A 266100-nucleotide genomic window follows, 5' to 3' on the forward strand; every position below is an offset into this window, starting at 1 on the left:
TAATAATAATACTGGAGACCCCAGAGCAGACAAATAATAATACTGGAGACCCCAGAGCAGATAAAAAATAATACTGGAGACCCCAGAGCAGACAAATAATAATAATGGAGACCTCAGAGCAGACAAATAATAATACTGGAGACCTCAGAGCAGACAAATAATAATACAAGAGACCCCAGAGCAGATAATAATAATACTGGAGACCCCAGAGCAGATAATAATAATACTGGAGACCCCAGAGCAGACAAATAATAATACTGGAGACCCCAGAGCAGACAAATAATAATACAAGAGACCCCAGAGCAGATAATAATAATACTGGAGACCCCAGAGCAGACAAATAATAATACTGGAGACCCCAGAGCAGACAAATAATAATATTGGAGACCCCAGAGCAGATAATAATAATACTGGAGACCCCAGAGCAGATAATAATAATATTGGAGACCCCCTAGAGCAGACAAATAATAATACTGGAGACCCCAGAGCAGACAAATAATAATACTGGAGACCCCAGAGCAGATAATAATAATACTGGAGACCCCAGAGCAGATAATAATAATACTGGAGACCCCAGAGCAGACAACTAATAATACTGAAGACCCCAGAGCAGATAATAATACTGGAGACCCCAGAGCAGACAAATAATAATACTGGAGACCTCAGAGCAGACAAATAATAATACTGGTGACCCCAGAACAGACAATAATAATACTGGAGACCCCAGAACAGACAAATAATAATACTGGAGACCCCAGAGCAGACAACTAATAATACTGAAGACTCCAGAGCAGATAATAATAATACTGGAGTCCTCAGAGCAGACAAATAATAATACTGGAGACCCCAGAACAGACAAATAATAATACTGGAGACCCCAGAGCAGACAACTAATAATACTGAAGACTCCAGAGCAGATAACAATAATACTGGAGTCCTCAGAGCAGACAAATAATAATACTGGAGACCCCAGAACAGACAAATAATAATACTGGAGACCCCAGAACAGACAACTACTGATACTGAAGACCCTCAGAGCAGATAATAATAATAATATTGGAGACCTCAGAGCAGACAACTAATAATACTGTAGACCCCATAGCAGACAATAATACCACAGCATAAAACTTCTAATACTGGCATCACACTCGCAACGCATGCTGCCGGGAACGCACGGCCCGAACGCTGCACCGCGGGAGTGAACTGAAATGCTGAGTTCACTCCCGGTGTGCAGCATTCGGGCCGTGCGTTTCCGGCAGCATGCGTTGCGAGTGTGATACAAGTTCATCGCATCACACTCGCAAGTGTGGAACGGGCCTAAGGTGGAGCTGGAGTCAGAGTCGAAGTTAGGGAACTGCTGAATTATACAAATATACAATTTTTGATAAAAGTAAAGTGTTTCTTCGCTTATTCTTCACCCCTCCTGCTTCCTTTCTTACTAAAAAATTTGCTTCACTTTGAAATCTCGGCTGAATTCGGTCTTCCTAGCAAGAGGGACAGAAACTCATGGAGGTGTCAGGAACACGGCTCATATGTGGGAATTTATCATATTGTGGCGCTCCGTGTTCTGGCGTATGATGAAGCCCCACCCCCTGCGCACACCAGGAGACCAGAATTGGCGTAAAGGGGACAATGATTGTAATTCCTCGCCGTTGACTAATAATTGCAATTATTTCAGGGCTTATACGTCAGAAAAATGTCCCCCATAGAGTCTACGGAGATGGGTCACAGCAGCCGCTAGATCAGGGAAAACTGCAAGAAAATGTAGGATATAAGTCATGTATATGATGACTTCTGTATAGTTTAGCTGCGGATCCCACATGAGGCTGCGGAGCTGCTGCGTGACACAATCTTCTCCTTTAGATGATGCTGTAGACGTGAGGAGCGATCCCTCTGGGCTTATGTAACACGCACTTCCGAATGCTGAAGCCTTGTGATTCTGACTATTAAACCTAATAGAGCAGAACTTGTAATATCATTAGCCAGAAAGTGCATCATGTTACCATCCACCCCCCCCTACAAGATCCACGTGAACAAACATCCTCTGTGCTGCTGTGAAGACTGCATAATGTGATTGGCTTTAGGTTGTTCCATCCTCCGCCACTATAAAACAATGGAGCTGTCACACTGAGTCCTGCCCCTGGTCACAAAATCAATGTCAGGAGGTCAATAATAGTAAAAGACCAATCTACAGCGGTGGGGAATAAGGACCCCTACAGAAATCACCATTGAAGGTCAATTTTGGGTGGTCACTTACCTGTTCCACCCTGCTGCACATGGATGTCTGGAGGACACCTTATGATCATGTCTAACAGGTGCCAAAGGGATCAGAGAATAAGCCCATCCTCCACCTGCAGGATTTAAGGGGTTAATCTGCTGAACACTAGTCTTATACTTGAGACCACCTAAGATACAGGGGCTCATTTACTAAGGGGCCGCGGACCGCATTTTTGTCGGGTTTCCAGACGATTTCCGATTTGTGCCGCATTTAACAGGGTTTTTTTGGCGCACGCGATCGGATTTTGGCACAATCACGCCGACTTTCATGCAACGCAAATCGGGGGCGCGGCTGTCGGACAACCCGACGGATTCGGACTACGTGCAGGATTTAAAATTCGAATAAGGTGAACTCCGGGCGGACCTCAGTGGGGAAAATCGGGCGCACGAGCTACTAAATTGTGCCGGACTTCATCTTCGCCGGACCGTCCGGATCGGGGATGGCGACAGGGCCGGGTAAGTAAATTGGCACAGAGTAAGGTGCTTGGAAGAACAGCGCCAATCTCTATGCAGTAGCTGAGCTGTGTTACTACCCGGCCACTACATGAGAATGGCGCTGTTCTTTCTGATCCGATGACCTCACTTGCTACCAGAGAATACAACTCGCCCTATAATGTGAGCTGCTGCCTTCCACTGCTAGACAACCCCAAATCTTCCAGAAACACCCCAAGCTATGGGTAATCGGCAGCTACACCTCTGTCAAGTTGATAAAGTTTTGTACCCACTTTTCGGGTTTTGTCTCAGCTTGTTCCTTTGCTGTACTGAATGGACGATAAGTAAAAAAAGAGTCGCCCACTTTGCATTTTGCAGAATGGGTCCCCCCAAAAATCTGCTGAACAATAATTGTCTCCTTGAGATTTGACAAGAAACATAGCAACAGGTGCAGCGCCACCACTGGAGAAGAGATGTATAACATGGTGGGTACTGTAAGACACACCAAGGTCTCTAGGGACAAAACCACTTTGACTAATTAAGATTCCCTCTAATTAATGTCCTAAGAGAGTATTTGTACAATGGTCTTCAATGCTTCAATGCTAGAGAACCACATGGGATCACACACACAGCAAAGAGATTCTGCAGCAGCTCCACCGTGAGCCACTGCGAAGTAAACCTCATCAAATTGTTGCAACTTATGTAAAAGAAACATCATCATTGTATCCATGGTGAGGAAATATAATTTTGTGTTTCAAGTTTTCTCAATTTTCAGGATCTCTGCTCGCTGTCAGTGAATGAGGAAAATCTGTATAGAGAAGTGGAGACAAGTGTATCCTGTCTGGACAGTGCTCTGTGAGCTCCAAAGCCCGGACTCCAGACTGATTCATTGTAGTAACCCTGTACACAGTAAGACCTGCTCTCACCCTATACAATAGTATCCAGTCTAGACAATGCTCTGTGAGCTCCTCAGCTTAGACTCCAGACTGATACAATGTAGTAACCCTGTACACAATAAGACCTGCTCTCACCCTATACAGTTGTTTCCAGTGTAGACAATGCTCTGTGAGCTCTTCAGCTTAGACTCCAGACTGGAACATTGTAGTAACCCTGTACACAGTAAGACCTGCTCTCACCCTACACAGTTCTATCCAGTCTATACAATGCTCTGTGAGCTCCTCTGTGAGCCTGGGCTCCAGACTGATACATTGTAGTAACCCTGTATGTAGTAAGACAGACTCTTACCCTACACAATTGTATCCTGTCTAGACAATACTCTGTGAGCTCTACAGCCTGGACACCAGAGGGATACATTGTAGTAACCCTGTACATAGCAAGACAAGCTCTTTCACCATACATTTGTATCCAGTCTAGACAATGCTCTGTGAGCTGCACAGCCTGGACTGATACATTGTAGCAAACAAGCATTGCCATGTTACATACCACACAGTGTAAGGACCCTGCAAAAACTGTGCTTTAACCGAGACATAGGGAGAACAGATTTGCTTTATGCCCCATAAAACTTACATTTTTAGGTTTTGATTAGAGTTTAAAGCACATCTACCACCAGGATAAAGGATTGTAAACCAAGCACATTGACACTGACTACTGGCGTGTGCTCCCCTATGACAGGATCCATTCCTCAGACTCATTTGCATAATTTTATAATACTTTTTTTGTAAAAAAAAACAGGAAAAAGAAGCTAAAAGAAGAGCAGATCCTGCCAGAGGGGGCGCACACCAGCATGTAAGTGTTCTAGGTTTACAATCTTTCATCCTGGTGGTAGATTTCCTTTAAGAAATTGGATTTATATTCCAGGATTGTAGCTACTACAAGTGCACTGGATACATATCCTCACACTGTTGTGCTTGAAGCTCTATCTATTCAACTGAGCTGTTCCAGAGCTCCTCGCTTCTACTCTCATTAACTTCTGATTAAATACAACAGGAGTCACGTATAGGGTATGGAGCAGTACAATGAACGGAGCCTAGAGCACAGAAGTGTGAGGACACGCCCCCATTGCTCTTGGAGAAGTCAGAATCCTGGAATACATATAAATCATATTCCATAGTCCTGCTGCTACTTCTAATAACATTCATGAAGGTATGACTACACATTTCTCCAGTGACAATTAACACTGCCAGGAAAGAGCACAGAGCACAGCAGTGTGAGGACATGCCCGCAGTGCACTTGGAGAAGCCGCATTCTTGAAATATAAATCCATATTTCACAGTCCTGCTGCTACTAACAACATACACAAATGTATGATTACAAATTTCTCCATGGACAATACATAACACTGCATGCAGAGATCACAGAGCACAGCAGTGTGAGGACACCCACCCCTCAGTGTTCTTGGAAAGCTACAATTGAGGTATATAAACCCAGATTTCAAAGTCCTGCTAATTCTAACAACACACACATAGGTAACATTACACATCCTTCCATAGACAATACCTAACACTGGCTTCAGAGAGCACAGAGCACAGCAGTGTGAAGACACACCCCAGGTACTCACTACAATCCTAGAATATAAATGTGGTGCAGTTTTTTTTACGTCCTGGACAACCCCTTTAATGAGGGTATCTCCTATTAATAGCTACAAAAACTCTGAGTGATCATATACACTGTGGTAGAGCCTGATATAAACTTTTCAGCACCCCTGCAGTGCCTCTGCAGGACAAATGAAAAATTACAAGGTGTCTAATGAAATGAATAGGATGTCTGTTTAGGATGTTTAGCCTGGAGCTGTGGAGTCCTCCAGAGTGATACATATATTGGGGCAGATTTACTTACCCGGTCCATTCGCGATCCAGCGGCGCGTTCTCTGCGCTGGATTCGGGTCCGGCCGGGATTTATTAAGGTAGTTCCTCCTGCTGCGCTGAAGTTCTCTGGAACGCACTGGAATACACGGAGCCGGGCTGAATGAAGGTAAGTGCAAGCTCCGCGACAGATTTTTTTAAAAAAATGCGGCGTTTTTTCCGAATCCGTTGGGTTTTCTTTCGGCCACGCCCCCGATTTCCCTCGCGTACATGCCAGCGCCGATGCGCCCCAATCCGATCCCGTGCGCCAAAATCCCGGGGCAATTCAGGGAGAATCGGCACAAATCGGAAATATTCGGGTAACACGTCGGTAAAACGCAAATCGGGCCCTTAGTAAATGACCCCCATTATGTCTCTTATATATCAGACCATTCTTAACCTCAAATATCTCCCTGTAATATATCTTCATCCTCAGCCTTAAGGTTGCAAAGAAAATCTGCATTTCTCACCCAAATGTCTATGATTGCCGGATGTCTCACTATTATTGCTTCCATAATTAAGGGACAAAAACTTTGATGGCAGAAGATAAATGCATTTTTGGATCTGACATGAGGATTAAGTCCCATTATGGGGGATTTCTGGGGATTATCTGCTTTCAGAAACAATATGTGAGGCCGGAGTCTCATCCGTACCCCTAACAACCACAGCCCCGCTACAGAATCTGTCATTACCGCTAATCTCCCATTAGGGGCCATCAGGCTTTTAGGCACATGTTGCCACTTGCGGGAAATCTCTGCCACTCTAAGATACTGAAACCAGTAGAGCTGGTGTGCAACTACAACTCCCAGCATGCCCTGACTACCTCCAATTCAGCACAACGACAGTAACCACCCACAACACCACCACCACAACCACAGTAACCTATAGAGCTGCTATCACAGTCATAGTACACCCATGTCATCCACACTGCCCCCAACATTGATATACTGCTGCTATCACCACCACAGTGCCCCCTTCTATTCTACAGTGCCCCCAACATTGATTTACTGCTGCTATCACAGCCACAGTGCCCCCAACATAGATATAGAGGTGCTATCACAGCCACAGTGCCCCTTTTATTCTACAGTGCCCCCAAAATGGATATAGAGCTGCTATCACAGCCATAGTACCCCCTCTAATCAGTCACCCCAACATAGATATAGTGCCACAATCACAGCCACAGTGCCCCCTTCTATTCTACAGTGCCCCCAACATAGATATAGAGGTTCTATCAGAGCTACAGAGCCCCCCAACATAGATATAGATATATAGCTGCTATCACAGCCATAGTACCCATCTAATCAGTGCCCCCAACATAGATATAGTGCCTCAGTGCCCCCTTCTGTTCTACAGTGCCCCCAACATAGAAATACAGCTGCTATCACAGACACACTGCCCCCTCCTCTAATCAGTGCCCCCAACATAGATATAGAGGTGCTATCACAGCCATAGTACCCCTCTAATCAGTGCCCCCAACATAGATATAGTGCCACAGTGCCCCCTTCTGTTCTACAGTGCCCCCAACATAGATATGGAGGTGCTATCACAGACACAGTGCCCCCTCCTCTAATCAGTGCCCCCAACATAGATATACACCTGTTATCACAGCCACAGTGCCCCCTTCTATTCTACAGTGCCCCCAACATAGATATAGAGGTGCTATCACAATCATAGCTGCTCATCACAGGCACAAAAGCCCATAACCTTAGTGATCTAATCACCAGTACCCCCATTTAATCCCCAGTACCCCCAGTCATAGTGCCTTCATCACAAATACAGTGATTTGTACTCCCATCTTAAACCCAGTGTTCCATACTATAGGCACAGTGTACCCCATCTCTGAACCACAGGACCCCCAGCACAGCTATAGTGACCTCACCAGAGCCACAGTATCTCCATCACAGCCATGATGACCTTGATATCACTACAAAGGCTTTATCCCAGTTGCAGTACCCCGACTACAGACACAGTAGCCCCATCTGAACCCTCAACACAGAATCACATCCCATCACTGCTACAGTGCCCCCTAGTCATGTTATGACAACCATACTACCTCCATCACTATCCTCATCACCGCTACCATACCCCCAAGCCATCCATAATACACCACCACCCCAGTAACAACTGCGCCATTAATCGTAAAATACACCCATATATTCTCAATATTCCCATATACCACTATACTTTCCTTATATATAAACTGTCCCCTCCATATCCTAATGTCACCGGCTTCTCAGAAGTAATGTAGGAGTCCAGTCTCATTTTGGTTTTGTATTATCTATATATATTTTTTTACTTTCCACTGATTAGACTGACTCCCATTTTTGGGGCGCAATATACAAATGTGATAAATCTGTGAACACATAACATGACCAGGAACCTTGTAAATCACCAGACATGACTCCTACCTATTAGAGGTTTGCAGGAATGAATTTTTAAGATGAGGGCGCAGTACCACTTATAACCACCAGGAGGAGGCAGCCCTGCATAACAGCTGTACAATGGGGCTTACACCCTATAGAACTGCAGGGGTTGGGGTGTTATGTACATATTATAATAGAACTCCATGGATAAAGAACACATTAATGGGGATCGGATTTTGTCACATCGTTGCCGGCTTAAATGCAACAGAAATCGGCGGGCGGGCCATCGGACAACCTGCCGGATTTGGAAAAACCGTGGAATTTAAAAAAGAATTTGTCGCAAGATCAGCACTTACATGCACCGGGAAGAAGAAGGTGAACTCCGGCGGACCTCGGCGCAGCAGCGACACCTGCTGGATATCGGGCGCACGACCTTAGTGAATCCCGGCAGACCCGAATCAGTGTCGGGGAACACGCCGCTGGATCGTGACTGGACCGGGTAAGTATATTTGCCCCATTATTGTATACAGCAGTACAGGGATAATAAACTTACTAGCAATAGCAAATGGCGCCAATTTTCAGTCTATGAAGGACTGGCCCTCGTCATTTGATATTAACGTTACTTAAAGGGGATCTACAAGCTCCCAAATACTCCAAAAAGTAAAACCTGCATTATGTTTGGAGCTTTATAAGCAAAATGGACATACTTTTACTTTTTTACAGAGATCAGTCATTTTATACAGAACTTAAATAGCATTTTTATGCAAATTAACTTCCTGTCGCAACAGGGGCAGAGCTAAATCTGCAGGTGCAACTATTCATCTTTCGTGACTATCTGGGAGACTCTCTTTAAAGGACATCTAGCGCCAGGATTAAGGATGTAAACCAAGCACACTGACATACTGGTGTGTGCCCCCTCTGGCAGGATCCACTCTTCTTTTAGCTTTTTGTGGCCTGGTGTTTACACAAAGAAGCTTGTATATTTATGCAGAAGAGCCTAAGGGGCTCCAGGCTCTATAGATGTTAATGGAGCCTGGAGCCCCTCAGGCTCATTTGCATACATTTCAAAACTTTCATTTCTTTAAAAAACAGTGCATGGAAAGCTTAAAGCAGAGGAGATATGGCCAGATGGAGCACACACCAGTATGTCAGTCTGCTTGGTTTAGAATCTTTGATCCTGGTGGTAGATGTCCTTTAAGGGGTCTGAGCAATGGACATCAGAATGAGCTCAGCACTATATGGGGGTATTACTTGTTCAAGGGATTTTAACCCTTTAATTAAGGGAAGGCCATCGCCCCAAAGGGTATCACCGAGTTTATAACAATCCAATACAAAATAAACTATTTTGCCTGTAGAGCAAAAAGTAAGGCAAAATTTAATTGTTTATGTACCCCACAAATATGATGGCGCTATATAAATTAAGATTATTGTTAGTAATATTGTTATTATGTGCTTTTTGCTCAACAAAACATTCAACTAAAAAGCAATCAAAAAGTCAACTGTAACCAAAAATGTTACCTAAAAAACTATATCGCATCCTACAAAAAAACAAGCCATAACACCGTCCATTTAAAGGCATAGGTCTTCCAATAGAGCGACCTAAAACACATGAGCTTTTTCACAATGCAAAAGGGAAAAATTTGTGGACAGTGTAATCAAATCGACCCACAGGAAATTGTTAGCCTGTTATTTATATAGAATGGGACAACATTTTACCCAAAAACAAGCGACTGGCTGCTTTTTGTCTCATCCTCCAGCCAATAAAGAGTTAATAAACGTTGTGCATTATAATAACTGTAATACAAAAACACTTTTGAAAAAACTAATTTTTGTGTTCATTCTGTGTCGACAGAAAAATATTTAAAATAAATGCCTGGTTTATAAAGGGGTTAATGGCAACAATAGAAATGATAAAATAATACAATAACATGGAGGGGGATATATTTGGGGGTGCTTGGTGCGTTCATACTAAATTTAAAGGCGTAAACCATGAAAACTAAGAGCAGGGACTGCAGATCCTTCCTGCAGCATCTCTGCTACTATTGGTGTAGAATGTCAGGACCTGGAGTCGCTCCAACCGCTACAATGTATCCACTTTATTCTATGGAGGGGACTGGAATGTCTATGATTCCTAATAGTTTGTGTAATAGACATAGGAAAACCTTTATATATGTGTCTCTTAACCTTATACACAGATAAGACTTAGCCTGGTCGCTCCCCAGTGATGTCACAGTCTCCATTGATATCAGACCTTCTCATTGTCAGGATCCTGGACTGTGAGTTAATCATTACACACTCACAAGATTAAAGCCCAGGCCCGAGGGCTGATGTAAATCTTCATGTCCTGATTGATTCTGCTGAAATTTCACTCCTAAATAGTATATATACCGACTGGATATAAATCATTGTGTAATCCCATGAAGCCTGGGAAATGAAGATACTCTAAGTGCACTGTGGGTGTGTCCTAACACTGCTGTGCCCTTAGCGCTCTGCATTCAACTGATCCATAATTCCTCTTTTCAAAAGCCTGCTCCAGCTGACACATCCTGTATATACTACACCACACAGGAGACACATCCTGTATATACTACACCACACAGGAGACACTTCCTCTATATACTACACCACACAGGAGACACATCCTCTATATACTACACCACACAGGAGACACATCCTCTATATACTACACCACACCGGAGACACTTCCTCTATATACTACACCACACAGGAGACACATCCTGTATATACTACACCACACAGGAGACACTTCCTCTATATACTACACCACACAGGAGACACATCCTCTATATACTACACCACACAGGAGACACATCCTCTATATACTACACCACACAGGAGACACATCCTCTATATACTACACCACACAGGAGACACATCCTCTATATACTACACCACACAGGAGACACATCCTCTATATACTACACCACACAGGAGACACATCCTCTATATACTACACCACACAGGAGACACATCCTCTATATACTACACCACACAGGAGACACTTCCTCTATATACTACACCACACAGGAGACACATCCTCTATATACTACACCACACAGGAGACACATCCTCTATATACTACAGCACACAGGAGACACATCCTCTATATACTACACCACACAGGAGATGCATCCTCTATATACTACACCACACAGGAGATACATGCTCTATATACTACACCACACAGGAGACACATCCTCTATATACTACACCACACAGGAGAGACACATCCTCTATATACTACACTACACAGAAGACGCATCCTCTATATACTACACCACACAGGAGACACATCCTGTATATACTACACCACACAGGAGACATATCCTCTATATACTACACCACACAGGAGACACATCCTCTATATACTACACCACACAGGAGACACATCCTCTATATACTACACCACACAGGAGACACATCCTCTATATACTACACCACACAGGAGACACATCCTCTATATACTACACCACACAGAAGACACATCCTCTATATACTACACCACACAGGAGACACATCCTCTATATACTACACCACACAGGAGACACATCCTCTATATACTACACCACACAGGAGACACATCCTCCATATACTACACCACACAGGAGACACATCCTCTATATACTAAACCACACAGGAGACACATCCTCTATACACTACACCACACGGGAGACACATCCTCTATATACTACACCACACGGGAGACACATTCTCTATATACTACACCACACAGGAGACACATCCTCTATATACTACACCAAAGAGGAGATACATCCTCTATATACTACAACACACAGGAGACGCATCCTCTATATACTACACCACACAGGAGACGCATCCTCTATATACTACACCACACAGGACACACATCCTCTATATACTACACCACACAGGAGACACATCCTCTATATACTATAACACACACATCCTCTATATACTACACCACACACATCCTCTATATACTACACCACACAGGATACACATCCTCTATATACTACACCACACAGGAGATACATCCTCTATATACTACACCACACAAGAGACACATCCTCTATATACTACACCACACAAGAGACACATCCTCTATATACTACACGACACAGGAGTCACATCCTCTATATACTACACCACACAAAAAGACACATCCTCTATATACTACACCACACAGGAGACCCATCCTCTATATACTATACCTCACAGGAGACACATCCTCTATATACTACACCACACAGGAGAAACATCCTCTTTATACTACACCACACAGGAGACCCATCCTTTATATACTACACCACACAGGAGACACATCCTCTATATACTACACCACACAGGAGACACATCCTCTATATACTACACCACACGGGAGACACATCCTCTATATACTACACCACACAACAGACACATCCTCTATATACTACACCACACAGGAGACACATCCTCTATATACTACAACACACAGGAGACACATCCTCTATATACTACACCACACAGGAGACACATCCTCTATATACTACACCACACAGGAGACACATCCTCTATATACTACACCACACAGGAGACACATCCTCTATATACTACACCACACAGGAGACACATCCTCTATATACTACACCACACAGGAGACACATCCTCTATATACTACACCACACAGGAGACACATCCTCTATATACTACACCACACAGGAGACACATCCTCTATATACTACAACACACAGGAGACGCATCCTCTATATGCTACACCACACAGGAGACACATCCTCTGTATACTACACCACACAGGAGACACATCCTCTATATACTACACCACACAGGATTCACATCCTCTATATACTACACCACACAGGAGACACATCCTCTATATACTACACCACACAGGAGACACATCCTCTATATCAGTGATGGCGAACCTTTTAGAGACCGAGTGCCCAAGCTACAACTAAAATCCACTTATTTACCGTGAAGTGCCAGCATGGAATTTCAAGCAGTAACTTATTGCTACCTGTTCTTCCACATATTTCAATCGTATCAGCCCCCATGGCCACCAATACACTTTAAAGAAGGAGGGAAAATTCAGACTATCATTGTAGCTTCTCTCCAGAGGAGGAATGAAGGGCCCAGCAGTAGGATCTCCAAAGATAATGCAGCCCCTTCCACACCTTCTCACTTTTCCCCCAGTTCCAAACAGCCAATGGAGTGTTGCTCTAAAATAGAGCTGAGAGCAGCATCTCTTAAGTTTCCTGGGACTACAGGAAGATTTGGTGGATTTGTTATTGTCTAGTGAACTCTGTCCTGGGGTGAGAACCTGAGTGCCCACAGAAATGGTCCTGAGTGCCACCTCTGGCACCGGTGCCATAGGTTCCCCACCACTGCTCTATATACTACACCACACAGGAGACACATCTTCTATATACTACACCACACAGGAGACACATCTTCTATATACTACACCACACAGGAGACACATCCTCTATATACTACACCACACAGGAGACACATCCTCTGTATACTACACCACACAGGAGACACATCCTCTATATACTACACCACACAGGAGACACATCCTCCATATACTACACCACACAGGAGACACATCCTCTATATAATACACTACACATTAGACACATCCTCTATATACTACACCGCACAGGAGACACATCCTCTATATACTACACCACACAGGAGACACATCCTCTATATACTACACCACACAGGAGACACATCCTGTATTTACTACAGCACACAGGAGACACATCCTCTATATACTACACCACACAGAAGACACATCCTCTATATACTACACCACACAGGAGACACCTCCTCTATATACTACACTACACAGGAGACACATCCTCTATATACTACACCACACAGGAGACACATCCTCTATATACTACACCACACAGGAGACACATCCTCTATATACTACACCACACAGGAGACACATCCTCTATATACTACACCACACAGGAGACACATCCTCTATATACTACTCCACACAGGAGACACATCCTCTATATACTACACCACACAGGAGACGCATCATCTATATACTACACCACAGAGGAGACACATCCTCTATATACTACACCACACAGGAGACACATCCTCTATATACTACACCACACAGGAGACACATCCTCTATATACTACACCACACAGGAGACACATCCTCTATATACTACAGCACACAGGAGACACATCCTCTATATACTACAGCACACAGGAGACACATCCTCTATATACTACACCACACAGGAGACACATCCTCTATATACTACAGCACACAGGAGACACATCCTCTATATACTACACCACACAGGAGACACATCCTCTATATACTACAGCACACAGGAGACACATCCTCTATATACTACAGCACACAGGAGACACATCCTCTATATACTACACCACACAGGAGACACATCCTCTATATACTACAGCACACAGGAGACACATCCTCTATATACTACACCACACAGGAGACACATCCTCTATATACTACAGCACACAGGAGACACATCCTCTATATACTACACCACACAGGAGACACATCCTCTATATACTACACCACACAGGAGACACATCCTCTATATACTACACCACACAGGAGACACATCCTCTATATACTACACCACACAGGAGACACATACTACACCACACAGGAGACACGTCCTCTATATACTACACCACACAGGAGACACATCCTCTATATACTCCACCACACAGGAGACACATCCTCTATATACTACACCACACAGGAGACACACCCTCTATATACTACACCACACAGGAGACACATCCTCTATATACTACACCACACAGGGGACACATCCTCTATATACTACACCACACAGGAGACACATCCTCTATATACTACACCACACAGGAGATACATCCTCTATATACTACACCACACAGGAGACACACCCTCTATATACTACACCACACAGGAGACACATCCTCTATATACTACACCACACAGGGGACACATCCTCTATATACTACACCACACAGGAGACACATCCTCTATATACTACACCACACAGGAGATACATCCTCTATATACTACACCACACAGGAGACACATCCACTATATACTACACCACAAAGTATACACATCCTCCATATACTACACCACAAAGGAGACACATCCTCTATATACTACACCACACAGGAGACACATCCTCTATATACTACACCACACAGGAGATACATCCTCTATATACTACACCACACAGGAGACACATCCACTATATACTACACCACAAAGTATACACATCCTCCATATACTACACCACAAAGGAGAACCCACCCACCAAATGTGCCCCCCCCCCTTTCTCCCTAGCCATTTTTTTCAAATTTATGTACAGTAAATTGATTTAAACCGATCCAACCACTTACCAAATAAGAGGTCGGATACTGTATCAGGTGTGCTGGCAGTCGGTGGTATTCATAAGGGGGCTTGCCGACACACCCCCAGCACGCCCCTGCCAGCGGTCACATTGTAGTAGAATCCGGCAGCATCGCATCGCTGCCGGCTCTCCCGGCCGGCAATGTGAATTAGCCAGGCTGCGGCTGCACCGCGGAAAGCCGGATGCTGCTGGCTTCTCCTACAATGTGACCGCTAGCTGGGGCGTTCTGGGGGTGTGTCGGCCGGCCCCCTTATGAATACCGCCGACTGCCAGCAAACCAGATACAGGATCCGACCTCTTATTTGGAAAAATTAAAAAAAAATTGCTAGGGAGAACGGGGCTGGGGGAGGATTATGGGGGGCACATTTGGAGGGTGGGTTTTCCGGGTGGACAGGTCCTCCTTAAACCTCAATTGTGAAAGTTGCATCCTTCTACTGGAACTCACATGTAAGTGAAAGCAGAGTTTTCCGGTGCAAACTTTTTGTTACAATTTTATCTTTGTTCTGATGCCCTATTACATCAGCACCAGCGTAGAGCCTTCGTGTTACATAGCAGAAAGATCAGATTTCTATAGAAAGACATAAAGAAACTATTGTGATCGCCCTGAAATCTAAATATTCACTGAGTTATCTCTAGAAAGCTGTAAAAGTCGCAGTCAGGCTTCCTGGGAGCTTGTGTCTGCAGATGGATCATGTTGCTGCGTGGTACAGGGATGACCTGCCGCCCTTGACGAGGCTGGTGCCCAGGGTGAGGCTCGGCTGTCCTGCTTTATAAGCAGCTTCTGTGTGCTCTCTGATCTCTGCTGCCTTTGATACTAGATTTTTATTGTGACTGGTTATAGGCGCTGACTATATCCTCCCCTTTGTAAGCAAAAGACCTAATGTCTCCACAAAGTCTTCTCTCCCCCCATAAACAGGGGTATGTTACAGCCATCAGATGCAGGGATTCTGTCTAACTTTTTTATATGGTGTTGGTTGTATGTTACGGTATATTTATATTTTTAATTTATTATATTTTTATTTTATTTATTGTATATTATTTTTACTTATTTTTATATTTATATTTTATATGGTTATGGTTTATTATTTGTAAACTTTTTTCTTACTTTTTGCCTCTTTTACCTGGCAGTAAAAATATGAATTATGGCAACATGTTATGACCTATTGTGGCCCTTAACAGTCACTGTAGCACCTAAGCCTGATGGAGGGGGATCCTTTCGTCGTCCTTCCCGTCTAACGATGCAATGGACCACCTATTGATGGCTCCCAGGTATGGCCTTGTCCTTGTGCCGTTACAACCCACCAGAGAAATTTTGCATGAGCAATATAACAATTGCAATCAAGTTCTTAAGATATTTTCATAAATCAACCAAATACAAAAAGTTTAGAACATTCCATTAACTTATATTTTGATAAAAAAAAAAATATTTGATATAGTTACTCTAAAGGCCAGAAGAAAAAACATTCTTACGGCCAGAGTGATGGAAAAAATTCCAGAAATACCAATGATAGCCTACAAAAAAAAACAAGCCTGCACACAGCATGACGGAGGAATAAAAAAGTGAAAGTAGTAAAATTATACAAATCTGGAGGTGCTGTAATCCTACTGTTTCACAGAATTAAGGTAGTAACATTGAATGTTAAAAAACTAAAATAAAACCAGTGCCACCCAATATGGCCACCACCGAAACTTCTGCTGCGGTTGTCACCCAACTTCTGCAGACCTCCGAACCTGTCAGGCACCGTAGAATGGCAACAAGGACCACATGTTCCAAATTGTTCTATACTTAACTACTGTACAGGCGGTCCCCTACTTAAGGACACCCGACTTACAGACGACCCCTACTTACAGACTTACAGCCCACTGTGACCTCTGGTGACCTCTCTGGATGTTACTATAGTCCCAGACTGCAATGATCAGCTGTAAGGTGTCTGTAATGAAGCTTTATTCATAATCCTTGATTCATTTGCAGCACAAAATATTAAAAATACAATTGTCAATGGAATAAAAAAAAAATTTGGTTGGATATACAATTACAAAATATACAGTTCCAACTTACAAACAATTCAACTTAAGTACACACCCAAGGAACCTATCTGTTACGTAACCCGGGGACTGTCTGACAATTCTCTTTCCAATGTCCTATTTGGACATTCAATCAATATGGAGGAGCACATTGTTTTTGGAGGTCACCATGATATCTTTATCCAGGATATTCGATATATTGGGGCTTATTTACTAAAGGTCTGCGGCCACCCTTTCGTCTGATTTTCCGACTTTTTCGGGGGTTTGCGCGTCTGTGACAGGCATTTAGCAGGGGATTGTGGCGCATGAGATTGGATTTTGGCACAGCTGCGCTACTTTCATGTGTCAGAAATTGGGGGGGGGGGCGGTCCATCGGAAGAACTGACTGATTCGGACTGAGCGCTGGATTTAACTTTCAATTTGTGTCGCAAGACAATACACTTACATGCACCAGGAAGAAGAAGGTGAACTCCGGGGACCTGAGCGGGGAAGCGACACATGCAGGATATCGGGCGCACGATCTTAGTGACTCCCCGCACAGCGTATTATACACGGACAATGCACTTACATGCACCAGGAAGAAGAAGGTGAACTCCAGGGACCTGAGCGGGGAAGCGACACATGCAGGATATCGGGCGCACGATCTTAGTGAATCGCGGCACAGGACATTATACACGGACAATGCACTTACATGCACCAGGAAGAAGAAGGGGAACTCCGGGGACCTGAGCGGGGAAGCGACACATGCAGGATATCGGACGCACGATCTTAGTGACTCCCCGCACAGCGCATTATACACGGACAATGCACTTACATGCACCAGGAAGAAGAAGGTGAACTCCGGGGACCTGAGCGTGGAAGCGACACATGCAGGATATCGGGCGCACGATCTTAGTGACTCCCCGCACAGCGCATTATACACGGACAATGCACTTACATGCACCAGGAAGAAGAAGGTGAACTCCGGGGACCTGAGCGGGGAAGCGACACATGCAGGATATCGGGCACAGGATCTTAGTGACTCCCCGCACAGCGCATTATACACGGACAATGCACTTACATGCACCAGGAAGAAGAAGGTGAACTCCGGGGACCTGAGCGGGGAAGCGACACATGCAGGATATCGGGTGCAGGATCTTAGTGACTCCCCACACAGCACATTATACACGGACAATGCACTTACATGCACCAGGAAGAAGAAGGTGAACTCCGGGGACCTGAGCGGGGAAGCGACACATGCAGGATATAATTAAAATAATCATTTTATATGGGCCCCAAGAGCCCTAAACTCCAGTCCAGTGCGATTCCCCCCTCCACCACCAGCCTCGTTTGTATAAAAACGTTCAGAGGTCTATGTCATGTTGACAGTAAAGTGAAATGTCTTCTCCAAACTAGACATCCCTTTAAGTAGATTTTTGTATTCTACTAATAGCCTTGATGGTTTAAACCGGAGGTGGACATAGATTGTTGCCGAACTTTATGTAGACCCTTTGGTCTCAAGCCCATTGCTTGTCAATCTCCACCTTCCAGATATGACGTCCTGGTAATAATTAGTGCGGTTCATAAACTAGAAGGAAATTTGACTGCAGGGACTCTCTTCCACAGCCCTGACGATACGTCTGCCCCAGGGGTGGGAAGGCTTCGTATTGTTGATGGATCGTCACAATGAGTTTTCCAGTTTTGACTCTCATCAGTTTTAAATCTTACAATGATCTCCACGAAACCAGCAATAACTTGTATCGGAGGCAAATTAAAGCCGTGATGGGTGACTCTACATCTGGGCAAGTGAAGACTTGGTTCCTGAGAAACTTCTAAGATAATTGTTTCTTCAGAGGAAATCTTCTGCTCGTGAAGACCAGGATTAAGATCTGCCTAAAGCTGTCAATGTATGTCCACGAATTACACGACGAAGGGGAGACCCACCCATTACACAAACATTCATAAGTCATCCTTTAGGCAGGGTCTTCTTCTCGGGGCTCAAATTACTGTATTTTTCGGACTATAAGGCGCACAAAAAAATCCTTTGATTTTCTTAGAAATCAAAGGTGCGCCTTATAGTCCAGTGCGCCTTATATATGAACCGTACTGACAGACAACAGCTGCCTTGTACTGTGCACAGGTCTGCCACCTGCTGGTCATTCATCCTTATAATCAGGTGCGCCTTATAGTCCAGTGCGCCTTATATATGAACCGTACTGACAGACAACAGCTGCCTTGTACTGTGCACAGGTCTGCCACCTGCTGGTCATTCATCCTTATAATCAGGTGCGCCTTATACTCCGGTGCACCTTATATATGTACCGTACTGACAGACAACAGCTGCCTTGTACTGTGCACTGGTCTGCCACCTGCTGGTCATTCATCATTATAATCAGGTGCGCCTTATAATCCGGAGCGCCTTATATATGAACCGTACTTACAGACAACAGCTGCCTTGTACTGTGCATATGTCTGCCACCTGCTGGTCATTCATCCTTATAATCAGGTGCGCCTTATAATCCGGAGCGCCTTATATATGAACCGTACTTACAGACAACAGCTGCCTTGTACTGTGCACAGGTCTGCCACCTGCTGGTCATTCATCCTTATAATCAGGTGCGCCTTATACTCCGGTGCGCCTTATATATGAACCTAGATGTTTTAGCAGGCATTTATTGATGGTGCGCCTTATACTCGAGTGCGCCTTATAGTCCGAAAAATACTGTATTGTCTTTATACAAGATTTTAAACACAAAAATGAGGTATCCTGTAGACCATCTTGACAGGATCCGGAATTTATCGGTTTAGAGATTTTCTATAAATTCTTGGCTGTAGAATGTGGCAGGTAACCCAGTGTTCCGGAAGTCTGGTCAGAATATGGGCACCCTGTATTCTGGGTTACAACATGCAACCCTTACTTCTCATATCCTCCCCACCCATCTATCCTCTGTACCTCACCTTACCTTACCTCACTACCCCCCTCTCTTCTGAATCTATTCGGTCTGAACCAATATATAGTCCTCTAACACACAATTTTCTTTTTATATAAAGCTCCTTAACGTTTCTTCAACATTTTAAAAATTTCCGTTTTCACTAAAACGATAATAATAGAAACCGACAGACAAAAAGTGCAAATGGACAATAAGGGAAACCATAAGGCAGTGGTGGCGAACCTATGGCACGGGTGCCAGAGGCGGCACTCGGAGCCCTTTCTGTGGGCACCCAGGCCATCACCAGACAGGACTCAAAGAATTTACCTGCAGAACCTTCCTACAATGACATGAATTTGCCCTCCTCCTTTCAACTGCCTTGGTGTCCTTAGGAGGCTGAAGGATTGAAAGTTGTCAATGAACAAGGAGAAATACATTACTGCTGAAATTGCTGCGCTGGCACTTTGCAATAAATAAGTGGCTTTTGGTTGAAGTTTGGGCACTCAGGCTCTAAAAGGTTCCCCATCACTGCCATAAGGGATCACCTCACCATCACCCTCATCTTCTCACCATCACCCTCATCTTCTCACCATCACCCTCATCTTCTCACCATCACCCTCATCTTCTCACCATCACCCTCATCTTCTCACCATCACCCTCATCACCTCACCATCACCCTCATCTTCTCACCATCACTATCATCACCTCACCATCACTATCATCACCTCACCATCACCCTCATCATCTCACCATCACTATCATCACCTCACCATCACCATCATCACCTCACCATCACCCTCATCATCTCACCATCACTATCATCACCTCACCATCACCCTCATCACCTCACCATCACTATCATCACCTCACCATCACTATCATCACCTCACCATCACCATCATCACCTCACCATCACCCTCATCACCTCACCATCACCCTCATCACCTCACCATCACCTCACCATCACCCTCATCACCTCACCATCACCCTCATCACCTCACCATCACTATCATCACCTCACCATCACTATCATCACCTCACCATCACTATCATCACCTCACCATCACCCTCATCATCTCACCATCACCCTCATCACCTCACCATCACCCTCATCACCTCACCATCACCCTCATCACCTCACCATCACTATCATCACCTCACCATCACTGCCATAAGGGATCACCTCAGCATCACCCTCATCTTCTCACCATCACTATCATCACCTCACCATCACCCTCATCATCTCACCATCACCCTCATCACCTTACCATCACTATCATCACCTCACCATCACTATCATCACCTCACCATCACTATCATCACCTCACCATCACTATCATCACCTCACCATCACCCTCATCACCTCACCATCAGTCTCATCACCTCACCATCACCCTCATCACCTCACCATCACCCTCATCACCTCACCATCAGTCTCATCACCTCACCATCATCCTCATCACCTCACCATCACCCTCATCACCTCACCATCACCCTCATCACCTCACCATCAGTCTCATCACCTCACCATCACCCTCATCACCTCACCATCATCCTCATCACCTCACCATCACCCTCATCACCTCACCATCAGTCTCATCACCTCACCATCACCCTCATCACCTCACCATCACCCTCATCACCTCACCATCACTATCATCACCTCACCATCACCCTCATCACCTCACCATCACCCTCATCACCTCACCATCATTACTATCACCATAATCATCTCACCATCAGTCTCATCATCTCACCCTCACTATCACCCTCATCACCTCACCATCACTATTATCACCATCACCCTAATAATTATGACCCCACTCTCCTTCTCATCTTCTCACCACTGCTCTCATCTCAGATTTGTACTTAATCTTCAAATAGGTTCCCTTATCTCTACTCATAACCCCTCTTATCCCCCTCATCACCTCCATCCTTCACTTACATCATATTTTCTTCTCATCTCCCTCATGTCCTGTACCCCATACTCATTTATTACCCCTCCCCCCCATCCTAATTACCCCTCACCTTCATCACTCCCTCTCTGCCCTGTACCCCATACTCCTTTATTACCCCTCACCCCCATCCTTATTACCCCCCTCCCCTGTACCCCATCACCTCACCTGTCACCCCTCTCCCTGCATTGCTGAGCTAATAACCCTGTAGCCCCCTGCTCTCTATAGCCCTGTAGCCCCTGCTCTCTATAGCCCTGTAGCCCCTGCAGCCCCCTGCTCTCTATAGCCCTGTAGCCCCTGCTCTCTATAACCCTGCAGCCCCCCGCTCTCTATAACCCTGTAGCCCCTGCAGCCCCCCGCTCTCTATAGCCCCTGCTCTCTATAGCCCTGTAGCCCACTGCTCTCTATAGCCCTGTAGCCCCTGCAGCCCCCCGCTCTCTATAACCCTGGCGCCCCTGCAGCCCCCTGCTCTCTATAGCCCTGTAGCCCCTGCAGCCCCCTGCTCTCTATAGCCCCTGCAGCCCCCTGCTCTCTATAGCCCTGTAGGCCCTGCAGCCCCCCGCTCTCTATAGCCCTGTAGCCCCCTGCTCTCTATAGCCCTGTAGCCCCTGCAGCCCCCCGCTCTCTATAGCCCTGCAGCCCCCTGCTCTCTATAGCCCTGCAGCCCCCTGCTCTCTATAGCCCTGTAGCCCCTGCAGCCCCCCGCTCTCTATAACCCTGGCGCCCCTGCACTCTATAGCCCTGTAGCCCCTGCAGCCCCCTGCTCTCTATAGCCCTGTAGCCCCTGCAGCCCCCGCTCTCTATAGCCCTGTAGCCCCTGCAGCCCCCCGCTCTCTATAACCCTGGCGCCCCTGCAGCCCCCTGCTCTCTATAGCCCTGTAGCCCCTGCTCTCTATAGCCCCTGCTCTCTATAGCCCTGCAGCCCCCCGCTCTCTATAACCCTGGCGCCCCTGCACTCTATAGCCCTGTAGCCCCTGCAGCCCCCTGCTCTCTATAGCCCCTGCAGCCCCCTGCTCTCTATAACCCTGGCGCCCCTGCAGCCCCCTGCTCTCTATAACCCTGTAGCCCCCTGCTCTCTATAGCCCCTGCAGCCCCCTGCTCTCTATAGCCCTGTAGCCCCCTGCTCTCTATAGCCCCTGTAGCACCCTGCTCTCTATAGCCCTGTAGCCCCCTGCTCTCTATAACCCTGTAGCCCCCTGCTCTCTATAGCCCCTGCAGCCCCCTGCTCTCTATAGCCCCTGCAGCCCCCTGCTCTCTATAGCCCTGTAGCCCCTGCTCTCTATAGCCCTGTAGCCCCTGCTCTCTATAACCCTGTAGCCCCTGCTCTCTATAACCCTGTAGCCCCTGCAGCCCCCTGCTCTCTATAACCCTGTAGCCCCTGCTCTCTATAACCCTGTAGCCCCTGCTCTCTATAGCCCTGTAGCCCCCTGCTCTCTATAACCCTGTAGCCCCTGCTCTCTATAGCCCTGTAGCCCCTGCTCTCTATAACCCTGTAGCCCCCTGCTCTCTATAACCCTGTAGCCCCTGCTCTCTATAGCCCTGTAGCCCCCCACTCTCTATTGCCCTGCAGCCCCCTGCTCTCTATAGCCCTGTAGCCCCTGCTCTCTATAACCCTGTAGCCCCCTGCTCTCTATAACCCTGTAGCCCCCCGCTCTTTATAGCCCTGTAGCCCCCTGCTCTCTATAGCCCTGTAGCCCCCCGCTCTCTATAGCCCTGCAGCCCCCGCTCTCTATAGCCCTGTAGCCCCTGCTCTCTATAACCCTGTAGCCCCCTGCTCTCTATAACCCTGTAGCCCCCTGCTCTCTATAGCCCTGTAGCCCCCTGCTCTCTATAACCCTGCTCTTTATAACCCTGTAGCCCCCTGCTCTCTATAACCCTTTAGCCCCCTGCTCTCTATAGCCCTGTAGCCCCCTGCTCTCTATAGCCCCTGCAGCCCCCTGCTCTCTATAACCCTGTAGCCCCTGCTCTCTATAACCCTGTAGCCCCCTGCTCTCTATAGCCCTGTGGCCCCTGCAGCCCCCCGCTTTCTATAACCCTGTAGCCCCTGCTCTCTATAGCCCTGTAACCCCCTGCTCTCTATAACCCTGTGGCCCCTGCAGCCCCCCGCTTTCTATAACCCTGTAGCCCCTGCAGCCCCCTGCTCTCTATAGCCCTGTAGCCCCTGCTCTCTATAGCCCTGTAGCCCCTGCTCTCTATAGCCCTGTAGCCCCCTGCTCTCTATAGCCCTATGGCCCCTGCTCTCTATAGCCCTGTAGCCCCTGCTCTCTATAGCCCTGTAGCCCCTGCAGCCCCCCGCTCTCTATAGCCCTATGGCCCCTGCAGCCCCCGCTCTCTATAGCCCCCCGCTTTCTATAGCCCTATGGCCCCTGCAGCCCCCCGCTCTCTATAGCCCTATGGCCCCTGCAGCCCCCGCTTTCTATAACCCTGTAGCCCCCTGCTCTCTATAGCCCTATGGCCCCTGCTCTCTATAACCCTGTAGCCCCCTGCTCTCTATAGCCCTGTAGCCCCCTGCTCTCTATAGCCCCTGCAGCCCCCTGCTCTCTATAACCCTGTAGCCCCTGCTCTCTATAACCCTGTAGCCCCCTGCTCTCTATAGCCCTGTGGCCCCTGCAGCCCCCCGCTTGCTATAACCCTGTAGCCCCTGCTCTCTATAGCCCTGTAAGCCCCTGCTCTCTATAACCCTGTGGCCCCTGCAGCCCCCCGCTTTCTATAACCCTGTAGCCCCTGCAGCCCCCTGCTCCCTATAGCCCTGTAGCCCCTGCTCTCTATAGCCCTGTAGCCCCTGCTCTCTATAGCCCTGTAGCCCCCTGCTCTCTATAGCCCTATGGCCCCTGCTCTCTATAGCCCTGTAGCCCCTGCTCTCTATAGCCCTGTAGCCCCTGCAGCCCCCCGCTCTCTATAGCCCTATGGCCCCTGCAGCCCCCGCTTTCTATAACCCTGCAGCCCCCGCTCTCTATAGCCCTGTAGCCCCCCGCTCTCTATAGCCCTATGGCCCCTGCAGCCCCCGCTTTCTATAACCCTGCAGCCCCCGCTCTCTATAGCCCTGTAGCCCCCCGCTCTCTATAGCCCTATGGCCCCTGCAGCCCCCCGCTTTCTATAACCCTGCAGCCCCCCGCTTTCTATAACCCTGTAGCCCCTGCAGCCCCCGCTTTCTATAACCCTGTAGCCCCTGCAGCCCCCCGCTTTCTATAACCCTGTAGCCCCTGCAGCCCCCCGCTTTCTATAACCCTGTAGCCCCTGCAGCCCCCCGCTTTCTATAACCCTGTAGCCCCCCGCTCTCTATAACCCTGCAGCCCCCCGCTCTCTATAACCCTGTAGCCCCTGCTCTCTATAACCCTGTAGCCCCTGCAGCCCCCCGCTTTCTATAACCCTGTAGCCCCCCGCTTTCTATAACCCTGTAGCCCCCCGCTTTCTATAACCCTGTAGCCCCTGCAGCCCCCCGCTTTCTATAACCCTGTAGCCCCCCGCTTTCTATAACCCTGTAGCCCCCCGCTTTCTATAACCCTGTAGCCCCTGCAGCCCCCCGCTCTCTATAGCCCTGTAGCCCCCCGCTTTCTATAGCCCTGTAGCCCCTGCAGCCCCCGCTTTCTATAACCCTGCAGCCCCCCGCTTTCTATAACCCTGTAGCCCCCCGCTTTCTATAACCCTGTAGCCCCTGCAGCCCCCCGCTTTCTATAACCCTGTAGCCCCCCGCTTTCTATAACCCTGTAGCCCCTGCAGCCCCCCGCTTTCTATAACCCTGCAGCCCCCCGCTTTCTATAACCCTGTAGCCCCCCGCTTTCTATAACCCTGTAGCCCCTGCAGCCCCCCGCTTTCTATAACCCTGTAGCCCCCCGCTTTCTATAACCCTGTAGCCCCTGCAGCCCCCCGCTTTCTATAACCCTCGGCCGCTGAGCTCCATGTTGTTCATTTTTATTCAAGCCATGTGTGAGGCGGCAGTACAGTAATAACAGGCGCCGTGTGATGGTAGACTCCACACCCCCCGCAGCTGGCGGGAATGGTCTCTCCCGAGCGCTGAGCCTCGCACAAGGGCAGCGCAGTCCCCGCTATTACTGACACTGATGGCACCGTGATCCGTGCCCGCTGTGCCCGGCAGAGACATGGAGGGGAACTGCAGCACTGAGTCATGAGGAGGAGGAGGGCGACATCCCCTGTGCACACATCCAGCACCACCGCAGCTGCAGCTCCGCAAGGTAACAGCATAGGGGGCACTGCCAGCAGCGGGCACTACATTACACTACTGCAGCGGGCACCGCACACTACACTGCTGCAGCGGGCATTACACTACACTGCCAGCACTGCTGCAGCGGGCACCTGCTCCTCGGCAGGGATCAGGGGCTGCTGCTGCCCCCCAATACTCACAATTGACATAGGTGTGCGCAGGCAGCGTGTGTGTATGCGGGGTGCAGTGTATGTGACATGTACAGTATATGCTGGGTACAGTGTATGTATGTATGTATGTATATGTACAGTATATGTATGCAGGGTGCAGTATATGTATGCAGGGTGCAGTGTATGTGACGTGTGCAGTATATGTATACAGGGTGCAGGGTATGTGCAGTATATGTACACAGGGTGCAGTGTATGTGACATGTGCAGTATATGTATACAGGTTGCAGTGTATGTATACAGGTTTCAGTGTATGTATACAGGGTGCAGTGTATGTGACATTTGCAGTATATGTATGCAGGGTGCAGTGTATGTATACAGGGTGCAGAGTATGTGACATGTGCAGTATATGTATGCAGGGTGCAGTGTATGTGACATCTGCAGTATATGTATACAGGGTGCAGTGTATGTGACATGTGTAGCATATGCAAGTGTATGTATGTACAGTACATGTATACAGGGTGCAGTGTATGTGACATGTGCAGTATATGTATGCGGGGTGCAGTGTATGTATGTACAGTATATGTATACAAGTTGCAGTGTATGTATACAGGGTGCAGTGTATGTATGTATAGTATAGGTACACAGGGTGCAGTGTATGTGACATGTGCAGTTTATGCCAGTGTGTGTATGTGCAGTATATGTATACCAGTTGCAGTGTATGTATACAGGGCGCAGTGTATGTATGTACAGTGTATGTATACAGGGTGCAGTGTATGTATGTATAGTATAGGTACACAGGGTGCAGTGTATGTGACATGTGCAGTTTATGCCAGTGTGTGTATGTGCAGTATATGTATACAAGTTGCAGTGTATGTATACAGGGCGCAGTGTATGTATGTACAGTGTATGTATACAGGGTGCAGTGTATGTATGTATAGTATAGGTACACAGGGTGCAGTGTATGTGACATGTGCAGTTTATGCCAGTGTGTATGTGCAGTATATGTACACAGAGTGCAGTGTATGTGACATGTGCGATTTATGTATGCTGGGTGCAGTGTATGTATTACAGTATATACATATATATACAGGGTGCAGTGTATGTAGCGTATGTGACATGTACAGTATACAGTATGCATGCCGTTGTCATGTACAGGACAGTGTGTATACGCTGTGAATGTGTGATTTATTTGTGTGAGCACTTCTTATACAGCACGTGTATAATGTATACGCTGGGCTGGAATCAGACATGGTGCAGAAACATAATGTACATTTATATTATGCTGAGCTATAGGCTGAATACACACTGGCACATATTGTACAGCTATATACTATATATATATATATATATATATATATATATGCACACATATATATGTATATGTACTGTGAATATATATATTTGAAGTATGTGAATGTATAAACACAATACATATATTCTAAATTATATACATTACATACATGCTTTCTAAAATGCTGACATATATACACCAATCTATACAGAATTGACATATCTATATTTATCTGTCTGTCTGTCTATCTATGTAACTAATCATACATAATGGCCTGCCTGTACATATATATACTGTTATGTGTATTGCATATCCTTTGACATAGATATATCATCTATCTCATATCTATCTATCTATCTATCTATCTATCTCATATCTACCTATCTATCTATCTATCTATCTATCTATCTATCTATCTATCTATCTATCTATCTATCTATCTATCCCATACCTATCTATCCCATACCTATCTATCCCATATCTATCTATCTATCTATCTATCTATCTATCTATCTCATATCTATCTATCTATCTATCTATCTATCTATCTATCTATCTATCTATCTATCTATCTACGTACAGAAAGTTTCTAGCAGCACATTCAGCAGGTCAATAGGTGGGTGCAAGCTGCATAAGACTGGGCCTCAAATCTTCCAGTGATATGAAAAACGAAATTGCGCAGCACACCAAATTTTCACTTTATTTGGTGTGCTGCGCAATTTCGTTTTTCATATCTATCTATCTATCTATCTATCTATCTATCTATCTATCTATCTATCTATCCCATACCTATCTATCCCATACCTATCTATCCCATACCTATCTATCTATCTATCTATCTCATATCTATCTATCTCATATCTATATCTATCTATCTATCTATCTATCTATCTCATATCTATCTATCTATCTATCTATCTATCTATCTATCTATCTATCTATCTATCCCATACCTATCTATCCCATATCTATCTATCTATCTATCTATCTATCTATCTATCTATCTATCTATCTATCTATCTCATATCTACCTATCTCATATCTATATCTATCTATCTATCTATCTATCTATCTATCTATCTATCTATCTATCTATCTATCTATCTATCTATCCCATATCTATCTATCCCATACCTATCTATCCCATATCTATCTATCTATCTATCTATCTATCTATCTATCTATCTATCTATCTATCTATCTATCTATCTATCTATCTGTCTATCCACTGTTATGTGTACAGTGTATTGTTTCCTTTGACATCACACACATATTTGGATCATTCTCTCTCTCCCTACACACGCTGTCCCCCTACTCTCCTTATACCTTCCATATTCCATCACAGCTCAGCCTGGAGACAGAACATTAACCCTTTACCTATTCGCCATCTGCAGTTAACCCTTTCTCTCCCTTTGTTATTCTGCTCAGGTGGAGCAGGATTTGTTGTGCGGTGCCTAAGCTTAGCGCGTGGCCCGGGAATCATCCTACATCACATGTTTATCATCCGAGCTCTGTATGTTAATACCTGGAACATTTTTCCATTGTTGGCATCTGATTGGGAATTATTGATGTTAGGATTAAATTACAGTATTTCATATTCACTGGGGGCTAGTAAGTTACAGAAATGGCATATTTGCAAGATGGGCTGCACAGGACTGCTCAGTGGCCATTGTTTGTTGGCGTGCTTCCCGTTACAGAATCACGTCTGCAGAACACCGGGGCTTTATTATCAGCCACGGACAGATTTCGCCTTTAAGGCAAACGCAGTCCTCACTCGTTTAGTGCAACTTCATTAAAACCTTTACTGTTCAAAGAGACAGTAACTCATAGCGAAGCATCCAGGGCCATTACAGCCGCTGCAGCATTATTTAAAGTAATATTGCGCCATAAACGCAGTGATAAAACCCTATAATCAGTGTAGTAGACGATCACTAACCACAGAGCAGAAATGGGGAAAATGAAATGATAGCATTGACATCATTCAAAATGGCCGCCTTAAAGGGGAGACTACTATTTGGGATCAAAGAGATTCATCCATTGGATGGCAAGGATCTGCCCCTCCTAATAGTTGGGGTATTGTAAGCTCTTGGTTGAACATAAATGACCTTATAATACCCTATTAAACAATATGTCTTTGTTGCATCCAATCACTGCACAGCTTTCATTTTTAAGTTGCAAAATACAAACTGTAAGCTGTGATGTGATTGGTTGCTATGGGTAACAATGGCAGATTTTGTTTACATGGGTTTTATAAGGCCTTATTCATGTACTAGACATGAAGGAACCCATGGAGGACCTTATACGTCATACAAAATACCTCAAACAACACACATTCATATACAGTATATACCGTATATGCTCCATTATTTACATTATAGGATCTATAAGAGTCTCTCAGAGTCCCCCAACACCCCCACCCCTATGTCAATAAACATGGAGAGTAAATGGAATAATTCAGAAACATCAGGGTCAGGACAGAAACTCAATAGGTCAGTCATTGCGGCTGTGCAGGCAACATGATGGACTAAGTGCTCAGGTGTAGCAGAGCTGAGGTTGTTAGATGATACGGAGCAGAGTATATGAGATGTGACAGGATGAGCTTGTGAGTCGCAGCAATGTGGGATTTGGGAAGTGAATAGATGTAGCAGGGATGGATGTGTGAGATGCAACAGAGCTGAGTTTTTAAGATGAAACAAGGTTGAGTTTGACAGATGTAGCAGTGCTGTGTGTGGGAGATGTAGCGGTGCTGAATGGTGGCAGAGTTGGGTTTAAAAGATATAGTAGGGTTGAACTTTGATAGGTGTAGCAGAGCGGAGTGTGGGAGATAGGGGAGAGCTGGATGGAAGATGTAGCAGAGCTGTGTGTGGGAGATGTAGCGGTGCTGAATGGTGGCAGAGTTGGGTTTGATAGATGCAGCAGTCTTAAAGGGAACCTTTCACCAGATTTGACCTTATTTAAACTAGCATCTCTATCAGGTATGGTATGAAATGCCCTTTCTAGAGTTCTCTTTGTTATGTTTTCGAGAGAAAATTGACTTCTGTATGTATCTTATCTCATTCATTAACCTATAAAAAAAATCTGAAAATGAGCTGAGAATAGTCATGTATATATATATGTATCTATTTGTGTATTGTATGCACAACACAGCCTTTAGAGACTGCATGGAACGTGTCACTTCAGACTATATTTGATTCTATAGCACTATAGAAACATGGTTCTGATGTCATATTAAAGATAACAATCTCTTCTTTTAGATCGCATCAGGCTTGTGGTTAAACAAATAGACTGGAGCTTGATCTGCATCCTCAGTTTGAATTTCCACAATCACAATTATGATGCAATGAAATATGAGATTCTTATCTTTTATATGACACCTGTAGCATGTTTATATTCGTTGTAGAAGCAAAGATAGGGATGTCTGAACAATCCCCCTGCATACTCTAAACTTGACTAACTTCAGGCGAAATATGATTCTTCTCTGCTCATGAATTGGGAGAGTATTTTTTTAGGTAAATTGGTGAGACTCCACGTAAAAGAGAGAATTCTAGAAATGATATTTCATACCTGACTAGAGGGGGCTAGTAGTTTATGGTGTACAAGCTGGTGACAGAATCCCTTTAATTTCAGAGATCCAGCAGAGCTAAATTTGAATCAGCGTAAGCTGCATCAGAACGAAGGCCGATAGATGCAGCAACAATAAGCCTGGGAGATGACTTTAGGAAATACAAAAGATCAAATTTTAAAAGTTAGATAGAAAATTAGTTTAGAGGATATTCCATAGGTAAAGCAGAGCTGAGTTTGTCTGACTCTTTATGATGACATCATTACCTGTCCCTCAGTGCTATAAATACATAGGTGAGGTTATGGGTACTTTGAGCTCTGTTACATATTTTATGGTGGAGAAGTAGTGATCTGCCACTTCTGGGGCAGCCGTGTCCTTTTACCTCCTTTAACAACGTAATAAGTGATTTATCAAGTTTGTCTCCGTTTCCCTTCACATAAAACCACAAATATGTTATAATTAACAAAAATAAGCAGAAGTAGAGTATATTTACCTGTTTAAGCATCTCATATAACTTCTTGTCTCTGTCACAGTTTGTCTTGGAGATTTACCCGAGGTGTGATTGGACGCGAGGCATGTCATAGCAGCCATCTTCCCCTGTAACCGCACGAAGTCCCCATGACGGGAGAACTCTGAAGGCGTCTTAGTCATCATGCACATTGTGCCGCTCTGCTGAAATGAACATGATGAAGACAGAAGCCACAGGAGAGCGCTCGAACCTGAGGAGCGCCTCACCCCACAGGAATGCATACAGGACCGAGTTTCAAGCTCTCAAAAGTACCTTCGATAAACCAAAACCCGCTGGGGAAGACAAACCAAAAGATGATAATGATGTACCCCAGACCCAGCAGACGAGGGGGCGCAGGTATGGGTCCAATGTCAACAGAATTAAAAACTTGTTCATGCAGATGGGCATGGAACCAGGCGAAAACAATGGCGTACCTACAAGGAAGGTCAGAGCAACACCATCCTCTCCTCCGAGGAGATCAAAGCCCAAAGAGTTTTCGGAAAAAAGAGAAGTTCCGGACGTCAAACTCAAGACACCTGTCTCGGAAAGGATCAGTCGCTTCGACACAGTGGATGGACCTTCTTATTCTAAGTTTACAGAAACCAGAAAGTTGTTTGAACACAGTACACAAAGCTCTAGGATGAGTAGCGGAGGTAATTCCACGAAGGATAGACGAGGATCAAGTGAACTTCTAGACGAGGGCCGCGGAAGTAAGTCGAATCGGGGGAGTAGCGATTCCTTGGACAGTTTGAGTTCCAGGACTGAAGCTTTGTCCCCAACTGTGAGCCAACTTAGCGCAGTGTTCGAGAATAGTGACTCTCCAAGTCCGAATACTCTGGAGAAAAACGAAAATAACGAAGGGTATTCGGTGACCGGACACTATCCACTCAACATCGCGCCTACTTCTGTCGAAGGTTATGGGCAAAATAAAGACTCAAATTCTTGGTCTCCATCACCGGAAACTGACGCTGATACACATGTGGAGAACACGCATCAAAGGAACGCGACCGTATCGCGAGAAGATGGACTCGTCTCCCCCAAAGAGGGCAAAAGTGAAAAGAGCGTAGGGTGTAGCACTTCCAACGACAACATTCTGGTCAAGAACAATCTCACGGATGGTGCCGACAGCATGAGGCACATAGTGAAAAAACCCGAGCACATAACGCAACACAATAACCTGTCGGAAGACTCAGTCAATGCTTTTGATAGGACTAAATCCGGGGAATCTCCGACACCCATGGAAAACAATGACAACTACTCGCCCAACCGTAACAACGGAGCTCCCACTTCTCTCGACGTCGGGACGAGTATGACGGGCGACTTGAATTGTCTGTCCACCATCCAGTCCTACGAACACTCTGATTACAACGTCTACAGGGTGCGCTCCAGGTTTAGCGCGGACTGGGAGGAGACAGAAGCGGGGGATGATGATGATAGCGATGAGAATAAGTCCTATGAACCTGACATGGAATTTTATGAGATACCGGGATTGCCGGCAGAAGAAGAAGCTCCAACTCAGCGGAAAATTAAATTTAGTAAAGCTCCTATCAAAGTAAGACGGGGTTATTTGCTAATTTATATCTGTTAAAGGGGTATTCCAGTCAATGAGAGATATCTCCTATACACAGGACCCCCGACAATCACAAGAACAGGGGGTCCCATGTGCGTACGTAGATGCTCCATCTACTATCTATGTCATTGCCAAAGATAGCCAAGCACTGGACTCAACTGCGGAAGGATCGGCAAGTGCTATTAGCAGTTCCTTAGATTCGGTTTGATTGGGGGGGCCCAGTAGCCCCAGCGATAAGTCAGTGGATAGACGAATAGCTGTTTGAACTTCTGATTCTCCTCATATCAAAAAGTCGTTTTGAGAGGTTTTGGTTTTTGGTCTGTGTCTAGTTTGCTTTTTCAGAGTCTTTAATTTAATGTTAAAGGGGTTTCCAAGACTTTGATGTTAGAGACCTCCAGTATCAGATTGTTTAGGGTCTGACTAATGGCGCCTATACTAGCTGTAAGAAGGCAACAGTAATCTTGCCCCCCCCCCTTATTGTTTACCACCACAGCTCCATATACTATGCAGTGGCTAAACCTGGTACGGCAGTTGGTTAGTATGGTTTATGTTATTTGTCCTGAAAAATCCCTTTAATTTTAATGTTATATTACATGGTTCATGTTTCATTCTCCTATGTTATGGATCCCCCCCCCATACATTTGCGTGCCATTTTTTATGTGATGTAAGAAGATAAAACCAAGTTAAAAAGGTTGTCGTACTATCACTGGACCCTCGATCACAACAATAAGGGTCCTGCGGTCCATGTGTGCATAGAGTGATAGTTCTCCTGCAATTGTTACGTTTTTGACAGAATGTGACTGTCTACAGGGGGCACTGTTTCCATGATTGGGGGGTTCATGCTGTGGGATTAGTAATATATTAATCTGACTATGGAGTTATCATACCCCAAATTAGATTTCTGACCTATGAGTAATGTAAAGAGTCCTCTCTTTTTTTTTTGAGAGTGGGCAGATGTCTCGCCACCAGTAAGTATTTGCGAGACATCTGTCCATCTATATGACCAGATGCTATATAGGATCTGCTTTACAGGAAAGAGAAAAGTCATATCTTTAAAAGAAATCTTCCATGACAATCCATCCTGATAAACCAGGGACATTACCCATAGATCCAGGCACCGGGACTGTGGTATCTTCTTATATTTATTATCCATGGCCTCCTTCCTCCTAAAAATCAACCTCTCAACTCTTCTAAAAATCAACTCAAAATTATGCTAATGAGCCGGAAGTGCTGAGGGAAAAGAATGAGACAGTGTAACAGTCTATAAAGCCAGATCCCAGAAGGACTAGCGTAGCCCATCAGTCTCATTAAAATCATTTTAAAATTAGATTTTTAGAAAAAAGGAGCCAAGGATAACAAATATAAGAAGATTACCACAGTGACGGTGCCTGGATCTATGAGTAAGGCCGGATGCACACTGATGTATGCCTGTATGGCTAGGGCCAGGCGGGAATGCATCCACCGCGATGGAGAGGTGTGCCATGCAGTTCCATTGAAATGCATGGCACACAGGCCTTAACGCGGGACAAGATGGGACATGTACTAGGTGCGGCCATTGCCGTCTATGGGGGACGTATGTATGTCCGTACATACGTCCCCCTACGGTCGTGTGAATGCGGCCTAAGTGTTTATCATGATGAATTTTGATGGCACATTTCCTTCAAGGATCACTTCTACAAGGAATTTACTATATTAAATATTAACCTGGAGACCAAACCTATTGCTGAGCGTTTACCTGGCGTATCGCATTTCTTTGTGAGTCACTGTGTAACGTCGCTTCTACTATTACACCTTTATTACTATACAGAGCGAAGGGGTGAAATGACCAGGAAGTGGCAGCGATCACTTGGTGTTTACTCTTCCCAAATCTGTATTGTTGTACGGTATAGAATAGCGAATATTGCTGAACTTCCTTATATAGTTGGTTACTGTAAAGAAACCATAGTGGCTTATAGAGTGTTATATAACTTTGTAATATACTCTCGGGGGGGAAATATCATACTGAAACCCCCCACTCCCTCCCCAGCATCTGGTTGGATGCATCATGCATCCAGGTCACTTTTAGGCCAGGTCTGGCCTGACCTAGAACTGTACTTTAATCTGCACCCCAACTTGGCGTAGGCTATAGCTAGTTCACGGCCACGCATCACCCCCTCCCTGCCCAAAGAGGGAGGATTGGTCCCGCTTCCCAGCTCTGTGCTGGAAATTGCGACTGAATCACGGCTTGTAAGCCAGTATACAGACTTATGGCTCATTCACATGGCCGCCTGCAGGGACGTACACGCGCCCGCATATACGTCCCCATAGACGGCAATAGTCGCACATGTGTGGAACCGTTCCGCGCCGTACACTGGGAAAAGATAGAGGGGTCACCTCCTCTCCTCCACACAGCGGGCATACCAAATGTGAATGCACCCTTAAACGACATCTACCACCAGGATGAAGGATTGTAAACTACGCACTTACATGTTGGTGTGTGCCCACTCTGGCAGATTCTGCTCTTCATTTTATGTCCTGTTTTTTTTTTTTTTAAAGGGCTTTAAAAATTATTAAAATGAGTCTGTGGGGCTCCAGGCTCCATAGGTGTAAATGGAGACTGGAGCCCCTTGGGCTCATTTGCATAATTGTAAAGCCTTTTTTTTCTTTAAAACCAGGGCATAAGAAGCCTAATGAAGAGCAGATCCTGCCAGAGGGGCCACACACCAGCATGTAAGTGCATAGTTTACAATCCTTCATCCTGGTGGTAGATTTCCTTTAAATACCCCTGCAAGCAGTTTGCACTAGAAAGAACGTGCAAAGTCCGACAGAAAACTGGCTCAAGGTCCTTAGTAAATGTTCCCCTTGTCTAAACAGGTCTGACCTGGTGGAGATCCCTTCTGGATCTACTGAGAGACCAGAGCCTCTTAGTAGATGTGGTCCGCCAGCAGAGGGGAATAGTAAGACTGGCGTACACACTTCATATATTCTCCCTCAGTGAGTCCTGATCTCAGGTGAGAAGTGGAGACAATTGTATCCAGTCTAGACAATGCTCTGTGAGCTCCACAGCCTGGGATTCCAGACTGATACATTTTAACAAACCGTTAAATAACAAGAGCTGCTCTTACCCGATACAGTTGTATCCAGTCAACAACCTCCCCTGTGAGCTCCATACATCAGCTGCAGCTGCACAGATCTCTCTGCTCGTTTGCTACAATGTATCAGTTCCCAGTAATGGACGGACAGATGGCCACCTCTGCCGGCTGTTACAACTTATAGAGAATATTCCACAGGGACTCTAATGACAACTTTCTGTATAGAGGCTTTTGAGATCCTCTCTCCAGATGGTAGAGCACTTTGAAAAGAAAGGGTTTTCACGGGGTAAAATATTGATGACCTATCTTTAGGATAGATTATCTATATGGGGTCTGATACCTGACACCCCCATTGATCAGCTGTTTGAAGCTTCAGAAACGCTCAGGTGAGCTCTACTTCCGCTTTCCTGCAACATCACAGTCAGGGTGTGAAAGGGAACAAGATGCAATACCAAGTACAGACATTATACAATGTGTGGCGCTGTGAAGAGACCAGAGCCCTAGTGTGATCGCTGCTGTCGGATCTGATATTGATCATATGAATCATTAATAGTTTTGTCTCATCAATACCTAAGATGAAAACATTTGCCTGTACATCTCTCTGAATCCCATTGCGCTCTCCTTTGATACAAGTGGGGAAATGTTCCCCTTTTTGCAGAAAATCAGACACTTATAATGACTCCTATGGATACCGAATGCTGTAAATGTTGTCGGAATACTCCTTTAACTATAGCAATTTTTATAAATTTCCTTAGGCCATTTTGTAACTTAAAGGGGTTGTCCACTTTAACCATATTACAGCAAATAATTTATATTGTTTGTGTAATGAAAAGTTATTACATTTTTCCAATATACTTTCTCTATCAATTCCGTATTGTTTTCTAGATCTCTGCTTGCTGTCATTATAGAAAGCTTCTATGTTTAGTTCCTCTAGATAAACAGTGGTCCCTGGTCATGTGATGTCACACAGGTGCTCGGCTTGTTATATCCCTGGTCATGTGATGTCACACAGGTGCTCGGCTTGTTATATCCCTGGTCATGTGATGTCACACAGGTTCACAGCTCGTTATTTCCCTGGTCATGTGATGTCACACAGGTGCACGGATCATTATATCCCTGGTCATGTCATGTCACACAGGTGCACGGATCATTATATCCCTAGTCATGTGATGTCACACAGGTGCACGGATCATTATATCCCTGGTCATGTGATGTCACACAGGTGCACAGCTCATTATTTCCCTGGTCATGTGATGTCACACAGGTGCACGGCTCATTATATCCCTGGTCATGTGATGTTACACAGGTGCACAGCTCGTTATATCCCTGGTCATGTGATGTCACACAGGTGCACGGATCATTATATCCCTGGTCATGTGATGTCACACAGGTGCACAGCTTGTTATTTCCCTGTTCAACGTGATGTCACACAGGTGCACGGCTCGTTATATCCTGGTCATGTGATGTCAGGTACCATGCACCTGTGTGAGATCACATGACAATGGACTGGTGTCTATCTACAGGAAGTAAACAATGAAGCTTCCTGTTCCATGTCAAACCGACAGCAAGCTTGTGGAAACTGTGAAGAAGTGATAGAGAAGTCTATTAGAAAATGTACAGCTTTTAACCTCTAGAGCCAGTTCCCTTCTTTAGGGCATGAAGGAGGCTATTATTCCTCAATCTTGGACAGCAGTGTGGTTTATATAGAGCCTCTGTTACTCTGGAGGACCTGTCCGATCCTGCAATAACCCAGACAACCTATTGATCAGAATAGACACTGTGCAATACCTTATCTCCCCTTCGGGAGTGCTGTAGGGAGACTAAACACTTACTCCCATGGGTTTCTGTGGATCACAGCTGATTCCTAGGGGCCTCTTTGTAATCAGTTGATCGTCAGGGATCCGTCTAACAAGCAGAGGCAGAGAACCCCTGGGTAGATATATTTAGATCAGTTACTGTGTGAAGACCTATGACAGGAGCGATCGTAAACACAGATAACCCTGAGGTTGTTTTACGGAAAGAGGAACTTATACGACACTGAGAAAAGTGATAATATCGGACGTTTTATTTCCCTTCTTTTTTTTTTTTTTTTTACACAATTTCCACCATAAACTAAATTGCTGTCTGTATGTGAAAGTGCAGAGCGCAGTCGGGGCCGCTCTCAGGCCGCCGCACACATCGCCAGAGGTACGAATCTATTGTCTCAAGCAATTACGTCTCAGTGCAGTCTATGCACAACACACATTCTGCTACATTTCGACTTATTTGTATTAAAAAAAAAATCCTGCAGCCATAAAATGTTACTCTTTTTCCTTTCGAAGAGTCCAGCATGCACCATACATGCTCAGCCCCTATATGTGACAATCATAAATACCAGCGCATTTCTTTAAAGCGACTCTTTCACTATAGATGTCATTTTTATGGTTCAATCAAGGAGATGTGATTTTTTTTAGCCGGTGACAGGTCCCTTTGTCAGCATTCTGAATCATTTCAGTACTTTATAAAACTTTATTTCACATTACCTGGCTCCCTGCCAGCAGCGTGTGTTAAGTCCCAGAGGGAGGGGCAGCTACAGCTTGTGTGTGCCTGTGTCTCAGTGTCCTCATGCATTCTTTCTCTCCTCCACACCATCCTCCTCCCTCCCTCCCTCCTGCTCACTGCACATGATAGGAGCTGGTGGAGTGTGGAATAGTGATGGGAATTTAGGCTCTTCTTCGTGATCTGGCTCATTAGGCTCCGCTCACTCTTCTGGCTCCTGAACGGCTCCCTATTAAATATATAATAGGGAGCCGCAGGCCAGTCAGTCACCCCACACCACTCCACTTTTAACCCAATTGTATTGGGTTAAAGGGGGCACGGTGAGCCGGTTAGGGGCGGGGTTCAATGAGCCATCGCCTTACTGAGGGGAGCCAGCTCCCGTCGTTCACGAACAAGAGCCCTTAGAGTCTGCTCTTTGTGAACCGAACAAAAGCACTAGTGTGGAGGAGAGGGGACAGAGACACAGGCTGCTGCAGTTGCCTTCCCACTGGGACCCACCACATACTGATGGCAGCTAGACCGGTAATGTGAAATACAGTTTTATAAAGTACTGAAATTATTCCTGACATTCCTGGTAACAGGTTTGCATTAAACACTAGTTCTAGAGGAAGGTTGGGTGGGATTGGCTCAACATCTAATTTTTACGGTTATCCTTACAATTGGTTTGGTGGGATAACCAGGAGGAACTGGCTTGATCCCACCTGATCATGGTCCATCCAAGTGTTTCCGGGCAGGATCAATGTAAAGATGTCTACAAACCACTGGGTTCCAGCACCTGCTCTTTGGTTCCATGGATTTTGGTTCTGTTGATGATGATGACATAATATTCGTTATGTACCACATGTGACCTCTGAGCCAATCGCTGGGTATTGTTCATTCCCACAAGACATTGGTTCAGTGGTCACGTGTGCAATAATAGGAAGTCATTGTTTTTGGTACAATGTGAACCAAAAGCACCAGAGCTGAAACTGGGGCCTTTTTTGCGGGTTTCAAAGTCAAGGGGGGTCATTTATCTTTTCTTCCCGTTGGTGTTTTTGGACCTTTTTGCGCCTATTTTGCGTTTTTTTTTGGAATGCCTCAATTCGTCCATGTGTTGTTGCGCCCTATTTGTCATTACATTGCACCTCTTTACAGATGTTTGCGCCAGATTTATTTTACTATTGCGCCTATACTGGCGCAAATAATCACGCAATAACACGCCAGTACTGACCAGGCTTAGGAAAGGCAATGGCGGGATTTGCGTAACTAATTTTTACATCTAAAATTGACAAAGAGCCAAAACGACAAAGACAAATGAGGTGCAAAAAAAATAGACTCACAACAGGCGCAAAAAAGAGCGCAGAGAGGGGGGAAATGAGATAAATGACCCCCAAGGTGTCTATTAGCACTAGACTAGTGTTGTCTAGCACTGCCCGAGCTATCAACACATCAATAGATTCTCCCCTTGTGTTTTTTGTATGCATGGAGCTTTTTTTGTAGGAGTAAAACTGCCTGTACAAGCGTCTATGGCGCTTGTACAAGCGTTTATGCAACCTACTGGATACGCACCTGCTCTGCAGCCTTAAAATCTCTGTATAAATGTTGACAGCATGGAGAGATCTGAAGCAGGCGGGGAGAGAAACATTTCAAAAGAACCGCAATTAAAAAAAGTTAAAAGTGTGTTTCATCGAAGCCTTCAAAGAGCTCAGGTGTCATTATGGTGACTGCCGGGGTCAGGTTCTGCTGTAGTGACACAACCTCAGGCTGGGCTGTCCATCACAATGTGGCGGGGCTTATACTTACTGATCTCAGGGGTAGGGATGGCCCCTATATTAGTGGAGATACTCGCGTCGGATTTGTCTTATCTATAGGTTAACCCTTCGCTCTCATGGAGGGAGGTTCTCAGGATCAGATACAGTAAATGAGTCTCTTTTTCCCGCGCAGCCCCTGATTCCTGCAGGTTGCGGATACATTATTATTTCACGGATCTTCAAGAGCAAATACAAGTCCTTCCCCGAGGCGCCATGTGCTGTATCGATCCTGGTTGGCTGCCAAGATTTACATTTCTTCTAGATGACTTCAGACTTGGAGGGCGTAAAGTGACGTTTAGATGGTTTGCGCAGTAATTTAATTCCTACGGATGGAAGATACAGCGTAGGTCGTAGTATGGCCACATGCGGATAGGGGCAGGCGCTGCTAAAATGCTAAAATCAACATAGAAATTTCCTTCCTGCAATGGGAAATTTACCTAAATTGCAGCAGTAATACCCCCATCATTGGCTTATAACAATGTACAGGCCTGTAACCATGACAAGCGCCATGAAAGGAGATATTACATAATGCTCATTTATTACATTTTAGGGCACATTGGGGATCATTTACTAAGGGCCGGTTCGCGCTTTCCCGGCGTGTTACCCGAATATTTCCGATTTGCGCCGATTTTCCCTGTATTGCCCTGCGTTTTTGGCGCACGCGATCGGATCGGCGCCGGCATGCATGTGATTTAAATCGCCGGGCGTGGCCGTACGAAAACCCGACGGATTCGGAAAAACCACCGCATTTAAAAAAAAAAAAAAGTGTTGCGGGACACGCACTTAGCTTCACCAAGTATAGGATCGTGCACTCCGGCGGGCCTCGGTGGACTTCGGCGCAGCAGCAACACCTGGTGGACATTGGAGGAACTGCCTTAGTGGATCGCCGGAAGACCCGAATCCACCGCAGAGAAAGCGCCGCTGGATCGCGAATGGGCCGGGTAAGTAAATCTGCCCCATTTACTTACCCGTCCGACGGAGTTCACCGAAAGTGCATTGTCCGACGATCCTGTACTGTGCAGCGATTTACTAAGATCATGCGCCCGATATCCTGCATGTGTCGCTTCCCCGCTCAGGTCCGCTGGAGTTCACCTTCTTCTTCCTGGTGCATGTACGTGCTTGACCTCCCCCCCCCCGATTTGTGTTGCATGAATGCCGGCACAATTGCGCCAAAATCCGATCACGTGCGACACAATCCAAGCGCAAACCCCTGTTAAATACCTGAAAAACTCGAAAAGTGAAACCCGATGAAAGTGCAGCTCGCGACCCTTAGTAAATGAGCCCCTTTATGTTCCATTTCTCAGACTTTTCTGTTACTTTTTTAAAATCTGCAATTTTGCGCCGTTACTTTTCGCTATTTAGTCATCTGGGATATTGATGTCAGATCTCTAAGCTGTGGATGAATTCTGGATGAGTGCGCTGGTCCGATGCCAGGTGCTGGGGTGTAACCGGCGATGGATTGAGATATACGAGGGGATATTTTAGTTTTACGAGTCACCATTTACATACATGTCTGCTCGGTGGCCGTCTGCCCTGCATTACAATACATATTCATGAGACGCTAATGAGAGGGTGAAACGCAGGCGCATGCTAATTTGTGTCTCTGCCAAGCTTTATGTGACGGTGACAAATTACACACATATAGACCCCGGGGTTGTCATCCGAAATTTCATGGCCATCACCAGATAATAAACCTGTGATTATTTACAGATCTTTGCAGTCTTTCCATTCATTTCGTATAGGACGGCCTGACGTGGATACCCTTCTACTGATGCCCAATTAAAGGGATATTAAAGGAAATCTCCCATCAAATTCCATCCTGATAAACCAGGGACATTACTCATAGATCCAGGCCCCGGACTGTGGTAATCTTCTTATATTTGCTATACATGGCCTCCTTCCTTCTAAAAACAACTTTTTAAATTATGCTAATGAGCTTGAAGGGCTTTTGGGCATGTTACCAGTGCTCCTCCGTGCTGTAGCTTCTTAGGCTGCTACGCTTTGTAGGAGCAGTGCAGGCATGCTTACAAAGCAGGGGAAGGGGAGACAGTGTAACAGCCTGTGAATCTATAGCGAGGTGGGGCTTTAGTAACACCCTCCAGGAACCCTTCGATCTCATTAGTATAATTTTAAACATTGATTTTAAAAGTGCCCTGGTTTATCATGCTGGATTTTATGGTAGATCTCTCAGTTCACGTATAAATCTAACATATAGGGGCACATTTACTTACCTGGTCCGACAAGGATTCGCATCTGCCGGGATTCACTAAGCCCGTGCGCCCGATATCCAGCAGGTGTTGCTGCTGGAGTCCACCATCTTCTTCCTGGTACATGTAAGTGCTGTTCTTGCGACACAAATCCTTTTTTAAATACCGCGTTTTTTCCGAATCCGTTGGGTTTTCTGACGGCCACGTCCCCCGTGGCGACACAATCCGATCGCGTGCGCCAAAAACCCGTGGCAAATCGGCGCAAAACGGAAATACTCTGGAAAACCCAACGGAATCGCGCCCGCAGGACCCTTTGTAAATGAGCCCAATAGAGTTGAAGTTAAAGTCTTCATAATTATGTGGCTTAGCGGCAGAGAAATCATTATTTTTCTTTATATGCAAATGAGCGGTTTGGTGCACCCTGGGCGTGGCCACGAAATCCAGTGCACAGGTTTTTACTTAGTATCTAAATGGGACCTTTTCACCAAAACCGACGATTGGGGAGATACTGGAGATAAATAGGTGCACCGACCCTCCTGGCCACACCCATGATGCACCGAAATGCTAATTTGCATTTAATTAAACTGGTTATTTTAGATTTCTCTGCATTTTCGCTGTGACTGATCCCTTTAACCAGGGATAAGAATATATTCTTTATATTTTTTTTTCGGAAAATAATCAATATATTCTTCCACCTTCGGATATCTGCGCCGTGACCTCTTACATGAATACATATGAATTATGGATTAAAAAAAAAATATTCCCCCCTCCCCTTCCTGTCCGGATTTCACTTAGTAAATGAACTTGCCGCAGATATTAACCTCCTGGATGGAAACCCAACAGATGGGGCTTTGTTGTTCCTCATTAGTTCCAGTCTTTCTCGCGCGGCGATTGTTTTCTATTCCTCCTCGGTCACATGAAACAGCTTAATATTTACCCAAATACAAAAAAAAATCTCTGTGTATTCCTCGCCCGTCCTCCGGGGTCGCAGCGTAGCAGATGCTGGAATTGCTCTATTTTTTTTTTGGCCGCTCCGAATCAATATCCTGTGTAAATTTCCCACGAGGCGCCGAACGGAGAGCCGGAGATGAGACGCGGACCTATTTACTCGTAGAGGAGCCGCCATGATGCTTTCCCGGAGAGATCCCGTAATGAGATCACTGAGAAGGAGTCAAGGCGGTTCACGATTACATGAAAATTAAAGGGGTTGGCCACTTTATCTCATGTTTTTTTGTAATTTGTGTGCGAGGGGGGCAGGATATTAGGTAATTTACCAATATACATCTATTACATGTTCCGATTTCTTGATATGTAAAGTGAAGCCTCCTGTCTGTTACCTCATTAGCCAGAGAAGTGATCATGTGATCTCTGACTGTCCATGAGCAATCGCCCTGCCAGGACACTTGATCTTATATTTCCGTATACTATCATAAGGTCCTCTTTTTAAAGTCTTTGGCTATAAAGAAGAATGGGGGTCATTTACTAAGGGCCTGATTCGCGTTTTCCCGACGTGTTACCCGAATATTTCCGATTTGCGCCGATTTCCCCTGAATTGCCCCGGGATTTTGGCGCACGCGATCGGATTGTGGAGCATCAGCGCCGGCATGCACGCGACGGAAATCGGGGGGCGTGGACGAACGAAAACCCGACGGATTCGGAAAAACCGCCGCATTTAAAAACGAAAAATGTGTTGCGGAGCTTGCACTTACCTTCACTCAGCTGGGCTCGGTGTAATCCAGTGCGTTCCGATGCTCTTCAGCGCAGAAGCGACATCTGGTGGACGGCGGAGGAACTGTCTTAGTGAATCCCGGCCGGACCCGAATCCACCGCAGAGAACGCGCCGCTGGATCGCGAATGGACCGGGTAAGTAAATCTGCCCCAATCTTGTTAATGATAACAATCGAAGAACAATGAGGTCCGATTTCAGAATGGCTGATAACAGGGGGCAGTAGCGGGCAGCTGCTATATGAAGTAAGCTAGCTGGTGCTGCTATGATCCTGTGATGCAGCACACGCTCGTCTCTATCCATAATATTCCTATCTCAGCATCCGTCTGTCTCCTACGGGGTATAACCTTGGGATGACCCATCGCTGGTTACGGCCCATCTGCTCAGATCCCGCCGCTGGCTTCGCTCATTTGAAGATGTTTGTGGGAAATGAACCATCATTTTTGGTTTGTCAGATTCGTAGCCCATCCATGGCGGGCTTCCTAAGAGCCTGCCGGCCGGATGATCAGGGATCTGGAGGATTCGGCTGCATCCACGTGATGGGGGGACGATGTCAGTGATGGATGGGGGAAGATCTGGTTTCCAGTACTCATAGATTTCTCAAGGGTAGATGCGGATGTGGGGGGTGATGTATCACTCGTTACTGGGCAGAGTTACTATACGGAAGTGAGAGGACACCTGGAGGGAGCTGTAATAGGGACTGTTACTGGTACAGGAGATTAGGGACCTTGTTCTGCTGATTGTTGGACCCCTTGTGATGTATCCTCAACCCCATATTTGAACACCGAAGAGGACGCCACCTTAGGTTATATAGACAGTCACCCATCAGCACTCTCACACTGCTCCCCCTCCCTTCTATGTCTGGGGCTGTCTCCTCTCAGCACTCTCACACTGCTCCCTCTCCCTTCTATATCGGGGGCAGTCTCCTCTCGGCACTCTCACACTGCCCCCCCTCCCTTCTATGTCTAGGGCAGTGTCCTCTCAGCACTCTCACACTGCTCCCCCTCCCTTCTATGTCGGGGGCTGTCTCCTCTCAGCACTCTCACACTGCTCCCCCTCCCTTCTATATTGGGGGTAGTCTCCTCTCAGCACTCTCACACTGCTCCCTCTCCCTTCTATATCGGGGGCAGTCTCCTCTCGGCACTCTCACACTGCTCCCCCTCCCTTCTATGTCTGGGGCAGTGTCCTCTCAGCACTCTCACACTGCTCCCCCTCCTTTCTATGTCGGGGGCTGTCTCCTCTCAGCACTCTCACACTGCTCCCCATCCCTTCTATGTCGGGGGCTGTCTCCTCTCAGCACCCTCACACTGCTCCCCCTCCCTCCTATGTCGCGGGCAGTCTCCTCTCAGCACTCTCACACTGCTCCCCCTCCCTTCTATGTCGGGGGCTGTCTCCTCTCAGCACTCTCACACTGCTCCCCCTCCCTTGTTTGTCGGGGGCAGTCTCCTCTCAGCACTCTCACACTGCTCCCCCTCCCTTCTATGTTGGGGGCTCTCTCCTCTCAGCACTCTCACACTGCTCCCCCTCCCTTCTTTGTCGGGGGCAGTCTCCTCTCAGCACTCTTACACTGCTCCCCCTCCCTTCTATGTCGGGGGCTGTCTCCTCTCAGCACTCTCACACTGCTCCCCCTCCCTTCTATGTCGGGGGCTGTCTCCTCTCAGCACTCTCACACTGCTCCCCCTCCCTTCTATGTCGGGGGCTGTCTCCTCTCAGCACTCTCACACTGCTCCCCCTCCCTTCTATGTCGGGGGCTGTCTCCTCTCAGCACTCTCACACTGCTCCCCCTCCCTTCTATATTGGGGGAAGTCTCCTCTCAGCACTCTCACACTGCTCCCCCTCCCTTCTATGTCGGGGGCTGTCTCCTCTCAGCACTCTCACACTGCTCCGGAGTATTTCTAATATGTTTGATAGGGGAAGACTTGAGGAATGCCACCAGCTTAGCTCTTTCCATAGCAATGTTCTTGTTTATACCGGTAGTCTAAGTCCATGTTCCTGTACAGAGCATATCCCAGGATCTCTGCATTATATAACTACCTTCTAACTAGATGTGTAGGAGGTTTTCCTCTGATCTTATCCACATCTGTGACTCTACACGGCTGAGGTCACACACAATCTGTGTCACATGATACGTCGCATATGAAGACTACAGCCGTACAGCGGAGACAGACACAATCCTCTAGACCTGTATTTATATGGGACATAATATGCAGATATACATTTCTCACTCTGACTTATATCCTGTGCAAACTGGACTCACTATTCTGCTGCTGGTGCAGTCACTGTGTACATAAATGACATTACTTATCCTGTACTGATCCTGTGTTACATCCTGTAGATCTTTTATTTTATATAAAAGTAAAAAACATAACAATACAAACAAAACATAATATACACTATATACAATATCTTACCTGCTGGTCCAGCCCCATTCATACCTAGCAAAAACAATAACTTACAATACACCGAAATGATTAAACACCAAATACTACAACCCCCACCCAACCGATTATCACAACCTAAACCAAACCAATAAACAAAGACAAGCCACACCCACAAATAAACATAAATGACTATAAATATACATAAACCCACCCCACACCCTCTAATAACAAACCACCCCACACAGATCACACCCCACACCCATTTTTTTTTTTTAAATATATAATAACAAATACACACAACACTACACTAAACTAAATCCCTCGCCCGCACCCTCCCCTTCCCCCCAGACACTGGTCTAACGTCCAAAGTTTGCGTTAAGTAGTCCAGACCAGTGCCCAGGGTCAGTTCATAAGTCCACCACTATCACCCCCCTCCCAACCTAACACTATGTCCCAAACCCCACTATATACAATATATACAATATATACACTAATTACAACATAACAAAGAAAACAGAATACAAATTAAACCTGAACAACATTAATCAAAACCACATAAAGCCCAGGTTCGGCGCCTGCAAGCCCCAACATCACTACATGCCCAGATACAAAACAAAAATCTACAGTGCAGCATCAGCCCAACACCAGGAGAGGAGATGACAGACTAAGGGACACTAAAGGAGAACCCCCTCCAAAGGAGAGAGGCCCTCCCCGTGCCCAGCCTCTCATACTCCAGAGAGCGCACCTTCACCAGGTCACCCAGAATGCTCCTAACCACCTCATCCACCGGGAGGATTTTACGCTGCGTCGATACTAAACACCGTGCGTTCCACGTGTGGTACCTGACCACTAGGCTAACTAGGAATAACGTGCAGCGGTCCCGGCCACCCAGGCCTCTGAATGCTCCATAGGCCCACTCCGCATAGGAGAGACCGGCCAACCCGGGCCAATGGATGGAAGCGCCCACCCGGTTGTACACCTCTGTGTTAAAGGGGCACTGAAGCAGGAAGTGGTCCATGCTCTCCAGCAGGCCACCGCACTCCTCCCGGGGACAACCCCTTTCCTCAGAGCTCCTACACTTCAGATTGTCCCTCACACACAGCTTTCCATGGAAGCAGCGCCAAGTCAAGTCCCAAAACTTCAAGGGGATCCTGATGGAATTCAAAAGACCTAAACCCACCCCAAGATCCCGACTTGGGCAATCCCTGAGGGCCAGAGGCTTCTGGAAATGGGTCAACAGAACCCTCTTGTCAAGGACTTTCCTCGACATGGTCCTGATCTCCCACATTCCCAGACCCCACCGGCGAATCACCTTCAGAACCGGGGTAGCGTAAGCCGGAAGATGCCCATGTGGTGTGCGGAGATCCTTCACTCGCCCTCCTGTCTCCCATTCCTGGAAGAAAGGCCGAAACCATACGGAAGAGCCCTCTCTTTCCAGAGGTTTGCTACATTGATCTTAAGAAAGGTATTCACTAGGAACACCACAGGGTTAACCATACACAACCCTCCTTGTCTCCTCGTGCGGTAAGTAACCTCCCTCTTGATAAGGTTCAGCCTATTCCCCCATAACAGCTGGAAGAACAGACTGTAAACCCGAGTCCAGAGGGGTTCTGGCAACATGCACACACTGCCCAGATATATCAGTAATGGGAGCAGGTAAGTTTTAATCAGGTTAACCCTTTCCCTGAGGGTCAAAGACCAACCCTTCCACTGGTCCACCTTCTGAGCGGCGATCTTAAGCCTGCCGTCCCAGTTTTGCATGGGGTAATCCCCCTGGCCAAATTCGATGCCTAGAACTTTGGCAGAGTCCTGGGGCCCTGGAAGAGTGTCCGGGAGATCAAAGCCTGGATCCCCCTCTCCCAGCCAGAGACTCTCACACTTATCCCGGTTGATCTTGGACCCAGAAACCTCTGAGTAGCGGTCAACCTCTGACATCACCCACTGCGCCTCCCCTCCCGAGGACACGAAAAAGGTGACATCATCAGCATACGCTACCACCCTTAGAGTGGCTTCCGGTGCTGCCCGATCCATCCCGACTCCCACCAACGGCCCACGATCAACCCTCCTAAGGAATGGGTCAATCGCGAACACGTATAAAAGTGGGCTCAGAGGACAACCCTGGCGAACACCAGACCCGACCTCAAAAGAGCGGCCAATCCAACCGTTCACAAGCGGGAAACTCTCTGCCCCTGCGTACAAAACTTTCAGCCAATTGACAAACCCACCCGGCAGGCCATACCTCAGAAGGACAGACCAGAGGTACTCGTGGTTAACCCGATCAAACGCTTTTGCCTGATCCAAGGACAGCAAGTACCCCTTCCAGTTACCAGCCCTGCCCTGCTCCACTGCCTCCCGGACACAAAGCACAGCACTAAATGTACTGCGGCCTGGAACAGAGCAGTGCTGGGTCCCCGAAAGGAGCCGGGGCGCAAACTGCACCAGCCGATTAAACAGCACCTTTGCCAAAACCTTTCTGTCCGTATTGAGAAGCGCTATGGGACGCCAGTTCTCAATACGAGATCGGTCCTTACCCTTTGACAGGATGATCAGGGCTGACCTCCTCATTGACTTCGGCAGAACGCCCGAGGAAAGACACTCATTGAATACCTCAGTCAAGAGGGGAACCAAGGCGTCCTTAAAGGTCTTATAAAACTCAGATGTTAAGCCATCCGGGCCTGGCGATTTCTTGAGGGCGAGCCCTTCAATCGCCCGGCTGACTTCCTCTTCCCTGATCATCTCTGTCAAAACATCAAGAGAGGGGTCTACTCCTGGCTCAGGGACAGTTTCAGCCAGGAAAGCCGACATCACATCCCGATCTAGATCCTTCCTGCCCAAGAGGTGCGAGTAGAAGGATCTGACGACCTCCAGAATCCCTGATCTGGACCTTTTCAGGGATCCCGTACTGTCAACCAGTCCTGTGACAACTTTACCATTCACTGACATCTTGCAGTTTCTGTAAGGGTCGGGCGAGCGGTATTTCCCGTAATCCCTCTCAAAAACCAAAGATGCGTGTCTATCGTACTGACACCTCTTCAGCAAGGATTTCACTCTGGAGATGTCCTCACGACTACCTCCAGTCGAGACGAGATGCTCGAGTTTCCTCCTCAGGCCCTGATACAGGCGGTACCTGTCCAGGCTCCTGAGGCTCGAGAGCTGGCGGAAGAATCTCGCCACCCTTTTCTTGAGCATCTCCCACCACTCTGACTTACTGCTACAAAGGCCCAGCAATGGTACCTGGCTCTGAAGAAAGTCCTCAAAGGATTGTCTGATCTCCGCTTCCTCCAGGAGAGACGAATTGAGCTTCCAGTAGCCTCTTCCCATCCGGGGGGTCTCTGTAACATTCAGAGAAAACAAAATTAAACAGTGGTCGGAGAACTCCACCTCAACAACGGACACTGCTGAAGAAATGGCTTCCTCCTTTAAATAAAACCTGTCTATTCTAGACCTACAGCTACCCCTATAATAGGTGAACCCCGCGTGGCCTGGGGTGTGCCGGATGTGGGCATCCACCAGGCGAGCCTCACTGGCTATGCTATTAAGAGCGACGCTATCATAAGTCAGCTTGTCTCTGGAACCTCCCCTATCCTGGGACCTCGTGACAGCATTGAAGTCCCCTCCAAAGACCACCTGCCGACTTGTAAAAAGGTAGGGCTTGATCCTCATAAAGAGACACTTCCTGTCCCACTTGGACTGGGGACCATAGATGTTAATTAGGCGAAGTTCTTGTCCCTTCATGAGGACATCCAGGATCAGGCACCTCCCCATTTCTAACTCAATAACTCGTCGGCATTCTACCGGTGCGGTAAAAAGGACCGCCACTCCGCTATACGGCTCGGCCGCAAGAGACCAATAGGAAGGCCCGTGTCTCCATTCCCTCTTAGCTTTAAACACGGCCGCCAAATCTGGCAGCCTGGTCTCCTGCAAAAATAAAATGTCGGCTTCAACGCGGCCGAGAAAATCAAAGGCCGCAAATCTAGCCGCATCAGACTTAATGCTGGCGACATTAATGGACGCCAGCGTCAACGGAGTGGGTGCCGCCATCATGAGTGATTGAGTTGGACGGCTTTCTTTTTACCCATCTTACCACCACCCTCGGGAAATGAACACCCCCTTTTTAGACATATTGTGGTGTCCATCTCCCGCACCTCTGATGCTTCAGGGGCAGATCCAGGACCTGCCCCCTCATCCTCGTCTCCAGACTCTGGGCCAGTCTCCCCTCCTGAGGACCCTGACTCCCCAGGGGGAGACTCGGCACCCCCTGCAGGCTCCGCCACCTCTGGCCCTTCACCCTCAGCCCCTCCATCGGCAGGAGAGGCTCCATCCAGGGCCAGGAATCGATTTGAAAGTTCGACCAGCGGGGGGTCGGTTGCACCTTCCTTGGGTACCTTAGTCAGGGAGGGAGAAGATCTTACACCTCCCTTCTTTTTACCCTTTTTCTTCTTTTTGGCGCCACGCTTACGCTTTTCCTCTAGCCACGCCCTATTATCCTCGTCCATACTCTCATAATGGGAGGAGTCTGAGGACGTGGCACCTTCCTCTCTCTCGATCCTCCTGACCTCCTCATCCAGCACATCATCCCCTGGGGCCTCAGCGACAGGTGAGGTCTCCAGGAGAGCGCCAGAGGTTGTCCCAGCAGCCCGAGACTCCCCCCGCTCTCTCTCCTGTTGACGCTTCTCTAGACGCCTTAGCTGGGCAGGCGTCTTTTTCCTGTCTTTCTTCCCTGGCCCTTCCATTCCTCTGCCTCTGCTAGTCCCCTCCCCAGCAGATTCAGCCTCATGGCTTTCATCCGCTGAGGTTGAGCCCGCATTAGCGAAGGAAAGAGGACAACGACTGTACGGGTGACCGAGATCACCACACAGGTTACACCTAATCTGCCCTGTACAGGATGCAGCGAGATGGCCGACACCCCCACACAACGCACACTTCTGCACGGTGCAGTTTGCGCTGAAATGTGTGGGGTCACCGCACCTGTGACACAGCTTAGGCTGCCCCCGGTAGAAGATCAGGATCCGATCCCTCCCTAGGAAGGCTGATGAAGGGATGTGGGCGACTGAGTTACCTGAACGCCTCAACTTCACCATGAAGGTCCAGGCCCCTGACCAGATACCAAACTCGTCTCGATTTTTCTCTGGTACTCCCAGTACCTCTCCATAACGATTCATCCAGGTCATGATGTCAAAGCAAGATAGTGATTCATTACGGGTAAGAACGGTCACTTTCTTGAGTTCGCTCTGGCGGGACACTGCTTGCACAGCAAAGTCCCGCCACTCGGGCTCGTTGTATCTCAGCTCATAGTTGGACCAGAAGAGCTCAAGCCCCTCCGGCCGAACAAAGCTGATATCAAACTCAGATGTACCATAGGGATGGATCAAGGCAAAGATGTCAGCCGCCTTGAAGTCCATCTTCAGCAGCAGCTCAACTACCCGTGCCCGAGGGGGACACACATCACTGCCACGCCACCGAAGACGGACCACATTCCTACGGTTAGCACCCGGCCCGGTTGTCGGGAGCGACCATGATGTCTCCCTGCCTCTTTGCTCTCGGAAGGCAGACAGGCCGTGCCTCTCTATCCAAAACGACAAATCAACCTCCTGCCCCGCTACATTGATCGTCCTTTCTCCCTTCTGTAAGGCCTGCAGGAGGCGCCGTTGCAAAAAGCCGTCCCCAGAGCCCAGAGACGAGGATGATGGAACCCTACGTCCCCCAGCAGCGACACTGGCATAGCTCTTAATAGGGGCCGCCACTGGGGGAGCAACCGGACCAACCCCTGCACCCACCACATTAACACTACCCACCTCAGCCGCGCCACCCACACCACCAGTCACTCCATCACTCACCCCCAAAGCTGGAAAAGATTCAGCACCACTCACACCATTCACATTATCCACCACAACATTACTGACACCATTCACACTGGCTGGACCAGCACCAACATCAGGGGACATGACCACCTCCGCATCTTCAGGCACAAGGGACGGGGGTCCCCCCACAGCGCATCGCCCAGAGGGGACCCCGACTTGTGTCACACTTGTGCCCTCCGCATCATCGGTAGCAGATGTTATTTTACTCTTCTTAGGGGAAGGTAAGAGTCGCCGCTGATCTTTGGCCGGTGTGAGGCGCCGCTGATCCCCACCTTCCTCAGCACTTCTCTGCAGATTATCTCCAACTCCTACGCAAAACAGGACTTTAGGTTTGGGAGGTTCGGAGCCCTCAGCCTCAGCAACCCCTCCACGCTGCCGCCGCCCCATAACCAAGTGATCAGCGGCAACAGCATGAAGAGGCGCCGAGGCACCGGAAGCTGCCACCAGTGCCGGGCTATCCCCCCCTCCCACTGGGGGACGCACCACAGCACTGGATTTCGATGGTATCGCCACTGCCGAGCCGCCCTTACTGTCCGGCCTTGCGGCCGATGCCTCCCCTGCTCCCCCACTGTTACCACAAACAGAGACGGAGCCCATTGCCACATCAGATGTCACACCTGTAATCTCCCCGCTCCCTGGCACTGAGTCCACTGCAGGACCCGTGCTGGGCTGGGTAACGGGGCTCGCACAGTGAGCTGACCCTGCGGCCGACTCGGGTTTTATGGGGAGGGGGCTGTAGACTAGACTCACCACTTCCACGGATTTGGTCTTCTTCTTTCGTGGTTTGCTGCCCCCCGGTGCATCCTCCGGCAGATCGTCTCCAAAAGTAAAGTCCTGGAGGTGCACAGGGGACTCGAGCCGTCTGATCTCCATCAGCGCCCCTCCCTGGTGGCTGTCACTATCCTCACCCGGGCCGGCAGAACCGCAGCCAGATGACAAGGCCGCTTGTCCTGCAGGGGGCCCACTGTACGGTACCGGACTTTCCTCCTCCGTCTGACTCTCTGGCTGAAGCCCCATCAGCCGCCTCTGCTTCTCCTCCTCCATCTCCCGGAACCTCTCATCATTAAGGATCTTTTCCTTGAATGGACCGCTCCTCTCTAGCAGGTAAGCCTTCCTCTCCTCCAAGGCCTGGATGTCAGTCTGGAGCCTGGAAATCTCTGCCATAATCTGCTCCTTCTTCCTCTTTGGGGCAGAGCTTGCCCTGGCATGGGCGCACCTGAGCTCCTCCCGCAGTCTCCTCACCGTCTTGCTGGCTTCTTCGTACTCAGAGAGGTGGCCCAGAGCCCGGGAGGCATAGCTGGAAATAGACTCCCGGGTCCTCAGCATTCCCCAGCCCTCTTCACTGAGGTCAGCCTCACCTCCCTGAGCACTCAGCTTTCCCGCAGTATCCAGCTTTTCCTTGGTACCCAGCTTTCCCGAGGTATCCAGCTTTCCTGGGGTTTTGGTGCTTTTTGAAGCCTTAGCTGGCCTGGGGGTACTTGGAGCAGCATTGCTGCTGTTCCTCGCAGATCTTCTTACCCCCAAGGCTTCCGCAGCGCTGGCCGGTTCCTGGCTACCCCTGCCTCCCGCCGGCCTAGACCGGGAAGCAAGAGCCTGGGACTTGCTGCCCTGGCTCATGCCTGGAAACCCACTCCCTCCCTGGGAGAGGAGAGAGCAGGCCCCAGGTGGAGGTGGTTTTCCCTGGAGCTCAGGAGCAGCGGCAGCACACAGCCTCTCACAGCAACAGAGAGTTAACGAGCTGACTAGCAACACCAGAGATGCACTCACTATCTGCTGCTGGTGCAGGCACTGTGTATCATACATGACATTACTTATCCTGTACTGATCCTGAGTTACATCCTGTATTATACCCCAGAGCTGCACTCACTATTCTGCTGCTGGTGCAGGCACTGTGTATCATACATGACATTACTTATCCTGTACTGATCCTGAGTTACATCCTGTATTATACCCCAGAGCTGCACTCACTATTCTGCTGCTGGTGCAGTCACTGTGTACATAAATGACATTACTTATCCTGTACTGATCCTGTGTTACATCCTGTAAATCTTTTATTTTATATATAAAAATGAAAAACATTACAACAATAAACATAAATCAAGCCATAACTTCTGGCAAAACAAAACAATAATAATAATAACAAAACAATAATACAAACTAAAAGAGACTTACGAAAATCTCCTGGCCCAGCCACACACACACCACACAATCAGCATTATAAAACAAAACCTTCACCCAATCCCACCACCTAATTTTTTTTTTTTTTTTAATATAATTTTTTATAATAATTTTTTTTTTTTTTTTTTTTTCCCATAAATAACTAAAGAATACACAGCAAAAAAAAGACAAACAGGAAATAAAAACATTAAATATAACTAACTAAATCCCACGCCCATCACCCTCCCACCCAGACACTGGTCTAACGTCCAAAGTTCGCGCTATATAGTCCAGACCAGTGCCCAGGATCATATTGTCCAAATCCCGTCCACCCCCCTCCCAACCTAACACCCTAACACCAACACCCCAAAAACCAACCAAGCTATATACACATTAACTATAACTACATAAATACACACTGTACACAAAATACAAACACATTAAACATATCAACATAACAAATCCAAACCACATAAAGCCCAGGTTCGGCGCCTGCAAGCCCTACATCACTATAACCTCAGATACAAAACAAAAATCTACAGTGTCAGCTTCAGCCCAACACCAGGAGCGGAGATGACAGACTAAGGGACACTAAAGGAGAACCCCCTCCAAAGGAGAGAGGCCCTCCCCGTGCCCAGCCTCTCATACTCCAGAGAGCGCACCTTCACCAGGTCACCCACAATGTTCCTAACCACCTCAACCACCGGGAGGATTTTACGCTGCGTCGATACTAAACACCGTGCGTTCCACGTGTGGTACCTGACCACTAGACTGACTAAGAATAACGTGCAGCGGTCCCGGCCACCCAGGCCTCTGAATGCTCCATAGGCCCACTCCGCATAGGAGAGACCAGCCAACCCGGGCCAATGGATGGAAGCGCCCACCCGGTTGTACACCTCTGTGTTAAAGGGGCACTGAAGCAGGAAGTGGTCCATGCTCTCCAGCAGGCCACCGCACTCCTCCCGGGGACAACCCCTTTCCTCAGAGCTCCTACACTTCAGATTGTCCCTCACACACAGCTTTCCATGGAAGCAGCGCCAAGTCAAGTCCCAAAACTTCAAGGGGATCCTGATGGAATTCAAAAGACCTAAACCCACCCCAAGATCCCGACTTGGGCAATCCCTGAGGGCCAGAGGCTTCTGGAAATGGGTCAACAGAACCCTTTTGTCAAGGACTTTCCTCGACATGGTCCTGATCTCCCACATTCCCAGACCCCACCGGCGAATCACCTTCAGAACCGGGGTAGCGTAAGCCGGAAGATGCCCATGCGGTGTGCGGAGATCCTTCACTCGCCCTCCTGTCTCCCATTCCTGGAAGAAAGGCCGAAACCATCCCCTGCAGGAGTATACCCACGGAGGAGCCCTCTCTTTCCAGAGGTTTGCGATATTGATCTTAAGAAAGGTATTCACTAGGAACACCACAGGGTTGACCATACACAACCCTCCTTGTCTCCTCGTGCGGTAAGTAACCTCCCTCTTGATTAGGTTCAGCCTATTCCCCCATAACAGCTGGAAGAACAGACTGTACACCCGAGTCCAGAGGGGTTCTGGCAACATGCACACACTGCCCAGATATATCAGCAATGGGAGCAGGTAAGTTTTAATCAAGTTCACCCTTTCCCTGAGGGTCAAAGACCAACCCTTCCACTGGTCCACCTTCTGGGCGGCGATCTTAAGCCTGCCGTCCCAGTTTTGCATGGGGTAATCCCCCTGGCCAAATTCGATGCCGAGAACTTTGGCAGAGTCTTGGGGCCCTGGAAGAGTGTCCGGGAGATCAAACCCTGGATCCCCCTCTCCCAGCCAGAGACTCTCACACTTATCCCGGTTGATCTTGGACCCAGAAGCCTCTGAGTAGCGGTCAACCTCTGACATCACCCATTGCGCCTCCCCTCTCGAGGACACAAAAACGGTGACATCATCAGCATACGCTACCACCCTTAGAGTGGCTTCCGGTGCCGCCCGGTCCATCCCGACTCCCACCAACGGCCCACGATCAACCCTCCTAATGAATGGGTCAATCGCAAACACGTATAGAAGTGGGCTCAGAGGACAACCCTGGCGAACACCAGACCCAACCTCAAAAGAGCGGCCAATCCAACCGTTCACAAGCGGGAAACTCTCTGCCCCTGCGTACAAAACCTTTAGCCAATTGACAAACTCCCCCGGCAGGCCATACCTCAGAAGGACAGACCAGAGGTACTCGTGGTTAACCCGATCAAACGCTTTTGCCTGATCCAAGGACAGCAAGTACCCCTTCCAGTTACCAGCCCTGCCCTGCTCCACTGCCTCCCGGACACAAAGCACAGCACTAAATGTACTGCGGCCTGGAACAGAGCAGTGCTGGGTCCCCGAAAGGAGCCGGGGCGCAAACTGCACCAGCCGATTAAACAGCACCTTTGCCAAAACCTTTCTGTCCGTATTGAGAAGCGCTATGGGACGCCAGTTCTCAATACGAGATCGGTCCTTACCCTTTGACAGGATGATCAGGGCTGACCTCCTCATTGACTTCGGCAGAGCGCCCGAGGAAAGACACTCATTGAATACCTCAGTCAAGAGGGGAACCAAGGCGTCCTTAAAGGTCTTATAAAACTCAGATGTTAAGCCATCCGGACCCGGCGATTTCTTGAGGGCGAGCCCTTCAATCGCCCGGCTGACTTCCTCTTCCCTGATCATCTCTGTCAAAACATCAAGAGAGGGGTCTACTCCTGGCTCAGGGACAGTTTCAGCCAGGAAAGCCGACATCACATCCCGATCTAGATCCTTCCTGCCCAAGAGGTGCGAGTAGAAGGATCTGACGACCTCCAGAATCCCTGATCTGGACCTTTTCAGGGATCCCGTACTGTCAACCAGTCCCGTGACAACTTTACCATTCACTGACATCTTGCAGTTTCTGTAAGGGTCGGGCGAGCGGTATTTCCCGTAATCCCTCTCAAAAACCAAAGATGCGTGTCTATCGTACTGACACCTCTTCAGCAAGGATTTCACTCTGGAGATGTCCTCACGACTACCTCCAGTCGAGACGAGATGCTCGAGTTTCCTCCTCAGGCCCTGATACAGGCGGTACCTGTCCAGGCTCCTGAGGCTCGAGAGCTGGCGGAAGAATCTCGCCACCCTTTTCTTGAGCATCTCCCACCACTCTGACTTACTGCTACAAAGGCCCAGCAATGGTACCTGGCTCTGAAGAAAGTCCTCAAAGGATTGTCTGATCTCCGCTTCTTCCAGGAGAGACGAATTGAGTTTCCAGTAGCCTCTTCCCATCCGGGGGGTCTCTGTAACATTCAGAGAAAACAAAATTAAACAGTGGTCGGAGAACTCCACCTCAACAACGGACACTGCTGAAGAGATGGCTTCCTCCTTTAAATAAAACCTGTCTATTCTAGACCTGCAGCTACCCCTATAATAGGTGAACCCCGTGTGACCTGGGGTGTGCCGGATGTGGACATCCACCAGGCGAGCCTCACTGGCTATGCTATTAAGAGCGACGCTATCATAAGTCAGCTTGTCTCTGGAACCTCCCCTATCCTGGGACCTCGTGACAGCATTGAAGTCCCCTCCAAAGACCACCTGCCGACTTGTAAAAAGGTAGGGCTTGATCCTCATAAAGAGACACTTCCTGTCCCACTTGGACTGGGGACCATAGATGTTAATAAGACGAAGTTCTTGTCCCTTCATGAGGACATCCAGGATCAGGCACCTCCCCATTTCTAACTCAATAACTCGTCGGCATTCTACCGGTGCGGTAAAAAGGACCGCCACTCCGCTATACGGCTCGGCCGCAAGAGACCAATAGGAAGGCCCGTGTCTCCATTCCCTCTTAGCTTTAAACACGGCCGCCAAATCTGGCAGCCTGGTCTCCTGCAAAAATAAAATGTCGGCTTCAACACGGCCGAGAAAATCAAAGGCCGCAAATCTAGCCGCATCAGACTTAATGCTGGCGACATTAATGGACGCCAACGTCAACGGAGTGGGTGCCGCCATCATGAATGATTGAGTTAGACGGCTTTTTTCTTACTACCTCCCTTCCCTCTACTGTCCTCTGAGGATGATCCCTTTTCCCTTTTCCCTTCAGAATTGGGGCAACTTCTTTTTAACGAAATTGAGGTGTCCATGTTATTACTGGCCCCCAAGGACCCACCCGGACCACCCTCTCCTTCGTCCTTGTCTCCTGGCTCTGAGTCAGTCTCCCACTCTGAGGACCCAGCATCCCCAGAGGATAGAGACTCGGCGCCCCCTGCAGGCTGCTCCGCCGCCACCTCCAGAACCCCACCCTCAGCCTCTCCTTCCGAGGAGGCGATCTCATCAAGGGTGAGGAACTGGTTGGAAAGCTCAACCAGAGAGGAGGAAGTTTTCCCTTCCTTAGGTACCTTAGATACGCCGCGTTTTTTCTTTTTCTGCTTGCGCTTATTTTCTAGCCAAATCCTATTATCCTCATCCATACTCTCATAATGGGAGGACGTGGAGGACATGGCACCTTTCTCGCGCTCCATCCTCCTGACCTCCTCATCCAACTCATCATCCCTCAGGGCCTCAGTAGCATGACCAGCCTCTGAGGAAGGACCAAGGGTCACCCCAGCAACCTGAGGCTTCCCCAGTTCTCTCCCTTTTTGTCTGGCTTCAAGCCGCCTTAACTGAGAAGGCGACTTCTTCTTGCTTTTCTTCACAGGCCCCTCAGCTCCTCCACCTCTGCTGGTACCTTCCCCAGCAGAAGCAACCTCATGGCTCTCCTCCACTGGGGTCACAACCGCATTGGCAAAGGAGCGAGGACAACGGCTGAAAGGGTGACCGAGCTCACCACACAGGTTACACCTAATGTCCTTACAGGATGCAGCGAGATGACCTAGCCCACCACACAAAGCGCACTTCTGCACTTGGCAGCTGGCGCTAAAGTGTGTGGGGTCACCGCACCTGTGACAGACCTTCGGCTGCCCCTGGTAGAAAATCAGGATTCTGTCCCGCCCAAGAAAGGCTGAAGAGGGAATGTGGGCGACTGTGCCGCCTGAACACTTCAACTTCATCATGAAGGTCCAGGCCCCAGACCAAATGCCAAATTCATCGCGGTTTTTCTGAGGTACCTGTACAACCTCACCATAACGACTGAGCCAAGTCATGATGTCCATGCAAGAAAGTGACTCGTTACGGGTCAAAACGGTCACCTTCTTGACTGTGTTTTGGCGAGACACTGCTTGCACAGCAAAGTCTCGCCATGCGGGCTCGTTCTTTGCCAGCTCATAATTCGACCAGAAGAGCTCTAAGCCCTCCGGCCGAACAAAGCTGACATCGAACTCCGGAGTACCATAAGGATGTATCAGGGCAAAGATGTCACTAGCCCTGAAGTTCATCTTCAGGAGGAGCTCCACCACCCTTGACCTGGGTGGGCATGCGTCACTGCCCCTCCAGCGAAGACGAACCACATTCCTACGGGCAGCTCCGGGCCCGGTTGTGGGTAAAGACCATACAGTCTCTCCCCCCCTTTTCTCTTGGAAGGCTGCCAGGCCATGCCTGTCTGTCCAGAAGGACAGATCAACCTCTCTCCCCTCTACATTGATTGACTTTTCCCCTCTCCTGAGAGCCTCCAGAAGACGCCTTTGCAAAACGCTGTTCCCAGAGCCAGGAGACAAGGAGTTAACCCCACTTGCCCCAGCGGTGACACTCGCATAGCTCCTTATGGGAGCGGCCACCACTGGGGGTGCAGATGGACCAGCACTCACACCAGGATCCCCCTCAGCGCCATTCACCACCCTAACATTCACCACACTATGTACATTACCGCCTCGCTTCCTTGCATCACTCACACCAGCTGGGCCAGGAGGACCTGGGGTTGCCTCGGCGTCACTGGGCACTGGGGGTAGAGCCACCTCCATAGCTGATTCAGCCTGAGAAGAGGCAGCTCCAACCCCGATCTTACTTGTGCCCTCTGCCTCATTGGCATTAACCCCTTGTTGTCCAGCAGTTTTTATGACGTTTGAGCATCGCTGCTCGATTGGTGGTAGAGGCCTCTTGTCCTTACAGACTCCAGACAGTTTTTTTGCCCCTTTCATATCTTCAGAGTTTGATGCACCAATACAGAATAACACTTTTCCTGCGACTTTCTCTGCAGGCTGCACGGGATGTTTGGGAGGCGCCGCACTACAAGCCCCAGCAGCCCCATCACGCTGCCGCTGCTCACCGGAGCAAGCAACAGCGCTAGGGGCCACAGGAGCCACCGCCACTGCCCCTGGCACCGGGCCACCCCCCCCTCCCACTAGGGGGCAGCGCACAGTACCAGGACCTGCCGGATCGCCCTCACTGTCCGACCTTTCGGCCGATGCCTTCCCTGCACCATCCTTGCTACTACAAACAAGGCTGGTGCTCTGCGCCATGATGGAACGTGGCTTTGCACTCTCCCCGCACCCTGGCACCGAGTCCACTGCAGGATTCGTGCTGGGCTGGGTAACGGGGCCTACACGACAGGCTGACACTGCTGCCCGCCCGGAGGGAACAGGGAGGGGACGAAACACCAGATTCACCTCCTGAGACGCCTTGGTCTTCTTGGCTCTCTTCTTTCTCTTTAGTTCGTCATCTGGCATATCATCGCCGAAGGAGAAGTTCTGGAGGTGAACTGGGGACTCAAGCTGACGGATCTGAGCCATTAGCGCCCCCCCCTGGCCGCTGTCATCACTTTCCTCCTCCAGGTTGGCAGAGCCGCAGCCTGATGGTAATGGCGCTTGCTCCGCAGGCAGCCTGTCGTGCGAGGCCTGCTGGTGTTGGTGCAGGCCACCAGACGGACACGGCAGGTCTTCCTCATCCTCCTCATCATCGCCATCATCCGCCTGGATCTCAAGCCCCTTCAGCTTTCTCAGCTTATCCTGGCGCATATCATCAAACCGGGCGTCGTTTTCTAATTTCTCACGAAACGGACCGCTGTGCTCCCGGATTAGATGTCGCTTTTCTTCCAGAGCGGTGACCTCGGCTTTTAGTCTGTCTATGGTGTTAAGAAGATCAGACTTTTTCTTCTTAGTGGCCACCCCCGCTAGGGCCAAGGTCTCCCTTATCTCCTCCTGGAGCCTCCTCAGCGCTTTTCCAGCTTCCTCGTACTCACGGAGGTGCTCAGCAATCCGGGAGCCATAGATGGTAGCAGACTCCCGGGCCTTAAGTTCACCCCATGCTTTTTGCACACCTCCGTGAGCACCCAGCTTTCCAGCTGAACCACCCAGCTTTCCCGCACAGTCACTCAGCTTTCCAGGAGGAGCACTCAGGCTGATGTTACTTGCCTTAATATTCTGTGTTCCGGAGACCTTGCGGCTTCCCTGGGTCTTGGGGGTGGCAGCCGAGGTCACATCGCTGCGTCCTTGGCTCCGGGCAGATCTTCTCACCCCCTGCGCTTTGGCCGGTAACTGGATTCTCCTGCCCCCCGCCGGCCTGGTCCGGGAGACAGGAGCCTGGGATTTTCCTGGCTCACTCATCCCACAGATCCCACTCCCTCCCTGGGGAGGAGAGAGCAGGCCTGGGTGGATTGATCTTCCTCCAGGTGGTGCAGGAGCTCAGTCACAGACAACCACACCCACAGCAGTTCACAGCAGAATGATCCAGCACGAACTATTCTGCTGCTGGTGCAGTCACTGTGTACATACATGACATTACTTATCCTGTACTGATCCTGAGTTACATCCTGTATTATACCCCAGAGCTGCACTCACTATTCTACTGCTGGTGCAGTCACTGTGTACATACATGACATTACTTATCCTGTACTGATCCTGAGTTACATCCTGTATTATACCCCAGAGCTGCACTCACTATTCTACTGCTGGTGCAGTCACTGTGTACATACATGACATTACTTATCCTGTACTGATCCTGAGTTACATCCTGTATTATACTCCAGAGCTGCACTCACTATTCTGCTGCTGGTGCAGTCACTGTGTACATACATGACATTACTTATCCTGTACTGATCCTGAGTTACATCCTGTATTATACCCCAGAGCTGCACTCACTATTCTGCTGCTGGTGCAGTCACTGTGTACATACATGACTTGAGTAATATCTTATACCCCAGAGCTGTGCTCTATTGTCCACCTGATGTCATTGTGACTCTCTAGCGCCCCCTTTTCTTCTCTTCCTCCTTGGCAGGGGATGTATCAGGGGATATCTTTAGCTCTTCGGCTGTGCAGAGGCCTCATTCTCCCAGCACTAGAGATGAAGCTTCTCTGCGAAATTGGACAATTTATTTTTCCATTATCAGTCTCCACAGCAGCAGAGAAGTGATAGTCGTGTTACACGTGTGACCAGCGCAGAGTCGTCGGCTGATGAGTCCCCCGGGTATCCACACACATAATGGAAGACATTAGCGGGAAGGGGAACAGTAACCAGATTCTGGGGGTAGGTGTCTGATACATACGAGGGATCCTGAGCCATTGGCTAGTATAGAGGCAGATTGGAGCGTACTCTCTACATTGTACACAGTGGGGCTCATTTACTAAGGGTCCGCATGGCACATTTTCGCTGGGTTTCCCAATTATTTCCGATTTGCGTCTCATTTAAAGTGGGGTTTTTGGCGCACGCGATTGGATTTTGCACAGAGCACAGCAGTGTGAGTGCACGCCCCCAGTGCTAGAAACCTGGAAAATAAATCTATATGTCACAGTCCTGCTGCTACTAACAACACACACACATGTCTGGTTACACATCTCTCCAGGGCTAATGCATAATACTGGGTACAATCTGTGGGGTCAGGATTGCTGATTCATCCCCTTTAAGTAGAATTTCCTAAGGGGCAGCAGCAGAGTTTTGTCTTGTCACCGGGTCAGAGTCGCTCTCTGTGATTGGTGAGTGACAGGAATCTTCGTTTTGTTTCGAAAAATGTGTGAATGTCACATGAGAAAGCAGAAAGTCATCCAAGAAAAGGCATCCATTATTAATGTCTTACATCACTTCTCGCCTCTCGGGGTTCCTCCGTTTTTTTAGCATTTCTATGTCTGTGCTCTTCCTCTTCTCTACTCCACGTGACGTGTAGTTCATGACCGCTGGCTGGGAAGGAGAAGTCTGTCTCAATTATCACTATTTAGTCATTGTTGCCCCCGCCAAAAAGTTTACCCTTAGCAGAAGGAGACGTGGTACCAAAAACAGGGGGTGACTCCATATGGCAGGTCCACAAACTGCAATGATAAAGAGGGTTCCTATGTCTAAAGCCAAAATGAGAGCTAGCTGTGGTGACTCACTGCTTCCCCCTCCCCTCTCCATAGAGCTCTATGTCAGATGCCACAATGAGAACTAGCTGCTGTGGCTCGTTTCTTCCTCCTCCCCTCTCCATAGACCCTGTGTCTAATTCCTTTGTGAGAACTAGCTGCTGTGTCCTTTTCTTCCTCCTCCCCTCTCCATAGACTCTGTGTCTATTTGCTTTGTGATAACTAGCTGCTGTGTCCATTTCTTCCTCCTCCCCTCTCCATAGACTCTGTGTCTATTTGCTTTGTGAGGACTAGCTGCTGTGGCTCATTTCTTCTCCCTCCCTTCTCCATAGAACCTGTGTCTAATTCCTTTGTGAGAACTAGCTGCTGTGACTCACTTCTTTCCCCTCCCCTCTCCATAGACCCTGTGCCTAATTACTTTGTGATAACTAGCTGTTGTGACTCATTTCTTCCCCCTCCCCTCTCCATGGAATCTGTGTCTAATTCCTTTGTGACAACTAGCTGCTGTGACTCATTTCTATCCCCTTTCCACTCCATAGACCCTGTGAATAATTCCTCAGTGAGAGCAAGCTTCTCTGACTTACTTACCCCCTCCCTTCTCCATAGACCTTATTGTCTAATTTCTCTGTGATAACTAACTACTATGACTCACTTTCCCCTCTCCATAGACTTCTATGTCTAATTCCTTTGTGACAACTAGCTGCTGTGACTCACTTTTTCCCCCTTCCCTCTCGATAGACCTCTTTGTCTAAATTCTCTGTGATAACTAACTTCTATGACTCACTTTCCCCTCTCCTTTCCATAGACTTCTATGTCTAATCCCTTTATGAGATCTAGCTGCTGTGAGTCGCTTCTTCCCCCTTCCCTCTCGATAGACCTCTTTGTCTCTGTGATGCACTCAGGGTATATCCTCACACTGTCTTGCTTTATTCTCTTCAGCCAATATGTTGTAGCAGCAAGATTGAGAACAGTGGATTTATATTCCAGGACTATAGATTCTTTAGAATCAGCGGGAAAGTGTCCTAACACTGCTGTGCTCTGAGCTATGTGCAACTGGTCAGCACGAAAAGCTGAAGCAGCCTGTGGGTTGTATACCAGAACCTTCACTTGGAGCAGATGGAAAGGGGGTAGTGAGTGTAGTGGGTGAGCAGAGATTTAGAGCACAGCAGTGTGAGGACACGCCCCCAATGTTTTTGTAATCTTGTAGCGTTGTGTGTTATTTTGTATATTATTATGTATCACTGAGCGCTACCTGTGATTGTGACGCTCTGCGGGGAGCGATGTGTGGAGCCTCACACACAAATCTCATCACTTTCCAGGAAACAATAAGGAGGGGGGGGGGGGGTGTTAGTCAGTCGCCCGCGGGTTCTTCTCTGAGAAATACAAGGTGGCGGCTCCGCTTTATTTTTATGGTTTTTTATTCGGTGGCTTCAGGGGTAGCAGATATTTTTTATCACTAGTCAAACAGTTCAGGCTGATGTGTGTGTTACACGAACCTGCGCTACAATACATTCTAGATTTTATATCATATTACAACACGTTGTGTTACATTTGAGAATTCCATTGCAATTTTTAAAAATATTTCTTATTGTTTTGTTCATATTTTTATGTGTTTTATTACCTTTTATTACAAAAATTGTAGGTGTGCATTAGAAAGATTGTAGCCAGATATGTGGATGTTACTTAGGCCTGACTAATGTAGAGATGTGTAATCAGATTTTTGTCTATGTTGATTGGAGCAGCAGGACTGTGAAATATGGATTGATATTCCAGGATTGTAGCTTCTCAAAGTGCATCGGGGAGTGTTCTCTCACTGCTGTGCTCTGTGTTCTCTGCAGTCAGTATAAGCTATGGTCCCTGGAGAGCCATGTAATCATATCTTTCTATGTATATGTTGTTAGTAGCAGCAGGACTGTGAAATATGGATTGATATTCCAGGATTTGTAGCTTTTTCAAGTGCACTGGGGTTACGTCCTCGCACTTCTGTGCTATTAACTCACTGTAGCCAGGGTGAGGTATTGTCCATAGAGAGTTGTTTAATCTTACGTTTGTGTATGTTGAATGGGGAACCCGACTGTGAAATATGGATTGATATTCCAGGATTGTAGCTACTCCAAGTGCACTGGGGAGTGTTCTCTCACTGCTGTGCTCTGTGTTCTCTGCAGTCAGTATTAGGTATGGTCCCTGGAGAGCTATGTAATCATATCTTTCTTTGTATATGTTGTTAATAGCTGCAGGACTGTGAAATAGGGATTGACATTCCAGGATTGTAGCTTTTTTAAGTGCACTGGGGTTACGTCCTTGCACTTCTGTGCTCTAAGCTCAATGCAGCCAGGGTGAGGTATTGTCCCTAGAGAGTTGTGTAATCTTGTGCTAGGTATGGTCCCTATCTTTCTTTGTGTATGTTGTTCGTAACAGTAGGACTGTGAAAAATTGATTGATATTCCAGGATTGCAGCTTCTCCAAATGCACTGGGGGTATGTCCTCACACTGCTGTGATTTTAGCTCACTGCAGCCAGGGTGAGTTATTGACCATAGAGAGATAAGTTATCAAACCTTTGTGTATGTTATCAGTAGTAGCACTACTGTGAAGTATAGCGGTATTCTAGGGTTACCAAGTACACTGAGGGCAAGTCCTCACACTGCTGTGCTCTTAGCTTTGTGCATTGAGCTGCTCCATCGACGCTACTGACTGAGTAAAAGCTGTAGGAGGTTACTGGTTGGATAATAGAGTCAGACCCAAAATGTGATCCCATACTCTTAATGCTTTGATTAGATTACACCAGACAACCCTTGAAGAGCTAATAAGGATGAATGTAATAGGCGTCTAGTAAGAACTAGAGCTCAGCATCTTGGGTTGAAATTTACAAATTGACAAAGTGACATGAAGGTGCACATATTTTTTCTATCTCACATTTTCATTATTTGTTTTGTGAAAAGTGTTAAAGCTGTATGAACATCGAAAGGGTAAAAGGTCTGGAACTGAGATCCCCTTCTTACGTGGCCAAACCAATGATCCGCTCCGGATGAAGTCTCCTTCTCTTTGGCATTGATTTATTGGTTAGATGCAAAGTTGCATGAAGGCGCCATCAAGTATAAAGTGACAGGGATAATTTTTTTGTGTGTTCTGTCACCTACAGGGTACAAGGTGTCATTGTGTTTTTTTTTTATAATTTTTTACAGTTTTTACATTACTTTGTTTTATGTTGTTTATGTTATAAAAAAAAATTTAAATATTGTTGCGGCATAGAAGGGGTTGTCCTGGTACCCATTACCGCGCCTTGATCTCCCAACCAATAGAAAAGTTGCACCCCTTTAGGTTGTATTTAATTTGGCTTGCACCAGTTATGATTCGATGCAAAGTTGCATGAAGGCGCGTTTGAATGAAATGAGTCATTAAATCTGATTTTTACAAAATTGTTGCAGCATTGAAGGGTAAAAGAGGCTGCCTGGTATAGGGATCCTGCGGTCATATGACCCCTGGAGCTGCCCAGATAGATAAAGCCACACTGCGCCCCTCTATGTTGTGTCTGAGTTTTCACACATTTTATAACATTTTTTAAAGGCCACATTGGATATTATTGTTATTTGTTATGTTATTTGAGGTCTGATGTTCCTTTATATATTTTTTATACTTGGGCTTTCCATAGCCGTCAGTTACCGGAGCATTATCCATCCGCGCCTCACGGCCATCTGTCTGCCGCCGCACCTCCGCGAGATCCGTCTGATTCATTATCGCGAGTTTCCATGGAGAGAAGCAGATTTCAGGTTTTTGTTTGGAAATTTATTGAACACTTGAGTCGAGGTCATTCACATAAGCCGAGAGCGGCCGTGCTCTGCACATAAGAGCGGTGACTTTTTGTTATTGAAGTATAAAAAGTTGTGCAGACGTTCGCCTTGACCCTGGGCGACCCCTTCGATTTTGTATTCTTTATCATCACGATCCATCCTGATAAACCAGGGACATTACTCATAGATCCAGGCACAGGGACTGTGGTATCTTCTTATATATGTTATCCATGGCCACCTGCCTTCTAAAATCAACTTTTAAAATTATGTTATTTCTCCCGAAGGGCTCTGGGGGGGGGGGGGGCGTTACCAAAGCCCCTCCCTGCTGCATATTGACAGACAGCTACACTGTTCCCCCATCAGCACTTCCAGCTGCTGTAAACTCACACAGTGGGAGGGGGAAGTGCTCCTGCACAGTGTAACAACCTGGAGAGGCTCTGGTAACACCTCCCAGTACCCTTTGAAGTTTTTTGCATAGTTTTAAAAGTTGATTTTAGAAGGAAGGAGGCCATGGATAACAGATATAATAATAATAATAAATTTTTATTTATACAGCGCACACAGATTACGCAACACTGCACAGAACTTGCCAAATTGGTCCCTGTCCCCAATGGACTCACAATCTAATCAATCTACCAGTATGTTTTGGAGTGTGGGAGGAAACCAGAGGACCCGGAGGAAACCCACACAAACACACCTGGGTGGGAATTGATCCCTGGACACAAGTGCTGCAAGGCTATAGTGCTAACCACTGAGCCACCATGCTACTAAGAAGATACCACAGTCCCGGTGCCTGGATCTATGAGTAAGTGTCCCGGGTTTATCAGGATGGATTTTGATGGTAGATTTCCACTTTTAACAGGTACATTTATCCCGTATCGCGAGACCTTGGATTCGGATCTTGCACGATTTGGAAGTCTCATAGACTTCTATGGGGCTACTAGATTGGCTTACAGGTCGGCCAAAACCCGACGCCCCGCTGGCCTGGAGTGGGTCCCCTATTCTGCTTCTCTCGGAGGGTCTAGGCCCCCCCTTCTCTCATGATCATAAACTATCCCCTCTTAACTGGACACATGTAATACATGATGCAACCCCTTAAAGCCAGTTTACGGATAGGGGGTTAGCAATTGTGGTGGTCCCACTGTTAGGACCCCCAGCCATCGCAAGGTCCCTGAGCGCCACTTCTACCCTTTAAGATCAGGAAATATATGATGAAGAATGAGAAATGTTTCCATTTTGTATAAGAACGTAACATTGTGTCAGGTCATGACGGCTGCAGCCATATAGATACATTATAACGTGTACAGCATCCGGATTGTTAAATGTCTGGACACATGTAGCCAGCAGTACTGAGCAGGCAGACTGAAGCCATGGAGTCTGGTGTGTATGTTAGTAGCAGCAGGACTGTGAAATGTGGATTTATAATCCATGGTTGTAGCTTCTCCAAGTGCTCTGGGGGTGTGGCCTCACACTGCTGTGCTCTTGGTGGAGTTTTTTAGATATTGTCCCTGGAGAGATGTGTAATTATATCTTTGTCTATGTTGACAGTAAGAGCAGGACTGTGATATATAGATTTATATTCCAGTTTATAGCTTCTTGGTGCTTATCCTCACACTGCTGTGCACTTTGCTCTCATTGCAGCCAGTGTTGGGTTTTGTCCCTGGAGAGATGCATAATCATACCTTTGTGTATGTTGTTAGTAGCAGCAGAACTGTGTTTTATGGATGTATATTCTAGTATTATAGCCACTCCAAATGCATTATGGGTGTATCCTCACACTGCTGTGATCTCAGCTCTCCAAATTGAGCTTCACCTAACCTCTGTGCACTGCTCTTTGTACCAGGTTTCTGGTTGGATTATACAGCAGTTACTAAGAAGGGAGGGACTGTGGAGCTGTTCATGCAGAGAGCTTAGGCCACAGCAGTGTGAGAACATGACCCCAGTGATCTTAGAAAGGCTACACTCTTGGAATACAAGTCAATTTTTCACAATCCTGCTGCTACTACTAATACCCTATATAGATAGTATTAAAAAGCAGATGGAATGGGGCTGTTGAGCAGTTTAGTGCAAAGAGCACAGCAGTGTGAGGACACACCACCAGGCACCAGGGCACTTGCACCACTTCCATTACAGAAGCATCTGCTGCTCTGGAGGACCCGTCCTCTCTTGTATTACCCAGAAGACCCATTGATATGAATGAATATTGTGTAATGCTGGATGTTCCCTGTGGGGGTGCTGTAGAGAAATTGAACAGTTTATACGTTGTTACCCAATAAATTATTTATAAGGAAAAGTGGACCCCAAGTGTTGTCTCTTCTAAAATATAGTAACGTCCAAGTGGAGAACCCCTTTAATTGTGTTCCTTGATTTTGCAAAGTGTCTGAACAAAGGAGCAGCCCTTTAAGATCCTCTTGAAGCGGGATCCCTCCTGTGCTAAGTAATTGGCTCTCTTGGCCATTTGTCGGTCTTATGATTTTCATTTTACTTAAGTATCATTTCACTTTGATTACATTACTTCGGGCTTTTTCTCCCCGTCTTCTTCTTTTTGTGACGTTTTAGCAGATTTCTGAGGTCGACGTGATATTTTCACATCAGGAGTCCTGTGAAATAAGCCCTTTGTATGAGAGTGAAGTGGCCCGAACCCTGCAATCCATCCAATGACGGAGAGTGGGTGAAAGGGGAATAAAAGGGGAACAATTACTGGAGGCGGAGAGGAGAAGGGACACTTACAGTCATGGCCAAAAGGTTTGAGAATGACACAAATCTTATATTGTCACATGATGTGTCCCTCTGATTTGTCAGATGGTTATCACATACAGAAATACAAGTGCAATCATATTATTTTACTACAGCGAGTCAGTATCTGCAGGACCTCTCCTTCTTCTTCAGGACCTCTGCAATTCTCCCTGGCAGCTCTCACTCACCTTCTGGACCCAATCCTGACTGATAGCTGTCCATTCCTGCACAATCACTGCTGCATTTTGTCACAATGTGTTGGTTTTTGTTTGTCCCTCCGTCTCTTGATGATGGACCACAAGTTCTCAATGGGATAAGATCTGGGGAGTTTCCAGGCCAAAATCTCTATGTTTTGATCCCTGAGCCATTTAGTTCTCCCCTTTGCTTTATGGCAGGTGCTCCATCATGCTGGAGAAGGCATTGCTCATCACCATCTGCTCCTGGAGGGTTGGGAGAAGTTGCTCTTGGAGGACATTCTGGTCCCATTCTTTATTCATGGAGGTGTTTTTAGGCAAGACTGTGAGAGAGCCGATTCCCTTGGCTGAGAAGCCGCCCCACACATGAATGGCTGCAGGAGGCTTTACAGGTGGCATGAAATGGACCCTCTCTCCTTGAATTCCTTGATGATGCGATAGATTGGTGACTGAGGTGCAATCTTTCTAGCTGCGATACTCTTCCCTGTTAGGCCAGTTTTGTGCAGTGCAATGATGACTGCACATGTTTTTTTTAGAGATAACCATGGTTAACGGAAGAGAAACAATGATGCCAAGCACCAGCCTCCTTTTACAGTGTCCAGTGTTGTGATTCTTACTTAATAACGACAGATTGTCCCCCAGCCCTGTCCTCATCAGCCCCCGCACCTGTGTTACTGGAGACATCACTGACACCATGTTAGCTGCTCCTTTTAAGGCGCCTGCAATGAAGGTGAAATGTGTTTTGGGGGAAAAAGTTCATTTTCTAGGCAAATATTGACTTTGCAATTGATTGCTGTTAAGCTGATCACTCTTTATAACATTCTGGAGTATATGCAAATTGCCATTATAAAACCTGATGCAGGAGACTTTGTAAAAATGAACATTTGTATCATTCTCAAAACTTTTGGCTATGACTGTAGTAGTCAGACCATGGGGGTCATTTACTAAGGGCCCGATTCGCGTTTTCCCGACGTGTTACCCGAATATTTCCGATTTGCGCCAATTGTACCTGAATTGCCCCGGGATTTTGGCGCACGCGATTGGATTGTGGCGCATCGGCGCTGGCATGCACGCGACGGAAATCTGGGGGCGTGGCCGAACGAAAACCCGACAGATTCGGAAAAACCGCCGCATTTAAGAAAAAAAATGTGTTGCGAAAATTACACTTACCTTCACCAGGTATAGGCCGGTGAATTTCAGGGCATTCCAGCGCGCCTTCAGGGAACTTCAGCGCAGCAGCGCCACCTGGTGGACGGCGGAGGAACTACCTTAGTGAATCCCGGCCGGACCCGAATCCACCGCAGAGAACTCGCCGCTGGATCGCGAACGGACCGGGTAAGTAAATCTGCCCCCATATATCTGTCTCTCCTCCGGGTGTGATGGAGGGGGAGTTAGGCTGGCTGCATTGGAGCGTGAGGTTCTGGCTGCAGGTTTGGTGGAAACTATTCCAATATTTGTTAATGTGGTCTGCAAGTAATTGTCAGATACTGTAGGTGTGAGAGGGCGCCTGCTGGTCTTCTATGACAAATGGTACATTTAGTGGAAACTTGATAAGAAATTCCTGTGAAGTCCTGGGGGGCTTCAAGCTGCGTTACAGGTTTGGGGGATCTTATGCCTGTGACATACACTTTGGTTTAGTCTTTGTGTCTGGCATAAATGTCCAAGATAGGCCTTTTATTTTACTAAAAAGCAGAGACCTGTATAACGTTAGTATATTTGGTGCAGGGCGATGCCATTGTAGCCCCGCACTGTGTATAAGGTATATTATGGTATGTGACACGGGCCTCAGTATAGGACGTAGTGTGAGAACAGCGCAGATGTATAACCAGAGCCAGCGCCGCACCATGTAGGTTTTATAGGCCTCCGCAATGAGATTGCACTTTACAGCCCCCATAAATCTGCAGATTACGTGCAATGCTGTGTCATGTCATAAAATTCACCCCGACTTCCAATCAGATCCAAAATACTGTAAAGTAGATGCATGAAATTTTCAAGACTGTTTAGGAAGGACAAAAACTTCCCTGGAATGCTGGAAGGTTCAGGAGCTATGTGATGTGATATAAAAATGTATCGAATGAATGGATTTATATTAATACATTGTATCAACAAACAGGCTGTGTGCTCAGCAGTCAGGTTAGGGGTACAGTCAGCAGGCTGTGTGCTCAGCAGTCAGGTTAGGGGTACAGTCAGCAGGCTGTGTGCTCAGCAGTGAGGTTAGGGGTACAGTCAGCAGGCTGTGTGCTCAGCAGTCAGGTTAGGGGTACAGTCAGCAGGCTGTGTGCTCAGCAGTCAGGTTAGGGGTACAGTCAGCAGGTTGTCTGCTCAGTAGTCAGGTTAGGGGTACAGTCAGCAGGCTGTGTGCTCAGTAGTCAGGTTAGGGGTACAGTCAGCAGGCTGTGTGCTCAGCAGTCAGGTTAGGGGTACAGTCAGCAGGCTGTGTGCTCAGCAGTCAGGTTAGGGGTACAGTCAGCAGGCTGTGTGCTCTGTAGTCAGGTTAGGGGTACAGTCAGCAGGCTGTGTGCTCAGCAGTCAGGTTAGGGGTACAGTCAGTAGGCTGTGTGCTCAGTAGTCAGGTTAGGGGTACAGTCAGCAGGCTGTGTGCTCAGTAGTCAGGTTAGGGGTACAGTCAGCAGGCTGTGTGCTCAGTAGTCAGGTTAGGGGTACAGTCAGCAGGCTGTGTGCTCAGCAGTCAGGTTAGGGGTACAGTCAGCAGGCTGTGTGCTCAGCAGTCAGGTTAGGGGTACAGTCAGCAGGCTGTGTGCTCAGCAGTCAGGTTAGGGGTACAGTCAGCAGGCTGTGTGCTCAGCAGTCAGGTTAGGGGTACAGTCAGCAGGCTGTGTGCTCAGCAGTCAGGTTAGGGGTACAGTCAGCAGGCTGTGTGCTCAGTAGTCAGGTTAGGGGTACAGTCAGCAGGCTGGGTGCTCAGCAGTCAGGTTAGGGGTACAGTCAGCAGGCTGTGTGCTCAGCAGTCAGGTTAGGGGTACAGTCAGCAGGCTGTGTGCTCAGCAGTCAGGTTAGGGGTACAGTCAGCAGGCTGTGTGCTCAGCAGTCAGGTTAGGGGTACAGTCAGCAGGCTGTGTGCTCAGCAGTCAGTTTAGGGGTACAGTCAGCAGGCTGTGTGCTCAGCAGTCAGGTTAGGGGTACAGTCAGCAGGCTGTGTGCTCAGTAGTCAGGTTAGGGGTACAGTCAGCAGGCTGTGTGCTCAGTAGTCAGGTTAGGGGTACAGTCAGCAGGCTGTGTGCTCAGCAGTCAGGTTAGGGGTACAGTCAGCAGGCTGTGTGCTCAGTAGTCAGGTTAGGGGTACAGTCAGCAGGCTGTGTGCTCAGCAGTCAGATTAGGGGTACAGTCAGCAGGCTGTGTGCTCAGTAGTCAGGTTAGGGGTACAGTCAGCAGGCTGTGTGCTCAGTAGTCAGGTTAGGGGTACAGTCAGCAGGCTGTGTGCTCAGCAGTCAGGTTAGGGGTACAGTCAGCAGGCTGTGTGCTCTGTAGTCAGGTTAGGGGTACAGTCAGCAGGCTGTGTGCTCAGCAGTCAGATTAAGGGTACAGTCAGCAGGCTGTGTGCTCAGTAGTCAGGTTAGGGGTACAGTCAGCAGGCTGTGTGCTCAGCAGTCAGGTTAGGGGTACAGTCAGCAGGCTGTGTGCTCAGCAGTCAGGTTAGGGGTACAGTCAGCAGGCTGTGTGCTCAGCAGTTAGGTTAGGGGTACAGACAGCAGGCTGTGTGCTCAGCAGTCAGGTTAGGGGTACAGTCAGCCGGCTGTGTGCTCAGCAGTCAGGTTAGGGGTACAGTCAGCAGGCTGTGTGCTCAGCAGTCAGGTTAGGGGTACAGTCAGCAGGCTGTGTGCTCTGTAGTCAGGTTAGGGGTACAGTCAGCAGGCTGTGTGCTCAGCAGTCAGATTAGGGGTACAGTCAGCAGGCTGTGTGCTCAGTAGTCAGGTTAGGGGTACAGTCAGCAGGCTGTGTGCTCAGCAGTCAGGTTAGGGGTACAGTCAGCAGGCTGTGTGCTCAGTAGTCAGGTTAGGGGTACAGTCAGCAGGCTGTGTGCTCAGCAGTCAGTTTAGGTGTACAGTCAGCAGGCTGTGTGCTCAGCAGTCAGGTTAGGGGTACAGTCAGCAGGCTGTGTGCTCAGCAGTCAGGTTAGGTGTACAGTCAGCAGGCTGTGTGCTCAGCAGTCAGGTTAGGGGTACAGTCAGCAGGCTGTGTGCTCAGTAGTCAGGTTAGGGGTACAGTCAGCAGACTGTGTGCTCAGAGGTCAGGTTAGGGGTACAGTCAGCAGGCTGTGTGCTCAGAGGTCAGGTTAGGGGTACAGTCAGCAGGTTGTCAGCTCAGCAGTCAGGTTAGGGGTACAGTCAGCAGGCTGTGTGCTCAGTAGTCAGGTTAGGGGTACAGTCAGCAGGCTGTGTGCTCAGTAGTCAGGTTAGGGGTACAGTCAGCAGGCTGTGTGTTCAGTAGTCAGGTTAGGGGTACAGTCAGCAGGCTGTGTGCTCAGAGGTCAGGTTAGGGGTACAGTCAGCAGGTTGTCTGCTCAGCAGTCAGGTTAGGGGTACAGTCAGCAGGTTGTCTGCTCAGCAGTCAGGTTAGGGGTACAGTCAGCAGACTGTGTGCTCGGCTGTCCTATTAGGGATACAGTAGAGCAGGCTGTGTGCTCAGCAGTTAGGTTAGGGGTACAGTCAGCACGCTGTATGCAAATCTATTCAGTTCTGTGGGTTGAGTTGTAGGCAGAAGGTTTGGGATTCATTATAAGGATAACATTGAAAGGATTTATTAAACGTTCTGAGCCAGAAGCACAGCACAGCATAGCACAGCACAGCATAGCACAGCACAGTATAGCACAGCACAGTATAGCACAGCACAGTATAGCACAGCACAGCACAGCATAGCACAGCACAGCACACCTACACAGACCTGCACAGCACAGTATACCACAGCATAGCACAGCATAGCACAGCACACCTACACAGACCTACACAGACCTGCACAGCACAGCATAGCATAGCACAGCACAGTATAGCACAGCACAGTATAGCACAGCATAGCACAGCACAGTATAGCACAGCACAGCATAGCACAGCATAGCACAGCACAGTATAGCACAGCATAGCACAGCACAGTATAGCACAGCACAGTATAGCACAGCATAGCGCAGTATAGCACAGCACAGTATAGCACAGCACAGTATAGCACAGCATAGCACAGCATAGCACAGCACAGCATAGCACAGCACAGCATAGCACAGCACAGTATAGCACAGCACAGTATAGCACAGCATAGCACAGCACAGTATAGCACAGCACAGTATAGCACAGCACAGCATAGCACAGCACAGTATAGCACAGCACAGTATAGCACAGCACAGTATAGCACAGCACAGCATAGCACAGCACAGTATAGCACAGCAAAGTATAGCACGGCACAGTATAGCACAGCATAGCACAGTATAGCACAGCACAGTATAGCACAGCATAGCACAGCACAGTATAGCACAGCATAGCACAGCACAGTATAGCACAGCACAGCACAGTATAGCACAGCACAGTATAGCACAACACAGTATAGCACAGCATAGCACAGCATAGCACAGCACAGCACAGTATAGCACAGCACACCTACACAGACCTGCACAGCATAGCACAGCACAGCACAGCACACCTACACAGACCTGCACAGCACAGCATAGCACAGCACACCTACACAGGCCTACACAGGCCTGCACAGCATAGCACAGCACAGCACACCTACACAGACCTGCACAGCATAGCACAGCACAGCACACCTACACAGACCTGCACAGCACAGCATAGCACAGCACACCTGTACAGCATAGCACAGCATAGCACAGCACAGCACACCTACACAGACCTGCACAGCACAGCATAGCACAGCACACCTGTACAGCATAGCACAGCACACCTACACAGACCTGCACAGCATAGCATAGCACAGCACAGCACACCTACACAGACCTGCACAGCATAGCACAGCACAGCACACCTACACAGACCTGCACAGCACAGCATAGCACAGCACACCTACACAGACCTGCACAGCATAGCACAGCACAGCATAGCACAGCACAGCACACCTACACAGACCTGCACAGCATAGCACAGCACAGCACACCTACACAGACCTGCACAGCACAGCATAGCACAGCACACCTGTACAGCATAGCATAGCACAGCACACCTACACAGACCTGCACAGCATAGCACAGCACAGCACACCTACACAGACCTGCACAGCATAGCACAGCACAGCACACCTACACAGACCTGCACAGCATAGCACAGCACAGCACACCTACACAGACCTGCACAGCACAGCATAGCATAGCACAGCACACCTACACAGACCTGCACAGCATAGCACAGCACAGCACACCTACACAGACCTGCACAGCATAGCACAGCACAGCATAGCACAGCACAGCACACCTACACAGACCTGCACAGCATAGCACAGCACACCTACACAGGCCTGCACAGCACAGCATAGCACAGCACACCTACACAGGCCTGCACAGCATAGCACAGCACACCTGTACAGCATAGCACAGCACACCTACACAGACCTGCACAGCATAGCACAGCACAGCACACCTACACAGACCTGCACAGCATAGCACAGCACAGCACACCTACACAGGCCTGCACAGCATAGCACAGCACACCTACACAGACCTGCACAGCATAGCACAGCACAGCATAGCACAGCACACCTACACAGACCTGCACAGCATAGCACAGCACAGCACACCTACACAGGCCTGCACAGCACAGCATAGCACAGCACACCTGTACAGCATAGCATAGCACAGCACACCTGTACAGCATAGCACAGCACACCTACACAGACCTGCACAGCATAGCACAGCACACCTACACAGACCTGCACAGCATAGCACAGCACAGCACACCTACACAGACCTGCACAGCATAGCACAGCACAGCACACCTACACAGACCTGCACAGCACAGCATAGCACAGCACACCTACACAGGCCTGCACAGCATAGCACAGCACAGCACACCTACACAGACCTGCACAGCATAGCACAGCACAGCACACCTACACAGACCTGCACAGCATAGCACAGCACAGCACACCTACACAGGCCTGCACAGCACAGCATAGCACAGCACACCTACACAGGCCTGCACAGCATAGCACAGCACACCTGTACAGCATAGCACAGCACACCTACACAGACCTGCACAGCATAGCACAGCACAGCACACCTACACAGACCTGCACAGCATAGCACAGCACACCTACACAGACCTGCACAGCATAGCACAGCACAGCACACCTACACAGGCCTGCACAGCATAGCACAGCACACCTACACAGACCTGCACAGCATAGCACAGCACACCTACACAGACCTGCACAGCACAGCATAGCACAGCATAGCACAGCACAGCACACCTACACAGGCCTGCACAGCATAGCACAGCACAGCACACCTACACAGACCTGCACAGCATAGCACAGCACAGCACACCTACACAGACCTGCACAGCATAGCACAGCACAGCACACCTACACAGGCCTGCACAGCACAGCATAGCACAGCACACCTACACAGGCCTGCACAGCATAGCACAGCACACCTGTACAGCATAGCACAGCACACCTACACAGACCTGCACAGCATAGCACAGCACAGCACACCTACACAGACCTGCACAGCATAGCACAGCACACCTACACAGACCTGCACAGCATAGCACAGCATAGCACAGCACACCTACACAGACCTGCACAGCATAGCACAGCACACCTACACAGACCTGCACAGCATAGCACAGCACAGCACACCTACACAGGCCTGCACAGCATAGCACAGCACACCTACACAGACCTGCACAGCATAGCACAGCACAGCACACCTACACAGGCCTGCACAGCATAGCACAGCACAGCACACCTACACAGGCCTGCACAGCATAGCACACCTACACAGACCTGCACAGAGATAAGATTTATTGTGGCTGGAAGATTTTTTTGCATTCAACATTGGGTCACGTTTACTAAGGGCCTTGCGCCGCATTTCTGACAGACCTTGCTATATATGTGTAACAAAACTTGTGTATTGATGCATCTATATTATTGCATATGGGCGCGTATGTGTATGAATAATTACAGTATGATTCTATGTACAGTATAGTACATACTGTATGTGTATGTATAGCAGCAGGATGCATATATTGCCGTATATAAGTAGTGATTACTACTGTTCTGTATGGTGCATTAGGTGCATTAGTGTGTGTATGAATAGTTACAGTATGATCATGTGTCTATATCTACAGTATAGATGCAGAATAGTATATATCTGCCTGTATAGGTGCAGGATATGTGTATAGCGGTGTATATATAGTGCATAGCACAGCACAGCATAACAGTGCATTAGTGTGTGTATGAATAGTTACAGTATGATCATGTGTCTATCTACAGTATAGATGCAGAATAGTATATAGCTGCCTGTATAGGTGCAGGATATGTGTATAGCGGTGTATATATAGTGCATAGCACAGCACAGTATAACAGTGCAGTAGTGTGTGTAGGAATAGCTACAGTGTGACTATATTTGCGTAGCTACAGCTTAGTGGATGAGTGTATTTAGAGTATATGTGTATGTATGATTGCAGGATGTGTTTGTAGTGGTGTATATATAGTGTATACTATAGTATGTACTGTTTGTACAGTATAACAGTGCATTAGTGTGACTGTATGTATAGCTGCAGTGTGACTGTATGTATAGCTGCAGTGTGTGTGTATAGCAGTATATATGCAGTGTATAGTACAGTATGTACAGTGCATTAGTGTGTGTATGAATAGCTGTAACTTTATGTGTATATACAGTATGAGTGTATATATGTCTGTATACTGCTGTGTACTGTGTGAATGTCACTCGTGTGGTTCCTCCCCTCATATACTGTGGGTTTCGGAGGGATTGTCCGGTCCGATCCAGTTGAGGGGAGAAAACATCTCATTTGATTCTTAATGAATCCATTGTGATGTAATCAAACAGATCCCTTCAGTCAGAAGACACTAAAGCCGACCAGGATGTAGGTCATGGGGGAAGGTTGAAAGGTTCATTTTACACCAAAAAAAAAATTATGTTTTGCCCAAAGTTGTTGTCACAAAAACTTCATACACGGACTCGCCCCCCGGGGCACTGCACACATGGTTATCACAAGGTGCTGCACAACATTGTGACATGTATGAGGCAGGACTGGAGGATATCCTCATGTATGAGGCAGGACTGGGGGGTATCCTCATGTATGAGGCAGGGCTGGGGATATCCTCATGTATGAGGCAGGACTGGAGGATATCCTCATGTATGAGGCAGGACTGGGGATATCCTCATGTATGAGGCAGGACTGGGGATATCCTCATGTATGAGGCAGGACTGGGGGATATCCTCATGTATGAGGCAGGACTGGGGGATATCCTCATGTATGAGGCAGGACTGGGGGATATCCTCATGTATGAGGCAGGACTGGAGGATATCCTCATGTATGAGGTAGGGCTGGAGGATATCCTCATGTATGAGGCAGGACTGGAGGATATCCTCATGTATGAGGCAGGACTGGGGGGTATCCTCATGTATGAGGCAGGACTGGGGGATATCCTCATGTATGAGGCAGGGCTGGGGATATCCTCATGTATGAGGCAGGACTGGAGGATATCCTCATGTATGAGGCAGGACTGGGGGATATCCTCATGTATGAGGCAGGACTGGAGGATATCCTCATGTATGAGGTAGGGCTGGAGGATATCTTCATGTATGAGGCAGGACTGGAGGATATCCTCATGTATGAGGCAGGACTGGGGGGTATCCTCATGTATGAGGCAGGACTGGGGGATATCCTCATGTATGAGGCAGGACTGGAGGATATCCTCATGTATGAGGCAGGACTGGGGGATATCCTCATGTATGAGGCAGGACTGGGGATATCCTCATGTATGAGGCAGGACTGGAGGATATCCTCATGTATGAGGCAGGACTGGACGATATCCTCATGTATGAGGCAGGACTGGGGGATATCCTCATGTATGAGGCAGGACTGGGGGATATCCTCATGTATGAGACAGGACTGGGGGATATCCTCATGTATGAGGCAGGACTGGACGATATCCTCATGTATGAGGCAGGACTGGAGGATATCCTCATGTATGAGGCAGGACTGGGGGATATCCTCATGTATGAGGCAGGACTGGAGGATATCCTCATGTATGAGGCAGGACTGGGGATATCCTCATGTATGAGGCAGGACTGGAGGATATCCTCATGTATGAGGCAGGACTGGAGGATATCCTCATGTATGAGGCAGGACTGGGGATATCCTCATGTATGAGGCAGGACTGGACGATATCCTCATGTATGAGGCAGGACTGGAGGATATCCTCATGTATGAGGCAGGACTGGAGGATATCCTCATGTATGAGGCAGGACTGGGGATATCCTCATGTATGAGGCAGGACTGGGGATATCCTCATGTATGAGGCAGGACTGGGGGATATCCTCATGTATGAGGCAGGACTGGGGGATATCCTCATGTATGAGGCAGGACTGGGGGATATCCTCATGTATGAGGCAGGACTGGGGATATCCTCATGTATGAGGCAGGACTGGGGATATCCTCATGAATGAGGCAGGACTGGGGATATCCTCATGTATGAGGCAGGACTGGGGGATATCCTCATGTATGAGGCAGGACTGGGGGATATCCTCATGTATGAGGCAGGACTGGGGGATATCCTCATGTATGAGGCAGGACTGGGGATATCCTCATGAATGAGGCAGGACTGGGGATATCCTCATGTATGAGGCAGGACTGAGGATATCCTCATGTATGAGGCAGGACTGGGGATATCCTCATGTATGAGGCAGGACTGGGGGATATCCTCATGTATGAGGCAGGACTGGAGGATATCCTCATGTATGAGGCAGGACTGGAGGATATCCTCATGTATGAGGCAGGACTGGGGATATCCTCATGTATGAGGCAGGACTGGGGGGTATCCTCATGTATGAGGCAGGACTGGGGATATCCTCATGTATGAGGCAGGACTGGGGATATCCTCATGTATGAGGCAGGACTGGGGATATCCTCATGTATGAGGCAGGACTGGGGATATCCTCATGTATGAGGCAGGACTGGGGATATCCTCATGTACGAGGCAGGACTGGGGATATCCTCATGTATGAGGCAGGACTGGGGATATCCTCATGTATGAGGCAGGGCTGGGGGATATCCTTGTGTATGAGGCAGGACTGGGGGATATCCTCATGTATGAGGCAGGACTGGAGGATATCCTCATGTATGAGGCAGGACTGGAGGATATCCTCATGTATGAGGCAGGACTGTGGGATATCCTCATGTATGAGGCAGGACTGGAGGATATCCTCATGTATGAGGCAGGACTGGGGATATCCTCATGTATGAGGCAGGACTGGAGGATATCCTCATGTATGAGGCAGGACTGGGGATTTCCTCATGTATGAGACAGGATTGGGGGATATCCTCATGTATGAGGCAGGACTGGGGATTTCCTCATGTATGAGACAGGATTGGGGGATATCCTCATGTATGAGGCAGGACTGGGGATATCCTCATGTATGAGGCAGGACTGGGGATATCCTCATGTATGAGGCAGGACTGGAGGATATCCTCATGTATGAGGCAGGACTGGGGATATCCTCATGTATGAGGCAGGACTGGAGGATATCCTCATGTATGAGGCAGGACTGGGGATTTCCTCATGTATGAGACAGGATTGGGGGATATCCTCATGTATGAGGCAGGACTGGGGATATCCTCATGTATGAGGCAGGACTGGGGATATCCTCATGTATGAGGCAGGACTGGAGGATATCCTCATGTATGAGGCAGGACTGGAGGATATCCTCATGTATGAGGCAGGACTGGGGATATCCTCATGTATGAGGCAGGACTGGGGATATCCCCATGTATGAGGCAGGACTGGGGATATCCTCATGTATGAGGCAGGACTGGGGATATCCTCATGTATGAGGCAGGACTGAGGATATCCTCATGTATGAGGCAGGACTGGGGATATCCTCATGTATGAGGCAGGACTGGAGGATATCCTCATGTATGAGGTAGGGCTGGAGGATATCCTCATGTGTGAGGCAGGACTGGAGGATATCCTCATGTATGAGGCAGGACTGGGGGATATCCTCATGTATGAGGCAGGACTGGGGGATATCCTCATGTATGAGGCAGGACTGGGGATATCCTCATGTATGAGGCAGGACTGGGGATATCCTCATGTATGAGACAGGACTGGGGGATATCCTCATGTATGAGACAGGACTGGGGGATATCCTCATGTATGAGGCAGGACTGGGGGATATCCTCATGTATGAGGCAGGACTGGGGGATATCCTCATGTATGAGGCAGGACTGGAGGATATCCTCATGTATGAGGCAGGACTGGGGGATATCCTCATGTATGAGGCAGGACTGGAGGATATCCTCATGTATGAGGCAGGACTGGAGGATATCCTCATGTATGAGGCAGGACTGGGGATATCCTCATGTATGAGGCAGGACTGGGGATATCCTCATGTATGAGGCAGGACTGGGGGGTATCCTCATGTATGAGGCAGGACTGGGGATATCCTCATGTATGAGGCAGGACTGGGGATATCCTCATGTATGAGGCAGGACTGGGGATATCCTCATGTATGAGGCAGGACTGGGGATATCCTCATGTATGAGGCAGGACTGGGGATATCCTCATGTATGAGGCAGGACTGGGGATATCCTCATGTATGAGGCAGGACTGGGGATATCCTCATGTATGAGGCAGGACTGGGGATATCCTCATGCATGAGGCAGGACTGGGGCAGTCTCACTGCTTCTAGAACTTCCAATATATGCAATATATTATTTTGTGCTAATTAGGTTTCCCCAGGATTCATATAACAGGTGTAAAGATAACCTGTCCTTCCCCTCCTGGCGCTCCGCTCCAGTATTTATTCTGCAGTCCTTGTTGAACCAGAGATTATAGGACCCCCTGTGTCCAGTCCATAACCTTTGCCACTTGTTCTACTTCACCAGAGACCCCTGATTGGTTGCAGGGGGTCCCATGACAGAAGCGGTGAACAGATGGCAGAAGAGTTTGTGGTGTAGTTGTTGTTCCGCATCATTACGGAATTTGTGCTATAACTTTGGAGCATGAAGCCAGTGATGAGTTTCATAGGATCCAGCGACAGGAGGAACTGGATCAGCAGGTTCTGAACGTTCCTCTCTGTGAAGTGGCGCACAAGGTGCGGGCTCTGAGCTCACACCCTCACAACCCACACGCACAGTCACATACAAGTAAATACAAGCTCCGGAGTTCTTCTCCGGTGACAAAATGTGGAAATTTCTCTCCAGCCGTTTCTTAATTATACTTAATTGTCGGAAAACGGCGTGACATCCAACATGGCCGACATGACACAAAAATCTGCTCCAAAGGCGTTTGAGCATGAGCTAAGAAGAGTCATGTATTGCCTCAGCCTTGCAGGCGTGTGGAGGCTTACAGCCATTTATGCTCCACTAGGGGATTCTTGGAAACATGCAAATAAGTTTTCCAGGATGGGACTGGGTAAACCACGCCTCTTTTACCAGCCTGTAAGGCAGCCCCCTTATCATCAAGCAGGACTTTCAGCACGCAGGAGGTGCAGGACCATAGAAGGAGGGGGCAAGTGTTATGATAATCTTCTTAGTGTCTCAGTGTAAGGCTACATTCACACTGCCGCATGGGGGACGTATATATGGCCGACGTATATACGGCCGATATATACGCCCCCCATAGACGGCAATGGGCGCACCGTGCCCTACGGCGCCCTATCTTTTCATGGCATACGGCGCCTTGCGCCATATATCCCTATGGATAGGGGCGGGGGTTGAGCAGCGCTCACCACCTCTCCCCGCGCTGCAGTGTGAATCTAGCCTAAGAGAAAATGAGCCCAACACATGCCCTCCTCCTCCTCTGCTCCTGCACCTCCTTCCTGGAAGTCATGCTTGATGCTAACGGGGCTCCTCTATTCCAGCACCTCCTCTCTGACAGTAGAGAGGATTACAATGGTCAGATACTGGGACTGATCTCTCAACAACTGTGGGGGCTAGAAAGAAACCCCCAACCTCAACTCTCTCCCTCCTCCCTCTGCCTGTGTAATTTAGCAGCGTCAGGAAGTGCAGGGGGAGGGGAGATCTGCTTATTGTAACAGCCTGTGAAAACACATCACTGCGGGGCTATGGAAAACCCTGCCCAGAGCACCTCAGGCTCATTAACATAAGTTTACAAGTTGATTTTAGAAGGACGTAGACCATGGATAACACATATAAGAAGATACCACAGTCCCGGTGCCTGGATCTATGATAGTAGATGTATTTTAAGATAAGGAGTCATTTATAAGACTTGCAGGTGGCAGAGAATTTCCTCCGTGCTTAGCGGGGCTCAGTGCTGAGAAGGTCACCCGTTACTTCTTTGAGGCTGGCCCCCTGGTGTACGCACAACGCCCCATGCATCATCCTCAGGTCTCCCTATATCCCCGCCGATTCTAAATTTAGGCTTTTTGTGACATTTGAGCGTTTTGTGCAGGGAGCGTGCACAGAGAACAGTTCAGACAATGCACATCCTCAGAGATCTTCTCTGTTCTAGGAATCCGTTTTACGTCCATTAATAGGCTCCTCCCCACTGATTTTACGCTCCCGACCATTACATACCCGACCGATGTCATAACTTTTCTGATCCCTAATTTCAGGTGGGCGGTGTCAGTCTGTCTACTTCAGCCCAGCACCTCCCATCTGACACTAGTAACCAACATGCAAATAAGGCTCTTATTTTTTGGTCAGGTGGGTGTTCCTGGGCTGAAGCAGACAGACTGACTCCACCTACGTGACAGTAGAGACCCAATTATTATGACATTGATTACTTAGGATGGGTGGGGGATAGAGGAAAAGTTTCGACTGTGTCGGAATCGGCGAGGCTGTGCCCGTTGATGGATGGAAAGACTTAGGGTTGGTGAAGGCAGTGAAAGTTCCCCTTTAACTTTAACAAAGGTTGGACACTAAATGCTTTTGTAGCCAGCATCATGTGTCGCAGTTATAATTCTGGATATGTGAGCCCAACTCTGGGACCCAAAGTTTGGTGGCCGTTTTCCCATAGGGCAGTGATGGCTAACCTATGGCACTGGTGCCTGAGGTGGCACTTGGAGCTCTTTCTGTGGGCACTCAGGCCATCACCAGAGAGGACTCCAGGTATCTTCCTGCAGTCCCAGACAGCCCAGGACTTGCTGTGCACAGAGCTATTGTAAAGTGATAGCTCTACCTGGGACTATTTTCTGCTTTATTGGTGTCCTCAGGGGCTGGTATCAATGAAAACTGTGACAGAGAAGGGAGTATAAACCACAAATTAAATTTCTGTGATGGCACTTTGCGATAAATAAGCGGATCTTTGTTGTATTTTGGGCTCTCGGTCTCTAAAAGGTTTGCCATCACTGCCATAGGGGGTTTTCCGGGCTCCTCTGATGACCTGGACACATGGACCTTCCACAGGTTTAATGTTCCTCCAGCCGTGACAACGTCAGAACCTACCGTATTTACTAGATTGAGCCCAAAGCAAAAGGCTCCTTACATTCTATGGTGGCCATACAGAGGAATTGCAGGTCTATTCTTTCTCATGTGAATAGTGGCAGAGCTGCAGTTCCCTGGCTCGGCCACAATACAATGAATAGAGGTTTCTGCTACTGACTTTATTCACTGTATAGGTTCTGGGGTTCTGGAAGTGGTACTGGGTGCGGGACTCCCTCCAATCACATACAGGAAAATGATGGTAAATAGGAGAAGACACCTTTAATTAGCTGTTCACAAGCAAGTGCGTAGTGGTCAGGTGGTGTAACTGCAGGCTAATGTTGTAAAACCCTGAACAACCCCTTTAAGACCCCATTGTTCCATAAAATGTATAATTTTATCACCTCTTTGTGATGGTTACGTCTTATAAGCTCTCTAACATAGTTGAAGCCTCCTGTTCCCTTTGTACGGATCCTGCAAGTTTTTCGTCTCCATTTATGCAGACGCAATTACAGAACTTCCATCCACAGACGCTTTTAATAACTTCATGTTCAAGCCATTACTAAATATCAGTGTGAAGACAGAAGGACCCCACTTCAAGCTGTGATTAGGAGTCTTCATATACTTAGAGGACATGAAATCATTGCTCTTCCCTTTAAGGGCAGCTCCACTTTTGACAAAACATTACGGAAGTGAAAGTTCATAGAAAGTTGAGTTGTAAGTTCTTTGTATTTGTTATATTGCATTACTTTTGCTCTGTGTGTCATTGTCTTTTACATTCAGGTCAAAGTGAAAGCTCTGCAAGTCCATTGTTTATGTACAGTCATGTGACCTGACAGCTCCCACAATGCACCGCACAGTAGACACAGGAATGCCAGTGTAAAATATCTGCAAAGAATTTCTTATATATTTTCATTTTTGCATAATTTTTGCACCTGCCAGTATCTTGTGCTGATTTAACCTGCATAAAGGATCTGAGCTGAACTCATAAATCTACTGCCCTCAGAGCTGAAATCTGTAAGAATTCTTTGCCTGTCAGTGTATGCACAGAGCATGTTCTGGGGACTTTCTCTGATGTATCTTTTTTTTTACCATGCAATGAACAATAATTTGATACAAGAAAAGCAATAATTATTATTATTATTAAAACAACGGTGTTATAGAGGTTCAGCTGGCAGCATAATTGTAACTATAGCTCTGACTTATTGCTTCTAAGTCACAATCAGAATCAGTGAGTGCAGCTCTGGAGTATAACAGCCCCCCCATAGCATAAGAACACTGCCAGCAGATGTATCAAGGACAAAGAGACACTTTAATAGGTAATGTCATGTATGTACAAAGTGGGGCTTATTTACTAAGGGTCGCGCATGCACTTTTGTGCACAGGTTTTTAAGAAGTGTGTACGCTTGGATTGTGGCGCACGCGACCCTTGTTGTGCAGCTGCGCTGCTTCAATGAGACACAAATCAGGGGGGCCGGTGCCGTCGGACGGTCTGACTGATTCGGACTGAGCGCGGGATTTAACTTTTAAATTGTGTCGCAAGCACTTAGATGCACCACTTAAAAGATGGTGAACTCTGTTGGACCTGAGCGGGGGAGCAACACATGCAGGATATCGGGCTCACGATCTTAGGGTGATGCCACACTTGGCGTTTTGAACGCATTTTGGGCCCGTTTTTTTAAGCAGTCCGTTCAAAAACGCATGTGTTTTTGACCAGTTTTGATTAAGATAATTGGTAAAACCTGTCAAAAACGGATGCGTTTTCCAAAAACGCATGTGTTTTTTAATGGACTGCTTAAAAACAAACCAAAAGCAGGTTCAAAAGGCCATCACCCTTTGGGTGAAGACACACATGGCGTTTTTAGGCCGTTTTTGGGCCGTTTTTAGTTATTGCGTTTTCACATCGTTAAAAACACACGCGTTTTTGGAAAACGCATGCGTTTTTGACAGGTTTGACCAATTATCTTAATTCAAACTGGTCAAAAACGCATGCGTTTTCAAAAAACGCATGCGTTTTTAACGATGTGAAAACGCAGTAAAAACGACCCAAAAACGGCCTAAAAACGCCATGTGTGTCTTCACCCTTAGTGAATTGTGGCAGAGTGAATAGTCGGACAATGCACTTTTCTGGGTAAGTAAATGTGCCCCAATCACTGCACCAGCAGAATAGTGAGTGCAGCTCTGATAATCAGAAAATCCCCTCTTGTTGGGTGGAGATCATTGGCTTGTATACATACAGTAGTGATATACATTGTAGCTCTGTGCCAGACTTTATATAACACGTGGCTCCAGGCAGGGACTTGCGCTCTGGATGTTACATGGACAATGGATGTTTCTTTTACCTTCTGTACGGCAAGAAATCTGCATATAAGACGTCTGTGTGATGCAGAACATTCCTGCGGAGCAATTACCACGGATCTCTTAATTATTTATGGAATGACTAACGGCAAAACAAAGATCAATGTTTCTATAAATATACGGAGCGCGACCTGATCCAGGAATGATGCTGCAGGTTGTAGCGCGGAGGATAATCCTGTACACATAATAGTTGCTCTTACTGCAAGACCTGGATATAAAGGCAACATACAATAATAATAATCGTTATATAGCGCCATCATATTCTGTAGCGCTGTACACATCATAGGGGACATATACAAATGTAATATTACATTACAGAGAACTAACAGCCATATGGGACAATAGGAGTGAGGGCCCTGCTACATATATATATAGTCCAAGGTTCTACAAAGAACTTAAAGGGGACTTGTCATCATCTCAGGGTGATGCCACAAATGCCATTTTTAAGCATTTTTGAAAACACATCAGTTTTTTGTAAGTTTTTTTGCTAAGATAATTGGGAAAAACGGACAAAAATGGTCTAAAACGGACGGCATTCGTAGCGTTTTGGACCCGGGTTTTGGGCTGTTTTTAAGCAGTCCTTTAAAAGACACATGAGTTAAAAAAACGCATCCGTTTTTGATCGGTTTTACCAATTATCTTAATTAAAATGGGTCAGAAACGGATAGGTTTTTTTTAAAAAAGTAATGGGTTTTTTAACGGACTGCTTAAAAACAGCCCAAAAAGGGTTTTAAAACGCCACGTGCCAGCGGCTCCTAATTGGTTTTACCAATTATCTTAATTAAAACTGGTCAAAAAAGGAAGCGTTTTTTTTAACGGACCGTTTAAAAAACAGCCCAAAAACGGGTTCAAAGCACCACGTGTGCTGCCGGCCTCAGGCTCTTTAACTGGTTTTTCCTCCAATTTTTCTGATGCAGCTGGAAAAAAAATTCAGGAACAGCATTATTGATTCAATGGGGCTTCAATGCAATACCGAACACCACCACTATACAATGCGCGGCGCTGTGCTGGGTAATGTGTGCAGGGCCATTTCTAATTTCAGACAGTTGATCGAGCGGGTGCCGAAAGTTTGACCTCTACTGACCTGACACTGATGACCTATTCTAAAAAGTGGTCATAACCATCTAACCCCCCAGACAACCCCTTTAAGCATGGAAACCGTCATAATATTCAGAGCCTAAGCTAAAACGGGTAAAGGGGATGTGATATATTTACTCGTCACTCCCCCTCCCCATAGTCCAGCAGGGTAAATCCCTATTCATACGGCATTAGTCATTACATGACAATCACATTCTTGAGATTTCGCTAATTTAATTTGCCACTTTAAGTGTTTGTGTCAAATTAACCCAGGGATTTCGTATGGTCACATGACTTGTCCCCACCCCCAACGTCTAATCCCCGGCTTATCACTGAGGGAAAAATGAAACCTTAAGACATCGGGACATATAAATAACCTTCATTTCTTGCAGGTTCTGTTTTTCGGGTGAATTATTCAGGCGGCCAGGACTTTATTGTATTTTTTAAAAGCTACTTAAGTATTTATGGTGTAGGTGCCCGGCATTGTCCGGGGAGGATCGCCCTCCAGACCATATGGCCCCCAGCTTAGGGTGATGCCACACATGGCGTTTTTGGTCCATTTTTGGTCCGTTTTTAGTTCGTTTTTCCCAATTATCCTAATAGATAAACAGGTTGTAAACAGCCAAATGCACGGTAAACAGCCAAAAACGGACTGAAAACTGATGTTTTGAACCCATTTTTAAGCAGTCCGTCAAAAACCGCATGCCTCAGCTCCTGGAGAGTCCTAGATGAATGATCAGTATCTGGAGTTGTAACTTTTTTACTAACTTTATTAGACTTTTATGCTAATTTTATTATGCGGCTACTGGGGCTTGGAGTAGCCGCATCTGAGGTTACATGGCGCGGCTACTCCACGCACCGGTAGCCTCTTTTCTCCTCCTACTCACCATCTTCGGCGTGCAGCTGCTCGTAGCATAAAAGTCTAATAAAGTTAGTAAAAAAGTGCGGGGACGTGAGGATTAGCCCTTAAAAAGGCTCTCCTCACGTCCCATTGATCCACCTACCACCCGATCTACCCTTATAGGTAGATTTGTGGTGGTAGGTTCCCTTTAAATAAGCATACATCCACGTTTTTTATTGCACTATAATTAAGCGTTTATCATGAAAACTTGGCTCTATTGGGTCTGCTATCTGAGGAAAGCAAATGCTAGATAGGAAGGCCCAGACCTTGGTTACATAGGTTTTCAACTCTTTAATTCTGTATTTATTATGGTAAAAGCTGTTGAAATGACACCAGGACTCCTAGAGAAAAGCTGGGAGTCCTGCTTAACCCCGCCTACACTGAGTGATTGGCCAAATACTTGTGGGCGGAGTAAAGCAGGACTCGCAGCCTCTCATGATGAGTCCTGGCTCCATTTCAGCTGCTTTGTATTCGGAAATACTGATTGAAAACATGGAAAACCAGATATCCCCGAGCTCAGCGTCTCCCCCTCTATCCGGCTGGTATCCTCATATAGATTACTGAAACTTATAGTTTAATATGTAGACTGTCTGCTTCCATCACAAAGCTGATCTATGGTCGCTCTATGAGAATTGTGCCTTATAGAGTATGGCCCATAGATCTGCGATCCACCCCCCCCCCCTCCGAAATCTACATAAGGTCACATTTGTAAAGTCTGAGCTCATCAGTGTAATATTCCCAATGTTTTCCTCTGGATCTCTGCAGATACAGAACACCTGTATATATATATATAGTATCAGTAATGCAGAACAGTCCAGCGTCTACACCTTAATTAACCACAAATTATCCAAGTCCATACATCACTGAGAACACGTCATAGGGCGGCGTAAAAAGGTCAATCAGAAACAGCTGCTAAATACATCTTTATAGGGATCATTCAATTGCTGACATCATTCCCTCGCACTGAAGTTATGGACTTGTCTTTACTCATTAATTCTTACCCAAACCAGACGTAATAATCAGCACAATGACACGTCCCATGCCCCATAGTACAACACAGGAGTCACATCAACCCGGGGCACTGCATCAAATGACGTTATTGTATGGGAAACTACGAAGGATGTTTAATAATTTATACTTTTTAGTTGTTTGCTTTAGTGATTAGAATCCACTGATAAAGCCGGGAAAATGTTAAGATCCCTCTGCTGTGTTACACAAGGAGACTGATGTTGGGTAACACTCCTTATTCATACCAAAGGTGTGACATTTTGTATCCCATTCAGGTTTTGGTGAATACAAAAAATACAAAATAAAACTAATAATATGTACAAGAATATAACTACTATAATACTGCCCCCTATGTACAAGAATATAACTACTATAATACCGCCCCCTATGTACAAGAATATAACTACTATAATACTGCCCCCTATGTACAAGAATATAACTACTATAATACTGCCCCCTATGTACAAGAATATAACTACTATAATACTGCCCCCTATGTACAAGAATATAACTACTATAATACTGCCCCCTATGTACAAGAATATAACTACTATAATACTGCCCCCTATGTACAAGAATATAACTACTATAATACTGCCCCCTATGTACAAGAATATAACTACTATAATACTGCCCCCTATGTACAAGACTATAAATACTATAATACTGCCCCCTATGTACAAGAATATAACTACTATAATACTGCCCCCTATGTACAAGAATATAACTACTATAATACTGCCCCCTATGTACAAGAATATAACTACTATAATACTGCCCCCTATGTACAAGAATATAACTACTATAATACTGCCCCCTATGTACAAGAATATAACTACTATAATACTGCCCCCTATGTACAGGAATATAACTACTATAATACTGCCCCCTATGTACAAGAATATAACTACTATAATACTGCCCCCTATGTACAAGACTATAAATACTATAATACTGCCCCCTATGTACAAGAATATAACTACTATAATACTGCCCCCTATGTACAGGAATATAACTACTATAATACTGTCCCCAATGTACAAGAATATAACTACTATAATGCTGCCCTCTATGTACAAGAATATAACTACTATAATACTGCCCCCTATGTACAAGAATATAACTACTATAATACTGCCCCTATGTACAGGAATATAACTACTATAATACTGCCCCCAATGTACAAGAATATAACTACTATAATACTGCCCCCTATGTACAAGAATATAACTACTATAATACTGCCCCCTATGTACAAGAATATAACTACTATAATACTGCCCCCTATGTACAGGAATATAACTACTATAATACTGCCCCCTATGTACAAGAATATAACTACTATAATACTGCCCCCTATGTACAAGAATATAACTACTATAATACTGCCCCCTATGTACAGGAATATAACTACTATAATACTGCCCCCTATGTACAAGAATATAACTACTATAATACTGCCCCCTATGTACAAGAATATAACTACTATAATACTGCCCCCTATGTACAAGGATATAACTACTATAATACTGCCCCATATGTACAAGAATATAACTACTATAATACTGCCCCATATGTACAGGAATATAACTACTATAATACTGCCCCCTATGTATAAGAATATAACTACTATAATACTGACCCCTATGTACTAGAATATAACTACTATAATACTGCCCCACTATGTACAAGAATATAACTACTATAACACTGCCCCCTATGTACAAGAATATAACTACTATAATACTGCCCCCTATGTACAGGAATATAACTACTATAATACTGCCCCCTATGTACAAGAATATAACTACTATAATACTGCCCCACTATGTACAAGAATATAACTACTATAACACTGCCCCCTATGTACAAGAACATAACTACTATAATACTGCCCCCTATGTACAGGAATATAACTACTATAATACTGACCCTTATGTACAAGAATATAACTATTATAATACTGCACCCTATGTACAAGAATATAACTACTATAATACTGCTCCCTATGTACAAGAACATAACTACTATAATACTGCCCCCTATGTACAGGAATATAACTACTATAATACTGCCCCCTATGTATAAGAATATAACTACTATAATACTGCCCCATATGTACAGGAATATAACTACTATAATACTGCCCCCTATGTACAAGAATATAACTGCTATAATACTGCCCCCTATGTATAAGAATATAACTACTATAATACTGCCCCCTATGTACAAGAATATAACTACTATAATACTGCCCCCTATGTACAGGAATATAACTACTACCCTGTTTCCCTGAAAATAAGACAGTGTCTTATATTAATTTTTGCTCCCAAAGAGGCACTAGGTCTTATTTTCAGGGGATGTCTTATTTTTCCATGAACAAGAATTTACATTTATCACTGAACAAAAAAAAATCAACTTTTCTACCATCCTTATAACTCTGAATTTCATGCTGTATTTCTTGTGACTCCATTTCTATTAGAATAATTGGCCCCAATCTCTTATGTTTAGTAAAAGCACTTTCCATAAAGGACCCTTTTTATCCTGGTAGCTGCTTGTATCACATTTGCAGCACAAGAGCCAGTGATTTAATTCCTTGAATTCTTCCCCATGTCACAACCTTCTGCAGCATCTATAAGATTTCCTAATACTAATGTATGTTGTGGGGGGAGCAGCTGCAATGACTGCCGCTAGGTCTTATTTTCAGGGGAGGCCTTATATTTCTAAGCCTGAACAAAATTGTACTAGGTCTTATTTTCGGGGGATGTCTTATTTTAGGGGAAACAGGGTATAATACTGCCCCCTATGTACAAGAATATAACTACTATAATACTGCCCCACTATGTACAAGAATATAACCCCTATAATACTGCCCCACTATGTACAAGAATATAACTACTATAATACTGCCCCCTATGTACAAGAACATAACTACTATAATACTGCCCCCTATGTACAGGAATATAACTAGTATAATACTGACCCTTATGTACAAGAATATAACTATTATAATACTGCACCCTATGTACAGGAATATAACTACTATAATACTGCCCCCTATGTACAGGAATATAACTACTATAATACTGCCCCCTATGTACAGGAACATAACTACTATAATACTGCCCCCTATGTACAAGAATATAACTACTATAATACTGCCCCCTATGTACAAGAAGATAACTACTATAATACTGCCCCCTATGTACAAGAATATAACTACTATAATACTGCCCCCTATGTACAAGAATATAACTACTATAATACGGCCCCCTATGTACAAGAATATAACTACTATAATACTGCCCCCTATGTACAGGAATATAACTACTATAATACTGCTCCTATGTACAAGAATATAACTACTATAATACTGCCCCCTATGTACAAGAATATAACTACTATAATACTGCCCCCTATGTACAAGAATATAACTACTATAATACTGACCCCTATGTACAAGAATATAACTACTATAATACTGCCCCATATGTACAGGAATATAACTACTATAATACTGCCCCCTATGTACAGGAATATAATTACTATAATACTGCCCCCTATGTACAAGAATATAACTACTATAATACTGCCCCCTATGTATAAGAATATAACTACTATAATACTGCCCCCTATGTACAGGAATATAACTACTATAATACTGCCCCCTATGTACAGGAATATAACTACTATAATACTGACCCCTATGTACAAGAATATAACTACTATAATGTATGTGGTCTCCAGTAAATCTTTTCTGTGATTTCTCTTGTAATATTGAGTTGAGGATTAGAGGAGAAGTTGCTGCTTCTTGTGAGGACGTCATTACCTGCGCAGTCACCGCCATATAGTGCACACTCCGCTGAGTACTGTGAGAGCTGAGCCTTAAAACGCTTCATTGCTCCTGCAGTTAATCTGGAGGATTTTATGGACGGGACACTGAGATGCAGATTGTTTCCTGATTACTAATCCTGCGCTGATTCAGGAGAATTCCGACTGGCTATTGGGGTTCCATGTTCACCGCAATCACAACGCACATATAACAGAGCTCATCAGCGGCTGCTCAGGACATAACGTACAGCTCACGGAGGCACCGCAAGCCCCTTACACAATAACCTCCTCAGTTCCGGCCCTTTCCCTTTTTTCTGTTTCCAGGACTTTTTTTTCCATTTATAGAGCCATACGAGGACTTGTATCTGCGGGGGAAATTGTACTTCCTACCTGCGCCAATCTCTTAGGAGCTTTGTTTTTACGTCTTTCGCTGTACATTCCACATGGCACCTCCCTTTTATTGTTTAGGTCGCTGCGATTGTGTAGTTACCATGGAGATAAAACATTGCAACATTTCATTGAAACCTGTAACTTCAATGTACTGAGCTGTGTGAGGAGTCATTTTTTGTGGGACAAGCTGTTGTTTTCATTGTTACCAGGATGAGAACTGTATGAATGTCACTGAAGCTCCTGTGACCCATGTCCTGGGTTGAAGGCAAACCCGTGCCCCTCTCTGTTCCCTGGGCCCTCCGTGGCAGCACTTACCTCTCCTCGTTCCAGTAGTGGTCCCCTCTCCGACAATTGGCGCTGGCCTGCTGCCTGCCCTTATAAATTCCCGGCCCCTTCCTGTGTTCCCTGCCAGATCTTTGTGCTTCTATGCCTGAGAGAAAGCTTGTTCCTTGCCTTGTGCGTTTAGACTGATTTCCCGTTGTGACCTCGATTCCGTTCCTGACTTCTCTCCTGTGCTGCCTGTCCCGACCTCTCGCTACGTCCCCGACTCTGTTCCTGTGCTGCCTGTCCTGACCACCTGCTACGTCCCCGACTCCGTTCCTGTGCTGCCTGTCCTGACCTCCTGCTACGTCCCCGACTCCGTTCCTGTGCTGCCTGTCCTGACCTCCTGCTACGTCCCCGACTCCGTTCCTGTGCTGCCTGTCCTGACCTCCTGCTACGTCCCCGACTCCGTTCCTGTGCTGCCTGTCCTGACCTCCTGCTACGTCCCTGACTCCGTTCCCGTGCGGCCTGTCCTGATCGCCGCCTGTCCCCGACCACGCTTCTGCCTCACTACTTTGTACTTGGCCACCACCACGGGCCTAGTTGCACCTGTGGAACGACCTGGTGGCACCACACCGCAGCAAGTCCAACCCACTTTGCAGCGGGCTCTGGTGAAAACCGGTGCTACCTAGAGTCCAGTCCCAGGTGTCGGCTTACGTCATCGTCTGCGGTGGTCCAGTGGGTCCACTACCCCTGGTGCCTGAAAATTACTCTGTTTTAACACTTATTAATCACATATTTATGTGAAAAGGCCTTGATTTAAACAGCGTTCACCATATACATGATTAATTTTATATTTTGATATAAATTTTTAAATGCTGGGACCAAACATGTTCTTGATCCTTTTTGTCATTTACACAAGATTTCTAGGGAAAAACATTTACTTTATTTTAGGGATGTTACGAGGTCTAGTCACACATTCAATCAGGGCCCGCACCAGCACTAGGAATACCCGGGCAAGTGCCGGGGTCCAGAGCTACTGGGGGCCCACGTTAGGCCCCATAGGGTGTGAGGGGGCTGTATATAAAATACCCATAAGGAGGCTATATGGGATGATAAACTAGGGAATATTTTAGGGATCAGGGATTTAGTTTCTGAATTTTTAATGCCATCATGTGAGTTTACTGCAAACCGCCTACTGAGGCTCCGCCGCCCAGGGGCCTCCTGATACCTGGAGCCGACCCTGCATTCAATATACTGCAACACAACTTTATACTGAATGTCATCTTGAGAGCTATAGAAATCAAACAATGGGCCACATTTATCACTTGTTTTTTCTGTTGTTTTTGCGCCTTCATTCAGGTGCACCGTTTTTGCGCCATTTTTGCGATTAAACGTCAAATTAGCCGCGCAGCTAAAATAACCAGCTTTCCCTCATCTATCTTACCAATCCAGATGTTTTGCTGCGCCTAATGATAATCATCACGTGCAACTTTTGCATTTAGGCGCAAAAACGGGCGCAAAAACACTCCAGCCCGAAGGTGGCGTTATCTGAGAAGAAAGCACTGAGCCCCTTTACAGAAGAGCTCATTTCTAGCAGCAGAGCTCAGCCAGATACTAGAACAGATAATAGATACATTAGATACACTGCAGACACTGGAACAGATAATAGATACATTAGATACACTGCAGACACTAGAACATATAATAGATACATTAGATACTCTGCAGACACTGGAACATATAATAGATACATTAGATACTCTGCAGACACTAGAACATATAATAGATACATTAGATACACTGCAGACAGGAGCTGCAGACTCTATTTACAGTTCATCACCTTCTATTTACCAAATATTCTGCAAAACCCTGAGCTCAAAGCAAGAGAGAAGAGAAGTTTGCACAAGTTTGCAGAATGTTGCAGATACTACATACAAGTGTCCCCCGGTGATGCTGCACAGTACAGGCGGTCCCCTACTTAAGGACACCCGACTTACAGACAACCCATAGTTACAGACGGACCCCTCTGCCCACTGTGACCTCTGGTGAAGCTCTCTGGATGCTTTAAAATAGTCCTAGATTGCAATAATCAGCGTAAAATTGTCTGCAATGAAGCTTTATTGATAATTCTTGGTCCAATTACAGCAAAAAAATTTGAAACTCCAATTGTCACTGGGGCAAAAAAAAAAATTGTCGGGAACTACAATTATAAAGTATACAGTTTCGACTTACATACAAATTCAACTTAAGAACAAACCTACAGTCCCTATCTTGTATGTAACCCGGGGACTACCTGTATCACCAGTGTGTCTGAGGGGGATACTGTGCAGAATTACAGGGGTGCAGCAGGAGATCAGCACTGGGGGATCCCCTCCAGGAGAAGCCCCTGCTGAGGAGGTCACTGGGTGCAGGGTGTCACACACCTGGGTGCTGCTGAGGAGGTCACTGGGTGCAGGGTGTCACACACCTGGGTGCTGCTGTGAGTGTTATCTTCATTCTGGGCTGTGGGAGAAGCAGAGAGGAGCTTGTAGCAGGATCACATGTAAGTGCCCGAATCTAACATTGCGCCTAAACTGCGCCTAAACTGTGTTAAAGTAAAGTGATTAATAAGAGGCAGAAAATATACTTATCACAGATGGTTGTAGCTTGTGATAATTCTGGAAAAACAGTGCGCCCGAATTTAGGCGCAACTACTACACTTAGGCGCACAAAAGTGATAAATGTGGCCCAATGAATGGCCAATAGATTAAACTTTATTGCCTGTATGTCAGGCAAGGAGCAGAACCTCTACAGACAGATCTTTTCTATTTATCTATCTATCTATCTATCTATCTACCATCTATCTCATATCTATCTATCTCATATCTATCCATCTATCTATCTCATATCTATCCATCTATCTATCTATCTATCTATCTATCTCATATCTATCTATCTATCTATCTATCTCATATCTATCTATCTATCTATCTCATATCTATCTATCTATCTATCTATCTATCTATCTCATATCTATCTATCTCCTATCTATCTATCTATCTATCTATCTATCTATCTATCTATCTATCTCATATCTATCTATCTATCTATCTATCTATCTATCTCATATATATCTATCTCATATCTATCTATCTATCTATCTATCTCATATCTATCTATCTATCTATCTATCTCATATCTATCTATCTATCTATCTATCTATCTATCTATCTCATATCTATCTATCTCCTATCTATCTATCTATCTATCTATCTATCTATCTATCTCATATCTATCTATCTATCTATCTATCTATCTCATATCTATCTATCTATCTATCTATCTATCTATCTCATATCTATCTATCTCATATTTATCTCATATCTATCCATCTGTCTATCCATCTTTCCATCTATCTATATCTATCACCTTCCTATAAGCCATACTACAGTTTTGCAGTGTTCCTGTACAGGCTGCAGATGTCTAGTATCCTTGTGCGATGACCTTTTATAATGTGATTTATAATCACCCCCATCCTCCTCTGTAATGTATATTATGTGCAGGTGTGATGCCCGCTGGGTTACCCGAGTTATACCGTCACAAGGCTATAATATGGGCAATGTGATTTACACTCACACAGCTGCCAGCTGAGGCCGGGCCTCATAGCGCCATATGGAGGGCACAACAAGGGGCGCAGTTATTGTGAGTATTGATTAGTCAAATGTTTAATTATGCATTAATGTCATGGAGGGGTGGCAGGGGCCGGGGGACGCTTCATTTGAGAACAATCAGTGCATCCGGGGCCCCCAGCCCTCTCCTTTATCATATATGCTTCCAAAACAAGACCATGTGGACGGGGGCAGCAGAGGCGATGATCTGCATTGCAGATTACTGGGGGGACTATTGGGGACTTCAGAAGTGGCCATGTGTCTGCAGGGATTGTATAGGTGCCTGCAGTGACAGGGACCCCTGGGGGACACACGTAATGACACCCACCATAAGTCATCCCAGAGGAAGCCCCATGATGGAGGCACCAGATCCAACCTGCCAGGAGATCTGCTCTATAGGATAATTACCCTACTTCACAGATATATCTATCTATCTCATATCTATATCTATCTATCTATCTATCTATCTATCTATCTATCTATCTATCTCATATCTATCTATCTCATATCTATCTCATATCTATCTATCTATCAATCTCATATATATCTATCTATCTATCTCATATCTCTTATCTATCTCATATCTATCTATCTATCTCATATCTCTTATCTATCTCATATCTATCTATCTATCTATCTATCTATCTATCTATCTATCTAAAGTTTCAAAAACTGGCAGAACTTTTTCACATATCTATCTATCTATCTCATATCTATATCTATCTATCTCATATCTATCTATCTATCTATCTATCTATCTATCTATCTATCTATCTCATATCTATCTATCTCATATCTATCTATCTATCTCATATCTATCTATCTATCTATCTATCTATCTCATATCTATCTATCTATCTATCTATCTATCTCATATCTATCTATCTATCTATCTCATATCTATCTCATATCTATCTATCTATCTATCTCATATCTATCTATCTATCTATCTATCTATCTATCTATCTCATATCTATCTATCTATCTATCTATCTATCTATCTATCTCATATCTATCTATCTATCTATCTATCTCATATCTATCTCATATCTATCTATCTATCTATCTATCTCATATCTATCTCATATTTATCTATCTATCTCATATCTATCTATATAGTCTAGTAATGAGTACTGTAGATAAATGTACAGACTCCCTTGGTCAGTGGACATTTAGGTTATTTTTGGAGGAGGTATTATTTAACAGAGCATCTGCCTCTCATGAAATATGCAGGGACATATGGCTGTTTGTATAGAAAATCTGCGGTCCGTATGTTTTACTGAATGTTTAAAAAAAAGCCAAAAACGTGTTCTTGATATAACATAAAAATATATAAACCCCCTGTCACCACTACACGTCATGTCCTGCCATCTCTGTGACCGCACGTGCTCTGGGAGATGCAGTCACATTACATTTTTCTAGTCTCTTATAAATGATGGGTTGTCCACGAACGAGCTGGCACAAAGAGCCGTCTCATTCGTGAGAATGACGTGAGCCGGCTCACTACCCCGCCCTAAACGGCTCATCACGCCCCCTTTTACCCGATAAAATCAGGTTAAAAGTGGTGTGGGGTGACTGACTGGCCTGCAGCTCCCTATTATATATTTAATAGGGAGCCGTTCATGAGCCAAAAGATCCGGCTCTTCTTAGTGAGCGGAGCCTAATGAGCCAGCTCACTAAGAAGAGTTGGAATTCCTATCACTAGTCTCTTTTACATTGTATCGAGCCCTGTGCGACTGGAAACAATTGTCTCCTCTTCTCATATCATTCCAGGACTCACTATGTGCAGGATTACTGCCTGTGTAAACAATTGTATCCAGTCTAGACAATGCTCTGTGAGCTGCAGAGCCTTGACTCCAGACTGATACATTGTAGTAAACATGTTCATGGCTAGTCCTGCTCTCAGCTGAGAAGTGGAGACAATTGTATCTGGCGGGCTGGCGGGCTAAATACTGGGGTAATGGGCAGGATATATACTAGGGGGCATGGGCTGGCTGGCTATATACTAGGGGCTGGCCAGCTATATACTGGGGGATAGCTGGGAGGGATGGACTGGCTATATACTGGGTGACTGGCTGGATATATACTGGGGTAATGGGCAGGCTATATACTAGATGGCATGAGCTAGCTATATACAAGGGGCTGGCCAGCTATATACTGGGGGATAGCTGGGAGGGATGGACTGGCTATATGCTGGGTGACTGGCTGGATATATACTGGGGGACTATCTGGATATATACTGGGGTAATGGGCAGGCTATATACTAGATGGCATGAGCTAGCTATATACTAGGGGATAGCTGGGAGGAATGGACTGGCTATATACTGGGTGACTGGCTGGATATACACTGGGGGACTGGCTGGCTATATACTGGGGTAATGGGCAGGCTATATACAAGATGGCATGAGCTAGCTATATACTAGGGGCTGGCTAGCTATATACTGGGGGATAGCTGGGAGGGATGGACTGGCTATATGCTGGGTGACTGGCTGGATATATACTGGGGGACTATCTGGATATATACTGGGGTAATGGGCAGGCTATATACTAGATGGCATGAGCTAGCTATATACTAGGGGATAGCTGGGAGGAATGGACTGGCTATATACTGGGTGACTGGCTGGATATACACTGGGGGACTGGCTGGCTATATACTGGGGTAATGGGCAGGCTATATACTAGATGGCATGAGCTAGCTATATACTAGGGGCTGGCCAGCTATATACTGGGTGGAGGCTGTGACCAATGCATTTCCCATCCTCGGCTTATACTCGAGTAATTAGTTTTCCCCAGATTTATGTGGTAATATTAGGTACTTGGCTTATACTTGAGTATATACTGTAATCGTCAACTCCAGAGCTGAAATGATAATTCTGCAGTTGTTTTGCTTTACTCTGCAGGGTGTCGGCTGTCTTTGTCACCCCCTGCTGGCTTTGTGTCTGTATTGCCAGATTCTGTATAGTCACATGATGTCACAAACACCTGTGCAGTGTATTTTGGTGGCCCTGGGGAGCGCAGCTCTGGGTGAAACTGAAGGAGATGTTAGTGTTTTGGTCATTATTTCATGAAAAACATCTGTCAACATCTGCATTATTGATTAGTACATATGGACATTGTAGGGGTGGGGGGTCTTCTACCCAGAAGTCTCAATATAACAAGTACTGCAGATCACATGATGGGACAGTTATCATTAGGCAGGTCCATTGCCACTAATATAATAGTCATAAAACTCACAGTTTTGGGTGCAACAGGTTTTTTTGAAATTATCCCATCACCAGAGGAGGCTAGAATTGCTTTGAAACTTTGTAAAAGTTGCAGTTCATAAATCTGGTCTTACACATTCCGAAAGATTAAGAATTTTTTTTACAATGTTCCCCTTTGTGTAAGTGGCCAGAGTTGTCCCGTGCTAACTTTTTCATGCCGAAAAGCTACCGAAAAAACAAATCTCCCCCCTTTTCAATATGTTTCTTCTCACTTATCTACAGGTGTTATTAATCCAACATTAACTCCTGATGGCAGTAATATAGAACTTATAGTATTTTACATAGTGTACAGTATTATAGTAGTGATATTCCTGTACATAGGGGGCAGTATTATAGTAGTGATATTCCTGTACATAGGGGGCAGTATTATAGTAGTGATATTCCTGTACATAGGGGGCGGTATTATAGTAGTTATATTCCTGTACATAGGGGGCAGTATTATAGTAGTTATATTCTTGTACATAGGGGGCGGTATTATAGTAGTTATATTCTTGTACATAGGGGGCAGTATTATAGTAGATATATTCCTGTACATAGGGGGCAGTATTATAGTAGTTATATTCTTGTACATAGGGGGCAGTATTATAGTAGTTATATTCCTGTACATAGGGGGCAGTATTATAGTAGTTATATTCTTGTACATAGGGGGCGGTATTATAGTAGTTATATTCCTGTACATAGGGGGCAGTATTATAGTAGTTATATTCTTGTACATAGGGGGCAGTATTATAGTAGTGATATTCCTGTACATAGGGGGCGGTATTATAGTAGTTATATTCCTGTACATAGGGGGCCGTATTATAGTAGTTATATTCTTGTACATAGGGGGCAGTATTATAGTAGTGATATTCCTGTACATAGGGGGCAGTATTATAGTAGTTATATTCCTGTACATAGGGGACAGTATTATAGTAGTTATATTCTTGTACATAGGGGACAGTATTATAGTAGTTATATTCCTGTACATAGGGGGCAGTATTATAGTAGTTATATTCTTGTACATAGGGGGCAGTATTATAGTAGTTATATTCTTGTACATAGGTGCAGTATTATAGTAGTTATATTCTTGTACATAGGGGGCAGTATTATAGTAGTTATATTCTTGTACATAGGGGGCAGTATTATAGTAGTTATATTCTTGTACATAGGGGGCAGTATTATAGTAGTTATATTCCTGTACATAGGGGGCAGTATTATAGTAGTTATATTCCTGTACATAGGGGGCAGTATTATAGTAGTTATATTCTTGTACATAGGGGGCAGTATTATAGTAGTTATATTCTTGTACATAGGAGGCAGTATTATAGTAGTTATATTCCTGTACATAGGGGGCAGTATTATAGTAGTTATATTCCTGTACATAGGGGGCAGTATTATAGTAGTTATATTCCTGTACATAGGGGGCAGTATTATAGTAGTTATATTCCTGTACATAGGGGGAAGTATTATAGTAGTTATATTCTTGTACATAGGGGGCAGTATTATAGTAGTGATATTCCTGTACATAGGGGGCAGTATTATAGTAGTTATATTCTTGTACGAAAACCTTTGTTTTTAGTAATTAAAAGTGACAGCTGCTCAGAGTATGTGTATTTTTGCGACTTTTTAGGCAAAATTGTGATAGATACTCTGCAAACATCTGTATAGCCGCCGCTCACTATGTCAGACAAGGTGTAGGGACTCAGAACCACTAAGTGACGGTGTTCTGACGAGCCCTTTTTGCAAGTACTATTACGCTTGTCGTGGTTCTATTGATCATCTAGTGTCAAATGTTGAATATGTGCTCTGGACTAAGTCATCTTAAGCTCTGTGGCCGTGACGCGTGCGTCTAACTCCGTGGTCGCACTTTCATCATTCAAAGTGCGAGCAGACACCTCCTCATGCTCCTCTCTGACCTCCTCTAAGGCCTGTTGCTGTGAAAGCTCGAGTCTCTTGACTCATCCTGTATATGGTTAATGTCAGAATGCGTGGATGCCAGAGCCAGCGTGTCCCCAGATGGTGGTACTAGGGGGGGACTGTAGGATTTGCTGTATCTGGCGCACCTGGAGTGATGTGTCCCGGCTCTGCTCCCCGTCTAATATAGCCTGTGCTGGCCGCAGGTCCGCGGTGGAGGAGTGGGGACTTGATCCGGACGCCATGTTGGGTGCACTTGGTGCTGCGGACGGGGAGTGAGGTGTGTCGTGCGTCTGTAAAAAGCGCTCCATACTCGGGCTAGCGGCCGCTGAGCGGGACCGGATGAGTGTCGCCTGCCGTCCCTTGTCTCCCCCCACCCCTGACATTTTTGGCCGTGGGTGAGCCTCTGGCAACCACAGTAATGGTGCCTGGAGGTCCGGAGCTCATGCAGTGCACGTCCTTGCGCCACCATTACCAAACCACGCCCCCCCCCCCCTGAATCTGAATGATAAACGTGGCACGTGATCCGACTGAGCACCGGAACGCCCCCTTCAGTGCAGAATTTTGTGTTGCGTGGGGAACAGTGCAGCTGCACAATGTATAATTACACGTGAAAGAATGTGCAAAGTCAGACAGAAAACTGACGCAGGGGCTGTAAAGGGGACATCTACCACCAGGAAGAAGGATTGTAAACCCAGCACACTGACACACTGGTGTGCGCCTCCTCTGGCAGGATCCGCTCTTCTTTAATCTTCTTATGTCGCTGTTTTTAACAAAGAAAGTTTTTAAAAAAAATATGCAAATGAGGCTGAGGGGCTCCAGGCTCTATAGACGGAGCCTCTCAGGCTCCTTTACATAATTTTGACGCCTTATTTGGTTAAATCAATGACACAAAAAGATAAAAGAAGAGCAGATCCTGCCAGAGGGGCCACACAGCAGAATGTCAGTGTGCTGGGTGTGCGGCCCTTCATCCTGGTGGTAGATGTTCTTTAATAAATGTGGGCCAGGGTGTGATGCTGGGATGTTCTGGGTCCGGGCTCACGTCCTGATGTTATGTGTGTGCATTGTGTTGTGTAGAAGGTTTATTCTGCATGTTCCCTCTGCTCTCCTCGGGCTCGGGGCTTCTGACATGCAGCGGTTTCTATTTTTATCTGCGGTGATGTTCTCCTCGGCTGGAAGGAGAAGCTGCATGATGTTCATGGAGAGACAACGACCCGTCATAAAGGAAGGATATTCACAGGAGAGTCTTTGTATCTGCATCATTGTCACCAGAAATAGCGATACACAATGTCACCTGCTGGGGGGGGGGGGGGTCATTCTCCTCATCTATAAGCTTACATATACAGGCGGTCCCCTACTTAAGAACACCTGCCTTACAGACGACCCCTAGTTACAGACGGACCTCTGGATGTTGGTAATTTCCTGTACTTTAGTCCTAGGCTACAATAATCAGCTGTAACAGTTATCACAGGTGTCTGTAATGAAGCTTTAGTGTTACTCCTGGTTCTTATGACAATCCAACATTTTTAAAATCCAATTGTCACAGAGACCAAAAAAATTCTGTCTGGGTTGACAATGATAAAATATACAGTTCCGACTTACATACAAACTCAACTTAAGAACAAACCTACAGAACCTATCTTGTATGTAACCCGGGGACTGCCTGTATCTGTCCATCTATGTGTCTATCTATGGTCCTATTACAGCAAAATGGGACTGGGACAAAAAAAAAAAAAAAATTTGCCTGGAGCTACGATTGTAAACTGTACAGTTTTGACTTACATACAAATTCAACTTAAAAACAAAGCCAATGAACCTATCTTGTACACAACGCGGGGACTGCCTGTATAGGGGTAAATGACATCAGGCAGCACAGTGACTCAGTGGTTAACACTACAGCCTTGCAGCGCTGGGGACCTGGGTTCCAGTCCCAGGTTCAACATCTGCAAAGAGTTTTCTATGTTCTCTCTGTGTTTGTGTGGATTTCCTCCGGCTCCTCCGGTTTCGTCCCACACTACAAAACATACTGGTAGGTGATTGGGGACAGGGACTGATCTGGCAAGTTCTGTGCAGAACTGCGGATATTGGGGGTCATTTACTAAGGGCCCGAATTGCGTTTTTACGTCGGGTTACACAATTTTACCGTTTTGCTACGATTTTCCATGAATTGCCCTGGGATTTTGGCGCACGCGATCGGATTGTGTCGCATTGGTGCCAGCGTGCACGCAACGGAAATCGGGGTCGTGGTCGTCGGAAAACCCGTCGGATTCGGCGAAAACGCTGTATTTAAAAAAAAAATGTGTCGCATGACACGCACTCATGCGACGCCCGGCCTGGCTTCGTGAACTTCAGTGCACTCTGACGGACTTCAGCGCAGCAGCAACACCTGGTGGACATCGGGGGAACTACCTTAGTGAATCACCGGAAGACACGAATCAACTTCGGAGAACGCGTAAGTAAATCTGTCCCTCTGTGTGCGCTATATAAATAAAGTTATTATTATTATCCCTCATGCCCCTGATCAATTTGGTGTTTGATTAGTTAAAATCCGTCAATCCGTTCAAAAGATACGGCTCCTGGAAGTTTATATGTACCGCCCACCAGGGGCGTGTCTCTTGGTGTTCTGCATATAAGGGGTATATGTAAGGGGTACATATAAGCTTTTCAGGGTCATATCTTTTGATTGGGTGGATGGTTTTTTAAAAAACAAAAAGCAAATCGCTCAGTGTTACAGCACCAATCACATGGGGCGTGTTATTTAGCATGATGTACTTAGTGACAGGTCCCCTTTAAATGTCACTGGATCTCAGTAAGGGATAACATCAATGGGGCAGATTTATCAAGCTGTCTGAAAGTCAGAATATTTCTAGTTGCCCATGGCAACCAATCACAGCTCAGCTTTCATTTTACCAGTGCTCATGAATATTTTAAAGGGGAGCTGTGATTGGTTGCCATGGGCAACTAGAAATATTCTGACTTTCAGACAGCTTGATAAATCTGCCCCAATGTGTCCCTCCTTTAGCCTTTTGTACATAAAGGGCCACTCCGCAGGGCCCTCACTGCCGACACCAGGCAGACAGACAGACAGGAGAGCCGACTCCAGTGACTCCATCAGTACAATCAATAAGAGTCTGCAGGATTCTTCTCCAGGGACCCGGACACCACGGACGGTCATTACCGGAGATTTGTTACATCCACTCACTAGTACAAGGTCAGGACTGGGCACAACATCTCCTAATAATAAGCTCTACTCCAGCACTGGAGGTCAGGGGTGACTCCTTAAAGGCACAGTGTGTAAATCCCACGTTATTAGTTTAGTGGAACCAGCGAGGACAAGTGTCACTAGAACAATGGATTTAAATTTATTGCATGCGAGGCGTGAGGTGTTTAATGTCTCGTTACTAGAGATGAGCGAGCACTAAAATGCTCGGGTGCTCGTTACTCGAGCCGAACATTTCCTGATGCTCGAGTGCTCGTTTCGAGTAACGAGCCCCATTGAAATCAATGGGAGACCCGAGCATTTTTTAGTAAAATTAAAAACTGAACGAGCACTGTTCAGTGCAGATGTTTTCACTAAAAGAACAGAGTGAAAGAACACTGCAGAACAGATTGCAGATGTTCGCAAACATCTGCGATCTGCTCCGGAGACACGCGTGCAGAACGATGTTCTCTGCAATAGTATTTGAAGAACAATATGTGTGAAGAACAACTTGCAGATGTTTGACAACATCTGCAAGTTGTTCTCTACACATATTGTTCTTCAAATACTATTGCAGAGAACATCGTTCTGCACGCGTGTCTCCGGAGCAGATCGCAGATGTTTGCGAACATCTGCAATCTGTTCTGCAGTGTTCTTTCACTGTTTTCTTCAATTAAATGATTAAATTAAATGTTTTAATTGTATTTTTTTACTGTTCTTTACTTTTTTTTTTTAAATTAAATGCTCGTTATCGAGCAGGGCAAATACTCGTCCGAGCAACGAGCCGGTCCGAGTATGCTAATACTCGACCGAGCATTAAGCTCGGACGAGTATACTCGCTCATCACTACTCGTTACATTATTCATTGTCTATGTGATCTAGAAACTAAACCAATGTGGTCACTACTGGCATCATATGATGTCACGGGGGTCATTTAACTTGAGCTTTTATTTTTTCTATTACATTTGCAACTTTTTTGGGGCATTTGTATATTTATGTCAAAATGTGCAACTTTTCGACTCGCCGAGCAAGAGTTTTTCAGTGTTGCACCTGATATATACTGGCGTAAAAGACGACTTTTAAAGACAGAAAAATCTTCTGTCTTCTCTGGGGTCGTCTTATACGCCGGTAATCGTCTTATACGGCGGGTCCCGGTGCATGGAGAGGGCTCACGGGCTGAGCCCTCTCCATAGCCGGTAAGTCTTTGCTGCATATTGCAGCAAAGGCTTACTGGTAACACCCGCGATCGGTGCTAGCACCGATCGCGGGCGTTTGCACAGCGATGGCTGCCGGCAGCCTCAAAAAGGCATCGGGGCGCATACTCACCCTCCGTTGGCCCCGATGTCCGCGCTGTGCTGTCTTCAGTCTTCCGCGCCGTCTTCTTTCTTCTGCTGGGCGCCGCCATGTCTTTCCCCGGGTCGGCGCCTAGTATGACGTCAGCAGCGGCGCGTCATACTAGGCGCCTGCCGGGGAAGATCAATGGCGGCGCCCAACAGAAGAAAGAAGACGGCGCGGACATCGGGGGAGCATCGGGGTGAGTATATAAGTTTATTTTTTTTTTTTTATGCTGGGCTGGGCTGTATACTACTGGGGGCTGTGCTGTATACTACTGGGGGCTGTGCTGTATACTACTGGGGGCAGTGCTGTATACTACTGGGGGCTGTGCTGTATACTACTGGGGGCTGTGCTGTATACTACTGGGGGCTGTGCTGTATACTACTCGGGGCAGTGCTGTATACTACTGGGGGCAGGCTGTATACTACTGGGGGCTGTGCTGTATACTACTGGGGGCAGTGCTGTATACTACTGGGGGCTGTGCTGTATACTACTGGGGGCTGTGCTGTATACTACTGGGGGCTGTGCTGTATACTACTCGGGGCAGTGCTGTATACTACTGGGGGCTGTGCTGTATACTACTGGGGACTGTGCTGTATACTACTGGGGGCTGTGCTGTATACTGATGGGGGTAGGCTGTATACTACTGGGGGCTGTGCTGTATACTACTGGGGGCTGTGCTGTATACTACTGGGGGCAGTGCTGTATACTACTGGGGGCTGTGCTGTATACTACTGCGGGCAGTGCTGTTTGCAGCCAGATCTTGTGCAGTGAGCTCTGCAGATTTTTGTGGCAGATAACTTTTAAAAAAGCATTAGCAAAGCGAGTGTATGAGCTTGGCAGCGAGTGTGCATTGATCTCAAGTGTGTGCAGTGTCTTAAGTGTGACTTACGTTTAAGGGACTTAAGTTTGAGGGGCTTTAGCAGGTAACTTCTGTGTTCTGTGTTACTTTGACTGTAAATTCTTCTTTCTGTGCATAATTCTATTGTAATCCCCATTAGAATAATGGACTCCATAAGTGGCATTGCTACACGGTGTACATCCTGTGCCATGTATGCTTTCCTTGAACTGCCGTTCGAGGGGGAATACTGCTGTGTGGGGTGTGTGAAAATTGCTCATCTGGAAGCCCAGATTCTGGATCTAAATGAGCAAGTTTCAAGGCTGCGGGCAATTGATAATATGGAACGAAGTTTGCTGCTCCTGGAGCACAAACTCTCTGGGGAAGATGGTTGTGGGGAGGGAAGTATGGAGGTGCAGAGTGAGGGGGCAGCTAGTTGGGTAACATGTAGAAGGCGGGGTAGAGGGAAGAGTTGTAGAGAGTCTAGTCCTGATCTGGTGCATCCCAATAAGTTTGCCAGGCTGGCGGATGAGGGGGATATCAGCTCTGGGGTAGCAATGCTGCAGAAAGATGTGGCCGCTAGCAACCAGGGGAATGTCTGCTCCAGTAAGAAGGGTAATGGGAGCACAGGCAAGGTCAGACAGGTGCTGGTAGTGGGAGATTCCATTATTAGGGGAACACACAGGGCAATCTGTCACAAAGACCGTGCATACCGAACAGTGTGTTGTTTGCCGGGTGCTCGGGTTCGGCATGTTGCGGATCGGGTTGATGGATTACTGGGAGGGGCTGGTGAGGAACCAGCGGTCATGGTCCACATTGGCACTAATGACAAAGTAACAGGTAGGTGGAAGGTCCTTAAAAATGATTTCAGAGATTTAGGCCATAAGCTCAGGGCAAGGACCTCAAAGGTAATTTTCTCCGAAATACTGCCTGTACCACGTGCCACACCAGAAAGGCAGCGGGAGATCAAGGAGGTAAATAAGTGGCTCAAAGGTTGGTGTAGAAAGGAGGGGATTGGGTTCATGGAGAACTGGGCTGACTTTTCTGTGGGCTACAGGCTCTACAGTAGGGATGGGCTGCACCTCAATGGGGAGGGGGCCGCTGTTTTAGGGGAAAAAATGGCTAGAAGGTTGGAGGAGTGTTTAAACTAGAGACCTGGGGGGAGGGCAACTACACTTGTGCAGGGCAAATAGACGGTGTACATAGAGAGCTGGGAAGAGCCATAGTCCATGGGGGAGGAAGGGGGGCTGGAATGAGATTGGGGAATAAGGACAAAAGGAATACGGACAGGGAAAACCATATAAAGTGTATGTACACAAATGCCAGAAGCCTCACAAACAAAATGGAGGAACTGGAACTCTTGATGTTGGAACGGAAATATGATATAGTGGGTATCAGCGAGACATGGCTGGACAGTAGCTATGACTGGGCTGTTACTATAGATGGTTATAGTCTTTTTAGAAAGGATCGTATAAATAAAAAAGGGGGAGGGGTTTGTTTATATGTGAATTCTTGCCTCAAGCCCGTCTTGCGAGATGACGTCAGTAACGCAAATGTGGAGTCCCTATGGGTGGAGATAAGAGGAGGGAAAAATAAAAATAAAATATTACTAGGGGTTTGTTATAAGGCTCCAAATATAATGGAGGCAGCAGAGGAAATGCTGATAAGTGAAATGGATGCGGCTTCAAAGCAAGGTGAAGTACTTATCATGGGGGACTTCAATTACCCAGATATCGACTGGGGGGCAGAAACATGCAGGTCCTTCAAAGGTAGCAGGTTCTTGTCAACAACAAAAGACAATTACCTGTCGCAACTAGTCCTGGAGCCAACAAGAGGGGGGGCACTGCTGGACCTTATCCTTACCAACAGACCTGATAGGGTATCAGAACTACAGGTTGGGGGGAACCTGGGGAATAGTGATCATAATATCATTGATTTTGTATTACGCTTTACTAAGAGCGTTAGTGAAGGGGCAACCAACTCTCTAAACTTCAGGAGGGCAAATTTTCATCAACTAAGGGAAGACCTAAAAGGCATAGACTGGGATAATGCTCTCAAGGACAAAAGCCCCCCCCAAAAATGGGACTTTTTCTCATATATTCTGAAAAAGTCCTGTGAGAAACACATACCTTATGGGAAAAAGCATAAAAGGAACAAGAAAAACCCTATGTGGCTAACTAGTCTTGTAAGGAAAGCAATAAGCGAGAAAGATAAAGCGTTTAAGGTGCTAAAACGTGAAGGTAGCGATGAGGCATTACAGGATTATAGAGAGAAAAATAAATCCTGTAAAAAACAGATAAAGGCCGCAAAAATAGAGACTGAAAGAAATATTGCCAGGGAGAGCAAAAATAATCCCAAATTATTTTTCAAGTATATAAATGATAAGAAACTAAAAACAGAGAGTGTGGGTCCCCTTAGAAATAACATGGGGGTCATGGTGGAAGGAGATGAGGAAAGGGCCAATCTACTGAATGTCGCCTTCTCAGCTGTCTTTACCCAGGAAAATCCCCTGGTGGAAGACACAATGAGGAATAATGTTAATTCTTTTTATAATGTCAACAGTTTAACCCAGGAAGAGGTACGGCGCCGCCTCGCAACCACTAAGATAGATAAATCACCGGGGCCAGATGGCATACACCCCCGGGTTCTGCATGAATTATGTACGGTGATAGACAGACCGTTATTTTTAATATTTGAAGATTCACTGAGGACTGGTTATGTTCCACAGGAATGGCGCATAGCAAATGTGGTACCAATATACAAAAAAGGATCAAATAGCGATCCTGGAAACTACAGACCCGCAAGTCTAACTGCTGTGGTGGGGAAAATATTTGAGGGGTTTATTAGAGATGCTATCCTGGAGTATCTCACTGTGCACAACCTTATAACCCAGCGTCAGCATGGGTTTATGAGAGATCGGTCCTGTCAGACTAATCTGATTGGTTTCTACGAGGAGGTAAGTTCAAGACTGGATCTGGGGGACGCTGTGGATGTTGTATATCTGGACTTCTCAAAGGCATTTGACACCGTGCCACATAAAAGGTTGGTATATAAAATGAGACTGCTGGGAATAGGAGAAAATCTGTGTATTTGGGTAAGTAATTGGCTTAGTGATAGAAAACAGAGGGTCGTCATTAATGGCACATTCTCAGATTGGGTTGATGTTACCAGTGGAGTGCCACAGGGGTCAGTATTGGGGCCACTTCTTTTTAATATTTTTATTAATGACCTTGTAGTGGGTTTACACAGTCAAGTTTCAATATTTGCAGATGATACTAAGCTGTGTAAAGTAATAAATACTGAGGTCGATAGTTTAGCATTACAGAGGGATTTGTGGAAGCTTGAGGGATGGGCAGAGAAATGGTTGATGAGGTTTAATGTAGATAAATGTAAAGTTATGCACTTGGGCCATGGAAACAAAAAGTATAATTATGTTCTAAACGGTCAATTACTTAGTAAAACTGAAGCTGAAAAGGACTTGGGCGTATTGGTGGATGGTAAACTTAATTTTAGTGACCAGAGCCAGGCGGCTGCTGCTAAAGCAAATAAAATAATGGGATGTATCAAGAGAGGAATAGATTCTCATGATAAAGACATAGTTCTGCCCTTATACAAATCCCTGGTCAGACCACACATGGAATATTGTGTACAGTTTTGGGCACCAGTGTATAAAAAGGATATAGTAGAGCTGGAACGGGTGCAGAGGAGAGCAACCAGGATTATTAGGGGAATGGGGGGATTAGAATACACTGACAGATTACAAAATTTGGGATTATTCAGTTTAGAAAAAAGACGACTGAGGGGAGACCTCATTACAATGTACAAATACCTGAACGGACAGTACAAGGATCTCTCCAAAGATCTTTTTATACCTCGGCCTGTGACCAGGACAAGGGGGCATCCTCTACGCCTAGAGGAGAGGCGATTCTACCATCACCATAGACAAAGGTTCTTTACTGTACGAGCAGTGAGACTATGGAACTCTCTGCCGCAGGAGGTTGTTATGGCCGACTCTATGTACATGTTCAAGAGAGGCCTGGATGACTTTCTGGAGAGAAAAAATATCACGGGTTATGGGGATAAAACATTTATTTCATTCTTGAAGGTTGGACTTGATGGACTTGCGTCTCCTTCCAGCCTTATATACTATGATACTATGATACTATGATATCTGGTGTCTATCTCTATCACATATCTGTTATCTATCTCTATCACATATCTGTTATCTATCTCTATCACATATCTGTTATCTATCTCTATCACATATCTGGTATCTATCTCTATCACATATCTGTTATCTACCTCTATCACATATCTGTTATCTACCTCTATCACATATCTGTTATCTACCTCTATCACATATCTGTTATGTATCTCTATCACATATCTGTAATCTATCTCTATCACATATCTGTTATCTATCTCTATCACATATCTGGTATCTATCTCTATTACATATCTGTTATCTATCTCTATCACATATCTGTTATCTACCTCTATCACATATCTGTTATGTATCTCTATCACATATCTGTAATCTATCTCTATCACATATCTGTTATCTATCTCTATCACATATCTGGTATCTATCTCTATCACATATCTGTTATCTATCTATATTTCATATCTAATATGTATCTATCTCATACCTATCTATTATGTCGCATATCTATTTACTATCTATACCTTCTTTCCTTCTATGACATAAATAACATAAAGTCATATATTACCTATACATGAATTTTCTTCTACATTCCAGAATATATCCAGGTTTAGGTCCATACATATTAATCTCTGGATTAGAAGGGAGAAAGTATCTACTATCCTGAGTCTGAATCTTGAACATGTTCTGCTGACATCACAGTTCTCTCTTGTTTTGGACTCTGGGAAATTATAATGTTTTGGACACGCGATTCAAGTTCAGTGACTTTTTATTATGCAGCAGTGTACTGGACAAATCCTTTAAAGAGGACCTGCCACCAAGTACAGACAGTCCCCTACTTAAGGACATCCAACTTACAGACAACCCCTAGTTACAGACAGACCGCTCTGCCACCTGTGACCTCTGGTGAAGTCTCTGGATGTTATTTTAGTCCCAGACTGCAATTGTAAGTTGTAAGGTGTCTGTAATGGAATTTCATTGATAATCTTTGGTCCTATTACAGCAAAATGGGACTGGGACAAAAAAAAAATAATTTGCCTGGAGCTACGATTATAAACGGTACAGTTCTGACTTACATACAAATTCAACTTAAAAACAAACCTAATGAACCTATCTTGTACATAACCTGGGGACTGCCTGTATAGTGTTAAATGACATTGGGCTGCATGGCGACTCGGTGGTTAGCATTAGAGCCTTGCAGCGCTGGGGACCTGGGTTCAAGTCCCAGGTTCAACATCTGCAAAGAGTTTGTATATTCTCTCCGTGTTTGCGTGGGTTTCCTCCGGGTCTTCCGGTTTCCTCCCACACTACAAAACATAATGGTAGGTGATTAGATTGTGAGCCTTATGGGTACAGGGACTGATCCAGCAAACTCTGTGCAGCGCTGTGTAATCTGTGTGCGCTATATAAATAACAGAATTATTATTATCCCTTATGCCACTGATCAATTCGGTGTTTTTTAAAATCGGCCAATCTGGGATAACATCAATGTGTCCCTCCTTTAGCCTTTTGTACATAAATGGGCACTAGTCCGCAGGGCCCCCACTGCCGACACCAGGCAGACAGACAGACAGGAGAGCCGACTCCAGTGACTCCATCAGTACAATCAATAAGAGTCTGCAGGATTCTTCTCCAGGGACCCGGACACCACGGACCATCATTACCGGAGATTTGTTACATCCACTCACTAGTACAAGGTCAGGACTGGGCACAACATCTCCTAATAATAAGCTCTACTCCAGCACCGGAGGTCAGGGGTGACTCCTTAAAGGCACAGTGTGTAAATCCCACTTTATTAGTTTAGTGGAACCAGCGAGGACAAGTGGGCGGAGCCAGCAGTCACTAGGACAATGGATTTACATTTACTGCGCGCGAGGTGTTAAATGCCTCGTTACATTATTCATTGTCCGTGCATAGTGCAGAGATGCGATCTAGAAACTAAACCAATGTGGTCACTACTGGCATCACATGGTGTCACGGGGGTCATTTAACTTGAGCTTTGCTTTTTTTTTTCTATTATATTTGCAACTTTTTTTTTTCGTATTTGCATATTTGTGTCAAAATATGCAACATATGCCGATATAGGGGGACATTAATCATAGTCTGTTAGACTGTTTTGAGCGTTTTTTTGCGCAAAAATCTGGCGCAACTCGTTAGTTCTGCTCAGTTATAAAATGTAACATTTCTCCAGTAAGGACTTCATCATTGTCTATGGGATCATCTCTGGGAGTGATTATTGTCTTATTGTACAGATCTGAGAATATTATCAGACGCCATTTCATGTAAATTATAATAATACAGGCAGTCCCCGGGTTACGTATAAGATAGGGTCCGGAAGTTTGTTCTTAAGTTGAATTTGTATGTAAGTCGGAACTGTATATTTTATAATTGTAGATCCAGACAAAAAAAATTTTGGCCCCAGTGACAATTGGAGTTTAAACATTTTTTGCTGTAATGGGACCAAGGATTATCAATAAAGCTTCATTACAGACACCTTACAGCTGATCATTGCAGTCTGGGACTATAGTAACATCCAGAGAGGTCACCAGAGGTCAGAGGGGTCTGTCTGTAACTATGGGTTGTCTGTAAGTCGGGTGTAGGGGACCGCCTGTAAAGGCAAAGACTCATTTCAGCAAGAATTTTTTTTTCCCCATATCTGTAACGTTTAGTCCCTGCAGTTACAGCACAATGAGCTCCGGACATTGTACAAGCGGAGACTTTATGTGCAGAGATGACGCCCTGAACCTTCTGTCACATTTTCTCAGTCTCCTTTCATTATTGCTCACAAATGAGATTTACTTTGTAGGGTAAAAAATAGAGACAAATTTGGCGCAAATGAATTGGACAAAGGACAATTCCAAAACGCATTTACTAAGGCAGAACTGGGTTCAACATAAATCAAAATCCAAAAAAGAGAACAAACACTGGGGCAATCAGTGCCCCAGTGACAATTCGATTTTTTTCTGTAATGGGACCAAGGATTATCAGTAATGATCATTGCAGTCTGGGACTATAGTAAAGCATCCAGAGAGGTCACCAGAGGTCACGGGGGCCAGAGAGGTGCGTCTTTAACTAGGGGTCGTCTGTAAGTCGGGTGTCCTTAAGTCAGTATGTATGTAGATATATTGGGGGTGTCCTATTGATCCGGGTGGTAGCAGAGTGCACTGCAGGGGGGGGGGGGGGCATCCTCCTCCCGTAATTCCGGGTCCTCATCATATTATGTCCTGATAAGTATTGGGATTATGGAATTAGGTGACTCTTAATCTCGTCACATCACACACAATCGTCTCGCTGTCACGCAACGTCCTCAGAAGGGAATGAAGAATCGTGAACTCAGGCGTATGACCAGCGCGGTGTGCGGCCATTTATATCTCCTCCATAGGTTACTTTTTTTTCCCCCTGGGTTTTGTTTGCTTTAATCCACCACCAAATTCAGGAAGTGAAGTTAGGGCCGCGTTCAGATGAATCTGTTTGCGCTGACTCCGTGTTTGCTGGAAGTGACGCTCAGTACAGTCTTAAGGGGACGGGACGTGTGACCAGCAGTAATGTGAACATGTTGTACATTACATGACACGCTTGAGAGGCTGATGGCGTCCTGCAGGGAGAGCAGTAATCAAGCCGCTGATACACTGTAACGAAGCGGAGGCTGATTAGTCATTATTACTGTACAAGTCCTTCTCTCTTTGCATTGTAGCTTCTCTATGTCCACTGCAGACAAAACCTCACACTGCTTTTCTCTTAGTTCTCTGCATTGTGTTCCTCACCGGTGCTTGACCTCTGCTCTAAGTAAAGAAGCCAGCAAAAGCGTTTAATCAGCTTAATGCAGAGAGTTCAGAGCACAGCAGTGTGAGGATTCGCCCCCCAGTGCATTTGGAAAAGCTACAATTAAGGAAAATATCCTTATATCACAGTCCTGCTGCTACTAACAACATACGCAAAGGTATAATTGCACTTCTCTCCATGGACAATACCTAAAACTCCACAGAGAGCACAGAACACAGAAGTGTGTGGACACAACCACAGTGTACCTTAAGCTACAAACTGGAATTGAAATCCATATTTCACTGCCCTGCTGCTACTAACAACATATACAAAGGTCTGATTACACATTTCTGCAGAGCATATTTAATATTTGCTGCAGAGAGCACAGAGCATAGCAGTGTTACAACACATCCATATTGAACTTCTAAAAGATAAAATCCTGCACTATAAATTGATATTTCACAGTCCTGCTGCTACTAACAACATACACAAACATATGAATACACATCTCTCCAGGGATAATACCTAACACTGGCTATTGTCTGCATGGTCTGTGCTGCTGACAGGATCCCTTTAAGGCTTAATATTGTTGTTTTTCCTACATAGTTTCTCCAGACACAGTATTATTATTACTTACATCTCTAAAAACCGCATTAACCAATATGAACGTCTATTACACAGTAATCTCCTGTCTAGACTCCTCATTTCCCTCCGATCTACAATGTATGATGCTTGACGTATCTTTCAGCGTCTTGTCTTCTGTGTCTCCTACCTGGAGACATAGCTTCAGGTCTAGCTTCAGTTCTTCCCATTAAAGGAAACCTGTCATCAGCAATTGGTCTTATAAAACACCACAATATTGTCAAACGGCGTAATACCTTCGAGTTATGTTTTTTTTCCAAGGTTCAGTGTGGTGGCATCATCTTGAAAATCAACTTTGAAGTGAGATGTAAATTAGTTGTATAAAGTCAAGGAGGAGGAGAGTTTAACACTGAAGTCAGGGTGGGGAGCTCTGAACTCCTCCTCCTCTGTGATTGACATTGTGGGGCAGATTTACTTACCCGGTCCATTCGCGATCCAGCGGCGAGTTCTGTGTGGAGGATTCGGGTCTTCTGGCGATTCACTAAGGCAGTTCCTCCGACGTCCACCAGGTGTCGCTGCTGCACTGAAGTCCATCGGAATGCACTGAAGTTCACCGAGCCATGCTGGGTGCAGGTAAGCGCGACACTTTTTTTTTTTTATATGCGGCGGTTTCTCTGAATCCGTCGGGTTTTTGTCTGGCCACGCCCCCCAATTTCCTTTGTGTGCACGCTGGCGCCGATGCGCCACAATCCGAACATGTGCACCAAAAACTCGGGGCAATTCAGGGAAAATCGGCGCAAATGGAAAAATTTGGGTAACTCACCGTAAAAACGTGATTCGGGCCCTTAGTAAATGACCCCCCATGTATCAGACTTCAAGAGATCTGGTTAGTGATCTCTCTGGATATAGGACCATCAATTACAGTGATAAGGGCTTTGTGAGAAAGAGAGAGAGCTTGACATCAGTGAGGAAATCTCCGCCTCCTTGACTCTATGCAATCAACTTGCATCTCACTTCAAAGTTGATTTTCTGGATGATGCCACCACACTGGGTCATGAAAGAAACATGATCTGGAAGGTGTTCAGCTGCTTGACAACATACTGGTAGTGGTTTATTAGGTCAATTTCTGATGACAGGTTCTCTTTAATCTTGATCCTTGGGAATTCCCCTTAAAATTGTCTAAAAAAATGCACCTCTTAAAAAGTGCCAATATGGCTTCTAAGTGTCCCTTTAAGATATCTCATCACCTGCAACTACCTGTGGGTTGTAAGGTTCTTCAGCATCAAAGAGTTGTCCCATCAACAAGACCACATGCCCCCAATGTCTGGTCAATGTGGTCCAACCTGACGATTTTATGATTGATGGAGCCCACAGTATTAAGGTGCTCACCAAAGAGATGTTGGTGGCAACAATATTCCCTCAACATCTACGATGATGTTGAGGGTTGTCCCATCAGTAGGACATTGCCTGGCTACCCTGATCATTGCTGATCCCTAGAACAGACTGGGCATGGGCTTGGATAATCAATGACCTTCCATCTCTTTTTGGCTCCAATCATCTTTTTACAGAAGACATAAAGACAATGGGGCAGATTTACTTACCTGGTCCATTCGCGATCCAGCGGCGCGTTCTCTGTGGTGGATTCGGGTCCGGCCGGGATTCATTAAGGTAGTTCCTCCGACGTCCACCAGGCGGCGCTGCTGCGCTGAAGAGCATCGGAGCGCACTGAAATACACTGGCCTATTCCTAGTGAAGGTAAGTGCAAGCTCCGCGACACATTTTTTTAAAAAAATGCGGCGGTTTTTCAGAATCTGTCGGGTTTTCGTTCGGCAACGCCCCCTGATTTCGGTCGCGTGCATGCCAGCGCCGATGCGCCACAATCCGATCGCTTGCGCCAAAATCCTGGGGCAATTCAGGGGAAATCGGCGCAAATCGGAAATATTCAGGGGAACACGTCAGGAAACCGCGAATCGGGCCCTTAGTAAATGACCCCCAATATATTTTAGTCAATTTCTGACCATGAGACCTACATGTTCATTTGTCGGGAGACAAAGTTACCTGAATGTTTCCTACCTAAAGTGTTAATTAATTTTATTGATTGGTGGAGCTCAATACAGTAAGATACTCGCTGATGAGATGCCGGTGGTAAGAATACGCCAGTAACTTCTATGATGATGTGGTGTGTTGTCCAGTCAGTAGGACATGCCACCTGTGTCTGATCAGCCTGTCCAACCAGATCATTGCTGATCCATAGAACAGACTTGCATAGATCTAGGAAGAAAGTGGCATGCCATCTCTTGTTGGCCACTGTTGTCATTCTACAGTGGCTACAAAGATAATAGAGTCCTCTCAATGGCCGACCATGAGACCTCCATGTGGATCAGTCTGGAGACAAAGTAGTAGCTCACAACAGTAAGATTCTCACCGAGGGTTGTCCCATCAGTAAGACATGCTACCTGTGTCTGATCACCAGGTCTAGCCTTAGCATTGCTGATCCCTAGAACAGCCTGGACATAGACTAGGAGAAACAGTGACCTGCCATCTGTTGTTGGCTCTAGTTGTCTTTTTACAGAGGCCAAAAAGTTTATATTCCAGTCAATTGCCGACCATAAGGCCTCCATGTAGGTCAGGAGACTGGAGAAGCATGGCTATTTCCTACCAATAGCTTCTTTTTAGGGATGGTGGAGGTCACAACACTAAGATTCACACTGCTTGGATATGTCCACTAAGAATATGTCCTAAACATCTAAGATGATGTTCAGGGTTTTCCTATTAGTAGGACATGCTTGATCATTACTGGTCAATGATGATGTTGAGGGTTGTTCCATTATTAGGACATGCCTGATCAACCTCATCATGGCTGATCCCTTAGCAGCCTGGAAATAGACTAGGATTAACATCTATGATGACGTTGAGGGTTGTCCCATTAGTAGGACATGCTACTTGTCTCTCATTAGCCTGTCCAACCTGATCATTGCTGATCCCTAGAACAGACTGGCATAGAACTAGGAAAAAACATCGGCCTCCCATCTCTTATTGGCTCCATGTGCCTTTTTACATGGTGAAGGCACAAAGATAATAGATTCCAGTCAATGGCCGACCATGAGGCCTCCAGATTGATCAGTCAGGTGGCAAAGTAGCTTGAGCGTTTCCAACCAATAGTGTTACTTGTTATTAAGGGAATGATGCAGGTCAAAACAGTCACACTCTCAACGATACGATTTTGGTGCCAACAATATACCATCAATATCTATGGTGAGAGGACACCTTATCTGTAGGATGGAAAAACATAATTTGCTAAATTGCCACTAATTCCATTTCTAGTATTTTTTGAATTTCCAAACCCAACAAACCATTGATGGAGCCCATGGCGGGTGGCTGCTCTCCTCTCGCAGTGAACCACAGTAGTAAAGATAAGCGTTAATAGTATTTAGGTCATGGCAAATCCAAGTGAAAAGTTCACCGCGGCGATAGTAATGTCAGATTAATTATGTCAGAATCCACTCGTCTTCCCAAGTCTTGGCGAGCCGCCAGATCTCGTCACAGCGCGTCCTGTAAATGTGTCTACTACAGATGTCTGACTAGTTTATGGTCATGTGTTGGAATTATGCAAACCTAAGATGTAAAGGACATAACCTGGGGCACCATCACATGGAGTCGGGGGATGTGTTGTATGTTAGTTTTGTGTTGTTTTTAGCAGATCATTATAGATGAAGGATCTTCATTATGTGAGCTTTGAGATCCTCGTAGTATTTGGGGTTTATATTGAGGTCCATGTAGTAGATGGTGCACGGTGTAAGGACATCACATTGATATTGAGGTCCATGTAGCACATGGTGCACGGTGCAAGGACATCACATCCATATTGAGGTCCATGTAGTAGATGGTGCACGGTGCAAGGACATCACATCCATATTGAGGTCCATGTAGTACATGGTGCACGGTGTTAGAACATCACCTCCATATTGAAGTCCATATAGTAGATGGTGCACGGTGTAAGGACATCACATCCATAATGAGGTCCATGTAGTACATGGTGCACGGTGTAAGGACATCACATCCATATTGAGGTCCATATAGTAGATGGTGCACAGTGTAAGGACATCACATCCATATTGAGGTCCATGTAGTACATGGTGCACGGTGTTAGGACATCACCTCCATATTGAGGTCCATATAGTAGATGGTGCACGGTGTAAGGACATCACATCCATAATGAGGTCCATGTAGTACATGGTGAACGGTGTAAGGACATCACATCCATAATGAGGTCCATGTAGTACATGGTGCACGGTGTAAGGACATCACATCCATAATGAGGTCCATGTAGTACATGGTGCACGGTGTAAGGACATCACATTGATAATGAGGTCCATGTAGTACATGGTGCACAGTGTAAGGACATCACATCCATATTGAGGTCCATGTAGTACATGGTGCACAGTGTTAGAACATCACCTCCATATTGAGGTCCATATAGTAGATGGTGCACGGTGTAAGGACATCACATCCATAATGAGGTCCATGTAGTACATGGTGAATGGTGTAAGGACATCACATCCATAATGAGGTCCATGTAGTACATGGTGCACGGTGTAAGGACATCACATCCATATTGAGGTCCATGTAGTACATGGTGCACAGTGTAAGGACATCACATCCATATTGAGGTCCATGTAGTACATGGTGCACGGTGTTAGGACATCACCTCCATATTGAGGTCCATATAGTACATGGTGAACGGTGTAAGGACATCACATCCATATTGAGGTCCATGTAGTACATGGTGCACAGTGTAAGGACATCACATCCATATTGAGGTCCATGTAGTACATGGTGCACAGTGTAAGGACATCACATCCATATTGAGGTCCATGTAGTACATGGTGCACGGTGTAAGGACATCACATCCATATTGAGGTCCATGTAGTACATGGTGCACGGTGTAAGGACATCACATCCATATTGAGGTCCATGTAGTACATGGTGCACAGTGTAAGGACATCACATCCATATTGAGGTCCATGTAGTACATGGTGCACGGTGTAAGGACATCACATCCATATTGAGGTCCATATAGTAGATGGTGCACGGTGTAAGGACATCACATCCATAATGAGGTCCATGTAGTACATGGTGAACGGTGTAAGGACATCACATCCATATTGAGGTCCATGTAGTACATGGTGCACGGTGCAAGGACATCACATCCATATTGAGGTCCATGTAGTACATGGTGCACGGTGTAAGGACATCACATTCATATTGAGGTCCATGTAGTAGATGGTGCACAGTGTAAGGACATCACATCCATATTGAGGTCCATGTAGTAGATGGTGCACGGTGTTAGGACATCACCTCCATATTGAGGTCCATATAGTAGATGGTGCACGGTGTAAGGACATCACATCCATAATGAGGTCCATGTAGTACATGGTGAACGGTGTAAGGACATCACATCCATAATGAGGTCCATGTAGTACATGGTGCACGGTGTAAGGACATCACATCCATATTGAGGTCCATGTAGTACATGGTGCACGGTGTAAGGACATCACATCCATAATGAAGTCCATGTAGTAGATGGTGCACGGTGTAAGGACATCACATCCATATTGAGGTCCATGTAGTACATGGTGCACGGTGTAAGGACATCACATCCATATTGAGGTCCATATAGTAGATGGTGCACAGTGTAAGGTCATCACATCCATATTGAGGTCCATGTAGTACATGGTGAATGGTGTAAGGACATCACATCCATATTGAGGTCCATGTAGTAGATGGTGCACAGTGTAAGGACATCACATCCATATTGAGGTCCATGTAGTAGATGGTGCACAGTGTAAGGACATCACATCCATAATGAAGTCCATATAGTACATGGTGCACGGTGTAAGGACATCACATCCATAATGAGGTCCATGTAGTAGATGGTGCACAGTGTAAGGACATCACATCCATAATGAGGTCCATATAGTACATGGTGCACAGTGTAAGGACATCACATCCATATTGAGGTCCATGTAGTAGATGGTGCACAGTGTAAGGACATCACATCCATAATGAGGTCCATATAGTACATGGTGCACAGTGTAAGGACATCACATCCATATTGAGGTCCATGTAGTACATGGTGCACGGTGTAAGGACATCACATCCATAATGAAGTCCATGTAGTACATGGTGCATGGTGTAAGGACATCACATCCATAATGAGGTCCATATAGTACATGGTGCACAGTGTAAGGACATCACATCCATATTGAGGTCCATGTAGCACATGGTGCACGGTGTAAGGACATCACATCCATATTGAGGTCCATGTAGTAGATGGTGCACAGTGTAAGGTCATCACATCCATATTGAGGTCCATGTAGTACATGGTGCACAGTGTAAGGACATCACATCCATAATGAGGTCCATGTAGTAGATGGTGCACAGTGTAAGGACATCACATCCATATTGAGGTCCATGTAGTAGATGGTGCACAGTGTAAGGACATCACATCCATATTGAGGTCCATGTAGTAGATGGTGCACAGTGTAAGGACATCACATCCATATTGAGGTCCATGTAGTAGATGGTGCACAGTGTAAGGACATCACATCCATATTGAGGTCCATGTAGTACATGGTGCACGGTGTAAGGACATCACATCCATAATGAGGTCCATGTAGTAGATGGTGCACAGTGTAAGGACATCACATCCATATTGAGGTCCATGTAGTAGATGGTGCACAGTGTAAGGACATCACATCCATATTGAGGTCCATGTAGTACATGGTGAACGGTGTAAGGACATCACATCCATATTGAGGTCCATGTAGTAGATGGTGCACAGTGTAAGGACATCACATCCATATTGAGGTCCATGTAGTAGATGGTGCACAGTGTAAGGACATCACATCCATATTGAGGTCCATGTAGTACATGGTGCACAGTGTAAGGACATCACATCCATATTGAGGTCCATGTAGTACATGGTGCACAGTGTAAGGACATCACATCCATATTGAGGTCCATGTAGTACATGGTGCACGGTGTAAGGACATCACATCCATATTGAGGTCCATGTAGTAGATGGTGCACAGTGTAAGGACATCACATCCATATTGAGGTCCATGTAGTACATGGTGCACAGTGTAAGGACATCACATCCATATTGAGGTCCATGTAGTACATGGTGCACAGTGTAAGGACATCACATCCATATTGAGGTCCATGTAGTAGATGGTGCACAGTGTAAGGACATCACATCCATATTGAGGTCCATGTAGTACATGATGCACGGTGTAAGGACATCACATCCATATTGAGGTCCATGTAGTACATGGTGCACGGTGTAAGGACATCACATCCATATTGAGGTCCATGTAGTAGATGGTGCACAGTGTAAGGACATCACATCCATATTGAGGTCCATGTAGTACATGGTGCACTGTGTAAGGACATCACATCCATATTGAGGTCCATGTAGTACATGGTGCACGGTGTAAGGACATCACATCCATATTGAGGTCCATGTAGTACATGGTGCATGGTGTAAGGACATCACATCCATATTGAGGTCCATGTAGTAGATGGTGCACAGTGTAAGGACATCACATCCATATTGAGGTCCATGTAGTACATGGTGCACGGTGTAAGGACATCACATCCATATTGAGGTCCATGTAGTAGATGGTGCACAGTGTAAGGACATCACATCCATATTGAGGTCCATGTAGTACATGATGCACGGTGTAAGGACATCACATCCATATTGAGGTCCATGTAGTACATGGTGCACGGTGTAAGGACATCACATCCATATTGAGGTCCATGTAGTAGATGGTGCACAGTGTAAGGACATCACATCCATATTGAGGTCCATGTAGTAGATGGTGCACAGTGTAAGGACATCACATCCATATTGAGGTCCATGTAGTAGATGGTGCACGGTGTAAGGACATCACATCCATATTGAGGTCCATGTAGTACATGGTGCACGGTGTAAGGACATCACATCCATATTGAGGTCCATATAGTAGATGGTGCACAGTGTAAGGTCATCACATCCATATTGAGGTCCATGTAGTACATGGTGAATGGTGTAAGGACATCACATCCATATTGAGGTCCATGTAGTACATGGTGCACGGTGTAAGGACATCACATCCATATTGAGGTCCATGTAGTAGATGGTGCACAGTGTAAGGACATCACATCCATATTGAGGTCCATGTAGTACATGGTGCACTGTGTAAGGACATCACATCCATATTGAGGTCCATGTAGTACATGGTGCACGGTGTAAGGACATCACATCCATATTGAGGTCCATGTAGTACATGGTGCACGGTGTAAGGACATCACATCCATATTGAGGTCCATGTAGTAGATGGTTAAAGGACACGATTGGGTGAAAAATCTGCTTCACAACCCCTCCTCTCTGCTTTAAGTGACTTCTGTATTATCCAAAGAGAAGTCTTCTACCAAATTTATTCAGAGCAGATGCAAGATGCAGATCAGTTCAATGCAAAGAGCTAAGAGAAAAGCAGTGTGAGGACACACCTCCAGTGCACTATTAGAAACTATAGTATAAAAACACCAGAAAAAATAGCAACAAAACAACCTGCAATGCCTTGATAAAGCCTTCATAGAGAGGGCGAAATGTCGCTTTTTTTGTGGAGTACGTTTTATGGAGCGCTGCTTCGTTTTTCGGATGGACTTATCTTGGCTCGTCCAGCTGTATGAAGACCTACACCCTCTGCTGTTTTTCACTGGTGCTACTCCTACCTACCTATTGTTTGTCTGGATTATAAATGTGTATTTCACAGTCCTGTTGCTACTACACATAGACATTTCTCCAGGGAGAATATATCACACTGTCAGCAGTTCAATGCAATTAGCTAAGAGCACAGCAGTGTGAGGACATTCTGCAAGTTAATTTAAAGATGCTACAATTCTGGAATATAAATGCATTTTCACCATCCTGCAGCTACTAACAACACACACAAAGGTATGACTACACAGCTCTCCAGGGACAATACCTAACATTGTCTTCAGAGAACACAGAGCACAGCAGTGTAAAGGCAGCACAGTGCTGTTGGAGAAGCTACAATCCTGGAATATAAATCCATATTTCACAGTCCTGCAGCTACTAACAACATACACAAAGGTCTGATTACACATCTCTCATATATCTATGTACACTACTATACTACCAAGCTATAATAACCCTATTACCGTAATTCAGCGCACGTGTGAAGGTTATGAGCTTCGTTGTGTTTCGAGGATCTGACGTTCACCTCTTGTGTTCCTGTGTGCGGCCGTTTATTGGCAGACGCCTTCAGACAACTTTATTACAAGCTGTTTTATTGCCGGGAAGGTTTTATCTTGGAGATAATCCTTTAAATGCCTGAGCCTCGTTTCATTATACGTTCCGGATATGGTTTTAAAGCGTTGTCCAGGAACGATCCCAGTGACTGACAGCTCGCCGAGCCGCAGAGCCACATTCATATGCAAACGTCCCCTCCAGAGTGATTCAGCTTTTATCAGCCGCTCGGCTTTACACAACCATCAGATCACATCCTATTTCCTCTGTCAGGCAGGACCCAGATAGACGGATGAATCTAGATTCAATTTAGGATACCAGGAAATCAATGCTACAATCCTGCAATGGCACCACTCAACCACTGGGTGGCCACAGAGAGACATAAGTAGGAGGTCACTTTATGACACTGTTGTGAAACAATATTACCTGGAAAATCTGCTTGGGATAAACATTTCTAGATAGGGCAAGGAAGATACCAATACCAAAACCATGGCAAATTCTTTTCTGGGTAGTTTTATAAAAAAATATTCATCTAAATCCCCATGTTACAGTATCCTCACCTCTCATGTTAGGGTTCTACCATATACAGTTTTATTATCTCTGAACTTTACATGTTCAAATCCCTGTCACTTCCATGATGGACATAACCAGGGGATGATACTCTGTGCCTGCTGCGACCCCCTGCTGGTGGGGTGGATCTCTCCTTGAATAGGAGTTTTAGAGGATATGTACACAAATTAGGTACATTCTGACCAGCTATTTGGTAGGATAGTACTACAAATTTATGCTGAACGTGACATAGAGGAAAAGGCGTCATCACTGTTAATTTTTCTAGTAAAAAAAGAGATATTTTTTTTGTTTTTATCCTAATTATTTGATTATTTAGTTATGTATTTATTTTTTCACACCAGATTCCGTATCCTTTTTATGGGTAACAGAGATTGAATGTGTCCCTTTGTCAGTATCTCTATATCCTTACATGCCATGTCAGAGTAGTAGATGAATAGACACGCTGAGAGTTGTAGTCATTTATTACAGAGACCCTACAGAGGAATTTCAGGAAAATCCTTAAATCTATACTTATAAATGTGAAAACGGTTTTCAATTATCTTATTCCTGTGCTGAGATACAATCACATGAAGTTACAGGCCCTCACGCCTGAGGCTGCAGTACTGGGAGGTTGTGATGACAACAGGTCAGGCTTCGGGCCTACAACTTTAGATGATTATACCTCAGCCTAGGAAGGAGATATTAAGATGGCGTTTTCACCTTAATAATATTCAATAAGGGATCTTTTTCACTAGATTTATTTCTAGGATCAAGGGTCAGAGACAATTTTCTGTAAGGATTGTGACACTGGAAGTAATAGAATCATTAACGTTATACCCAGGGAGGCACCTGTGGAGGTGTTATGTGTTTAGTAGTAGCCAGCATGGGTGATGTCATGGCATCCGATGCCTCCAGCTCCACCATTAGGATCAGTAGACGACCGTTACAGACAACAGTATGGAAAAGTCTTGTCTTCTCCTAATGAGATGTTCCCCCGGGCGCTGTGACGCTATAAATGAATATTCATTCTTGGCAGGAAGCTCATTCTATAAAAAATACAAAGGCATGTGATACGCTGGCCAAGACCCAGAACAGAAACTTGGCAAGGTTTCTGGATCCATATAGAACTAAAGAATCCATATTGAACTTTCTGTACAAGGACAGAGCGGAAGCAACGTACGAAGAGCATGAAATTATTCTACAGTCCCATCAAGAGATAGATAATAAAAGATAGAAAGATAGATATGAGATAGATAGATATGAGATATATAGATAGATACCGTATATGCTCGAGTATAGGCCGAGACCCCTAATTTTAACACAAAAACTGGGAAAACCTATTGACTCGAGTATAAGACAGGGGTGGGAAATGCATTGGTCACAGCCTCCACGGTATATACCCTGCCAGCCCCTGTAGTATATACCCTGCCAGCCAGCCCCTGTAGTATACAGCCCACCATCCCCCTATAGCAGTGATGGCGAACCTTTTAGAGATCGAGTGCCCAAAATGAGACCCAAAACACACCAGCTTTTCCCAAAGTGCCAACACGGCAATTTAGGCAGTAACAAACTTACTGCTACCAGAATCTTTGAGCTCCAATCGAACCCTGTCCACACCTTCTCTCTCTTCGGACAGGCCTAAGCAGCACAGGATGGGTCACTTTACAAAAGCAGGGCACTGCTTGGACTGCCTGAGACTGCAGGGAGGTGCCATGTCTGGCAAACTCTTTGCCTGGGAGAGGGCCTGTGTGCCCACAGAGATGCCTCCGAGTGCCACCTCTGGCACCAGTGCCATAGGTCCGCCACCACTGCCCTATAGTATATAGCCTGCCAGCCCCCTGTAGTATATAGCCTGCCAGCCCACTGTAGTATATAGCCAGCCCCTTGTAGTATATAGCCAGCCAGACCCTGTAGTACATAGCCAGCCCCCTGTGGTATATAGCCAGCCAGCCCCCTTTAGTATATAGCCTGCCAGCCCCCTTTAGTATATAGCCTGCCCGCCTGTAGTATATAGCCAGCCAGCCCCTTGTAGTATATAGCCAGCTAACCCCTGTAGTATACAGCCTGCCCAGCCCCTGTAGTGTATAGCCTGCCAGCCCCGTAGTATATAGCCTGTCTGCCCCTGTAGTATATAGTTTGCCTGCCCCTGGTAGTATACAGCCAGCCCTATGTAGTATATAGCCTGCCAGCCCCTGTAGAATATAGCTAGCGAGCCCCAAACGGTTTCTTTTTTTTTTCTTGACTCGAGTATAAGCCGAGTTAGGGTTTTTCAGCACATTTTTTTGTGCTGAAAAACTTGGCTTATACTGGATTATATACAGTAGATACGAGATACTTCTACTATTGTCTTTCCTACACATGGTCGGGACTGAAGAATTTTTGCTCAATGTTGAATGCTGCTTGATTGTTTCGATTGCCTTCTGTAGGGATCATTGCTCCCTATGTCCCGCTCACACGTTATCCTGTATAATCCGTGTAGTAACCGCATCATGTGACGTGAACCTGATGGAATTTGTAGTTGATTTCTCACCTTTTGCTCTTATTTTCTTCTTCAGGTCTTCAACACATATTCCAACGAGGACTACGACAGGCGGAACGAGGAGGTGGACCCGGTGGCCGCTTCTGCCGAGTACGAGCTGGAGAAGCGAGTGGAGAAGTTGGATTTATTCCCGGTGGATCTGGAGAAAGGTAAGTTTCCGTCACGCTAATTGAAAATTAATAGGAGGTTTCCGTGGGGAAATGGCAGCGTCTTGTACTAATGAGAGAGGTGTCGTGACAATACAACGCACCAGGTATCACATCACCACCCCGGGTAACAGATACTCTCATTAACCCCTCGCTGAGAGCGGAGGAGGAGATGAAGACCAGCGCAGGGCGTTTGTATGACATGATCACTTACTGTAAGGTGCGGCTGGATTACATCAACCTACAACTAACACAACGCAAGCCACCTGAGCAGTCAATGCCAGGCGGCTGCTGAGAAAGCTACTGAAATGATCCATCATTCCATCCTCTCACCATTCTTCTAGACTAAAACACCAATGTCTAGGTGAGATCTTACATCAAGCATATCCATGAGCCACAGGGGCCTACGAGTGTCCACCTATCTGTACCCCGCACCCCCAACCCTGGATGTGACATCATTACTGCATCTATCACACTTTTTAGGCTACCCCAAGTGGTTTATTCCCAGCAGTAGAAGTTAGTACTTCTCTAAATTGTCCTATATGATCCTACTGGTGCTTCCTAGAGGAGAGGCATACAGAGGATGCTGAATATATAATAGTAAGTTTCTATCTCACCCCAAGTGCTTTATACCGATTTTGGCAAGCTCTGTGCAGCGCTGCGTAATCTGTGTGCACTTTATGAAGGAATTATTATTATTATTCCCGTCATTAGAAGTTAGTACTTCTCTAAATTTACTTATATGATCCTGCTGGTGTTTCCTAGAGAAGAGGAGAGACAGACACAGGATGCTGAATATATAATAGTAAGTTTCTATCTCACCCCAAGTGCTTTATTCCGTCATTAGAAGTTAGTACAAATTGATATTGTCTTATATGAGCCTGCTTGTTCTTCCTAGAGGAGAGGCAGATGATTCTGAATATATAATAGTAAGTTTCTATCTCACCCCAAGTGCTTTATTAACATCAGTACATGTCAGTACTTCTATATTATGTCTTAGATGACCTTACTCATGTTAGAGGAGAAGCTGCAGGGGAGACACAGGAAGAGGCTTCTGGAGACGGTAGAAAGCTTCTCTCTCACCCAAAGTGCTTTATTCACATTAGTGCAGGTTAGTACTTCTTTATAATGCCCTATATGATACCTCTTATGCTTTTCATAAACAAAGGACAGGTACAGACACAGACAGAGGCTTCTGGAGAAAATAGGAAGTTTCTATCTCACCCCTCAGTACCGGGCAGTAGCTATATAAAACTGCTAAATAATGCAGTAAACACAATGGGTGTCATTTACTAAGGGCCCGAATCGCTATTTTTCGTGGGGTTTCCCGAATATTACCGATTTGCGCCATTTTTTTTCCTGAATTGCCCCAGGTTTTTTTTTTTGGGGGGGGGGGGGGGAATCCGACAGATTCAGGAAGACCGCCGAATTTAAAAAAAAAAAAAAAAAAAAAGGTGTCGCTTGACACGCGCTTACCTGCACCCAGCATAGGATGGTGAACTCCGGTGGACTTCAGCGCAACAGCAACACCTGGTGGACATCGGGCGCACGATCTTAGTGAATCTCCTCGACGGAGAATGCACCGCTGGATCGCGACAGGACCGGGTAAGTAAATGTGCCCCAATATATCATGGCCAGGCGTTGTGTTATTCCTCCTGTACACTCACTGGACTGTAGTTGTGTGCTATATTTTTAGGATATTACATATATATCAAGTTGGATTGTATAGCAGTGTCCTCTAGCATCTGCAGTCACCTCCAGGTATGTAAGGTCTATGAGTCCAGGTTGTGAAGGCTGCAGCACACAGGTTCTGGACCAGAACGTCCTCCAGCAGGTGATAATGTCACCGCACCGGATCCTGCAGTCAGTTCTCTGTGTGACCTACAGCAGGTCCTGCTTATCTGCTCGGCCTCAGGTGTGAATGAAATGATTGTACGCTTCATCACGCCGAGGATTCACCAGACCCAGTGTCCTTCTCCACCGCTCGGGTACGTCACGGTTATCTCCTGCAGGTTACCTGGAGGTACATGAAGCATCGCAGTGCCCTCTGCTGGCCGCCAGTGTATGTGCAGGACTTGGTCTTCTCACGACCTTCACTATCCCAAATTGTAGGGTCACCAGAAGGAACCTGTCGGCTCCGGGGGTCACATGTAAACTGAGCATGTGTCCTTGTAAGTTAAAGGGGTTTTCGCATATCGGCAAATTAATGTTATTGTTTGCTGTCCTTCTACAGGAAGCTTCTATTTACTTCCAGTGGACAGAAATCTGACCATGGTCATACAGGGGCATGTCTGGCCTTTAATATGACACCACCAAAATGTTTCTATGTGCTATAGAACTGTAGATTGGAGTGCCTGATGTCACCCTACCCCATCAGCCTCTAAACTTCACTCATCACTTGAATTAATATATATATGTGTGTGTCTGTGACTTGCAGCAGCATGACATTAGCTGAATAGGTTAATAAGTTGGGGACAGGTTCCCTTTAAGATTCAAAGGTTCAAAAGGGTTTAAAAAAAATAAAAATAAAATTACAGTTTGTATTTCCTGTTCCTTCTTGGCACACAGGAAGTGACATAGTGGCCAATCACTGTTAAAGGACACCTGTCATCAGGTCTGTGTCACTTGTCCTGTCACCTCTTCCTGTTGGAGCAGCTCACAAGGATCCCATCCCAGCCTTTATCTAGTTATTTCATACATTAATCATTGCAAAATCATCTATTTTTTATCATGTAAATGAGGCTGGTCACATGGTCAGAGGCAGTGATGTCACCCCTGTTACCCCTCCCCTCTCCTCCCCCTGCTCATGTCTGTGTGTAATGTATAGTAAAGCATTGCTAGTGTCTGTGCTGTATCTGCTGACATGCTGCATCCTCCTAATACACAGAGACACAGACATCAGCTACACATGAATCTGACATGTTCTGCTGTAACATGGCTGCCTGGAGCTGCTGTATCTCTCCTATACACACACACACATGCACACACAGGCTGCAGGGGGCGCCAGCACCAGGAAGCACATCATTATACAGCCTCACACCATTATACAGGCTGTCAGTCATGCACTGGGGGTGTGGCTGTGCCTCCCACTCATGAATAGAGTGGACAGCTTGAATATGCTAATGCTTCATTGGACATTTCACAGGTCATTTGCATACAGCTTTAGGACCTCATTGCTTAGGTTTACAGGCATGTAGAGGGACAATGAAGGGGTAGAGGCAATGCTCTCTAATGGTAGTTTATGAAAATATATTTAGTTTAGGGGGGTTATTTTGCATGACGGGTTCTCTTTAAGATTGGTCACTGCTGTGGCCATTGATTGGCTCAGTGGTATTTCTTGTGTTTTCAGAGTAGACAGGAGGTTGAGACCAATGGGGGACCCGGGAAGTGTCGGTACAGGAACAATGGGGGATCAGGGAAGTGTTTCAGTACAGGAACAATCAGGGATCAGAGAAGTATCAGTATAGGAACAATGGGAGATCGGGGAAGTGTCGAAACAGGAACAATGGGAGATCGGGGAAGTGTCGACTCAGGAACAATGGGGGATTGGGGAAGTGTCAGTACAGGAACAATCGGGCATCGGGGAAGTGTCGATACAGGAACAATCGGGGAAGTGTCGATACAGGAACAATCGGGGGAGTGTCTATACAGGAACAAAGGGGGATGAGGAAAGTGTTGGCACAGGAACAATCGGGAATCAGGGAAGTGTCAATACAGGAACAAATGGGGGATCGGGGAAGTGTCAGTACAGGAACAATCAGGGATTGGGGAAGTGTCAGTACAGGAACAATCGGGGATCAGGGAAGTGTCAGTACAGGAACAATCGGGGAAGTGTCAGTACAGGAACAATCGGGGATCAGGGAAGTGTCAGTACAGGAACAATCGGGGATCGGGGAAGTGTCAGTACAGGAACAATCAGGGACCGGGGAAGTGTCAGTACAGGAACAATCGGGGATCAGGGAAGTGTCAGTACAGGAACAATCGGGGATCGGGGAAGTGTAAGTACAGGAACAATCGGGGATCAGGGAAGTGTCAGTACAGGAACAATCGGGGAAGTGTCAGTACAGGAACAATCAGGGATCGGGTAAGTGTCAGTACAGGAACAATCGGGGATCAGGGAAGTGTCAGTACAGGAACAATCGGGGATCAGGGAAGTGTCAGTACAGGAACAATCGGGGATCGGGGAAGTGTCAGTACAGGAACAATCGGATATCGGTTTCCCATGATAATAATTTTTTTCTATTGCATATTTAAGGCAGAACATTGAAATTTACATGGCAAATAAATTGCCCACATCTCGTCCTGTAAGCAGAGAATTCCTGCAGCTCAGGGGTTAATAGCGTTAATGGGCTTGGGGCTGACACGTGCCGTAATCCCTTTTAATAAATAGGTTCACTGTCAGTTCAGTTTTATAACAGGGAATGTATGAGAAGTGTTTAGTATTAGGGACTTGCGGCCTTCTGATTGGACGGAGGAGGCAGTGTAGCGTCTCCTCAGCCAATGAGCTTCTGCGGGGGGGAATCTTTGATGAATTAAACTTGACAAATAACTCGACTGCGCAGCGGCGACTGAAACGAGATCAAAAATGGTGACACAGGAGGAATTGTGGAACGGGAATTAGAATTTTGCACAATTGGCCTTTTACGTTAGAGCTATCGAGAGCGTGATACGTGGTACCAGGCCACGGAGTGTCCCCGCCCCTGCTCACTAGTTATATCCTGCGCCAGGTTCAGGTCCAAGCTATAGCGCCGTTCTATGCCAGGACGGGTCTGATGTAGAACTGAACTGGGCCACACTGGGCCTGGCTATTCGCCCACAATGCCGGATATCTAACATGGGGCCAGAGTTTCCTGAATCGGCAGATACCAGGAGGCGGGGTTTGAACCATACACACACACATATATATATGGATGTATTTATGGGGGATCGATGTTTTGTGTCCTCTCCAGCCAAAAACATCCTCACTTTGAAACATGCTGCTGGTGCAATTTAAAGATAAGAATGTCATCTTTCAAATCCCATCAGACTTGTGATTCAGTGATCTACAGAACCAGAGATACAGGCAGCTAAAGACATAGCTGGAAGTGAGAGCTGCAGATAAGATCCAGTTCCCCCGTATTTCTCTAGCTGTCCGTTTCTCCAGTTCTGTAGCTCAGTGAACCACGGATCACCCAATGTGATCATATCTGAAAGATGAGATTGTTATTTGTCATATGACACCAGCAGCTTGTTTCTATGGGTATTTGAAGTGACCCTCCTCCTGCAGCCTCTAAACTTGACCTGACTCTCCTCAGGCAAAATATGACTCATCTCTTCTTATTTGCATATGAATTTGGAGGAGAATTTTTTTTAAGAAACCGATAAATTATGACAATTGATTTGTATTGAAACGAAGGAGTTGCGATAATTTGGCGTCATCTGGTGGCCGATGCCTGGAAGTTCTTCATCTCTAGTGTGAGACATATTAATGCCATGAACATTCAGAACTTTTCCTGTTGGGTCGGTACATTGGGGGTTTCATTTTGCCTCATTCTGGATCAACAATCTTTTTTTAGAAAGTCAGACTGGTAAGGATGTGCCCCATCATGTTCTCCCTGTGCTTGTGTGGGTTTCCATCAGGTTCCCGGATCCTTAGTGATAGTTTCATTGTTTATAGAAGATGAGCTGAAACGGGAATATGATGAGCGTCTCTACAGACTATGCATGCGCTATATGACTGAGTATATACTGTACATGTCCCATCTCTTCCCTCACAGATGACGATGGCCTCGGTGTCAGTATCATCGGCATGGGGGTAGGAGCTGACACTGGACTGGAAAAACTTGGAATTTTCGTTAAAACTGTCACGGAGGGAGGAGCTGCCCAAAGAGACGGAAGGTACATGGGGGGGGCAAATATATGGTTGTGCCGCACTGCGGATGTTAACACAGATTTGCAAAAAAGATTTTGGTGACAAACCATCTTTTTCAAGCATAGATAGGTAGATAGATAGATATGAGATAGATAGATAGATATGAGATAGATAGAGAGATAGATATGAGATAGATAGAGAGATAGATATGAGATAGATAGAGAGATAGATATGAGATAGATAGATAGATAGATATGAGATAGATAGATAGATAGATAGATAGATAGATAGATAGGAGATAGATAGATATGAGATAGATAGATGATAGATAGGAGATAGATAGATAGATAGATAGATATGAGATAGATAAATAGATAGATGGATGGATAGATAGATAGGAGATAGATAGATAGATAGATATGAGATAGATAATAGATAGATAGATATGAGATAGATAGATAGGAGATAGATAGATAGATATGAGATAGATAAATAGATAGATAGATAGATGGATGGATAGATAGGAGATAGATATGAGATAGATGGATAGATAGGAGATAGATAGATATGAGATAGATAGATGGATGGATGGATAGGAGATGGATAGATAGATAGATATGAGATAGATAGATATGAGATAGATAGGAGATAGATAGATAGATAGATAGGAGATAGATAGATATGAGATAGATAGATATGAGATAGATAGGAGATAGATAGATAGATAGATATGAGATAGATAGATATGAGATAGATAGATATGAGATAGATATGAGATAAATAGAGAGATAGATAGATAGATAGATAGATACCGCCCATGCCACCCATCCCTCAATTCCATATTCTCTTAAATTTGCAAATATGTTTTCCAAAATGGGAAATGGTAAACAATACCTCTTTTTGCTACCTTGAAAGGCAGCCCCCTTACCATCAAGCATGACTTACAAGAAGCCTAATAACATGATGTGGGGCTAAGCCAAACCAGTATACCTACTCCAGAAGGAACAGACTCCCAACTGTAGACAGAGCTGTTTCGACCCGGTTGGGTCTCCTCAGTACAGCGCAGGGAATCAGTTGGAAATCTGTTCCTTCTGGAATAAATATATTAGTTTGGCTTAGTCCGACAACATGTTATTAGGCTTCTTGTAAGTCATGCTTGATAATAAGGCGGCTGCCTTTCAAGGTAGCAAAAAGAGGCCTCATTTTCCTTTTCCCACCTTGGAAAACATATTTGCATATTACTCAGAATCCCCTAGTGGAGCATCAATGGCTATAAGTCTCTGCACGCCTGTAAGGCGGTCTTAGTTGGCAAAGTCTCCGTAAGGTGAACTTCCCTATTCTCTAAATGTTTTGGCAATTCTCATTCTTATTTTGTCCTGCCAATAAAGCTTCTTTGAATTGAAATAGATAGATACATTGATATAAAGTAGATAGTTAGAACATCAATAGATACATGGGAGATTTAGATGAAGGCAGAGATTTCTTGTTGTCAGGTCACAACTACCAACAAGTCGGTGAAAATGTCAGACGTGGTTTTCGTCATTTAATCGCAGATTTCTAGGGGTCCCACAAATTTGACCCCCACCATTCATACAGGGCATTATAGAATAGACCCCTTTAACTTCACCTCACATATTCCGCAATAATATTGTAGGATATTTTTGCTATCATTCCCCTGTGTTGCAGTAATTACACATGATACGAGGGAGGGGACGGTAATTTCGGCGCACACAGCTGTATTACCAGATAATTTGGGGGCTTTGGGTACTTATTATACACTTGTCGAGCTGACGGGAGCCACATTAGTCACGGATCAGCCCAAAGAGTCTTTGTGGTACATGTGACAGAACCAGAACACGTGATATCAGAGGATGTAGACTGTACGCACCCCAGTAATTGTTAGGGGGTGAGAGTTAAAGGGGGTCCATCACTTTCTACATACTGTCATTTATGAGTTTTGTATTGTGATGTAGTGTTTGGCATCGGCTTTGCAGCTGCAGCCTGGCATTGGGTGCTGTTGTTTGACTTACTGCTAATACTGTACCTAAGTCTTGCCTTGTTCTTGTATCCACCCGGATAGATTGATGGCCAGCAGCTCCAGCAGGTCCCATGTCCTGTAATTGATGGAACCACTTGGGTTCAATAGTAGTTTGTTTGTTGTCCTGATTATTTTCCAACCCTGTTTATCTAGTGTTGCATTGTCCATCCATGGTGATCTAGTGTTGCATTGTCCATCCATGGGGATCTAGTGGTACATTGTCCATCCATGGTGATCTAGTGGTACATTGTCCATCCATGGTGATCTAGTGTTGCATTGTCCATCCATGGGGATCTAGTGGTGCATTGTCCATCCATGGTGATCTAGTGGTACATTGTCCATCCATGGGGATCTAGTGGTGCATTGTCCATCCATGGGGATCTAGTGGTGCATTGTCCATCCATGGTGATCTAGTGGTGCATTGTCCATCCATGGGGATCTAGTGGTGCATTGTCCATCCATGGTGATCTAGTGGTGCATTGTCCATCCATGGTGATCTAGTGGTGCATTGTCCATCCATGGTGATCTAGTGGTACATTGTCCATCCATGGGGATCTATTGGTACATTGTCCATCCATGGTGATCTAGTGGTACATTGTCCATCCATGGTGATCTAGTGTTGCATTGTCCATCCATGGGGATCTATTGGTACTTTGTCCATCCATGGTGATATAGTGGTGCATTGTCCATCCATGGTGATCTAGTGGTACATTGTCCATCCATGGTGATCTAGTGTTGCATTGTCCATCCATGGGGATCTATTGGTACGTTGTCCATCCATGGTGATCTAGTGGTACGTTGTCCATCCATGGTGATCTAGTGGTACATTGTCCATCCATGGTGATCTAGTGTTGCATTGTCCATCCATGGGGATCTATTGGTACATTGTCCATCCATGGTGATCTATTGGTACATTGTCCATCCATGGTGATCTAGTGTTGCATTGTCCATCCATGGGGATCTATTGGTACTTTGTCCATCCATGGTGATATAGTGGTGCATTGTCCATCCATGGGGATCTATTGGTGCGTTGTCCATCCATGGTGATCTAGTGGTGCATTGTCCATCCATGGGGATCTATTGGTACGTTGTCCATCCATGGTGATCTAGTGGTGCATTGTCCATCCATGGGGATCTATTGGTACGTTGTCCATCCATGGTGATCTAGTGATACGTTGTCCATCTATGGGGATCTAGTGTTGAATTGTCCATCCATGGGGATCTAGTGTTGCATTGCCCATCTATGGGGATCTATTGGTACATTGTCCATCCATGGTGATCTAGTGGTACGTTGTCCATCCATGATGATCTAGTGGTACATTCTTTATCCATGGTTATGTAGCTGTACATTGTCCATCTCCGGTGAACTAATTTTACATGGTTCATCACTGATCACCTCTGGTGATCTATCACCCCTGGTTATCTGGTAGTACAATGTCCATCCTCGGGTATCTAATAGTACACTGGCCATCCTTAGGAATTTAGTGTTATATTGTCCAACACTTGCAATCTAGTCGATTGGTGATCTAGTGGTACTACGGCCACCCCTTCTGATTGCTTATTTTTGGGGATCTAGTTGCACATTGGCCATTCTCTGTGATCTATTGGTAAATTGTCAACCATGGGTAACCTAGTGATGCACTGCCCACCACCGCTGATGGTACATGGTCCATCCCATGTGATCTACCTTCACGTTGTCCATTCATGTCCATTCATTATATGACAAAACCTGCCAAACGGGACCCTTGGACAATGTAAAGTAGTTGCTTTAATAGTCTCTCCAGGGCTATGACCTTCCTATTTTGTATTCCTCCAGGATCCTTGTCAACGATCAGATAATAGAAGTAGATGGGATAAGTCTGGTTGGCGTCACCCAAAATTTTGCAGCTACGGTTCTCCGAAACACCAAAGGAAAAGTCAGGTAATTATCTTACACTTTTATTTTGGCACATTTTTATGCCATCAAGCGGAACCCTCTGCTTGTCATGTATACAGAAGTCCTAATCATTAGGAGCATCTCTTGATAATATGGTGCCCCATTAATGGCACCTCCAGTGATCAGAACACAGCAGAAGGGGGTTCATTTTCTCAAAGTGCCACCTCTGAAAGTACTGGGCAGCTTACATCTAAACCAATGGACTGGGATCATGTTGCCTGGTCCTGGAGAGTGATGGATGCTGCTCCTGGTTGTTCTACTTTATGGCTGACGTTCCTGAAGTTGTGAAAGCCCCTCACCCATGTGAATATCCAGTTTTGCAGGAGAATCTGTAAAGGCTTGGTGAGTTAATTTGTTCTGCTTCACAAGAAAATTATGACGATCCAAAAAGATACAACTATCTGAGATCCCTGTTGAGGCCTACAAGATAATTGAGTTCATTTCAGCAGCGATGAGGGAGACTTTCTCGTTTATTGCCGACTTCGCACAAATGTTGTTTTGCAAGGGCAGAATTTCGCTGAGTAAAGTGCAACGCAGGACAAATCTTCAATCAGGAGAAGCCGGAACATCATGTCGTCAGTTCCTAGTACAAGAAACAGGGAATTATAGGAGGAAATTGGATGCATAGCCGGTGCATTCCCCAGAGATTATCCATACAATTTCATATTTTTTATACCATGACTGATACATTGATGAGGAAAAATAAGCACTCACCCCCCCCCCCCCTTATTATGTAGATTTGTCACATAAAAACAACTATAGCTTCTAGTGATTTTGCTGTGAGAAACTTTGGTTCACCCAGGAGAGCACAACTCAGGTATTAGTCCTCTCTTGAGGAACCATCTCAGTAGGGGCGTAACTTTAGGGGGTGCAGAGTTTGCGGTCGCACCTGGGCCCAAGAGGTTTAGGGGGCCCTTATGGTGTCACTTTCCCATATAAGAAGACTATTACTATAAACCATACATTATAGTCGGGGGCCCGGCACAGACTTTGCACTGGGGCCCATCAGCTTCTAGTTACGCCACTGCAGTTTTTGGTCCACTTTGGAAGAGGCATCTGACGTATGGCTAGGAGACATCTCATGTATCTGTTGACTTACAAAGACACATCTTAGGTAGCAGTCTACTTGGGAGACCTACCAGGTATAGGTCCATTAGGAGAAGACTCTCAAGACTCTGTTCTTTTGTTGATAAATACACTACAGGCAAATATCCTAGTCATGGTTCTAATGCTACAAGTGACTGCCCCTCTCATGGCTGTAATACTTTTGGTGATGTCTTCTCTTTTTTACAGATTTTTTCTGTCTTCTCCATCCAGCCCAAACACCATGACCACTTTTTCCAGATGATGCCTTTTTGTGGATGTTTTCTGCCATCTGTCTTATTTTATTTGTTCCCCCGAATCTGTAAAGCGCTATGGAATTTGGCGCCATATAAATAAAGATTATTATTATTATTCTCCACCTCTTCTAAATTCCATGACCACAGACAATGGGGCTCATTTACTAAGGGTCCAAATCGGGCACTTTCGTCTGGTTTCTCGACGTTTTCCGATTTGCCCCGGGATTTTGGTGCACGCAATCAGATTTTGGTGCATCGGCACCGGCTTTGACGCGACAAATGGGGGGGCATGGCCGCAGAATTTAAAAAAAGAGTTGTGTCGCAAGATCAGCACTCACATGCACCAGGAAGAAGAAGGTGCGCTCCGGCAGACCTCGGCGCAGCAGCGAGACCTGGTGGATATCGGGCGTACGACCTTAGTGAATCCCGACAGACCTGAATCCTCGTCGGAGAACACGACGCTGGATCACGACTGGACCGGGTAAGTAAATGTGCCCCAATGTCTTCTCTTTTTGTGAATGTTCTCTATCTTCTCCATCCAGCCCATGGAGAAGTCACTATGACCACTTTTCCCAGATGATGCCTTTTCTTTTTGTGGCTGTTTTCTGCCGTCTCCATCCGGCTGAGATACCATGACCATTTTTTCCACACAATGGGGCACATTTACTTACCCGGTCCTGTCCCCGATCCGGATGGACCCACGAAGATGAAATCCAGCGCAATTCACGTAACACGTGCCTCCGATTTCCTCCATCCGTCGCTTCCTCGCAGAGGTCTGCTGGAGTTCACCTACTTCTTCCCGGTGCTTGTAAGTGCGTGTCTTGCGATGCAATTTCCGATGTTAAATCCTGCACGTTGTCCGAATCCGTCGGATCGCCCGACGGCCACGCCCCCATTTTGTGCGCCAAAATCCGATCGCGTGCGCCAAAAACTTCTGTTAAATGCGACACAACTTAGAAATTGTCGGGAAACCCAACGAAAATGCGCTCTGCGGACCCTTAGTATATGAGCCCCAATGACTTCTCTTTTTGTAAATGTTCTCTCTTTTCTCCATCCCGCCCCGTCACCGTCATGGTGACTTTATCCACTTATTGTGGATGTTTTCTGCCATCTCCATCCGGCCCAGACACCATGACCATTTCTTCCAGCCTCAGGACAACTCTGCAGAGTTTGCAGTGGAACTTCTGCACATGCTGTCCTGCAAAGATACAACAGATATATCTAAAGTTTGTCCCCAAAATATTAGTACCCAACACTAGGTGTCATAGCAGCCGCAATGTAGGGGCTCTACATATTGGGCCCCACGTCTAATGCATGGAGAGCATAACCCTTGTATCACAAGTGGCTCAGCTTCCCATAGGATCAGTATTATAGCAGTTATATTATTGTAATACCGCCCTGTTATTACAGTTTCTTATACATGGTTCCTCTGGAATATATTTTCTTACGTTCCTGGGATCGAGTCCATCACAAATGATTAAACTTTTAACTACAATGGAAGGGAAATGAGTGACTTGTGATAGATGAGAAATATCAGGGCAGATCCTTTCTATACTCGCCAGGTAAGATCCAAGCCTTGGATGCGTTTCAGGGCCCCCGACGTGAGAGACTTCTTCTGGAAATGAGTTTGGCCGTGTTACAATCTAATAAAATGCATCCATTCATATCCTAATATCCTAACGACGCGGCCCCCGCTAGATTTGTCACAGACCCTACTGGGAAATCGATTTTTTTTTTTTTTGTTTAAGGTGATTTTTTCCAATTACAGAGTATTCCTGCTGAATGCCAATTGTCTTAATTAGCAGCGCGGGCGGAGAGGGCTTTATGACCCATGGGTGTAATGTGATTTAGTGGCACATTCTCGTGTCTAAGTGGTTTTCATTCTTTCTATGTATTATGCAAATGTGTGACTGTCTGCAGATGAGATATGTCTATGTCTGTCCTTCATCTGTCCGAGCACCTCACATCACCTGCAAGTAATCCTGTATATAGGGGGCAGTATTATAGTAGTTATATTCCTGTACATAGGGGACAGTATTATAGTAGTTATATTCCTATACATAGGGGGCAGTATTATAGTAGTTATATTCTTGTACATAGGGGGCAGTATTATAGTAGTTATATTCCTGTACATAGGGGGCAGTATTATAGTAGTTATATTCCTGTACATAGGGGGCAGTATTATAGTAGTTATATTCTTGTACATAGGGGGCAGTATTATAGTAGTTATATTCTTGTACATAGGGGCAGTATTATAGTAGTTATATTCTTGTACATAGGGGCAGTATTATAGTAGTTATATTCTTGTACATAGGGGGCAGTATTATAGTAGTTATATTCTTGTACATAGGGGCAGTATTATAGTAGTTATATTCCTGTACATAGGGGGCAGTATTATAGTAGTTATATTCTTGTACATAGGGGGCAGTATTATAGTAGTTATATTCTTGTACATAGGGGGCAGTATTATAGTAGTTATATTCTTGTACATAGGGGCAGTATTATAGTAGTTATATTCTTGTACATAGGGGGCAGTATTATAGTAGTTATATTCTTGTACATAGGGGGCAGTATTATAGTAGTTATATTCCTGTACATAGGGGGCAGTATTATAGTAGTTATATTCCTGTATATAGGGGGCAGTATTATAGTAGTTATATTCCTGTACATAGGGGGCAGTATTATAGTAGTTATATTCCTGTACATAGGGGGCAGTATTATAGTAGTTATATTCCTGTACATAGGGGCAGTATTATAGTAGTTATATTCCTGTATATAGGGGGCAGTATTATAGTAGTTATATTCCTGTACATAGGGGGCAGTATTATAGTAGTTATATTCCTGTACATAGGGGGCAGTATTATAGTAGTTATATTCTTGTACATAGGGGACAGTATTATAGTAGTTATATTCTTGTACATAGGGCGTAGTATTATAGTAGTTATATTCCTGTACATAGGGGGCAGTATTATAGTAGTGATATTCTTGTACATAGGGGGCAGTATTATAGTAGTGATATTCTTGTACATAGGGGGCAGTATTATAGTAGTTATATTCCTGTACATAGGGGGCAGTATTATAGTAGTTATATTCCTGTACATAGGGGGCAGTATTATAGTAGTGATATTCTTGTACATAGGGGGCAGTATTATAGTAGTTATATTCTTGTACATAGGGGGCAGTATTATAGTAGTTATATTCCTGTACATAGGGGGCAGTATTATAGTAGTTATATTCTTGTACATAGGGGGCAGTATTATAGTAGTTATATTCTTGTACATAGGGGCAGTATTATAGTAGTTATATTCTTGTACATAGGGGCAGTATTATAGTAGTTATATTCTTGTACATAGGGGGCAGTATTATAGTAGTTATATTCTTGTACATAGGGGCAGTATTATAGTAGTTATATTCCTGTACATAGGGGGCAGTATTATAGTAGTTATATTCTTGTACATAGGGGGCAGTATTATAGTAGTTATATTCTTGTACATAGGGGGCAGTATTATAGTAGTTATATTCTTGTACATAGGGGCAGTATTATAGTAGTTATATTCTTGTACATAGGGGGCAGTATTATAGTAGTTATATTCTTGTACATAGGGGGCAGTATTATAGTAGTTATATTCCTGTACATAGGGGGCAGTATTATAGTAGTTATATTCCTGTATATAGGGGGCAGTATTATAGTAGTTATATTCCTGTACATAGGGGGCAGTATTATAGTAGTTATATTCCTGTACATAGGGGGCAGTATTATAGTAGTTATATTCCTGTACATAGGGGCAGTATTATAGTAGTTATAGTCTTGTACATAGGGGGCAGTATTATAGTAGTTATATTCTTGTACATAGGGGGCAGTATTATAGTAGTTATATTCTTGTACATAGGGTACAGTATTATAGTAGTTATATTCTTGTACATAGGAGGCAGTATTATAGTAGTTATATTCTTGTACATAGGGGGAAGTATTATAGTAGTTATATACTTGTACATAGGGGGCACTGTTATAGTAGTTATATTCCTGTACATAGGGGGCAGTATTATAGTAATAATATTCTTGTACGAAGGGAGCAGTATTATAGTAGAGATATTCCTGTACATAAGGGGCAGTATTATAGTAGTTATATTCTTGTACATAGGGGGCAGTATTATAGTAGTTATATTCTTGTACATAGGGGGCAGTATTATAGTAGTTATATTCTTGTACATAGGGGGCAGTATTACAGTAGTTATATTCTTGTACATAGGAGGCAGTATTATAGTAGTTATATTCCTGTACATAGGGGGCAGTATTATAGTAGTTATATTCCTGTACATAGGGGCAGTATTATAGTAGTTATAGTCTTGTACATAGGGGGCAGTATTATAGTAGTTATATTCTTGTACATAGGGGGCAGTATTATAGTAGTTATATTCTTGTACATAGGGTACAGTATTATAGTAGTTATATTCTTGTACATAGGGGCAGTATTATAGTAGTTATATTCTTGTACATAGGGGGAAGTATTATAGTGGTTATATACTTGTACATAGGGGGCACTATTATAGTAGTTATATTCCTGTACATAGGGGGCAGTATTATAGTAATAATATTCTTGTACATAGGGAGCAGTATTATAGTAGAGATATTCCTGTACATAAGGGGCAGTATTATAGTAGTTATATTCTTGTACATAGGGGGCAGTATTATAGTAGTTATATTCTTGTACATAGGGGGCAGTATTATAGTAGTTATATTCTTGTACATGGGGGGCAGTATTACAGTAGTTATTTTCTTGTACATAGGAGGCAGTATTATAGTAGATATATTCCTGTACATAGGGGGCAGTATTATAGTAGTTATATTCCTGTACATAGGGGCAGTATTATAGTAGTTATATTCCTGTACATAGGGGGCAGTATTATAGTAGTTATATTCTTGTACAAAGGGGGCAGTATTATAGTAGTTATATTCTTGTACATAGGGGGCAGTATTATAGTAGTTATATTCCTGTACATAGGGGGCAGAATTATAGTAGTTATATCCTTGTACATAGGGGGCAGTATTATAGTAGTTATATTCTTTAACATAGGAGGCAGTATTATAGTAGTTATATTCCTGTACATAGGGGGCAGTATTATAGTGGTTATATCCTTGTACATAGGGGGCAGTATTATAGTAGTTATATTCTTGTACATAAGGGGCAGTATTATAGTAGTTATATTCTTGTACATAGGAGGCAGTGTTATAGTAGTTATATTCTTGTACATAGGAGGGAGTATTATAGTAGTTATATTCTTGTACATAGGGGCCAGTATTATAGTAGTTATATTCTTGTACATAGGGGGCAGTATTATAGTAGTTATATTCCTGTACATAGGGGGCAGTATTATAGTAGTTATATTCCTGTACATAGGGGGCAGTATTATAGTAGTTATATTCCTGTACATAGGGGGCAGTATTATAGTAGTTATATTCCTGTACATAGGGGGCAGTATTATAGTAGTTATATTCTTGTACATAGGGGGCAGTATTATAGTAGTTATATTCCTGTACATAGGGGGCAGTATTATAGTAGTTATATTCCTGTACATAGGGGGCAGTATTATAGTAGTTATATTCTTGTACATAGGGGGCAGTATTATAGTAGTTATATTCCTGTACATAGGGGGCAGTATTATAGTAGTTATATTCCTGTACATAGGGGGCAGTATTATAGTAGTTATATTCTTGTACATAGAGGGCAGTATTATAGTAGTTATATTCTTGTACATAGGGGGCAGTATTATAGTAGATATATTCTTGTACATAGGGGGCCGTATTATAGTAGTTATATTCTTGTACATAGGGGGCAGTATTATAGTAGTTATTTTCTTGTACATAGGGGGCAGTATTATAGTAGTTATATTCTTGTACATAGGGGGCAGTATTATAGTAGTTATATTCCTGTACATAGGGGGCAGTATTATAGTAGTTATATTCTTGTACATAGGGGGCAGTATTATAGTAGTTATATTCTTGTACATAAGGGGCAGTATTATAGTAGTTATATTCCTGTACATAGGGGGTAGTATTATAGTAGTTATATTCTTGTACATAGGGGGTAGTATTATAGTAGTTATATTCTTGTACATAGGGGGCAGTATTATAGTAGTTATATTCCTGTACATAGGGGGCAGTATTATAGTAGTTATATTCTTGTACATAGGGGCAGTATTATAGTAGTTATATTCCTGTACATAGGGGCAGTATTATAGTAGTTATATTCCTGTACATAGGGGGCAGTATTATAGTAGTTATATTCCTGTACATAGGGGGGCAGTATTATAGTAGTTATATTCTTGTACATAGGGGGCAGTATTATAGTAGTTATATTCTTGTACATAGGGGGCAGTATTATAGTAGTTATATTCTTGTACATAGGGGGCAGTATTTTAGTAGTTATATTCTTGTACATAGGGGCAGTATTATAGGAGTTATATTCTTGTACATAGGGGGCAGTATTATAGTAGTTATATTCTTGTACATATGGGGCAGTATTATAGTAGTTATATTCTTGTACATAGGAGGCAGTATTATAGTAGTTATATTCTTGTACATAGGAGGCAGTATTATAGTAGTTATATTCCTGTACATAGGGGGCAGTATTATAGTAGTTATATTCTTGTACATAGGGGGCAGTATTATAGTAGTTATATTCTTGTACATAGGGGGCAGTATTATAGTAGTTATATTCTTGTACATAGGGGGCTGTATTATAGTAGTTATATTCTTGTACATAGGAGGCAGTATTATAGTAGTTATATTCTTGTACATAGGGGCAGTATTATAGTAATATAACACTGTAATGACTGGTTAGTGATTTTCTATGTATTTATTATTACCTTCTCCTCTCTGTACAGGTTTATCATTGGACGTGAGAAGCCAGGACAGATAAGTGAGGTCGCTCAGCTGATCAGTCAGACTCTGGAGCAGGAGCGTCGTCAGAGGGAGATGCTGGAGCAGCATTATGCACAGTATGACGCGGATGATGACGAGGTGAGTTGTTATCTCGGGGACAGTACAGGATCCGGTGCGGGTGCTGTCAGTGTTAGAGGTGATGCTTCATGTTATGTCTCTGGACACCGAACTGATATCTGTAGCTATTTTATGTGTTTTGTGTTTTATTCATCACACTGTTATACTAAAACAGCACATACTGCACTGACACCTGCTGCTTAAAGGGAAGGTGACACCAGAAGATTAAGTTTTTGTGTTAAATATTTTTCTATTAATTGTCTTATTTTTATTTTTTTTTTAAGTTCCTATGACATTGGGGGTTATTTATCATTGGTTTTGTGGGGCTTTTCTTTTCACTGATAAAAAGTTGCTCAGGACTATTTCCTCCACTTCATTTATCTTGCTGCTACTACTGCTAGTGCAATGCCATGGAAAGCCAGATTCATGGCTTGGGACTCCCCCTCCCAAAAAAAAAAAAGTCTTATAGTTACTCCAGCCCTTGATGGGGTATGAGCGGCAACTTTTTGTGCATTTAAAACTGAACTTCGATTCCGTTCTGGGCTCTGAGCGTTTGGGACGGACATTTCACAGTCCAGCTTCTACTACAACATCATAAACAATGTTATGTATTAGACTTCTCTTCAGGAACAATATCTATCACTGCCTATAGAGAGCACAGAGAACAGCAGTGTGAGGACACCCCCAAAAGGCACATGGAAGAAGCTACAGACCTGAAATAAAAATCCATTTTTCACACTCTTGCTGCTATTAGCAACACATGGAAAGGATTGATTACACATCTCTCCACAAATAATACCTAACACTAGCTGCAGAGGGTACAGAATACAGCAGTGTGGGGACACCCTAGTGCCATTGGAGAAACTACAAACCTGGAATATAAGGCCTAAAACCCACAAATGAGTCTGCCGCGACTAACTCGCATCAAACTCACATTGAGTGCTTGCCCGAATGTCCGGCCCGAACCCTCTGAGACCGGAACTGGACTTCAATTCAGTTCTGGGCTCTGAGCGCTTGGGCCGGACATTCTGGGTCGAAACAGACCGATTGACGTGAGCTTTAGGCCTTAATACATATTCCACAGTCCTGCTGCTACTAACAACATACACAAAGCTATGATTACCCTCCTCCCCAAGACACTGTATACTAAGTGTGAACAGTACAAGGAGGTTCACGGTTTCCATGTTTCAGTAGGGGGCTCCGAGCTGCACCACGACTTATTATTACCTGGATAGTATCTTACATTCAGATCTGCCCTTTGTTACAGTCTATATATTGTATACACCAACATTGTATACAGTCATTGTCTTTCTGCACACACAACGACCTGCATGTAGAATCTCCGAATCCCCCCATAGGGAATATCCCCCGAGCCGCTCTCTGAAGACTCGGATCAGTCACCGCGGCTTCCATTAAAAAACAGACTATTAAATCTCTGGAGTGCGTCACTAGCATAAATAGTGGGATTAAATATTTCCCGCAGCAGATAATGAAATTACGCAGCAGCGGTGCATGGAATGTCATTGAGCCAGGTGCTCCGGCACTACTGCAGCAGGCCATCCGCTATCTCACCGGCGTTAGGCCCTTCACTGTCTCCGCAGCTTCACTATCCAATTCATCATCTAAATCTTCAATTACACGGGAAAAGCTGCTGCGTGATTCCACTTTCATCCTTCGGTGGATCACAAGTGATGGAAATCATTGAGCCGTAGTATGTTTTTGTATTTTATTTTTATTGAACGTTGTTCTTTGTGTCTCCTCGTCTATTCTTCCCCGACTCCACACCATCCCTTTCCCTCCCCTGCCTGCTCAATGCACATGACAGGAAAGGAGGAGGGGGAAGAAGCTGGATGAGTGTGGAGGAGACTGAGACACAGGCTGTAGCTGCTCCCACACCCCGGGACTCAGCAAACACTGCTGGCAGGGAGCCTGTGTCACCTCATGCATTCTTTCCCTACTCCACACCATCCCCATCCCTCCCCTGCCTGCTCAATACATATGACAGGAAAGGAGGAGAGGGAAGAAGCTGGATGAGTGTGTAGGAGACTGAGACACAGGCTGTAGCTGCTCCCACAACCCCCAGGACTCACCACATACTGCCAAGGAGCCTGTGTCACCTCGTGAATCTTTCCCCTACTCCACACCATTCTCCTGCCTGCTCTATGCACATGAAAGGAAAGGAGGAGGGGGGAGGGCTAAATGAGTGTGGAGGAGACTGAGACACAGGCTGTAGCTGCTCCCACACCCCGGGACTCACCACATCCTTCTGGCAGGGAGCTAGGTAATGTGAAATAAACTTACTGAAATAAATCTGAAGGCATTTTTAAAATCAGCATAGCATAGGATATAGGAACCTGTCACCAGCGAAAAATGACATTCTCAGGGACAGGATCCCTTAAATGGGATATAATCTAGTAACAGTGTAATGTCTGATGAGAAGCTATAGAGTTGATCCGATCATCTAATAGCTCCTTGTAAACCCGACACGGCACATAACGAGTCCAGGATATTATCCTCCTACCCCGCGGCAGGCGGCTGTTTTGTCAGGGCTGTCACTTTCCCTCGTATTCTCCGTGTCAGCTTCTCGCGGGGTGGAAACTTGTTCCTTTCATCTCTGGAAACAATTAGAACATAAATTGTGTTCGGAATGTGTTTTCCTGCGGTCGTGTTCTGATCACCCACCTGTAGGTTATTATGGGGCTGACACATTAGAGGGTGTTGGGTTACAGAACTAAATGGACCCGGGGCGTGAAGACTAACGCAACGCAACGCAATTGTTCTGCGGAAATATTAAAGCGCACAGGTTACAATCTAAACACATTTCTATAAATTTGGGGGATATTTGCCTATTTTTGGATTCTTACCTACAACCTGTTTCCATACTAACGCATCTGCAAAATTATGAAATTGTCCGACCACCACTAGAGGGAGCCCATAAGCTTAAAAGGGGTTTTCAGTTTGTTAGGGGTCATGTGGGAGAGGAAAAAATGTAAGGTACCTTATATACTCGAGTATAAGCCGACCCAAGTATAAGCCGAGGCCCCTAATTTTACCTGGGAAAACCTATTGACTCGAGTATAAGCCAAGGGTGGGAAATGCATTGGTCACAGCCTCCCCATTATATAGCCTGCCGGACCTTGCCCCATAGTAAATAGCCAGCACCTTCCCCCCAGTATATAGCCTGCCAGCCCATATCCCCCAGTGTATAGCCAGCCCCCTGCCCCAGTATATAACCAGCCCCCTGCCTCAGTATATAGCCAGCCCCCTGCCCCAGTATATAGCCAGCAGCGGGGGAAGCCGTAAAGGTGAGTTTTGATATATTTTTTTACTCGAGTATAAGCCGAGTTTAGGTTTTCAACACACTTTTTTCTGCTGAAAAACTAGGCTTATACTCGAGTATATATGTATTTAACCTGCTCCATTTCCTTGTTGCTCTGGTCACTTGTCAGTAGTCATGTGACTGCAGCTGCCAATCACTGATCAAAGAGGTGGAAATGATGCAATGACATCACCACTGCAGCTGCTGTGACTACTGCAGTCACTGATTGGCCACGGTGGTCACGTGATCACAGACATTTACACCGCTGACGGAAGTATCAATGATAACACACTGGAGCTCCCTCTAGTGGTGGCTGCAGGAGGTGAGAATTTCTCAGCCAGGTCCCTTCTAGTGTTCAGAATGAAGAGGCTACATAATAATCTTATCCTGGGAGACCCCCTACTTACCTAACGCTGTGTTTCATCCTATAGACAGGGGAATACGCTACAGATGAGGAGGATGAAGATGTGGGTCCAGTCATCCCCGGAAGAGAAATGGCCATTGAAGTTTTTGATCTTCCAGAAGGAGATGAAATGTTTTCTTCAGACCTGGATGCAACAAAATTGGCTCACAAATTTAAAGAGGTAAAACAAAGTTCAGCTATAATATAAATTATAGAAGAACTATAACTTGTAATAGACATTAGAGGACCATTACTTATCCTGTACTGATCCTGAGTTACATCCTGTATTATACCCCAGAGCTGCACTCACTATTCTGCTGCTGGTGCAGTCACTGTGTACATACATGACATTACTTATCCTGTACTGATCCTGAGTTACATCCTGTATTATACCCCAGTGCTGCACTCACTATTCTGCTGCTGGTGCAGTCACTGTGTACATACATGACATTACTTATCCTGTACTGATCCTGAGTTACATCCTGTATTATACCCCAGAGCTGCACTCACTATTCTGCTGCTGGTGCAGTCACTGTGTACATACATGACATTACTTATCCTGTACTGATCCTGAGTTACATCCTGTATTATACCCCAGAGCTGCACTCACTATTCTGCTGCTGGTGCAGTCACTGTGTACATACATGACATTACTTATCCTGCACTGATCCTGAGTTACATCCTGTAGATCTTTTATTTTATATAAAAGTAAAAAACATAACAATACAAACAAAACATAACATACAATATATATAATCTCTTACCTGCTGGTCCAGCCCCATTCACACCTAGTAAAAACAATAACTTAAAATACACCGTAATGAACACCAATTACCACAACCCCCACCCAACCGATTATCACAACCTAAACCAAACCAATAAACAATAAGAAAAGCCACACCCACAAATAAAACATAAATGACTATAAAATATACATAAACCCACCCCACACCCTCTAATAACAAACCACCCCACACAGATCACATCCCACACCCATTTTTTTTTTTTTTTTTTTTCTTTTTCTTTCCAATATATAATAACAAATACACACAACACTACACTAAACTAAATCCCTCGCCCGCACCCTCCCCTTCCCCCCAGACACTGGTCTAACGTCCAAAGTTTGCGTTAAGTAGTCCAGACCAGTGCCCAGGGTCATAGAGTCCAAGGTCACTTGTTCGTAAATCCCACCACCATCACCCCCCTCCCAACCTAACACTATGTCCCAAACCCCACTATATACAATATTTACAATATATACAGTATTTACAACATAACAAAGAAAACAGAATACAATTAAAGTATAAACAACATAAATCCAAACCACATAAAGCCCAGGTTCGGTGCCTGCAAGCCGCTACATCACTACATGCCCAGAACACAAAACAAAAATCTACAGTGTCAGCTTCAGCCCAACACCAGGAGGGAGATGACAGACTAAGGGACACTAAAGGAGAACCCCCTCCAAAGGAGAGAGGCCCTCCCCGTGCCCAGCCTCTCATACTCCAGAGAGCGCACCTTCACCAGGTCACCCAGAATGTTCCTAATCACCTCATCCACTGGGAGGATTTTACGCTGCGTCGATACTAAACACCGTGCGTTCCACGTGTGGTACCTGACCACTAGACTGACTAGGAATAACGTGCAGCGGTCCCGGCCACCCAGGCCTCTGAATGCTCCATAGGCCCACTCCGCATAGGAGAGACTGGCCAACCCGGGCCAATGGATGGAAGCGCCCACCCGGTTGTACACCTCTGTGTTAAAGGGGCACTGAAGCAGGAAGTGGTCCATGCTCTCCAGCAGGCCACCGCACTCCTCCCGGGGACAACCCCTTTCCTCAGAGCTCCTACACTTCAGATTGTCCCTCACACACAGCTTTCCATGGAAGCAGCGCCAAGTCACATCCCAAAACTTCAAGGGGATCCTGATGGAATTCAATAGACTCAAACCCACCCCCAGATCCCGACTTGGGCAATCCCTGAGGGCCAGAGGCTTCTGGAAATGGGTCAACAGAACCCTTTTGTCAAGGACTTTCCTCGACATGGTCCTGATCTCCCACATTCCCAGACCCCACCGGCGAATCACCTTCAGAACCGGGGTAGCGTAAGCCGGAAGATGCCCATGCGGTGTACGGAGATCCTTCACTTGCCCTCCTGTCTCCCATTCCTGGAAGAAAGGCCTAAACCATCCCCTGCAGGAGTATACCCACGAAGGAGCCCTCTCTTTCCAGAGGTTTGCAACATTGATCTTAAGAAAGGTATTCACTAGGAACACCACAGGGTTGACCATACACAACCCTCCTTGTCTCCTCGTGCGGTAAGTAACCTCCCTCTTGATTAGGTTCAGCCTATTCCCCCATAACAGCTGGAAGAACAGACTGTAGACCCGAGTCCATAGGGGTTCCGGCAACATGCACACACTGCCCAGATAAATCATCAACGGGAGCAGGTAGGTTTTGATCAGATTAACCCTTTCTCTGAGGGTCAAAGACCAACCCTTCCACTGGTCCACCTTCTGAGCGGCGATCTTAAGCCTGCCGTCCCAGTTTTGCATGGGGTAATCCCCCTGGCCAAATTCGATGCCGAGAACTTTGGCAGAGTCCTGGGGCCCTGGAAGAGTGTCCGGGAGATCAAAGCCTGGACCTCCCTCTCCCAGCCAGAGACTCTCACACTTATCCCGGTTGATCTTGGACCCAGAAGCCTCTGAGTAGCGGTCAACCTCTGACATCACCCATTGCGCCTCCCCTCCCGAGGACACGAAAACGGTGACATCATCGGCATACGCTACCACTCTAAGAGTGGCTTCCGGTGCTGCCCGATCCATCCCGACTCCCACCAACGGCCCACGATCAACCCTCCTAAGGAATGGGTCAATCGCGAACACGTATAAAAGTGGGCTCAGAGGACAACCCTGGCGAACACCAGACCCGACCTCAAAAGAGCGGCCAATCCAGCCGTTCACAAGCGGGAAACTCTCTGCCCCTGCGTACAAAACCTTAAGCCAATTGACAAACCCACCCGGCAGGCCATACCTCAGAAGGACAGACCAGAGGTACTCGTGGTTAACCCGATCAAACGCTTTTGCCTGATCCAAGGACAGCAAGTACCCCTTCCAGTTACCAGCCCTGCCCTGCTCCACTGCCTCCCGGACACACAGCACAGCACTAAATGTACTGCGGCCTGGAACAGAGCAGTGCTGGGTCCCCGAAAGGAGCCGGGGCGCAAACTGCACCAGCCGATTAAACAGCACCTTTGCCAAAACCTTTCTGTCCGTATTGAGAAGCGCTATGGGACGCCAGTTCTCAATACGAGATCGGTCCTTACCCTTTGACAGAATGATCAGGGCTGACCTCCTCATTGACTTCGGCAGAGCGCCCGAGGAAAGACACTCATTGAATACCTCAGTCAAGAGGGGAACCAAGGCGTCCTTAAAGGTCTTATAAAACTCGGATGTTAAGCCATCCGGACCCGGCGATTTCTTGAGGGCGAGCCCTTCAATCGCCCGGCTGACTTCCTCTTCCCTGATCACTTCGGTCAAAACATCAAGAGAGGGGTCTACTCCTGGCTCAGGGACAGTTTCAGCCAGGAAAGCCGACATCACATCCCGATCTAGATCCTTCCTGCCCAAGAGGTGCGAGTAGAAGGATCTGACGACCTCCAGAATCCCTGATCTGGACCTTTTCAGGGATCCCGTACTGTCAACCAGTCCCGTGACAACTTTACCATTCACTGACATCTTGCAGTTTCTGTAAGGGTCGGGCGAGCGGTATTTCCCGTAATCCCTCTCAAAAACCAAAGATGCGTGTCTATCGTACTGACACCTCTTCAGCAAGGATTTCACTCTGGAGATGTCCTCACGACTACCTCCAGTCGAGACGAGATGCTCGAGTTTCCTCCTCAGGCCCTGATACAGGCGGTACCTGTCCAGGCTCCTGAGGCTCGAGAGCTGGCGGAAGAATCTCGCCACCCTTTTCTTGAGCATCTCCCACCACTCTGACTTACTGCTACAAAGGCCCAGCAATGGTACCTGGCTCTGAAGAAAGTCCTCAAAGGATTGTCTTATCTCTGCTTCTTCCAGGAGAGACGAATTGAGCTTCCAGTAGCCTCTTCCCATCCGGGGGGTCTCTGTAACATTCAGAGAAAACAAAATTAAACAGTGATCGGAGAATTCCACCTCAACAACAGAAACTGGTGAAGAAATGGCTTCCTCCTTTAAATAAAACCTGTCTATTCTAGACCTGCAGCTACCCCTATAATAGGTGAACCCCGCGTGGCCTGGGGTGTGCCGGATGTGGACATCCACCAGGCGAGCCTCACTAGCTATGCTATTAAGAGCGACGTTATCATAAGTCAGCTTGTCTCTGGAACCTCCCCTATCCTGGGACCTCGTGACAGCATTGAAGTCCCCTCCAAAGACCACCTGCCGACTTGTAAAAAGGTAGGGCTTGATCCTCATAAAGAGACACTTCCTGTCCCACTTGGACTGGGGACCATAGATGTTAATTAGGCGAAGTTCTTGTCCCTTCATGAGAACATCCAGGATCAGGCACCTCCCCATTTCTAACTCAATAACTCGTCGGCATTCTACCGGTGCGGCAAAAAGGACCGCCACTCCGCTATACGGATCGGCCGCAAGAGACCAATAGGAAGGCCCGTGTCTCCATTCCCTCTTAGCTTTAAACACGGCCGCCAAATCTGGCAGCCTGGTCTCCTGCAAAAATAAAATGTCGGCTTCAACGCGGCCGAGAAAATCAAAGGCCGCAAATCTAGCCGCATCAGACTTAATGCTGGCGACATTAATGGACGCCAGCGTCAATGGAGTGGGTGCCGCCATCAAGAGTGATTGAGTTAGACCGCTTTCTTTTTCCCACCGCCCTTCTCTTCAGTTTCAGAAGAGGACCCTTTCCCTCTCTTTTTTGAAACTGTAGTGTCCATATCAGCTCTTTCATCCTCGTCTCCGGACTCCAGGTCAGTCTCCCATTCTGAGGACGAAGCATCCCCAGCGGAAGACTCAGCATCTCCTGAAAGCCCTCCTGCCCTCTCCGGAACCTCACCCTCAACCTCTGAGGCAGAGACGTTGTCAAGGGCTTGGAACCGGTTGGAAAGACCAACCAGAGGAGAATCAGCTTTACCTTCCTTTGGCTTCTGAGTCAGGGTGAGAGAAGATTGTAAATCTCCCTTCTTTTTCTTTTTCCTTTTGCCCTGCTTGCGCTTTTCCTGTAGCCACGCCCTACTATCCTCATCCATACTCTCATAATGGGAGGATTCTGAGAGCGTGGCCAACCGAGTTACCTGAAACCTTTAACTTCATCATAAAGGTCCAGGCCCCTGACCAGATACCAAACTCGTCCCGATTTTTCCTTGGCGTCTCCAATACTTCACCATATCGCCCAAGCCAAGTCATGATGTCATAGCAAGAAAGTGATTCATTACGGGTTAAAACGGTCACTTTCTTGACCTGGTTTTGGCGAGACACCGCCTGAACAGCAAAGTCTCGCCAACCGGGCATGTTCTTTTTCAGCTCATAATTCCCCCAGAAGAGCTCAAGTCCCTCTGGGCGAACAAAACTGACATCGAACTCAGATGTGCCATAAGGATGAATCAAGGCAAAGATGTCTATCGCCTTGAAGCCCATCTCTAGGAGGAGCTCAACCACCTTAGTTCTAGGTGGACACGCATCACTGCCCCGCCACCTAAGACGGACCACATTCCTACGGGCGCCACCTGGCCCGGCTGTCGGGAGGGACCATGCAGTTTCCCCCCCTCTATTTTCTCGGAAGGCTCCAAGGCCGTGCCTCTCTATCCAGAAGGACAGATCAACCTCTCCACCCTCTACAGTGATTGATCTTTCCCCTTTTCTCAGAGCTTCCAGAAGACGCTGCTGCAAAATATTGCCCCTAGGGCCCGAAGACGAGGAGGATGCGAAATCTCCCCCAGCAGTGACACTGGCATAACTTCTGCCACCGCTGGGGGTTGCCACCGCTGGGGGCACAACAGGACCAGATCCCACCATACCCCCACCCATAACAGCCCTCTTATTACGTGCAAAACATCCCACAACACCATCACCTCCCACCATAGCATCACCACAAGTCCCAGCAACACCTCCAGCCACACCAGTATCTCTACTCACAGGAACCTCCCCAGTTACAGCAACACCTCCCGCCATAGCAGCACCACTAGTCCCAGCAATAACTCTCTCCATACCACCATCTCCACTCACAGCAGCCCCGCCACTCACAACAGCCCCCTCATCCACAGCAACACTTCCACTCATAGTAACAACATCACCTCCCACCATAGCAGCACCACTAGTCCCAGCAATACCTCTCTCCATACCACCATCTCTACTCACAGCACCACCATCACCTGCATTTTCTACCCCTGATAACGACCCTTCAGCCACAGCACCATTCACACTCACTGGACCAGCAGTAACGACGGACGGCAGGACAGCCTCAGCATCTCTGGCCATAGGGGCAGAGGCCACCTCCACAGAACCAATTCCCCCGGCCTGCATGATCTGTCCAGAGGTGACCCCAACCCCAGATTGGCTTTTGCCCTCTGCTTCTTCGGCGTCAGATGTCAGTTTGCGTTTGCTCGCCGTCCGTCTTTCGCCAGTCTCTACAGGATGTCTATTTTCAGTATTACCAGTTCCAATACAAAACAGGACTTTTTTTCCCATGGAGAAATCGCCACCGCTGGGAGGACTGGGACTGGGACCCGTAACAGACGCCGACACCAGGCTGCCCCCCCCTCCCCCTGGGGAGCAGGCCACAGTGCCGGTGCTAGATGGAGCGCCCCCCGCGGGGCGACACTCAGTGTCCGGCCTTTCAGCCGATGCTTTCCCTGCTCCATTTACACTACTACAAGCAGAGATGGAGCCTTGCACCTCGCCACCTGGCTTTGTAATCTCCCTGCACCTTTGCACCGGGTCCACAGCAGAACTCGGGGGGGTTTGGGTAGCAGGGCTTGCACAGTGAGCTGACCCTGCGCTTTGCCCGGGGGGGTGTACAGGGAGGGGGGTAAAGATGAAACGTACCTCTTCTTGCTGCTTTGGCCTGGTCTTCTTCACCTTCCTCCGGCTGCTCCCCCCAGCGGCTTCCTCTGGGAGTTCGTCACCAAAAGAAAAGTTCTCCATGCGCACTGGGGACTCGAGCAGCCGGATCTCTGCCATGAGCGCCCCTCCCTGGCTGCCGGTGTCACTGTCCTCCCCCGAGCGAGGTGTTACTGCTGGCTGTCCTGCAGGGGGCCCACTGCACGAGGCCTGCTGATCTTCCTGCAGGCCGCCAGGTGGGAACTGCTGCTCGTTATCATCATCATCATCCTCCTCCTCCACCTGGCTCACAGGCTGCAACCCCTTCAGCCTCTGCTCTCTGTTATCAGCCATGTCTGCAAATCTGTCATCATTCAACAATTTTTCCTTGAATGGACCGCCGTTCTCGCTAATAAAAGTCTTTCTTATAAGAAGCTTCTCAATGTCTGATTTTAGTCTTTTAATTTCACTGGTAATCTCCGTCCTCTGCTTCCCCATTGCTGTATTCACCCTGGCACGGGCACAACGCAGCTCCTCCCGGAGCCTCCTGATGGTCTTAGTTGCCTCTTCGTACTCACAGAGGTGGCTCTGGACCCGGGAGGCATAGGTGGACAAAGACTCCCGGGGCCCCTGCACCGCCCAGCCTCCCCCCGCATGGTCAGCCTTACCCCTGTGAGCACTCCGCTTCATGGCTCCAGCCCCGGAAGGACCGCTCTCACCCGCACCGACTTGGGCATTCAGCTTCTGGGTTCTCCGCTTCTCAGGGGGAGCAGGAGCCGTATTGCTACGACTCCGGGTGGAACGTCTCACCCCTGAGTCCTCCATAGCGCTGGCCGGTTGCTGTCCTTTCCTGCCTCCCGCCGGCCTAGACCGGGAAGCAGGAGCCTGGGACTTGGCTCCCTCACTCATCCCCAGGAACCTAACTCCCTCCCTGGGAGAGGAGAGAGCAGGCCCTGGGCGGGCAGATCTTCCTCCAGGAGCTCAGGAGCACAAACACACAGCAGCTCCACACACAGCCACACCCTCTGCTAATGAGATAACGATCTCCAGAGATGCACGCACTATTCTGCTGCTGGTGCAGTCACTGTGTACATACATGACATTACTTATCCTGCACTGATCCTGAGTTACATCCTGTATTATACTCCAGAGCTGCACTCACTATTCTGCTGCTGGTGCAGTCACTGTGTACATACATGACATTACTTATCCTGCACTGATCCTGAGTTACATCCTGTATTATACTCCAGAGCTGCACTCACTATTCTGCTGCTGGTGCAGTCACTGTGTACATACATGACATCACTTATCCTGTACTGATCCTGAGTTACACCCTGTATTATACCCCAGAGCTGCACTCACTATTCTGCTGCTGGTGCAGTCACTGTGTACATACAAGACATTACTTATCCTGTACTGATCCTGAGTTACACCCTGTATTATACTCCAGAGCTGCACTCACTATTCTGCTGCTGGTGCAGTCACTGTGTACATACATGACATTACTTATCCTGTACTGATCCTGAGTTACATCCTGTATTATACCCCAGATCTGCACTCACTATTCTGCTGCTGGTGCAGTCACTGTGTACATACATGACATTACTTATCCTGTACTGATCCTGAGTTACACCCTGTATTATACTCCAGAGCTGCACTCACTATTCTGCTGCTGGTGCAGTCACTGTGTACATACATGACATTACTTATCCTGTACTGATCCTGAGTTACATCCTGTATTATACTCCAGAGCTGCACTCACTATTCTGCTGCTGGTGCAGTCACTGTGTACATACATGACATTACTTATCTTGTACTCATCTTGATAAGATTTATGGAAAAGGTCTGAGCAGAGAGTATCAATTTAAACTTGTCTTAATGGCAAAAAGGGCACCATCAAACCAAAGTTAAGCAGGGGAGGGGCTATCACACTGGCCCCACCTCCTCCTAGATGTGATGTGTAAACAACATATGTCCAAAAAATACAGAAAATAGAAATGTGTTCCATGCTGGGATTATCAGTGAATTGTTTCCGCTCTGTTCCCTGCTATTGTTAAATGGAAAAGTACATATAAATACTGTAATTATCAGCTCTCAGGCGGAGCGCTCCTGCAAATTACTGTGTTTCCTTTCCCAAAAAATGAGACAGAAGAGCAAAGGAATAAGAATACCACCGAACAGTCACGGCTCGTCAACAAAGACGTCTCATTAGGGGATTATTAGGTCTGTGCCCAAGTTGGTTTATTTTCAAGGACTTTTTTTTCTTTCTGCAGCTGCGACAACGTGGTTAATAACGTGACCGGAGGCCGGGCCCATCCACACGTGGACAGAATCAGTGGGGCCCCTTGTTTAGTAAAAGAAAAACCCACAATGGTCACAGATACTCAATATGATTTAGGTCCACACTCTTAGAAGCCACTTCAGAATAGTCCAATGTTCTCCTCTCAGCTATTCTTGGGTGTTTTTAGGTGTGTTTTGGGTCATTATCCTGTTGCAAGACCAATGACCTGCGACTGAGCCCAAACTTTCTGATACGGGACCACCCCCTGTGCCAGATGCAGCAAAGCAGCCCCAAAACACAACAGCTTCCTCCATGTTGTTGTTTTCAAGATATGTTTCCTTTCTCTGTCCGTCAACATAGAACCGATGTGCCTTGTCAAAAAGTTAAATTTTTGTCGCATCTGCCCATAGGACCTTCTCACAGAAGCTTTTTGACTGGTCAATGTGTAGTTTTGCAAATTGTAGTCTTGGTGTTGTATGGTTTGTTTTCAGCAATGCTGTCCTCGTTGGTCGTCTCCAACTAAGTCCACTTTGAGGAGAGTTTAACACTGAAGTCAGGGTGGGGAGCTCTGAGCTCCTCCTCCTCTGTGATTGACATGTATCGGACTTCCGGAGATCTGGTTAGTGATGTCTCTGGATGTAGGACCATCAATTACTGAAGGAGCTTTCTGAGGAGGAGAGAGCTTGACTTCAGTGTTAAACTCTCCGCCTCCTTGACTTTATACAACCAGTTTACGTCACACTTAAAAGTAGTTTTTCTGGATCATACCACCACACTGGGCCATGAAAGAAACATGATGCTGCTTGGCAACATAGTGGTAGTGGTTTATTAGGCCAACTTCTGCTGACAGGTTCCCTTTAAAGTATGGATGGAAAGCAATGTCTGCCTTTCATTTGTTCATTTTCATAGAAATGTAATTTATTTTTATAGATTTTTTTTTTTTTTTTTTAGATTCAGTCATTTCTTTGACCATTGTGGGTTTTACTTTCATTAAACAAGGAGAAACCAACAATTCTGTCCATGTGTGTATGGGGTCACGCCCCCTTGTGGTGGTACATCATACTCCTACCCCCGGTCCTCCCTGCTGCTGTGACTCCATACCCCCCTTAGTAACCCTTCACTATCCCTATTTTAAAAAATCATCTTCAAATCCATCGTATCCTGCAGCGATGTCTGTATCCTCACTCACAGGAGACACTTAGGATGGGGTAATACTCTATCTCATCTCTGTTTATAGCCCCCCCCCACGTTCTTATAGCACCTGCCGTTATGCCTCCTGCTGTGTAGTATCACATAACATGTCGCTGCAGCAGGGACGTTGCGGTGGTCCTGTATCCCGCTGTTATGTAACCAGGGGATGAGCCCCCTCCTCCGGCTGCAGACTGTTGCGTCGGAGATGTTTATGTTTACGGTTTTATCTCATGGCGGCGGGTCGGATGCCCCTCAGTGTTTCCGGAGATTACTCCTACCAGGCATCCGTCAGATCCAGCGCTGAAGACTGACCCTGTATATAGGGTTTTTTTTCTCAGCGAGACATTATAATTTACTAGCTACTGCACTGCAGCCTTTCCCCGGACCCTCCGCCATCCACGCGTCCCCCCCCTCCTCCTGTCATCCCGTCCTGATCCTTCTCTCCCTTTATCTCCTTGCAGCTGCAGATTAAGCATGCCGTCACCGAAGCCGAAATACAGAAGCTGAAAACAAAGGTAAGACTGCAATTATCCAACCTCCGCGGCCGCCACCACCGGAGCTGCTGTGTGTGATGTGTGATCCGCCGAGAGGAATGGGGGGAGCAGCAGGAGGACACCGACGCCTCTCACACGCTCAGGGATGACGCATATTTTGGGGATTTTCACTGAAAATGGGCACCGCAGCCGTCACAGCAGACACCAGCTGCTATAATAAGACTGGTAATTTATTCTCATGAGTGGGATTGACAAAATATGTCCCCATCAGGGATTATAATTATAGATAGATATATAGATATGAGAGAGATAGATAGATATGAGAAAGATAGATATGAGAGAGAGAGATATGAGAGAGATAGATAGATATGGGATAGATATGAGATAGATAGATAGATAGATAGATAGATAGATAGATAGATAGATAGATAGATATGAGATAGATATTAGATAGAGATCGATAGATAGATAGATAGATATGAGATAGATATTAGATAGAGATAGATAGATAGATAGATAGATAGATAGATATGAGATAGATAGATAGATAGATATGAGATAGATAGGAGATAGATATTAGATAGATAGATGTGTGATAGATATAGATAGATGTGAGATAGATAGATAGATATATAGATATGAGATAGATAGATAGATATGAGATAGATAGATATTAGATAGATAGATGTGTGATAGATATAGATAGATGTGAGATAGATAGATACATAGATATGGGATACATATGGGATAGAGATAGATAGATAGATATGAGATAGATAGATAGATATGAGATAGATAGATAGATATGAGATAGATAGATATGAGATAGATAGATAGATAGATATGAGATAGATAGATAGATATGAGATAGATAGATAGATATGAGATAGATAGATAGATAGATAGATATGAGATAGATAGATGTGTGATAGATATAGATAGATGTGGGATAGATATAGATAGATGTGGGGTAGATATAGATAGATATGAGATAGATAGATACATAGATATGGGATACATATGGGATAGAGATAGATAGATAGATAGATATGAGATAGATAGAAGAATGATAATTAGATATATAAGTGATGTATAAATATAAGGGGGGTCATTTATTCCCCACAAATTCTTCAATGCACCCAAAAAGTCACTAAAATACAACCAAAAAAATGTGCATACATATGAGATAGATAAATAGATGTATTGGATTGGATTATATGACGGATTAGGAGATGTCTTTCTATTTCTTCAGCTTAAATCTGCAGAGAATGAGAAGGTTCGGTGGGAACTGGAGAAGAACCAACTGCAGCAGAACATCGAGGAGAACAAGGACAGAATGATGAAGCTGGAGAGTTACTGGATCGAGGCTCAGACCCTGTGTCACACTGTCAACGAGCACCTAAAGGAGACGCAGAGTCAGTACCAGGCGCTGGAGAAGAAGTACAACAAGGCCAAGAAGCTCATCAAGGATTTTCAGCAGAAGTAAGACATCTACTAGGATTCTGTGATCTGCTGATTCCATGGTTTGCTGATACTGTGGTCTGCTCATACCGTGGTCTGCTGATATTGTGGTCTGCTGATCCCATGGTCTGCTGATCCCGTGGTCTGCTGATCCCGTGGTCTGCTGATGTCGTGATCTGCTGATATTGTGGTCTGCTAATGCCGTGGTCTGCTGATGTCGTGGTCTGCTGATATTGTGGTCTGGTCATACCATGGTCTGCTGATCCCGTGGTCTGCTGATGTCGTGGTCTGCTGATCCGGTGGTCTGCTGATATTGTGGTCTGGTCATACCATGGTCTGCTGATCCCATGGTCTGCTGATCCCGTGGTCTGCTGATGTCGTGATCTGCTGATATTGTGGTCTGCTGATCCGGTGGTCTGCTGATATTGTGGTCTGGTCATACCATGGTCTGCTGATCCCGTGGTCTGCTGATCCCATGGTCTGCTGATCCCGTGGTCTGCTGATGTCGTGATCTGCTGATATTGTGGTCTGCTGATCCGGTGGTCTGCTGATATTGTGGTCTGGTCATACCATGGTTTGCTGATACCGTGGTCTGTTTATGCGTGGTCTGTATGCTCCACCACTTCAGGGACTAGTAGGGTCTTTCCGTGTCTGATCATTGGAAGTCCCTGCTGTCATAGCTCCAGCAACCTGATTTCTGTGGGACAATCCTTGTAAAGGAAACCTACAATCAGAATCCATCCTGATAAACCAGGGACATTACTCCAGGCACCGGGTCTGTGGTATCTTCTTATATATGTTATCCATGACCTCCTTCCTTCTAAAATCAAGTTTTGAAAGAAAACTAATGAATCAGACGCGCTCTGGGGGGGGGGGCGTTTCTAGAGCTCTTCCATGCTGTAGCTTCACAGGCTGTTACACTGTCTCATTCCTGCTCCCTCAGCACTTCCACCCCCTTCTGCCTGCTCTAATCTCACATAGTGGGAGGAGGAAGTGTTCTTCCACAGTGTAACAGCCTATGAAGCTACACCATGAAGAGGCTCCTACCGCCCACTGTGTGCTGCTGCCGTGAGATTACAATAGCAAAAGGAAGAGGGAAGTGCTGAGGGATCAGGGGAGGGGAAGACAGTGTAACAACCTGTGAAGCTACAGCATGGAGGGCTCTCGTAATGCCCCCAAAGCACTTCTGACTTATTAGCATAATTGTAAAAGTTGATATTAGAAGGCAGGAGGCCACGGATAACACATATAAGAAGATACCACAGTCCCGGTGTCTGGATCTATGAGTAATGTCCTTGGTTTATTATGATGGATCGTGATGGGAGATTTCTTTTCAGCATATTCACCTTTGTATTTTTATATATTTTAGGGAGGTCGACTTCATGAAGCGGCAAGAAGTCGAGAAAAAGAAAATCGAAGACATGGAAAAAGTTCATCTCACAGAAGTCCAAAACTTGCAGTCACGTGTGAGTAACATGACCCATGTCCCAGGGGGTTTGGTTATTAAGAAAGGTGCAGGGGGCGGGGCTATACAGAAATTCCAACGCATTTCGGTCACTCCCCCCAATGTCTTCTAGATCAGGGACCTGGAAGCGGAGGTTTTTCGGCTCCTCAAGCAAAACGGAAGCCAAGTGAACAACAACAACAACATTTTTGAGAGCAGGACATGTGTCGGCGACGACTCGAGCGGAGTTACAGCCGACGATTTGGGCGAAAAGCAAGAGCCGAGCTCGGACGGCCTGAAGGAAGGTTTGTTGAAACATTGAAAAAAATCTTGAGTTGGGAAAAAAAAAAATACAAAAAAAAAAAAAAACTATCTGACCCTCCTGGCAATATGCATAATGCATGTAACGAGCAGCGCGGCTCCGCCCAGCGCTCGCAACATTTCTCTGCGTTACAATGTATCAGTGTCATTGCTGTATGGTCACACACCGGCGCCATCGCTGTATACGTTTTCCTCTGGTCCAGATCAAGTTGTCTTATCGTTTACTACAAAAAAAACTTTAACAAAACAAAGAGAGACAAACACAAACAACGCAACGGGAGTGGGGGAGGGGTGAAATATACATATTATATATATATACAGACATGTTTTGTGTTGATTGTACATCAAATAAACTGAGAGGACATCATGGACCGATTCAGAGTTTGGACCATGTAGGAGTGATTCATTCTGAGGTTTCAAATATCTAAAATTTTTGGAGAATTTGCCGAGTAATAGGATGAGTCATGCAACCAGCTCACTGACTGTTTCCCATTGGTAGAATTGAAGGAAATCTCCAATCACAATCCATCCTGATAAACCCGGGACATTACTCATAGATCCAGGCACCGGGACTGTGGTATCTTCTTATATTTCTTATCCATGGCCTCCTTCCTAGAGATAAGCGAACCCAACGGTGTCCCCGTGGCCAGTCATAGCCACGACTAGTAGCTAGGGGAGTCAATTTTCCGGATTCGTTGTGCAGCCACCAATCCGAAATATGTCCGGGTTGTGTGACCAAACCCAAAAGTAAACTTCAGGTCCACTCAATGCCTTCTAAAATCAACTTTAAAAATGATGGTCTTGGGGGCATTACCAAAGGCCCAGCTTCACAGGCTGTTACACTGGCTCTTCCTTCCTCTCCCTGCTGTTATCTCACTAAGTTGGAGGGAGAAGTGCTCCAGCACAAAGTAACAGACTGGGAAGCTACAGCACGAAAGGGCTCTGGTAACGCCCCCAGAGTTCTTCTGGTTCATTAGCATAATTTTACATGTTGAATTTTAGAAGGAAAGAGGCCGTGGATGACAAATAATAGAAGATGGATCTATGGAAGATGGAGCTATGATTACGTCTTCCTGGTGTATCATGATGGATTGTGATGGTAGATTCCTTTAAAGGGATTTTTCAGAATGACAATATTGATAACACATCCATAGAAGGTGGGGTGGCCTTACATCCATCAGTGGGGCTCCTTCCCTCCATGATTACCAGCCCCTACCCTCAACATAGGACATAACAGATGTCCATGCCCCTAATCCACACCTCCCGTGATGCACCCCAGTGATATGATAACTACAGATGTTTCCATGTAGACCTTAGTCACCGCGCCCAAATCGCATTAAACATGTACCAGGGCATCAACCAAAACTTATCTCCTGACCTAAGAGATGGCCATATGTCGTAACAGCTCATTGATGAAGTCATTGAACTGGGGCCACCACCAGTTTTCTGAACTGAAATACACCAAAACTATCAGTTTTACCATAATACCAACGTCCTGAATGACCTGTTATAAAGAAGTCATGGAGCTCATTTTGGAATCTGTCAAGGTCCAAGCTCATAGATGTCTACTGGCACATCTCTATGGCATGGAAGGAGATCAGTTTTGGTTGGTCACCTCCTTTAAAGTTGTCCATGTTTCACAATAGGCAAAAAGTCCTTCCCAAAGATATAATTTGTGTGCAAATGGGAATCCAACACAAGCCCCGAGATCTTCATGGTAGTCAGCAGGACACATTGCTACTTATGACCCACCAATGGAGAGCATTAGGTCTTCTTTGGTTGGGAGCATCACATTGATGTCACCTATGATCTGTGGTATCGGGCAGTGACTAGGAACTTCTTATACGCTTCCCAAACAAGATAGTAGCTAGGAATATAAAGCCCATAGAGAAGAAGGAGACCTCAATGCACAGATGATAAGAAATACAAGTCAAGTATGGAAGATGTGGCTTCCAAGACTCAACAATGCAACCACTAGATACCACGAATAACCTACAACACAAAGTGCTATATCCAGGCAGAGAGTCGTAGCTCTGGGTCTGGCAGGTGGTGGCGCCATCTATAGTTCCATATCATTAAAAGTTTCCGATTAGGGAAGTGGAACCCACCACCAATGGAGATGAAAACCCAAACTTGTGTCCACTTCTAATTCCATTGGATTCCGAGCAAAGTTTCCTTATTGTAGCCCAACCAGAACTATCCCTCACTGCCAGGGGAACTACTCTGTGTCCTGACACTGCATACAGCAGCCCCTTCTGTCTCACTCAAAGCAGGAAATCTCAGCATGACTAAGGTCAACACTTTAACACCCTCAGGCTCCTCGTGAAAGAAAACGACCCCCTATGCACTAAACATATTAGGTGTAAGATGAGCAGCTCCAAAGCAGAAGGGAACTGAAAGGGAATGTAAATCTGCAGCCAGTGTTAGATATTGTCCCTGGAGACATGTGTAATCAGACCTTTGTGTGTATCATGAGTAGCCACAGTACTGTTATATATATGGATTTATATTCCAGGATTGTAGCTGGACTTGGTGTCCTAAAACTGCTGTGCTCTTAGATTTCTGCATTGAACAGCTTCACAGCTGCTCTCCTATGCACTAAGTGACTGCTGTACTACACAACTTGAAGCCTGGCTCAGCATTTAGCCAAAGCAAAAGGTGGGGCCTGTGGCGCAGTTCATTTGGAGCATGCCCTCACACTGCTGTGCTTTTGCCGAACTGCTACACAAGTTTGTGAAAAGAGCACAGCAGTGTAAGGACACGCCCACAGTGCACTTGGATAAGCTACTATTTTGAATGGCTGCAACTAACAATATAAACAAAGATATGATTTTACAGCTCTCCAGGGATAGCACAGGTTGCAGAGAGCTAGGAGCACAGTAGTGTGAGGAAACACATCTAGAAGCTACAATCCTGGAATATAAATCCATAGTTCACAGTTACAACACACACAAAGGTCATATTACACATCTCTCCAGGGACAATACCTTACACTTGCTGCAGGGCGCACAGAGCACAGCAGTGTGAGAACATGCTCCTTGTGCACTTGGAGAATCTACAATGCTGGAATATAAATCCATAAATCACAGTCCTGCTGCTACTATTATTACACATCTCTCCAGGGGCAGTACACAACATTCGCTGCAGAGAGCACAGCAGTGTGAGGACACACCCCCAGTGCACTTGGAGAATCTACAATCCTGGAATATAAATCCATAAATCACAGTCCTGCTGCTATTACTATCACACATCTCTCCAAGGACAATACACAACATTCGCTGCAGAGAGCACAGCAGTGTAAGAACACATCCCCAGTGCACTTGGAGAATCTACAATCCAGGAATATAAATCCATATATCACAGTCCTGCTGCTACTATTATTACACATCTCTCCAGGGGCAGTACACAAGATTCGCTGCAGAGAGCACAGCAGTGCGAGGACACACTCCCAGTGCACTTGGAGAATCTACAATCCTGGAATATAAATCCATGTATCACAGTCCTGCTGCTACTAACACACACAAAAGTCTGATTCCACACCTCTCCAGGGACAGTACACAACATTTGCTGCAGAGAGCACAGTGTACAGCAGTGCGAGGACACACTCCCAGTGCACTTGGAGAGGCTACAATCCTGGAATGTAAATCCATATATCACAGTCCTGCTGCTACTAACAACATACACAAAAGTCTGATTGCACATCTCTCCAGGGACAATACATAGCACTGGCTGCCGTCTTGCAAGGTCATATTCCCTTTAAGAGGACACCAATAAAGTATTTGGGGGATGCCTATAATCACCTAAAAATTAAAAAATCTACATCATTGTTCTTATCTTTCTAAGGGAAGTTGTCGGAAAAGATTTCTAACTCTGCATTTATTGTTTAACCACGAAACTGTGATGTCACGACCAATGTAAAAAAAAAAAAAACCCAAATGTTTGACCGTTTGCCGCCATCGATCCTGTTCCGTACTTCGTTTGCCGATATTTCGGAATCATGTCTTACGTTGGTCCGTGGGGGGTGGGGAAGGGGAGTGCGTTCACTTTTGCAATAAAGTTATTGAAAAAAAAAAAAAAAAAACCTGCCAGCGGTTTACAAGGCTCTTTGATTCCTTCTCGAATCAATCAGTCATCCCCCCCATCCCACTGCCGAGGTGAGAGGCGAATGAGTCATTCACACCATGCACGTTTTATTTTTATTATTTCCCGGAATGTTTTGCCATCACTTTTTTGGAAAAATTTTATTTATTTTTTTTTATTTTTTATCAATTTCACTTTTTTATTGCAGTTTAAACACTGAAAGGATGTCATCCAGTCACTCAGCACATTCCACTAGATACCATATCCGTCACTATCTAATGTGTTTGATCGGGTTCAGGCTGATTATATCTGCACCTAATGGGTGTGTATACAGTTACAAAGGAAATGTACCATCGCGATCCATCATGATAAACCAGGGACATTACTCATAGATCCAGGCACCGGGACTGTGGTATGTTATATTTGTTATCCATGACCTCCTTCCTTATAAAATTAGGCTAATGAGCCTGAAGGGCTCTTTGGGGGTGTTACCAAGGCCTCTCCATGCTGCAGTTTTACCAACTGTTACACTGTCTCACTCTCCCCCTTGCACCTCAGCACTTCCCCTTTCCCTCTACCTGCAGTTATCTCAATGGGAGGGGAAAGTCCTTCTACACAATGTAACAAAAGACTTAGACAGTCACGGTGCCTGGATCTATGTGTAAGTGTCCCTGGTCTATCCATGCTTTTTGATGGTAGATTTCATTTAAAGGGGTCGTCCCATGAATGCAGGTTCTAATTTAAAGGGAGTCTACCACTTCCCAAATGAACCCCCAGCAACTTTCAACCTTTCTTGTTTCCCAGTGATCTGTAATTTTAGAGAAAATTCACCTTTTTTGTTTATCTTTAGGCAAATTAACCTCTTGGTGCCCCAGGGGCAGGAGTGTGCCAGCTGTTGCTCGCGTTCTTATTGTAGCACCAGTAACCCCGCCCCCAGTGCACCAATAAGCTCATTTGCATAAAGAAACATATAGAATTTTCTGTTAAACTACAGATTGCTAAGGAACAGGAAAGGTGGGAATTTTCTAAAGTATCCAATGCACTGCTGATGTTACTTGTTACTTGTGGAGTGGGCTTGGACACTCCCTTTAATATGCGCCTACTGCTCTTACCCCCATTGGGCCTCTGCTTGTGTATAAGAGGAGGCAGTGGCAGGTCAGGTATATGCAGCAGAGCGCCCTCTTCAGGTGGATCTATCAAGCCCAGCGTAGTGGTACACAGTGTTGTGAGCCGTTCCCTTCTGAGAGGCTTTCCTACTGTCCTGAAAGTGTAAGGTTCTCAGTCAGAGGGAGCTCGGGATAGGTAGGGAAGCAGGGATAGACATCATACACCAGGGACCGAGCTCTGGCAGGGAAGGGGCAGCAACACCTTGTACTGACTGCCGAGCTGTGGTTCACTATGTCTACCCCTCTAGGAATAGCAGAAAGGAATGTTACATTCAAGGCATTATGGGGCTTGTAGGAAACTGCCATCAAACATAAATAGTGTGATTCCCATCTTGAGACTGGAGATGTGGTGATTTTGGTGCAGATTTTACATTTTTTTGTAGCCAAAGACAGGGGTGGAGGCAAAGGAAATATAATACAGGCGGTCCCCTACTTAAGAACACCTGACTTACAGACGACCCCTAGTTATAGACAGACCTCTGGATGTTGGTAATTTACTGTACTTTAGCCCTAGGCTACAATAATCAGCTGTAACAGGTATCACAGGCGTCTGTAATGAAGCTTTAGTGTTACTCCTGGTTCTTATGACAACCCAACATTTTTAAAATCCAATTGTCACAGAGACCAAAAAAAATTTGGCTGGGGTTACAATATTAAAGTATACGGTTCCGACTTACATACAAACTCAACTTAAGAAAAAACCTACAGAACCTATCTTGTATGGTATGTAACTCGGGGACTGCCTGTATAAGGACTTTTACAGCTCATTATTGCTGAATCCTCTCCTCTGCACCAAAAAATTGAATCAAATCTCCATACGTCTCAAAAAGGTACAGATACACAACAATATTCATAGATAAGGGAACCTGTCACCTCATTTTTCACAAATACAGCTGATGACAGATTCCCGTAGAGCCCTATTAACTCAGCGCCACTCTTCTTTTAGCTAAAAATTGTTTTCCTCACATCCCCATAAAATCAACTTTGTAATCATACCTGGAATTAGTCAGTCAGCAGCTCCCACCCCATGCCTCTTTTTTACTATTCTGCACTTAAAGGAATGTGACCAGAGTGATGTCATCTAAGGTCTTTTACCCACTAACATTTGCAAAATCTACCCCATGTATGTATCTGATCCCATGAAATCACAGCAGCCTCCTTTGACTTCTGCTCCTCCCCATCGTCCATGGAAGCTGCTGTGATTTCATGTGATCAGATACATACTTGGGGAAGTTTTTGCAAAAGTTAGTGGGTAAAGGATCTTAGATGACATCACCCTGGTCATGTGATATGAAGTGCTGAATGGTGAGAAGGAGGCATGGGGAGGAGCCAGTGAGCAAGACACGCCCCCTCTGACTAGCTGCTTATGCCAGGTAAGATAACAAAGTTGATTTTATGGGGATTTAAAGGAAACTATTTTTAGCTGACATTTAGTTATTAGGGCTTGGCAACCTTTCACTAGATGTATTTGTGAGAAATGTGGTCATAGGTTTCCTTCAATCCTTACTTTACTGGCGTCTGGGAGACTGTTGTGGAACAATCCTTTAAATGAGATTGTCAGGTCCAAAGGTGACTTGGAAAAGCAACAATAGTCCTTCAAAGAGATACTGAAACATACATTAGAGACCCCAACTTGATAAAGAAATGTAGAGATATTTAGAGTTATAAAAGTTATGCAAATTAGCCCGGGGTGCATATTCATTCAGACCTGACATATTATAGGAAATGGAAGTATTTTCAGCTTATAGTCTCTTCCTAATGGAGTTATATAGGATTAAAGATAGCATGGTATATTTTTGTACAGAAACAGCGCCACCCATTGAAACTGGCCATGCCTGGTACTGCAGCTGTGTCTTCGCCCACAATTGCAATACAGCCTGATCCGAAAAATTAAAGGAATGATCAAGGTCATTATCATCGGATTCAAGAAAAGGGACGATATTCTAATATCTTTTCTGGTGTGTGGCAGAAACCTGTCATGTTTCCGGTTTAAAATAACACCACTGTTCAAGTTTCATAGTTCGATATGGTGCAAGGAGTCCCTTCTTCCCTGTGAAACAACAGGATTAAACTTTAATCATGACTTGAGAAGAGTCGTATTTTACCTGAGATGAGCCACTAGTAAGTTGTATATTTCCCTCTTTTATGTGAAATCTCACCCGTTTACCAAAAAAAAAAAAAACTCCTCCAAAGTCATGTAAGTCATTTTTGGAGGCTCCAGTTCAAAGAGGATTTAGGCACAAAGTAGGAAAACCAGTGCTCATCAAGCTTCGGAAAAACATGAAAAAGTCACAAAAAATTTGCAAAAATAATGCACCTATGTCTTTATCTGCATGTGTCTTCAGTTTTGTCATTCACAAAAGCACAAGCCTGATCTGATCAAAAAGATGAGATTTTTATCTTTTTTTATCCAACTCTCCGACTCTACCACTCGTATTTCACAGTCCTGTTTTCCTGGTCCCTCTAGCAGTGTTAGCAGTGATAAGGCCTTCCTCCTCAGTGTCTTATTCTTCGAGTCTATAGTGGAGGAGCTTCGCTACTGAGCATGTACATAAAGTGCAGCCACATTCATCTCAACCAAAAGTTGCACAAGCCGCGCTATCAGGCCACATGCAGCCTGTGAAGCCATGAGCTGCGCTCCGCATCCTGCTGACAGTCAGAGTCCAATGGGCACTTCCATAACTGATGTAACATAACTGATGGAAGGGATCATTGGTGCCAGGTAGCGGTAAGAGCAACTGAGAAGTCCTCACTGCTCCCTGGTCCTGCTCCACTCTGTGTCCTGACACTGGTTTAAGTCAGTACCCATAGTAGAGTGCTTGCATGAGAGGAGCCAGGAGTGGTAAGTACTTAGCGGCACTGTCCTGCTCCAGGGTCGTCTCCTAGTGCAGTTCTGCTCTGTATACTGATGCCACCTCTTAGAACCAGCACGGGACACAGAGCAGCACATGGAGAAGAGAAGATGCTGCTGCAGTGTGTGGTGCAGGGAGGAGAGAAGAAGCTGCAGTGTGTGGTGCAGGGAGGAGAGAAGAAGCTGCAGTGTGTGGTGCAGGGAGGAGAGAAGAAGCTGCAGTGTGTGGTGCAGGGAGGAGAGAAGAAGCTGCAGTGTGTGGTGCAGGGAGGAGAGAAGAAGCTGCAGTGTGTGGTGCAGGGAGGAGAGAAGAAGCTGCAGTGTGTGGTGCAGGGAGGAGAGGAGAAGCTGCAGTGTGTGGTGCAGGGAGGAGAGGAGAAGCTGCAGTGTGCGGTGCAGGGTGGAGAGGAGAAGCTGCAGTGTGTGGTGCAGGGAGGAGAGGAGAAGCTGCAGTGTGTGGTGCAGGGAAGAGAGAAGAAGCTGCAGTGTGCGGTGCAGGGAGGAGAGGAGAAGCTGCAGTGTGTGGTGCAGGGAGGAGAGGAGAAGCTGCAGTGTGTGGTGCAGGGAGGAGAGGAGAAGCTGCAGTGTGCGGTGCAGGGAGGAGAGAAGAAGCTGCAGTGTGCAGTGCAGGGAGGAGAGAAGAAGCTGCAGTGTGTGGTGCAGGGAGGAGAGAAGAAGCTGCAGTGTGCGGTGCAGGGAGGAGAGGAGAAGCTGCAGTGTGCGGTGCAGGGAGGAGAGGAGAAGCTGCAGTGTACGGCGCAGGGAGGAGAGGAGAAGCTGCAGTGTACGGTGCAGGGAGGAGAGGAGAAGCTGCAGTGTACGGTGCAGGGAGGAGAGGAGAAGCTGCAGTGTACGGTGCAGGGAGGAGAGGAGAAGCTGCAGTGTACGGTGCACGGAGGAGAGAAGAAGCTGCAGTGTGCGGTGCAGGGAGGAGAGAAGAAGCTGCAGTGTGCGGTGCAGGGAGGAGAGAAGAAGCTGCAGTGTGTGGTGCAGGGAGGAGAGAAGAAGCTGCAGTGTGTGGTGCAGGGAGGAGAGAAGAAGCTGCAGTGTACGGTGCACGGAGGAGAGAAGAAGCTGCAGTGTGCGGTGCAGGGAGGAGAGAAGAAGCTGCAGTGTGCGGTGCAGGGAGGAGAGAAGAAGCTGCAGTGTGCGGTGCAGGGAGGAGAGAAGAAGCTGCAGTGTGCGGTGCAGGGAGGAGAGGAGAAGCTGCAGTGTACGGTGCAGGGAGGAGAGGAGAAGCTGCAGTGTACGGTGCAGGGAGGAGAGGAGAAGCTGCAGTGTACGGTGCAGGGAGGAGAGGAGAAGCTGCAGTGTACGGTGCACGGAGGAGAGGAGAAGCTGCAGTGTATGGTGCAGGGAGGAGAGGAGAAGCTGCAGTGTACGGTGCAGGGAGGAGAGGAGAAGCTGCAGTGTGCGGTGCAGGGAGGAGAGGAGAAGCTGCAGTGTGCGGTGCAGGGAGGAGAGAAGAAGCTGCAGTGTGGTGCAGGGAGGAGAGAAGAAGCTGCAGTGTACGGTGCAGGGAGGAGAGGAGAAGCTGCAGTGTACGGTGCACGGAGGAGAGGAGAAGCTGCAGTGTATGGTGCAGGGAGGAGAGGAGAAGCTGCAGTGTGGTGCAGGGAGGAGAGAAGAAGCTGCAGTGTGCGGTGCAGGGAGGAGAGAAGAAGCTGCAGTGTACGGTGCAGGGAGGAGAGGAGAAGCTGCAGTGTGTGGTGCAGGGAGGAGAGGAGAAGCTGCAGTGTACGGTGCAGGGAGGAGAGGAGAAGCTGCAGTGTACGGTGCAGGGAGGAGAGGAGAAGCTGCAGTGTACGGTGCAGGGAGGAGAGGAGAAGCTGCAGTGTACGGTGCAGGGAGGAGAGGAGAAGCTGCAGTGTACGGTGCAGGGAGGAGAGGAGAAGCTGCAGTGTACGGTGCAGGGAGGAGAGGAGAAGCTGCAGTGTACGGTGCACGGAGGAGAGGAAGAGCCAAGAAAAGAGTTGATTTATTTATTATTTTGTCTGCTGTGGCTTCTCCACTATTTGTCTGCACTAGGGGTCTCCAGTATTATTAGTGTTATGCTCTGGGGGTCTCCAGTATTATTGTTTGCCCCCGGGGTCTTTAGTATCAGTATTTTTCTGCTCTGGGGTCTTCAGTGTTGCCTGTATTAGTAGTTTCTGTATCTACTGTATCTGCAGTATTAGTAGTTTTATTCTCTGTACTATTATTACCTGCTCTGGGGTCTCCGCTAATATTATCTGCCCTGAATGTAATATTTGGTTGCTGGGGGGGGGGGGGGTATTTATTGCTGTACTGCGGCAGTTATCATTTCTGGGGTGGCACTTTGTGCTGTGCTGTGGTTGTTGGTGCATCTGGGGTGCTGGTTACTGGTGCGGCTCCTCAAAGTTGAGCAGTGTAACAATGTTGTCACCCCTGGCTTAAATCCTTAGATCAGGAATAGAATTTTATCATGACTCTACAAGAATTGTCAACGACTGCGACTTCCCAACCCTGATAGAACTGAAGATAGGGATTCTGAAGTGACCTCCCCCTGCAGCCTCTAAAAGTAACTCCTATTATTCTAAAAGTGACTCCTCTTATTCTAAAAGTGACTCTCCTCAGGTCTTTTTCACATGACTTTTTTTTTTTTTAGGTAAATGAGTGAGATTTCAGCTAAAAGAGGGAATTCTAGAAAGGACATTTCCTATATTTTACATCCAGGTTCTTTGTCTTTGTAGAGGACAGATAATAAGGGTTAAGAGGAAACTTCCAAACAATTTGAAATCTATGAATCTGCAGCAAGAAAGATTATTTGTATTTATGGGAAAATGAGTGCCGTGGTCTCCAAAATTTAAGCCACACCTCCTTCTCCGCTTAGGTCTGCCCCTGGTGTGTCCCTATAATCTGGAGTGTCCCTTTAATTCCATTGCTGTTACTCTGATGCTGCCAGTGAATATCCTCCCCATCCTTTTTAGTCTTGTCTTGTCTAACTTCATTAACTACTAACTCTCACGCAGTTACAGAAGGCGCAGCGCAAAGTGTCGACCACGATGACGTGTTTGGTGAGTAGATGTTGCACCTTATACCGTGTTCACCCCATGCAACGTGCTCCGGGGAGACGAAGGGTTAAATCTCTGCTGTGGATGAAGTGTAATTGTCCTTTATTCCAGATTATATCCATGGGTTTATAAATACTATGGGGGGGTCATTTATCTTAGTCTGATGCGCCTTTTATAGGTGACTTTTTGGGTGCATTTCATCTTTGTACTGCGCCTAATGATGCCTAAAAAAAATGTGCAAATACTCTCCAGTGCGCACCAGGCACAGAAAACTGTTTTGCAAAGGTTCCACTAGAAAGTGCGTAGATTTCAGGACACGTGCAAACATTTGCACCAAAAAAGAGCACAATAGGGCACAGTGGGGGGTCATTTACTTACCCGGTCCATTCGCTATCCAGCGGCGCGTTCTGTGTGGAGGATTCGGGTTCTGCCGGGATTCACTAAGGTAGTTCCTCCGACGTCCACCAGGTGTCGCTGCTGCGCTGAAGTCCATCGGAGTTCACTGAAGTTAAGCTAACGTGGGTGAAGGTAAGTGCGTGTCAAGCAATACTTTTGTTTTTTAAATGCAGCGGTTTTTCCGAATCCCTCGGGTTTTCGTACGGCCACGCCTTACCGATTTCCGTTGCGTGCATGCCAGCGCTGATGCGCCACAATCTGATTGTGTGCGCCGAAATCCCGGGGCAATACAGGGAAAATTGGCGCAAATCGGAAAAAAATGTGGGTAACCCGCTGGAAAACCGTGATTCGGGCCCTTAATAAATGACCCCCATTTACATAGAACAAACTGCACTTTATGGGCCTCATTTACTAAGGTCTTTGCACCAGTTTTCTGTCGGAAGACATAAGAAGTGTCCGCGCTGCACTAGTCTTCATGACTTCATGACACAAATTAGGGGGCGTTCCGGTGCTCAGTTGGACCGTGCGCCAGATTTATCATGCTAAGTCCGGCAGAATTGTGTCACACACCCCACGTTAAAGGTGCATCACGTATGATTTGTATATGACTTGAAGACTGCAATAAAGCATTTGTACATACAAAAAAAAAAGGGCACCAAAAAAAAAAGTGGTGCACACTTCCTGAGCAGTGCAAGGGCCATCAGATTCATGAAGAACGGACGCTAGAAAACCTGCATCTGGAGCCCCCCTGCACATAGTACAGACTGGACTGTTCTTAGTAAATGTTCCCCTATGTGCAGTGTCTTGTGCAGTGTGCAGGGGGCGCCAGATTCAGGATTTCTGGTGCACGTTCTTCATGAATCCGGCGTCCCCTTTTCTGCTCCGACAGAGTGCACCACTTTATTTTTGGGTGCACCTTTAACATGGGGCGTGCGACACACTTCTGTCGGACTGTATGAGGCATGGTCTGACCGAGCACCAGAACGCCCCCAATCTGTGTCGCATGAAGCATTGCAGCCGCGCCACAAAACAGTCACGACACAAATGTGGTGCGGACACTTCTTAAAAACCTGTACAAGCAGTTTGCATCCAAATGAACGTGTAAAGTCCGACAGAAAACTGGCGCAAGGTCCTTAATAAATGTGCCCTGATGTATGTAAAGGAAATCAGTGCAGCCGCAATGTGCAAGATACTTCTCCTCCATAGTGGAGATAGATAGATAGGAGATAGATAGATAGATAGCTATAGATACGAGATAGATGGATAGATAGATAAATATGAGATAGATAGATAGATATATAGATAGATAGATATGAGATAGATAGATAGATAGATAGATAGATATGAGATAGATAGAAGATAGATAGATATGAGTTAGTTAGATAGATAGATAGATAGATAGATAGATAGATAGATATGAGTTAGATAGATAGATAGATAGATACAGAAATAGATAGATATGAGATAGAAAGATATGAGATAGATAGATAGATAGATAGATAGATAGATAGATAGATATGAGATAGACAGATAGATATGAGATAGATAGATAGATAGATAGGAGATAGATAGATAGATAGATAGATAGATAGATATGAGATAGATAGATAGATAGATAGATAGATAGATAGGAGATAGATAGATAGATAGATAGATATGAGATAGATAGATAGATATATGGATAGATATAGATATGAGATAGATAGATATATAGATAGATATGAGATAGATAGATATATAGATAGATAGGAGATAGATAGATAGATAGCTATAGATACGAGATAGATGGATAGATAGATAAATATGAGATAGATAGATAGATATATAGATAGATAGATATATAGATAGATATGAGATAGATAGATAGATAGATATATGGATAGATATAGATATGAGATAGATAGATATGAGATAGATAGATATATAGATAGATATGAGATAGATAGATAGATATGAGTTAGTTAGATAGATAGATAGATAGATATGAGTTAGTTAGATAGATAGATAGATAGATAGATACAGAAATAGATAGATATGAGATAGAAAGATAGATAGATAGATAGATAGATATGAGATAGACAGATAGATATGAGATAGATAGATAGGAGATAGATAGATAGATAGATAGATAGATATGAGATAGATAGATAGGTAGATAGGAGATAGATAGATAGATAGATAGATAGATAGATAGATAGATAGATAGATATGAGATAGATAGATATGAGATAGATAGATAGGAGATAGATAGATAGATAGATAGATAGATAGATAGATATGAGATAGATAGATAGATATATGGATAGATATAGATATGAGATAGATAGATATATAGATAGATATGAGATAGATAGATATATAGATAGATAGGAGATAGATAGATAGATAGCTATAGATACGAGATAGATGGATAGATAGATAAATATGAGATATATAGATAGATAGATATATAGATAGATATGAGATAGATAGATAGATATATGGATAGATATAGATATGAGATAGATAGATATGAGATAGATAGATATATAGATAGATATGAGATAGATAGATAGATAGATAGATAGATAGATAGATAGATAGATATGAGTTAGTTAGATAGATAGATAGATAGATAGATACAGAAATAGATAGATATGAGATAGAAAGATATGAGATAGATAGATAGATAGATAGATATGAGATAGACAGATAGATATGAGATAGATAGATAGATAGATAGGAGATAGATAGATAGATAGATAGATATGAGATAGATAGATAGGTAGATAGGAGATAGATAGATAGATAGATAGATAGATATGAGATAGATAGATATGAGATAGATAGATAGATATGAGATAGATAGATAGATAGATATGAGATAGATAGATATGAGATAGATAGATAGATAGATATGAGATAGATAGATAGATAGATAGATATGAGATAGATAGATAGATAGATAGATAGATAGATATGAGATAGATAGATAGATATGAGATAGATAGATAGATAGATATGAGATAGATAGATAGATAGATAGATAGGAGATAGATAGATAGATAGATAGATATGAGATAGATAGATAGATATTAGATAGGAGATAGATAGATAGATAGATAGATAGAGAAATAGATATAACTTGTAGACATGTTACATTCCTTGTATTTCAGGCTTTAATGACGCTATTCCTGAAACAGAAAGATTAGACTCCAAAGTCCTGAAGACTCGGGCTCATCTCATAGTAAAGAGCAAAAGACATAAACCCTCCAGAGCTCGTCTAGGAGACAGCATTAGCTCTACGGATGGAGAGGACAGCATGGAGAGGAAGGTAGGTAGGAGGGTTGTCCTGTAGAACCTGTGTGGATTGATGTAGTATGATTCACCTGTGTTCACCGCTCTGTCTCATCACATTGCATTGCTATAATTAAAGGGGTTGTCCTTTAGGGAATATAAATATTGCACCCATTTAAGACCCCTCCTCTTTGGATAGCAGCTTTATAGTAGCAGCTTCTGCTCAAAATGTGTATTTGGGTGGGATGCATTAAATGTCATGGAAAACTTATTTGCATATTTCATAAAACATTTAAACATTTTAGAGAAGTCAAATGAGAGGAAAGGGGGGATTAGCAGCGGGAGTAGTACAAAAGGAAAGACATGCATAGACGCTGAAGATTATAGTAAGTTTTCTATCTCACCCCAAGTGCTTTATTCACAATAGTACTGATCAGTACCTGCTGGAGATAACAGTAAGTTATCTATCATAGCAGTAAGTTTTTTATTTCCCCCCAAGTGCTTTATCACATTAGTACAGGTCAGTACCTGCTGGAGATTACAGTAAGTTATCTATGGTACCAGTAAGTTTTCTACCTCCCCCAAGTGCTTTATTCACATCAGTACAGGTCAGTAGCTGCTGGAGAGAACAGTTATCTATTGTACCAGTAAGTTTTCTACCTCCTCCAAGTGCTTTATTCACATTCAGTACCTGCTGGAGATAACAGTAAGTTATCTTTCATACCAGTAAGTTTTCTATTTCCACCCAAGTGCTTTAGTCACATCAGTACAGGTCAGTACCTGCTGGAGATAACAGTAAGTTATCTATCATACCAGTAAGTTTTCTATTTCCACCCAAGTGCTTTAGTCACATCAGTACAGGTCAGTACCTGCTGGAGAGAACAGTCATCTATTGTACCAGTAAGTTTTCTACCTCCCCAAGTGCTTTATTCACATTCAGTACCTGCTGGAGATAACAGTAAGTTATCTATCATACCAGTAAGTTTTCTATTTCCACCCAAGTGCTTTAGTCACATCAGTACAGGTCAGTACCTGCTGGAGAGAACAGTCATCTATTGTACCAGCAAGTTTTCTACCTCCCCAAGTGCTTTATTCACATTCAGTACCTGCTGGAGATAACAGTAAGTTATCTATCATACCAGTAAGTTTTCTATTTCCACCCAAGTGCTTTAGTCACATCAGTACAGGTCAGTACCTGCTGGAGAGAACAGTCATCTATTGTACCAGCAAGTTTTCTACCTCCCCAAGTGCTTTATTCACATTCAGTACCTGCTGGAGATAACAGTAAGTTATCTATCATACCAGTAAGTTTTCTATTTCCACCCAAGTGCTTTAGTCACATCAGTACAGGTCAGTACCTGCTGGAGAGAACAGTCATCTATTGTAGCAGTAAGTTTTCTACCTCCCCCAAGTGCTTTATTCACATTCAGTACCTGCTGGAGATAACAGTAAGTTATCTATCATACCAGTAAGTTTTCTATTTCCACCCAAGGGCTTTAATCACATCAGTACAGGTCAGTACCTGCTGGAAAGAACAGTAAATTTTCTACCTCCCCCAAGTGCTTTATTCACAATCAGTACCTGCTGGAGATAACAGTAAGTTTTCAATTTTAAAATGCTAAACATTCAGCTCTTCTGCTGTAAAATTTTAAAGGCAAGAAAACCCTTTAGTTGAAAACCCTTTTTACAGTCTGGATATATACAGTAAGTATTTCCTGTATATGGAAATCCGTACAGAGAAGACTGTATCATGATTAGAAAGACATATTTTCTCTCCTGTATGTATTAACCCCTCCCTGTCTCTCACTCATCTCATGTCTAACTCATCCCATCTGTCTGCTGTTTTTCTCGCAGTTCTTCTCTTTCTGGCCGCCTGTAGCTCGCAATACGTGCCGCTCGGTATAGTATTTGGCTTCCTATATTCATTCTTAATTTAGCCCCTTATGTAACCTGGAAATCTTTATAAAATCTGTCCATTTCTGACTCGGTGCTTATTATACCTTTACAGTTTTCTGACACAAAGTTCCAAATCATAAATTTCTTCTTGTCTGAAGCCACCACTAGGCAGAGAGCAACACAGAAGGATTCATATCTTTCTTATTGGACTGACGTATTGTTCTGTCTGCGGTAAACTCCCCCTAGTGGTGGCTGCAAGGAGTGAGAATTTTAAAAATGTTTTTAGAAGTGCATGTGTATGGTCTCTATTGTTTTATAGTCTTCTGTGCACCTATTGGCTGAAGTTACAGCTCACAGAACTCCTGCTCCGCCCACTCCTTGCATGGACACAATACTGGAAGATATCAACCACATTTATAGCTGTTTCCTCTTTCTTTTAGACTACAAAGTTAAGGAAATATTGTGGAAGTGATCAGGGAGCTCCGATTATTGTTAGTATTATGTGTACGGTTGGTATAGAGGTCAGGAAGTCTGTGACCTGCTGCTTTAGCCAATATCTGCAGAACAGGAAGTCTATGTCCTGCTGCTTTAGCCAATATCTGCAGAACAGGAAGTCTATGTCCTGCTGCTTTAGCCAATAGCTACAAACCAGTAAGTCTGTGACCTACTGCTTCAAGCCAATAGCTGCGCAGCAGGAAATCTTTGACCTGCTGATTTAGCCAATAGCTGCAGAACAGGGAGTCTATGTCCTGCTGCTTTAGCCAATAGTTACAGAACAGGAATTATATGTCCTGCTGCTTTAGCCAATATCTGCAGAACAGGGAGTCTATGTCCTGCTGCTTTAGCCAATAGTTACAAACCAGTAAGTCTGTGACCTACTGCTTCAGCCAATAGCTGCGCAGCAGGAAATCTTTGACCTGCTGATTTAGCCAATAGCTGCAGAACAGGAAGTCTATGTCCTGCTGCTTTAGCCAATAGCTGCAGAACAGGGAGTCTATGTCCTGCTGCTTTAGCCAATAGCTGCAGAACAGGAATTATATGTCCTGCTGCTTTAGCCAATAGCTGCAGAACAGGAAGTCTGTGACCTACTCCTTTAGCCAATAGCTGCGCAGCAGGAAGTCTGCTACCTGTTTCTTTAGCCAATAGCTGCAAAGCAGGAAGTGATTTCTAGTGTATTTAGGGACCTTAAGTGCACCCCTGGAACTTGCATTTTTAAAGAATTAACCACCAAAGCAAAAATGTAGCCAAAATTTTGATATGGCCACAGTGGACGTTTCTGTTTTGTGTCCAATCCTCAGAGTAAATTGCGGTAACTGATGTTTTATTTGTGATTACAGAACGTGACACTAAGCGATGACTTCAGTCCCAGCAGCGCCAGTTCAGCGGACCTGAGCGGTGTCGTGCCCGATCTAAAGTTGGCGGAGAGATCCCACTCCTTAGCGCTGTCCTCGGATGAGGTCATTATCATGACGGCGCTATAGTGCTGAATATTACAGGGATACGCTGTATCTTTTAATATTTCAAAAAATTGTTGCGAATTTTCTTTGACCAATATGTAATTAGATGGTCCTAGACTTGTACTGATCCTGGATACATAGTTCACCCAGTGTCACATCAATGATATTTTCCCAGTAGGGTATGAGAATTTTCTGTAACTAACCCTCCTTTACAGCAGCCTCTGGAGGTAGAGCTATACTTACTAATACGCTACCTATGTATCATGGTAGGAATATCTGGTCTCCTTACTATCCTGTTACACTGTGGCTTGTCCTTTATGATTTATGAGCATGTTCCATCTATTGTAATGACAGATAATCACCTTTCTTTGTGTCTTCTGTGATTTTTCATATTTCTCTTTATCTTGTATTTTTTACCCCATTTCTTTGATGCCGCTTGTATAGAGCCTGGATATGATAGATGATGAGGTGAGTAAATCTTCATTGTCTTGTTTTCCATCTTCCGTCTTCTTGTCCATTCTTTCTATTGCCCATGTCCTCCACTATCCTGGGAAGAGATATTTCCATTATACAGGCAGGAATTTTGGCCACTTCTCCTCTTACGCTACCTATACGCCAAATGGGCGTAGAGGGGTGTGAAGAGGGATGCACCGTTGGTTGTGTGGGCTGGCATGGGGCGTTCCTGTTCCCATATAGCCACAGGCTATGGCGCTATTCTACGTCACGCTGGACCTAGCATAGATATTCCCTGCCGGTGGAGCGAAGCCCTGCCTAATAGATCCAGCGGCCGCCAGGGGCGCCCATCATACGCTGGTGCACGAAGCGGAGGAGCATCAGAAAGGAATGGGGTAACCAGATTTGGGGTCCTGAACCCTAGCACTATAATGTCATGTTACTAGTTTATAGGTCTGGCCCTGTCTTGTCTTGGAGGGGACTGAGTGGTGGACAGTAATGTAGGCAACAAGTTGGGAACGAGGACAACATGGGTGATCAGTAGGGTGGAAATCCCCTTTGAGTGCCCTGAACCTGATTTAGGAATCACATCATCCGTTTTACACAACTTCACTCAACTTTACTCATTAGTTATCCACTTAGTTATAACAGACTCCCCCGTTATTACTGTCCTCCTCTCCGCTAGACCCTCACAGACCAAGTATAGCTATAGCCTCTTCACCACCTATTGTTACAGCCCTTCCACAACTCATTGTATGCTACTTCATGGCTGCTTCATGTATGATAACCTTCATTACCCTAATGCTTATTATACTCCTGAATCAACATTGCTCCAGCAGTGACCACAGATGACCAATTCAATGTCATCTTGAGATGTTCCAACCTCTAGTTGTACCTTGTACGTCTGCCTTATCCATTCCACACGATGCTCCACCATTATATCTCCTCCAACACTGCGCCATCAAACATTATACTGACCCCCATTCATGTTCCCTCTGCCATACACTCTATACAATATATTGAGCACCATCAATCCAGCTTATGGACCTCTGGACCATCTAGAACACCAACGTTTCTTCAAATATTACTTACAGATTCTTGATGAAGGACAATCTCCGAAGCACAGTCCCTGGCACAGCCGCACTCCCCTGGACTGGAGCACTCAGCAGGTCACCAACTGGTTAATGACCTAGAGTACTGTGTCTCCGAATTCACCGCCCACAACATCAACGGGGAGCAGCTCCTCCAGATGGACAGCGCCAAGCTCAAGGTAACGAGACAAATTCATTGTCCGACAGTTGAATTTATAAGGACACTAACAAAACTTTAGCTTTAACCAGAAAAGTCAACTTTTGGTAGTCAACTAAAAATTTAGCCATATGTACCCACCCCTAGTGCCCCATTCCAACAGTGTGACCTCCGTGCCCAGTAATAATAAATCCTTATTTATAGCGCCTGAGTATTCTGTGTAGATGTTGGACATCTACAAGTAAAACAAGCCATTACAGAGTATGAACATAATCAGGCGAAACAATAGGAGTGAGGGCCCTGCTCACAAGAGCTTACAATCTATGAGGATGATTGGGGGACACAAAAGGTGACTTGTATGATGGTCCAGCCATTCTTTAAGTGAAATAAAAATTCAATAGATAATGCAATGATAAATAATATAAATAATGAAAAGATGGGTTTTTAGGGAGCATTTGAAGCTTTGGTGTTTGCGTATTAGCCTGATTAGTCCAGGGAAGTGCATTCCAGAGAATAGGTGCAGCTCAGGAGAAGTCCTGGAGATGTCTGAGGTTAGAATTTAGGAGGAAAGTAATCTCAGATCACTGGATTATGGAAGAGCACAGGCTGGGTGATAGACCGAGATGATGACAGAGAGGAAGGTAGGTGCAGCACTGTGCAGAGCTGTGTGGATGAGGGTGGTTAGCTTAAATTAAATACAGGAGGTGATGGGTAGACGATGCAGTGACTGACACAGATTGGAGGCATCTGTGTATTGTCGGGATTGATAGAGAGGAGAGAGATTAGTAAGTGGAAGAGCGATTAGTAGGGAGTCACAGAAGTCAAGACAAGAGTGAATCAGAGCGACAATCCGGGTTTTGGAGGTGAAGTGACTGCTGTGGCCCATCTCTGCTGAGATCGGATCTTGCTCATCTCAGTAACCTATCTGCTTTTTTCCCGCTTCAGGCCCTGGGCGTTAGTCCGCAAGACAGAACGATCATTAAAAAAAAAATCAAGGACATGAAAGTAACAATCGAAAAAATCCGAAAAGCCAACGAAAAGATGGAGAAGCAAAAAGAGAAGCTCCGCAAGAGGGAGCAGGACCAGCAGAGGGTGCGACATGAGAACGCCCCCGAAGACCCTCCCCAGAGCCCGCACGAGCCATAGACCCTCTACTGTGAGTGTGAATAGGACAATTCTACGGCGCAAGTCCAAACCTCCAGGCACCGGAAAGATGGGTCGGGCCGACCACTCCGAACAGCTTCTGCTTTACCTTCTTGTATCACGTGTGTCTGCCAAAAATAGGTCAATCCAAAGGTGAAGCCACCATCGTCACTCATCCGAAGCTTCCATCATCTGCGCAGGCGGAGCCCGATAATTATTACAGACGTGCCGCTCCCCGCTGCCTGACATATCGCTGCCTCCGTGATACCCCGACTCTATTTATGGAAACTCGCACAGGAATATAATTTGTAACTCAAAGTCAATTTCCATCTTTTACCTTCACAACATCAGTCACCATGAATATCGTCATCCACGTAGCGTTGAGCGTGCGCTGCCGATGTTCTGATCTGGTCTGGTCTCAGTTTTCATACAGAACCTTCACGAAACGTAAAGGGAGTCTGCATAAAAATCTGCATCGCGACCCTCCCGTAACCAATGGATGTATCCAAAGTCGCCCAAGTTGGTCGTAGACATGTGGACAGAATTACTGGAGAGACGTCGGACAATCCAATATGGCCACTGAAGATCTAATGTATATGGACAATGTTAGAGATACCAAGTACACTGAACCCCACTGTACTACATGGAGAACCCCCTTTAAGTGTCTTTGGTGTAGATTCATGTGTATAAATATTATTTTCTCCCATACTGGTAGACTGTATCAGCCAGGAAATTGTTACGAGTCGTGGCGGTATTATAGCTCGCTGACATAGAGACGCTAGAAACCGATTACTCAGGAGGTTACGATGGAAGTTATCTGGCTAATATTTGGGGCTAAGTTGTAATACCAAGTGCAGCCACTGTACGTTGTATGGCGCTGTGGTCAGTAAGCAGATGATGGGTGGAGGTCCTGAACGTCTAACTCTCATCTATCTCGTATTTATGACCTATCCTAACGATAAGTCCTGGAAAACCGCTATAACAATACTGCGAAAATTTGATTATAATGAGGGGGCGAAGGTTTTCCCTCACCTCTTTACGGCCTGTTTTGACTTAAAATGTTGTCCCATGGTCACAAATTACTTCTTCATCCGTTATACTCTATGGCCTTATTATTCATTGCAAACTACAACCACCTGTATCGGTGACTACGACCAACTGTATCAGTTACTACGATCACCTGTATCGCTGATTACAACCACCTGGACTACGACCACCTGTATCGCTGACTACGACCACCTGTATCAGTGACTACAACCACCTGTATCGCTGACTACAGCCACCTGTATCGCTGATTACAACCACCTGGACTACGACCACCTGTATCGCTGACTACAACCACCTGTATCGCTGACTACAACCACCTGTATCGCTGACTATGACCACCTGTATCAGTGACTATGACCACCTGTATCAGTGACTACGACCACCTGTATCGCTGACTATGACCACCTGTATCAGTGACTACAACCACCTGTATCGCTGACTACAGCCACCTGTATCGCTGACCACGACCACCTGTTTTGCTGACTACAACCACCTGTATCACTGACTACGACCACCTGTATCACTGACTACGACCACCTGTATCACTGACTTACGACCACCTGTATCGCTGACTACGACCACCTGTATCGCTGACTGTGACCACCTGTATCGCTGATCTGAATAAGTGACTACTTTGCCTATACTTGTACTTGTGGTCACTGTGCTGCATACTGGGCCCTTTCATAATACAGGCGGTCCCCTACTTAAGAACACTCGACTTACATATGACCCCTAGTTGCAAACGGACCTCTGGATGTTGGTAATTTCTGTACTTTAGTCCTAGGCTACAATAATCAGCTATAACAGTTATCACAGGCGTCTGTAATGAAGATTTATTGTTAATCCTGGTTCTTATGACAACCCAACATTTTTAAAATCCAATTGTCACAGAGACCAAAAAAGTTCTGGCTGGGGTTACAATGATAAAATATACAGTTCCGACTTACATACAAATTCAACTTAAGAACAAACCTACAGACCCTATCTTGTATGTAACCCGGGGACTGCCTGTACAGACATGGTAATGGCTGCCATTGGGACTCCTAGCAGTAAAAATGGGAAGAATTTGTACTTTTGAGATATGACTGACGCACAAAGAGTAGAGACCGACACTGACCGTCTCCAATCCATGGCAAGGAATACCCAACCTTATAACCGGGGGAAGAGATGCCCTCATTTCGGGAATTGGTGGTCTCCCACCTCTACTCGTCCATGATGTCCCATGTACGTACCCCAGATGTCCACTTGGTTGTTGTACGGCTGCATCCTATAACTCATTATCGCGGTTTACGGTATTTTTTTGTTGGTGTTTTTTGTGTTATTTACGTTGCCTGTGAACACTGAAATTTTTTGATTGTACAAACCTGTGAATGTTTTTGATAATTGGATTTTCTCATCTTTAAAGGTTATTTTTGAACCGAGGTGTTGATATAAGATATGACCCTAAGGGGGGAACCGCGCAAATTTTGACTACATTAGTTAACGCAGGGCAGTATCTTTCGGGATGTGAGTGATATGTAGACGCAGCCTATAGCATCGTGTTATTCTCATGGACTCCTCCACCACCTTCTTGCTTGTGTATCATTGTCCTGTGGCCCATAAGGGGGGAGGGGGGGGGGCACATAACAATAATATATTATTAATGTTGGTGGTCATCCCTCCGGGACCCCTGCGTGATAATCAGTGGAGAACTCAGAGACCTAACCCCAAAAAATTAATATTAGAGTTCTCCTAAGGAGTCAGGGCCACAGGTTATATCTACTGCGCTGTGATTTATACAAAGTTGCCAGATGGCGCAATGTTAATATCTAGAAGCCCCATCCGGTAGCACATCATCGGGACCCACTGTACATAAGCGAAGATAACAGTATTAGAAGGTGGAATAAGGGTGGTCCGCATTGGCCCACAGTTACTAATGCTGCCTGTTAGAACCCTCCAGTCACTTTGGAGGTAAGTTTTTTTTCTCCCTTTGTAGATTTTATTTAAAAATATAGTGTTAGTTTCTCTTTAAAGACGGACAGGCTACAAGACGGTCCTTTGTTACATGCGATTGGTCCTCGTTGACCATTTTTATGTCAAAATTGGTGGGGATTGAACACTCCATAGCCAATCAGATCTTAGAAAAGATCCCAGTGAAAGGAGGGGCTGATTTATAAAATGGGCGTTGTAGCCAATGAGATTGTGGGAGTGATGACAGCAGCAGGGGAGTAGTGTGGTGAAGTTGTGCAGGGGCAGTGACTCTTTCGCTTGTTATATAATTTTGATGAGGACAAGGTTACAAGTGGAAGTAGTGGGGTCATGACATATGAAGGGTGAGTATCGGCCGGTTGGCTGCTGACCTGGGCCTTGGTGTTAAGGGAATAAATAGCACTTACTTACGGCTCCAGCACTGCTTTTGGTGTCTTCAGCTCCCTAGCAGTGACTATAGAGCCAATCGGTTCACAAGTCCCTGTATTAAACATTGATCTCTTTTGGCAATTTATGCATTGTAAATCCTTGAACCTTACTCTGTGCACTGATATTTATGATGCAATCTGCCAGACATTACCCATTCTCACTGACATTACCCATTCTCACCGTCGGAGTTCAATGACCTTTTTATGATGAGCAACAAATCAGTGTATAGTCATGTAGCTGAGGCTATGGAGAAATGTGCAGCTTCAAGGGTTACAGTGTTCTCCTTTTACTACTTTCTCACTACATTCAGAAAAGACCTGATATAACCGGAGCGCTATAACTTCTTACTGTATACAGCTGGTATACATACTATATGATACCAGACATAGAGCTAAGCTGCTGTATCTAAGCTTCCATCCACCTTACATAGACCTGCTGTATCTAAGCTGTCTTGTAAGAAAAATATATTGTTAATACGTTACCAAATACATATCTTTGGTCTTGACAAAGACCCTGACAATGAGATACTGTAGGGTACAAGGAAAAGTTGTGTGGGGCCCAAAGTGAAACTTTTGCAATGAGGCCACAAGTCTTCTAGTTACACCCCTGCTCCCTAGTCAAGAGAATTAGGAAGCCAATTAGAATTCTTTATGTGCTCCTGGCCCCAACTTCAATGAATCCTGGGAAATACAAGGCAGTAGACCCCATGGTTATTACTGGCCTCATGGTCTGATAGTGACCCATCATCTGGGTTTGACATTCTTGGAGGACCTGATCGATAGTCCTCCAGGCATAGGACGGCTACCACCTCTTTCTCATGGTATATTTTTGTTAAAAACTTTCCATTTTAAAATATTGGTCAAACAAAACTTTGATACCTAAATTACCATTTTGGAGGCCGAGGAAAAAATTTTTTGAAAACCCAACCAATCAGATCACTAGAAACCAGTGACATCACCAAGCCACACCCAGTCGTCGTAATTACGCAACAGAGAATCCACGTCTTGTGATCGTTTTACCACTCCTCTTTTTAGTTTTGTTTTAGATGTTTAAAAATTTTTTTTTTGCAACAATTATTCAATTTGAAAGTTCCGTGCACAAGTTCTGGTGCTTCTGATTATTGACATGTTTTATTTTGCATGACATGAAACCGTCCCATGTTCCAGATTAGTGGGGGTTTTTTTTAATTTGTGCCTGGTTCTGGTGCTGTTCTATTGGTATTTTTTTTTGTGTGCGTTTTCTGGACCCATTCTGTAATTGGTTCTGAGTTAACCCTCAATAAGCAGCCGTCTGCTGTGCTCCGACTACTCTGAGGCCTACGCTACACAGGTGACCTCTTATAGTTTGTTCAAAAACCAATTATTTAAGCTGTTTCCATGATATCGAGCTGCCGTGACCTTCACCGATCTATAGGTAATGTGAAAGCAAGTGTTCAGTTTCCCTGCAGCACCCCCACTGGACAACTGAAGTATTACACAAAGTCCATTGAAAATATTGTAATCCATGGAGATGCCAGGTCCTCCAGAACGAGAGGTTCTCATTATATGGACCCTCTGGAGATACCAAATGGGGAATAAGATCCTTTCTATTAACCCAGAATTTTCTAAAATACAACAATATCAAATTGTACAATCGATTACAGCAATACCGACCCTGTACATTATAACGCTCGCTCTTATTACAGGACAGTCGCCTGTGTGGCTTAGGCCCTCCGATGCCTGTGAACGCCATATGTCAATGTAAAACAAACCTCTTGTCAATGGGTGTAATTATTGTTAGAAAATGAATGCAATAATAATTTTAAAAAAAAAAATTCAGAAAAAGTTTCTGATATTGTCGCTTTATTACTGAATATTATATACAGGATATGATGTCATACTCGACTGCAGGAAGGCGGGACCGAAGGGTGATTGACATGTCTGGTGTCCACAACTTCATCCCCTAGGATTTCAGATAGTTAATAAAAAAAATTCTAAAAATTCTAAACTCTCCAAAACACATATAAAAATAAACAAAATAAACAAATTACATTTTAGGTTTTCCGATGTCCAAAAAAGCCTCATAACGTATGGGGAATAATTATTAGAAGAATTATTAATAAAGTTTACTTATAAAATTAACTTTATGTAACTAAAGCACAAGTGCTCTGGGGGGGAGTCACCAAAGCCTCTCAGGGCTGTTACAAGATTCTTAAAGCACTTTGCCCCTCCTCCCTCTGTTTCCCCCCAAAATTTACGGCAAGGGAAATGGGGGGGGCCGGAGGAAGGAGGGCGAATGCTTTGAGGGGCTTTGGTGACTCCCCCCAGAGCACTTGTCCTTTAGTTACATTAAGTTAATTTTATAAATAAACTTTATTTATAACCCTGCTAATAAACATTCCCCATATTTACGACCCATCAGTGTGAATGGTTAATAAACTTCAAACTCTGCAGTTGATTTAGACAAGTTACTTAAAGGGAAACTCTCTCGATCTCACCGTTGTGGTTGTGTATGTGTCCCCTTTAAGAATTACATATTTTACCAGCCCTGAGACTAAAGATGACAAGTAGAAGGGAGAAACAAGACCTTAGAACATCCTCTGTAAACTTAACCCTTGGACCTCTCTACCTGCTGATAATCAGGATGAGGAATTTTCCTGGATAACCTCTGGAATAGCGATTACTTCTCTGGGATGTGCCCCCCACCCCCACAGTTTACAATGAGAATGGCAGATTGTGGGGGGCTCTGATCTTAGCCTATGCGTATAGACGAGTGTGGTGTTCTCTTCTCTCCACTGCCATTCCTCCTACAGTGGCTGCGCTCGGTACTGCAGATGAGTCCCACTCACTAGAACCAGAATATCTGACACTGGATATTATTTTATCATTTTTATATTTTCACGTAAACATACAAAAAAAATTAAGAAATTACAATATTTTTATTCCTTGTCATCCTTAAATTTGTAAACGTTCCCATTCTCCGGGTGTAATATTGGGAGGGCGCGGGCATCACTCCAGCTGGCAGTGCAGGGCTCGGTGGAATACGGTGCCCACCAGTAGTTGCCCCTTGTAGACGGAGGCGCAGGATGACCCCTGGATGACGGAGCCGTCGTTGGCATAGACTTTGGTGACGATGGGATGAGATGAGTGAATGTTCTGTATCCGGAGCACCTGACAGGGGAGACAATAGAGAATATGAGGAACGAGCAGACCCCCGATGGGACCGCACAGGGACCACCGCCCTCTAATGGAGGCAGCATAGGGTTAAATATTTCCTGCTATAGGAGAACATATAGGGGCACATTTATCATACACTGGTGCTAAGTGCAGGATCTATAGGAGGTTCTGGTTCTGTGCAGGGAATTGCGACAAGTGACTTATCCATGCTCCAGACTAGTTACATAATAGTATAATAGTATATGTAATCACTGACCTCTGAGCCCGGGGGATCTTCTGCATTGTATACAAAAAATTTGTATCCGTTTGGATGACCCCCCATCCAGATGTCCCCTGTGACCGGATCCACCGACAGGTTATCCACCAGTGTAACTACATCTACTGACTGGGATAGAAGCAGAGAGAAAGAAACTGTAACATGATAGAAATTCACTAGAGAGATTAATGTTCTATAAGATAGATAAAATGATAGAAAAGAGATAGATATGAGATAGATAGATAGATATGAGATAGATAGATAGATATGAGATAGATAGATATGAGATAGATAGATAGATATGAGATAGATAGATATGAGATAGATTGATAGATATGAGATAGATAGATAGATAGATATGAGATAGATAGATAGATAGATAGATATGAGATAGATAGATAGATAGATAGATATGAGATAGATAGATAGATAGGAGATAGATAGATAGATAGATAGATAGATAGATAGATAGGAGATAGATAGATAGGAGATAGATAGATAGATAGATAGATAGATAGATAGATAGATAGATAGATAGATATGAGATAGATAGATAGATATGAGATAGATAGATAGATATTAGATAGAGAGATAGATATTAGATAGATAGATATGAGATAGATGGATTTGAGATAGATAGATATATATGAGATAGATAGATAGATAGATAGATACATAGATAACCATGTTAAAAATGTTAGGAGGACAAAGCATGGAAGAGATAGTATTTACCTTTATTGGGGACAGGGACCAGTCTTTATTCTTCTTGAAGACATGCACTGTGTGCCCCATGACGTCGGCAGCATAGATATATCTACAACCAGATACAATCGTTCATTTTCATCAGGACTTAAAACAATCTCTGTGATCCAGAACTAATTGTAAGTTGTGATTCTGCCCCACATTGTGTGACACAGGACACGTATCGGCGTGTCCTGACCACTGGTGACACCATGGTGAGAGGTTTGGGTCTCTCCTGCCTGTGGAGGACGTGCAGAGCAGGAACAACACAAGGAGAGGTTCCTGGTTCTCACTGGAGGGAGCCACAACCTGATTACACAGAGAGAAGTTCCTGCACTCTCTGTATTCTTCTTGTATCTTTTTGTATCTTCTAGTATCAGTCTTGGATTTGTAAAAGAGAAGATTTAAAAAAAAACAGCCTAAGGGATGTAACAGGAGGTAAGTTACCATTATCACTGGAGAGATCATGGGATTGGTGAGGGGGTTGGTTAGGGATGAGATGGGATTGGTGAGGGGGTTGGTTAGGGATGAGATGGGATTGGTGAGGGGGTTGGTTTGGGATGAGATGGGATTGGTGAGGGGGTTGCTTAGGGATGAGATGGGATTGGTGAGGGGGTTGGTTTGGGATGAGATGGGATTGGTGAGGGGGTTGGTTAGGGATGAGATGGGATTGGTGAGGGGGTTGGTTAGGGATGAGATGGGATTGGTGAGGGGGTTGGTTAGGGATGAGATGGGAATGGTGAGGGGGTTGGTTAGGGATGAGATGGGATTGGTGAGGGGTTGGTTAGGGATGAGATGGGATTGGTGAGGGGGTTGGTTAGGGATGAGATGGGATTGGTGAGGGGTTGGTTAGGGATGAGATGGGATTGGTGAGGGAGTTGGTTAGGGATGAGATGGGATTGGTGAGGGGTTGGTTAGGGATGAGATGGGATTGGTGAGGGGTTGGTTAGGGATGAGATGGGATTGGTGAGGGGTTGGTTAGGGATGAGATGGGATTGGTGAGGGGTTGGTTAGGGATGAGATGGGATTGGTGAGGGGTTGGTTAGGGATGAGATGGGATTGGTGAGGGGGTTGGTTAGGGATGAGATGGGATTGGTGAGGGGGTTGGTTAGGGATGAGATGGGATTGGTGAGGGAGTTGGTTAGGGATGAGATGGGATTGGTGAGGGGGTGATAATATGAAGAAAAGCTCCTGTATAAAAAGGAGAACCAAGAACTTTACCTGCTCCTTCCTATTCACCCAAATATTTCACTTTACTCCACTTTTAATCCTCACAATTATTCGCTCTCCCAGTGTCTGGTACCTGGACTTCCCCGAGTGGTCAGCCATGAGAGGACATCTTAGACCACTTACTGTTTATCATTAGAAATGGTGATCCCGTTGCCGCTATAAAATCCTGTGGCCACTTGTCGGACATCCCCGGGGCTGTAATACACGACGCCCGTCCATGACGTCCCAAGGAAAAGTTCCACATATTTCAAGTAAAGATGAGAAAAGTAATAGTCGGTGGTGGCGTAGAAGCTCTCCGGACCGACCGCGACAATGTCATTAACACTAAGGGGAGACCAGAACCAAGAACAATCAGAGAGGAGACCGGGGGTAGAAGAAAACAAGGGTTACCAAAATGTGGGACACAAGCAAAGGAGAGGAAGAAAAGAGGAGAGGAGGAGCAGAGAAGAGTCATAAACGAGGTGAAGAGGAGGAGTGACAGAAGAAGGAAGCAGAGGAGAGGCAGAAAAGAGGAAAGGAGAAGAGGCTGAAGGAGAACAGAGAAGAGGCAGAAGAGGGACAGATGAGAGGAAGAAAAGAGAGGTGAAGAGGCAGAAGAGAAGAGCAGAGAAGAGAAGAGTCATAAACGAGGTGCAGAGGAGGAGTGACAGAAGAAGGAAGCAGAGGAGAGGCAGAAAAGAGGAAAGGAGAAGAGGCTGAAGGAGAACAGAGAAGAGGCAGAAGAGGGACAGATGAGAGGAAGAAAAGAGAGGTGAAGAGGCAGAAGAGAAGAGCAGAGAAGAGAAGAGTCATAAACGAGGTGCAGAGGAGGAGTGACAGAAGAAGGAAGCAGAGGAGAGGCAGAAAAGAGGAAAGGAGAAGAGGCTGAAGGAGAACAGAGAAGAGGCAGAAGAGGGACAGATGAGAGGAAGAAAAGAGAGGTGAAGAGGCAGAAGAGCAGAGAAGAGAAGAGTCATAAACGAGGTGCAGAGGAGGAGTGACAGAAGAAGGAAGCAGAGGAGAGGCAGAAAACAGGAAAGGAGAAGAGGCTGAAGGAGAAAGGAGAAGTGGGGCAGAGTAGAGGAAGAAAAGAGAGGTGAAGAGGCAGAAGAGAAGAGTCATAAAAGGGGAGAGGAGAAGTGACAGAAGGAGGAAGCAGAGAAGAGGAAAGGAGAAGAGGCAAAAGAGAAGAGCAGAGAAGAGGCAGAAAAGGAGAGAGAAGGAGAGACAGAAAAAGGAAAAGAAGCAGAAAAGAGGAGCAGATGAGAGGCTGAAAAGAGAGAGGAAGAGAGGCAGAAGAGAGGAGCAGAAGAGGGGCAGAAAAGGCAAGAGGAGGCAGAAAAGACAAGAGGAGGAAAGGGAAAAAACAGAGGAGTTGAAGACAATGGAGAAGATGCAGAAAAGAGGCAGACAGGGAGATAGAAGAGGCAGAAAACAAGGAGCAGAGGAGAGGTAACAATAAAGGAGAATAGCAGAAGAAAGACTAAAGCTTTAAGTTTTGAACAAGATCAAGCTACTGTAAGTGAGATCGTCCTAAACCATTAAAAATTGCACAATAACACTTAAAATATGGTCCCGATAAGTTCATTTCACATATTTATGAAGGTCTGGGGCCTATATTACTCAATAATCACCCTCATCCACAAAGCTCTGCACACTGCTGCACCTCCCTATCTCTCATCTCAGTCTCTGCTCTTCCATCTGCCAGTCATCGAAGATTAATCCAGGACTTCTCCTGAGCTGCACCAGTTCCCTGGAATGCCCTTCCATATAAAATGTAGTATTTTATTTGTATATGTCCCCTATGATTGGTAAAGAGATTATTGTGCATTGCTAACAAGATCTGGTTCTTTTAACCCTTTCACGAGCCGTGAAGTAATAGCACGTCACGGGTCGGCCGCGGGTGAATGGAGAGACTCACAGGCTGAGCCCTCTTCATAGCCAGTAAGTATTTGCTGCATATCTCAGCAAAGACTTAGCGGTAACACCGGTTACCAGTTACTCTACTAATAACTTTAATGTTGATGGTGAAAAATGTCACGTTTCTTATGTGCTCCAGATCTATTCTGATAAAAGAGTTAGAAAATGTCACTGTACGGTTCTTGTACCTGTTCAGAAGTTCGTGCTTGACTGATTTCAGATGAACCAGAGAACGTTCTTCCTCCACAAATCTGAATATCTCAATAACGGATTGTAACTGCGGATGGTTCACCACAAAGAGGTAGACCGTACCATCTGCGGACAGGGGGAGATGTAAGAGAAAAACGGTTACCTGGAAAACCCCAGATAGTCTCATCTCCTTACAGTCAGTCACTGGATAGTCTCATCTCCTTACAGACAGTCACTGGATAGTCTCATCTCCTTACAGACAGTCACTGGATAGTGTCATCTCCTTACAGACAGTCCCTGGATAGTCTCATCTCATCACAGACAGTCACTGGATAGTCTCATCTACTTACAGACAGTCACTGGATAGTCTCATCTCCTTACGGACAGTCACTGGATAGTCTCATCTCCTTACAGACAGTCACTGGATAGTCTCATCTCCTTACAGACAGTCCCTGGATAGTCTCATCTCCTTACAGACAGTCACTGGATAGTCTCATCTCCTTACAGACAGTCCCTGGATAGTCTCATCTCCTTACAGACAGTCCCTGGATAGTCTCATCTCCTTACAGAAAGTCACTGGATAGTCTCATCTCCTTACAGACAGTCACTGGATAGTCTCATCTCCTTACAGACAGTCACTGGATAGTCTCATCTCCTTACAGACAATCACTGGATAGTCTCATCTCCTTACAGACAGTCCCTGGATAGTCTCATCTCCTTACAGACAGTCCCTGGATAGTCTCATCTCCTTACAGACAGTCACTGGATAGTCTCATCTCCTTAAAGACAGTCCCTGGATAGTCTCATCTCCTTACAGACAGTCACTGGATAGTCTCATCTCCTTACAGACAGTCACTGGATAGTCTCATCTCCTTACAGACAGTCACTGGATAGTGTCATCTCCTTACAGACAGTCCCTGGATAGTCTCATCTCATCACAGACAGTCACTGGATAGTCTCATCTACTTACAGACAGTCACTGGATAGTCTCATCTCCTTACAGACAGTCACTGGATAGTCTCATCTCCTTACAGACAGTCACTGGATAGTCTCATCTCCTTACAGACAGTCCCTGGATAGTCTCATCTCCTTACAGACAGTCACTGGATAGTCTCATCTCCTTACAGACAGTCCCTGGATAGTCTCATCTCCTTACAGACAGTCCCTGGATAGTCTCATCTCCTTACAGAAAGTCACTGGATAGTCTCATCTCCTTACAGACAGTCACTGGATAGTCTCATCTCCTTACAGACAGTCACTGGATAGTCTCATCTCCTTACAGACAATCACTGGATAGTCTCATCTCCTTACAGACAGTCCCTGGATAGTCTCATCTCCTTACAGACAGTCCCTGGATAGTCTCATCTCCTTACAGACAGTCACTGGATAGTCTCATCTCCTTAAAGACAGTCCCTGGATAGTCTCATCTCCTTACAGACAGTCACTGGATAGTCTCATCTCCTTACAGACAGTCACTGGATAGTCTCATCTCCTTACAGACAATCACTGGATAGTCTCATCTCCTTAAAGACAGTCCCTGGATAGTCTCATCTCCTTACAGACAGTCCCTGGATAGTCTCATCTCCTTACAGACAGTCTCTGGATAGTCTCACCTCCTTACAGACAGTCACTGGATAGTCTCATCTCCTTACTGACAGTCTCTGGATAGTCTCATCTCCTTACAGACAGTCCCTAGATAGTCTCACCTTCTTACAGACAGTCCCTGGATAGTCTCATCTCCTTACAGACAGACCCCGGATAGTCTCATCTCCTTACAGACAGTCACTGGATAGTCTCATCTCCTTACAGACAGTCACTGGATAGTTTCATCTCCTTACAGACAGTCCCTGGATAGTCTCCTCTCCATACAGACAGTCCCGGATAGTCTCATCTCCTTACAGACAGTCCCTGGATAGTCTCATCTCCTTACAGACAGTCACCCGATAGTCTCATCTCCTTACAGACAGTCATTGGATAGTCTCATCTCCTTACAGACAGTCACTGGATAGTCTCATCTCCTTACAGACAGTCCCTGGATCGTCTAATCTCCTTACAGACAGTCACTGGACAGTCATCTCCTTACAGACAGTCCCTGGATAGTCTCATCTTCTTACAGCCAGTCCCTGAATAGTCTCATCTCCTTATAGACAGTCACTGGATAGTCTCATCTCCTTACAGACAGTCCCTGGATAGTCTCATCTCCTTACAGACAGTCCCTGGATAGTCTCATCTCCTTACAGACAGTCACTGGATAGTCTTATCTCCTTACAGACAGTCACTGGATAGTCACATCTCCTTACAGACAGTCACTGGATTGTGTCATCTCCTTACAGGCAGTCCCTGGATTGTCTCATCTCCTTACAGACAGTCACTGGATAGTTTCATCTCCTTACAGACAGTGCCTGAATAGTGTCATCTCCTTACAGACAGTCCCTGGATAGTCTCATCTCCTTACAGACAGTCACTGGATAGTCTCATCTCCTTACAGACAGTCACTGGATAGTCTCATCTCCTTACAGACAGTCACTGGATAATCCCATCTCCTTACAGACAGTCATTGGATAGTCTCATCTCCTTACAGACAGTCCCTGGATAGTCTCATCTCCTTACAGACAGTCCCTGGATAGTCTCATCTCCTTACAGACAGTCCCAAGATAGTCTCATCTCCTTACAGACAGTCACTGGATAGTCTCATCTCCCTACAGACAGTCCCTGGATAGTGTCATCTCCTTACAGACAGTCACTGGATAGTCCCATCTCCTTACAGACAGTCCCTGGATAGTCTCATCTCCTTACAGACAGTCCCAAGATAGTGTCATCTCCTTACAGACAGTCACTGGATAGTCTCATTTCCTTACAGACAGTCCCTGGATAGTCTAATCTCCTTATAGACAGTCCCTGGATAGTCTCATCTCCGTACAGACAGTCCCTGGATAGTCTCATCTCCTTACAGACAGTCCCAACATAGTCTCATTTCCTTACAGACAGACCCTGGATAGTCTCATCTCCTTACAGACAGTCCCTGGATAGTCACATCTCTTTACAGACAGTCCCGGATAGTCTCATCTCCTTACAGGCAGTCAATGGATAGTCTCATCTCCTTACAGACAGTCACTGGATAGTTTCATCTCCTTACAGACATTCCCTGGATAGTGTCATCTCCTTACAGACAGTCCCTGGATAGTCTCCTCTCCTTACAGACAGTCACTCGATAATCCCATCTCCTTACAGACAGTCATTGGATAGTCTCATCTCCTTACAGACAGTCCCGGATAGTCTCATCTCCATACAGACAGTCACTCGATAATCCCATCTCCTTACAGACAGTCATTGGATAGTCTCATCTCCTTACAGACAGTCACTGGATAGTCTCATCTCCTTACAGACAGTCCCTGGATCGTCTAATCTCCTTACAGACAGTCACTGGACAGTCATCTCCTTACAGACAGTCCCGGATAGTCTCATCTCCATACAGACAGTCACTCGATAATCCCATCTCCTTACAGACAGTCATTGGATAGTCTCATCTCCTTACAGACAGTCACCGGATAGTCTCATCTCCTTACAGCCAGTCCCTGAATAGTCTCATCTCCTTATAGACAGTCACTGGATAGTCTCATCTCCTTACAGACAGTCCCTGGATAGTCTCATCTCCTTACAGACAGTCACTCGATAATCCCATCTCCTTACAGACAGTCATTGGATAGTCTCATCTCCTTACAGACAGTCACTGGATAGTCTCATCTACTTACAGACAGTCACTGGATAGTCTCATCTCCTTACAGACAGTCACTGGATAGTCTCATCTCCTTACAGACAGTCACTGGATAGTCTCATCTCCTTACAGACAGTCCCTGGATAGTCTCATCTCCTTACAGACAGTCACTGGATAGTCTCATCTCCTTACAGACAGTCCCTGGATAGTCTCATCTCCTTACAGACAGTCCCTGGATAGTCTCATCTCCTTACAGACAGTCACTGGATAGTCTTATCTCCTTACAGACAGTCACTGGATAGTCTCATCTCCTTACAGACAGTCACTAGATAGTCTCATCTCCTTACAGACAATCACTGGATAGTCTCATCTCCTTACAGACAGTCCCTGGATAGTCTCATCTCCTTACAGACAGTCCCTGGATAGTCTCATCTCCTTACAGACAGTCACTGGATAGTCTCATCTCCTTAAAGACAGTCCCTGGATAGTCTCATCTCCTTACAGACAGTCACTGGATAGTCTCATCTCCTTACAGACAGTAACTGGATAGTCTCATCTCCTTACAGACAATCACTGGATAGTCTCATCTCCTTAAAGACAGTCCCTGGATAGTCTCATCTCCTTACAGACAGTCTCTGGATAGTCTCATCTCCTTACAGACAGTCTCTGGATAGTCTCACCTCCTTACAGACAGTCACTGGATAGTCTCATCTCCTTACTGACAGTCTCTGGATAGTCTCATCTCCTTACAGACAGTCCCTAGATAGTCTCACCTTCTTACAGACAGTCCCTGGATAGTCTCATCTCCTTACAGACAGACCCCGGATAGTCTCATCTCCTTACAGACAGTCACTGGATAGTCTCATCTCCTTACAGACAGTCACTGGATAGTTTCATCTCCTTACAGACAGTCCCTGGATAGTCTCCTCTCCATACAGACAGTCCCGGATAGTCTCATCTCCTTACAGACAGTCCCTGGATAGTCTCTTCTCCTTACAGACAATCACTGGATAGTCTCATCTCCTTATAGACAGTCACCGGATAGTCTCATCTCCTTACAGACAGTCCCCGGATAGTCTCATCTCCTTACAGACAGTCCCCGGATAGTCTCATCTCCTTACAGACAGTCACCGGATAGTCTCATCTCCTTACAGCCAGTCCCTGAATAGTCTCATCTCCTTATAGACAGTCACTGGATAGTCTCATCTCCTTACAGACAGTCCCTGGATAGTCTCATCTCCTTACAGACAGTCCCTGGATAGTCTCATCTCCTTACAGACAGTCACTGGATAGTCTTATCTCCTTACAGACAGTCACTGGATAGTCTCATCTCCTTACAGACAGTCACTGGATTGTGTCATCTCCTTACAGGCAGTCCCTGGATTGTCTCATCTCCTTACAGACAGTCACTGGATAGTTTCATCTCCTTACAGACAGTGCCTGGATAGTGTCATCTCATTACAGACAGTCCCTGGATAGTCTCATCTCCTTACAGACAGTCACTGGATAGTCTCATCTCCTTACAGACAGTCACTGGATAGTCTCATCTCCCTACAGACAGTCACTGGATAGTCTCATCTCCTTACAGACAGTCACTGGATAGTCTCATCTCCTTACAGACAGTCACTGGATAATCCCATCTCCTTACAGACAGTCCCAAGATAGTCTCATCTCCTTACAGACAGTCCCTAGATAGTCTCACCTCCTTACAGACAGTCCCTGGATAGTCTCATCTCCTTACAGACAGACCCCGGATAGTCTCATCTCCTTACAGACAGTCACTGGATAGTCTCATCTCCTTACAGACAGTCACTGGATAGTTTCATCTCCTTACAGACAGTCCCTGGATAGTCTCCTCTCCATACAGACAGTCCCGGATAGTCTCATCTCCTTACAGACAGTCCCTGGATAGTCTCATCTCCTTACAGAAAGTCCCCGGATAGTCTCATCTCCTTATAGACAGTCACCGGATAGTCTCATCTCCTTACAGACAGTCCCCGGATAGTCTCATCTCCTTACAGACAGTCCCCGGATAGTCACATCTCCTTACAGACAGTCACCGGATAGTCTCATCTCCTTACAGCCAGTCCCTGAATAGTCTCATCTCCTTATAGACAGTCACTGGATAGTCTCATCTCCTTACAGACAGTCCCTGGATAGTCTAATCTCCTTACAGGCAGTCCCTGGATTGTCTCATCTCCTTACAGACAGTCACTGGATAGTTTCATCTCCTTACAGACAGTGCCTGGATAGTGTCATCTCCTTACAGACAGTCCCTGGATAGTCTCATCTCCTTACAGACAGTCACTGGATAGTCTCATCTCCTTACAGACAGTCACTGGATAGTCTCATCTCCCTACAGACAGTCACTGGATAGTCTCATCTCCTTACAGACAGTCACTGGATAGTCTCATCTCCTTACAGACAGTCACTGGATAATCCCATCTCCTTACAGACAGTCCCAAGATAGTCTCATCTCCTTACAGACAGTCCCTGGATAGTGTCATCTCCTTACAGACAGTCACTGGATAGTCCCATCTCCTTACAGACAGTCCCTGGATAGTCTCATCTCCTTACAGACAGTCCCAAGATAGTGTCATCTCCTTACAGACAGTCACTGGATAGTCTCATTTCCTTACAGACTGTCCCTGGATAGTCTAATCTCCTTATAGACAGTCCCTGGATAGTCTCATCTCCGTACAGACAGTCCCTGGATAGTCTCATCTCCTTACAGACAGTCCCAACATAGTCTCATTTCCTTACAGACAGACCCTGGATAGTCTCATCTCCTTACAGACAGTCCCTGGATAGTCACATCTCTTTACAGACAGTCCCGGATAGTCTCATCTCCTTACAGGCAGTCACTGGATAGTCTCATCTCCTTACAGACAGTCACTGGATAGTTTCATCTCCTTACAGACAGTCCCTGGATAGTGTCATCTCCTTACAGACAGTCCCTGGATAGTCTCCTCTCCTTACAGACAGTCCCGGATAGTCTCATCTCCTTACAGACAGTCACTCGATAATCCCATCTCCTTACAGACAGTCATTGGATAGTCTCATCTCCTTACAGACAGTCACTGGATAGTCTCATCTCCTTACAGACAGTCCCTGGATCGTCTAATCTCCTTACAGACAGTCACTGGACAGTCATCTCCTTACAGACAGTCCCTGGATAGTCTCATCTTCTTACAGACAGTCCCTAGATAGTCTCATCTCCTTACAGACAGTCACTGGATAGTCTAATCTCCTTACAGACAGTCACTGGATAGTCTCATCTCCTTACAGACAGTCCCCGGATAGTCTCATCTCCTTACAGACAGTCACTGGATAGTCTCATCTCCTTACAGACAGTCCCTGAATAGTCTCATCTCCTTATAGACAGTCACTGGATAGTCTCATCTCCTTACAGACAGTCCCTGGATAGTCTCATCTCCTTACAGACAGTCACTCGATAATCCCATCTCCTTACAGACAGTCATTGGATAGTCTCATCTCCTTACAGACAGTCACTGGATAGTCTCATCTCCTTACAGACAGTCCCTGGATCGTCTAATCTCCTTACAGACAGTCACTGGACAGTCATCTCCTTACAGACAGTCCCTGGATAGTCTCATCTTCTTACAGACAGTCCCTAGATAGTCTCATCTCCTTACAGACAGTCACTGGATAGTCTAATCTCCTTACAGACAGTCATTGGATAGTCTCATCTCCTTACAGACAGTCCCTGGATAGTCTCATCTCCTTATAGACAGTCCCTGGATAGTCTCATCTCCTTACAGACAGTCCCAAGATAGTCTCATCTCCTTACAGACAGTCACTGGATAGTCTCATCTCCCTACAGACAGTCCCTGGATAGTGTCATCTCCTTACAGACAGTCACTGGATAGTCCCATCTCCTTACAGACAGTCCCTGGATAGTCTCATCTCCTTACAGACAGTCCCAAGATAGTGTCATCTCCTTACAGACAGTCACTGGATAGTCTCATTTCCTTACAGACTGTCCCTGGATAGTCTAATCTCCTTATAGACAGTCCCTGGATAGTCTCATCTCCGTACAGACAGTCCCTGGATAGTCTCATCTCCTTACAGACAGTCACTCGATAATCCCATCTCCTTACAGACAGTCATTGGATAGTCTCATCTCCTTACAGACAGTCACTGGATAGTCTCATCTCCTTACAGACAGTCCCTGGATCGTCTAATCTCCTTACAGACAGTCACTGGACAGTCATCTCCTTACAGACAGTCCCTGGATAGTCTCATCTTCTTACAGACAGTCCCTAGATAGTCTCATCTCCTTACAGACAGTCACTGGATAGTCTAATCTCCTTACAGACAGTCACTGGATAGTCTCATCTCCTTACAGACAGTCCCAAGATAGTCTCATCTCCTTACAGACAGACACTGGATAGTCTCATCTCCCTACAGACAGTCCCTGGATAGTGTCATCTCCTTACAGACAGTCACTGGATAGTCCCATCTCCTTACAGACAGTCACTGGATAGTCTCATCTCCTTACAGACAGTCACTGGATAGTCTCATCTCCTTACAGACAGTCCCTGGATAGTGTCATCTCCTTACAGACAGTCCCTGGATAGTCTCATCTCCTTACAGACAGTCAGTGGATAGTCTCATCTCCTTACAGACAGTCACTGGATAGTCTCATCTTTTTACAGACAGTCCCTGGATAGTCTCATCTCCTTACAGACAGTCACTGGATAGTCTCATCTCCTTACAGACAGTCCCTGGATAGTCTCATCTCCTTACAGACAGTCACTGGATAATCTCATCTCCTTACAGACAGTTACTGGATAGTCTCATCTCCTTACAGACAGTCACTGGATAGTCTCATCTCCTCACAGACAGTCACTGGATAGTTTCATCTCCTTACAGACAGTCACTGGATTGTCTCATCTCCTTACAGACAGTCACTGGATAGTTTCATCTCCTTACAGACAGTCATTGGATAGTCTCATCTCCTTACAGACAGTCACTGGATAGTCTCATCTCCTTACAGACAGTCACTGGATAGTTTCATCTCCTTACAGACAGTCATTGGATAGTCTCATCTCCTTACAGACAGTCACTGGACAGTCTCATCTCCTTACAGACAGTCCCTGGATAGTGTCATCTCCTTACAGACAGTCCCTGGATAGTCTCATCTCCTTACAGACAGTCAGTGGATAGTCTCATCTCCTTACAGACAGTCACTGGATAGTCTCATCTTTTTACAGACAGTCCCTGGATAGTCTCATCTCCTTACAGACAGTCACTGGATAGTCTCATCTCCTTACAGACAGTCACTGGACAGTCTCATCTCCTTACAGACAGTCCCTGGATAGTCTCATCTCCTTACAGACAGTCCCAAGATAGTCTCATCTCCTTACAGACAGTCCCTGGATAGTCTCATCTCCTTACAGACAGTCATTGGATAGTCTCATCTCCTTACAGACAGTCACTGGATAGTATCATCTCCTTACAGACAGTCACTGGATAGTCTCATCTTTTTACAGACAGTCCCTGGATAGTCTCCTCTCCATACAGACAGTCCCGGATAGTCTCATCTCCTTACAGACAGTCCCTGGATAGTCTCATCTCCTTACAGACAGTCCCAAGATAGTCTCATCTCCTTACAGACAGTCCCTGGATAGTCTCATCTCCTTACAGACAGTCACTGGACAGTCTCATCTCCTTACAGACAGTCCCTGGATAGTGTCATCTCCTTACAGACAGTCCCTGGATAGTCTCATCTCCTTACAGACAGTCAGTGGATAGTCTCATCTCCTTACAGACAGTCACTGGATAGTCTCATCTTTTTACAGACAGTCCCTGGATAGTCTCATCTCCTTACAGACAGTCCCTGGATAGTCTCATCTCCTTACAGACAGTCACTGGACAGTCTCATCTCCTTACAGACAGTCCCTGGATAGTCTCATCTCCTTACAGACAGTCCCAAGATAGTCTCATCTCCTTACAGACAGTCCCTGGATAGTCTCATCTCCTTACAGACAGTCATTGGATAGTCTCATCTCCTTACAGACAGTCACTGGATAGTATCATCTCCTTACAGACAGTCACTGATCACAGGGGCATCAGACGTCTTACCCTCATCTATGTAGGAGCTTAGCCCATGAGGGTTGAAGGAAGACGCATCAAACCCTTTACTGATGCGCAGAGGAGCTGGGGTGAGGCCGCCATCATTCAGGTCCAGAAGAAGGATTTCTCCAGGTTTATCGGGGGCGAAACTCTTGATATTTGGAAACTTCAGACCCTGAAAATAATTAAGTAAAAAGCTTCATGAAGAACCAGAACCCCTGATATTTGTCCTATAATGACGACCATTTTCCAGCAGAAGTTGTCTTGGTCCTGCTCTAAGATGAGAAGTGGAGACAATTGTATCCAGTCTGGACAATGCTCTGTGAGCTCCACGCTGATACATTGTAGGAAGCTACTAATAAATCAGTGCGGCTGCTGGTTAGTAGCTGATGTGATCCCTCCCCTCGCTGACATCACACTCGTCACATACTTACGGTACTGATAAACGCCAAACCATTCGGTAGAACATCAATATCTTCAGAACCGGCCTCTGTAAGGTCAAAGAAAAGAAGGCATACTGTACGTAAGAGCTGCATTCACAATTCTGCTGGCTTCAGAGCTGAAATCTAGTAAGTGCCATGACTATGATCTAATGTATTTTTGACTAAGTGAAACCACTAAATTTAAAGGTTTGTTCCAGAATCTGAGTAAACCCCAGGACACATGACTACCTGGAAGGAGTGAATTTTTCTGCCGCCTGAGGCGAGCTATAGAGGGGCGCCCCCTATGCCCCATCGCGTAGTAATTTATCAGGTTGCCCTGGTTTTTGGGACAGCACCTGGTTGGAAATTTGCAAGGGTCACAGGGGAAAGACCAGAGGACGACACAGGGAGTGACGGCCCACGGAAAATGGAAGCGGCGTCCCGTGGTCCGAGAAAGCCACTCATTGGCTGATGTGGGTCATGTGATCTATAACTTCCATCCGGATGCTGGCCAGAAAATTGGAAGAGCCCCCTATGCCCCAGGTGCACAAGCAGCTTAATTCTCATTCCATTTAAGGGTCTTGTGATAAGGTACAGGGCGACTTACACATGTACTTACCTATCCCCTCCAGGAGCCGGCAGTTTGGGAGATCCACAGGTTCTACCTCATTGAAGAATCTGGTCCTATGACTGAAAAGTTGGTAAAATGAAAGGTACATGAATTTTTAAACATTTTTGTACCCCTAAGTATCTTAGGATGTCAGGCGTGGGTGGGGGGGTGTACAGTGATGTCACATTACAGGGATAATGCACACAGTGATGTCACAGTACAGGGATAATGCACACAGTGATGTCACAGTACAGGGATAATACACACAGTGATGTCACAGTACAGGGATAATACACACAGTGATGTCACAGCACAGGGATAATACACACAGTGATGTCACAGTACAGGGATAATACACACAGTGATGTCACAGCACAGAGATAATACACACAGTGATGTCACAGCATAGGGATAACACACACAGTGATGTCACAGCACAGAGATAATACACACAGTGATGTCACAGTACAGGGATAATACACGCAGTGATGTCACAGTACAGGGATAATACACGCAGTGATGTCACAGTACAGGGGTAATACACACAGTGATGTCACAGTACAGGGATAAGACACACAGTGATGTCACAGTTCAGGGATAATACACAACGTGATGTCACAGTACAGGGATAATACACACAGTGATGTCACAATACAGGGATAATACATACAGTGATGTCACAGTACAGGGATAGTACACACAGAGATGTCACAGTACAGGGATAATACACACAGTGATCTCACAGTACAGGGATAATACACACAGTGATGTCACAGCACAGGGATAATACACATAGTGATGTCACAGCACAGAGATAATACACACAGTGATGTCACAGCACAGGGATAATACACACAGTGATGTCACAGCACAGAGATAATACACACAGTGATGTCACAGTACAGGGATAACACACACAGTGATGTCACAGTACAAGGATAATACACACAGTGTAAGCTAATTATAATTTTGTGGTTGTGCATGTAGCTGTAGTCCTGAGACCACTTTGTATCCCATATAACTACTATAGGGGTCTCATATGCAGAATGTTATATACAGTCCTGTCTCTATATAAGATGCAATGTACAGAGTTCACAGACTCAAATCTGGAATATGTGCCCCAAATCCTGCAAAACAAGTCACTTACAAGAGATTCAGGATCCTTTCCCCCACCAGCGCCAGGAGCACCCCGAGCAGGGTGACTTTGAGCAGGGCACCCATGTCTCTCCCTTCTGTCCTCTGTCTGGACTTTGTCATGTAGGAGCAGAGGTGCAGGTGAGGGCTGGGTCTGTGATACAGGAACATGAGCTGCACGGGGACTACAATGGGTGTTGTAAAAGTGTCCCTCTCCATGTCAGAAGCTGTAACATGAGAGACTTATGCAACACCCTCGCCGATGCAATGGCACCTGCATGTACCCACATTACACTACATGGTCCTGATAGGACATAGGGGATATTGCAGTGGTGAATCCTGCCTGGCAAGGCAGAGGTTAAGTGTTTTGTATGATGCCAGATGCTATTGTCCAATGATCTGTGTTACATCCTGTCCTTTGTAAGCTGAGATGTGATTGGAGGAGCAGCCACCACCTGACCAAAGGGAGGTAATAAAACCCCTGGCCAGGAATGTTCTAGAGAGGACTCTGAGAGGAGAACCCTCAGAGAGATTCCAGTGTAGGAGAATCCTAGGGATTCAGTGAGTGAGTGAGCAATCTCAGTCTAGCCCCTACCAGAGCAGGAAGAGCCTAGCCCCTGCCTCTGAAGAGTGGAGTATAAGACTAGAGTTAGTATAGTGAGGAAAGGGGTATCATCTTACCTTTAAAGGTGATACCTGAAGCCCTACAGGACAAGCTGAAGCTTCCTACCAGGACACAGCTGCCTCCCAGCCTGCCCTCTACATCCAGGCTGGTGAACTATCTCCTGAGGCTCCCTCCAAAAGCATCTCAGCACTCCATCTACCTGTTAAAGGCACGTTGCTGCGGTTCCTGCCGGTTCAAATAAAGAACTGTAAGTTGTTTTCTTCAACTTCTGTCTCCGTCTGGTCCCTGCTAATACGGCTGCCTTCATCACCGGCACCCTGTCCATCACCCAGAGACTCACACTCGGGACATTAAGGGGTTGCCCCAGGGAGATCCGCTATAGCAGCCTCTCCCTCATCATTTCTTGCCAACACAACCCTGCCGGAGACCTGCCAGGCTGTAGGACAGCCCTCCGGTTCCCCCGTACCAAGCACCGTGACAATAGCGTGCTTAGGCCGCAACCGCCAGCCACTCCGGTACCGCGGGCCCCGACTGTCTCCAGGCCTCACCTCAAAGGCTAGGCCCCGGTGGGGGATGTTGCAAGTGGCGTCACGAACAGGATTGATACTTCTGTGCCTTATTACGGCATTAAAGACTTTCCTTTATTAAAAAGACTGTGCTGCCTAACCCTGCTGCCATCCGGGTTTAGGCCCAAGGAATTGTGTGTTACTACTTTGAACTGTGTTATACTGCTGCCACGTGCTGTCGAGCTCCGCTCCAGCACTCAAGAGGTTAATTCCTGCAAGAACTGTGTCAGCTCTGCTACATCCGGCGCTGCTGCGCATGAAGCATTTACCTCAGAGGCGTGTGGCGCAGCAAGTATTTCCAGCCCGCCAAATCCTCACTGGCGGGAACTTTAGAGGCGCGAACTACCGTGGATTTTGGCGCAGGCCGCGCCTGAAGCCTGCCAGCAGTGTGCGCCTCATCCGGAGAACACCGCTGAGCATCACTGAGCCCTGCTGCCTGCCGGACATCGGGAACGGAGGCCTTCTTGCACCGGAGCTGTCCTGTCACCGCGGCTGATCCTGAGTGAGTACCGCTGGGGAAGTTAAAGGGGGGTAGAGATTGTTTCCGACGCTAGGTTATTGGCTCACCTCCCAGGGAATAGTGACTGTGTCTTAAAGTGCCCACGTCCCATTCTAGCCATCGCCCATAGCAACGAACATTGTGTAACCCTACAGGCTTCCCTCAGCTAGGCCAGTCATGTCCACCCAGGACGAAGATACGGGACTGGAGCAAGTCCCGTCCCCTGGTCCCTCCTCAGGGTACCGGAGCATGTTAAGTCCTCCAGAGAGTCCCTTCAGCCCTGCTACAGCTAGTGTCCCTGGGACTCCCACCATGATGCCTCTGACTATGCCCTACTATCTGGGGGCCCCCTGGTTACCCTACTACGAGGGAGAATCACATACTCTCCCTGAATTCAGGGACAAGTTGTTAGCCACCTTCGCCTTGCTCCCGTTCACAGAGGAACAGAAAGTGGGCATCCTCATCGGGCAGTTGAAAGGACCCGCTCTCCGGGAAGTCAAGTCTTGGCCCCGAGAACAGTGTCAGAATGTGGTCCAAATTCTTGATAGGCTACGCAACACCTTTGACAAGTGTACCGTCTCCGAGTTGAAGCAGAAATTCTTCGGGAAAAGACAGAAACCCCAAGAGTCCCTCCGAGACTTTGCCCTCTCCCTACAGGAGACATGGAAGGCCATCACCTGCCTTGAGCCCAAAGACGCTGAAACCTCTGATCAAACCTTAAGGGTACAATTTATTAATGGACTTGTTGATAGAAATCAACTAAAGATCATCTCTTCTCAACATGCCCAGGCCTCTTTCCTTGAGTTTAAGGAAATTGCCATTGACATATTAGGAGACCGACCACCTACTGGAACGCAGAAAGAGCCTGAATCCGTGGAAATGGAAGAATCTGCTCTCGCTTGCCATCCCACGCAGTCAGCATCACCTACTCCTGCGGCTATGGAAGTTACTGGCATAACAGGACCGGTCCCTAATCTGGCGGACACCCTGCATCAAATCCTCGATCGGTTGACCCAGTTGAAAGCAACTGTCTCCGCTATGAGGAGGAAACCTCCAGAGAACCCGGTACGGTCAGCTACTCCTCGTGACTCTCCGACTAAACAGCACTCAAGAGAAGCGAAGTCGTTAAGCACCTGGAGTCAGAAGAAACCCCGCCAGCGGTGCAGCTACTGCCATAAATATGGGCATGAAGAGAATGGTTGTCGTCAGTTAAACGACAAACCCTTGGAGCTAAGGGACGACCTCCAAGGGAAGAACTTGTAAGTCCCCGAGATGCTAACTGGATGCCCAGGTTCGTGGGGACTCGCCCCATGGTTCATGTAACCATCAATGGAGTTACCCTACCGGCCTTAATTGATACCGGCTCTCAAGTGACCACCCTCCGGAGTGCTGCCTTCGAGAAATGCCGAGGAGGAGCATCCTTAGTCCAGCCTCCAAAGGCTTACTTGAACATTATTGCTACGAACGGATAACCCGTACCCATCCGCGGCTACTGGGAGCCCACGCTAACCATTGGAGACACTGAGTTAACCAGACAGGGCGTAGTGGTGACACGAGTGCCCGAAAACGGTAACTTCTCCCTGGTACTGGGTACCAATGTCCTCCGCAACTGCTACCCTGAAGTGCTGAAGGCTCTCCACGACTCCCTGCCAACAGTGCCCAATGGTTCCCGGAAGGTAATTCAGGAAACTATGCAGGTTCTAGCGGCGCAACAGAAGTTTGCTGGCCCTAATGGTGAAATCTGCAGAGCCCGGATCAAGGATCCCCAACCTGTCCGCCTTCAACCTGGGACTGAGACGTTAGTATGGTGTCGAGCCTGCATGGGCGTCCAAGGTCAAGACTACCAGGCGATAGTAGAACCTCTACCAGCTGATGAAGACCTGCCCATTCTAGCCGCCAGGAGCCTTGTCACTGTATCCCGAGGACAAGTACCCATTCGACTACTAAATGTGGGAGACTCCCCAGTGGATCTGAGAAAGTACCAAGCCGTAGCCACTCTCTTCAGCGTCCATCCTGAAGACTTGGTGGAAACCTCTCTGTCTGCCTCCCAGCAGTTGGAACTGGAGCAAAGTGCTGAAGGTGAGCCTGCCGAGCAATCCTGGTGGCTTGAGCTCAATATTGGAGACGACGATTTTACTCCTGCAGACCAAGTACAAGGTGTCCTGGATGTCGTTATGAAGCACCACCAGGCCTTCAGCAAACACCCACTGGATTTTGGGCAGACTACCCTGATCCAACACACCATCCCTACTGGCTCTCATCCTCCTATCAAGGAACGATACCGGCCCATACCTCCAGCCCGTTACCAAGAGGTGAAGAAGCTGGTACAAGAGATGAAGACAGCCAACGTTATCCGGGAGAGTCACAGCCCATGGGCTGCCCCGCTGGTCCTTGTGAAGAAGAAGGATGGAACCCTTCGATTCTGTGTTGACTATAGGAAGATCAACAATATCACCCACAAGGACGCCTATCCTCTGCCTCGAATCGAGGAATCCCTCGCAGCCCTAGGGTCAGCTGCCTACTTCTCTACCCTGGACCTGACCAGTGGCTACTGGCAAGTGGCCATGGCACCAGAAGACAGAGAGAAGACGGCTTTCACCACCCCAATGGGCCTGTTTGAGTTCAACAACATGCCATTCGGGCTATGCAACGCCCCGGGCACATTTCAACGGCTGATGGAGAGATGTTTGGGTCATCGCAACTTCGAGACCGTCCTGCTATATTTGGACGACATCATCATCTACTCCAAGACTTATGAAGACCACCTCCACCATCTGGCTGAAGTCTTCCAAATCCTGACCCAACATGGGTTGAAGGTCAAGCCATCCAAGTGCCACCTGCTACAACCTAGCATCAAGTACCTGGGACATGTGGTGAGCGCTCATGGAATTGAGCCAGATCCAGAGAAGATTGCAGCTGTCTATGACTGGCCTACCCCACCAACCGTACGGGACATCAAAAACTTCCTGGGATTTGCCAGTTACTACAGGCGTTTCATCCCGAAGTTTGCCCAGCTGGCGGCTCCTCTGCAAGAGCTTCTAAGGGGCCTGCCAAAAGAGAGCCAACGTTCCCGAGTATCTATTGAGTGGACGGCCGAACGAGAAGCTGCCTTCCAGATGCTCAAGCAACGGCTGACTGAGCCTCCGGTGTTGGGATATCCAGACTATAGTCTGCCTTTCACCCTATACACTGATGCCAGCAAGCAAGGTCTAGGGGCGGTATTATCCCAGCTCCAAAACGGAACTGAAAGGGTCATAGCCTACGCCAGCCGTTCCCTCCGAGAACCGGAGCAAAACGACCAGAACTATAGTTCCTTCAAGTTGGAGTTTCTGGCGTTAGTCTGGGCTGTGACCGAAAAGTTCAAGGACTACCTGGCTGCATCATTCTTCACTGTCTTCACAGACAATAATCCCTTGGCGCATCTGAACACCGCTCGTCTTGGAGCATTGGAACAACGGTGGGCCTCCAGACTTGCCAACTTCAACTTTACCATCAAGTACCGGGCTGGTAAGACCAATGACAACGCCGACGCTCTGTCACGTCTCCCTGACCAGTGGGAGGGACACTCCATGGATGCTCAGTGGGAAGATGTGGAGATGCCAGCGTTCTATGCCCGGTTTGTGCGTCAAGATGCCCAGAGAGTTTACTCCCTACCGACAGAGGCAGCGCCAGCTACTCCTCAAGAAGAGTCAGAGCCCCCTGCGGAAAAGGACCTCTGGATGAGTCTTCAGGCTGATAGCCGTGCCATAGGAGAAGTAATGGACTATCTCTCTAGTGGGCGGGTGCCTGAAAGAATCCGGCGCAGAAGAGCTGATGGAGAACTGTCTCAATTGTGGCGCCAGAGAAAGACTCTGAGCATGCACCAGGGTCTGCTAAAGAGAAGAACTCTGGACCCTATCACTTATGACCGGCTATACCAGATTGTGATTCCCAGGAGGGATGTCAAAATAGTACTGGAAATGTACCATGACCAGTCCGGACACTTTGGCGCTCAGAAGACTGAAGCCACCCTCCGAAGGCGATTCTTCTGGGTCAACATGAAGTCCGACATTGAAGCCTGGTGTCGAGAATGCCCAGCCTGCGCCATCGCTCGAGGAGAGCGACACAATCAAAGGGCCCCTCTACGTCCCATTGTGAGCCAACGGCTCTTGGAGATCCTGGCATTGGACCACGTGAAGTTGGAGCCCAGCAGATCCGGTCACAGTTATGCTCTTACGATCATCGACCACTATACCAAATTTGTGGTTGCAGTACCTGTCAGAGATCTGTCTGCAAGGACTACCGCAGCGGCCCTGTGGAAGAGCTTCATCCTCCCCTATGGCTGTCCGGACCAGATCCTTACAGACCAAGGAACAGCGTTTGAGTCCCAAGTCTTCCAGGAGCTGTGCACTCTATATGGCTGCAAGAAGCTGAGGACCACAGCCTATCATCCCCAAGGCAACGGGCTTTGTGAAAAGATGAATCAGACTCTAATCAATATGCTGAGGACTCTGACCCCTGCAAAAAGGGCTGACTGGCCAAAGCTGTTGCCCGAATTGGTGTACCTGTACAACAATACCACTCATTGCTCCACAGGGTACACTCCGTATTATCTGATGTTCGGGAGACACGGCCATCTCCCTGCTGATATGACCTGGGACATGGAGTCCCCTGATTCCCAGTCTTTACTTCCCCAGACTGACTGGGTTCACGAACACCAGAGGCGCCTGGCGGATGCCAGAGAAGTTGTGGATCTGCGGTTGGAAGAGGCCCGGGAGAAGCAAAAAAGGGACTTTGATCGTAATGCCTGTGCTGAGCCTTTTGCCCCAGGAGATCGAGTGTGGCTGCGCAACAACCATCCTACCAGTAAGCTAGATGGGCGTTGGGAGCGTGAGCCATACCTAGTTAGGGACAGTCTCTCCCCTGAAGTCTACGAGATTTCAAGAGGAGACCGTCCACTACTCCGGGTACATAGGAACCGGCTGAAGAGATGTCTTCGTCCTTTTGCCCCTATGTCCACACCTCTCACCTCGACCCCCAACTTACAGACCTCCTTGTGTTCGCCTACCCCCAGTTTCTTGGAACTTGTGACTGTGCCTCAATTCTGTTTTATTTCCACTCCAGTAAGAGGTACCCCGGAGAGACCATCATCCCCACCGCAGTCTCCAATATTGCTGCCTGTGGAGGATGATCCGGCTCCACTGTCTGCAACCCCTGAAGCATCAGAGCCAGCTGAGACTCCGACTCCAGCGCCTGAATCAGAGGAGGACGATGAGGAGATTGTTATCTTCTCTCAGTCGGAACTGCGAAGGTCTCAAAGGGAGACAAAAGGTAAAGCTCCTGCGTACCTGCAGGAGTACCAGCTGGTGTCACGCAGAAGGAGGAGGCAGGTACGCTTTTCTGACACCGAAGTACTTACCACCGAAGAAGATGCAGAGTAACCCCTGATGGGCTGTAGCCCACTTAAGGTACTGTACCATGTGTATATATGTGTATTTATCTCCATTTTCCCTAAAGAGCCAGAGACTTTCCTGAGACTCTCATCCCTATTTATCTCAGCCAAGAGACATACCTTGAACTGATTATTGTCCTGTGCTATGATAGCACCCCTTCCTCTGCCACAGCAGAGATTCCTACCAAAGGACTCTGTCCCTCTACACATAGAGGAGACCCTTTGTTTCTTTATTGCACTTTTCCCCACCTCAAGGGCTGTACCCAGAAGATGGACTTTGTCATTAAAGACCTTCTGTGAGACTTTTGCCAGATACTACCAGGGAAAAGTTGCCATTTAAGTTATTATCGTTTTGCACTTAATGCCTTTCCTTTCTAGGTATGGACATTATGCTTGCACTTTTTTATGCCTTTTCCTTTTCAGGTAAAGAGACATTTACTATCTTGCTACCCTAAATAGCCTATCTATCTGTAACGTTTGTAACGTTCAAGATGTGTACCCATTGGGCTCCAAAGCCCATGTGAACTTACCACCTGTTTGCACACTGTCATATATGCCAGTAGTCTGCATTAACCCTTTCATAGGCTTTACAGGTTGTAGTGTGGCTGTGTCGGACCGTCTCTATGTAAAACACTGACCACTACCTGATCCCTCAAACTGCGGGTCTTTAGGGGACCGGGGGTGTTACAGAGTTAGCACCTGGGTGCCACCCATACATGGGTAAGGATGCCAGTCAGGAGGTACTCGTGTCGCATATGCTAACGCAATGCATATACACATTATATAATTGCCGCCAGGGAAGAAGTGTTGATACAACAAATATACAGGCCTTGGTGCAAGGAGTGGATTACAGGACATGACACCACACCTTTCCTACTGTACAGTTCAGTTTAATGGCGTCAGCGACCAACTGTCAAGCACTTACATGTTTTTGTCTTAGTCCGACACCAACCCAGGTGCCTGTCTCCAGGACCATGGGCGGTTTGTCCCTACACCTCACATCGCCTGCACTTCCCAGAAGTGCCTTTAGCCCCCTCTGTGCCCCAAACCATCTGTAGTCGAGCCGAGGGCGGCTCTTTCAATTGCCCCCGGGGTATGCAACACCCTCGCCGATGCAATGGCGCAGGAGTGTTTGCGAATACGTCCCACCTGCATGTACCCACATTACACTACATGGTCCTGATAGGACATAGGGGATATTGCAGTGGTGAATCCTGCCTGGCAAGGCAGAGGTTAAGTGTTTTGTATGATGCCAGATGCTATTGTCCAATGATCTGTGTTACATCCTGTCCTTTGTAAGCTGAGATGTGATTGGAGGAGCAGCCACCACCTGACCAAAGGGAGGTAATAAAACCCCTGGCCAGGAATGTTCTAGAGAGGACTCTGAGAGGAGAACCCTCAGAGAGATTCCAGTGTAGGAGAATCCTAGGGATTCAGTGAGTGAGTGAGCAATCTCAGTCTAGCCCCTACCAGAGCAGGAAGAGCCTAGCCCCTGCCTCTGAAGAGTGGAATATAAGACTAGAGTTAGTATAGTGAGGAAAGGGGTATCATCTTACCTTTAAAGGTGATACCTGAAGCCCTACAGGACAAGCTGAAGCTTCCTACCAGGACACAGCTGCCTCCCAGCCTGCCCTATACATCCAGGCTGGTGAACTATCTCCTGAGGCTCCCTCCAACAGCATCTCAGCACTCCATCTACCTGTTAAAGGCACGTTGCTGCGGTTCCTGCCGGTTCAAATAAAGAACTGTAAGTTGTTTTCTTCAACTTCTGTCTCCGTCTGGTCCCTGCTAATACGGCTGCCTTCATCACCGGCACCCTGTCCATCACCCAGAGACTCACACTCGGGACATTAAGGGGTTGCCCCAGGGAGATCCGCTACAGCAGCCTCTCCCTCATCATTTCTTGCCAACACCACCCTGCCGGAGACCTGCCAGGCTGTAGGACAGCCCTCCGGTTCCCCCGTACCAAGCACCGTGACAATAGCGTGCTTAGGCCGCAACCGCCAGCCACTCCGGTACCGCGGGCCCCGACTGTCTCCAGGCCTCACCTCAAAGGCTAGGCCCCGGTGGGGGATTGTTGCACATAGTAATTACAGCCTGTGAATACTGCCTGGAAAGGCAACAGTTAACTATGTGTAAGTTATTGACCAATGAGTTGGCTGGATTGTACACTGGAGTGTGATTGGAGAGGCGCTACCACCTGACCGGGGGGAGGTGTGCAGTGGGAGCACATGGTCTCTTACCATCAGGAGGCTTTTGAGCACATGGTCTGAGTGAGGATATATTCAGTGCACAGGACACCTTCAGTACTGACACAGAACCCAATCCCAGGAACTGAGTCAGGAGACTCTAATCCAGAGCTGCAGCTCTGGATTAGTTTGGACACAGCTCCATCTCCATTCTCCCAGCCTGCATCTACTACCATTCCTGAGGAACCCTCTACACGACCACTCCAGTACCAGAATCTGCTGTGAGACCGTTTTGGCCGTTGCCTGCTGTTGCTCAATAAAGAACTGTGAGTTAATTTGCACTACGTTGCTCCGTCTGATCCCTGGGTATGGCTGTTACCATCACAGGCTTCCCCATCCATTACCCAGGGACCTACCTTACAGACACTAAGGGGTTGCCCCAGGGAGATTCAGTACATCAGCCTCTCCCTCCATATTTCTTGCACACACCACCTGCTGGAGACCTGCCAGGCTGTAGGACAGTCCTCCGGTCCCCATACCAAGCACCGTGACACTAGCGCACCCTAGGTCGTAACTACCAGCCACTCCGGTATTCTGGGCCCCGGCTGCCTCCAGGACCCAAGAAAAGGCTAGGCCCCGGTGGGGGATGTTGCAGATACAGTTGTGGCATAGGGCACAGCAGGGTTAGGTGACTCTGAACATCTCCTGGAGAACAATCCATCATCTCTACACAGCAGTATGACACTATTACTAACCTACCAAGGCAATGGCGCCGACTGTTCGCCGACCTCCCAGATTAGAGGCTCAGGGTCACTGGAGGAGCTGCAGACAGTCACAACTTAGGAGGAGAATCTATCCTGTAGGGGAACAGCAAGAACGTGGAAGACGGGGCTAAGAGGAGAACACAACTAATGAAGGTAAATGCTACGTGTGGGGGTTACACTGCAACAGGGGAACCTGCAGCCTCTAGATGTACAAAGAAGAATGGAAGAACCTCCAGCCTCTAGATGTACAAAGAAGAATGGATGAACCTCCAGCCTCTAGATGTACAAAGAAGAATGGGGGAACCTCCAGCCTCTAGATGTACAAAGAAGAATGGGGGAACCTCCAGCCTCTAGATGTACAAAGAAGAATGGAGGGACCTCCAGCCTCTAGATGTACAAAGAAGAATGGAGGAACCTCCAGCCTCTAGATGTACAAAGAAGAATGGAGGAACCTCCAGCCTCTAGATGTACAGAGAAGAATGGAGGGACCTCCAGCCTCTAGATGTACAAAGAAGAATGGGGGAATCTCCAGCCTCTAGATGTACAAAGAAAAATGGAGGAACCTCCAGCCTCTAGATGTACAAAGAAGAATGGAGGAACCTCCAGCCTCTAGATGTACAAAGAAGAATGGAGGAACCTCCAGCCCCTAGATGTACAAAGAAGAATGAGGGGAACCTCCAGCCTCTAGATGTACAAAGGAGAATGGGGGAACCTCCAGCCTCTAGATGTACAAAGGAGAATGGAGGAACCTCCAGCCTCTAGATGTACAAAGAAGAATAGGGGAACCTCCAGCCTCTAGATGTACAAAGAAGAATGGAGGAACCTCCAGCCTCTAGATGTACAAAGAAGAATGGAGGAACCTCCAGCCCCTAGATGTACAAAGAAGAATGAGGGGAACCTCCAGCCTCTAGATGTACAAAGGAGAATGGGGGAACCTCCAGCCTCTAGATGTACAAAGGAGAATGGAGGAACCTCCAGCCTCTAGATGCACAAAGAAGAATAGGGGAACCTCCAGCCTCTAGATGTACAAAGAAGAATGGAGGAACCTCCAGCCCCTAGATGTACAAAGAAGAATGAGGGGAACCTCCAGCCTCTAGATGTACAAAGAAGAATGGGGGAACCTCCAGCCTCTAGATGTACAAAGGAGAATGGAGGAACCTCCAGCCTCTAGATGTACAAAGGAGAATTGGGGGAACCTCCAGCCTCTAGATGTACAAAGAAGAATGGAGGAACCTCCAGCCTCTAGATGTACAAAGAAGAATAGGGGAACCTCCAGCCTCTAGATGTACAAAGAAGAATGGAGGAACCTCCAGCCTCTAGATGTACAAAGAAGAATGGAGGAACCTCCAGCCACTAGACGTACAAAGAAGAATGGAGGAACCTCCAGCCACTAGATGTACAGAGAAGAATGGGGGGAACCTCCAGCCTCTAGATGTACAAAGAAGAATGGAGGGAACCTCCAGCCTCTAGATGTACAAAGAAGAATGGAGGAACCTCCAGCCTCTAGATGTACAAAGAAGAATGGAGGAACCTCCAGCCTCTAGATGTACAAAGAAGAATGGGGGAACCTCCAGCCTCTAGATGTACAAAGAAGAATGGGGGAACCTCCAGCCTCTAGATGCACAAAGAAGAATGGAGGAACCTCCAGCCTCTAGATGTACAAAGAAGAATGGAGGAACCTCCAGCCTCTAGATGTGCAAAGAAGAATGGAGGAACCTCCAGCCTCTAGATGTACAAAGAAAAATGGGGGAACCTCCAGCCTCTTCATGTACAAAGAAGAATGGGGGAACCTCCAGCCTCTTCATGTACAAAGAAGAATGGGGGAACCTCCAGCCTCTAGATGTACAAAGAAGAATGGGGGGAACCTCCAGCCTCTAGATGTACAAAGAAGAATGGGGGGAACCTCCAGCCTCTAGATGTACAAAGAAGAATAAAGGAACCTCCAGCCTCTAGATGTGCAAAGAAGAATGGGGGAACCTCCAGCCTCTAGATGCACAAACAAGAATGGAGGAACCTCCAGCCTCTAGATGTACAAAGAAGAATGGGGGAACCTCCAGCCTCTAGATGGACAAAGAAGAATGGGGGAACCTCCAGCCTCTAGATATACAAAGAAGAATGAGGGAACCTCCAGCCTCTAGATGTACAAAGAAGAATGGAGGGAACCTCCAGCCTCTAGATGTACAAAGAAGAATGGAGGAACCTCCAGCCTCTAGATGTACAAAGAAGAATGGAGGAACCTCCAGCCTCTAGATGTACAAAGAAGAATGGGGGAACCTCCAGCCTCTAGATGTACAAAGAAGAATGGGGGAATCTCCAGCCTCTAGATGTACAAAGAAGAATGGGGGAACCTCAGCCTCTAGATGCACAAAGAAGAATGGAGGAACCTCCAGCCTCTAGATGTACAAAGAAGAATGGAGGAACCTCCAGCCTCTAGATGTGCAAAGAAGAATGGAGGAACCTCCAGCCTCTTGATGTACAAAGAAGAATGGGGGAACCTCCAGCCTCTTGATGTACAAAGAAGAATGGGGGAACCTCCAGCCTCTAGATGTACAAAGAAGAATGGGGGAACCTCCAGCCTCTAGATGTACAAAGAAGAATGGGGGGAACCTCCAGCCTCTAGATGTACAAAGAAGAATGGGGGGAACCTCCAGCCTCTAGATGTACAAAGAAGAATAAAGGAACCTCCAGCCTCTAGATGTGCAAAGAAGAATGGGGGAACCTCCAGCCTCTAGATGTACAAACAAGAATGGAGGAACCTCCAGCCTCTAGATGTACAAAGAAGAATGGGGGGACCTCCAGCCTCTAGATGGACAAAGAAGAATGGGGGAACCTCCAGCCTCTAGATGTACAAAGAAGAATGGGAGGAACCTCCAGCCTCTAGATGGACAAAGAAGAATGGGAGGAACCTCCAGCCTCTAGATGCACAAAGAAGAATGGGGGAACCTCCAGCCTCTAGATGCACAAAGAAGAATGGGGGAACCTCCAGCCTCTAGATGCACAAAGAAGAATGGGGGAACCTCCAGCCTCTAGATGTGCAAAGAAGAATGGGGGAACCTCCACCCTCTAGATGTACAAAGAAGAATGGGGAACCTCCAGCCTCTAGATGTACAAAGAAGAATGGGGGAACCTCGAGCCTCTAGATGTACAAAGAAGAATGAGGGAACCTCCAGCCTCTAGATGTACAAAGAAGAATGGAGGAACCTCCAGCCTCTAGATGTACAAAGAAGAATGGAGGAACCTCCAGCCTCTAGATGTACAAAGAAGAATGGGGGGAACCTCCAGCCTCTAGATGTACAAAGAAGAATGGAGGAACCTCCAGCCTCTAGATGTACAAAGAAGAATGGGGGGAACCTCCAGCCTCTAGATGTACAAAGAAGAATGGGGGAACCTCCGGCCTCTAGATGTACAAAGAAGAATCCACATTCATGCAAAACAACTCAGTTTTTGAATTTGTAACTTTTATAATTTTCTTAACACTTCAAAAATAATTAAATTACAATTTTTAAATTGTATCCTCTGTGTCTTCTCCTTACACCTAGAATGAGCCATGAGCAGATGGTGGTCAGACTCGTCCTAAGGTTCGACATGAGGACCGGGCCAAGGAGAAAGGAAGCGTTGGCCCAATGTTTGGCTCCACTCTTTCTTGACTGGTTTCATTCTCGTAACATAAAACAATGGGTTTATCTGGAGGACATCGTATCCCGGTTAGACTGGAGATCTTCACCTTGGATGGGGAAATGCTTGGGGACTCCTGACGTGACTTTCCCTTCCTGACCTGCATCGCTGTTGACCTGTGGGCTAAAGCTCTGGGATCCTTTTTCTCTCATCTATTCCTGGCCCGATGACTGCACCAAAGCCGTGTGACATCACTGGCCCAGGAAGGAAGGGTTATCAATATCTTAAGCCTAGAATTCCCCTTGAATAATCTAATGGGTTTATGAATCCACCACTAGGGGGAGCTCATTGTATACATATTATAACAGTTCTTGTAAAATCTACAGAAATTCCCCATAACAACATTTCCTTTCAGTTATATTAATGTAAAAAGTTTTGAGTGTCCGGGTGTAATATTGGGAGGGCGTGGGCATCACTCCAGCTGGCAGTGCAGGGCTCGGTGGAATACGGTGCCCACCAGTAGTTGCCCCTTGTAGACGGAGGCGCAGGATGACCCCTGGATGACGGAGCCGTCGTTGGCATAGACTTTGGTGACGATGGGATGAGATGAGTGAATGTTCTGTATCCGGAGCACCTGACAGGGGAGACAATAGAGAATATGAGGAACGAGCAGACCCCAATGGAATGGCACAGGGACCACTGCCGCCTACTGATAGATAGTGACACATCTCATCATAGGGTTAAACACTTACTCTTAATAACATGTCGCTGTAGCAGAACACACAGTTTGTACATATAACCCTATGGGGGCACTGAGGTTGGATCTATAGTACAGAACAGGAGAAGACTTATACTGCCCCCTGATGGTGGCCTCTATAACTGCAGGATTACACTAATGTTTGACTCCATGCTGGAATTTCTAAGGGCAGAATTCTCAGATTATTTAGCAATTACCTGACTTTCTCCCTGGATGACCACAATATCTATCCATGTAAATATGCGAAATGTGTGGGCGACCAATCCCTGGAGCCGCTTGTTACATAATATTATATATAATCACTGACCTCTGAGCCCGGGGGATCTTCTGGATTGTACGTGGAAACTTTGTATCCGTTCGGATGACCCCCCATCCAGATGTCCCCTGTGGCCGGATCCACGGACAGGTTATCCACCAGTATGTCTACATCTACTGACTGGGATGGAAACAAAGAGAAATACATTTGTATTCAGTGCAGTATAAAGATTAGTGGTGGACATTTATCATAGTTTTTTAGACTGCTTTTGATGTTTTTTTGCACAGTTCGTAAATTTGTCTTTGCAACTTTTTTGGGTGCAAGCAAAAGTCTGGCACTTAGTGGTTCTGAGTCCCTGCGCCTTATAGTAAGCGGCTGCTATACAGATGTTTGCTCTATCATTATTTTGCACCTAAAAAGTCGCAAAAATGCCCCTACTCTGAGCAGCTGCACTGAATAAAAACTTTACTTTTCATTACTAAAGACAAAGGTTTTTGGTTCCCAAATGAAGAATTCCCTCTATACAACATGGAAAATCCTTCTGCTCAGTTATAAAATGTAACATTTCTCCAGTAACGACTTCATCACTTTCTATGGGATCATCTCTGGGAGTGATTATTGTCTTATTGTACAGATCGGAGAATATTATCAGTCTCCAGTTACTGTACATTATAATAAAAAAGGAAAAGACTCATTTCAGCAAGAATTTTTTAATTTATTTTTCCCCATCTCTGTAACGTTTAGTCCCTGCAGTTACAGCACAATGTGCTCCGGACATTGTACAAGCGGAGACTTTATGTGCAGAGATGACGCCCTGAACCTTCTGTCACATTTTCTCAGTCTCCTTTCATTATTGCTCACAAATGAGATTTACTTTGTAGGGTAGAAATTTGAGACAAATTTGGTGCAAATGAAACGCATTAACTAAGGCAAAACCAGATCCATCATAGATCAGGAGCCAAAACAAAGAACAAACCAGGCGCAAAAACAGGCGAACCTGAGACCCCCCCTATGATTAATGTCCCCCTTATGTGCTGGCATAGGATTATTACCCCACCCTAGCACCCACCAGATTTATCAGAACGCTCCAATCTCTTGATAATTCCAGCGGGCGGTGGTGCCCCGGCGGAGCACTTCTACAGCAGGTCCGCCTAGATTTGCGCATATTTCATGGCTTTTATGCCCAATTTATAAATCTGCCCCTAAATTTTACCTTTACTGAGGAAAGTGACCAGTCTTTGTTCTTCTTAAATACATTCACTGTATGACCCATGACATCAGAAGCGTAAATATACCTACAAGAAGATAGAAACCGCGCAGTAACACAACAAGCAATAACAAGCCGACACTCTAGAAACAGCCTGAAAAACAAGAACGAGAAAAGAGAAGTCTCCCAAATGAATCCACAACATCAGCACCCGGCACATTGCGAGTCAGGACTTGGTCTTCTTCATGCATCTTTCAAACACCAGAACCAAAAAAATTCTCTGAGATGTTCCCTCAATGGCCAAACATACAAGTCACATTGAGTGACAGGTATCCTAATTGTTGGGGGTTGTTATAAATGCAGTTGTTCATCTTCTAAATTCTTAATTAGAGGCAGCACAGTGGCTCAGTGGTTAGCATTACAGCCTTGCAGCATGGTGACTCAGTGGTTAGCACTACAGCCTTGCAGCTTGATGACACAGTGGTTAGCATTACAGCCTTGCAGTGCTGAAGACCTGGGTTCAATCCCAGGGTCAACATCTGCAAAGAGTTTGTATGTTCTCTCCGTGTTTGCGTGGGTTTCCCCCGGGTCCTCCGGTTTCCTCCCACACTCCATAACATACTGGTAGGTTGATTAGATTGTGAGCCCCATTGGGGATAGGGACTGATTTGGGAGAAACTTAATAGGATGAAAAGGTTCCATACAGGGGATAGATAATGGGGTTATCAAGAGGGGTGATAACATGAAGAAAAGCTCCTGGATTCCCTTCCTGGATGATGTGTACAGAGAACAATGATAGTAACAGTTTATGGTGGAAAAGAGAATGTGATAGAATGAAAAGGTTCTGTATCACATTCATAACTGGAGATTATACAAGGGGATGGGATAAATAAGAGGTGATAACATGAAGAAAAGCTCCTGTATATTATCCTCCCAGTCAGAGGAGGATATACAGGTGATATAAGGACTGTGACTGGTTAGAGGGCAATATAGAACATGCTCCTCGTGTTGCTGCAACCAAATATTGCACCTTACTTCATTTTTAACTCATACTGTGTGCAAAAATGAAGGTGTTCTGGGAAGTCCAATCCAACTGTAAGAAACGCTCTAATACACCAGGATATGTGGAGGGCATCTATGGGACATTAGGACCCACAGGGACCTCGGAGACACATAGAGAAGGGTTCACTTTGCAGTTATGACACTAGACCATTGTGTAGTCCTCACTAGGGTTAGAGATGTTTGGCCGGTGAGTCAACCACTGCATCGGCAGATACTGGACTACACCATCCTTGATGTCTCTCCAGTGCTTATGTCTTGTCTTCTTCCTGGACCTCCATGACTGAGAAGACAGAACTTACTGTTTGTCATTAGAAATGGTGATCCCGTTGCCGCTATATAATCCTGTAGCCACTTCTCTGACATCCCCGGGGCTGTAGTACACGACGCCCGTCCACATCAATCCCAGAAAAGGTTCCACAGCTTTCATAAAATCATTGGAAAAGTAATAGTCGATGGTGGCGTAAAAGCTCTCAGGTCCAACCGCAAGGACATCATTAACACTGGAGAAAGACCAGAACCAAGAACAATCAGAGAGGTGGTCCAGGAGCAGAATAAAGTATGATTTACCAAACTGTGTAACACAACCTATGGAGGGGTCACTGACATCTGAGTGGGGTCCAGATGAAAAATCAGCAGGGGAACATGCAGAACATTGAAAGCTGCCTACTGACTAGAAGAGAAAACCCTGCTATACACACAGAAAGGACAGAGGCAAAAAGTGGAGCTGTGGAGAAGCAATAAAGTGGAGCTTTGGAGAGGCAATAAAGTGGAGCTGTGGAGAGGCAATAAAGTGGAGCTGTGGAGAGGCAATAAAGTGGAGCTGTGGAGAGGCAATAAAGTGAAGCTGTGGAGAGGCAATAAAGTGGAGCTGTGGAGAGACAAAAAGTGGAGCTGTGGAGAGACAATAAAGTGGAGCTGTGGAGAGACAATAAAGTGGAGCTGTGGAGAGACAATAAAGTGGAGCTGTGGAGAGACAATAAAGTGGAGCTGTGGAGAAGCAATAAAGTGGAGCTGTGGAGAAGCAATAAAGTGGAGCTGTGGAGAAGCAATAAAGTGGAGCTGTGGAGAAGCAATAAAGTGGAGCTGTGGAGAAGCAATAAAGTGGAGCTGTGGAGAAGCAATAAAGTGGAGCTGTGGAGAAGCAATAAAGTGGAGCTGTGGAGAGACAAAAAGTGGAGCTGTGGAGAGGCAATAAAGTGCAGCGGCAATAAAGTGGAGCGGAAATAAAGTGGAGCTGTGTAGAGGCAATAAAGTGGAGCTGTGGAGAGGCAATAAAGTGGAGTGCAATAAAGTGGAGCGCAATAAAGTGGAGCGCAATAAAGTGGAGCTGTGGAGAGGCAATAAAGTGGAGCGCAATAAAGTGGAACGCAATAAAGTGGAACGCAATAAAGTGGAGCGCAATAAAGTGGAGCTGTGGAGAGGCAATAAAGTGGAGCTGTGGAGAGAAAAAAAGTGGAGCTGTGGAGAGGCAGAATACAACACCATAGCAAAAAAAAGCATGAGAGGAACTGATTTAACCTCATACCCATTACCCACTATTGTGGCAGAATTTAGCCTTTAGATTTCTGTCTTGGATCTCTATATGGATGGTCTGGTTAAGGACTGATATTTATTTCTGTTTGGGGTTCTGTTTTCCTGTAGAAGATCTGGTCTGGGGGTTTGTATTTATTTAGGGATTCTGGATTTAGGTGGCCTAATTTGGGTTTGTATTTAGAGAGTCTGGTTACGGGTTTAATTTTATTTAGAGATCTGAGGGTCTGCAATTGTTTAGAGGGTCTGATCTGTGTGTCTGTATTTAGGAGCTATTAGACCCTAGTTATTTGGGGTCTTTTTTCTTTAGATAGTATTGACTGGGGTCTCTATTTATTTAGGGGTTCTGCATTTGAAGGATATGATCTGTTTTTAGGGTTTTTGTTAGGTGTTGCATTTACATAGAGTCTGTATTTTTTATATATTAAGAAGATCTGGTCAGGAGTCTGTATTTTTTTAGGGTTTTTGCATTTAGAGGGTATTGTCTGGGGTCTGTACTTATTTAGGGGTTCTGTATTTTGTGGGTCAGGTCTAGAGTCTTTATTTATTCAAAGGGTTATGTCTGGATCTGTATGTATTAAGTCCTGTAATCAAAATTAATTTAGACGGTTTGGTTCGGGGACTGAATTTATTTCGGTACCCAGTTTGTAGACTATAATAATTTTATGGTTTATGCTCTGAGGTCCTTATTTATTTTGGCTAGATTGTAGTTCATTTTAGGAGATGTGGCCTTGAAACTGCATTTATTTTGTGAGGGTGTGGAATACAGACGGTACCCTACTTAAGAACACCTGACTTACATACGACCCCTAGTTACAAACGGACCTCTGGATATTGGTAATTTATTGTACTTTAGTCCTAGGCTACAATAATCAGCTGTAACAGTTATCACAGGCGTCTGTAATGAAGCTTTAGTGTTACTCCTGGTTCTTATGACAACCCAACATTTTTTAAATCCAATTGTCACAGAGACCAAAAAAGTTTGACTGGGGTTACAATAATAAAATATACAGTTCCGACTTACATACAAACTCAACATAAGAACAAACCTACAGACCCTACCCGGGGACTGCCTGTATAATGTACGGGTTTCTTAACTTTTCCAAACCCTCTCAATTTTTATTTTAAAAAAGTTGCACAATTTAAAAAAAAAAAACAACATATTTCGTATCTGCACTAAATCTATTCTGATAAAATAGGAGTAGAATTTTGCTGTACGGTTCCTGTACCTGTGCAGAAGTTCGTGTTTGACTGATTTCAGATGGACGAGAGAACGTTCTTCCTCCACAAATCTGAATATCTCAATAACGGATTTTAGCTGCGGATGGTTCACCACAAAGAGGTAGACCGTACCATCTGCGGACAGGGGGAGATGTAAGAGAATAACGGTTACCTGGAAAACCCCAGAAATTCAATGTTTGGCTCAAGTGGATATACGAGGCACATAACGTCACTGGGGTAGATTTACTTACCCGGTCCATTCGCGATCCAGCGGCGCGTTCTCTGCACTGGATTCGGGTCCGGCCGGGATTCACTAAGGCAGTTCCTCCGACGTCCACCAGGTGGCGCTGCTGCGGTGAAGTCCGCCGAGGCCCGCTGGAATGCCCTGAAATTCACCGGCCTATACCTGGTGAAGGTAAGTGCAATTTTCGCGACACATTTTCCGTTGCGTGCATGCCAGCGCCGATGCGGCACAATCCTATCGCGTGCGCCAAAATCCCAAGGCAATTCAGGGGAAATCAGCACAAATCGGAAATATTCGGGTAACACGTCGGGAAACCGCGAATCGGGCCCTTAGTAAATGACCCCCATTGTGTTAACCCCTTAGTGATAAAATTGATTTTAGTCTTGAAGTGTAGATAAACATTTTGAAACTTTTTTTTGATGTGTAATGTCCCAGGGTTGGGCATTACTAAATTAAAGTCTGAAATATTTGCTGGAATGGACCCACTAGGACTGATCACCCTACTGGGCTCTGTATTTCAGTATTTTCCTCTAAGTAGGCTTAATTATGGTGCGAGTGCTTGTGACATGATTATGTAAACTAGTGTGCAATATATTCCTATATATGTATATGTAACTATCAATGGGTTAATATGTTTGTTGATGTTAATGTAACTTTTGTATCTTTTCTTGAAGTAATGCAGGCTACTGATTGGCTGACTCCCCAGAATCTTCCAGAAGCTGAGGCTAAAGTATATAAATATAGGCTTAGCTCAGGGATTCTGGGTTGCTAATGTTCTTAGTCTTTGCTACTACACAACTGACATTGCTGATCTTGTGTCATGAGTCCCAACCGTCCCGCATCCAGGGAGACAGTCCCGGTTTTCGAGCTGAGAACAGTCATAATCCTTCTTACCCTCCTCATCTATGTAGGTGCTAATCCCATGAGGGTTAAAGGAAGACGCATCAAACCCATTACTGATGCGCAGAGGAGCTGGGGTGAGGCCGCCATCATTCAGGTCCAGAAGAAGGATTTCTCCAGGTTTATCGGGGGCAAAACTCTTGATATTTGGCGACTTCAGACCCTGAAGAGACAAGCAAGTAATAAATCCAAAAACTGTTCCATCATTACTTTCTATGGACTTATTCAGACAAGAAAATAAAAATTCTTTTAACCCCTTCCCGCCAAAGCCAAATTTCCATTTTTTTTCTCCTCTTCTTAAAGGGGTTGTCCAAGACCTAAAAAAAAACAGCTTTGTTGCGGGAAAAGGGGGCTGCTTAAAAAAATAAACATGTACTTACCTCTGCAGTTCCTCCTGGTTCCCCATGCTGCAATCTCTCCGGGCCCTGATTGTTTACAGGGCACAAATCAGTGCCGGCTACGCCACCCGTCACCATATCCTAGCACTGTATAGGTACTGGACACTGGGAGGGACCGCAGAGGTAAGTACATGATTATATTTTTAAGCCAATAAGTTTTTCATACTTTGGGTTACGGAGCTGTGTTAGGTGTCATTTTGTGCGGGATGTGACATTTTCATTTCTATAATTTTTGAAGACTTTTTGGGGATTTTTTCAATTGTTATGTGTTGTAAAATGGCAAAAAAGGGTTAAATTACTACAATACTACATTATTACTGCATACGGTGGGTTTGCTGAAAGTGTGTTACAGTGTGCCACCGGCAGACTGTAACAGATCTTCAGAACTGACAAGCCCTGGAGTTATTATAATGCAGAAAACATCCAGGATGTTTGGAGACACCTTAGCCCTTAAAGTGTTGTTAAGGGGTTAATGATTTAAAGGTTAAAGATTAGATATATACAAGTCATCTCTGTAGCTGAGCTCTTATCACTAGGATCCTACTAAAGTTCACTGAGAACCTACACATTCCGGTGTGACAGGGGGAGGGGAATATGGACGTAAGGAGTCGTCCAAACATGATAAACTTTAGGTAATGAGTTAGATAGGAACCTTATCATCAGGTACCAACCCCCAACACGACTGTGTGTATTCATTATATATCCAATTTTAAAGGGTTGTGCTGCAATGGACATTTATCCCATATGATAGAGGATAAGTGTCTAACCGGGGTAAGACTAACCGGATCCAGAGGGAAGGAACAACCAGCAACCGGGCGAACAGGAGACTAACATTTACCTAACATTCCCATGGCACATATTCAACCTGTAATTCACTTTTATGGGTCTTCTGGTACAGGATTTGGGGCACTTCAGGGGATATTCAGTCCACTTTTCCAATCACTAGTTTGTCGTCCTAATACCAAAAGGTTAATAAGTGTTATAGAAAATCCCTCTAATGGAAGTTTTAAGGACAGACCCCAATCCACCAAAATAACACCATAAAGGGTCCCCAGAAATTCCCAGTCTGAGGGGAATTTGCATAATCTCTGGCCACTTTCAGGTCAGGAGAGTCGGAGAGAATGGACATGATTTATGGAATTTATGGAAAATTTTGGATTTCCTAAAAGAAGATCTTTAGGACGCCATCATTTATGTATATTTTGTTTCGTTTTCAAACTCTTTTTACGTTTATGTATATTTTGGACAACTGCAATGCATGCTGGGAATAAATGTTGAACTTGTGCCAGGTCTGATGTCATCCGCCTACTTGCTGACATCATATACTCACACTACTGATAAAGGCCAAGCCGTTGGGGAGAATTTCGATGTCTTCAGAACCAGTCTCTGTAAGAAAAAGTAGGATGTCACGAAGGGATTCTGTACTTCAGAGCTGCGTTCTCAATTCTGCAAGCTCCAGAGCTGAAATCTAGTAAAGCTTTCCAGCACTATAATCACTTACATTTCTAAAATTACAGATACCATTGAATTAAAGGAGAGGTGGTTGACTGGTGACTGTGTGCACCCCTGACCTTTGCCCCTCAGGAAGAGGCTGGATATGACCTCACAGATAGGATATAGCTAATACCAAACACACTGGGATGTTTAGATTTTGTATCCAGAATTTATCCATAATCTGATGTAGGATTATACATCATCCTCTGCGTCACAGAAGTTCAGACTGGATAATAGGTAATAGATAAACCAGGGACATTACTCATAGATCCAGGCACCGGGACTGTGGTATCTTCTTATATTTGTTATCCATGTCCTCCTGCCTTCTAAAATCAACTATTAAAATTATGCTAATAACCCTGAATGGCTCTAGGGGGAGTTACCAGAGCCCCTCCATACTGTAGCTTCACAGGCTGTTAAACTGTGTGGGAGCACCTCCCCCTTCTTACTGTGTGCTAAAACTGTGAGATTACATCAGACAAAGGGAAGATAAGTGCTCCTGCACAGTGTAAGAGCGTGTGAAGCCACAGCATGGAGGGGCTCTGGTAACACCTCTCAGAGCCCTTCTGGCTCATTAGCACAATTATAAAAGTTAATGTTAGAAGGAAGGAGGCTGTTTTACTGTGCAGGAGGACTTTCCCCCTCCATCTGCCTGCACTAATCTCACGGCAGCAGTTTTATGGGGAGGGGGAAGTGCTCCTGTTACAGTGTAACACCAGTAATGCCCCAGAATCTTAAAGTTGATTATAGAAGGGAGGAGGCCATGGATAACAGATATAAGAAGATTCCCACAGTCCTGGTGCCTGGATCTATGAGTAATGTCCCTGGTTTATCAGGATGGATCCTGATGGATGATTCCTTTAAGTTGACTGTGATACAGAATGTAACTGAGGTCTATAAAAGGAAGTGAGGATTTTTTTAACAAACGTCTCATTCCTATAGTATAGGTCATTAGCACCAGGGCCACAACTCGAGGACCTCTGACCTTTATAGGGTCATTATCCTTTTAGAGTAATCTGAGATTAGATACAGAATGACTTACACACATGTACTTACCTATCCCTTTCAAGAGCTGACAGCCGGGGAGATCTACAGGTTCCACTTCTTTGAAGAATCGGGCTCTATGACTGCAAAGATGAAAACATAAAATTAATACATTTAAAAGCAGCTACAATGATTTATACTGCAGACACGTCCCATTAAGGGTTTTCCTGCATATGTAAGTTACATCAAATTTTGGGCCAAAATTATATACAAGTCCGGATAGACTTGATAAAGATAAACTTATCGCACCTCAATGCCAGTCTGCAGCACAGAAAGAAAGTCTGGGAAAAAACATTTGGCTTATGGGGAATCCATCATCAGTTTTGAGCATTATAAACTGCAGCCAGTGTTATGTATTGTCCCTGGAGAGATGCGTAACCAGATGTGTGTGTAGTAAGTAGAAGCAGGACTGTGAAAACTGAACTCTTTTAATCCGGGTTTGCAGCTCTTGTGCTGTGGGTGGGTCTTTCAGTCTGAAGAGCTTTCTGCATTTTTCAAAAAACTGCTCCACAGCCCCTCCCCCATGCTATGATTGACAGCTGTAGGAATCCAGCCAAAATCCTTCTAGAACCTGATGGGAGGAGCCATGGAGCAGCACAGTGTAGAGTGCAGAAAGCTCTTCAGGCCAGAGACCTTGCAGAAGCTGCAGAGCTGAATTATAGCTTCACTTTTGACAGTCCTGCTGCTACTAACAATATACACAAAGGTACGATTCCACAGATAATGGGGGTCATTTACTAAGGGCCCGAATCGCTATTTTTGGTCGGGTTTCCTGAATATTACCGTTTTACTGCGTTTTTCCCTGAATTGCCTCGGGTTTTTGGCGCATGCAATCGGATTGTGGCGCATGCGTCGGAAATCGGGGCGTGGCCGTCAGAAAACCCGGCGGATTTGGAAAAAAACGCCATATTTTTTTTTTTAAAAAGTGTTGCTTGACGTGTGTTTACCTGCACCCAGCAACGGATGGTGAATTCTAGCAAACCTCGGCGCAGCAGCGACACCTAGTGGACATCGGGCGAACTACCTTAGTGAATTGCCGGAAGACCCGAATCCTCGATGGAGAACGTGCCGCTGGATCGCGACAGGACCGGGTAAGTAAATCTGCCCCAATATCTAACACTGGCTGCTGCTTTGTATGGTCAAAACTGCTGACAGATGCCCCTTAAAGGAATATTCCAGGAATACTTGAAAATGCTGTAGAGTCGAGTAGGATCTATCCTGCTCAGTCTTCTCCTGGTACGGATAGTACTGGGGGGGCGAGGGACCCGTTTCAGCTAATCAGCTGATTGGTGGGGGTCCTGCATGTTGGACCCCCAATAACTGTAAATCTGTCCAAGTTTGTGTAACCTAACTTCACGCCAAAAATGTTATCTTATGGCACATTGTAGCCTAAAACACTTTTAGAACCTTGTGCGATACATTGTAGCTGTTTACTGTGTACAGGCTTTATCTATGTACTGGGCGGCCCCTCTGATGGCTAAATCTAGCGCCCCCCCCCCCCCGCCCGGGACACCCGACAGACTCCTCTCCCAATGATAAAACTGAGACACTGCAACAGATCTACAGAGCAAAGAGAAACCAAGTCACTTCTCCCGAGCTCAGACTGACATAAATTGAAAGGGAATTTCCACCTTTAACCCCTTCCTAATGTCTTGTTTTTGTCAACGATCCTTATTTTGGAATTTTTCCATCAATAACCTGATGGGGGGGGGGGGGTTGTGTAACAATGATGTAATTTTGACCACCCTAGCAGATGTTCATGCCCTAAGAAGAGGAGTGGGGGGAAGCGCTGCACGGACCCCTTAGTAGCCGCTGTGTCTACTCTTGTTGTCTCTCTGCGGAGTCTCATACAAAGTTCTGTCTCTTTACACAAGATACAATGTAGAGAAACAGCTCAAATCCAGGGCAAAAGTCACTAGAATCTACAAAACTGCAAAACAAGTCACTTACCAGAAATTCAGGATTCTTTCCCCCAGCAGGGCCAGGAGCACCCCGAGCAGGGTGACTTTGAGCAGGGCCCCCATGTCTCTGCTCTGCGGCCTCTCAATGGACTTTGTTGTTGTGGGAGAAGCTGCAGAGCAGATGAGGGTTGGGTCTGTGAACGCAGAGATAAAGGAACAAGAGCTACAAATTATGTAATCGGATCCTCCAGCCTACAGCTATTCCCTGTGCAGCGGTAAGGGAGGTGCACACATACACAAGTTGTCACCTGACAGGTGTCTGGTACAGCCCTCGGCTTTGTGTATCAGGTCACTATAGAGTTTTAGAATGTTTTTGTGTTCGCCATTTATCAGGGTAACATTGTGTAGATGTAAGACTGACAGATTCCGACACAGACAGAGGTAGGACCCCTTTAAGAGTGGCTATAGAAGGATTAGTTTAGTATGTGCCAACCCGGTAGCATGTAAGTTATTGTGTCACAAAATCAGCCCATCTTCGTCACATCAGTAAATGGCGCCCGAATACCATCTGATCCGGAGGAGGGAGAAGTCGGCTCTTTAAAATGATACCAGAACCCCGGTTGTAGTTGCTACAGATCCAAAATTAAGTCCATGTCCCTCTCCAGCAGCTCTCAGCTATGTGTATCAGGTCACTATAGAGTTTTGTAATGTTTTTGTGTTTGCCATTTATCAGGGTGACATTTTGTAGATGTTGGACTGTGATGGATTCCGATACGCCACACAGGTAGGACCCCTTTAAGAGTGGATATTGGAGGGGTATTGTAGTATACACCAACTCGGTACCATGTAAGCCATTTGTGTAACAAAATCGTGCCAACTTTGTCATGCTAGTAGATGGCGCCTGAATACCATCTGATCCGGAGGAGGGAGAAGTCGGCTCTTTAAAATGACACCAGGAATAGATAGATAGGTTTAATGGAAGCACATACTTTAGTTCCTTGACTGCGATTCACAGCTGTGCTTGTTACTTTCTCTTGTATGCTTAGATACAATGTTGCAATGGTATGTGGACTGATAAAAAACAATAAAAAGTCAATTAAACAAAAAAAAATAAATAAATAACACCAGAACCCTGTAAGCGCTACAGATCCAAAGTGATGGCTGCGTGACATGCCCATCCTCCTCCAGCAGCTCTCACCTAGCACAGCATGGGGGAGGGGGTGGTGAATTTCAAGAGAGTAGACATACTCTGACCCTGGGGAGGGGTAGTGAGAACTTTTGTCATGTTATTAACCCTCTCCTACCCTTAAGAAGACATAAATTACTCAGTTTTTCTTAGTTTTAGGTAGAAAAAGCTTTTATTTTGGATTGAAATTGTTCCCATTCTCCGGGTGTAATATTGGGAGGGCGCGGGCATCACTCCAGCTGGCAGTGCAGGGCTCGGTGGAATACGGTGCCCACCAGTAGTTGCCCCTTGTAGACGGAGGCGCTGGATGACGCCTGGATCACGGAGCCGTCGTTGGCATAGACTTTGGTGACGATGGGATGAGATGAGTGAATGTTCTGTATCCGGACCACCTGGCAGGGGAGACAATAGAGAATATGAGGAACGAGCAGACCCCAATGGAGACCCCACAGAGACCACCGCCCTCTAATACCAGAGAGCTCAGGGAACAGAGGGCAGGGACTAATCATCAGCATATAACATTTATCCTTATGGGGGTCTGTGCCCGCCTGTGGTTGGTTCTGTGGGATCTGTGTTGGTAGTCCTGAATTATGGGGGCTCTGTAATAGATTATGGGGGCTCTGGGGTTGATTCTGTATTGGGCTTTGTGCCCATCTCTGCTTTGAGGCCGTTGTCTCTGGCTGTTGTAAGACAGTGGGGGTCATTTACTAAGGGCCCGATTCGCGTTTTCCCGACGTGTTACCGGAACATTTCCAATTTGCGCCGATTTCCCCTGTATTGCCCCGGGATTTTGGCGCACGCGATCGGATTGTTGCGCATCGGCGCCAGCATGCACACGACGGAAATCGGGGAAAACCAGATGGATTCGGAAAAACCACCGCATTTAAAACAAAAAAAGGGTCGCGGAGCTTGCACTTACCTTCACCAGGAATAGGTCGGGGAACTTGAGCGCGTTCCGATGCTCTTCAGTGCAGCAGCGCCACCTGGTGGACGGCGGAGGAACTGCCTTAATGAATCCCGGCCGGACCCGAATCCACCGCAGAGAACGCGCCGCTGGATCGCGAATGGACCGGGTAAGTAAATCTGCCCCAGTGTGTAAGATTTATTATAAGGGAACTGACACTGGTTTGGGTTTTGGGGTCACTGTAGCTGGTTTTGTACCGGGCAATTACAATATTGGGGGTTTAGGTGGTAGCTCGAGGCCCCAGACTTCTAGGGGACCCATGACCACCCACCAAATTTTATACTGAGAAGGACCTTCACCCATGAAATCCTTGTACATGTTCCTGCTCTCAATACACATGTGCACAAGAGCCATTTCAGGACCTCCAAAGGTCCTGAAACCACAGATTGAAAGCAGCAGAAGGGACACATCCTCCATTCCCCAAAAAGCTGATTCTAGGACCAGATGTAGGAAGTGATTCCAGACTTGTAGGGGCCATAATATTCCTACAGCCCAGGGCCCATGGTGGTCTTAATCTGCCCCTAGTAAGGGGCACTGTAGATGTCCCTATTATGGAGAGACTTGATGAGTGCACTGCATCTAGTTATGTCTCTTGGATGTATTGAAAGGATATGGGGCCCAGTCTGTGGTCGGGCACTGGGGCCCAGTCTGTGGTCGGGCACTGGGGCCCAGTCTGTGGTCGGGCACTGGGGCCCAGTCTGTGGTCGGGCTATGGGGCCGAGTTTTATAGGAGCCGAGTTTGTTTGAAAGAGGCTTGACACCACTTTTCAAACATCAGTGATACTGATTGGCTTTTCCAAGCTACTAAATTAGCACTGGTAACAATTGCAGGATCCCTCCATACAGGATTTCTAGGCTGAGGACATTCAGGTTGCCCAGCAACTACATGACTTCCAGCCAATCTCATAATAGTATATTGTTACCGACCTCTGACCCGGGGGGATCTTCTGGGTTGTAGTGGTGGAGTTTGTATCCGTTTGGATGACCTCCCGCCCAAATATCTCCTGTGACCGGATCCACTGACGGATTATCCACAAGTGTATCTACATATACAGACTGGAAAGGAAAGGAAGGGAAGCAGTTAAAAGATGTGGAAGATAGATAGATATGAGATAGATAGATAGATAGATATGAGATAGATAGAGAGATAGATAGATAGGAGATAGATAGATAGAGAGATAGATAGATAGGAGATAGATAGATAGGAGATAGATAGATAGGAGATAGATAGATAGGAGATAGATAGATAGGAGATAGATAGATAGGAGATAGATAGATAGGAGATAGATAGATAGGAGATAGATAGATAGGAGATAGATAGATAGGAGATAGATAGATAGGAGATAGATAGATAGGAGATAGATAGATAGATAGATAGGAGATAGATAGATAGGAGATAGATAGATAGGAGATAAAGTGAATTAGTCTCACCGGTAATTCTGTTTCCATGAGTCCACCATGACGGCACCTGGAGGTTGCACCTTGACCTTTGGTAGGGACAGGAAGTTGCGAAAGATATAAGGCCCCTCCTCTGCCGCTGTTCCCCAGTGTCTTCCAAATAACCACCGGGGTTCCAGTAGAGAGCTAGAAGATATTAGCCAGACATCATTAATAACACAGGGCAGGGTAAATATAGCCGTCATGGTGGACTCATGGAAACAGAATTACCGGTGAGACTAATTCACTTTTTCCATTACGTCCCCCATGACGGCACCTGGAGACTTACCAGATAAATAGATTAGGGAGGGACCACAGCCTGGAGAACTTTCCGTCCAAAACTCAAATCATGGCTAGAAGGTAGATCCAGGCGGTAATGTTTTGGGAATGTCGATGTACTTGACCACGTAGCTGCCTTGCAGATCTGGGAGATGGATGCTCCCCGTTTCTCTGCCCAGGAAGTAGCCATAGCTCTGGTAGAGTGGGCTGTTATGTTTTTTGAGAGACTCACATCTTGTAGCTGGTAGGATTTAGAGATGGTCTGTTTTATCCACCTAGCAATGGTGGAACTTGATGATTTCTCTCCTTTATTTTTTCCCCCAAACTGAATAAAGAGGTTTCTGCACTTTCTGAAAGATTTGGTTCTGTCTAGATAGATTATGACAGCTCTTCTGACATCAAGGGTATGCCAGAGTGCTTCCTTCTCATTCTTTGGGTTGTTACAGAAAGATGGTAAAACGATTTCCTGACTTCTATGGAAGTCTGAGACTACTTTTGGGAGGAAAGACGTATCTAATTTTAGTACTATCTTGTCTTCCGAGATGATCAGGAAGGGTTCCTTGGAGGATAGGGCCTGCAGTTCTCCAATTCTCCTGGCGGATGTTATGGCCACAAGGAAGGAGGTTTTGAGAGATAGGTCTTTCAGGCTGCATTCCGAGAGTGGTTCGAACGGAGGCTTCATAAGGGAGTCTAGGACTAGTGATAAGTTCCATTTTGGTATCTCTGATCGGATTGTAGGTCGCAGTCTTAAGACTGCTTTCATGAACATCTTCACCCACTTGTGTTCTGCTAATGGGAAGTCAAAACAGGCGCTTAAGGCCGAAATTTGGACCTTAAGGGTGTTAGGTCTTAATCCTTTAGAAAACCCATCCTGTAAAAAATCCAGAATTTTAATGATATCCGGTTTGCCCGGAATCGGGGAAAGGTCCCCGCACCAGGATATATACTTTTTCCAGATCTTGTAGTATATTTTGTTGGTGATTGGTTTCCTGCTTGCTATTAGGGTCTGTATGACCTGGTGAGAAATTCCCTTAGCTAGGAGCAATTCCCTTTCAGGAGCCAGGCCGCTAGGTTCAGAAACTTCGGGTCTGGGTAAAGAAGAGGGCCCTGGTGTAGCAGGTCCCTTCTGTAGGGAAGGAAGATGGGTCCTGAGATTGCTAGTTTCACGAGAAGTGGGAACCAAGGTTTCTTCGGCCAGAATGGTGCTACTAGGATCACTGTTGTCCGACTCGATAGAATTTTTTGTAAGGTTCTGGAGATTAGGGGAAATGGAGGAAAAGCATATGCTAGATTTGTCCCCCATGATTGGCTTAGGGCATCCAGTCCCATAGGGTTGTCCTTGGGTGAGATGGAAAAAAATACCTCTGTTTGAGTATTCTTTTTTGAGGCAAACAGATCTACCAATGGAGAGCCCCATTTCTGGGTTAGAGAAAGAAAAACTTCCCTGTTCAGGGACCATTCGTGTGGGTCCATCTTTTCTCTGCTCAAGAAGTCCGCTGACTGATTCTCCGACCCTTTTAGGAATACCGCTGTTAAGGAATCTAGGTGATTTTCTGCCCAGGAGAAGATCTTCTTGGTGACCTCCATCAGGTCCGAGGATCTTGTGCCCCCTTGACGACGTAGATAGGCCACAGTGGTCACATTGTCTGAGAGGATCCTGATATTCTTTACCTGGGTTTTGGGTAGCCTTTTTAGTGTTTCCCATACTGCCGATAATTCCCTTAGGTTTGAGGATTGTCTTCTCATCCAAGGGGACCATGACCCCTGAAGGTAACGGTCTGGAAGAACAGCTCCCCATCCTGAGGAACTGGCGTCTGTTTGGATGATCAGGACTGGAGTCGGATTCCATGGTATTCCCTTTTCTAGATGCTGTTGGTATTTCCACTAGTTTAGAGAATTTTTGACTTCCAGGGGAATGACCTTCTTGAAGTCTAAATGATCCAGGTTCTTGTCCCAAATTTTTAGTGTCCACGCCTGTAGTGTTCTTACATGGAACTGGCTCCATGATACACAATTTATGCAAGCTGTTAAGTGACCTAGCAGTCTCATGGCTGAACGGACGCTGCATGATTTTTTCCCCTGGAATTTGTCTATGAAGGAGGTAAGGGATTCTCTCTTGTCTTGTGGAAGAAAAGAAGTTTGGCGTCTGGAATCTAACATTACTCCTAAAAATCTTGTCTCCCTCTGGGGGTCTAGATGGGACTTTTGGAAATTTATAATCCAGCCCAGATTCTGCAGGGTTCGTATCGTCCGATCTCTGTGATTGAGAAGAGTCAGGGTCGAGTCTGCCACTATGAGGAGGTCGTCCAGATATGGAATAATTGAGATTCCTTCTTTCCTCAAAAATGCCGTCACTTCTGCCATGACCTTTGTGAAGGTCCTGGGGGCTGATGAAATTCCGAAGGGCAAGGCTCTGAATTGGAAGTGGCAGACCTTCCCTTGAGGTGATTCCACTGCGAATCTTAGGAATTTCTGATGATTCTTGTGTATGGGGACATGATAGTAGGCGTCCTTTAGGTCGATAGTGCACATTTGTGCGCCTGGAGGAATTAGTGGGGTGGCTGTCCTTACTGATTCCATCTTGAAATATTTGTATTTTATGTTCTTGTTTAGCCGCCTGAGGTTTATAATAAGTCGAAGGGTCCCATTTGGCTTTTTCACAAGAAATAAGGGGGAGTAGAAGCCCTTCTTTTCTTCTTCTTTGGGAACTGTAACAATTACCTTCATTGTTAACAATTCTTGAAGATTCTTCCATAGCTGTATTGTCATTCTCCGAGATGTTAGGTTGGAGACAAGAAATTTTTGTTGTGGAGGGGAGCTGAATTCTATCTGGTAACCTGATTTGATGATACTCAGGATCCACTTGTTTGATGTGATCGTTTCCCATCTGTGGAAAAAGAAAAGAAGACGCCCCCCTACCTGGTAGTCACTGTTTTTTTGATTGATGTGGAAGGTTGGAGAATAGATATCCTCGGCCTCTTCCACCTTTGTTGAAGGACCAGCGGCCCTGTTTTCCTCTGCCTCTGGAGTCTTTAGAATCCTTGGGATTCCGAAAGGAATAGTTTTTCTGGGGTTTCTTAATTTCCGGAAAACCTTTCTTTTTATCAGAGGCTTTTTCCAGAAGAGTATCCAGTTCAGCGCCGAACATGAAGTCTCCTGTGAATGGGATGTTGCAGAGCTTTGTCTTGGATTTTACATCCCCTCCCCACTGTCTAAGCCAAATAGCCCTACGGACTGAATTAGATAGAGCCCCTTCTTTTGCTGACAGTCTGATGTTTTCAGCTGAAGCATCAGCAAGAAAACCTGTCGCTGAACGCAGCAGCGGTATTGTTTGTAGAAGGAGATCCTTGTCCGCATCTGTTTTAAGGTGGTCTTCCAATTCTCCTAACCAAAAGAACAGAGTTCTTGCTACCGAGGTAGCAGCTATGTTAGACTTGAGGCCGAGCATGGAAGATTCCCAAACTCTACGGAGTAGGGCATCAGCCTTTCTGTCCATGGGGTCTCTTAATTGGGAAGAGTCCTCAAATGGCAGGTCCGTTTTTTTCACCACCTTAGACACTTGGATGTCTACCTTGGGGGGGCTGTCCCAGGTTTCTGTCTCTTTGGGGTCAAAGAGTAACCTGTTCCTGAACTCTTTAGTGATGTTTGCCCGCCCCTCAGGATTCTTCCATTCCTCCTGGACAATATCTTTTAGGGTCTGATTTATGGGGAAAACCCTTTTCCTTTTGGATTTTAACCCTCCAAACAATTCGTCTTGGATGGATTTTGGCTCTACCACCTCTTCTACGTTAAGCGTATTACGTACAGCTTTAAGGAGGTTATGCAGTTCCTCATTAGAAAAAAGGTATTTTGAGGTTCCTTTATCCTCGGACACCGAGGAGACATCATCAAGCGAGTCCTTCCAAGAATAGGTAGGAGCCGCAGAGTATTTATCATAGTCCGAATCAGTGTCCAGGGATCTAAGTTTTTTAGGAGCTGGCTCTTGATATAAATCCGGATCCTGGACAAGTTCAGGTTCGGGATTTGGCTCAGGGCCCAGTCCCGGTACCGGTCGGTTTAAATTGGTAAACATCATAAGAGAGGATTGGAATTCCTCCCGCATGGCCGCTTTAAGCTCATTTAACATTGATTCCTTTTCCTGTTGTAGGGCCCTGGCTAGGCATTCAGAGCATAGTGATTTTGGATACAAATCTGATAATCTTATGTTACAGGAAAGACATCTTTTTGATTTAGTAACACATTTTCCTTTTTTGGGGTCCTTGTCTTTCTTCTCCTTGTCCTTAGGTCTAGAAGAGTCGTCCTAGGACAAGGAGACAGACTATATTAGAATCTAAACAATAATGCACACCAAATTTTTATCCCTTTTAAGTAAAGTTTTTTGGTTGTACTCACGGTACCCGGGACAATGGGGGAAGAACCAAGGTCGTCCGCCATAGTAAAGGATATTTTCCACAGCTTCAGTAGTGAACTCGTTGGTGGTATAGAGGCTGACATAAAGCAGGAAGCACTTTTAAACTTCCCGCCACCTTCTAAGCCAATCAGATGGCTTCTTTAAGAGTCACGTGACCCAACCCGGAAGTCGGGCGTACTGCGCATGCGCGAATCGGCCGGCGATACACGGCCGTCGCGCAGTACGCACCGGCGTACAGGAGGCAGTAGCTGTGGGAGGTAGCGCCCGGAAGCCGGGGGGCACCTCATCCAGGGTCCGGAGACCCATGCTCCCCTCGGCTTCAGCTCCAGGCCGCAGGAGGAGGGGAGCCAGGACACGTCCCGCAAGACGTCCAGCCAGGAAGGGAGGTACAGCCCCCGCTCGCGGCCCGTCCTGGGGGGGTTTCTAATTTCATCCCTCCCCCCCCCCCCCCCCAAGGGGAGAGACGAGGTCTCGCAACCCTGACCCTTGGTAGGGACAGGAATACACTGGGGAACAGCGGCAGAGGAGGGGCCTTATATCTTTCGCAACTTCCTGTCCCTACCAAAGGTCAAGGTGCAACCTCCAGGTGCCGTCATGGGGGACGTAATGGAAAGATAGATAGGAGATAGATAGGAGATAGATAGGAGATAGATAGGAGATAGATAGGAGATAGATAGGAGAGAGATAGATAGGAGAGAGATAGATAGGAGAGAGATAGATAGGAGATAGATAGATAGGAGATAGATAGATAGGAGATAGATAGGAGATAGATAGGAGATAGATAGGAGATAGATAGGAGATAGATAGGAGATAGATAGGAGATAGATAGGAGATAGATAGGAGATAGATAGGAGATAGATAGGAGATAGATAGGAGATAGATAGGAGATAGATAGGAGATAGATAGGAGATAGATAGATAGATAGGAGATAGATAGATAGGAGATAGATAGGAGATAGATAGATAGGAGATAGATAGATAGGAGATAGATAGATAGGAGATAGATAGGAGATAGATAGATAGATAGGAGATAGATAGGAGATAGATAGGAGATAGATAGGAGATAGATAGATAGATAGGAGATAGATAGATAGATAGGAGATAGATAGATAGGAGATAGATAGGAGATAGATAGGAGATAGATAGGAGATAGATAGGAGATAGATAGGAGATAGATAGGAGATAGATAGGAGATAGATAGGAGATAGATAGGAGATAGATAGGAGATAGATAGGAGATAGATAGGAGATAGATAGGAGATAGATAGATAGATAGGAGATAGATAGGAGATAGATAGGAGATAGATAGGAGATAGATAGATAGATATGAGATAGATAGATAGATATGAGATAGATAGATATGAGATAGATAGGAGATAGATAGGAGATAGATAGATAGATAGGAGATAGATAGGAGATAGATAGATAGATAGGAGATAGATAGGAGATAGATAGGAGATAGATAGGAGATAGATAGATAGATATGAGATAGATAGATAGATATGAGATAGATAGATATGAGATAGATAGGAGATAGATAGGAGATAGATAGATAGATAGGAGATAGATAGGAGATAGATAGATAGATAGGAGATAGATAGGAGATAGATAGGAGATAGATAGATAGATATGAGATAGATAGATAGATATGAGATAGATAGATATGAGATAGATAGGAGATAGATAGGAGATAGATAGATAGATAGGAGATAGATAGGAGATAGATAGATAGGAGATAGATAGGAGATAGATAGATAGGAGATAGATAGGAGATAGATAGATAGGAGATAGATAGATAGGAGATAGATAGGAGATAGATAGATAGGAGATAGATAGGAGATAGATAGATAGGAGATAGATAGGAGATAGATAGATAGGAGATAGATAGATAGGAGATAGATAGATAGGAGATAGATAGATAGGAGATAGATAGATAGGAGATAGATAGATAGGAGATAGATAGATAGGAGATAGATAGATAGGAGATAGATAGATATGAGATAGATATGAGATAGATATGAGATAGATAGATATGAGATAGATAGATATGAGATAGATAGATAGGAGATAGATAGGAGATAGATAGATAGGAGATAGATAGATAGGAGATAGATAGATAGGAGATAGATAGATAGGAGATAGATAGATAGGAGATAGATAGATAGGAGATAGATAGATAGGAGATAGATAGATATGAGATAGATAGATATGAGATAGATAGATATGAGATAGATATGAGATAGATAGATATGAGATAGATAGATATGAGATAGATAGGAGATAGATAGGAGATAGATAGATAGGAGATAGATAGATAGGAGATAGATAGGAGATAGATAGGAGATAGATAGGAGATAGATAGGAGATAGATAGGAGATAGATAGGAGATAGATAGGAGATAGATAGGAGATAGATAGGAGATAGATAGGAGATAGATAGGAGATAGATAGGAGATAGATAGGAGATAGATAGGAGATAGATAGGAGATAGATAGGAGATAGATAGGAGATAGATAGATAGGAGATAGATAGGAGATAGATAGATAGGAGATAGATAGGAGATAGATAGATAGGAGATAGATAGATAGGAGATAGATAGGAGATAGATAGATAGGAGATAGATAGATAGGAGATAGATAGGAGATAGATAGGAGATAGATAGGAGATAGATAGGAGATAGATAGGAGATAGATAGGAGATAGATAGGAGATAGATAGGAGATAGATAGGAGATAGATAGGAGATAGATAGGAGATAGATAGGAGATAGATAGGAGATAGATAGGAGATAGATAGATAGGAGATAGATAGGAGATAGATAGGAGATAGATAGGAGATAGATAGGAGATAGATAGGAGATAGATAGGAGATAGATAGGAGATAGATAGGAGATAGATAGGAGATAGATAGGAGATAGATAGGAGATAGATAGGAGATAGATAGGAGATAGATAGGAGATAGATAGATAGATAGGAGATAGATAGGAGATAGATAGATAGATGATAGATAGATAGGAGATAGATAGATAGGAGATAGATAGATAGGAGATAGATAGATAGGAGATAGATAGGAGATAGATAGGAGATAGATAGGAGATAGATAGGAGATAGATAGGAGATAGATAGGAGATAGATAGGAGATAGATAGGAGATAGATAGGAGATAGATAGGAGATAGATAGGAGATAGATAGGAGATAGATAGGAGATAGATAGGAGATAGATAGGAGATAGATAGGAGATAGATAGGAGATAGATAGGAGATAGATAGGAGATAGATAGATAGGAGATAGATAGGAGATAGATAGATAGGAGATAGATAGATAGGAGATAGATAGGAGATAGATAGATAGATATGAGATAGATAGATAGATATGAGATAGATAGATATGGATAGATAGATATGAGATAGATAGGAGATAGATAGGAGATAGATAGGAGATAGATAGGAGATAGATAGATAGGAGATAGATAGGAGATAGATAGATAGGAGATAGATAGGAGATAGATAGATAGGAGATAGATAGATAGGAGATAGATAGATAGGAGATAGATAGATATGAGATAGATAGATATGAGATAGATAGATATGAGATAGATAGGAGATAGATAGGAGATAGATAGATAGGAGATAGATAGGATGAAGATGAGATAGATAGGAGATAGATGAGATAGGAGTAGATAGATAGAAGAGATAGATAGAGATAGGATAGTAGGAGATAGATAGATAGGAGATGATAAGATAGATAGGATAGGAGATAGATATATGAGATAGATAGATATGAGATAGATAGATATGAGATAGATAGATATGAGATAGATAGATATGAGATAGATAGATATGAGATAGATAGATATAGATAGATAGGAGATAGATAGGAGATAGATAGAGAGATAGATAGATGAGATAGATAGATATGAGATAGATAGATATGAGATAGATAGATATGAGATAGATAGGAGATAGATAGATAGGAGATAGATAGGAGATAGAGAGATAGGAGATAGATAGGAGATAGATAGATAGGAGATAGATAGATAGAGAAGAGATAGGAGATAGGATGATGGAGGCAGATAGATAGAGGAGATAGATAGATAGGAGATAGATAGATAGGAGATAGAATAGGAGATAAGATAGGAGATAGATAGAGATAGATAGGAGATAGATAGGAGATAGATAGGAGATAGATTGGAGATAGATAGGAGATAGATAGGAGATAGATAGGAGATGATGAGATAGTAATAGAGAGAGATAGATAGGAGATAGATAGAGAGATAGGAGATAGGATGGAGATAGAGATAGATAGGAGATAGATAGATAGGAGATAGATAGATAGGAGATAGATAGATAGGAGATAGATAGATAGGAGATAGATAGCTAGGAGATAGATAGGAGATAGATCAGGAGATAGATAGGAGATAGATTTTTTTTAGGAGATAGATAGGAGATAGATAGGAGATAGATAGGAGATAGATAGGAGATAGATAGGAGATAGATAGAGATAGATAGGAGATAGATAGGAGATAGATAGGAGATAGATAGGAGATAGATAGGAGATAGATAGGAGCTAGATAGGAGATAGATAGGAGAATAGATAGGAGATAGATAGATAGGAGATAGATAGGAGATAGAGTAGGAGATAGAGATAGGAGATAGATAGATGGAGATAGATAGATAGGAGATAGATAGATAGGAGATAGTTAGTAGAGATGGATAGCTAGGAGATAGGAGAGATAGGAGAGATAGATAGGAGAGAGATAGATAGATTTGAGATAGATAGGTATGAGATAGAATAGATATGAGATAGATGGAGATAGCTAGGGATAGATAGGAGCTAGATAGATAGGGAGAATAGGAGATAGATAGATAGGAGATAGATAGGAGATAGATAGATAGGAGATAGATAGGAGATAGATAGATAGGAGATAGATAGGAGATAGATAGGGAGAGATGGATGATAGAGATAGATAGGAGATAGATAGGAGATAGATAGGAGATAGATAGGAGATAGATAGGAGATAGATGGAGATAGTAGGAGATAGGGTAGATGATAGGAGATAGACGATAGATAGGAGATAGATAGGAGAGATAGGAGATAGATAGGAGATAGATAGGAGATAGATAGGGCTAAGATAGAGCATATTCTTGGAGATCATTTATATTTGAAAATGATTTACCTTTACTGGGGACAGTGACGAGTCTTTATTCCTTTTGAAGACATTAATTGTCTGACCTGTGAGATCGGATGCATAGATATATCTACAAGAAGACAGAAATGTCACCAGGTACAGTACAGGGCAGTGATTGGTAAGAGGGGAGATAACACAGGCCCACATTGTGGCTGGACCACCTTGTGCATGGCCCACCCTGTGCATGGCCCACCCTGTGCCCGGACCACACTGTGCCCGGACCACCTTGCGTCTTGCCAACCTTGTGCCTGGTCCACCTTGTGCCCGGACCACCTTGTGGTAGACGTGCCCGAGTTTCCTGGAGGCCCCATCATACTCTGATGCTACATGCGCCCCATTGACTATACTCTTCAGTATATCTATAGTGTGGATGGGTTGTCTTCTACCGGGATTTCCATGGATATTCAGCCATGAGAGGACATCATAGACCACTTACTGTTTGTCTTTAGAAATGGTGATCCCATTGGCACTGTAAAATCCCGTGGCCACGTGTCGGACATCCCCAGGGCTGTAGTACACGACGCCCGTCCATGACGTCCCAAGGAAAAGTTCCACATATTTTAAGTAGAGATGAGAAAAGTAAAAATCATTGGTGGCGTAGAAGCTCTCCGGACCGACCGCGACAATGTCATTAACACTGGGGAGAGACCAAAGGAGAGAACAAGGGGTTAAGGGGTGAAGGATCAACAATAATGCTCAGGCAACTTCCTGCAACTTTATTAGGAGGGTGAATGGGTCCCCTACCTGTTCAGAAGTTCATGTTTGACCGATTTCAGATGAACGAGAGAATTTTTTTCTTCTACGAATCGGAATATCTCAATGATGGAATCTAAATGAGGATGGTTCACCACAAAGAGGTAGACCGTACCATCTGCGGACAGAGGGGAGAGGTATAAGAATAACTATACAGGACCCAAGGGTTGTGTATAATGCATGACACCGGTTATATACCCTATCAGACATAAGGGATATGTATTCATATCCAGGGAAGTCCAATTTGGAACTTTAAAGACCATTTAAATAATTATTTGGCTGCCACTAGGGGGAGCTTGATGACATCAGTATACAGAGGGAGCTGTTTACATTACCACACAGTGAGCTCCCTCTAGTGGCGGCTACAAGCAGACCAGAAAACCATAAATTCTGGATCCACAATATCGAGACAATATCGGGTAGAATTACGTTATATTTTGCACAAGATCAGCACCTTTTCTGGTTGCAGCCAATGACAACTAGATAAGGGGAGCAACTGGGAGGGGTTAATATAAAAGAAGGAGCCCTTGTAGGTGGTGGTCACTTTGGAAGAGACTTTAAAAGTGGGGAGTGGTATAATTGGGTCTCTAGAGAAGGGTGACATTAAAATAAAAAAAAAAAATTAGGAAACTAACTTTTTATGTTATGTGGGGGGGGGGGGGTTACAATATTTCTTGGTTATTTGCAAAGTTCCAAAACATTTATTTTTATTTTAGAATAATAAAAAATGTAATAAATTTGGATGCAACTTGAGGGGGGCACAGAATATCTTCACCCATGTCTACCCCTATGGGGACTTGTCACCCAAAAATGACTCCTCTGACCATCAACTCAGGATCTTGTATGCTGGACCTTATCAGATGTTGCCCACTTTTTACCTAGTTTTTCCACCCAGGGACCTCAGATAAACTTTACCCTGGCCGGTCTCCAGTATTTGATTGGCCGCAGTCAGATGGTGTAATGATCACAGGCTTGGCACGCAGGTTATCTGTGATTTTATGAGCAGCCGGTGTGATACTGGAGATGCCGCCTGAGGGATATGTCTCCACTTCTGCTTCTCGGAAGGGGGGGTGGAGAGGGGGTAGCATTTCCAATTTAATTTTATTAAAGCAAAACTTATACAATCTCTATACAATTCTGCAGCCATTGAGAGTTGTGGGGTTCCTCTATTATACCTCCTGGGGGGTATTAGAGGTTTAAAGGGTAATTTTGTGTGTAGGGGCACAGTATGTGGGGAATCACAGGGAATCATAACATGAGGGGGTCACTGAGAGGGGTATAATATAGTGAGGGAAGTGGGGTCATATACTGTGGGGAGATGAAGCTTCATATCAACCAGTCAGATTTCAGCACTGATTTTTGAGACTCCCCTGAACTGCAATGCGATTGGCTCTTCAGGGTATCTACCCCAATTAACCGCATGCATTTAGTTTTAAAAGAGCCCCCCCCCTTCCAAAAACAGAAATCGTACCCTTCTCATCTATGTAAGAGCTTAACCCATGAGGGTTGAAGGAAGACGCATCAAACCCTTTACTGATGCGCAGAGGAGCTGGGGTGAGGCCGCCATCATTCAGGTCCAGAAGGAGGATTTCTCCAGGTTTATCGGGGGCAAAACACTTGATAGACGGATACTTCAGACCCTGGAAATATGTACAAAGACAGAGAAGGAAGAATGTCTATCCTCTCAACTGAGAAGTGGAGACAATTGTATCCAGTCTAGACAATGCTCTGTGAGCTTCACAGCCTGGAGTGCAGACTGATACATTGTAGTAACCCTGTACACAACTAGTCCTGCTCTTACCTGATACAATAGTATCCAGTCTAGACAATACTCTGTGAGATTCACAGCCTGGAATGCAGACGGATACATTGTAGTAACCCTGTACAGAACTAGTCTTGCTCTTAACCAATACAATAGTATCCAGTCTATATAATGCTCTGTGAGCTCCACAGCCTGGAGTGCAGACTGATACATTGTAGTATCCCTGTACACAACTAGTCCTGCTCTTAACCAATACAATAGTATCCAGTCCAGACAATGCTCTGTGAGCTCCACAGCCTGGAGTGCAGACTGATACATTGTAGTAACCCTGTACATAACTAGTCCTGCTCTTACCCGATACAATTGTATCCAGTTTAGACAATGCTCTGTGAGCTCCAAAGAATGGACTCCACGCTGATACATTGTAGCATACTAGCAAAAAGATCTATACAACTGCTGCGGATGTTTAGCTCACAGAGCAGAGGTGGGACCTGCTGAGGGAGCAGACAAAGGGGGAATCAGAGCACAGCAGTGTGAGGAAGAGCTTCCTTGTGTCTGGCATATAAATTCAACTATGACAGTCATGCTACTACACATCATACACAAATATATGATTACTCATCTCTCCAGGGCCAATAGCAGTGTGAGGAAACGTCCCTAGTGAACTTGGAGAAACTACAATCCTAATATAAATCCTTATTTCACAGTCCTGCTGCTACTAACAACATATACATTATAATTACACAACCCCCCAATGCTGATTAGACTCTCCGCAGTCGGAGAGCACAGCAGTGTGAGAGCCCACAGGTAGGACTGCAGGTGGTCCCTTTAAGAGGTGGGGGAGGTAATGCGTCATTTTTACTTATGAAAGATCTTTTTGCTGATGTCATCCCTCTACTTGATGACATCATTTCCAGACACATCTACAAGTGTCACATACTCACAGAACTGATAAAGGCCAAACCATTAGGAAGAACTTCGATATCTTCAGAACCAAGCTCTGTAAGGTAGAAGAACAGAACATGAGAGTAGAAGCGTGGGCTGGTGATTTGTTTCCGGTAAGCTGGACCGGCTTTGAGTTGGATTGAGCTGGCTGGGGTCCACCCATAGTCATAGTCACTGACCCACGGTCCTGGTGCCATGGGTTCCTAATGCTTCAACATCCATGGTGTCAAAGGTGCATAAAAGTATCCAATGGGTTGGAAGCCCCATCCAGGATGCTCCACAACCACAGCTAGAGGACCACTGACTTAAAAAAATCTTAAAGGACATCTACCACCAGGATGAAGGTTTGTAAACCAAGCACACTGACCTACTCGTGTGTGCCCCCTCTTGCAGGTTCTTATGCCCTTTTTGCAAAAAAAAAAAAAAGCGCTTCTAAAATTATGCAAATTAGTCTGAGGAGCTCCATAGGTGTTAATGGGGCCTAGAGCCCCTCAGGCTCATTTGCATAAGGTTTAAAGCCTTTTCTTGTAAAAACAAGGGCATAAGAAGCTAAAAGAAGAACAGATCATGCCAGCAGGGGAACACACCAGTATGTCAGTGTGCTTGGTTTACAATCCTTCATCCTGGGGGTAGATGTCCTTTAAATTTTTAAGGGTCCTGAGATTAGGTACAGGATAGCACACACATGTACTTACCTATCCCTTTCAGGAGCTGACAGTTTGGGAGATCCACAGGTTCTACTTCTTTGAACATTCTGCTTCTATGACTAAAAGGTTGGAAAAATAAAAATGACTTAAGAAAAACTTTAGGATCTGCACTTCTTAGTACAAGTTCTCTCTATTTCTGTAGGACACAGCAGACACCTGGAAGTTGAGTCTACAATGGAGAAGAATTTTGGTGGAATCCCCCCCCCCCCCCCCATGATAAACTTCTAGCTCTCAATGCCAGTCTGCTGCGTGGAAAGCTCACCCAAATCCCTTGGGATCAGAAGGAGATAATATCATGTAACCAGCATAAAATGATTACAGTTTGGGGATTTTGACACATATTATCCATCCAGGAATCCTTTAAAGGAAATCTACCTTCAAAATCCATCCTGATAAACCAGGGACATTACTCATAAATCCAGGCACCGGGACTGTGGTAATCTTCTTATATTTGTTATCCTTGGCCTCCTTCCTTCTAAAATCACCTTTTAAAATTATGCTAAGGAAGGGATCTGGGGGGGCATTACCAGAGCCCCTCCGTGCTGTAGCTTCATAGACTGGTACATTGTGCAGGAGTACTTCCCCCCTCCCTCTATGTGAGATTACGTAAGGCAGAGGAGGGGGTAAGTGCTCAGGGAGCAGAATAGACAGGGTAACAGCCAGTGAAGCTGCAGCACATAGTAGCTCTGGTAACGCTCCCCAGGGCCCTTTCAGGCTCATTAGCATAAATGTATCGTTGATTGTAGAAGGGCGGAGGCCAAAGATAACGAATATAATAAGATACCACAGTCCCGGTGCTGGGATCTAGGAGTAATGTCCCTGGTTTTTTATGATGTATGTGAAGATAGATTCCCTTTAATTTTAGGCGTTGCAGCTATTGCCAAATTTTATTGGTTTTCTTCTCACCCAGTTTTCTTACTCAATATTCACGAAACCTTTAAACCAGACCGGCTCGGCCTTGGGCTATTTTGTATAAATTTCACAATCCATCATGTGCCAATACTGTATGAAGTCGCAATGTGTACTGAATACAACAAATATGCAGAAGATCCAAATCCTGGGGCCAGTCTACAGTGTGTGACACTAATGTGCACATCCCCCTCCCCCTACCACAGAAGCCCCCAAACTGGGGGGAAAGAGGGGCACTAATACCTGCCCTGACCTGGACTCTATGGAGCTAGAACCTGCAGATCTGATTCCAACTAAGGCTCAGTTCACACTACAGTTCAAACCTTTATTCCTACTTCCCATAAAAAAAGTAGAGAACGTAATGTATCAATTACAAATCTGATTGATACCAATGTAAATCAGTTATTACATCAGTTTTTATTGTTCTCCAAAGCGGTATTAGATAGCGGCATCGGAGGTTTCCAATAACAATATCAACGTAACACCGCTGTATTTGGTTTAGCGCTAGGAGCTGCTTACTTTAGTAAACGAGATAGATAGATAGGAGATTGGGATTATTATCATCTGGTGTGTCAAGACCAGTATTTTTGGGATCTGCACCCACAGTTTTTTCATGCTTTTTGCTGCACCTCTAATATTTTTAGATAAATAATAAATTAGGGAATATATGACTATAGTGTGAACGTAGCCTTAGTCTTAGGTTACATTCACACTGCCGTTGCCCGCCCGTACCGTAGAGGGCAACGGCAGTGCACGGGGAGAGGAGGAGGAGGTGAGCGCAGCTCACCCACGCCCCTCTCCATAGGAACATATGGCGCACGGCGCCATATTACGGGAAAAGATAGGACAGGTCCTATCTTTTTCCCGGGTACGGAGCGGTACAGTGGCGCACGTGTGCTGCACCGTACCGCTCCCGTAGGGCGCCATGCGCCCATTGCCGTCTATGGAGGACGTATATCGGCCGTATATACGTCCTCCATACGGCAGTGTGAATGTAGCCTTAGTTTATCTCCAGTTCCAGGACCGTAATACATTTTCATAAATGCGATTCCCATCTCTCCAATGACACCAAAACCTTAGATACTACAAGAAAGGGACATTTAAAATGTCACATCCCCTTCAGTCTCTAAAAGTGGCTCATCTCAGGCATAAATTGACTCTTCTCTGCTCATTGTCACAAGACCTTTCAGGGGATTGTTTTTATAGGTAAACGGATGAGATTTCACATAAAAGTTTTCATAGAATTCAGGACCTGAAAAATATTGGATGTTCTCTGTAGGAGAAGATCTACAAGTTCTTCCAATGTCTTCCGTCCAGCGTCATGGATCCGATTCGTCTTCCTGGTGAGCGTCCTGGCGGGTTCTTACCTATAACCAGGTGTCTCTATACAGAGGAGAGTCCGGTCTCTCCATAGAAGAAGCAACTCAGAGAACAGAGGTCACAGGTCACCGGGTAATAAATCACCCTAAATGCTGAACAAGTCACTTACCAGAAATTCCGGATCCTTTCCCCCACCAGCGCCAGGAGCACCCCGAGCAGGGTGACTTTGAGCAGGGCACCCATGTCTCTGCTGTCCGGATACTGACTGCGCTGTGTGACACGAGAGACGGGATCAGATTAGGGGCCGGGTCTGTGATTACTGCAACCAGGAACAGAGACCAAGAGGTGGAAAGTGTCTAATATATAGGAGCCTTCCCTGCGCTCTGTGTATAAGAGATGGTAGGGGTCTCTATACCTGGATGACTGTGCTCTGTGTATAAGAGATGGTAGGGGTCTATACACCTGGATGGCTGTGCTCTGTGTATAGGAGATGGTAGGGGTCTCGATACCTGGATGACTGCGCTCTCTGTATAAGAGATGGTAGGGGTCTATACACCTGGATGGCTGTGCTCTGTGTATAGGAGATGGTAGGGGTCTCGATACCTGGATGACTGCGCTCTGTGTATAAGAGATGGTAGGGGTCTCTATACCTGGATGACTGTGCTCTGTGTATAAGAGATGGTAGGGGTCTCTATACCTGGATGACTGTGCTCTGTGTATAAGAGATGGTAGGGGTCTCTATACCTGGATGACTGCGCTCTGTGTATAAGAGATGGTAGGGGTCTCTACACCTTGATGACTGTGCTCTGTGTATAAGAGATGGTAGGGGTCTCTATACCTGGATGACTGTGCTCTGTGTATAAGAGATGGTAGGGGTCTATACACCTGGATGACTGCGCTCTGTGTATAAGAGATGGTAGGGGTCTCTATACCTGGATGACTGTGCTCTGTGTATAAGAGATGGTAGGGGTCTATACACCTGGATGACTGCGCTCTGTGTATAAGAGATGGTAGGGGTCTCTATACCTGGATGACTGTGCTCTGTGTATAAGAGATGGTGGGGGTCTCTATACCTGGATGACTGTGCTCTGTGTATAAGAGATGGTGGGGGTCTCTACACCTGGATGCCTGCGCTCTGTGTATAAGAGATGGTGGGGGTCTCTATACCTGGATGACTGTGCTCTGTGTATAAGAGATGGTAGGGGTCTCTACACCTGGATGACTGTGCTCTGTGTATAAGAGATGGTAGGGGTCTCTACACCTGGATGACTATGCTCTGTGTATAAGAGATGGTAGGGGTCTCTATACCTGGATGACTGTGCTCTGTGTATAAGAGATGGTAGGGGTCTCTATACCTGGATGACTGTGCTCTGTGTATAAGAGATGGTAGGGGTCTATACACCTGGATGACTGCGCTCTGTGTATAAGAGATGGTAGGGGTCTCTATACCTGGATGACTGTGCTCTGTGTATAAGAGATGGTGAGGGTCGCTACACCTGGATGACTATGCTCTGTGTATAAGAGATGGTAGGGGTCTCTACACCTGGATGACTGTGCTCTGTGTATAAGAGATGGTGGGGGTCTCTATACACAGAGCATAGTCATCCAGGTGTAAAGGATAGTAGGGGGGGGGGGGGTCGCTACACCCGGATGACTGTGCTCTGTGTAGTGATAAGTAAAGTAATTCCTTCCCCTCTGGCTCTGTAGGGCAGGAGCGTCACTGCTGAGCATGTACATAATGTGCAGTCCAGAGGTGTAACTAGGAGAGTCAGTGTCTATAGCAGACTTCTGAATGGGGCCTCCCTTCCCTCTTATACATATTTGTATACTCACACATACATACCGTACCATATACACCTATGCATCATATACAGCAAACACACAGATAAATACAATACCACACACATTCATACAGCATATACACACATACAGTATATACACACACCCCATTGCTCCAGTTTACGGGGCCCCCTGACACTGGGGGGCCCACAGTAGCTGATATGGCTACTACCCATGTCCCCGTCACATTCATCTCAACTAAATCATAGCAATGTGAGCTCAGAAAAAAACTAAAACATAAAGCAACATACATAGAGAATATACACTGGACAATTGATTTACACACAGTTTATTGAAAGTTTACATATGCTAAGTATTTAGCTTTATCCTGATATTCTGGTCACTCTAGCAGTGCTACATGAGTGTGGGTGGTCCCAGTGCCCGTTTACTGTGATAGGGGCGGAGCTTCACTACTGAGCAGGAGCAAAAAGTGCACCCACATTCCTGAATTTTCTAAAATTCTTCAGCACATCCTGCAGTGAACTAATTGTAACAATTTTATATATATTCTCAGAGTTGAATTCGGTCCATTTTATTCTGGCCCATCTGCCCCACCTATTTATGATGGCTCCTCCCATTTGACCCATTTACAACATGGGGTCACTTTTAGATAATTTTCCAGGACCACTTTAATTTAGGGCCCGCTGTTGACAGGAGCTGCCGCCTATACACAGTAATTGTGTGTGCAGTAAAAGAGAATAAGCAGCAGCTGACCCTGCACTACAGGTCAGAGGTCACACCATTATATGATACGGCAGAACCGCTCTTCACCCGATCTGACAGGGGCAGGAACCACCATGTATTGGGGCGCTCTGCTAGTGGACCACAGGTTCTCACAAGCCGTAAAAACGTCTTCTTTATTTAGTACACATCATAGGACAAGGGGGAAGTGACAGACAACAGGCTGTTACACTGTCTCCCCCTGCTCCCTCAGCACTTTCCCCCTCCCTCTGTCTACTGTAATGTAACACATTGGAAAGGGGGAGGTGCTCTAGCACAGTATAACAGTCTGTGCAGCTAAAGCACTGAGGGGCTCTGGCAATACTCCCAGAGCCCTTCTGATTAATTAGCATAATTTTACAAGTTGATTTTAGAAGGCAGGAGGCCTTGGATAAGAAATATAAGTAGATCACCACAGTCCCGGTGCCTGGATCTATGAGTAATGTCCCTGGTTTATCAGGATGGATTGTGATGGTAGATTCCTTTAAGGCATTACGTAGCAGTCTGGTGCTGGGATAAAGAATAGACCGTGTAGAAGCCGCCGCCTTTCCCAACTCTAATTAATTGTCTGGTTGCCGCCTCTAATCACTTTGCTCCGTCTTCCATCCCCCGGATGCCCCCAGAATACAAGGGGGTCATGTTTCTATTATTGGGGTCCCCCGAGGTCCCATCAATATGGACATGAGGTCGGTTCCGGAATTCTTTTATTATAGTTGTGAATAAGTAATCCCCCCCCCCCCCCCCCGTTATGTGACATTGTGGAATATGAGAGGATGGGATGTCCCCGGTGTCAGGTTTCTAATAATCCTACAATTATTCTTCCGAAACCCGTTTTGCAGCGTGGGATTAGAGATTACCAGAACCGTTCACTCGTATGGTACCACATGTATAGAGGGGGGAGGAACAGAACGGCACGTGCTCCAGCTACCCATCTACTTGGGGGGGGGGGGGGAGGAACATGCTCCAGCTACCCATCTACTTGGGGGGAGGGAAGGAACATGCTCCAGCTACCCATCTACTAGGGGGGGGGGGGCAACGTGCTCCAGCTACCCGTCTACTGGTGTGTGTGTGGGGGGGGGGGACGTGCTCCAGCTACCCGTCCACTGGTGTGTGGGGGGGGGGGGACGTGCTCCGGCTACCCGTCTACTGGGGGGGGGGGACGTGCTCCGGCTACCCATCTACTGGGGGGGGGGGGGGGGGGGGAACGTGCTCCGGCTACCCATCTACTGGGGGGGGGGGGAGGGGGACGTGCTCCGGCTACCCATCTACTGGGGGGGGGGGGGGGACGTGCTCCGGCTACCCATCTACTGGGGGGGGGGGGGACCACCTTTCCCAACTCTAATTATTTGTCCGGTTGCCGCCTCTAATCACTTTGCTCCGTCTTCCATCCCCCGGATGCCCCCAGAATACAAGGGGGTTATGTTTCTATTATTGGGGTCCCCCGAGGTCCCATCAATATGGACATGAGGTCGGTTTCGGAATTCTTTTATTATAGTTGTGAATAAGTAATCCCCCCCCCCCCCCCCCCCGTTATGTGACACTGTGGAATATGAGAGGATGGGATGTCCCCGGTGTCAGGTTTCTAATAATCCTACAATTATTCTTCCGAAACCCGTTTTGCAGCGTGGGATTAGAGATTACCAGAACCGTTCACTCGTATGGTACCGCATGTATAGAGGGGGGAGGAACAGAACGGCACGTGCTCCAGCTACCCATCGACTGGTGGTGGTGTAGGGGCACGTGCTCCAGCTACCCATCTACTTGGGGGGGGGGAGGAACATGCTCCAGCTACCCATCTACTAGGGGGGGGGGGGCAACGTGCTCCAGCTACCCGTCTACTGGTGTGTGTGTGTGGGGGGGGGGGGGGGGGGGACGTTCTCTGGAGGTGGAAAAACATGGCTGCAGTCTTCCAAAAACAGCGCCTCACCTGACCATGGGTAGTGTGTGGTATTGCAACTAAGCTCCATTCATTTCTATACAGCTGAGCTGCAGTACTGGCAGTAACCATGGTCAGGTGAGGCGCTGTTTTTGGAAGACTGCAGCCATGTTTTTCCACCTCCTGAGAACCCCTTTAAGAGCAAAATAAGAAAGCAGAAGGATCAACGTCAAATACTAGCCGAGGTCACAACAATACAGAACACAGAGCAAGGCAAACCTATAGCAAGGAGCAAGCGATGAAGGGAACTAAACACTGGCACCGGGGACTAGTGAAGCTGCAATTTATGAAGACAGAACTCCACCTCCAGAACCTGATAGGAGCTGGACAACTACTGAGAATTAACCCCTCATGGTGCAGAACGACAAAGTACAATCACAGGCACCATGCAGAGGTACAACAACTCCCAGCAGTCCAGAACACAACTCCTAAACAGTGCGAGGACTTAACAGCCACTGCCCGAGGTGCACGCCAGAGACCACTGGTAGCGGATGAGATGTGCAGTCTGCGTGGAGACGCCCAGGATGTCAGAGAACGCTGCTGGCACCATCAGAAGCATTGGAGGAAGGACCACAAGTCCCAGCGCTCTCCCCTGCGAACCTGACAATGGCTCTCACAGAATTACATGCCCTGCATCCATGCGACACAAATTGGATCCGACTGACTCAGACTGAGCGCAGGATTTAAAGGGGTGGTCCCATTTCAGCAAATTAATGTTATTATTTATATTATAAAAAGTTATACAACTTTCCAATAAACTTTCAGTATCAGTTACTCACGGTTTTCTAGATCTCTGCTTGCTGTCATTTTATAGGAAGCTTCTATAACTCACAGCTCTAAATACCCTCTGTGACATAACGAGCCGTGCACCTGTGTGACATCACATGACCAGGGTCAGATTTCTATCCACTGGAAGTAAACAAAGAAGCTTTCTATACAATGACAGTAAGCAGAGATCTAGAAATCCGTGAGTAACTGATACAGAAAGTATACTGGAAAATTGTATAACTTTTTATCATAAAAACATTAACTTGCTGAAATGGGACCACCCCTTTAACTTTCAAATTGTGTTGCAAGCCCAAACACTTAGGGTGCGTTCTCACGTTCCGCTAATGTTCCGTTATGAACAGGGGCGGGGCTCGGGCCGATCGCATATGCGTTTCCCGGGAAACAAATGCGATCGGGTTATCAATCTAGAAACGCATATGCAATTGCCCCAAGCCCAGCCCCCTGTGTTATGAACGCGACGCTAGCGGAACGTGTGAACGCGCCCTTAGGGTGAAGACACACGTGGCGTTTTTAGGCCGTTTTTGGGCCGTTTTTAGTTACAGATCGTAAAAACGCATCCATTTTTGTCTGGTTTTCCGAATTTGCACAATTAAAAACGGCCCAAAAATGGCCTAAAAACGCCACGTATGTCTTCATCCTGCACCAGGAAGAAGAAGGTGAACTCCGGGGACCTGAGCGGGGAAGCGGCACATGCAGGATATCGGACGCACCATCTTAGTGAATCCCGGCACAGCGCATTATACACGGACAATGCACTTTTGCCAGGGCAGGCGCGGTGGAGGTCATGTAATGGTGAGGCAGGCGCGGTGGTGGTCATGTAATGGTGAGGCAGGCGCGGTGGTGGTCATGTAATGGTGAGGCAGGCGCGGTGGAGGTCATGTAATGGTGAGGCAGGCGCGGTGGAGGTCATGTAATGGTAAGGCAGGCACGGTGGCGGTCATGTAATGGTCATGTAATGGTGAGGCAGGCACGGTGGATTTCATTTAATGGTGAGGCAGGCACGGCGGAGGTCATGTAATGGTGAGGCAGGCACGGCGGAGGTCATGTAATGGTCATGTAATGGTGAGGCAGGCACGGTGGATTTCATTTAATGGTGAGGCAGGCACGGCGGAGGTCATGTAATGGTGAGGCAGGCGCGGTGGAGGTCATGTAATGGTGCGGCAGGTACGGTGGAGGTCATGTAATGGTGCGGCAGGCGCGGTGGAGGTCATGTAATGGTGCGGCAGGCGCGGTGAGGGGTTGTGTGAAGGCCGGTGCAGGCACGGCGCAGGTGGTACTGCTCATGGGGCTTGGCTGCCGGGTGCTAGTGGGTCACTAGTGGTTACAGATTATGTGAAACAGGACAGAAGCAGGTGAATTCTTAGCACAAACTGTGAGCTCAAATCCAACTAAACAGATTGGTCAGATGGTCAATGACCCAGAACATTATTAAAGTGAAATATTTTTTAATGGCCAAATCCGTCCCTGATCTCAACCCAGTTGCACCGCATTTCACTTGTTAATGACAAAACTTCAGACAGAAAGGCCAGAAACAGCGAAGAACTGGCGGAGACGCAGCAATGTCTGGTGATGTCCATGAGGTCTTAGGGCTGCTGCTGCCAACAAAGGGTGTTCATCCAGAAATAAGAAACGATCATTTTATTTACAATTTTTTATTTTGTCAAATTCCTTTTGAGCCCCTGAAATGAAGGCATTGGAGCAATACCCGGTCCTGCGCGATACCCGATCCAGAGTGTCCGCCGGAATGCACATCTGCCGCGATTCAAGAAGATCGTGCTTCCGATATCCTGCATGTGTCGCTTCCCCGCTCAGGTCCCCGGAGTTCACCTTCTACTTCCCGGTGCATGTAAGTGCTTGGCTTGCGACAGAAATGTAAATGTAAAATTCTGTGCCTACTCCGAATCCGTCGGAACGTCCTACGGCCCGCCACCCGAATTGTGTCATGTGAAAGCCGGTGCCGATGCACCAAAATCTGACCGTGTGCCACACAATCCCTGAAAAGTCAGAAAACCTGACGAAAATACGGCCACGGGACCATTAGTAAATAAGCCCCATTGTGTATATAAAATGCTTTAGCTCAGGGCCTGATCTCCAGCACTCTCAATTCTCCTATGACCTCAGACCTACATGGACAGATGGGAATCCTGTTTGCGCAAAAACTTCACAAGGGAGACAATGGCAGAGCAACTGGGCTAAGGCAAAGAAATCCTCTGTTAATACCCTTCATAAGGAAAACCAAATTAAAATCCTTACGAATTGGTAACACACTGCAGAATTGCTTCCCAAATTCAATTCTGACCTGATACATGCTGGCGCGGTGATGCAGCGGAAGGCTCATTTGAACTTTGGGAATGCCTAGTTATACAACCTTTTTGGAACTCAGTCAAGCAATTCATTATGCATGTGCTAGAACTGGATATTCCACTAGACCCTTAGGGCTACTTACCCCACCTACTGCCTAAGGTTGTACGGGGTCCAAGTGCCAAGCTGCTCCTTCATGTTCTCACCGCAGCCAAGTGCCTGATCTCCCGATTCTGGACGTAAAACAGTTCACCTACTACTATGGACCTAAGCACCCGAATTAAGGACATGCACCTAATGGAACACTTGACAGCATGGCCGGCGCCAGCACCTGGCTTACACGGGCAAGTGCCGGGGCCCCACAGGTCCCAGAAGGGCCCACAGCACACACTGGCAACATAAACATTAAAAAACTCAATTACATTTGCATACTTGTCGCCAATGTAATTTAGAGAAGCGCCGCACTCACAGTGCTGGTGCGGCTGACAGGGGCGGCACCACAAGCGGGCCCTCACAAGACATAATTGTATTGGCGTGGCCGATGTATTTCTGCCACGGAGCTTCTATTACTGTGCAGGACGCTGCTGACGTGATGACTTCACCTGCCAGTGTCCCTGCTGCTGCACAGTAGACGCTGCTCTCACTTGGAAGATGTAGAAGATGTAGAAGATGTGTGCAACACTTGAGGTAAGTTAGTGTTTTGTTTTTTTTTCCTGGCCACTAATAATGGGTATGTTGATTAATGGAGCCTGGGGGGTATATTAATATTGTATTCTGGCCAGGGGGAGGGTGTATATTAATTAATGGAGCCTGGTTGGGGGGTGTATATTAATTGATGTATCCTGTCTGGGTGGGTATATTAATTAATGGAACCTGGGGGGGGGGGGTGTATATTACTCAATGGAGCCTGGGGGGCTGCATATTAATATTGGCATCTTAAGGCCCATTCCACACTTGCGAGTGTGATGCGATGAACTCGCATCACACTCGCAACGCATGGCCGGAGGGAGGGTGTATATTAATTAATGGAGCCTGGTTGGGGGGTGTATATTAATTGATGGATCCTGTCTGGGTGGGTATATTAATTAATGGAACCTGGTTGGGGGGTGTATATTATTTAATGGAGCCTGTGGGGATGTATATTACTTAATGGAGCCTGGGGGGCTGCATATTAATATTGGCATCTTAAGGCCCATTCCACACTTGCGAGTGTGATGCGATGTA

At 45.7% G+C, this 266100-nt stretch overlaps 4 protein-coding genes across 4 annotated transcripts; 1 reads left to right on the forward strand and 3 right to left on the reverse strand.

Annotated features, from left to right (window-relative positions):
• Window positions 1–26149: 26149 nt before the first annotated feature.
• PPP1R9A (protein phosphatase 1 regulatory subunit 9A) lies at window positions 26150–191303 on the forward strand. The gene is given in 18 exon segments (XM_072154339.1): window positions 26150–26385; window positions 31911–33437; window positions 131598–131730; window positions 137484–137604; window positions 141433–141537; window positions 149778–149913; window positions 153643–153795; window positions 164583–164636; window positions 165868–166097; window positions 167446–167542; window positions 167654–167825; window positions 178929–178973; window positions 182522–182679; window positions 185876–185995; window positions 186440–186463; window positions 187543–187633; window positions 187636–187718; window positions 188642–191303. Coding segments are annotated over 17 exon segments (3306 nt in total). The 5' UTR covers window positions 26150–26385; window positions 31911–32054; the 3' UTR covers window positions 188843–191303.
• A 3326-nt stretch (window positions 191304–194629) lies between these two features.
• LOC140134289 (serum paraoxonase/arylesterase 2-like) lies at window positions 194630–211899 on the reverse strand. The gene is made up of 9 exons (XM_072154877.1): window positions 211747–211899; window positions 210609–210679; window positions 210002–210057; window positions 209577–209742; window positions 199753–199879; window positions 197789–197989; window positions 196427–196508; window positions 195695–195823; window positions 194630–195432 (listed from the first exon to the last, which is right to left on the reverse strand). The coding sequence occupies exons 1-9, from the start codon at window positions 211854–211856 to the stop codon at window positions 195271–195273; spliced, it is 1104 nt and encodes a 367-aa protein (XP_072010978.1). The 5' UTR covers window positions 211857–211899; the 3' UTR covers window positions 194630–195270.
• Window positions 211900–225238: 13339 nt separating this feature from the next.
• LOC140133764 (serum paraoxonase/arylesterase 2-like) lies at window positions 225239–237644 on the reverse strand. The gene is made up of 9 exons (XM_072154340.1): window positions 237486–237644; window positions 235548–235618; window positions 234328–234383; window positions 232594–232762; window positions 231464–231590; window positions 229004–229204; window positions 227649–227730; window positions 226487–226615; window positions 225239–226056 (listed from the first exon to the last, which is right to left on the reverse strand). The coding sequence occupies exons 1-9, from the start codon at window positions 237557–237559 to the stop codon at window positions 225895–225897; spliced, it is 1071 nt and encodes a 356-aa protein (XP_072010441.1). The 5' UTR covers window positions 237560–237644; the 3' UTR covers window positions 225239–225894.
• Window positions 237645–238771: 1127 nt separating this feature from the next.
• LOC140133765 (serum paraoxonase/arylesterase 2-like) lies at window positions 238772–262635 on the reverse strand. The gene is made up of 10 exons (XM_072154341.1): window positions 262566–262635; window positions 257461–257561; window positions 255051–255121; window positions 254355–254410; window positions 253120–253288; window positions 251640–251766; window positions 251332–251532; window positions 250884–250965; window positions 240514–240642; window positions 238772–239014 (listed from the first exon to the last, which is right to left on the reverse strand). Exons 2-10 carry the CDS (start codon window positions 257532–257534, stop codon window positions 238853–238855), a joined length of 1071 nt encoding a protein of 356 aa, XP_072010442.1. The 5' UTR covers window positions 257535–257561; window positions 262566–262635; the 3' UTR covers window positions 238772–238852.
• Window positions 262636–266100: the final 3465 nt, after the last annotated feature.

This window comes from Engystomops pustulosus, chromosome 5 (assembly GCF_040894005.1).
Source record: "Engystomops pustulosus chromosome 5, aEngPut4.maternal, whole genome shotgun sequence".
Lineage (NCBI taxonomy): Eukaryota > Metazoa > Chordata > Amphibia > Anura > Leptodactylidae > Engystomops > Engystomops pustulosus.

Coding starts and splice junctions, on each gene's coding strand:
- LOC140133764 (XM_072154340.1), bottom strand. CDS start 237,559: ATGGGGGCCCTGCTCAAAGTCACCCTGCTCGGGGTGCTCCTGGCCCTG. Junction 231,591..232,593: donor CACCTACATAGATGAGGAGG/GTAAGAAGGATT, acceptor CCCTGTCCGCAG/ATGGTACGGTCTACCTCTTT. Junction 226,057..226,486: donor AAGATCCCCCGGGCTCAGAG/GTCAGTGATTAT, acceptor CTCCCCTGTCAG/GTGCTCCGGATACAGAACAT.
- LOC140133765 (XM_072154341.1), bottom strand. CDS start 257,534: ATGGGTGCCCTGCTCAAAGTCACCCTGCTCGGGGTGCTCCTGGCGCTG. Junction 253,289..254,354: donor GTTTGGCCTTTATCAGTTCT/GTGAGTATGTGA, acceptor ACATATTTCCAG/GGTCTGAAGTATCCGTCTAT. Junction 251,767..253,119: donor CTCTTACATAGATGAGAAGG/GTACGATTTCTG, acceptor CTCTGTCCGCAG/ATGGTACGGTCTACCTCTTT.
- LOC140134289 (XM_072154877.1), bottom strand. CDS start 211,856: ATGACAAAGTCCAGACAGAGGACAGAAGGGAGAGACATGGGTGCCCTG. Junction 210,058..210,608: donor CCGGCTCCTGGAGGGGATAG/GTAAGTACATGT, acceptor TTGACCTTACAG/AGGCCGGTTCTGAAGATATT. Junction 209,743..210,001: donor GTTTGGCGTTTATCAGTACC/GTAAGTATGTGA, acceptor AATTATTTTCAG/GGTCTGAAGTTTCCAAATAT.